The sequence below is a fragment of the Panthera onca genome, chromosome E2 (genome assembly GCF_046562875.1).
Source record: "Panthera onca isolate mPanOnc1 chromosome E2, mPanOnc1 haplotype 2, whole genome shotgun sequence".
NCBI classification, from domain to species: domain Eukaryota; kingdom Metazoa; phylum Chordata; class Mammalia; order Carnivora; family Felidae; genus Panthera; species Panthera onca.
The window spans coordinates 33,692,001-33,936,070 of NC_138353.1; the positions used below are offsets into that span (position 1 = coordinate 33,692,001).

Consider the following 244,070-nt stretch of genomic DNA (forward strand, 5'->3'; position numbering starts at 1 on the left):
CATAGGGTGGGGCCACAGGTCATCAGGCTGTCCCTAGGGTCCCTCATAGGGTCCCTAAGAGTCCCCTCTGGTGAGTACTGCTTCCTAGGGTCCTGCAGACGTCCTCAGCTCTCAGACTCAGAAGAGCCTCTCGGGGACCCAGGGGCTGGACGTGTTTGCCCCTTTCCCACTCTGCGTCTGGCTGTGGTCCAGCCCAGCCCTTCCGGTCCCAGGCCGGGCTGCTATCTCCGCGATCAGGTGGCGGGCAGGACAGCAGTGGGCACGTGCTCCACCTCCCACCCCATCCAGGGACCCTGCTCGCCAGCCACGGGCGGTTTGGGCCAAACTCCCTGCCTCCTCCCCGCTGTGGGCCAGCCTATAAAGCCACCCAGCACATCCCCGCCGACCCTGGCCCCCTCCCCGGACACCCAGAGCCACCATGGCAGAGCTGCCGGGGTCAGAGATGCCGGGGGACCCCACGCTGTGCAGCGGGCGCTTCACCATCAGCACGCTGCGGGGGGGCGATGAGCCCCCGCCGCCGGCTGCCTACGACAGCAGCCACCCCAGCCACCTGACCCACGGCAGCACCTTCTACATGCGCACCTTCGGCTACAACACTATCGATGTGGTGCCCGCCTACGAGCACTATGCCAACAGCGCCCTGCCCGGAGAGCCCCGAAAGGTCCGGCCCACGCTGGCCCATCTGCACTCCTTCCTCAAGGTAAGCACCGTCTCAAAGACTGGCCACGGTCCTGCTGTGTGACCCTGACACGGGTGCTTAACTTCTCTGAGCCTTGGCTCTTGTGCCACGGGGACAAACAAGTGTCTTCTTCATGGGTCAAGAGGCCTCAGTGAAATGTGAGCGTGGAAGCTATAGAGCTCGGGGCACATGTTGTAATGTTTATTGTCCGGGCACCGATGACCCAATCAAGCAATCGTAGCCTCCTAGAGAGGTAATGAGCCACGGCCAGTGGAGGTGCGTGAACAGAGGCTGCACGCACCTGAAAGAGGTAGGGAGGTGGGAATGAGGAAGGTCTGCGGCGGAGAGGAGGCTTGCTGGGTTTGCTGCCTGGGGGGCTGGACTGTGGAGGAGGCGAGATGGGGGGCTGGAGTGTCATGAGCCCCGCCTGCCTGACCTGTGGCCTCTGGGCTTCCAGCAGGAAGGCGGCCATCTGCACGCCTTGGCCTTCGACAGCCGGCCCGGCCATGAGATGACTGACGGGCTGGTGGAGGACGAGACAGGCACCAACAGTGAGAAGAACCCTGGGGAGCCCGTGCGCTTTGGCTGGGTCAAGGGGGTGATGGTGAGTAGGGTGTGGGTGGGATGCCCAGGAATGGGAGTGGGAGACAGAGTTCCATCCAGGCTCAGCTCTGACTCTCAGATGTCAGTGGCCAGGGTAGACCCAAGGTCCAGCCTGGGCCTCAGAGATTTTCCCTGGTTTTGTGCTTCTCAGCCCCCAGACTGATACCTTGCCCTAGGAAAGATCTGTGTATATTCACTTGTTCTATGGCCTTGGACAAGTTATTTAACCTGTCTGTGCCTCAGTTTCTTCATCTGTAAATGATGTGCATTAAATGAGTTAATAGACGGGAATTGCTTGGATCAATGCTTCCCCTGGTATTATTAGAAGACATTGTTTTCCCCCACAGCCACCAGGGGGCAGCACGAAACACACAGTGTGCACGCATGTTTTTCTCATTCTCAGTGATGGGCAGGGGAAGGTTTCCTGTGGCCTAGAGCACCAGTAAGTCCTCAAACAGCAAAGAATCAAATGAACTTGGCTTTGCAAGGCATTATGGGACCTTACAGAGGGGATCGCATGAGATTTAGAAGAAGGCTTTGGTCCTGCTCTGGAAGGCGGGAGGCCTGGGTTCTGACCTCACTCTGACCAGCTGCCTACTGGCTGTGCCTCCGTTTCTCCATCTGAACTGTGAGCTCCCCTCTACCCCAGCAGCTCGTATATGGCGTCTGGATCTTCCTCCTGAGCTGTGGCAGCCAGAGCCTCGCGTGGCCCCGTTCAGTATCTCGGAGCGTATAGAGGGTCTTAGAGGTCTCCCTGCCTTGTAAATGCCACATGTTCCTTCCCCTCCCCAAGACGTGGCTGGGGCCCAAGACCATATCAGCACCCCCACCTCCATGGAATTTCAGTCTCAGCTGTGGCCTCTGGCTTTGCTTTAAATTTGGAAGCTGAAGTCACAGCGACCTGAGTGCTGTTTCTGCTTGTATGTGGGGCATTGGCTCAGCTGGCATTTGCTGAGCTGCCCCTGGATGCCAGGCCCTGGGCCAGCAGCTGGCCACTGGGGCCCTGGCTGGGGCTGCCGGACACAGGATCCCGGGCTGGGAGCCGGGTGAGGGGTGATTATGCTTGCAGCCCATCCTCAGACCCCAATGGGAGGGCAGAAAAGTGAGTCTCTGGGTACCCCACCCTCCCTGGGTGCCCCGGTGAGTTAGAGGGGCATTGAAGTAGGAACCCATTGCAGTGAGTAGAGCCAAGAAAGGACCCACGTGTCCCCTAGGCCGTGCCATGCCATGACTGGGGACAGGGACTTGTATGTTTGGCTTTGGGGTATCCGGCCCACCCAGGTGACCTCCGACCCCTCTCTCTTCCCAGATCCGTTGCATGCTCAATATCTGGGGCGTGATCCTCTACCTACGGCTCCCCTGGATTACAGCCCAGGCGGGCATCGGTGAGTGTCACCTCCTGGGGGAAGGGGAAGAGTGTGTCTGAGACCTTACCCTTCCAGGCCACAATCCTGAATTTGGGCTGCAGAGCCCGCAGGCTCCTGCAGTGACAGAGGACAGGGAGGTGTGGCAGGGGAGTCTGCAGTGGAGTCAACAGACCCGAGGACTGTCCCTGGCCCTGTTTGCCCTCAGTAGGTCCCTGAACCGCTCAGAGCCAATCTCTCCTGCATAGCATCCAGGTTAGGAACTTCTGCTCTGGACAGACACCAAGGTTCAGATGCTAGCTCTGATGCTGTGTGACCTTGGACAAGTTTCTTAACCTCCCTGAGCCTTGGTTTCCTCATCAGTAAACTGGGAGTGATAACTGTCCCTACCCACAGACCTATAATAGGGTTTCTATGATGCATGTAAAACACCATAGGATTTGGTACCCAAAGGTGTTCATCAAGTGGTAACTATTACTTTTTAAAAATTTTTTTAATGTTTTATTTATTTTTGAGAGAGAGAGAGAGAGAGGAAGGGGCAGGGAAAGAGAGGGAGACACAGAATCTGAAACAGGCTCCAGTCTCTGAGCTGTCAGCCCAGAGCCCCATACGGGGCTCAAACTCGTGAACCACGAGATCATGACCTGAGCCAGAGTCAGACACCCAACTGACTGAGCCACCCAAGTGTCCCTACATTACTTTTTATTACTAAAAGAGGGTACCTTCCCTTCCATACCTAATGATCCTTTATGTACTGGCTGTTCAGAATATACCAGGAGGTAGACAGAGACCCATTTTTCAGATGAGAAAACCAAGGCTCAGAGAAAACCAAGGCTTGGTGACTTAGGTGGCATGGCAAGCCAGCTGGCTAACAGGTTCCTCACATGGCTCCCCACCTGGGAAATGCCCCAGCTGGGTTTTCTGGTAATCACATTCCCCCCCCCCCCCCCCCCCCCCAGTCCTGACCTGGATCATCATCCTGCTCTCGGTCACGGTGACCTCCATCACGGGCCTCTCCATCTCGGCCATCTCTACCAACGGCAAGGTCAAGTCAGGTGGGTCCCACCCCACCCCGAAGGCCCTCCTCTTTCTTGTCGCTCCCCCGGTCTCCTCCCCGGGAATGGGTCTCCAAGCCACTCCCACCCACCCCACCCCCACCAAAACGGGGACTCCCCAGGCTGCTCCCTCTGGTTCCAGGTGAAGGCTTTGGGCACCCACAGATGGCCTCGGTTATCTCCTGTGCTATGGGTCCCGTGGGTCCCGTGGTTACCCTTTCCCAGCCTCGGCTTCTGCCTGGCCCAAGCCCACCTCAGCCAGCTGATCCTTTGGTTTCACGGATTCTGGCTCTATCCTTAATAGGTGGCACCTACTTCCTCATCTCCCGGAGTCTCGGCCCAGAGCTCGGGGGCTCCATCGGCCTCATTTTCGCTTTTGCCAATGCTGTGGGCGTGGCCATGCACACCGTGGGCTTTGCAGAGACCGTGCGGGACCTGCTCCAGGTAAAGCTGGGGGCTGGACCCCAGGCAGAGGGAGCCCGGGGAAGCCTACCTCGCTCTCCCCTCCCCCCACCTAGGCCAGGCCTTCCTGCCCCTCTGCCCCACTTTGCCTGCCAGGCCGCTGTCTGCTCGCTGTGGGTGACTGGGTGATCTCATCACATAAAGACCATTCCCAGAAGTCCCCTTCAGGGGTGTGTGTTTCCTTTAGGGCCAAACTGTCCAGGCCGATACAGCACGACTCTGGATGTTCTGTGGGTGGGCGAGGTGGTTGTGTTTGTGCTTTGCTGAGAGGGCACCTGTGATGGAGGGGTGGGGTGTGCAGCCCGGCCTGTGCCCCACCCTAGGAGTACGGCACGCCCATCGTGGACCCCATCAATGACATCCGCATCATTGGCGTGGTCACCGTCACCGTGCTGCTGGCCATCTCCCTGGCTGGCATGGAGTGGGAGTCCAAGGTGAGGAGGGGATGTTGGGAGTGGTCAGGTGAAGAACGTGAGTCGTGAGGCCCCGGTCCTGGGCCCGGCCCTGCCTCTTCTCGCTGTATTAGCTGGGCTTTCGGCTCTGCTGTTGTGACAGAGACCCTGAGGGCGGGGCCTGGACCAGGACCAGTGTGTTTCTCTCACCTGTAAAAGTCCGTGTGTGTGTGTGTGTGTGTGTGTGTGTGTGTGTGTGTGTGCGCGTGGCTCCCGGAGGCTCAGGTGCCCAGACTGTTTCTGTCCTGTGGCCGCTCCATCCCTGGGTGTGGCCTCCATGCACCTGCTCCACGGCGGCCACTGCCACCACGTCTACAGTCCACTCAGCAGGAAGGGGAGAGGGTGAAAAGGAACGAATTCCCCTTCCTTTTCCTTTTCTGGCACCACCTGGAAATTCCTCATAAACCTCTGCTTCCATTCCATCAACTAGAACTTGATCTCTCAGCCACACCTAAGCTGCAAGCAGGGCAGGGAGACGTGGTCCTCACGTGAACCTGTATCCAGCCAAAATTCAGAGGCTTGGCACCGTGGGGCGAGGGCAGCAGAAATCTCCGGCGTCAGCGGGCAGACTGGCCAGATCTGCCGCTGCCTGCCCTCTCTCCCCCTCCCTCCGGCTTCCGGCTCTGCGGCCTCCTCGCCGTTCTTTGAGTGTCCCAGGCTTGTGCCCCCGATCATTCTGCTGTCACTCATCCCCTCCTTGAGGACCCTTGAAGATACCTTTGTAGGCCACTCTGCTCCATAGCCCCACCCACAGTCCCCATCACACCCTCGTTCTTTCCCTGGAGTCGTGTTCCTTATTCACCAGCAAGACAAGCCAAGAGCTTTGCTATGTGGCCGACTCCCAGCACGGGACCTGCAGCATAATGGGTGATGAATGAATGAATGAATGAATGAATGAATGAATGAGGACGGGATCCTGGACAGGTTCTGACCTGCTGGGGCTCCCTGAGCAGGAAGGGCCAGGCCATGTGACCTCTAGGGTCCTTTACCCACCCCCCAGGCCCAGGTGCTTTTCTTCCTCGTCATCATGATCTCCTTTGCCAACTACTTAGTGGGGACGCTGATCCCCCCATCTGAGGACAAGGCCTCCAAAGGCTTCTTCAGCTACCGGGGTATGTGCAAGTTGGGGCCCCTGCCCATGGCTCTGGGGACGGGTACAGTCTGCCCACCGGTTGGGCCCATTCTGTGAGCATGAGGAAGATGAGACCCACCCCCCAACTCCCAGGGCCAGGAGCTGCCAGAGAGGAGCCTCCTGCCTGGCTGGCTGGGCCCAGCCTTCCAGGCGTCCCTGATTCAGGCTTTGGTCTTCCAGCGGACATTTTTGTCCAGAACTTGGTACCCGACTGGCGGGGTGCAGAAGGCAGCTTCTTCGGGATGTTCTCCATCTTCTTTCCCTCGGCTACAGGCATCCTGGCAGGGGCCAACATCTCTGGGGACCTCAAGGTGAGCCAGACGCCCACCCCCCCGCCCCTGGCTTCCTGGCTGTGTCCCGCTGGGATCTCCCACTGGGCACTGAGCTTGGCACAGACACCATGGAGTCAGAGCTTCTAAAATCCAGTCCATTCCAACCCAACTCAACCCCAGTCAATCCAAACCAGGTCCGTTCATTCTACTCAGTTCTGAGGTTTGTTGATTGGCACCAGCTATGCTCTAGGCCTGGAGGACTAATGACTAAAGCGGGCCAGTCTCCTCCCTGGTTCCCGGGAGTCAGCCTAAGGGGAAGACGGAGCCAGCTTGACCTTCCAAAGTTACAGCTGGTTCATGCACATCTTGGCTGGGCTGACATCTTCCCAGGGCCCTCCACCCTCCTGATGTGGGCAGTTTCCTAGGCTCAGAGCTCAAGGTTCCAACCTGCCAATGCCATTGCTATGACCCCTGCCCCAGTCCCGAGGACCTGCTGCTGTCTGTCCCTCCTCCACGTCTTTGCCTCTGCTGTGCTCTCTTCCTGGGATGCCCTACGCTTGTTTTTTTAACCTTGAGAAGTTCTGTTTCTCTTTCAAATAACGCTTCCATCCTTAAATCTCCCCCGGCCCTTCGTGGCTCTTGAGCATAAAGACATCGGGCCATTTACGTGTCTCTTCGCCCGTCCCGTTCTCTTGAGCTGGACAACTGGGGCCTGCCTCTATGTCCCGATTCCCAGCTAAGAGTCGGACAACATGCTTATTGAGTGGATAGAGGGTGAAACGTACTGGATGGGAGGCTTAGAGTGAAGTACAAACTGGTAGAAGGTGGGAGAGAAGGGCAGGCGGATGTTGGCAGGGGCTCCGGCAAAACTCCTGGGTGGAGGTAGGGCTGAGGCTGGGCTTTGAAAGCCGTGGTGTCTTTGCCAGGGCAGGATCAAGGAGATAGATGGTGTGCATGTGGGGTGATCGGTGAGAGCCTGGTTCTGTGCTTGGAGCCCTTTCCCCCAGCCTCCAGTCCCATTTGAAAGGTGCTCCTTGATGCAGTTTTTTAATGTTTATTTATTTATTTTTGAGGGAGAGAGAGGGAGAGAGAGAGAGAGAGAGAGAGAGGGAGAGAGAGAATCCCAAGCGGGCTCCACACTGTCTGCACAGAGCCCAACACACAGCTCGAACCCACAGACTGTGACATCATGACCTGAGCCAAAACCAAGAGTCGGACTGAGCCACCAAAGCGCCCCTCCTTGATGCATTTTCTTAAACGACTTAAGAATTGTGCCTTGGGGACAGTCTCCACCCAGCCTGGCTCTAACTGGGTATGCCTGGGCGGTACCCAGCGTGGCCTGGGAATCCCGGAGTGGCTGTGTTTGTCTGATTCCTCTTCCTTTTCTGGGGAGCGGCCAGGAGAGGCCTGGTCTGCCTGTCTGCCCTGAGGTCCCTGCAGTGGCCAGTCTTGTGCTCAGACAGCCTGGTTCCCCTGCCAGCCCCGTTACAGATCATCGCAGCCTAGCGATTTATCCAGACACCTCGTCCAGCTTCTCAGGTAGCAGGCAGCTGTCCCGGACCCAGTAGTAGGGGGGAAGGGGGGTGCACCTCCACTCTGTCCTAAATGCCCTCAAGCCCCCAAGCGGCCCTTCCCTCCTGCATCCAGCCCTCTGCCCATTTTGTGAGACAGTATGTCCTCAATGGGAGAGAAGCTTCCATTCATGGAGACTTTATGCAAGTCCCTTAAAACTTCCCTGGGCTTTAGCTTTGCCAACTGTCAAATGGGACTAACAGCCCACCGCCCCCTCCCCTTCGCAGAGCAGGGAATAAGGATTCCATGTGCTAATTTATGTGATGTGCTTAGAACAGTGCCCAGCATGGAGAATGTACTAATGGCTAGTAGTCAAGGTTGTGGTAATTTTTACTATGTGGCCGCCGGGTACATTATACTCAGGGGGCTCATGCCCTCATCACCCCCATGTTACAGAGGAGCAAACCAAGCGCGGAGAGGGCTGGGGTGGCCCAGGGCCACACACACACAGGTGGCAGAGGAGCTGGAATGCAAGTTTCTAGAACCAAGAGGCCTCAGCGTCATCCTAAGTTTATCATTCAGTGGATATGTTTTGAGCACCTGCTTTGTGCCTGCATCTTGTGGACACAGCGGGGAAGAAAACAGGCACAAGTTCCTGTCCTCATGGAGCTGACATTCTCGTGAGAGAGACAAGGCACCGAAACATAAGGAGGACGTGGAGTGAGAGTGGCTTGTGGGTGGTGCTGGGGAGAGAAACGAAGCAGAGGGAGGGTAGGGAATCCCTGGGGGCGGGGGTGGAGGAGCTGGTACAAATTCGCACAAGGTGGCGGGAGACCTCAGAGAACGTGACATTTAAAGGGGTGACGTCAAGGGTGCCTGGGTGGCTCAGTCCGACTTCAGCTCAGGTCATGATCTCGCGGTCCGTGTGTTCGAGCCCCGCGTCGGGCTCTGTGCTGACAGATCTGAGCCTGGAGCCTGCTCCGGATTCTGTGTGTGTGTCTCTCTCTCTGCCCCTCCCCTGCTTGTGCTCTGTCTCTCTCTCTCTCTCTCAAAAATAAACATTAAAAAAAATTTTTTTTAAAGGGTGACATCAGAGTTACCATCATATTAATCCCTCACACCGCCCCGACCCTTTAGCACTGACAGAGCAATCTCGTGACCAACGTCTCTTCACAATCAGCCTGTGCTATGTCCGAGGAAAGCTTTACTAGCTTAATTTTCTGATGGGGAGGCTGAGGCTGAGAGACAAGGGACTTCCAGGTGACAGCTGTGGGGTCTGTGCTGCATCTGTGGTCCCAGCACGTGTCCCCGAGCACGACACAGTCCCCTCTCCTAACTGCTCACATTTGTGGGTGCTGGCTGCGTGCCACGTTGGGTTATCGTCTCACAGATCGGGGTTCGGGGCATCCCTAGGCTCAGAGAGGTGAAGGGGCTTGTCCCAGCGCACATACCCCTGAGAAGAGATGGGCTGGGATGTGGGCTCAGATGTGCCTGACTTGTGAGCTGGGCTCAGAGATTTCAGGCCAAGATGTAGGGGTAGGATGGAGGCCGGGTGTGCCCACCTCCCACGGCTGCTGTGACAAACTACCACAAACACAGGGGCTTAAAACAGACACTGGGGCGCCTGGCTGGCTCAGTCGGTTAAGCTTCTGACACCGGCTCGGGTCATGATCTCACAGTTCATGGGTTCCAGCCCCACGTCGGGCTCTGTGCTGAGAGCTCAGAGCCTGGAGCCTGCTTCGGATTCTGTGTCTCCCCCTCTCTCTGCCTCTCCCCTGCTCATGCTCTGTCTCTCAGAAACAAACAAACAGAAACCAAAAACAAGCAAACAAACAAAAAATCCCAGATGTTTATTCTTGCACAGTCTGGAAGCCAAAAGTTCAAAACAAAGGTGTTAAGGGCCGTAGGGGAGAATCCTTCCTTTCTTCTCCCAGCTTCTGGTGGCTCTGACATTCCTTGGCATGGGGCTGCCTCTCTCCAGTCTCTGCGACTGTCTTCACCCAGCCTTCTTCCCTCTGTGTGTCCCTGCCTCTTCTCACAGGAACACTAGTCATTGGATTTAAGGCCCACCCAACTGAGTATGACCTCATCTTAACTAACGACATTTGCAAAGACCTTATTTCCAAATACGGTCATAATCTGAGGTTCTGAGCAAACACGAATTTTTGGAGATACTGTTCAACCCACTGTAGGTGGGAGGGGAAGTGGAGGCGGTCCGTTGGCCTTGGGACCAGGGGGACTCTGTGTGTTGACCTAGTCAGGCCATCCTGGTACCCAAGGAAGAGTTGCCGGGTCCCCCAAAGCAGACACTGCAGCAGATCTGGAAGCTCTAGGTCCCCCAGCCTCGCTCCAGCAACGCATCTCTGCTTCCGCTTGGCTCTGGCCTGCCTCACCTTTCCTCCCACCCCAGGGCCTTCAGAGCCACCTCAGCCGTCCCCTCTGCCGTGAGGCCCTCCGTGGTCGCTGCACCGTGTTGCTCTCCCTCCTTCCCCTTGTTCTCCAGCACACTTCAGGCTGTCCCGTGACAGGTGCCACCCTGTGTTGGCGGGACCTCCTTCCCTGGGGCACAGGGTCCTTAAGGGCGGGGTCCGGGGCTCGTTCATCACTGAGTGACCATCAATTCCAACTCAGGCTCCTGAGTGTCTGAGGCAGGAAACTGGTTGTTGCCAGCTTTGTCTGGACCTGCCTGTGACGCTGAACGGTCTCGTGGTCCCTCCAAGCTCTGTAATTTGTGGTTCTACCTGCCAGCTGTGGAAAAGCTGGGGAGGTGCACGGATGTCCTTCCCAGTGCCCACGTGGCCTGCCCCTGGGGCTGGGGTCTACACCTGACGGGGGGACCCTGCTGTAAGAGTCCCTACCTGTGTTGCACCACCCAGCACCAGCCCCCCGAGGCCTGAGGCTGTGGACTTGGTGTGGTCAGGACAGAGCCGCCCCTGGCTCAGCCGGCTGGGGCCTCTGCTCCGCTTCCTGGCCTCAGTTTCCCCACCAGCAGGGTAGGGACACCCTGGCCACTGCCCAGGAAGTTATGTTTGAGGAAGTGTCTGGAAGAGTAGAATATACGATGTGTGCATGTGAAGATTTGTTATTTCTGCTAGGAAAATGCCAGCAGAGAGGTTCTCCTCAGAGGAGAGTTTGGGGCTTGTCTGTATGTTAACTGCTGTGGAACCACACAAATCAATGGGTACCTGACGGTGATGCACACACAGCCAACAGTTGCTGGCCCATCTGGGCCTCAGACAAGAGAAGGGCCTGACGGAGGCCCAGAGGCTGCCTGATGCCTTCTCTCTCTTCCTCCCCCTCCCCCAGGACCCTGCTGTAGCCATTCCCAAGGGAACGCTCATGGCCATTTTCTGGACCACTGTCTCCTACCTGGCCATCTCGGCCACCATCGGTGAGTAGCCAGCCCAGACCGCCGGAAGGGTCACACGGGGCAGGGGGCTCAGCTCTCTAACAGGGAGAGCATGGTGACCGCAAGAAGTGGACCCTCAAACCTTCTTTTTGGGGACAACCGGTGGTGACCAGAACATCTTCGGGGGGGGGGGGGGATGGTCGTTTGTGGTGGGGATGGGGACGGTCAGACCAGGCTCCTCTGGTCCCTTCAAACCTGAGGTTACAGATTCAAGAGTGGGAAATTCCTAGAGGACAAACAATACTCTGACCCAAGGACGGGTAATAATGACAATAACGATGATGGTGGTGGTGGTGAAGACGACACTAACCGCTGACTCAACCACATGCCCGGCCCTTGACATGCCTCACCACATTCAATCCAGGCACTGCCAACCCACCATTTTACAGAGGAGAAAAGCAGGGCTCAGAGAGGTTAAGTGACCTGCCCAGGGTCACACAGCCACTGAGTGGTGGAGCCAGGTTTGAACCCAGGCCTGGGCTGTTGACACTTGCCTCGCACTGAGATCCTCACAGGCGCTCTGGCTGCCCGCCACCCCCTTGTGAGGTGAGCCGCTCACGGATGGCCGAGGGACACGGCCCCGGTCACAGCCAGCCAGGTCTCTGCTTTAAGGACGTGGTGATCTTCACGGGTCACTGTAGGTCACCGCGCCGCTGTAGAATGGCACCGACAACAAAAGCGATGGTCATACTTGCTTCCCAGGGTTGTTTCAAGCGCTTAGCGGAGCGCGTGGCACGTCGTGAGTGCCTCTGCACGTTAGCAGATTTCATTGCCGTCATCGTCGTCATCGTCCATTAGTAGTAGCACACGCTAAAGGGAGAGCTGGCCCCTCAAGCAGCCGCTTGCCCTGTGCAGAAGCGGCCAGTGTCTGGGGTGGGAGGAGAGGAGGAAGGAGGGAAGGGCGGGAGGGAGGCCTCCCCAAGCCCTACTGCCCCTTCAGGCTCCTGCGTGGTTCGCGATGCCTCCGGGGTCCTGAATGCCACGGTGACCCCCGGCTCGGGCGCCTGCGAGGGGCTGGCCTGTGGCTACGGCTGGAACTTCACCGAGTGTGCCCACCAGCACAGCTGCCGCTATGGCCTCATCAACTACTACCAGGTACGCGCGGCCTCTGCCAGGGAGTCTGGCCCAGCAGACGCGGGGAAGGACCAGACAGAGGCTGGAACAGGCTGGGACACACATGGTTTGGGGGGCTGGGTCCCGGGCGCGGGGGAAAGAGGTTCAGGCTCAGGTGGGGGGCCCCTGGGCCCAGTCCCTGACTCGGTGGGCACTGGGATCTCCAGGCGGGGAGTGTGGACTCGGGGGCCTCAGGACCTAGCCCCTGCCTGAGGCGAGGACTCCGGGCGTGAGGGGCCCCACGGTGAGGGGCCCGAACCCCATGTCCTTGCAGACCATGAGCATGGTGTCCGGCTTCGCGCCCCTGATCACGGCCGGCATCTTTGGGGCCACGCTCTCCTCCGCCCTGGCCTGCCTCGTCTCCGCCGCCAAGGTCTTCCAGGTGAGGCCGCGGAACGGGGCCGCGAGTGTCGGAAGGCCCGGTGGAAGGGTCCCCAGGTGACCCCTACAGAGGCCTGGAGGTATCATGGGACGGGGACGTCTAGACTGAAGGAGAAAGGGGGCTAGCGAGCAAACCCGCAGGAAGCGGCCCCCGTCCCATGGTGTGCTGCAAAGGGCACCCGCATTTCCCTCCCAGAGTCTCCCTTGTGCAGCCTGGCGCCCTGCCTGCAATTTCTCTGACCCAGTCTCACCCCCACGCGGGCCACCCCCTCTCTTTGCCCCCTTGCTATCTCCCTGGTGATGTGGGGGTGGGCAGGGAGATGACTCCCTTTTAAGAGACAGAAGCCAGGGGGTGCCTGGGTGGTTCGGTCAGGTAAGCGTCTGACTTCGGCTCAGGTCATGATCTCACAGTTGGTGGGTTGGCGCGCGAGTTCGAGCCCCATGTCGGGCTCTGTGCTGACAGCTCAGAGCCTGGAGCCTGCTTCAGATTCTGTGTCTCCTTCTCTCCCGGTCCTTCCCCCACTCATGCTCTCTCAAAAATAAACGTTTAAAAAAGAGACAGAGAGAGAGAAGACAGGACCCAGACTGGGGCAAGTAGTCTGCTGAGGTGGAAGGAGGAAGCAGGGCCAGCTGGGGCTGCAAGGGAGGGGAGGGGGGCACCCAGCCTGGGGTGAACACGTCTTCCTGTGCCCACAGTGCCTGTGCGAGGACCAGCTGTACCCACTGATCGGCTTCTTCGGCAAGGGCTACGGCAAGAACAAGGAGCCCGTGCGCGGCTACCTGCTGGCCTACGCCATCGCGGTGGCCTTCATCATCATCGGTGAGAGGCTGCCAGGGCGCAGAGGCTTGTGAGGGCCGGCAGGGCTCCTCTCTGTGCCGCTCACCTTGGCGCCCAGCGCCCAGCCAGGCCTGGCAGGGAGTGGGCACTCGTGGAATAACTCTTGAGCGAGGCCCTCTCTGGAAGAACACTCGGGAGGGTCATTCGGTGCCCACCCCTCCCCCGCCTCCAGACAGGGTGGCTCCCACACCACACCAGGCAGGTGGACCATTCTATTTTGTTAGAAGGGACCCTACCTTCTTTTCCTGCTTCTGTATTCCCGTGTCCTGGCAAGTTGCCCGCACCTCCCAGACACCAGGTCTGAATTAGCCCCCGGGACAACTTTAGAGCACAGGACAGCTCGTGGGAGCTGATACAAACAGCTCAGTCAGTATCTCTGTAGGTGTCTAAACTCATTTCTCCACCCTTGAGCTGCCAGCTCCCTTGGACTTCAAGATAGAAGATGCCCGAGGAGACAGATCCCAGTTAATCAGTTAGTTAGATGGACTTTCTTTTCTCTCTCTCGTTTTTTTTTTTAGATTTTTAAAAAAATTTATATTCGTTTTTGAGAGAGAGAGAGAGAGAGAACAATTGGAGAGGGGCAGAGAGAGGGGGAGACAGAGGATCGGAAGTGGGCTCAGGGCCGACAACAGAGCCCAAGGTGGGGCTCGAGCTCACGAAGTGTGAGATCATGACCTGAGCTGAAGTTGGACGCTTAACCGACGGAGCCATCAGGCGCCCCAGATTGTCTCTCTCTCCTGGCTTTGCCATAAGCCAGCTGTATTGCTTTGGACACATCATTTTTACCTTCCTGAGCCTTGGTCTCATTTGCAGAATGGGAGAGATAGTGCAGAAAAGGTGTGTCATAGATGGGCAGGAAGAGACCGGTGTGCACACATACACACACACACACATGCACACGCATGCATTCGTATACGCACACACTCCCCAGTGCTTCCTGGTCTCCTTAACCAACAAGGCAGAACTTGCTAGAAAATAGGTGGCCGCACCAAGCAAGGGCGGTGGCCACGCTACGGCACGCTGACCCTCCGGCCCCTGCTCTCTATGCAGGAGCAGGGTGGGGGGTTCGGCTGGTGGTCCCGTGGTCCTGCTCCTCACGCTGGCATCAGCGATCCCTACCAATCTACTCACGTCCACTCAAGGGAACCTTTCCAGACACCGGCTGCTCTGGATCCTGAACCAGATGAGGAGGCAGCAGGGCCGCCCCCGGGGGATGGAAATGACTAGTCAGGCCTGGGCTTCCCCAGACACACCTCTGCTTCCTGCTCACCGTGCAGTCCACCCCCCCCCCCTCCCCCGACTCAGATTTGATGTCCTTTTATCTGGGCGGTTCTGACTACACTTCAGACTGAGAACCATCATTTCAGATGCTCTGGGGCAGGGCTCTTGTGGCGGATTCAGTGGAATCGTGCACAGAGGCCCTGATGCATAAGAGGTGCTTGTCTTGTTTTGGGATCCCCCAGAAGCAGGCCCTGAGACAAGGATACACATACACAAGTTTGTCTGGGGTTTCTCGGGGCAGTGGCAGGGAAGGAAGTTGTTCTTGAGTGGGTTTCTACTGCGGGCGGAACTGTGTGTGTCTTGTGGTCTCAGGGTTTCAGATAAAAGATGGTATATGTCCCGTGTCTTCGGTCACGCTGTAAAGTATATTTCCTACTATAATTTGTGTTACAAAAAAAAGTGTGACAGCCACTGTCCTTGTGATCCCGTAGCCTCTCCCACTGCTCTGCATCCTCTTAAGAGCTGGCATTTTACAGTTAACAAAACATCGGCCCCTTGAGTGGCACAACACGATGGACCCATGTCACAGATGAGAAGGCCGAGACTCACTGAGCCTCTGTGGCCTGTCTGGAATCCCCCAGCTGCGAGGGAGGGTGCCAGGTGGCTCCCTGGCTGGTTGCCCAACAGACTGTCCTCTCTCCCCTCGGGTCCTTGAAGCTGAGCTCAACACCATTGCCCCCATCATCTCCAACTTCTTCCTGTGCTCCTACGCCCTCATCAACTTCAGCTGTTTCCACGCCTCCATCACCAACTCGCCCGGTAAGCAGCCCCCTCCACCCTTCTGTGGGAGGAAGCACCTGGGGCGGGGGCATGGGTGGGGGAGCGGAAGGCGTGATGCAGGTGGGCAGACCGGAGTCACCTCCCAAATCAAAACCAATTCAAGGAACCATTGAAATCATCATCATAGCTGCTGTCCTTTCTCAAGCACGGACAGTGTCCCCTGTATGTGGATTCATACACTGTTTCCGGGGTGCAGAGATTTTTCTAGTGCCTTCCTGCACCAATTTTACAGGAGTCAGGAGTCTGACTCCCCAGAAAAGGAAGAGAATGGCCCAAAGTCACAGAGAGGGTTGCTGTAGGTCGTTTACTCCACAGCTCTTGGGGTGCCGCCTCTTTGCGTCATCGATTTCTATGTTTGTCCTGAAAAACTTCTAGCAGATGGCAGTAAAGAGTCTCGAGAAAACCTTTTTCTTATTATTATTAGGCCCCGAATCCCCAGTGGGCTGGTCGTCAGGCCACCTTTGCCTTAGACTGGGGGCTGTGGTGCCCCACAGTCGTGCCGTGGGGCAGCTGTCAGTAGTGGTGGGCCGGGCACGGCCCGGTGGCATGGAGCCCCGCAGAACCACATCCTTCCTCGTGCTCTCACCCCCTGGCATCCCTGGGAGACACGGGAGCCGGTGCTGTTGCTGACGCGTGGCTGTATTTGGCCAGAGCTGGATGCCTCCTCCTTGGAGTGGCCAAGTGCCAGCCGAGGCGGGCGGGCGGTCCTCCCCGGAGCCTCCAGGCCCAGCCCCAGGAGACCCGGGTGGTGGGCACAGCCCGGGATCCCGGCTCTGGGCTCTGCTGGTGTTGCCACCCAGGCCCTGCCCCAGCAGCACCGGCCCAGGGGGAGGCTCGAGTGTGACCTGTGTCCCCCGCCCAGGGTGGAGACCCTCGTTCCGATACTACAGCAAGTGGACGGCGCTGTTCGGGGCGGTCATCTCTGTGGTCATCATGTTCCTTCTCACCTGGTGGGCAGCCCTCATCGCCATCGGCGTCGTTCTCTTCCTCCTGCTCTACGTGATCTACAAGAAGCCAGGTGTGCGGTCTCAGGCTGCCCAGGGGCCCAGGTGCCCCTTCTCCCCCTGAGGGTGCCAAGCATGCCATCGTGCCCTTCGGCCCGGCTGGAGGGCCTGTGTCGGGCTCTGTGCTCTCAAGGGCCCTGCTCTGACCCTCCAGCCTCGTCCCTCCCAGTGGGGTGAGAAGCCTACGGGAAATGTGTCTGCTCAGAACCCACATCTCTGGGTCCGGACCACCCCCGCCGGCACCCAGGACCCAGGAATTGCCTGCCCAGGTCCATCCTCTTGAAAAGGCCGGCCTGCTGGTGTGCACACCCGGGCCTGCGGGTGGCCAGGGGCTGGCTGACCGCAGGGCAGGTGGACACAGCGTGGTGCCCACATACGCGCAAGTGCGGATCCAGGGGTGACAGTGGTCTGGGGACAGGACGCAGCAATCCGGGAAGGCCTGGAATTCTAAATTTGAACCTGGTTTTCCAGGTCGTTGTCTGCTTGTCAAGGGAGGAGAATATTTTATAGAGTTTGATCCTATGAAGTATAACTTTTAAATATGTAGCCGTATGACGTGTGCAAACATCAGGAAGAGATCTGTAGGCTGTCCACCCACCAGCCAGCCCAGCTCCCGTGGTGCTCGATTCCTAAAGAAGGTCAACGTCCCCTCCCTTGGCACGTCTGGCTTCTCCCGGGGATTTCTAATCTTGTGCTCACCCCTCCTGCTCAGAGGTGAACTGGGGCTCCTCGGTTCAGGCCGGCTCCTACAACTTGGCCCTGAGCTACTCGGTGGGCCTCAACAAGGTGGAAGATCACATCAAGAACTACCGGTGAGCAAAGCCACGTCCCTGCTCTGGGAGGCTCCAGGCCAAGACCCGTGCCCCTGCCCTGGGGAAAACCCAGGGTGGGCGCGGTCCTTGCTCAGAGAGGGAACAGAGGTGGAGGAGAACCGCCCTGCGGGGAGGAGACTTGCTTGACAGGGCTCAGTGGGGACCAAGCAAGTCTAGTGACCTCTCTGTACCTGAGTTTCCACAGCAGGATCTGCTCTTTGAAATGCAGAGGACTCTAGAAGGGCGGTCGGATGTTGCCATCCCTGCCACAGGTGTCCGTCAGGCTGACTATGACGAACCTCTCCTTAGAGGGAGACTCGGGTGTCCTGGACCCCTTCCCACCACACCTTAATAGCTAACAGTCAGCCATCAAGTACTTAGGTTGCATTGCTGCGCAAAGTGCCATCCGCCGTCTCACCACGGCCCTCTGGGGTGTATGAAATTACCGCGGTCACTGATGAGAACACGGAGGCACAGAGAAATTACGTAGCTGGCCTACGGTCACAAGGCTGAGGAGTGGCCAATTTTGGCTCCAGCTGAGTGTGGCAGCGGCCCTTGACCAGAGGCCGAGTCACCCACCCAGGTGACACAGAGATCTTGTAAATGCTATGCCTCCCCACTCCCAGTCTTTACGCTTCCCGGCACCTGCGTTTTGCACCCAGACCCCTGTGGGCTCTGTCCAGATGGCTCACGCCCTTTTCCCTTCCCCTCCTCAGCCCCCAGTGCCTGGTCCTCACGGGGCCCCCCAACTTCCGCCCGGCCCTGGTTGACTTTGTGGGCACCTTCACCCGGAACCTCAGCCTGATGGTCTGTGGCCACGTGCTCATTGTGAGTGGCCCCTGTGGGTGGGGTGGGCACGTACCCTTGGAGGAGCCCCGGGCATGAAGTCCATACTTGGAAGGGTGGCAGGCAGCATTGGGGGCCGTGGAGGACGGAAGGGCTGTGGAGAAGCAAAGCCTATCGGACCCTGCTGTGGGCCTGGTTCTCTCCCCTCCCCTGTTCCAGTCACCAGCTTCTCCCCACTGCCCTACCTCTCACCTCTTGCCTCCATTTTCCTTCCCCCACCCTGCTCCCTCCTTCCCTTCTCTTCTTTCCCTCCCCTAACTCCATATGGGAGAATGGGCACCTCTGGGTGTGGCTGAGCCCATGGGGCAGCCTCCAGGGAGGAGAGGGGCTGAATCTCATTCAGGCCAGAGGGTGAAGGAAGGAGCCCCTGAGGTCACCTGCTCCCCCCACCTGCAGGGACCCCGCAAACAGAGGATGCCTGAGCTCCGGCTCATTGCCAATGGGCACACCAAGTGGCTGAACAAGAGGAAGATCAAGGCTTTCTACTCAGACGTCATTGCCGAGGACCTCCGTAGCGGTGTACAGATTCTCATGCAGGTGCCGTGGCTTTGGTGGGACAACCCACCAGGATGTCCTAAGGGGCTAGCTGAAGCTCCTACCCCCACAGGAGTCTCCTACCTTCCTCCCCTTTCCAGATATGCTAATTTGGGGCACTTTCTCGGGGTGCCCAGGGCCTAGGGGAAACTGACCTGGAAGTCTGTGGGGATGGTGGGAGCTTGAGCCGTCCTTGTTTTTCTTTTCTGATATAATTTACAGACAGCAAAGTGAAAAAGCATTAAGTGTGTAGCCTGATGAATGTTTACGTAAGCAGATACCACCCAGCGGTATGAGGCCACCGCTCAGACCAAGTTCCGGAATGTTCCACCAGGCCATTCATTTTACTGCTCAGGTGTCTCATGTGTAAAATGGGATAAAATAATAGGTGTTAATTCTGAGTCAACACTGGGAGTCCTTTCTAATAATTCTAAATATTTCTCACGATTTTTTAAAAAAGAACATATAGGGTCTTTTGGGGGGGGGTATGAAAATATTTTGAGAATAGATAGCAGCGATGGTTGCACAACATTCTGGATATCTTAAATTCCACCGAATTCTATACCCTTTAAAATGGTTAATTTTGTGTTATGTAAATTTTACGTCAAAAAAATTTTTTTTACATTTTTATTTTAATTTTATTTATTTATTTATTTATTTATTTATTTATTTATTTATTTATTTATTTTACAGGGGACAGCGTGAACGCAGTCCCCCACTACCACAAATTACGCAGTCGAGTTTCCCACATTTGGGGATTTTTTTTTTTTTTTTTTTTTTTTTTTTTTACATTTTTAAACACTGAAAAAAGAAATACAAAAGATGGGCAGGTGAGATGGCCTGGGGATACTCTAAAGCTTGACATCCAAATTTAAGTCACTTGTGACGAGGAATAATTTGCTGGAGAAGCAGGAACTGGAATAATCCAGAGCTAATGGGGACGGTGCGGTGATCGTAGCTTCTGGTTGTCACGTCACCTTTCTCACAGGTGTGTCCAGACAGGCAGGACCCTGAACTGGCAGGATGGGATTTCTGAGCCCTCGCCACCTGGCAAAGAGGGCAGCGGGGGCTGAGAGAGCCCCACCCTCGTCACAGCACAGAGCCCCTGTGGGGCACGAGGCCTGGTCCCTCACCCCAACCCCCTACCCCTTGCAGGCCACAGGTCTCGGGAGAATGAAGCCCAACATTCTGGTGATTGGGTTCAAGAAGAACTGGCAGTCGGCTCACCCGGCCACAGTGGAGGACTACATTGGCATCCTGCAGTGAGTGAGGGCACGAGGGAGGCAGGGCCTGGGGTCTCTTGATTTGCGCCTTGGGAGTTTCCTGGGCCTTGGGAAGCAGCGGGTGTTAGAAGAAGGCGGTTCAAAGCTCAGGAAGAAACAGACCCACTGAGGGCTCGCCACTCTGGGGCACGGACACCAAGATGGGCAGGGGCAGGCAGGGAACACAGAGAAGGGGACCGGCCGGGTGTGGGACGATGGGGAGCGAGCCGGAGTGAGCAGCTGTCACTTGGCTGCAGCCAGCCGTGCCCAGGCAGAAATGTGGGCCTGGGCCCAGTGTTGCCCAGATCTTCTGGTTTTTCAGAGAAGTTGAAAATGTGGGTTTTTAGGTGAAAACCTTAAAGGCCTCCCGGGAGGCGACCGTGTGGGGACTCCCTGCGGACTTCAGGGTGAACTCCAAACCTTTTCTCCTTCAGCTCTTGCTGCTCAATGGCCAGCAAATGCCTGCCTGGGTTGCTTTTCTGTGTTGATGTGGCATAGAAAGGCAGTGTGTAGTAGCATTTCCAGAACAAAGGCTGAGTGCTGGGTACCTGGGACCTGCTTCCGGGTCTGCTGTGAACCAGCTGCCTGACTCTGAGCCGTGCACCTGAGCCACCGCGGACACAGTCACAGCAGGAAGTGGTGGGATGTCTGTTCAGCACTCCACCCCCCAGCTTCAGCGCTCCAAGACCCCGAAATGCTGGGGCCTGAGAAGCCCCTGTCCCAGAGATGTGTAACTGAAAGAACCCACGGGGGCAATGCTTGGCTCATCAGATCAAGCCCTACTGGTGGTCTCCGGGGCCCTCTGTCAACCGGGCAGTAAATACACTTCCGGGGTAGGAGTCTTCTAGACATTCCACATAGACAAGCTATTGGCTGCCTTCCTGAGCAAGGCCATTCCTGTGTCTGTGCCTGCCCTCAGGGTTCTGTCTCAGCCATTTGACTCCAGACCCAGCTGGCCACTTCCTTAGCGTGCAATCATGGGCAAGTTACTCCCCAAAACTCAAGTTTTGGATCTATAAGATGGGGCTAGCGATTCCCATGCCCACCTCTGTTGGCAGGGTTGTGCAGATTATCCAAATGTATCAGGAGGACAGAGCCTGCTTCAAAGACTGGCCTGACTTGGCTTCCCTCTGAGTACAGGGTTCACAGCATCCATAGTGCCACAGACCATAGAGCCAGAGGGGTCCTGGGGGGCTCTCCGGTTCCACTTGCGTGTCACAGAGAGGGGGAGACGAGGCCCAGAGAAGAGGGGCATGGTGGAAGGCAAGGCCAACTCTAGGCATCTGGTCTCCTGGGGGCTGGGGGCTGAGGGCTGGGACCGAGAGGAACCTGACCCCACCTCTTCTCCTCCCAGCGATGCTTTTGATTTCAACTACGGTGTGTGTGTCATGAGGATGCGTGAGGGGCTCAACGTCTCAGAAGTGATGCAGGCACACAGTGAGTACACGCCCCACCTATTGGCATGCCTGTCAAAAGCCAGAACAGGAGCCCAGAAAGTTCTAGAACCCGATTTTTTTTAAGTGGTAGAGGGAAGAGAGAGAGAAGTTAGTAAGGAATAAAAGCTCATATATTCATAAAAAGTTAACTTTTGATGGCCTCTTAGAACTCATCAGGTTTCCAAATGAAGAAACTGAGGCCCAGAAAGGAGAAGTGATCAGCTCAAGGCCACACTTCCAGCTGGGTGCAGAAATGAGACTGGAACTCAGGGCTCCCCAATCACTATCAGGGTTTTTGCAACCAGATGAGATAAAGAGGATCTAAGAGGAGAAAGAAAAAGAGGGAAGAAAGGAGAATGCCCAGATAAAGACACTGGAATATGAAAATACACAGAGAAAGGCCACGGAGACGGGACATCTCCGAGACCGTCTTTGGGGCACCGAGGAGGGATGTGTTTTACGTTTAGTCATGCGGGAATCTGCAGACCCTGAATTAGTCATGTTTGCAGGGCTGAAAGAAATAATATATGGTCTAGAAAATAAGTGGGGGCGGCACAGGGGGAGCTGACAGGTACGGATGCTACAGTTCTGGCAGGTGGGGACCGGGGCGTGCTGACCCATGTCACCCTGTGCAGACAGCATGCCTGGCACACAGCGGCTGTGCAATGAATATTGATGCAACCAATATTTACAGAACAGCAGCCCGTGCTCCTGACAGACGTTGTGCTAGGCGCTAGGGGTACTGCAGGGGTAAAACAAAGTCTGCCCCTGGGAAGCTGCTGTTCCCATAGGAAGTGCAGTGGACCCACAAGTCATTTTAGACAGTGAAGCCGACACAGGGCACGTGGTCCGAAAGGCCTCTCGGAGGAGGGGGACTTTCGCTGAGAAGGGGAGATGCTGTGAGGGCTCCTGGCTCAGGGGCAGGGGCCAGGTCAGTGGAAGGTGAGGAGTCAGGACTTTCCAGTATAAGGGGGAGCCTGGAAGTGCCCTAGGCAAGGAGAGCCTGGGAACAAAACTGTCCCCTCTCTTGCAGTTAACCCAGTGTTTGACCCAGTGTTTGACCCAGCGGAGGACAGCAAAGAAGCCGGCACCAGCGGGGCCAGGCCATCTGTCTCAGGCACACGTCAGTCCCCACCCCACTCAAGGCGCTCTCACCTCGTGGGGCAGCTAGTGGGGGGCCATGAGGGAAGCTGGTCAAGGGCAAGAGGTGCTCGAGACCCTTGGGGATGGGTAACTGGGGGCCAGAGCAGGTGGGCTGGGGCAATATTCAACATCACAGCCCTCTTTGGGAATTCAGTATCCTGACATTGTGAGGACCCACCCAGCTGGCTCTGCAGCCCATGTCCGACCCCTCCAAAGGCACCTGGCCACACTCAGATGTCAGGGAGGAGAGGAGTAGGCTTCTCCTTCAGTCCTTTCCCACTGATGCTCTGGGAGGCAGGGGAACAGCACAGGAGCTGGGGGCATCCGGTGGGCATTTGCGAGGGGCACAGGGTTGTTTTTAAGAGAATGGTCCCTGGTCTCCAATGCCCACCAGAATCCTGGGAGAGAGACGCTAGGAGCAAGGGAGGGGCACGTCCTAGCACTGCATGTCTGGGACTGCCGCTCCTGGTCCACCTGCCTGACAATCGGGTATGAGGGTCTCACTGTCAGGAGAGCCACTGGTGGTGATCCGGGCCAGTCCCCACCATGCATGCCCTGAGCAGGGTGCTTCTGGCCGCTGTGTGCGTGGCCCGGGTGACAGCGAGCCCACCTCACAGGGCAGGTGGCTCTGTTTTCAGACAGACACAGGCATTTGAATGTGCACTGCTCTGAGGTGACCTGCCCCTGTGCTCCCGCAGTGGACCCCGAGGCCCTGGTACGGGAGGAGCAGGCCAGCACCATCTTCCAGTCTGAGCAGGGCAAGAAGACCATAGACATCTACTGGCTATTTGACGACGGAGGTCAGTGCCCCCCTGGACACCAGCTCTCCCCAAGGCTGTCTTCCCTACATGGCCTACCCTTCCTGGCCACTCTGGACAAGGTTCCTAGAGGGACCCCGGGGCCCAGAAAAGGGGAATAGGAGCCTTTGGGCCCACCTCTGGGCTTGGGGGAGCCTGGCCGGGCCCCTCTCTTGGCCCCCAGTGTTTCAGCTGTAAAATGGAGCACTTTATAGGAGGAGCTGAGTTTGACACAGGATGGAATGTTCAGACAAGCTGGGCCTTAGGAGCCACGGGCACCCGCCATAACTGGGGGAGATGGGCCAGTGCACAGAAAAGCTGTAGGAATGTTCTTCTGTTCCCAAAGAAATATACCCTCTCCCATTTTTCTTAAGATACATGCCTCTCAGCTTTATTATTCCATGTAGACAGAAATAGGGCCCCAGGTAGACAGAAAATGTTCCCGCTCCAGTAGTATGTATCCTGTTGGTGAAAGTTAATATAGAGAGAACGCTTACCCTTGCTCGACATTAAGTGCTTTCCGTGGGCTAACCTAATGCAATCCCTAGGTAGGAAGTTGTTTGAGACTCCTTTACAAATAAGGAAACTGAGACATAGAGTGGTGACGTAATTTGTCCAGGGTTATGCAGTGATGAGTGACAGCTGCTCTTGGCCTTCTATGAAGGGATGACAAGGAAGGATGAGGGTTCCCATCCATTGGTCAAATCTTTCATCTTCAAAAAATGCCATCAATCCAGATTTTCACATGCAAAGCCCCCACTTATTATAAACATATTTTTTTAATGCTTATTTATTTATTTATTTATTTATTTATTTATTTTTTAACGTTTATTTATTTTTGAGACAGAGAGAGTCAGAGCATGAATGGGGGAGGGTCAGAGAGAGAGGGAGACACAGAATCTGAAACAGGCTTCAGGCTCTGAGCTGTCAGCACAGAGCCCGACGCGGGGCTCGAACTCACGGACTGCGAGATCGTGACCTGAGCCGAAGTCGGACGCTTAACCGACTGAGCCACCCAGGCGCCCCAATGCTTATTTATTTTTGAGACAGAGTGCAAGCGGGGGAGGGACAGAGAGAGAGGGAGAGACCGAATCCAAAGCAGGCTCCAGGCTCTGAGCTGTCAGCACAGAGCCTGACGTGGGACTCGAACCCACAAACTGTGAGATCCTGGCCTGGGCCGCAGTCGGACATTTAACCGACTGAGCCACCCAGGAGCCCCCAATTATTAAATGTCAGCTCACTTATTTAAAAACATCATGCAGATGAGAAAGAATGAAATCATGCCATTTGCAGCAACGTGGATGGTCCTGGAAGGTATTATGCTGAGTGAAATAAGTCAGTCAGAGAAAGGTATCATATGTTTTCACTTACATATGGATCTTGAGCATCTTAACAGAAGACGATGGGGGAGGGGAAGGGGGAAAAATAGTTACAAACAGAGAGGGAGGGAGACAAGCCATAAGAGACTCTTCAATACAGAGAACAATCTGAGGGTGGTTAGGGGAGAGGGGAAAATGGGTGATGGGCATTGAGGAGGGCACTTGTTGGGATGTGCACTGGGGGGTTGTATGTAAGCGACGAATCACGGGAATCTACCCCCAAAACCAAGAGCACACTTGACACGCTGTATGTTAGCCAATTTGACAATACATTATATTAACAAATAAATAGAATAAAAACATCATGCAGGCCAAATGAACCCCAGCCCACAGAGCCCCGTGTGCCACCCTGCTTTAGTCTAGCACCCTCGTTATACAGATGGGTAAACTGAGGCCCAGAGAGGGGAAGAGGTTTGCCAGGGGAAGAGGTTTGCCAGTGGCAGAGCGGGGCGAGAACCCGGAGGGTGTTTGGTCCTGCGAGCACTTCCCTCTTGATTTACGGGGACCCTCCTTGCCAGGCCTCACCCTCCTCATCCCCTATCTCCTCGGCCGCAAGAAGAGGTGGAACAAATGCAGGATCCGCGTGTTCGTGGGGGGCCAGATCAACAGGATGGACCAGGAGAGAAAGGCGTAAGTGGGGGCTGCTGGTCCAGCGCCAGCCCGGCTCTCCCCAGGGGTGCCCCCACCCCCGCTACCCGCACCTGCACCACTGCCCCGGGTGGGCTCAGCTCTCCCCAGGTCACAGCAGCGGTGAGGGGGCTCTGGGCCGGGGCAGGCTTCGGTGTCCTGTCCCCCTTTTAATAAGCGGCAGGCGCTCTAGTTCCAGCCATGAGGGGGAGGAGTGTTACACTTTAAAACCACAAAATCTGCTCAAGGAGAAATCTGTGTGAAAGGAAGGATGGAGAAGTCCCCTCCTGCTGAGAGGTGAGGTGGGGCTGAGGATCCTTCAGGGCGACATCCCCCCGAGCTTGGGATGCTGTTCCTGGTGAGACAGGAGGTGACTTCCGTGGCCAGGAGACGGGGCCGCAGATCCTACTGAATTTCTTGGTGGGAAGTGACGTTTAATTCTCCTCCAATTGTGTGGCTCACTCCACAGGAGAAGGGCCCTCTGCCGGGAAACCCAGGCTAATCTGCCTCACCCGGAAAGAACAGGCCTGGCTGGGGAGCTTGGCCGGCAACGGCTACCGGTCACAACTTAGCCATGGTGGTTTGTGGGTTTTACTGAGCGCCTCTCTCCGCCAGGAGATGCTGGTTTTCTCTTGAACATTGCCATATGACATTTCCTTTTAAGATGTGGCTAAGTTTCTAAGTCGAAAAGGAAAGAGAAGAAACTCCGCCCAGCCTCTGGTGCCCTCTGCAACAATCCCAGCCACGACGCCCCAGGGCCGGGACCCTGTGGCCTTGCCACCCTGGTCCTGCACCAGGACTACGTCCCCATGATGCCTTCTCAGTCACCCCTTGTGTGAGTTAAGGGTGCCCAGCAACCCCATCTCCTTGTCCTCACCCCTGCTGAGAGCTTCTATACCGGAAGGCCCTTCCCAGCAGTGCCGAGGAAAGCGTTGCTTAGAAAGAGCAGCATCTAGCTTCTCTGTGATCTCCAGAAACAGGCCAGGAAGTCTGCTTTGCCGGCTCAGCTTCCAGTTCCAGCCCCCGATGGAAGCCGGGATCAGCAGGTTTAGTTGAGCTCAAGACCATGGCCCCATGGGGGTCACGGGCTGTCCTGCATGGGAAGGTTGTAGAGTGTTCTCTCCCTCCCAACTGTCCCTCCACCAGGCCAAGCCCTCTTCCCCCCTCTCTGTGACCCCAAGACCGGGCTTGTGCTGCCTCCTGCCACCCCCACACTGCACACCAACACATCTGCCCACAGCTCTGCTTCCTAATTTCACTCCCGAGTTCAGGGACCAACAGCAGCTTGATACCTGGGCCCCAGCCTGATCCTTAAGGTTTATCCCTCCCTCCTGCCTCCCCCAGCTAGCCGCTCACTGCTCCCCCTTCACCCCCTGCACCCCCATGTTCTCACTCATTGGGACTTCCCACCCCCATGCACTCAAACCCTGCCAGCTCATTCTGGAGTATCCCCAAAGTCCCGTCCCGTCCAAGAATTCTGGTGCAGTGGGTGGGCTAGAACCAAGTCAGGTATATTATTTAGAAGGCTCCGGTGTGGACACCACACCCCCTTATAGTAATCTTACACACCAGGCACTGTCTGGCTAGCTTGCCGCCTCCTCCATGAAGCCCTCCCTGACTGCCACAAACCATGGCGTTGGCGTCTCCTTCCCTGTTGCATGCAAAGCCAGTGCTATGTGGCTGTCGCTCCTGGTTCTGCATTTAGCTCATGTGTGGCATCTCTGTTTCCTTAGCCCACCCTGTAATTTCCTGTGGTTTACCTTCCCATCCCTTAGACCCTTGTTTCTCAAAGTGTGGTCCGTGGAGCAGCCGTATACATCACCTGGGAGCTTACCAGAATGCAGAATCCCAGGCCCCCGCCCCCGACCAGGTGAATCAGACTGCGTATTGTGACAAGGTCCCTGGCAGATGTATAGACACATTAAACTGTAAGGTGTGCTAGTATAGTACGGAGATACTCGGGGAAACCCTGCTTCATCACTTTTCCACATTGCTCGTCATCATCTGACCTACTCTATCAATATTCGGCTCTTGTCCTGAATGCAAACTCCCTGAGGGCAGGGTTTGATCTGCTGTACTCGCTGCGGGGTCCTCGGCAGACACTCAAGACCAACCCGTTGATGGGAAGAACACATGTTTAGAACTCTCCACCTTCCAGGATCATTTCTCTGTTGAGCAAGTTCCGACTGGGATTCCACGACGTTCACGTCCTTCCCGACATCAACCAGAAGCCGCGGGCTGAGCAGTAAGTTCTCTGCGGTGACTTCCTTCCCAGGCAGAAGGACCAGCCATGTGCCCTGCAGACCCCTGTGCGTGTTGCCCCTGTGTGTCTGGTGAGCCACGGGCAGGCAGCCACCTACACAGGGCTCAGGGGAAGAAAGAGGAAGGGGTAGGAGTTTGCAGCCGCTTCTTTTCCTGCCAGTGTTTCTTCCTTTGCATATCAGAGCTCTGGGCTTTGCCAGAAACACAGCTGGGCTGGAGGACAGTGAATGGTCAGTTCGTGCTTTTCTCAGAGCGCGAGTTTCACGCTGGCGCGCGTCCCGGCTGCTCTGCCCCTCGAGGGGAGGCAGGTGTTTCATCCTGAAGGGACCCCACCCCCAACCCTCCCCAAGGACCTGCGGGGGGGGGGGGGGATGTCTGGCTTCACACTTCCCACTGCTTGCTACTCATAAGTTTCTAAATTTTCTCCAACACCCTGAATGTTTTCATAAAGCAGTGGTTCTCAAACCTTGGCCCCTGTCAAAATCACATGGAAGGGCGTATGACAACACAGCTTGCTGGGTCCCCCTCCCCCGCCCCCTGCCCCAAGATGCTGAGTCAGCAGATCTGGGTCAGTGCCTGAGAACTTGCATTTCTAATAAGCTCTCAGGTGCTGGTCCAGGCACCCAACTTTGAGAACCACTGTCTTAAAGACAGTCCTGAGTCGATGTTCAAAAATGCCAGATTGATGGCTTCTGCCTACTTGTGGCTTCTGAGCTCTAGACCTTGACCTTTTTGTGAGGTCTCAGCTCCACTACGAACTTACTCCTTCTCTAGGCATTGCCTAATTTAAGTTCCTGAGAAAGGAACTATGACTGGCCTAGTTTATCTCTTCCTGCCAGGCGAAGGTAGAGGTTGCCGCAAAGCCTATTTCTTGGCTACCTTTGCTCCAGTTGGCTGCGGCCAGGGTTGGCAGAGTCACAGACCCAGAAGCACATGGTTGGAGGGCAGGGGCCGTGGCAGAGGCACATTCCAGAACTGAAGGTGCAAAGTCCCTGAGGCAGAAACATGGCAGTGACAGCCCCTGATGTTATTTTTATAAATTCATCGGTGCTTAGAGTGGGGCGAATGTTGAATGGTCTGGGCCATGGCACTCCTCCTCTCCCCCCACCCCCACAACAGCAAGCACACAGACTTTAAGCAACACCCCCATGTGAACTTGTAGCTAGGCTCAATGGTGGGGTCAGAAGGAAGATTATTTGCTTGCTCAATGATTCAATTTCATATTCTGAAACTAAGACGTTTACAATAGGGTTTGCTTTCTGTAAATCAGTCTAATCGAGGTTTTCCAGCACTCCACCTCCCTAGTAAAAAGTAAGGTCCGTCCGACCTCTTAATTCTCCCTTAGATTCCCCATTTCCTGGAAAGGGAAGGAAATCAAGAAAGGAACTAGTCAGTGGTGATGGGTATACTGGCCCCTACTGTGTGTTGGGGCAGAGGTGAGTAATCACAGCTCCCACCACCAGGGTTTACTCTGGCCCAAGTGCAGGCTAGAGGAAGTCAAGAGCCATCAGAACGCTGCAGACACGGACCAGAACGCACAAGACAATGCAGCTGTCTCTGTTGGCAAAGCCTTGAGAAAGGCCTCGAGCAGAGACACTGGGGAATACCTTCCAGCAGGGAGGAGACTGAGAGCAAAAGCACGCAGACCCCATCCAGCAGCCCTGATCTTTAAAACCCCCGCCTTGGCCCCTCTCTGCCTCCACTTCCTGGCCCACTGTCTCCTCCTTTGCACAAACTTCTCCAAAGAGATTTAAGCCCTTCGTGGCCACTACCTCACGGAAATCACCCTCGCCAGCGTCAGTGCTCACCTCCGCACCACCTTGTCCTTATCTTTCTCTGCCTCTCCACTACATTTGACACAGCGATCCTTCCTGAAACAGTTCTTTTGGCTCTGGAGACGTCGCCCTTGACAGGATCTCTCCTACCTTAGTGATCCTTCTTTCCAGTTTTTTATTTTATTTTTTAATTTTTTTTTTTAGCGTTTATTTATTTTTGAGACAGAGAGAGACAGAGCATGAATGGGGGAGGGTCAGAGAGAGGGAGACACAGAATCTGAAACAGGCTCCAGGCTCTGAGCTGTCACCACAGAGCCCGACGTGGGGCTCGAACTCACGGACCGCGAGATCGTGACCTGAGCTGAAGTCGGCCACTCAACCGACTGAGCCACCGAGGTGCCCCATCCTACTTTCCAGTTTTAATTGCTGATTATTCCTCCTTTATCTGATGTAAACTAGTCTACATCCTTGGGATTGGGCTCTGGATATTTTTTTCTCTTGACTCTGTCCCCCATGTGAGCTCATCCATCCATATGGCTTCAGGCGGCTTCATCTGAATGCTGACCAGTCCCAATTTCTATTTTAAATAATGTAAGTCAAGTCACAGAACAGCCACAGACAGCTTCCTGTCTCACTCAGGGCAAATAACGAAGGCCTGTCTGATCTGGGTGCCCTACTCACCTTGCTCTGGCCATGCTGGCTCCTTTGCTGCTCCCCAAACACACCAAACACACTTCTGCCTCAGGGCCTTTGCACCTCCAGTTCTGTGTGCTTCAGCACCCGCTGACCTGTGAGGAGCTGGCTTCAGAAGGACAGGCATCCTTCAGCTTCAGGAAGGCCTTCCCCACCCCAAATATTCCCAGTCCTGGTACTCAGTTTGTGCCTTCAGGAAACTTCCCCTCTATATTGGCCTGTTTATTGCCCAGCAGACTGTGCGCTCTGTAGATAGCGGACGTTGTGGGGTTTGTTCCCTGGCAAGTAGCACAAAGCCTGGCCCAGGATGGTACTCAGGAGCTACCTGGGGACCGGTCGAGTGGGTAGAAGTGGATCCCGAGGCGGTCGTGTGGACAGCTCGTGGAAGGTTGGCTGAATGCCACAGCCAGCGTCAGTGCCGATTTCTGCGCAGAAGCTGCTTTGATGTAAACCGCAGTGGCAGAATGGGTTCAGCCTATAAAGAACGTCCCTTTGGTTCCCATGCCCATCTCCCTCGGGGGACCTGGTTCCCATGGAAACTGGGCCATCTCACCTGGTCTCACCTCCTCTCTCTGTCCCTAGCACCAAGAGGTTTGAGGACATGATTGCACCCTTCCGCCTGAATGACGGCTTCAAGGATGAGGCTGCTGTCACCGAGATGAGGCGGGACTGCCCCTGGAAGATCTCAGATGAGGAGATTAACAAGAACAGAGTCAAGGTACCAGAGAGAGAAGGGCCTTGCCGGGGTGGGTGGGGGTCAAGGCCCTCCTCTGGGTCAGGGCCATGTGCCGTATCTGTCTTAAACTTTCTTTCTTTTTTTTTTTTTAAGCTCATTTATTTATTTTGGGAGAGAGCAAGTGAGTGAGTGGAGAGGGGAAGAGAGAGAAAGAGAAAGAGAGAGGGGGAGAGAGAGAATCCCAAGCAGGCTCTGCACTGTCAGCATGGAGCCTGATGCAGGGGCTGGAACCCATGAACTGTGAGATCATGACCTGAGCCGATATCAAGAGTCCGATGCTTAACCCACTGAGCCACCCAGGCGCCCCTGATCTGAACTTTCTTAACGTTCTCCTCTTAACCCTCCCCCTCTACCATGCCCCAGCCTCTGGGGTATCCTCAAGCCACAGATGTTGGTAGCCCAGTCGTGGAACTCAGAGCCATTCTTGGCACGAGAGCCTGGTCCTCCTGCCCATTTGAATCACCCCCGGCCATGGCAATGGACTGGCCGCAGCTCTTCCTCTCCTCTCTATGGCTGGTGGGAGGGATTCCTGAGACAGGTGGCAAAGGTCAAGGTAGACCTCGTGCTATGGGCCAACAAGCTGCCTGGTGGCTCCCCTTAGCCTGTGGACCCCATCCCACAAGCAGCCTAAAGCCATGGATGCCCCTGCCCAGGTAGCAGCTTCCAGACTCTTTCAAGGCCTAAAGGAAAGTGGTGGCTGCCGTGGCCACTCTGCGGTGGGGCGAGCTGTGGGAGCGCCTGGGGATCACGGTTCTGCTCCCTGTGTGCTCTGGGTCAGGGGTCCCCCCACCCCCACTTTGCCCCTTAGAGGACATGTAGCACACTCTGGGACACCATCCCATCCCACCTTCCCGCAAGGAAGAATTACTCCCTGCAAACGTCACCAGTGCAGGATCCGGAGTCTGGGATCTCAGTGAACTCACTTCCCTCCTTCTTTGGGGTGTCCTCCCACGGTCAGACTCTTGAGTGTCAATCATTTCTGAACCATCTGGAGACAGGTCTTGGGGTGGGAGGGAGCCTCCCAACCCAACCTCACGTAAGCTTTGGGGAGTTCTGATCTGTCACAGCCCTGAGGCTCTGCCCCAGAGGGCCCACAGCTCCTTGGGAAATGCCGGATAAAGCATAGTGTCCCCAGAAGGCTCTGGCTTGGCCTGGTGCAGAGAAGGAGATGGCATGTTCCACCTCTGCTCCGACTCTACCTTATCGAGAGGCTTCCACACGCCAGGACCTCGGCTTGGTGATTTGCATGGGTCATCGCTCTCGACGCTGCCCAATTCCCCCAGGGAGGGGATTATCCTACCCATTTTGCAGCGAAGACAGTGAAGCGTGGGGGGCCCGCATGCCTTGCCCGGGTTCTCTCTGCTGTGAGCTATCAGGGCTGAGATTCAGACCCAGCTCCCTCCGCACCACAGAAGGCGCTCGCTCCCCCCGACTACGCCCCCAGTCGTGGTAATAAGGTCCGGCAAGGAAAAGCCACGGAGGGCTTCTCAAGGTGAACTTGGCACTCAGTGACTCTGAGGGGCCCCTTCCATCTCAGAGGAAGGAGAGTCTGTAATAGTTTAGGGGGAACAATTCGTGCATCTGGTTTGAATGTTAAAAGAGGCTGGTGGGCTTAGCGGGGACGTTTCCCAAGAATGTAGGCAGTGACCACGTGGCTTTTCGTTCCAGTCCCTTCGGCAGGTGAGGCTGAACGAGATCCTGCTGGATTCCTCCCAGGACGCTGCTCTAGTGGTCATGTAAGTGGTCCCCGGTGGGAGGGGAAGCCTGTCGCAGAGGCCCAGGGCGTCCGCTCTGGGAAGGGATTCAGGAGGTGCGCACCTCAGGAGGGCTGGGGACCCGAGCCCTCCCCTGTGAGGCGGAAGGGCCCGAAGTTCCAGGAAACACAGTCCGGGTGGCTCGTTAGCACGTGGCTGGGCCTGCGTCCGCCGCACCCCCCTCGCCTGAGTGCCAGCTGGCAGAGGTCTAGGGCCTCACACGTCCCAGGCCTCACGGACTCCCCTGACCATGGTCTTTCCTCGTTCGCCTCCTTTTCCTGCCAAACTCAGCTTGGCAAAGAGGACCCAGTCCATTCCAGAAGAAAATCAATTCCTGGTTGTTTGGGAATCACCCGGCCCTTCTTGGCCATTGACCACCCCCGACTGATGTTGGTGCCAAGCCTGGGCAGCAGAAGGAGAGGCTCAACATCCCAGGCTCCATGCCCATCAGACCCTCCGGCTTCCGCTGCTGCTGGCCGTGTCCGGTTATGGGCCACCTCTGAGTATGCGGAAGGCGAGGGGACAGGTGGCAGGGGCACTGAGGGTCTCAGGGTGGCTCTATTCTCTCGGAGGCGGGGGGGAAAAACATGGTCGGCCAAGCCCTCTGAGCGCCCTCCCTGAGAGAAGCCCAGCTCCCAGGGAATGGGGCTATGGGGCAAGGCAGCTAGCTGACCTGGCTCACATTTCCTGAGGGCTAGTCACCGGGGAGTTCCTCGGGACAGCCCAGAAGCCTGCGGAGACTGGTTTTTCCTCTCCTGAAACCAGGATCCAGCACACCACTTGGAGGCCCCAAAGCAAAATGAAAATGTGTTCAAACGTTATTAAGGATGGCAAGATGGCGGCAGCAGAGGATTAAACCCAGCGTGGGACCCTTCCAAGTGCAGGGGCCCCGCGCGACTGCACGGGTTGCACGCCCACGTGGCTGGCTCTGCGGGAGCAGTGCTCCCCGGGGCCGGTAGGGAGATCATTTTTTGTACAAAGGAAGCGCTTCGTGTTTCTTTGATGTGCGAACTGTGGTAAGAGAAAGAGCTGGGTTTATTTGTGAGCCTCTGGCCAACGCCCAGCAGACAATGCTCCCAGGGCAAGGCTGGACTAGGCTGTGGACTGGGTCAGAGTGCAAGACAGTGGGGATGGCTGCATCCTGGGTTGACTCCCCGGAACTTTCTTTGGGTGTGGTACCTGGTGTGTGCGAAACCACCTCTTCATGAGTGCTACCCGTGTTCGGAGAAGTGGGATTTTGTTTTTGATTTTTTTAATATATTTATTTATTTTTGAGAGACAGAGTGAGACAAAGTGAGGGGGCGGGGTGCAGAGAGAGAGGGAGACACAGAATCCGAAGCAGGCTCCAGGCTCTGAGCTGTCAGCACAGAGCCCGACTCGGGGCTCAAACCCACAAACCGCAAGATCATGACCTGAGCCGAAGTTGGACGTTTAACTGAGCCAAGAGAAGTGGGATTTTCAAAAAAAATTTTTTTTCAATGTTTACCTATTTATTTTGAGAGAGAGAGAGCATGAGCAGGGGAGGGGCAGAAAGAGAGGGAGAGAGAGAATCCCAAGCAGGCTCCACGCTGTCAGCACAGAGACTAATGCAGGGCTTGAACTTAGGAACCGTGAGATCATGACCTGAGCCGAAGGCTTAACCGGTTGGAGGCTTAACCGACCCAGCCACCCAGGTGCCCCTGAGAAGCAGGTTTTTTGCATTTTGTCTCTGCTGTCGTTAGCTCACTCTGTGGCCTTGAGCAAGTAACCCTACTTCTCTGTGTCTCCATCTCCCTGATAATAGAGAAGAGTTAAACCTAATTATTTCCAAGGTTGTCCTTGACTCTAACATGCTGTGATTCTAAGTTTACTTGCCACTAAAATGAGTCGGTCTCTCAAGCCATAAGTCGAGCAGTTTCATCCTGGGAGATGAGCCCCCGCTGATACCTCTCCCTTCCCACTTCCCAATCCCCGGGACCTCAGAGGGAAAGCCAGTCCCCCACCCCCACCAACCTTTATGGATTGCCAGGTACAAATAATCATGGGTCCAGACATCTTAGAGAAGATGCCTGTGCATGGTGTCCGAACCCATGGGACCAGCTACATCTGCTGCACGAAGGGGCCCCGGCCGTTGGGCCACCTTCACTGGGAGGGCACGGCGGCCACACCTGGGCATTGCCCATCTCCTCCCCGGAGACACGCCCACCAGTGTTTCTACAAGTTCAGCAAGGGTCACTTCCATCAGAACCACCGGGGCACTGAGCAAAATGGCCAGTTCCTCTGTTCCCTCCAGATCAGTGTCTGGGGCAGAGTCAAGGAAACTGCATTCCCCAGAAATTCTGAGGAAGGAAAAGAATCCTCCCAGGCCGCGGTGAAAAGATAAAATTACATTTTTCAGCATCTTGAAGAGCGCACTTGGACCATTTTCTAGAGCAGGTTTGGGGCAGAACTTGGTGTTTGCTCTGTACCCATCAGCGGTTTATCTGATTAATGGCCCGTGTTTGAGTTCAGCTTAACCTGAGCAGCTGATAAACCAGCCTTATAGGATGATAAGCCAGCCCGATAACTTTTGCTGAGATGAACAACCTGTCTCTGGTCCCACTTTTGGGTTTGGACCTGTCTTTCTTCCATAAAGACGCCCTCCTCAAAGGCAATAGTAGTCGTCGACATTGCATCTTGTCGATCGAGCTTCTATGCCACACTCGGGCATTGGGCCTTAGTAATTTTCGCAACGCTGTGAAGTGCTTCTGTTTTACACCTGTCTCCCCCACAACACACACACACACACACACATTGAAGATGAGGAAACTGAGTCTCAGGGGAGTTAGGGCAACTTGCCCGGGATCCCACAGCTGTGAAATGGGGATTGTTTTCTGAAACCTTGGATCCAGGTCAGATGCAAATCTGAACAAAAGGTTCCTTTATTCTGGAGCAGCGTTATTTCTAAAGATTAACAGCTGAAAGCTGTTAATCCTGGGAACAGGAGTGATGCGCCTAGGGTGGAGCGCAAAGGGAGGACAGGTGGACAGGCTCCGCTGGGGAAGGGAACGTGGTGCTGAAGCTTGAAAGGCCACAGCAGGAGTGATGGGTGTCCCCTGCCCCTGGTAATGGAGCCACCAGCTTTGAAATTTCTGATTTCAGTGCCTGAGAATGACGTGGGAGTTCCCGGAGAGTCTTTCAATGTAACTGAAACTTCAGCCTGTTAAATCAGAAAAGTTGGGTTTCGATCTTTCCACTTCCCTTCCCCTGAGTGTCACCAGACACAAACATGTCCTAACTGTGGTGACACTAGCTGATTGAAATACCCCTGTTCCCGCCACCTTTCCCAGTCCTAGGGAACTTGCTTTCCGCCCCCTCCCCCGCCCCCGCCCCTGCAATGTTTGTTTATTTTTGAAAGAGAGAGAAAAAGAGACAGAATCCAAAGCAGGCTCTGGGCTGTCAGTGCAGAGTATGACACAGGGTTCAAACCTATGAACCACAAGATCATGACCTCGGCCAAAGTTGGATGCTTAACCGACTGAGCCACCCAGGCACCCCCTAGGGAACTTGGTTTCTAAAGGAGGGTAGAGGTGGTCCCAAGGGAGGCTTTGAGGCTGGACTTTTAAATAAGAGACAGCTGCTCAGGGACCCTGGTTGGCCTTCTCAGCAGAGGTGAGGGTTGCAGTGAGCAGAGGCAGCTGGCGGGGGAGAGGGGGGTGATCCCAGACCGTGGTTGGAGCCCCAGCTCTGCCCCGTCCTTTCTGGCTGCTAAGTAGTAATGAGTGCGACATCAGCAGCTGGCGTTAGGAGGTGCTTGCTGTGTGCCAGGCATTGCGTGGCTCCCTTTGTGTGCTTTGTCCTCTGTAGAGCTCGCAAGCATCCTGTGAGGGGGGGGTTGGTGTGTCCTCACCTTAGGGCAGTGAGCCACCTGCCAAAGCCACGTGACCGAGGAGGGGCAGAGCCTTGCTCACAGCTTCCCTGCTGCCAGCTCCCGCCCATGCTCTGCAGCCCAGAGTTGCTCAGTCTTCCTTTCTGCCCGGGTGCCCTCAGCTGGGAAGAAGGGGGGTTGCTGCAGGCCCTGCCCATCCCCCGGGGTTGTGTTGAAGTTCAGATGAAATAACAGTTGGGATGGACCGTAGGAAAACAGACTGTAAAGTGCAGCCCCCGTGTGAGATGCCGGTGTCTCAAGTTCATGTAACGCCCGCTGGGCCTGTGAGATACTTCGCCTTCTCCTGGAGCCAAGAGCAGGGCAGCCGCCGTCATCCTGAAGTATTTCTGGAATCTTAAGGTGGTGGAAAAGTCACTTCCTGAAATAGCCGTAATTATGTGGTTGAACGGACGCCCCAGGGCACCTCGTTATTTGCACGGCATTGCAGTGCGGACAAAGGGCTGTCCCAAGGCAAGGGGGGAGTACTGCTCCCAGGGCCTCACATAGACGGCAGGAGGCAGGACAAGAACACACTGAAACATGTGAGCGTATCACACTGTTGTGGCCACAGGCTGGCACGACTCGAGGGGCCTGAGGGGGTGAGATCACCCGTGCGATGGCCCAACTGTACCAGTCTGTGCTCTAGGCACAGGGAAAGGATAGTGAGCAGCACAGACGACAAATGAAAAGAGGTTTTGGAGAGTGGGAAGGGCTGTGAGGACAATGAAACAGGGTGCTGTGATAAAGAGAGACAGTGGCCTGCTCTGGAAGGCAGCTATGTTAACCACTGTATCACCAACGCCCCCCCCACCCCCCCAGGCCGGCTCTGGATAAGGTGATCCGAGAAGGAGGTGCTTGTAAGCCAAGGCCTGAGTGATCTGAAGGAGGAGACAAAGTGGAGAGCTGGAGGCGCTGCCTTCTGGGTGGGGAGAACATCACATGCAAAGGCCCTGGGGCAAGAGCAAGCTTGCCATTTTTTTTTTTTTTTTTTTTTTTTTTTTCTGGAATGGAGAGAAAGTCATTGTGTCCACAGGGGTGTGAGCGAGGCCCAGGCTGGGAGGAGGTGAGGTTGTGGAGATAGGTGGAGACCAGATCGTGTGAGTCTTACCAGGGCCATGGCTTTGTTTACACAAGCTTTGTGGGTAAAGGTACATTGGAGTCGAGCTTTCAAGGAGAAGGGGAGATCGTTCTTAGGGTGGCTAGGAAGAAGGAGTGGTGAAGGACTCCATAAACAGAGTTGCTATTCAGAAAGCAAGTCATGAGCTGGGGGGGCTGTGCGGGGAAGGCCTCCTGGTAATTTTTCATCTGCCGCTTCTTCCTGCCTTGCAGTACCTTGCCTATAGGGAGGAAAGGAAAGTGTCCGAGCTCGCTGTACATGGCCTGGTTGGAGACGCTGTCCCAGGACCTCAGACCTCCGGTCATCCTGATCCGAGGAAACCAGGAAAACGTGCTCACCTTTTACTGCCAGTAACTCTAGGCATGGCCACGCCTGCCCAAAGCTGAGGAGGCCTGGGACATCTGTCTGTCGGTGGGGACAAGACTCGTGTCCTGATGTACTTTAACTGGTAGCGTCTGATGATCCGACTGAAGAAGCTGGTAGATTTCCAGACTTTGGCTAGACCCCACTCCCAACGGACACGTCCTCTGGGCTTTGTTTTTATAGGCTAGGGAAGTAGCAGATGAATTTGTGTGGAAAGTTCTCTGGTGGATATATATTCCTTTTAAGTTTTCTTTTGATCTTGGTTACAATGAATTAAGATTTCCGTCTTTGATTTATCTGCAAATTTGAGTCGGAGTGCTGAGTGTGAATCTCGAAGTTTCTAGACCTTCCCTCGGAGTGCTCCCTCAGTGTACCTCCCTCCTCCAACAGTCAGGAGGATGGACACCCCCTGCAGCCCTTCCAAGGAGGAATCACAGGGCCCTCTGAGCCTCCATGATGCAAATTTCTTTAACCACTTCTCACTCTCTTCACTTTCAATAATGTGTCTTCAGCATTTGGGTTGGTTCTTTAGTAGACGAGGGACTTTCAAACTTGTTTGGGCTGCAACCCCCAGTGAGAAATATATTTTTTGTTGAGACTTGAAGCAAACATGCACTGAAACTATAAAGTGTCACAAAACGATAGCTATCCTTACTATGGGTGATGCGCTCTGATATCTTCTGTTATATTTTGTTTCCTCTTTTTTTTTTTAAAGGAGGGTAGAGGGAGAGAGGGAGAGAGAGAGAATCTCAAGCATACTCCATGTTCAGCATGGAGCCAGACTCAGGGCTTGATCCCATGACCCTGAGATCACGACTTCAGTTGAAATCAAGAGTCGGATGCTCAACAGACTGAGCCGCCCAGGTGCCCCTCTTTTTCTCTTTTGACGTTGGTTGCAATCCACTAATGGGTGGTGACCCATGATTTGCAGAAAGGCCATGTTGGGCATCACTGGCGTTTCTCCATCATATCCCACAGAGAAGGAAAAGGAAGGAAAAAAACATGTGAGGAGGGGTACTGGTGGTGGACGTGTCGAGAACGAGCTTCAAAGGAGGGACAAGAGTTAGGGTGTCTCATGGAAGGATGTTAATTTTCAGGTGTGGTTGGGGAGGGAGGATGGAGGTCTGGTTAGGGATGTTCAGGATGCAGGTTTGGTGGGTCAGGAATGGAGAAGCAGAGAAGAGGTATAAAGATGGCCAGATTGGCAAAGGATCAGAAAGGTCCACGCCCCGTCCAAGGCCTGGTGAAGAGCGAGGGGTAAGGAAGCACCAGCCAAAGACAGGGGCAGAGGGGCTGCGGTGGAGGTGAGTGCAAGACGGGGCTCAGCAGTGAGAGGGAACCTGGGGAAGATGAGCCTTGTTCAGGTAAGGGTGTTTGGATACTTACAGAGCGTTTGCGCCAACCAAGCTAGGATGCAAGAGCAGAAGGTACATTAAGAGATGCCCCGTGCCGGCGGGCAAGGCTCCCTGAAAGGGCATTTCAGCTCTAGATGCACCCCTGCAACCCATACAAGTGGGTTGTTGGGAGGTATGACCGGCTGGGCCTCCTTGCAATGGCCACTTTCTTCAGGGCGGCCAAAGGAACGAGGCATCTTTGGGTCTGGTAAGCCCCCTCCAAGCCCACTGAAGTGCCCACTTAGTCATGAAGGCAAAAATCTCTTTCTTAGGATCGGGACCCAAGGGACTTCAATGTCTCCCAGGTCCTGTCGCTGCAGACACCAAAGGCTGGGGGCTTCTAGGCTGTTACAAGCCCCACAGTAGTTTCACCGCATGGGGACTTGGTGAGGGTCACCTAGTGCCTGGCTGAGCTCATTAGGGATGGCTCCTCTGCTCCTGAGGGACCGGAGAGGGGTCCTGCCTCTGAGCCATTCTTTAGACCTGGGACCAACCCCCAACTCCAGATAAGGTGAAGCTTCAGTCAGGGAACACTTGTCTTTCTAGAACCACATAGAAAACCATTTCCTGGCGAATGGGTGCTCCCTTTTCAGATCTCAGGGAGACCCTGATCCAAGGACAAAAAATGCTCTGGGTTAGGGCGTTAGAAAAACAAACAAAAAACCAATTTTCACTCTGTTGGAAACTGCATTTTGAACAATGATAATAGCTTTGTTTAAAAAAAAAAAAAAAAAGCCTTGAGGGGCACCTGAGTGGCTCAGTCCATTAGGTGTCCGACTTCAGCTCAGGTCATGATCTCACGGTTCATGAGTTCAAGCTCCGCATCGGGCTCTGTGCTGAGCTCAGAGCCTGGAGCCTGCTTTGGATTCTGTGTCTCCTTCTCTCTCTGCCCCTCCTCCACTCACTCTGTCTCTCTCTCTCTCTCTCTCTCTCTCTCTCTCAAAAATAAATACACATTAAAAAGAAATTATTTTTAAAAAGCCTTAACAGTAAGGTCAAAAACAAATGAATAAAAAATGTGCTCACTTGGTCAACAGAATTTATTTGTTTTGGAACATGCTGTTTCTCAACTCTGCTGAGTGTTTTGAAAAAATTAACTGTATTGTTTTATCAACCCTGGATTGAACTTTTCTCTGAGCTTCTTCTAGATCTTTAGGTCATATTGCCAGACTTCCACATGAACATTTACAGGAGCCACTAATTTTCCCTTTGCTTCTCTGGCTTGTGTCTGCAGATTCACAGGGAACTCATTTTCTTTTTCTTCTTCTTCTTCTTTTTTTTTTTTTTTTAAATGTTTATTCATTTTTGAGAGACAGAGACAGAGTATGAGCAGGGAGGGGCAGAGAGAGAGAGGGAGACACAGAATCTGAAGCAGGCTCCAGGCTCTGAGATGTCAGCACAGAGCCAATGCAGGGCTCAAACCCGCAAACTGCCAAGGTCATGACCCGAGCCGAAGTCAGACACCTAACCGACTGAGCCACCGAGGTGCCCCATCTTCTGTCTTAATAAAAGTCTCTGAGTATCTCAATCTTACCTCAAGCCAAGAGGTGGAGGGGTTAAGTGGAAAGAGTCACAGCATGGCCACCAAGAGGCTTGGACTTGAGTTTCTGTCTCCTCCCCAAACCGGCAGTGTGACCTCGGATACCCCTTAACCCCTCTGGGCCTCTGTGTAGAACGAGAGAACTGGACCAGAACAGGTGTCACCAGACAGCTGCCTGCTGATGGCTATGGTTTGGCCCACACATGGTTGATCAAAGTTGTGAATGCTGGGGGTGGGGCGAAAACCACATTCTTCAGTCACCCCCCACCCTCAGCCACCACTGCCTCCTGCCTTAATGTGTGATCAGAGGCTCTCAAGGTCCTCCAGCTCATTGTTTGGCCCACAGGGCAGCACAGGTGTGACAGATTTCAGTCCCGTGTGTGTGTGTGTGTGTGTGTGTGTGTGTGTGTCTGCCTTTGAGTGATGAAATCCTCCACTTTCGTGAGTTTCAGGGCTGGGAAGTGGCTGGGTATGGCCGGAGCCCAGCGGCAGCCAGCAGCCACACTGGCCACCTCAGCAGGGACTCCTCCCTCATGTCCCCCCCAGGATCCACTGCCCAGTCAGCTCCCAATGTTCCCCTCACCATTTCAGCCTCCAGATTTCACATCCTCCTTCAGTTCCTGCTCAGACTTGTTGTTGTGGCTTTGAAGTAAGCACAGTGTGGCCCATTTTTCACCCAATAGGCTTGCTGAGTTCAACCTCCCAGGCAGAAAGCTGTGGGCCTCATTAGCACATGGAGAGTCCCCATTTGGACTGGGTTCCCTTTTACACACCTGCCTGGCCTTTCCTGCGTGGCAAGGGAGAGATGGGTGTTACAAGGATGAGACCAGCTGGAATGTTCCAAAAGGACCACCTAGCTGCGAGGCCCCCAGGCACAGGCAGAGCAGCCAGGTTACGCTTGTAGCTGTGTTTAGCTCAGGAAGTTACCCCAAAAAATGCTGCTAAATTCAAAAGTGTTCACAAAAACAGGACCCAGGAGAGCCCAGCCACCCCTGCATCGGTAACTCCCCACTTGACGTGACGGTAAAACCTATGATCGAAAGCACAAGCATCATGTAAGCACTGCTTCCTGAAAGGGAGCCAAAATAAATTCAGTTTCTGAAAATGCCATGTGGGCAGAACCTTGTGCAGAACCACCTGGCTGAGAGGACGGACAGCAACATGTCATACGGATGAAGGACAGTGTCAACAGAGAACAAGTGTTTTTGATCCCGGCTTATAAGAGAGTTACAAATCAAAGGCTCTAAGGATGTGAAGGAGGGAGAAAACCCATAAGAGCAAGGGAATTAGGCCAGTCTCTCTAGAGCAAATGGTGTTTAGAATAGGTTTGAGTGATCAGTAGGATTCTACAGACAGAAACAAGGACTGTGGTTGGGAGGAGGTATTTCAGGCAGCATCGGTGGTTTGAACAAGGACTCGAATAAGGAGAGCCCTTGTTTGGAGAATAAGAAATAAGCCAGTTTTCCTGGAGCATGAGAGCTGGGGGGGCGGGGTGGTGATAAGATCAGGAAAGTCATAATGTGGAAGGCTCCCCCTCTCAGACCGGGGAGCGCATGACTGACTCAGAGGCACTGGGGAGCCACTGAAGGTGAAGGGGCAGAGCCTTAGAAAGCTTGGCTGGACAAGAGACGGAGGAGCCTGGAAGAGAGAAGGCAGGGCACCCAGGGAGGAAGCTGTGCAGACTGCAAAGGCAAGTCAGCAAGGCCCAACGCTCTAGGAGTGGCAAAAGCTATGGAAAAGAGGATGAAGAAACCATACCTTCCAGAACTATGGGTTTCCTGGATATATGTGTGGGTGGAGATAGAGAGCCTGGGCAGCTATAAGAATGGAGAAACCATGTAATATGGAGGATGAGGTACCAAGCTTTCTGGTGGAGAAAGAGAGAGTGGGTTTGGTTTTGAATACTTGAAGTGTGAAGACATCCCAGTGGGCAGAATTGGGGTCCTGGGGCTCCCAGAGCTCAGGGTGTCCACTGTTAGCTGGGTGCTCTTTGAGAACAGAGACCATAAACAGATTTGAGAGTCACATTCTCGAACAGGAATACTGAAGCCAAGGCTTGAGTGAGATCACCAAGAGACAAAGTACAGAGGATGGAGAGGGGTATAGACTGGACCCTGGGATGGGCTATATTTAGGGGGAAGAAAGAAGAAGGGGCAGTCTAAAAAACAGCATTGATGGAGCAGGAGGAAAACCCAGGTAACCAAGCCCTCAGAAGACCCCAGAGAAAGGGTCAAAGAAGCACAATAGAGCCCTCAGGGCAGCTGTCTGCAGAGGGGCTGAAGCGGCTGAGAAGTGCTGTTGAATTTGGGGTATTGGGCATCACTGGGAGCTTTGCAGAGAATAATCTGGTAAAGTGGTGAGTCAGGGCCCAGGGACTGAGGAATAATTTGTAGAGAGAAAAGGAAAGCGGCAGACATACATACATAGACCTTATGCATGAGTGACCCAGCAAGGGAGAGAAACATAAGGACAAGAAGGTGGGGGAGAAACAAGTTGGAAACTTGAGGGAGAAGTAGATTCCAGAGACGTTCTGATTATTGTTATCTTAGGGCGCGTATCGGTCAGGACAATGCTAGGCTATGCATTGTCAGTGGCTTACATGGCAAAGTTTGATTTCTCTTTTCCGAACATCTCTATGCTGGTTAGGCAACTCTTCGGGGCCCCTCTTCTCCACATCAACAGCCAGTGATCCCAACTACTTCCAGCTAGTGAGGACACCACTCCAGCCGGTAGCTGAGGAAGGGAAAAGAAAGCTGGAATGTCGTGCTCTGGCTTCCAAATGCTTCAGGCCAGAAGCAACATGTTACTTCCGTTCAAAGCTCATTAGCCACATAAGTCACCTGTCTCCACCTAACTGCAAGAGTGCTGGAAAATTGGAGGGAACATTTGAATATTCACTGAGCCACAAATGTCTCTGTTATAGGGTGGGGGTGAGTAATAGAGACCTGAGTGTATTTACAGGTCAGAGGTGGGTAGATTCAGGATGCAAGAAAGAAAATAATTGACAAAGAGGCAGTAATGGGGAATCAAGAAAATGACTGGCGGGGGGTGGGGGCGGTGGGATTTTGCCAGTCAGAAGGGAAGGCCTCGCTGATGTCTGCCAGCCCAAGGGTGCAGAACTCTCAGGACACCTGCCCTTGTGACTTTCCCTGGCGGGGCTCCTGAGCACCAGGGCAGATAGTGAACATGCAGAAGGCAGCTGACATGTTCCCCAGCAATGGGGCTGGCCAAGCAAGAATGGAAGGCCAAGGCAGAAGGGAGTCAAGGAGAATGATACAAATACCTGGAGATGGCTGACCATGAACTCCAAGGTTGCTAAGAGGCCAGAAGTGAACTACAAGAGTTGAGATTTGTGGGGCTGGTCTCATGAGGACAGAAAGGGTGCTCGGTGCGAGTGGGAGAGAGGGAGACAGAAGAATAAGGTAGTTTGTGGTTAGTATGTGTGAGATTCTGCAGGAGGTAATAATATTCTAGCAAAATCTAGAGCTTTTTTTTAAAGTTTATTTTATTTATTTGGTGGTGGGGCAGGGGGGTGGGCAGAGAGAGAGGGAGAGAGAGAATCCGAAGCAGGCTCTGCACCATCAGCACAGAGCCTGATGAGGGGTTCAATCTCACGAAACATGAGATCGTGAACCGAGTCTAAATCAAGAGTCAGATGCTCAATCGACTAAGCCACCAAGGCACCCAATGTCCACCATTTGACTATGAGATCTGTGAATGTGGCAAGTGGGGTGAACATCTGGGTTATTGGGTGGATGGTAGTGAGATCTAGAAGTCTCAGGGGAGGGCCCAGGGCAGCTGAAGGGTACTCAGGGGAGAGGCTGTTTACCAACCGGCATGGGGTATTTCAATATCTCAACTGCCGAAGTAGCTCAGTGAGCGCACGTCAGCCATGATGGCGACCACATCTGACTCATCGTTGCACCCCGACACCCAGCTTGGCGTTAAAGCATATGGTTCAGTGACATTCAGTACACGCACGCTGTTGTGTGACTGTCACCACCACCTAGCTCCAAACGCTTGTCATCTTGAAAAGGAAATCCCAGACCCATTAAGCAATCCCTCCTCACTAACCCCTGGCAACCACAAATTCTGTCTCTGTGAATTTGGCCGCTCTAGATATTTCATATAAATAGATTCATATTCAGGTGACGGACATTTGAATCGTTCCTACCATTTGGCTATTATGAACAGTGCCGCTCTGAATACTCGCGGATAAGTTTTTGTTTAAACTCCTGTTTTCAGTTCTTTTGGATATATACCCAGGAGTGGAACTGCTGGGGCATATGGTAATTCTATGTTTAACCTACCCGGTAAATGAACCCCGGATGTATTTTTAAACCTTGTAAAGGCCAGGTTTAGAAGCGCACTCTGCAGGTAACTGTCAGGCCCGTTGTTGGCCACAATGGTCAACCTTGACTGGCCATACCCCTTGGTGTCTCCCATTCAAGAGGCACCTGGGGTTTTCAAAAATCGGTTTCAATTTTCTGCGAATTAAAAAGGCATGTAACAAACACTTTTAAGAGATCAGCAGCACGGTCGGGAAGCTGCAGGAAGTGGATGCCACACTGCTCAAAGATTGAGAACCATAATCTGAGATACCTCTTTCCTTTATCAAGCAAAGACACTTCCCCCATCACTGGCCCGGCAAAAGGGAGGATTTGCCTGGGGCGGGGTAGCTACTTTTGGTGAGGAAAGAAAGCTGCTTCTGGCCTTGCTTAGCAAGGGCACCAGAGTTGCTATGGAATGGATTTCGTGAGTATAGTACAGGATGTCCATTTCCTGGGCCAAAGAAGATGGCGCGTGTGTGTGTGTGTGTGTGTGTGTGTGTGGCCAAATTGGGACTTCAGAAATGACCATAAAAGGCAAGGTTTCGGGTTGGAGCTTGGGGGAATCTCTAACACCCCAGTAAAATAAGAGATCCAAGAACAAAGTACAGAGGTGCAGTGGGCCCTAATCACCAGATTGTTTAGAATAAAGCACGTGCACTGTCAGTGATCTTTTGCCTGTTCGAGATTTGCAAAGGCCCCTTCCAGACCTTCATGACCTGACTGTAAAGGAAAACAGTTCTTGGCTCCTTCTTCCCTTTCCCCTCCTCAGAATTTAAATATGAATTAGGTCACAGCAGAGACAACATCACGGAGGTGCTACTACAATCAAGTTAAAATATCTCCATAGTCCGTTCAATTTCCACATTTCCAGAAATCTCATTTAAGAATATGGATTTCCCGGGGCACCCAGGTGGCTCAGTCTGTTAAGCATCTGACATGATCTCACAGTCAATGGGATCGAGCCCCGCATCCGGCTTTGTGCTGACAGCTCAGAGCCTAGAGCCTGCTGCCTTGGATTCTCTGCCTCCCTCTCTCTTTGCCCCTCCCCCCTCATTCTCTGTCTCCTTCTGTCTCTCAAAAATATATAAACGTTAAAAAAAAAGAAGAAGAAAAGAATATGGATTTCCCTTGGGGCACCTGGGTGGCTCAGTCAGCTGAGGGTTGGACTTCCGCTCAAGTCATGATCTCAAAGTTCGTGGGTTCAAGCCCCACATCGGGCTCACTGCTGTCAGCCTGTCAGCCCAGAGCCTGCTTGGGATCCTCTGTCCCCCTCTCCCAATCTGCCCCTCCCCCACTTGAGCTCTTTCTCAAAAAATAAATAGAAGCATTTAAAAAATAAGAATATGGATTTCCCTTTAGCTCACTATATTTTTTTCTGATCTGCTTGAATTTCTATCTTTGAAAGACACAAAATAAGTACGTATGATTTCATTTATATGGACTTCCAGAACAGGCAGAACTACTGCTCGAAAACTTCCCACTGCCCGCAAAAGAGGCTCCCACTCTCAAGGGTGGCCGTGTAAAGTCTTTCCTAAGGTGGTCCCGAGAATTCTTTCCAGTCTTACCTCTCGCTGACATTATCATTATTACTAGTTTAAAATAAGCCCTGTACTTACTGTCAAACTTGACCAGTGACTTCCAAATCTGGCCCTTGAACCAGTACCAACTTAGATGCATCAGGTCCCGTTTGCTAGGCCTAAAAAGGGACCCAGACACCCATCCTGGGTTTCTTGTTTGTTCATTTACATGTTTAGTTGAGGCATAATGTGCACACAGGGAAATGCATAAATCTTAAGCATGCAGCTTGATCTGTTTTGACCAATGCCTGGACCTGTATAACCCACACCCTATCAAGACAGAGCATTTCAACACCCCAGAAATTTTTTTCGTGTCCGGTGGTGTGTCGGTAAATTTTAATATCTGATTCCCTGGGATTAAAAAAAAAAAAAAGCAGCCTCTCTTTGTAGTGTTTGCTGATCTCTGTGGTGTAAATATTCCCAGCATGGCCAATTTCAAGCTATCAATAGGATGTCCCTTGAAAGAGTTCTCACTGAAGAGGTTCACAGTGCGTTCTTGTGACCCAGTACCAGGTGACCTCGGCACATCACTGCTGTGTCCTTTCCAAGTCAATCTCTGTCACCTCACCCCCCAGGCAACCATAAATCTGTTTCCTGTCACCATAGATTAACTTTGTTTATTCTAGAGTTTCATATGAATGGAACCTTATAATATGTACTCTTTTTGTCTGTTTCTTTCGCTTGTGGTTTTGAGAATCATTCATGCTGCTGCCTGTATCAGTAGTTGGTTCCTTTTTTTAAAAAAAAAAAAAAGGTTTATTTATTTTTGAGAGAGCGCAAGCAGGGAAGGGGCAGAGAGAGGGGGACAGAAGATCCCAAGTGGGCTCTGTGCTGACAGGCTGACAGCAGTGAGCTTGATGTGGGGCTCCAACTCACGAACGCGAGATCATGACCTGAGCCGAAGTGGGACGCCCAACTGACTGAGTCACCCAGGCGCCCCAGTGGTTCCTTTTTATTAGTGAGTAGTATTCCCTCGTGTGGATGTTCCATAGTTTGTTCATGCAGTCTCCTGGTCATGGACGCCTGGACTGTTTCCCAGTGTTTGGTGCTATTAGGAATAAAACCGTCATGGCTGTTCTTGTGCCAGTCTTTCATTTATTTGGGGTAAATCCCCATGAGTGAAATGGCTAGGTTGTAGGGAGGAGTGTGTTTAACTTTATGAGAAACTGCCAGAGCGAATTCCAAAAGGGTGCTACCATTTTACACTCCTATCAGTCACGTATGAGAGTCCCAATTGCTTCATAGCTTCGCCAATACTCAGTCTTGCAGGAGTCTTCACTTTATAAGAGAGTTCCTTGGGTGATCCTCTTTCACAGCCAGGTTTAAAGACCACTGGGCTGGACTTGTTTCAGTTTGCTAAGTACTAACGGCCGACATTTGTTGAGCACTTACAGTCTGGATCTGTCGCAAGACCTTCGGCAATGTTCTATTCATCAAGCCTGACAACAATCCTACAAAGTAGATACTATTATTTTTCTTCTGTTGCAGAAGAGGACAATTTGGTACAGAGAAATTAAGTAATTTGCCTAACGTCACATAGCTCTCAAGTGGCAAAAGCTAGGTTTGAAAACAGGCAGTCTGGATGTGGGACCCTGAGTTTAATCACTGAGTTATACTGCCTACACAAATTCTGTATACAGGCACCCTGTTGGGCTTAATCAGTAATTGCTGCCATTATTATTTGTATTCAAACATGCATCCTTCAAAGTTCAGCTTAGATTCCACCTTTTCCATCAAGATTTCTCTGACTCCCCCTGTCCTCCTGGCACTGTGGAGTCCCTCAATGTAATCATGATTCCTTCAGGAAAGTGGGAGACTTTTGGGCCGTCGTTTATGTTTGTATTTTTGTACTGTCTTATCACGCCCATACTGTTTGTAAGGTTACTAAGAATAGGGTCACTCCATGTTTATCTTCCTATTTCTGGCATGTTTATGGCCATGTATCTTCCTATTTGTGGCAATGTTTCTCTAAATATGCTATAGGCAAAACCACCAAAGTCCTTTAAAAGGAGCTCTCTAGGGGCACCTGGATGGATGGTCACTTAAGCACCTGACTCTTGACTTTGGATCAGGTCATGATCTCATGGTGCATGAGTTCCAGCCCCGCATCGGGCTCTGTGCTGACAGCTCAGAGGCTGCTTGATATTCTCTCTCTCTGCCCCTCCCCAACTTGTGCTCTCACAAGCATTCCCTCTCTCTCTCTCTCTCTCAAAATAAATAAATAAACTTAAAAAATAAAAATAAAAGGAGCTCTCTTGTTGGAAGATAAAAGGGAACCACAGAAATTAGATTCCCTTTGCCCTAAGGAAAAAAACTACACCCCTTTACGTTCTTACTACTGGGTACAAGTGGATGGGCTGTCTTAAGGGGTCCTAAGAATGGTCACTGCAGGCTAGAGGAAACCATGCTATGTGGCATACTTAATTTCCCAGGGAAGTCAATATCACCTGCCTGGCTGCCTCCTTTAAGGCCTCTGCTTGTTTTACATGGCCTGGTCCCATCTGTCAGCTTCTAGCTAGGTGCAAAACTACCAGATCATAATCAGTCACCTTCTTCCATCCTGATGTATGAAAAGCAGGACCAGCTACATGATTTATGGGGACCTAGGGAAACAGGAAAATGCAGAACTTCTTGTTCAAAATTTATTAAGAATTTTCACATGGTAACGGCAGAGCATTAAACCAAGAGTGGGGTTCCACGTGACTGTACAGGTCCCACTTCTGTAAAGCCAGCCCTGATGAAAAGGGACAGAGATCCTCCTCAGCAGAGAAAAGCCAATCACAGAAAGTTGAAGCACCATGGGGACAATTTCTCTCTAAAGCCCTCCACCTCCCTTCTTAACATAAAGCCTGCTGAAAAAGAAGCCACCCGAGGGGCACCTGGGTGGTTCAGTCGGTTGAGTGTCTGACTTCAGCTCAGGTCATGATCTCACTGTTCTTGAGTTTGAGCCCCAAGTCGGGCTCTGTGCTGACAGCTCGGAGCCTGGGGCCTGCTTCGGATTCTGTGTCTCTCTCACTCTCTGCCCCTCTCTCATTTGTGCTCGGTGTGTATCTCTCTCTCTCAAAAATAAATATTAAAAAAAAGAAGAAGCCATCCTAGTTTTGTGTTACAGTAAGGCCGACTGTTGTGGATTGAATTGTGTAAAAGGATGCTGAAGTCCTAACTCCCGTACCTGTGAATGTGACCGCATTTGGAAATATGGTCTTTGCACATGATCAAGTTAAGGTGAAGTCATTAGAGTGGACCCTAATTTATTACGACTGGTGTCCTTATAAAAAGGGTGGATGGAGGGGGGATTGGGACAGAGACAGACGTGCATGCAGGGAAAATGATGTGAAGGCATGCACACCGGGAGAATGCCATGTAACCACGAAGCCAGAGACGGGATGATGCAGCCACACACCCTAGAACTCCAAAGACTGCCTGCAAACTACCAGAAGCTAGTAGAGTGGCATTCAACAGATTCTCTCTCAAAACCTTCAGAAGGAACAAACCCTGCCCGACACCTTGATGTCCCTCTTCTGGCCTCCAGAACTGTGAGATGACACATTTCTGTCCTTCAGGGCACCCAGTTTGTGGTACTACAGGCACCAACCAGACCAGGCTCCTCCCATTAGCCTCCTGCCCTTGTCAAGTTCCCGACACCTGCACAAACAGATGTCCAACAGGAGTGGAATAAGGATGGGGCCCGTGCAATGTCAGTTCTGTTTTTCAAGATCTTTTTTTCCTACAGAGGAGAGGGAGGGAGGGGGCCCACGTCAGAGGGGCCTTAACTAAGAACCCTCCCTGGCTTGTCTCAACTGCAATTTAAAGGAAGCATGTGTTAGTATCCTTTGAGGCGAGGCCCTCTGCAAGGGTCTCCTAGCCTAAGCTGGACTGTGGCCCGTTTGCCAGGCACAAAGGTGATTTCCCACGCTTGAGGGTGTAAGGTTCACGTCTGAGGCCACAGATGAAGTAAGTAGCAAGTGCGGCTCGGAAGCCTTTGTCCGTAGCCCCAGGAAGAATCCGCCAGGCTTCTTCCTCGCCCTGCGAAGGCCTGTGGGGCTGCCCTTCCGGGTGGGCTCGCAAACGGGTCGACCCAGCCGTTCTTTGGGCTGGGGCGGCGGTAGGCGTGGGGAGGCCTCCCTAGCAGGGCTGGTTGGAGCGCCAGGGCAGGGAAAAGGGAAGTGGGCCTCGGCGGCTGGGGGTGAAAAGGGGCGGAGATTGCTGCTTTGTGAGGAAACAATTTGCAGAGGCCGCCAAACCGGCGGTCCGCCGGCCGGACCCTCCGCGAGGCACCGGCAGCAGCCCAAGCTACGTAGCACTCCGGTTCCGTCAGGGCCGAAGCGCACCCCAACATGGCCGCCGAACGGGAGTTCCGGGGCCGCGGCCGCGACTCCGGGTGACGCAACGGCGGCGGGTTGCATCAGCCCGCGCCCACGTGCTCGGTCCGTCCCTCCGCCCACGGATCCGGGCGCTGATTGGGCCACGTTAGGGCCGTGACCTCCGCCTCAGCCAATGGGAGGCAGCCACAGAGTGTTCTCGCCGCAGAGCCCTAGTGCGAGGTGCCTATAAAAGGCTCCCGAGGCGGGGGCGCGCGTCCCAGAGGCGCGTACGGTCGTTGCGGAGGTTGCGGGGCGGCTGCGACGCCGCCCGCCTGGCATCTCAAGAGCGCCGCGGAAGCCCCAAGCGCCGCCAACATGGAGGTTGAGCCCGAGCCCGAACCTGAGCCCGTCACGCTCCTGGTGAAGAGTCCCAACCAGCGCCACCGCGACTTGGAGCTGAGCGGCGACCGCAGCTGGAGCGTGGGCCGCCTCAAGGCCCATCTGAGCCGCGTCTATCCCGAGCGCCCGGTGAGAGGGGCCCCCGACTCCCGCTGCCAGCGCCCGCTCCCGGCCCCGCTGTCCTCACCTCAGCCCTCCTTGCGTCCGTCCCCCCTTCCCCTACAGCTTCTCTTCTCCCTTCGCCATCTCTCCCCCGACGGCTGACCCTCACCCGCTCACCTCCCCTGGCTGGGGTCTCCCCGTTCCCTGTCCTACCGCTGTAGGCGCCGCCTCGCCTTGCCCAGTGGCCGTCACCTCCACGTCCTAGGCCACCGTCGTCTCGCCTTCCCCTGTCACCTCGCCTCCCGCTGTACCCCAGCCCCTCTCCTCGCCCCCTCCCCCCAACCCGGACCACTGCCCCGTCCCCTAGATCTGGCTTCCGGCCTTAGCCACGCCGCTGAGACAGCAGTTTGACCTTGGGTGAATTATTTCACCCTCCCAGCCTCAGTTTCCCCGAAAAGACAGGGCGACTAGGTGTTCCGCATTAGGAATGCATCCACTGGATAGAAGCGAGGACACGGAAATGGTTGGAAGTGAATTTTCTGAATGCAGCGTGTCGGTGCGGAGCGGAGGAGGCTCCCTGGGCCAGTGCTAGGGAGCCATGGTGAGCGCCCAGGGAGTGTGTACTTAAGGTCCCACGCCCAGGAGCGAGACGTGGCCTTTCCCCGCCCTGTCCACCTTCCGCCCGGGGCCCCTCCCTGCCGCGCCGGACTCCGCAGCCTTTGCTTAGTCCCAGGGAGGAGCCCCTGGCGCTTTCTGGGTAGAGTGAGTTAGAAGGGAAGCAGGCGGCAAGAGTCTTCCTGAGTCTGCGTTTTAAGACTTCGGCCCCTCAATTAGACTTCCTCGCTTTGTTTTGGTTGACACATCTGTCAACATCACCCTTAGCACCGCCCTCTCTTCCCACCACGTGATGGAGGCTGTGAGCTGGACCTTCCTGTATTTACTTTCTATTCTGTCTGATATTATGTAAGTGTCAGCAGTGTGCCTTACTGCCCACAAGTGTAAATCCCCATCAGACCAGAGAAAGCATGGGGACCCCAAAAACACTGTGACATTGTTCCTCATTATCCGAAGAGTTGCAGTGTGTGGTAGCTCACGGGTCAGGTGGTTTTTGTTCCTGATTTGCTCAAGGTGGAATGTAGAAGTGAGTTTTCCTTCTGACTTACTCTTTTGAATTTTGTGTATTTATCTAATAAGCTTGCATTTCCTTAGCACTCACCTTGGGACTGTTTGTAGTTTCACTGCACCTGCTTCCAAGAAACCAGGTGGCCGTGTTGCTGCGAGAATGGCTGTTAGATACAGCTTGGTGTCTCTCTAGTTGCATCACTTGGTAAAAGGCAGTGTTTTGGAGGAGAGCTTCCCTTAAGGGCTTCCTTGGGTGACAAACATGACTCCTATTAAGTCTGAAGACCCAAAGTTGTAAAAGGTCTCTCAGGTGTGTACATTTGTGCTTAAAAATTATGGCTAGAGAGCACTCAGCATTTGGTTTCTAACCTGAGAAGTCTTACTTTTATAATAGTTTAACATTATTTTTTTTCAAATGAGCTTTCTAGGTAAAGGCACAGAATATCAAGTGAGCCCTTTAAAAAGGAAAACAATTTAAATTACAGGCACCTATTGATTTCAAAACCTTTACTAGTGTGGAACTCTTTAATGTAGGATCCCACCTCTGCAGTAGCATTTTACAAAATTATGTGTATGGGATTTCCCTATAAAGTCAATCAGAACAGTGGTGAACGCAGTATCCACTTCGGTTCTGTAGTTTGTTTTAGGTGCACAGTGTCAAAAAATCCTGATTTCTGCAGATAAATAGATGTGGTTATTGTTTTGATTGTTTTAAACAGTTTGCTTTATAATCTCCAGCTACTTGGCAGGAGCGGCTTTATTCCAAATTTTGCAAAATTGTTTATTCTGGCATTGTTTGGTGATCACTACCTACTTTGGTATGTGTCATTTGATGCCATTATTTTTAAGTATGGTTTTTAAAGGAATTAAAACTAGATTTTTAAAAATCAGATTTGTATGAAAGTGTGTAGAGTCCCTGTGATTTTGAAATCACTGGAATGGAGGAGTGGGTTTGGAATCTTGACTCTTCAGCAGCAGGTTGACTGTGGACAAGTCAATTTCAGACTTTTCCTCCCTTCACATAAGGATACTAAATCTCACAGGGTTATATGAAATGGTACCTACACACCGTCTTCTCTATAACTGCATTTGTATTTTGGGAAGTCTCTTTGAGAGCTTAATTTAGAATTGCCTTATGTTATCTCAGGACAGTACGAGGTGGTTTTGGTGAAGGCTGACCTTGGTTGGGAGTACTTTGACTGTTGTGTGAGACCAAACCAGGTTTTGAAGTTAGGCCGTAGGATCCCCAAATAAAATTTGTTATTTTAGTGGCAGAAAGGAATTTCCTTAGGACTTTAAAAGTCAAGTAGTTCGCCGTAGGTTTTGTGGACTAGAGATACTTTGCCATCCTAAATTTATTTGCATGTTAGAAATTCAAAGTTCAGCACTTTCTAAAGGAAAGGTTTGTATATGAGACTTTTGAAAAAATGTTTTCCTGTGATTCTGGGAAAAAAACACACATATTCAAGTTGTTTGTATTAAACAGTTTCTTCTGTATTTGGGAACTTGTGTGAGCTAAGTACTGACCTGTGCTACTCTTTCTTTCCATGACAAGCGTCCAGAGGACCAGAGGTTAATTTATTCTGGGAAGCTCTTGTTGGATCATCAGTGTCTCAAGGACTTGCTTCCAAAGGTACATCATTTACACATTAACTTTTGAATGTTTAAGCACTTACAAGGTTGAATTCAGGTCCTAAAGTACCTCCTTATTACTTTTAGCAGGAAAAACGGCATGTTTTGCATCTGGTATGCAATGTGAAGGGTCCTTCAAAAGTGTCAGAGACCAGTACAAAGGTATGTCTGCTTTTTCAAGATTATAATCATCTGTGTCATTCAGACCCACATGGTAAAAATAAAGGGAGTTGGATAAAACTCTGAAGAGATTTTATTACCTTTTTATCAAGTAAAATTTTGTTTCTCCCCAGTGAGAATAAAGAATGAGAAACTTATCAATACAAGTGTGTGTTTATTATTACAGTAGTAGACTGTATGCCATTAGCGTTGTAGTAGAAGAGTAGAGTTCTACATTACTCTATCTTTTGGGACGTAATTTGACCTACAATAGCTGTGTATCCAGATCTCTGAATTAGCAAGGCACTCAAAATGGGTTTTTATTTAGCACATAGTAAATTTCTTCTAAGGAATCACTAATTTTTATAAACAGTACAAAAGTGAATATATTTCCTTTGGAAATTTTTTTTTTTTTTTAATGTTTATTTCTGAGAGAGAGTAACAGAGCATGAGCAGGCGAGGGACAGAGAGAGAGAGAAAGGGAGACACAGAATCTGAAGCAGGCTTCAGGCTTTGAGCTGTCAGCACAGAGCCCTACATGGGGCTCAAACTCACGAACCACAAGATCATGACCTGAGCTGAAGTTGATGTTCAACCAATTGAGCCACCCAGGCACCCCTTCTTTGGAAATTTTCATCATGATTTATTTAATTGGATAGGAAAAGACCACAATCTCTATCAAGTGATCTCTAAAGACCTGCATTTGGCAGTCAAAATTGTTTATTTTTCATTTCATGGTGTTAATTTGAATATATAGTAATAATATTCTAGTGTAGTGATGGACTCTAAATTAGCATTACAGCTCTATTTCCTAAAACATCTGAACATAGTATAGAACATTCTTTCCTTTAGGTTGCTGGCTGGGTTGTATTTATAAATCTTGTTGGTCAGATTTAGTTTCTTGATTTAGTAAATTTAGCACTGTAGGATCTGTAGAACATTATCAGGATGCTTTCTCACCAGTGATAACTTCATTGGAAGATTTTAATGAAACTACAGCATAGTTATTCTAGGAAAAAATACGGATTTAAAGAATATCTGTATATTGAATTTGGGTTGAACAGATTTCAGAATATTTTTTACATAACACTGCATCTATTCAATTTTGTGAAGTTCAGAGGTCGGGGTGAGGGATATAAGCCATTCACAGCAGAATAATCCTCTCAGTTTGGTTGCAGACTGTTGCATCAGATCCTTTGTTTTAATGTTCATCTTCCACTTATTTAGGTTGCCGAATCCACAGAGCAGCCTGCTGGTCTTCATCAGGGACAGTATCCTGGGGATTCCTCAGGTGATAGCTTAAGGCAAAGGGAGATTCTTCGGAACCTTTCTCCCTCTGGATGGGAGAACATCTCAAGGTGAGTGTCATGATAAAGAACCAGGTTTATACAACATGGATGTGTACCATTTGCGTCCATTTTAAGAATAAAGTGTATTGATAGTATATAGTCGCAGAACTTAATGTACAGAATTTTGCTCTAAGGGTTTCACTTTAAAGATTTTTTATTTAACTCTTCTTAATATGTAGCCTTTTAAGTACATATAAACATAGGGATGCGTGTGTTGACAACGTAGGCATCTCCCCTCCCACATGGAGATGCTTTGCATTGTGCTGACCTCATGATAGGGAATTCGTGCTGGGCAGAGGAAACAGCTGGTGTAAGCATCTCGCAGCTGCTTTGCTGAGTGGCTTTGTGCTTTGTCTATCATAACAATGGGTGACAAAAGGTGAAAAATTGTTTAAGAAATGCTCTGCCAAGGACTGAGTTGGTGGTGCTAGAAAAAAGATCGTTTCTTTAGAGCAGTTAGAGCTCTAGACTAAATGCTCTGATGTTTGGATTTCATAACTCCTGGAACACCTTATTATGAAAGTTCTTATGAGAAAAAATCATTAACTATGAGTTGAAATTCTATAACCCCTCAATTCCCCTGCTTCCCTTTTCCTACTAGTTTTGAATACTTGATTTTGACAAGTCAGGTCTTTAGGGAATGAGGAGTTGTTTTTTTCTTCATGGAAATTTCAAATACACGCAAAAGCAGAGGGAAGTGTGCAATGAATCTCTGCATAGCCGTCCCCCAGGCCCAATAATGATGAAGGTTTTGCCATGCTTGTTTCATCTATTCCTCTTTTGCTTTTTCCTTTTGCCGTAATTCCCAGACATCATGTCCGTTCACCCCTACATACTTGAGCAAAACCATAGAGTTATCTTGTAGATCTACAATGCTGTTCTCATCAGAGCTACAAAAGCACTTTGTTATGGTCTCATTTCCTTGCACTGCAACTTTTTTAAATGATCAAAACCAGTATTCTACCAAGACCTACTTGAACTGGAATACCATTTTAGAAGCACTCTGGGTAGGGAATTTGGGTAAAAGACTGTCAGCCTATATAAATTGGATAATTGGATAGAACCACTTAAAATTGCCTCCCTTATTCTGGCTCTACAGCCTGAGAATTGTGGCCCGTATCTATGTGAATTTCACCTGGATAAAGCTTACCGATTTTATCCAACACGTATTTATTGAATAGTCAATACATATAACTTTAAGGATGTGAGTTAACCAGCAGAGGTGTTGACATAATCCATTCATGATCTTACCATAATTTTTATAGTTTCAGTTTTGCGAATTGCTGCCAAAGGAGTTCACTCTGTTAAGGCACACAAGGCCAAAGATGACACTCCTATGCTCTGCCCTAGGCTGTTTAAGAAACAGGAGTTTGGTGTCAAACAGGTCTCAAATCCAGCATGCTATTTAACCAGCTCAGTGACTTTGTGCAAATCCCTTGTCTTCCCTGAGCTCTATTCAGACTCCCTTCTGTGAAATGGAGGGGATAGCCCCCTCCCCACAAGGTTGTCGGGAATCCAGTGAGGCAACAACCCAGCAGCTTGTAGAGGGCACAAGTGGTCAGAAAGCATGTATGAGTGATGCCACATATACACAGAATTCTGCCCCCCATGTAGTCAGATTTAGGGGTGGGGAGAAATGGCTGTCAGAAGGAAGAGGGAGTTTCCTTCAGGAAAGGCTTTGAGAGAGATGTGGCTTTTTAGAGCTGTCCTTTGAAGGATAAACAGTGGGTTTCGAGCTGCAGTGAGACTCAGCAAATGAAAAATGGGAGTGAGGATCCATCTAGTCTGAAAGGGTCCAGCTTGTTTATACGCCATAGCAACGACATGGCATGAGAACCCAGTGCTGGCCACGGGTGCTCGTTTCTCTGTGGGGTCTGGACCATGGTAGGAGGGCTTGGGCAACACTTTCCGTGCTTGGGTCACACGGGGGCATCGCACAGTAATCTACCATGTAGCTGTCATGGAGTTTTTGTCTCTTTGATTTGAAATCCTTATTGTCATTTAGACTTCATTTATTCATACTAAACCAAGTCAAAACGAGTGTTTTTTAACAATGTTTCGTAGGCCTGAAGCTGCCCAGCCAGCCTTCCAAGGCTTGGGGCCTGGTTTCTCAGGCTATACTACCTACGGTTGGCTGCAGCTCTCCTGGTTCCAGCAGATCTACGCACGGCAGTACTACATGCAATAGTGAGTCCTTTCCCGTCATGCTAGGCACGCCCGGGGTTAGGAATGGAGGAAGTAGTGTACTTTCATCAGTTTCTGCAGAGCTCTGTTCTGTCTGGTTCGGTGGGTGGAGGAGAGTATAAATGATATCCGCTACCTAAATCGTGTGTTAATTCAGGAGTGTTTGTGTCTGTACCTACTTTACTTCCTTTTCAGTATGTGGTAGCTTTAAAGTTTTGCGGAAGGTTTAATTAGTTTTTTTAACACACCATACTTTTATCGTGGCCTTAATGTTTAACTCCAGATGAAATTTACGGCCGGTCTCTCTTAGGAGCAAAAGAGGCATTTATAGATATGACTGTTAGTAAAGAAATTCTTCACTAACTTAAAAGTCAGGTTTTTCATGTACCTACGGACAATTCTTAACGCAGGGTAAAAGACCCTGTGTAAATAAGATCATGAGAAGCACAGTCTTCACGGTGATTTGCTTTCAACAGTATCTGCCTCTATCATTTTTATTTTAGTTTAGCAGCCACTGCTGCCTCAGGGGCTTTTGTCCCCTCACCAAGTGCACAAGAGATACCTGTGGTTTCTGCACCTGCTCCAGCCCCTATTCACAACCAGTTTCCAGCCGAGAACCAGCCAGCTAATCAGAACGCTGCTCCTCCAGTGGTGGTTAATCCTGGGGCGAATCAAAATTTGCGGATGAATGCACAAGGTGGCCCTATTGTGGAAGAAGATGATGAGATAAATCGAGATTGGTTGGATTGGACCTATTCAGCAGCCACGTTTTCCGTTTTTCTCAGTATCCTCTACTTCTACTCCTCCCTGAGCAGGTTCCTCATGGTCATGGGGGCCACCGTTGTTATGTACCTGTAAGCACATGATTTTGCTTTCCTTTTTCCCCTTAATACAAATTAACACTGCATGGTGACTCAAGCCAAGTACAGGTTTTTCTCTTTTTGAGCAGTCTCAGTCATTGTTAGTGGAAGTGTATTTCAATAGCATATCATTCTGGCACTTTCAATGCAAGGAACTGATGGCTTGTTTGGGCACTACTGAAAACACATCAATCGTGTGTGAATGCAAGGAGAACATTCTGTTTTCTTCTAGATAAGGTACCTGCCAGGCTCATGAACCACAATAATAACGGCCGTTCTGAGGCATGGAAGGGAAAATTGATTTGTTTTGAATAAAAACATGTTTACCAAGCTGCAGCTGCTGCTTTCCAGGATAAAGGTCAGGCACTGACTGTCAGCATAGCTCTAAAGGGCCAAGGAACCTGTACAGACCTGACATTTGGCTTGTCCTTAGCTCAGAGTAGTGGTTCTCAACCAGGATGATTTTGCATCCCCAGAGTGTGACATTTTTGATTGGCAACTAAGGGGTGGTCCTGCTGTTATCTAGTGGGTAGAGGCCAGGGATGCTGCTAAACATCCTACAGTGCATAGGACAACCCCCCCAGTAAATACCTAGCCCAATACGTCAGTAGTGCCAAAGTTAAGAAACCCTGGCATCGAGTGACATGTCCTTCTTTGTGGTCGAGATTGACAAATATTTCCTCTGTGGTGAAAAAGAATTTTTACTTAGATTTAAAAATCTTGAGAAATACCTGAATAAAATAAAAAATACTCATAAATCCAGAATTAATCATTACTAATATTTTGTCATATTTGCTTCAAAACTTGCACTTAATTGGATTTTCCAAATAAAACTTCTAGTCAGTTTAAGTTTTATAGTCTTTAGAATCATATATTTAAGTGATCAAATTTAGGTATTATTATCTTAGGTTATTACATATAATCCCAGTCCTGCCTCTGTGTGTGTGTGTGTGTGTGTGTGTGTGTGTGTGTGTGTGTATTTATCCCTCCCCCATCCCCCATCCCCCATCCCCCGGTTCAGGTTTTCATGTGTAAAGTTTAGTTTGGATGAGCAAGCATTTATAGAGCACATACTGTGTGCTGTTAATGTTGCCGGGCATACAGTGATGAATAAAACATAGTCCCCATAGTGACCTTGAAGAAGCTGATGGGCAAGTGAGGAAGTCTAGGAGATGGTGTGACAGAACATCTCTGCAGATCTGCCCGCTGTGAGCTTATAGTCAGAGCACTGCTCTGATTGGAGGAGGAGAGCAAGGGGAACGTTACCTGATCAAGAAGACTCAAATTCTTGAGTAAATTTCACTGTGATTAGCTAAGATGAGCTTTTATGTGCTTCCTTTGAAGGCATCACGTTGGATGGTTTCCATTTAGACAGAGGCCAGTTCAGAACTTCCCCAATGATGGTCCTCCTCATGAAGCTGTAAATCAGGACCCCAACAATAACTTACAGGTAAGGAACTCCCATTGGAGTCCAGCAAGCTTGATGTGAAGTGCCGGGCTCTCAAATCCTTAACCTTTAGATATTTAGCCTCATGGTTTACCATTTCATTAGGCGGAAGTTTCAAGATTTTTTCAAATTTATTCTTAGAGCAGTAGCTATTGTTTTTTTTAATGCTTATTTTGGAGGGAGAGACTGAGCATGAGTGGGGGAGGGGCACAGAGAGAGAGGGAGACACAAAATCTGAAGCAGGCTCCAGGCCCTGAGCTGTCAGCACAGAGCCTGACATGGGGCTCGAACCCACAGACTGTGAGATCATGACCTGAGCCCGAGTTGGACGCTTAACTGACTGAGCCACCCAGGTGCCCCGAGCAGTAGCTATTTTTAAAAAACATTGAATGTGCCATAAAATCCATCAGGTATTTTTTGGCATTTTGCAGTTTGCATTTTGGCATATGTAAATAATGGTTTTTTTAGCACACTGTTTTTGAGTGTTCAGTGGTCTGTAACAATGTGTTCTACCATGGAAACTGCTATTAGATAATTTTTTTTTATTAAAAAAATTTGATGTTTATTTCTGAGAGAGAGAGAATAAGAATGAGAATGGGTGGGGGAGGGGCAGGGAGAGAGGGAGATATAGAATCCAAAGCAGGCTCCAGGCTCTGAGCTGTCAGCACAACCCAACACGGGGCCCAGACTCACAAACCATGAGATCATGACCTGAGCTGAAGTTGAACGCTTAACTGGCTAAGCCACCCAGGCACCCCAGCTAATGGATAGTTAATCTAATTAAGGATTAAGAATATAAGCATGTCTCACAGAATAGATGTCCTAGAGAACTTCCCTAGATTTATAAAGCAGTTTAATGCATAATCCTAAAGGAATTCTTTTATATTATTAATTATCACCCTACTATTACCATTTTTATAATATAAATTATCACCTTGGGTTTCTATTTTTGTTTCTTAACTCAGAATACTGCCAAAATTAGAATATTCATAGTTAATGAAGTGGTTAACTTAATTCATGAGTTTAATAATAAAGATGTAGTTACCTCATTTCTTTTAATGTTACTGCCAGGAACTTTCAGGACTGTGAGAACGTCACTAGCACGGTTGTGCTGTGAGGCCTGAGAACTCCATCCAGCCTAGGACACCATTCCCTGGGGTCCTGTCTGCCTGGCTGCTTTGAATATGGGGGCAGGGATTTAGTCTGCCCTCTCCTAACATTATTACATTATTTGGTATTTATCAAGGTCCTGATTGTGTTCTCATTGTATTTCATAACTGCAGGAAGGTCCCGATCCTGAAATCGAAGACCCCAACCACCTCCCTCCGGACAGGGACGTACTGGATGACGAGCAGACCAGCCCTTCATTTATGAGCACAGCCTGGCTTGTCTTCAAGACTTTCTTTGCCTCTCTTCTCCCGGAAGGTCCCCCAGCCATAGCAAACTGATGGTGCTTGCTTTCTGGCTGCTGGAGGCCTCGACAGGCGTGGACTGGATCATCTAGCTCCAGCTAGATTTCCTCACCCAGCCATGGCAGTGGCACAGAATTAGTAAAGAACCAACAAGGAGAAGGACATGCTTTTGTGGTCAAGCAAAAGCAGAAACTAAGACGTGAAGCCATGATACAAATTGATGAACAAAAATTTTGCCCAAGGCTTCTCCTGTCTTTATTCTGAAGAGCTTTAATATATACTGTATGTAGTTTAATAGGCATTGTAAGTAGAAGGCATTAGTGTCGCATGCTTATGCCTGAGGAACTTTTCAGATGTGTGTGTCTGCATGTGTGTTTGTACATAGATCTCATAGATGCAGAAATGGTTCTGCTGGTACGATTTGATTCCTGTTGGAATGTTTAAATTACACTAAGTGTACTACTTTATATAATCAATGAAATTGCTAGACATGTTTTAGCAGGACTTTTCTAGGGAAGACTTATGTATAATTGCTTTTTAAAATGCAGTGCTTTACTTTAAACCAAGGGAACTTCGCAGAGGTGAAAACCTTTGCTGGGTTTTCTGCTCAATAAAGTTTTACTATGAATGACTGTGGAAGAGACTCCTGTCATCTTAGCATTTTGCTCATGTCCCTTGTCACTGGAGGGTCAATAGTTGAGTTGCTGACTTGCAAGTAATCTGAATGTTTTGCTTCTTTTTATAAAAGGACTATTTGTACCAATAAAGAATGATAAGGTAAGGCCATGGAAGTTTTAATTTACTAAGAATATACTGTGTTTGTCCCCATTCCCTGTTTCCAGCAGTACTGGCTTATATACTAACCCATCAAACTTGAATTCTCCAGATTTAAAGTTAGTAACATTGGGGCACCCGGCTGGCTCAGTCGGTAGAGCGTGTGACTTGATCTCAGGGTCGTGAGTTCAAGCCCCACGTTGGACATGGAGCCTCCTTTAAAAAATTTTCTTACAAAAGGCATTAAGTACCTTCCACCTTGACAATTCTGCGGTAGTTACACCTGCTCATATATCAGGCTTTTGTAAGCTGGGCTTGCTTTTGTGACTTTAATCTTTTAACTATTTAAGACTAATCTTAAAAGCACAGTCCTGTGTATTTTCCACACAAATAACGTTACAGGCAGAATGCTAAAGGCCTGGGCAGTGTGTTTTTGGCACACTAAATCGCTTCTTATACTATGGTGTTGTGATCATTTAAATGAATCATTACTGAAAACGTTTACGTCAAATAAACCTTCATTGAACAAAGCAAGATGCTGGGGAGACACAAAGGTATTTTGTGTACGGTTGTGCTTTAAAAAGCCAGTAAATATAATTGTGCCAGGAGTTAAATGGCCTGGAGTTTCAAAGAACGCTGGGCCTCCAGAGCAGAGGAGCGACGAGAAGGCAGCCATTATGGACAAGTTATGAAGAAGGCAGGATCTGCCTGACGGAAGAACGGACTTGAGATTGCGGATTTGAGGGTTTTGCGAGTGAGGAAGTGGGTCTGAAATAATGGAAGGAATCTGAGGAGATGAAGGGTCCCAGTGAAAGCAAAAGCGCAGAGGTGAGATTTGCCGCCTCCTGCCTCAAAGCTGGATTCTTGGCATGCTTGGTATTTAGTTTTGGCGGTTTATGAAAGTGATCATTAGGAGTTCATACTCAAGTCTTGGGTAGAAAAGCCTGTTCATTTTCAGAGGAGGGGGCATCACCATTTGGCGAGGTGCCCACCTCCTGTTTCTAAAGGAGGTGGGGTCAGCTTGTGACCCCTAACCTCCAGATTCCATGGGCCCAAAATAGTTCCAGGAAGATGCTCCTAAGGACAGCTGACGAGGGTTCAGATTGGCCCAAGCTGCACCAGGACAAAGTGGGGAATGTTCAGACAACAGATCAGGCTTAAGACAGCTGACGGGGATGTGGCAGAAATGTCAATGCATCCACAGCAGGTAGCTAAATGTAGTAAAATAATGTACTTCATGTCACTCAATATTTAGAAAATTACTGGTTTGGATCTCCATTATTAAGTAGCAATTAATAGCTGAAAACGACAAAAATTTCCTTATTTCCACTCAAACCGTTAACAGCTTTTTGAGTTTGCATTTTCCGAGATGTGTTTTCTTGAATCTTAGTTCCGAAGGAGAAACATCGCAAAACAGATACCACGGTCAAGTAAATTTGGAAACCTCAGGTTGATCCCACTGCAGGACTTCGGGGGCCTTCAAAATGCTGACGGGCCTGAAGGGGAGGGCATGTGGTCTACAGCCTGTTCCTTCCTCTGAAGGTGCCTAGGACTGAACCACGTGGCACCTTTAGGTGGCGATACTTTGCAGGACTGGGGCAAGTTTCTCCAGAAGGCTGTATGTGCTCTAATCAATGTCCCACGTACGGTGCTATTTCTCCCATAGCCAGGATTCATGGGTCCAGGAATCAAGGGGTAGAAATGGGAGTGATACCACCCACTATCACCCTACTGATCCATTAGCAAAAATTTTGCTTCTCTTTCCCACAGTCTTAGGTTCTGCTCCAGAGGTCTTCATTCCTAAGAGAGAATACTCGTTTCCTAGAACTACCGTAAGAAATTCTACAAACCGGGTGGCTTACAACAAAAGGCATCTATTCTCACAGTTCTGGAGGCTAGAGGTCTGACCTCAATGTGTCGGCAGGTTGCTTCCTTCTGGGCTCCCTGTGGGAGAACCTGTTCCAGACCTTTCTCCCAGCTTCTGGTGGTTGCCAGCAATTCTTGGTGCTCCTTGGCTTATAGCAGTGTGACTCTAATTTCTGCCTCCTTCGTATGGCTTTCTTCCCTCTGTTTCTGTGTCTCTGGCTTTATATGACCTTCTTATAAGGATGCCAGTCATTGGATTTATACCTGCAAAGGCCCCTTTTCACATTTCAAAGTTCTGAATGGACATGAGCTTTGGGGGACACAGTTAAACCCACAACAGGGAGCAATGCTTCTGCTAGGAGACACAACGATGATTCCATTGAACTGGAAGCTAAGACTACCGCCTGGCCACTTTGGGGTCCTCATGCTTCTGAATCAATAGGCGTTATTCTATTGGCTGGGTGGATTGATCCTGGCTATCAGGAAGAAATTAGGCTGTTACCGTACAATGAAGATAAGATTTGGGGAATACAGGAGATCCATCAGGGTGTCTTTTAGTACCATGCCCTGTGATTAAAGTCAATGGAAAGTTACAACCCAATTCAGGTAGGATTACTAATGGCCTTGACTCTTCGGGAGTGAAAGTTTGGGTCACTGCCCCTCCCCCCCCACCCCCACTGCCAGGTAGAGAACCATAACCATCTGAGGTGCTTGCTGAGGACATGGAAGGAATAGTGGTAGAAGAGAGTTGCAAATACCAATTACAACCATGTGACTAGTTGTAGAAATGAAGACTGTAGCTGTCATGAATATTCCTCATATTATGTATACGTTTATACGCACATGCAAACTTGTATATTACCTATGTTTTCCTCCCTTATCTCCTTATCTTCTAACATAAGGTGAATTAATAATACCTAACGTCACATCACAGGATTTTAGTTACAGGATATCCAGGAGCAAAGTAATCATCACCCAAGGACTTGGCATCCTTTCCTGGGAACAAGGTCAGCATGTTTTTTGTTTTAAACACAGGAGTTGCATCACACTGAAAGCAATCATGACTCTGTTATTGTCTTTATCTGGGGATTAAGTGTGGTTTGGGAACATGTGCGTGGGTACCGAATTGACAAAGGGTGATCTTGAGGAAGGTTAGTCTAACGTGTCAATGTGGCTAGGTCCAATTATTCAATCAACCATTAGCTAGGTGTTGCCAGTGAAGGTATTTTGCAGATGTAGATTAATATTTACAATCAGTAGATTTTCTTTTAATCTTTTTTTTTAATGTTTACTTATTTTTTGAGAGAGAGCATGTGAGCAGGGAAAGGGCAGAGAGAGAGGGAGACACAGAATCTGAGGCAAGCTCCAGGCTCCGGGCGTCAGCACAGAGCCCGATGCGGGGCTCAAGCCCACGAACCATGAGATCATGACCTGAGCCGAAGTCGGACACTTAACCCACTGGGCCACACAGGTGCCCCTACAATCAGTAGATTTGAAGTGAAGGCAATTATCCTTTATAATCTGAGCGGGCCTCATTCAATTAACTGAAAGTTCTGAAGGGCAAAACAGAAGCTTCCCTGAGGAAGCAGCAGTTCTGCTCATGGAATGCAGCGGAGACGCTCTGGAGTTTCCGGTCGGCCTGCCGTCCTGCCCTGTGACTTCCAACTTGCCGGGCCAGCCTCCACCCAGCCAGCCTCTACCATCACGTAAGCCCCTTCCTTGAAATAAACAAAACATTAATCTCCTACCCGTTCTGTTTCTCGGAAAGAACCCTGACTGATACTGGGTCCCGGCTCTGGAGATTACACGTCCAGCTCCTTCTCCTTGTGTGCCGTGCTGGCCAGCGGGAGGTGGCTTCCAGGCAGGCTGTGTCCCTTACTCAGGGGGCACTTCTGCCTATGCTTCAGACCGAAAGCATACAGGGTGGCTCCAGGGAAGGCTTTGCTCTGTGCCTTGCAAAGGTCTCCCGTTCTGGGGAGGGGGCTGGGTAAGCTTGCCGGAAGAGGAGGCCTCAACTGGAAGGAACGTGTTAGGGTAGAAGTGGTGGGCAATAAATGGCATGGGACCCTGGGGAGGAGGGTGGGGGGTGCTGTCTCCGACTTGGTAACATCCAAGAGTAGCTTGGCTCACAGCAGTTGCAGTGGCCTAGGCACAGGGATGAATTCTCTGATGCCCATCGTATTCGTGCGTGCCTGAGCATGAAGAAGGTGCTCGTGGTTCCCTGTCCACTCAGTGGCTGAAGAACACGTGGGCAGACACGTGTCCTACAGTCAACACTCAACGATCACCCACTGGGGACCTACCTGGTGCCGGGTGATCCCTGCCCTCAGGGAGCTTCCATCCTGGTGGGATAACAGACTGTGTGAGGGAACAAGTGGACGGACAATGACATGGGGGAGGGGGGATAAAAGCATAGGCAAGAGGGAGAATAATGGGATTATGGAGATTGTAGATGACAGGGCAGGACTGGGGGAAGCGGGTTCAGAGAGAGTAAGGCTGACCGGGGAGACAGCAGGGAAGGCGGTGCTGTGTTCTTGCTGGGGTCGGCCTGCGACAGGAAGCTGTTAGGAGGGGTGAGGCCAGAGGGGTTGTCCCCTGGGAAGGGCAGAGTGTGGGGACAGGAGAGCTGGTTTCAGCCCTAGCCATGGGGCCCCGGGGAAGTTGAACCTCCGTGCTGAGCTCCTGCTTCCGCACCTATAACGCAGACCCCTGGGGACATATCAAACCTGTTCTGCCCACCACACGGGGGACACAAGGCTCAGAATAATGCAGTGCTTTCCAAAGTCGGCAGGGGTGACCTGGGATGGGCATGCAGAACAAATCTAGAGGGTCCATGGTAGAACCCTTTAATAACCATGTTATCTTTTTTATACATTTTATTTATTTAATTATTCATTCTGAGAGACAGGGTGCATGCAGGTGAGCGAGGGGCAGAGGAAGAGAGAATCCTATGAGGGGTAAAGAGAGGGAGGGAGAAGGAGAGAGAGAGAAAAGGAGAGAGAGAGAGAAGTGGGGCTCACTCGAAGTGGGACTTGTGTTTACCCGAAGCGGGACTCAAATTCACAGAGCGTGAGGTCATGACCTGAGCCGAAGTCAGGTACTTAACCGACTGAGCCACCCGAACACCAGTAACTATTTTCTTTTTAAATGGTTTAGTTAAGTGTATTTTTCCACTTAAAGTGAGAATATAAAGTTCCCTTCAAAAATATATTTAAGTAAAAAGCCAAGTCAGTTTCAAAGGTTAAATAAATAATAGACTGAATAAAGCACAGTGCAGTTCTAAAGCGTTTAAAATAGCTTAGTAAAGAATTTCCTCGTGGTGTAAAAAAATAGAAGCATATACAGAGATGACAGAAATCATGATCGTAGTTCTTGAATGATCGACGTCCCGGAGACACTGAACACCAAGAGTTTTGTGAACATATGGCCCGTGAAAATTTTTTTAAAAAAGACAGGGACAGCAGTGCGTTTGTTTGTATGTGCCTTGGATGGTTCCTGTGGCTGTACATGAACGTGTATGGGCAAATGGGTCTCAGAGGCACATGTCGCTGGGGTTGCTGTGTAAGAGCCTGTGAGTAGGGGTCCTGTGTGTGCACAGGAGTGGGCATATCTGTGCACACGTGTGCACAAGGTTATCTGCACGTGCGCTGCTTTATCTGGGCAGGTGCGTGGGTAGGGGTGCATCGGGTGTGTGTGCATCTTGAGTCCCTGCGGTTAACAGTGACACCAGAATGCGTGTGAGCCTCCTCCCCGTCCCCAGCCCTCAGCTCTACCCGAGGGAGACTGGGCTGGCGGAAAGTCTGCGGGTGGTTGGTCAGTAGCCACTAGGGGGCAGCAGACGGCGCTGCGGGGCCTTCTTTCGCCGGCTCCTCAACCTGCAGCCTCAGGATCTTTGGGCCTCTGCACTCCAGGCCACTTCCACTCTGAGCCTGGCGCTGGAGGCCACCGAAGTCTCTCTGTGCCCCTCTCCACCTCCCCCAGGCCTCTGCCAGTTGTCTCTGGCGGAGGCTTTCTGGAAGGTCTAGGACTAAAAAGTGGAATGTTTGTTGTAGGGTGGGTTGGGACCCGTGGGCAGCCTCCGGTGGTCTCCTGGGGTCCTGGGAGAAAGGACCCCCCTGGTCTGGACCCCTGGAGTTCTGGCACCTGGACGTCTGGGAGTCAGCCAGCCTGGACACCTCTGGCTCCTCCACAGCCTCGGCTCTGTCACTCTGTCTCTGGGTCTCTTCAGGGCTGCTCTGTAGCTGTCTGTCTCCACTCTTCTCAGTCCTAAGCCTGTTCAGAATTCTGCTAAACCTTTGGGCTTGTGGGGAATGGGCCTCTCTGAGGCTCCAGAGTGGGCATCAGAGGGGCCGCTGGACCCTACAGCCTTTGTGTTGTTCAGATGTCCTCATGTCCGAGGCCACCACTTGCACCACCCCAAGGCCAGCCTGGAGGCCACGGCAACATTTAACAAAAAATCCCAGCTCCTTCTCAGATCCCTTCTCTCCGCAAATCCTTACCGAAGTCCTCCTGTGTGCCAGGCACTCACCTTCCAGGGATGGGCGGCTCCCTCTGCTGCCACCTTGGTGACAAGGCCTCGCTGGGGCAGAATACATGAATGGGCAGCGGCTTTCCTCCCCGCTGGAGCCAACTGTGGGCCAGGCCTGTACTAAGCAATAGCTCCTCGAATTCGCACAACGGGTATGCTCAGCCCGTTTCATGGTTGAGGAAACTGAGGCTCTGAGAGGTTACCTGATGCATCCGATCATGCCGCCAGTGAGTGACCCGTGCTGGCAGTCACACATAGCTTGTTCTCATTCAGAAGTCCTTCCCTTTCTTTAGAGACCCCCAGACACGGCGGCCTCATCTTTGGCTGTGACCAAACACAAGGAGCTAGGCCGTCCCCTGCATCTCAGGGGTAACATTACTTCCCACCCCTGCCCCAGGTGACAAGTTAATAATCCAGTGTGGACAGGGTGGGAGGACTGCCTAGCAGCCTCTACAACACAATCTAGTGTGTGTCCTCACAAATAATCCTGTACAGACCGAGCTCTGGGCCTGTCATCATTATCTGCTTTACGGAAGTGGGGTCATGTTGTATAGGCTTCTCCCCGCAAAAACACTGTGGCAAGCTGAGTAATGCCTTCCCCCCACCCAAGATATTCCTGTCCTGATCCCTGGCCCCTGTGAATGTTACTTGATATGGCCACAAAATATTTTTTTTCTTTTTTTTTTTGCAGATGTGATTAAGGACTTGAGATCACCGTGGATTAGGCAGGTGGCTCATAAATGCGGTCTCAGAGAAGCAGAGGGAGATGGGACTCATGGACAGAAGAGGAGAAGGCAACATGAACACGGAGGCTGAGATTGGAGAGATGTGGCCACAAGCCAAGGCGTTCTGGCAGCCGCCAGAAGCCGGAAGAGGCGAGGAACGGGATCACCCTAGAGCCTCGGCAGGAGTGCCGTCCAGGGACACCGAGTGCAGTCGGCTGGCCTCCAGAACTGTAAGTGGATAAATTTCTGTTGTTTTAAGCTATCAAGTTCTTGGTGATTTGTCCTAGCAGCCGCAGGAGACCAATGCAGGTACCAAATGACTAGGAAGGACGTATTAGCAACATCATCATCATCATCACCATCATCATCAAAATAATAAAACAATTTTTAAGTGGCAGGACACAGAGAAGCATGTGTAGTAGGAACCCATTTTTGTAAGATATGTGGTGTGTGTGTGTGTGCGTGTGGACCCACACAGCCATGGGAAAATACTGGGGAGACTCACGTACAGGCTCGTTACCCAGCAAGGCGTTTAAACTCAAGACATAATTAAGGCTATACATGAAGGGATGTGTCCAGTCCAGTCCAGTAGGGTTCAATAAATCATGATGCAGCTGCCGAGTAGAACACTGTGTAGATGTTTATTTTTTTGATGTTTATGTGTTTATTTTGAGAGAAAGAGTGCGAGGGAGTGGGAGAGGGGCACAGAGAGAGGGAGAGAGAGAATCCCAAGAAGGATCCGCGCTGTCAATGCAGAGCCCGACGTGGGGCTCGCACTCATGAAGTGTGAGATCATGACCTGAGCCGAAACCAAGAGTCAGACGCTTAACCGACTGAGCCACCCAAGGCTCCCCCACGTACAGATTTTTTTAAACAAAGATCTTGTGTAAATGTACCGATTGCTATAGAGATTTTTTTTTTTTTAAAGAAGGCAGGAAGTAAAAAAGTAAGGAGAAAGGCCGTTATAAAAGAATTTGTATAATAGGATCTCATTTAAAAATAAATACTAATCATCACCTAGATAGGAGGAAAAGTGTTTGCAGGGATAAAAACTAAGGTGCACACAGCAGTTGTAGGTGGTGAGAGGTGAGTGGGACCGTCGGTGCTGCTAAGCTTTGCTTTACTTTGCTTGTCTGAATTATGTTTTCTAATGAGCACAAATTCTATTTATAATAAAGAAAAATATATAATTACGGGGCGCCTGGGTGGCTCAGTCGGTTGGGCGTCCGACTTTGGCTCAGGTCATGATCTCACGGTTCGTGAGTTCGAGCCCCACGTTGGGCTGTGTGCTGATGGCTTGGAGCCTGGAGCCTGCTCCGGGTTCTGTGTCTCCCCCTCTCTCTGCCCCTCCCCGGCTCATGCTCAGTCTCTCTCTATCTCTCAATAATGAATACACGTTAAAAAAAATATATATATATATATATATATACATATATATATATATATATATATAAATATATATAATTAAATAAAACAGTGTCTAAGGAGGAGAAAAGGCCAGGCTGAAGTACAAAACTGACTATGTGAGGACAGAAGAGGTGAGAAAGAATTTGGGAGTTCAGGCTAAGAACTCAGGGGAGGCTTCCTGGAAGAGGTGCCATCGGAGCTGGGAAGGGAGGTCTGGGGGAGGTGGAGGAAGCCATGGGCGGGTTGGGGGAGCCAGTGGACTAGATTTCGGGCTCCCAGTCAGTGGTGTGCTGGCAGAAGCCTAAAAATCAGTTCTTGTGATCAGGCAGAGCGGAAAGCCCGGTATATAGTAGCCTTTGCTAACTTCTGGGGCGTAAGTACTCTGACCATGGCCAAGTTCAAGCTCCCAACATGATGTCACAGAATGCAAAGTTGGCAAGAGACGCACAGTAGCATGGCACCCTATAGTTACGGCCGCTCCACAGATCCAGCGGATGCCAATAACCCCAAGTGAAATAATTCGGAAGTGATGTTTTGAGTTAAGTTTGTTTTTAATACCACTTACGTCATTTAATTTCTAATAATAGCTGCATTTAATAACTGGCTTGCAAAATTCCTAAACATTTAACAGTTGACTCCTATGGGTAGGTCAGGTCTCCTCTCTACTCCGTGAAGCCATCTCTTGGAGTTTGAGGTGCTCCAAGCCTGAGATCCCACTGGAGTTGAGCCGTGACAATGGCCAGGGCCGTGTCCTCAAGTGTGCATTTCCCCAGGCCCTTGACCTGCAACAAGAATGCCAGTCTCTGCCTCAGCCCTTGGTGCTAACAGGAGGCCTTGGGCGCCTCATGTCCTTCCAGTGAAGGGGCAGCTCAGTCCGTGCAACCTAGGTGAGGCCTTCCTGCCCAAGCCGGCTGACCCCTTGTCCTGCCTCTCTTGTGAATGTAGAGGCCTCCACCAGCTCTCTCCCGGGAAGTGAGGCCGAACATTTCTGGGAGGGGTCGTCATAACCACCCTCCATCTCCCAGGCTGGGACCCTCCCCAAGAGAATTAGGGGCCAGGCCACAGGGCCATGACTCTGCTCAGGCCACAGCTGCTTTTAATCCACGCTCCCTCCATGGCTGGGGTACAGGTCCTGCCATGCCAAATCCTTGGTCAGAGTCGCCCACACTGGGACAAATGATAAAGTCGGTTCTCACTGTTGCCTCAGTCTCCCCATCCTAAGTTTATTTTCCTCCTACCTAATGCCTACATACTTCTTCCTTTCTTCATGATGAATGCTTACTCTTAGGAAGGAAATTTATTAGCTAGTTCTTACTATTGTGTACTTGACTAAATGGCAAAGTCAATGGAATCCCCCTATTAGAATGGGAATTTTTGACCTGGATTCTGGGTCCAGTTTTGCCATAAATTTCTCCCCCTAGATGTATCCTCTGAAGATGTGATTTTAGGCAGCACTGAGTGGTTAAAGGAACATGTTGGGGGAAAAGGGCTGTCGCCTTCTCTGCCACAGGATAGACTTTGACAAAGCCATGTTGGAGCCTGAGACACAAGGGAGAAATCAGTAATACTGACCTAGTCTTTCCTTAAAGTTTTGACACTGTATTCATTATGGATCTTTTGTATTAATTTTGATTTTTAAAATTGTGATCAAATATACATAACCTATATTTCCAATTTTAACCATTTCTGAGTATGCGGTTTGGGGGCATTCAGTACATTCACATGGTCGTGGGACCGTCACCACCATCCATCTCCAGAACTTTTCATCTTCACCAACTGAAACTCTGTCCCTATTAAACACTAACTCCCCGTTCCCCTCTCCCTTAACCCCCAGCGGCCACCATTCCACTTTCTGTCTCTATGGATTTGACTATTCTAGAAACCTCATGTAAGGGAGAGCATACGATAATATTTGTCCTTTTATGACTGGCTTATTTCACTTTGTACAGCGTCTTCAGGGCTCATCCGTGTTGTGGCAGGTGTCGGAGTTTCCTTCCTTTTCAAGGCTGAATAATATCCCATTGTACACGTATGCCACATTTTGTTTATCCATTCATCCACTGATGGACACCTGAGTTGCTTCCCCCTTTTGGCTGTTATAAATAATGCTGCTATGAACATGTGTGTACAAGTATCTCTTTGATTCCCTAAGTCTGATTTCTAAAAGCATTTCGTTAAAATCTTTATCTTGACTACTTAATTTTTCTGGCTTCTTAGATTTTGTGCCCAAGATGAGTGTATCCTTTGCCTCACCCTAGTCCCAGCCTTGGTCTGAGTGACGTGAATCTATCACAGCAAGGTGGAAAGCTCATTTTGTCCTAAAAAAATCATGCAGAACTCAAAAGACCCCACTATGTTAGCATGCAGCTTCTCAAAACAATTAAAAAGAGAATTACCATGTGATTCAGTAATTCCATTACTGGATATTTACCCAGGGAATATAATAACACTAACTTGAAAAGATAGATGGACTCTTACGTTTATTGCAGCATTATCATAATAGCCAAAATATGGAAGCAACCCAAGTGTCCATCAACAGATGAGTGGATTAAGAAGATGTGGCATATGTTGGCTCAGTTGAGTGTTCAACTTCAGCTCAGGCCATGATCTCATGGTTTGTGAGTTTGAGCCCTGCATCAGGCTCGCTGCTGTCAATGTGGAGCCTACTTCAAATCCTCTGTCCCCCTCTCTCTCTGCCCCTCCCCTACTCATGCTCTCTCTCTCTCTCTCTCTCTCTCAAAAATAAAATAAACGTAGGGGCACCTGGAGTGACTCAGTTATTGGGGCCTCCAACTTCAGCTCAGGTCATGAACTTGTGGTTGCTGAGTTCAAGCCCCGCATCAGGCTCTGTGCTGACAGCTCAGAGCCTGGAGCCTGTGTCTCCCTCTCTCTCTGTTCCTCCCTTGCTCACACTGACTCTCTCTCTCTCTCTCTCTGTCAAAAATAAAGATTAAAAACATTTGTTAATAAAAAAAGTAGATGTGATATATATATATATATATATATATATATATATATATATATATACATACATACATACATACACACACACACACACATATACATACGATGGAATGTTGCATGGCCATAAAAAAGGAGAAGGAAGGAAGGTGTTAGGCTAGAAGTCGTGGGCTATAAATGGTGTAGGAACCTGGGGAGGAGGGTAGGGAATGCTGTCTCCGACTCGGTGACATCCAAGAGTAGCTTTGCTCACAGCAGTCTCAGTGGCCTAGGCACGGGGGCAAACTCTTTGATGCCCATTGTATTTGTGCGTACCTGAGCATGAAGGTGCTTGTGGTTCCCTGTCCACTCAGCGGCTGAAGAACATGCAGGCAGACACATATACCCTACAGTCAACATTCAACAATTTCGTACTGAGAACAGCCATGTTTGCTGGTATTAGAACAAAGACACCAGAGTGCGGTGAAACCTGGCACTGGCTATGTATTGTGATTTGCCACAATCTCTGAACCTCTGCCATTGGGCGACTGCATAGACTTTTTCTAGGGCAAGACAGCACGTGGCCACAATCTCTGAACCTCTGCTGCAGTGCAGTTGCACAAACATCCTCTGGGGCAAGCTGGCATCTGGCCATTGCTCAGAGAGACCCTACCCCAGAGAGTCAGAGAGGGTCCAAGCCACAGGGTTCTCTGAAGTGAGGGGTTTGGAAACACAGCCCCATCTGAGATATAATTTTGGAGGGAGGTGCTGCCTGGCAGGCTGATGGCTTGGACATGGACAGCGTTGAAGGAGGGAGTGGACGGAAGCCTAAGATAAAGGAGGGATGCTTGATTGCGGGTCAGTGGGGGTGCAGAATACCTGTGCCAGAGACTAGAAAGCTGGCTGAAACCATTTTCACCTCTCCTGTTCATGTGCATACACATGCATGTACATGGGTGCCACACTGATCTACCCCAGTAGGCTAAGCAGCGCCGATAGTGGAGAACAGAGTCATTACACCAAATCCCGTCCAACTGTGCCCTCCCAGCACATGCCTAGAGGACTGCCACAAGTCTCTCCATCTGCTTAGTGTACGGATTATAGAATGCTTCATAGTTTGACTTCTAGGGAAAACTGGATGTAACTTTATTTGGGTTTCATTCTGTTTGCTGGTCCATCTATTTGGCTTTTTTCCCCCTCCTCTCTTTTCTTTTTCTTGAATACAGAAAGAGAAAATTTTATTATTTTCATTTAAAACATTTTTTTAAATTATTTTTACTCTGTTTTTTATTTTTTTTGTAAATTTTCTTATTCTATTTCACTTCCTTCATTGTATTCTTTTTAATCATTATATACATTTTTTAACTTTTAAACTTTGTTTTTTTTCTTTTCTTTCCCTTTTTTCTCTTTTCTATTAAGCTTCTTTCAACAACCAGACCAAAACACACCTAAGTTCTAGCTTCCTTTATTTTATTTTTTTGTGTTGTTTTTAATTTTTTAATTTTATTAGTTATTTTTTCTTCCTCCAAAATGACAAAACAAAGGAATTCACCCAAAAGAAAGAACAGGAAGGAATGACAGCCAAGGGCTTAATCAACACAGATATAAGCAAGATGTCTGAACTAGAACTTAGAACCATGATAACAAGAATACTAGCTGGGGTGGAAAAAAAGCATAGAATCCCCTCTGCGGAGATAAAAGAAGTAAGATCTAGTCAGGATGAAATTAAAAATGCTATGATCGAGACGCAACCGCGAATAGATGCCACAGCATTAAGGATGGATGAAGCAGAGAAGTGAATCAGCAATATAGAAGACAAAATTATGGAGAATAATGAAGCAGAAAAAAAAGAAGAAAACTAAGGCGAAAGACCATGATACAAGAATTAGAGAACTCAGTGACTTATTAAAAAGGAATAACATCTGAGTCATAGGAGTCCCAGAAGATGAAGAGAGAGGAAAAGGAGTAGAAGTTTTATGTGCAAATTACAGCAGAAGAATTTCCTAATCTGGGGAAAGACACAGATATCACAATCCAAGAAACACAGAGAACTTCCACTAGATTCAACAAAAACTGACCATCAACAAGGCATATCATAGTCAAATTCACAAAATACACAGACAAGATAAGAATTGTGAAAGCAGCAAGGGGAAAAAAAGTCCTTAACCTATAAGGGAAGACAGATCAGGTTCGCAGCAGACTTATCCACAGAAACTTGACAGTCCAAGGAGTGGCAGGATATATTCCGTGAAGAATTGGAAAAACATGCACCCAAGAATTCTTTATGCAGCAAGGCTGTCATTCAAAAGAGAAGGAGAGATAAAGAGTTTCCCAGACAAACAAAAACTAAAGGAGTTCATGACCACTAAACCAGCCATGCAAGAAATGTTAAGGGGAACTCTCTGAGGGGAGAAAAGATGAAACAAAACAAAAAATACCAAAAGCAACAAAGATTAGAAAGGACCAGGGAACACCACCAGAAACTCCAACTCTACAGGCAACACAATGGCAATAAATTCATATCTTTCAGTACCCACTTTAAATGTCAATGTACTAAATGCTCCAATCAAAAGACGTGGGGTATCAGAATGGATAAGAAAACAAGACCCATCTATACACTGTTTACAAGAGACCCACTTTAGACCTAAAGACACCTTTAGATTGAAAGTAAGGAGATGGAGAACATCTATTATGCTAATGGTCAACAAAAGAAAGCTGGGGTAGCCATACTTATATCAGACAATCTAGACTTTAAAATAAAGACTGTAACAGGAGATGAAGAAGGGCATTATATCACAATTAAGGGGTCTATCCACCAAGAAGATCTAACAATTGTAAACATTTATGCCCCAACGTGAAACACACAAATATATAAATCAGTGAATCACAAACATAAAGAAACTCGTTGATAATAATACCATAATAGTAGGGAATGTCAACATCCCACTTACAACAATGGACAGATCACCTAAGCAGAAAATCAGTAAGGAAACAATGACTTTCAATGACACACTGGACTGGATGGACTTAACAGATATATTCAGAACATTTCATTCTAGAGCAGCGGAATACACATTCTTTTCCAGTGCGCATGGAACATTTGCCAGAATAGATCACATAGTGGGATAAAAATCAGCCCTCAACAAGTACAAAAAGATTGAGATTATACCATGCATATTTTCAGACCACAATACTATGAAACTCAAAATCAACCAAAAGAAAATATTTGGAAACACCATGAATACTTGGAAAGTAAAGACCACCCTACTAAAGAATGAATGGGCTAGCCAGGAAATTAAAGAGGAAATTAAAAAGTACATGGAAGCCAATGAAAATGATAACATGACATCCCAAAACCTCTGGGATACAGCAAAGGGGGTCATAACAGGAAAATATATAGCAATCCAGGCCTTCCTAAAGAAGGAAGAAAGGTCTCAGATAAACAACCTAACCGTATACCTTAACGAGCTGGAAAAAGAACAGCAAATATAGCCCCAAACGAGCAGAAGATGGGAAATAATAAATATTAGAGAAGAAATCAATGATATTGAAATAAAAAAAATAATAGAACAGGGGCGCCTGGGTGACTCAGTCAGTTGAGCGTCCGACTTCAGCTCAGGACATGATCTTGCAGTTTGTGAGTTCAAGCCCCATGTCAGGCTCTGTGCTGACAGCTATAAGCCCGGAGCCTGCTTCAGATTCTGTGTCTCCCTCTCTTTCTCCGTCCCTCCCATGCTCATGCTCTGTCTCTGTGTCTCTCAAAAAAAAAATAAACATTTAAATTTTAAAAAACACAGTAGAACAGATCAATGAAACAACGAGCTGGTTATTTGAAAAAAATTAACAAAATTGATAACCCCCTAGCCAGATTTATTAAAAAGAAGGAAAGGCACCAAATAAATAAAACCAAGAATGAAAGAGAAGAGATCACATCCAACACTGCAGAAATACAAACAATAATAAGAGAATATTATGACCAATTATTTTCCAACAAGTCAGGCAATCTAGAAGAAATGGACAAATTCCTAGAAACATATGAACTACCAAAACTGGAAACAGGAAGAAGTAGAAAATTTGAACAGACCATAACCGAAAGCCATTGAATTAGTAATCATAAATCTCCCAAAAAACAAGAGTCCAGTGCTGGATGACTTTCCAAGGGAATTCTACCAAACATTTAAAGAAGAGTTAATACCTATTCTTTTGAATCTGTTCCAAAAAATAGAAATGGAAGGAAAACTACCAGACTCATTCTATGAGGCCAGCATTATCTTGATTCCAAAATCAAAGACTGCACCAAAAAGGAGAACAAAAGACCAATTTCCCTGATGAACATGGATGCAAAAATTCTCAACAAGATACTAGCCAACCGCATCCAACAATACATTAAAAGAATTATTCACCATGATCAACTGGGATTTATTCCTGGGCTGCAGGGCTATTTCAATATCTGCAAATCAATCATGTCATACATCACATTAACAAAAGAAAGGATAAGAACCACATGATCCTCTCAATAGATGCAGAAAAAAGCATTTGACAAAATACAGCATCCTTTCTTGATAAAAATCCTCAAGAAAGTAGGGATAGAAGTAGGGAAACCTCAAGACCATAAAGGCCATATATGAAAGACTCACAGCTAATATTGTCATTAATGGGGAAAAACTGAGAGCTTTCCCCCTAAGGTCAGGAACATGGCAATGATGTCCACTCTCACCACTGTGTTCAACATAGTACTGGAAGTCCTAGCCTCAGCAATCAGAAAACAAAAAGAAATAAAAGGCATCCAAATCAGAAAGGAAGAAGTCAAACCCTCACTGTTTGCAGATGACATGCTATTCTACATGGAAAACCCAAAAGATTCCACCAAAAAACTGCTAGAACTGATCCACGAATTCAGCAAAGTCACAGGATATGAAACCAAGGTACAGAAATCAGTTGCATTTCTACACACCAATAATGAAACAGAACAGAAAGAGAAATCAAGGAATCGATCTCAATTACAATTGCACCAAAACCCATAAAATACCTAGGAATAAACCGAAGCAAAAAGGTGAAAAATCTATACACTGAAAACTATAAAAACTTATGAAGGAAACTGAAGACACAAAAACATGGAAAAACATTCCATGCTCATGGGTAGGAAGAACAAATATTGTTAGAATGTTGATACTACTCAAAGCAATCTACATATTCAATGCAATTCCTATCAAAATAACATCAGCATTCTTCACAGAGCTAGAACAAACAATTCTAAAATTTGTATGAAACCAGAAAAGACCCCAAATAGCCAAAGTAATGTTGAAAGAGAAAACCAAAGCAGGAGGCATCACCATCCAGCTGTGTTACGAAGCTGTGTTACAAAGCTGTAATCATCAAGACAGTATGGTCACTGGCACAAAAAAAGACACATGGTTCAATGGAACAGAATAGAGAACCCAGAAATGGACCCATAAGTGTATGGCCAACTAACATTTGACAAACCAGCAAAGAATATCCAATGGAAGAAAGACAGTCTCTTCAGCAAATGGTGCTGGGAAAACTGGACAGCGACATGCAGAAGAATGAACCTGGACCACTTTCTTACACCATACACAAAAATAAACTCGAAATGGATGAAAAACTTAAACATAAGACAGGAAGCCATCAAAATCCTAGAGGAGAAAGAAAGCAAAAACCTCTTTGACCTTGGCCGCAGCAACTCCTTACTAGACATGTCTCCAGAGACAAAGGAAACAAAAGCACAAACGAACTATTGGGACCTCATCAAGGTCAAAACTTCTGTACAGCAAAGAAAACAATCAACAAAACTAAAAGTCACTCAACGGAATGGGAGAAGACATTTGCAAATGACATATCAGATAAAGGTTTAGTATGCAAAATCTCTAAAGAACTTACCAAATTCAACACCCCAAAACCAAATAATGCAGTGTAGAAATGGGCAAAAGACATGAACAGACACTTTTCCAAAGAAGACATCCAGATGGCTAACAGACACATGAGACACATGGTCAACATCACTCATCATCAGGGAACTACAGATCAAAACCACAATGAGATACCACCTCACACCTGTCAGAATAGCTAAAATGAACAACTCAGGAAACGATAGATATTGACAAGGATATGGAGAAAGGGAAAGATTTTTGCATTGCTGGCGGGACTGCAAAGTGGTGCAACCACCCTGGAAAAGAGTATGGAGGTTCCTTAAAAATTTAAAAATAGAACTACCCTATGACCCAGCAATTGGATAAATTGGATCAATTTGGATAAAATTTTGGATAAATGCACTGCTAGGTATTTATCAAAAGGTTAAAGGAGTGCTCTTTAAAAGGGGTACATGCACCCCCATGTTTATAGCAGCACTATCCACAAGAGCCAAAGTATGGAAAGAGCCCAAATGTCCATCGACAGATGAATGGATAGAGAAGATGTGGTATATACATGTACAATGGAGTATTACTTGGCAATCAAAGGGAATGAAACCTTGCCATTTGCAACAACATGGATGGAAGTAGAATGTATTCTGCTAAGCTGGGACCTGGCATAGGAGTGTGAGAGGTCATGGGATCATGACCTTAAAATGTCATTGGCCCTCCCCACCCCAGGGAGCCCCTTCCCCAGGAGCCACACCAGGAGGGTCGTGGGAGCTGTCATGCTCTGAAAGTCCTTGTCCTGTGTTTCCATGATTCTCAGATTCTGGGCATCAAGGAACAAAGGGGAAGCGTGTCCCATTAACTGGCCTGCCCACTCTGGAGCCCAGCTCTGAGTTCAAATCCTGACCTGAGGCATGTCAACTTCTCTCTGCTCCATTTTTTGAGCTGTGATGAAGCAGGAGCAACCAAGGTACCTCAGGGAGTTGGTATGAAGATTGAACGAGATAGGAAACCAGCCAAGAGTCTGTGATGGATGAGGATTGAACACAGCGTGGTCTAGCCATGCAATGGGACACTCTCCAGCCACATAACGGAACCAAGCACCAATGCATGCTACAACAGGGTCCAAGAAAGCATTACACTCCTTACGAAAAGCTAGGCGCAAAGGCCGGCATTTGTACTTATGCAATCATCATATTGCATGATTGCATTTATATAAAATGCCCAGAAGAGGCAAATCCATGGAGACAGAAAGGAGATCTGTGGTTCGGGGGGTGGTGGGGGTGGGAGGGCTGAAGGAGGAGGGCTTAGTGGGTATGATGCAAATGTTCTGGAATTTGATGGTTGTATTGTGGATGCGCTGAATGCCGTTGAGCTGTACTCTCTTTAAAATAATGAATTTTAAGGTGTGTGTATTTTACCACAACAAAAAGAGGAAGAACAAGGATCAAATGAGAGAAGGCAAAAAGTGCGTCACTCAAAAATATAGCTGATGGGATGATGGTGGTGCCGACGACATTTTAAGAGTCTAAGATGCAGGGATAGGCATTTCTGGGTTTTGTTTGGTTTTATCTATCTATCTATGTATTTATTTATTTATTTGTTACTTTTTTGCTTTTTAACCTTGATCCCATGACCTCTCACACTCCTGTGCCAGGTCCCAGCATCCGCTGCACCAGCAGAGGGACATGCCTCCCGCTCCTTGGCAGGCATTGCCACTGACCACCAGTACCCCAGCCAGGGGCACTCACATTCATTGCCCTCCACGGGCCCAGGAGCAGAACGGAAACATCAGCCAGGACAGCAGCCTGCCAGGAAGTTCTCCTGCTCTTTGGGAAGCCGTTAACAGGGCTTCCCCATCCAGATGGGGGTGTCAGGAGGCCTGGCAAAACCAATGCCCTCCAATCCTTGCCCTGGCGAGGCCAGTGGGCACACACCAGCTCAGCTAAGGGGAGCCCCGCAATGACTGTGGGTGTGAACCCCCGAGGGCCAGGTGGGTGCCCCAGGAGAAACAGGCCTCCCTGCTGGGCCTTGGGAATCAGCGAGGCTCACCCTGCTCTGTGAGCGGGAGTATGACATGGGCCTAAGGAAGGACCCACCCAAGAGGTCCTGCCGTATCCCTGTAGGCCTGGATTCCTGCCCAGGAGCTCTGAGGAAGAGGAACTGACCACTGGTCTTTTGCCAAAGGGAATACTTGGCTCCAGCTGTGGGTAAAATGCTGGATGTTGTAATGTTTTTAAAAATAACACATTCACATGAGTCAAAATTCCAAAGGCACAAAAGCATCCCTGTCCTTTCTCCCAAACACCCAATTCCTCCCAGAGGCAGCCCCTGTTTTCAGCGCCACCCATTCGGAGGTATTGTGTGCAAATCAGGAGAAAGCCTACACGTAGGATGCTTTATGGGTCCTACTCCCTTTATCTCTTTGAATGCAAAGGGCAGCAATCAATACTTTCTCATCTTACAGATGAGAAAACTGAGGCTCAGAGAGAGCTAGTGACCAACCCATGGTGACACAGCAACTGAGTCAGGGTGTGGCTAGATCACACCCCTGACGCCAGTGAATGCCCTCACCCGAACCTCACTCGGGTTTGGGGCCTTCCACAGAGTATGGCCTTGCCGTCTAAGTCCTGGCTCTCAACGCCACCAGCTGCATCGTCTAGAACAGCTTGCTGTACCTCTCTGGGCTCAGACCCCCGCCTAGGAACTGGAGATTACAGACAGTGGCTGCTGACAGAGTGATCGTGACAGTGGAATAAGGTGGGTGAAGAGCTCAGCATGGCTCCTGCTGTTTCAGTCTTCACCCAACAAGCATTTATCGTGAGCCTGCTACGTGCCAAGCACCTACTACGTGAGGATCCAATGCACCCATGATCCTGGCTCAAGGAGCTCACGGTCTAGCAGGCCCAGGAGAGAGCTCAATGAACAGTGGACATTACTATTCAGCAGATAGTCACATGGCCTTCTGGTTGTGACAGTGGAGACGAGGCCACAGAACAGGAGCCCAAGACCGTGTCTGTGTCTCCCACTGGAATGTGGAACCGTGAGAGGAAGGGCGAGCAGCTCTCTTCTTCTCCCACCTCTGCATCCCTGCCTGGGGCCATTTATTGAGTAGATGCTCAGTAAGTATTTGTCCAGTGAGTGTGTGGAAGCAGAAAAGACCTGCTAGGGGAAAGCCTCTGTCCCCCGCTCCCCAACCCTCACACAAAACAGGACTGCTTTCGGATGGAAGGACTATCGGGTGGCTTGATTTCCTTTTCCCTGTATCATCTTGGCCATGCAGGCACCCATTTTATATTTTAAAAATTAATATGATCGATCTTTTAAAATGTTATGGCACAAGAGCTCATCAAGGTCAACAGTGCTGTGTCCGGTGGCAGATACGGTGAGAATTCATCCGGGAGGGCAGGGCAAGGTGGGTGGTCAAGGAAGGAGTCCTATAGTGGGTAGGGCAGCAACCAGCCATAAAGGCAGAGACCTTGGCCACGGGAGCCAGGACCGTTATGAGCCTGGTTCCTGTTACTAGCTTAGGATGTGAGGCAGGCCTGCACACCACTCTCTCAGTGTGTCCCCAGGCCTCCTACCCCCTGGACCCAGGCTCCCCAGACCTTCTGAGCTGCCCCTGTGAGGTGCCAGGTGAGTGCTGGCTTCTCCTGCCCTGTGTTCACCCATCTGTAGGGCTCCTGGGGGCCACTGTGATGGTTAGTGTTCGGTGCAAGCCTGGGCACAGGAGGCACTCACTCAGACGTGCTCCCCTCCTGTATGGAAGCCAAGAGTATGGGAGCCCAGGTGCAGGAGTGGTCCAGACACCCAGAAAAATTCTGATTCCGGGCAGCTGTAACAACAAGAAAAACTTGAAGGGTGCCAGCAAGGGGTCATGAAGCTGCATTCCAGGAGGGCCCCTGGCTTCAGCCTGCCCCCAGAGACAGGCTGTTGGTGATGGACAGGGTTTGGGAGACTCCAAGGAGGGCAGAAGTTCTGGGGAGAGGACGGGTCAATGTCCCAAGGCCTGAACGCCCCGGTTAGGGGTGACAAAAGAGCCCAGGGTGGGGAGGCCCTCTCACTGACTGTGTGTGACTTTTCCAGGAAGTTCCTCTTCCCTCTCTGGGCCTCAGCCTCTTGCTCAATACAGTTAGGACATAGGGGGCCCAAATGTGATGATCTCTAACACAGAGGGTACCAGAAGTTTGAGGCCCAGGACTGTACACTCAGCTTGTACTGGGGGGAGGAGGTGTCCCAGGTTGGTCTGGGTGAGGCTAGACTTACCACGGCTTGGTTCAGGAGCTGCCATTTGGGGTCATAGGGCTACTGTGTGTGGGACCGAGAAGCTATCATATGACCGGGATCTCTGGCCAGGGTTAGGGGTCAGGACTGTCTCTGTGTCCCTTCAGCACAGTCATCTGACTTACACAGGAAGGCAGCGCAGCCCAACTCCTCATCCCAAAGAGGCTGAGCCTTGGCCAAGGCTGCGGGTGCCTGTAGGGGGGCTGCGCCTGGGCCTGTAGCCCTTCACCCCTACCCTCTCTTCTAGTGAACCAGGAGACCACTAAGGTGGCCCAGAGAGCCAGCTACCCAGATAACAAGGGTGAGAGGTCATTATGATGCTTGGCCAAGTCAAATATGATCTGTTTGAGTAAGTCAGGCCTGGGGCATGTGAAAAAGCTGGACACTGGGGTCGTGGGAGTAGCCTGATACTTTCCCCCAGCCCACAGAGAGAACTCAGGCCTCCCCACCTAACTTGGTTCCACGGGCAGGAGCCTGATACCCCCGCCCACCCCCTGGCCATGCTTCTTCAATCTACCCCAACCTTACATGCCCTTTGGGGATAGATTGGATATACTGGGGATATACTTCAGCAACCCCAGTAAGATTCAGGCCTTGAAAGAGCCCTTTTCCACTGCCTTAGGCAGATGAGGGTCTTATTTTTGGTAAAGGAAGGCAGGGTAATGACATCGCCTAGCAAAATGGGTCTCCTGACTCCATAAGTGCTGAAGCATGCAATGGGCCAGGCACCTTTACAAATCAGATCTCATTTTATCCTCATCACGTCCTGTTAATAGCCCTGCTAACCAAACAAGGAGACAGGAACTCAGAGAGGTCAAGTAGCTTGGAGGTCACATGGAGACAGCAGCAGTCTCAGGCTCAAGCGCAGGTCTGAGCACAAAGCTTGAGCCTGAGTCCGTGTCCGTGCGTCTGAGGCCCAAAGGGTGGGGAAGACACTGTTCAGAAACCTTATCTTTGTCCTAAAAGCAACTTCCTCCTCCGCCTCAACCTGCTCTGAAATAAGCTCACCACAGTGGAATGAGATTTACCCAGAGAAGCTGGTGTTGGAGCGGTGCAAACGTCTTGCAGCCACGAGGGGGTGCTGGTGATGCCGGAACGCACATACTTTGCAGGAGGAAAGCACCAGATGCCAGGGTTTGGAGTGCGGGTGTCCCAGATCCAGTCCTTCATTCCCTGTGGAACCTTGGTCTTCAATTTTCCCTTCTGTAAAATGCAGATAAAGCCAACTTAGACCTATGTCACAAGAGGTCAGAGATGGCAAACGTGCCCGTAGAAGTTAAAAGAAAGATTGCCCTTAATAAATCATCAATAATGCAGTAAGACCAGATTGCCATAGAGTAAATCTCATTAATATATCATTGTTAGCCAAAACAGACATGGGTGGAATAGAGTTAATATATGATTGGCCATGACTGACATTAGATGAAGCTGGATGATGGGTACAATGAGAATTCTTTATATCACTCTCGCAAAAAAAAAAAAAAAGAAAGAAAGAAAGAATAGAACAGAATAGAGAGGGAGAACACCAAGGATATCTGGATTCTCGCTGGTGGGCACATGAGATCACAGTGGCTTCACATACAGAATTTGGGCTGGGACAGACCCAGGATCAAATCCCAGTTCTCTGGAGGTCACATAAGCTCTCTGAGCCATTGCCATCTGTGTTCTATGGGTACGACAGTAGTAACCACCTCGTGACGTTGTGAGGATCAATGTGGGAAATGCCCACAAACCCTCAGGGCAGTGCCCAACACACAGTAGCAATAGCTATTTTCATTGTGTTGTATTCTGCAGGCTGAGATCAGGCCCATGGTGAGGGGTTGGGTGAGTCAAAGGGTCCGAGAGTCTGAGTGTGTCCCAATGGCCTCCCGCCTCCCTGCCTCCAGTCTCTGCCCTCTAGTCTTTGTTACCCAGACGACCTTGCTGAGACCCACCTTTGATCATGCACCTCATGCCCACTGGAGACCCAAGGCCTGCCTCCTCACCTGCTTGGGTTTTATCTCATGCACACCCAGTCCTGCGTTGTTTTTTTTTTTTTCAGGAGCACCGCACCCCCTAGAGCCAATAGCAATGACAACCATTATAATAACTAACTCTAAGTTCCTTCTAGGTGTGAGGCACAGAGCTAGATGCTTTATGCATCGCTTCATTCAGTGCTCACGAAAATCCCATGGGCAAAGCACTTTTATGTTCTTCATTTGCATGCAGGATAGCTGTTAGTAAGTGCCAGAGTGGGGTTTGAGCCCAGCCATGATGCCCCCAAAGACTCTGCTCCATGCCCCTGCTGGATGGGCATTACTCAAGCCATAAGGCCTAGTCGGGGGCGGGGGTGGTAGAGCTGCAACCCCATGACCAAACCCAGGTTCAGAGGGTCCCAGCAATAGGATGTGACTATCGGTTACTCCCAATTCCAAAGTCGACCTCAGGCAAGCTCCTTGAAGGTCATAGGCTCCTTAGAGATCACAAGTTATGCCTGCTCTGCCCAGTGGCAGTGGTGTCCATAATCCACTCCCCAGTGTGAGGTTCCACTGAGAATCCATGACCGCCTACCTCCAATAGACCTTTGCCCTGAGTAAGGCCTCCCTCAGCTTTCTGGTCAACCCTCCTCCCCACCTGCCACAATATCTTTGATCCTTCTCCACCATCCTGAAATTTGCAGTTTCCCCCTCCTATCTATCTCCCAGCTCTCTCCCTGCAATCAGCCTTGTGCCCTACTTTCCAGATTGCTGGGCAGTGTTGTCAACAGAACCTCTCCCTCATCTTCCTGTTTCCTGTAACACACACACCCAACTTGCTGTTGTTCTTCTGTTCTAACAGAGCATGGTCCTGCAGACCAACCCCTTCCAGCCCTTGAGTTCAGTTCTAGGAATGTCTCTCTTTCCCTTGCATGCAGCCCTTGACCTGCTCTTCTCGCTCATTCCCTTCACTGACTCCTGTCCATCTTATGTCCTCAATATTTCTAGCCTACCCACTTTTCTCTGTCTCCATCTCCACCCTAGGTCAGGCTACCATGATCTCTTATGGGGATCTATCTATAGCCTTCTGCATGCTGATGTCTTCCTGCATTGTGGCATCCCCTACAATCTCTTCCCCACAGCAGCTTCAAGAAGCAAAACTGATCATTCACTTGCATGCCAAAAACTCAACAAGAATAAAGAGAGTCTTAGGATGTAGGCAAAATTCTCTGCATGGGCTCCAGGGTCCTACATTATCTGGCCCCTGTCTGCCTCTCAACCTAGTTGCTTTGGACCCAGCATAATTGTTCAATTTTGGAGTCAATGTCTTTCATCAGCTCTGGAAATTTCTTAGTCACTGTCTCTCCAGTTACTGCCTCTCCCTGTTCTATTGGCCCATAACTTCTCGAATTTCCATTAGATGTATGTTGGGCCCTCTCATCCCATCCCACATGCCTCTTAGCTGATCAGCTGTAATTTCCGTTTATTTATGAGCTCTCTGCTAAATTCTGGATCATTTCCTTAGATACTTCTTTCAGTTCTCTCACTTTTTATAGCTGTGTCTAATCCATTTACTTATTCACTGAGTTTTTCATTTTATTATCAATAATTTTTATTTCTAGAAATTTCCATTGAGTTCATTTTCCAATCTAACTGTTCTTTTTTTTTTTTTTTTTTTTTTTTTTTTTTTTAAACCCCTGAAGTCCTACGATTTCATTATGGTTCTGTTTCCTTCATCAGTGAAAAACTAGTTCCTTTGTAGTTTCGTCCAGGTTGTTCTATTGCATCAGATCATTGGGGTGCTTATCTTCTTACTGATTGTGTTTTGCTAGCTCTCTCTTGTGGTAGATGGCTTCCTTATATGGCTTGAAGTTTTCATTTACTTGGAAGCTCATCTTGAGTGGAATTTGGGTGTCTTGTGGACAGCGTGCTCTCTGGATTACCCACATTTCCTTCAACGGTGGTTTTGCACTTATTCCTGCCTGGAACCTCAAAGTTTGCATTAGTCATTAGTCTGGATGTGTTTCCAGGTTACTTACTCAGTTCAGGAAGTCCTGCACCCTGCTGGCAGTATAAACACACACTTTATTGCTTCATGTGCATGAGCTTGAGGTTTAAATTTATACCCACACCCAGACCCACCTAACACTCCTTGTGGCTTCCTTATTCGTTTTTTTTTTTTTTTCTTTCTTTTTTTCACTGAGGGGAGATACCTTCATTCCACCTCTCTTATTTTTATTTTTTAAATTTAATTTAAATCCATGTTAATTAACATATAGTGTAATAATGGTTTCAGGAGTAGAATTTAGTGATTCATCACTTACATATAAACTCAGTGCTTATCCGAACAAGAGCCCTCCTTAATTCCCATCACCCATTTAGGCCATCCACCCACCCAACACTCTTCCAGAGACCCTCAATTTGTTCTCTATATTTAAGAGTCTCTTATGGTTTGCCCCCCTCTCTATTTTTATCTTATTTTTCCTTCCCTTCCCCTGTGTTCATCTGTTGTATTTCTTAAATTCTACATATGACCAAAGTCATATGATATTTATCTTTCTCTGGCTGACTTATTTCGCTTAGCATAATACATTCTAGTTCTATCCACATTGTTGCAAATGGCAAGATTTCGTTCTTTTTTTTTTTAATTTTTTTAATGTTTATTTTTGAGAGAGAGAGAGAGACAGAGCACAAGCAGGGGAGGGGCAGAGAGAAAGGGAGACACAGAATCTGAAGCAGGCTCCAGGTTACAAGCTGTCAGAGCACAGAGTCCAATGTGGGGCTTGAACACACAAACTGTGAGATTGCATGACCTGAGTGAAGTCAGACACTTAACTGACAGAGCCACCCAGGAGCTCCAAGATTTCATTCTTTTTGATCACCAAGTAATATTGCATTGTATATATAAACCACATATTCTTTATCCATTTGTCAGTTGGTGGACATTTGGGCTCTTTCCATACTTTGGCTATTGTTGATAGTGCTGCTAAAACATTGGGGAGCATGTGCCCCTTCAAATCAACATTTTTGTATGCTTTGGCTAAATACCTAGTAGAGCAGTTGCTGGGTCATAGGGGAGGCCTATTTTTAAGTTTTTGAGGAACCTCCATATTCCTTTCCAGAGTTGGCTGCACCAGTTTGCCGTCCTGCCAGCAATGCAAAAATCTTTCCCTTTCTCCATATCCTTGTCAATATCTATCATTTCCTGAGTTGTTCATTTTAGCCATTCTGACAGGTGTGAGGTGGTATCTCATTGTGGTTTTGATCTGTAGTTCCCTGATGATGAGTGATGTTGACCATTTTCTCATGTGTCTGTTAGCCATCTGGATGTCTTCTTTGGAAAAGTGTCTGTTCATGTCTTTTGCCCATTTCTACACTGCATTATTTGGTTTTGGGGTGTTGAATTTGGTAAGTTCTTTAGAGATTTTGCATACTAAACCTTTATCTGATATGTCATTTGCAAATGCCTTCTCCCATTCCGTTGAGTGACTTTTAGTTTTGTTGATTGTTTTCTTTGCTGTACAGAAGTTTTGACCTTGATGAGGTCCCAATAGTTCGTTTGTGCTTTTGTTTCCTTTGTCTCTGGAGACATGTCTAGTAAGGAGTTGCTGCGGCCAAGGTCAAAGAGGTTTTTGCTTTCTTTCTCCTCTAGGATTTTGATGGCTTCCTGTCTTATGTTTAAGTTTTTCATCCATTTCGAGTTTATTTTTGTGTATGGTGTAAGAAAGTGGTCCAGGTTCATTCTTCTGCATGTCGCTGTCCAGTTTTCCCAGCACCATTTGCTGAAGAGACTGTCTTTTTTCCATTGGATATTCTTTGCTGGTTTGTCAAATGTTAGTTGGCCATACACTTATGGGTCCATTTCTGGGTTCTCTATTCTGTTGCATTGAACCATGTGTCTTTTTTTGTGCCAGTGACCATACTGTCTTGATGATTACAGCTTTGTAACACAGCTGGATGGTGATGCCTCCTGCTTTGGTTTTCTCTTTCAACATTACTTTGGCTATTTGGGGTCTTTTCTGGTTTCATACAAATTTTAGAATTGTTTGTTCTAGCTCTGTGAAGAATGCTGATGTTATTTTGATAGGAATTGCATTGAATATGTAGATTATTGCATTGAATATGTAGATACTACTTTGGGTAGTATCAACATTCTAACAATATTTGTTCTTCCTACCCATGAGCATGGAATGTTTTTCCATGTTTTTGTGTCTTCAGTTTCCTTCATAAGTTTTTATAGTTTTCAGTGTATAGATTTTTCACCTTTTTGCTTCGGTTTATTCCTAGGTATTTTATGGGTTTTGGTGCAATTGTAATTGGGATCGATTCCTTGATTTCTCTTTCTGCTGTTTCATTATTGGTGTGTAGAAATGCAACTGATTTCTGTACCTTGGTTTCATATCCTGTGACTTTGCTGAATTCGTGGATCAGTTCTAGCGGGTTTTTTGGTGGAATCTTTTGGGTTTTCCATGTAGAATAGCATGTCATCTGCAAACAGTGAGGGTTTGACTTCTTCCTTTCTGATTTGGATGCCTTTTATTTCTTTTTGTTTTCTGATTGCTGAGGCTAGGACTTCCAGTACTATGTTGAACACAGTGGTGAGAGTGGACATCCTTGCCGTGTTCCTGACCTTAGGGGGAAAGCTCTCAGTTTTTCCCCATTAATGACAATATTAGCTGTGGGTCTTTCATATATGGCCTTTATGGTTTTGAGGTTTCCCTACTTCTATCCCTACTTTCTTGAGGATTTTTATCAAGAAAGGATGCTGTATTTTGTCAAATGCTTTTTTCTGCATCTATTGAAAGGATCCTGTGGTTCTTATCCTTTCTTTTGTTAATGTGATGTATCACATTGATTGATTTGCAGATATTGAAATAGCCCTGCAGCCCAGGAATAAATCCCACTTGATCATGGTGAATAATTCTTTTAATGTATTGTTGGATGCGGTTGGCTAGTATTTGTTGAGAATTTTTGCATCCATGTTCATTAGGGAGATTGGTCTCTAATTCTCCTTTTGAGTGGGGTCTTTGTCTGGTTTGGAATCAAGGTCATGCTGGCCTCGTACAATGAGTTTGGGATCCTTCCTTCTGTTTCTGTTTTTTTGAACAGCTTCTAAAAGAATAGGTATTAACTCTTCTTTAAATGTTTGGTAGACTGCACTGCAAAGGAAAAAATCAACAAAACTAAAAGGCTACCGACGGAATGGGAAAAGATATTTGCAAATGACATATTGGATAAAAGGCTAGTATCCAAAATCTATAAAGAACTCACCAAACTCCACACCCGAAAAACAAATAATCCAGTGAAGAAATGGGCAGAAGAAATTTTTCTAAAGACATTTTTCTAAATAGACACTTTTCTAAAGAAGACATTCAGATGGCCAACAGACACATGAAAAGATGCTCAACATCATTCCTCATCAGGGAAATACAAATCAAAACCACACTGAGATACCACCTCACACTGGTCAGAGTGGCTAAAATGAACAAATCAGGGGACTATAGATGCTGGAGAGGATGTGGAAAAATGGGAACCCTCTTGCACTGTTGGTGGGAATACAAACTGGTGCAGCTGCTCTGGAAAACAGTGTGGAGGTTCCTCCAAAAATTAAAAATAGAACTACCCTATGACCCAGCAATAGCACTACTGGGATTTTACCCAAGGGATACAGGAGTGCACATGGACCCCAATGTTTATAGCAGCACTTTCAACAATAGCCAAATTATGGAAAGAGCCAAATTTATGGAATAGATAAAGAAGATGTGGTTTAAATATACAATGGAATACTACTTGGCAATGAGAAAGAATGAAATCTGGCCATTTGTAGCAATGTGGATGGAACTGGAGGGTATTATGCTAAGTGAAATAAGTCAGACAGAGAAAGACAGATACCATGTTTTCACTCCTATGTGGATCTTGAGAAGCTTAACAGAAGACCATGGGGGAGGGGAACAGGGGGAAAAAAGTTACAGAGAGGGAGGCAAACCATAAGAGACTCTCAAATATAGGGAACAAACTGAGGGTTGATAGGGGGTGGGGGTGAGGGGAAGGTGGGTGATGGGTGATGGGCATTGAGGAGGGCACCTGTTGAGATGAGCACTAGGTGTTGTATGGACACCAATTTGACAATAGATTATGTTTAATATAAGAAAATAAATGAATAAATTTTAAAAAATAAAAGCAAAAATAAATAAATAAATAAATAAATAAATAAATAAATAAATGGTGGAATTCCTCTGGGAAGCCATCTGGCCCTGGACTCCAGTTTTTTGGGAGATTTTTGATTACTGATTCAGTTTCCTTCCTGTTTATGGGTCTGTTTGAATTTTCTACTTTCTGTTTCAGTTTTGGTAGTTCATATGTTTCTGGGAATTCTTCCATTTCTTCTAGGTTGCCTGATTTGCTGGCATATAATTACTCATAATATTCTATTATTATTGTTTGTGTTTCTGCATGATCTCTTCTCTTTCATTTGTGACTTTATTAATTTGGGTCCTTTCCTTCTTCTTTTTGATAAATCTGGCTAGGGAGTTATCAATCCTGTTAATTCTTTCAAAGAACCAGCTCCTGGTTTCATTGATCTGTTCTGTTTGTTTTTTTATTTTGATATCATTGATTTCTGTTCTAATCTGTATTATTTCCCATCTTCTGCTGGTTTGAGGCTTTATTTGCTGTTCTTTTTCCAGCTCCTTAAGGTGTAAGGTTAGGTTGTATATCTGAGACCTTTCTTCCTTCTTTAGGAAGGCCTGGATTGCTATATACTTCCCTCTTATGACCGCCTTTGCTGCATACGAGAGGTGTTGGACTGTCGTGTTAATCTTTTCATTGGCTTCCATGAATTTCTAATTTCCTCTTTAATTTCTTGGTTAACCCATTCATTCTTTAGTAGGATGTCCTTTAATCTCCAAGTGCTCGTGGTCTTTCCAAATTTCTTCTTGTGGTTGATTTCAAGTTTCATAGTGTTGTGGTCTAAAAATATGCACGGATGGGGCGCCTGGGTGGCGCAGTCGGTTAAGCGTCCGACTTCAGCCAGGTCACGATCTCGCGGTCCGTGAGTTCGAGCCCCGCGTCGGGCTCTGGGCTGATGGCTCGGAGCCTGGAGCCTGTTTCCGATTCTGTGTCTCCCTCTCTCTCTGCCCCTCCCCCGTTCATGCTCTGTCTCTCTCTGTCCCAAAAATAAATTAAAAACGTTGAAAAAAAAAATTAAAAAAATAAAATAAAATAAAAATATGCACGGTATGATCTCGATCTTTTTGTACTTGCTGAGGGCTGATTTGTGTCCCAGTATGGTCTATTCTGGAGAACATTCCATGTGCACTGGAGAAGAATGTGTATTCTGCGGCTTTAGGATGAAATGTTCTGAATGTATCTGTTAAGTCCATCCACTCCAATGTGTCATTTAAAGCCATCGTTTCTTTGTTGGTTTTCTGCTTAGATGATGTATCCGTTGCTCTAAGTGGGGTGTTAAACTCCCCTACTATTATGATATTATTATCATTTATTTATTCCACCTCTTCATCTCACTTCTTTCCCTCTGGGGGTGTTAAACCCCAGGCCAGTGTGGTTTGAACCCACATCTTCAAATTTGTTTCTCTGGGCTACTTTACTTAGTGTTAGCTCTCAGTTCCTAGTTCATCTCTAGTGCCTGGGATTATCCCTTTCTTTCTTTTGAGCTGCGTATTCAATAAAACCTTTTGTTGTAATGTAGCCATTATTTCAATTGTTTGTTGAGGAGAGAGGTCTCCCAGAGCCTAGCCCAACAGTCTGTAAACTGGAGATCCTGCTGACCTTCCCAGGCCACTTGAGGCCACACTCCCCAACCCCATCCCCTGCATTAGCCATGCTTTATGCTCCCCCCGCACAAAGGGCCTTTGCACGTGCTATTATCTCTACCCTGAATGCTTTCTCTCTCTCTTCCCCCATCTGATTCCTACTCATCCTCAGGAAAAGCCCCGCCCCCCCCCGCCCCCCCCCCCCCCCCCCCCGCGCACACACACACTAGGTCAGATCTCTTCTTCAGGGTCCTCAAACCACAGCTTGGTGCATTTCTCCTTTAAAATACTGCTCAGGGATCCTGTTCTAAGCTGTCTATGTGGATTATCTCATTTTATCCTTGCAACAACCCTATGAGGTAGCTACTATTACTATCCTCACTTTGCAGAAGAAGATGGGTCACAGAAGGCTAAGTAAAGGCATCCTTGCCAAGCCCTGACAGGTGGACAAGGCAAGGGATTGCTTCACTGTCATATAGATGAGGGCGCCAGGGGCCAGAGAGGGCAAAGGTCAGCAGGGGCAAATTAGTGATGGAGTGGGGCCTCTGACTCAAGCCACAGAGCCCAGCCTAGACCCCAGCCCCTGGCCCAGGCTGCTTCCTCTTTTCCCAGCCATGGGGACCCCATATCAACGCATTCTTCCCATCTCTGGGGGAAGTGACCACAGCTGTTCTGACAGGTCCCTGCCCTGGCCGTGGAACCCCTTATGTCTCCTACAGCTTTTCCCGGGTTTCCCCACCATCCACCCTCAAGTAACTGTCCACTGCTCTAGGATGCCCGAGACTGCTTGTCAGAACAAGGTCATGGGCAGTTCCTTTGTGATAGTATAACTCCTCCCATGCCCAAGCAGGTAACTCTTGGTGGCTTATGCTTTAGAAGAGGCGAGGAGGGTATGGGGCGAGGTGGGGAAAAAGGGGACCCAGCCCACAGAGGGGCCTCCAAAACCTCCAAATTCTTCTCACCACCCCTGTTGCAGTTGACTGCTTTTAAAAACATGGGCATCTTCCTGATAATCAAAACCATGTGACGCAAGTTATGGAGGGGTACACATGGGGTTTCAGCCATTTTAGTAACATTTCATTCTTAGGCTTGGAGGCAGGACGTGGGGGGTTTGTCACACAGATCCACAACCCCCTGTTCGTGGCCATTAAGACCACGTGAACTTCCACATGCAGAATCTTGCGGATTTCAGAAAGGTAGCACCTTGTGTATGTCCTGGATACACGGCAGGACACCCCCTATGGGATGTGGGGTGGCACCCCACAGTCACACACACTGGTCTCTCTCCACATCACGAGAAGTGAGATCAATACTATAGATAGCCCCCTATCCAAATGGCCGGGTCTACTGACAGACTGAAGGAAAAAATGTGCAGTTTTCAGAGCTCACTTGCTTTTGTCGTTGTAGATAAGGAATCGAGCCTAAGGACTATGTGGATCTTCAATATTTCTTAATGCACAAATGCTGAAGACGAAAGGAATGCAGGTACATCATGGGAAAAAGAGAAAAGCGTACTGCCCCCCACAGTCATTCCTAACCTTTGTATTTTTGTCATAACTCAGAGATTAATGTTGGTACATTGCTGTTAACCAAACTCCAGACTTTTTCCACTGATACCCCTTTCTGTCCTGGGATCCAATCCAGGATAGCACATTGGAGCTAGTCTTTTGAACACCTCTTAAGGTTTTGTATTATTTTATTTACTTTTTTGTTTGTTTGTTTGTTTGTTTGTTATTTAGGAATCTGAAAAGTTCAGTATACTCTGACAACACTTACCAACAACAACTTTCCAACAAGAAGCTCTTCCTAAGCCTCTGGGATTCCTGGTATGTGCTGTAGAGAGAGAGAGAGGAGGGGGTGGTTGACTCCCCAGATCTCTCCCCAGCCCCCCCTGGGGACAGGCACAGATATCGGTGGGGAAATATGGTCCCTTCCCTCCAGGACTTATGACCTGACAAGATCCTACCTAGACTTTTTTGTTGTTGTTGTAAGTAAGCTCGGCCCCAACGTGGGGCTTGAAATCACGAGTCAAGTCATACACTCTACCGCCTGAGTCAGCCAGGTGCCCCCTTCTACCTTGACTCCTAATTAGGAGGCAGAATCACCATGAAGACCAGAGGGAGGGCAGGGTGGGAGGAAAGGACCACCTGAGCAAAGGACTGGAGGCTGGAGGCAGATCTCAAGAGAGCGCTCAAAAGGGCTCTCTTAAGAAGGGCCTCAAATATTAGACAGAAGCACTTGGAATTATTCCCAGAGTTTCTTTTCTGGGGCATGAGGGTCCAATGGAGGGCCAAATTCTCATCTCTTTTTGATTTCAGAGTTATATCGAAGACTGTTTCCAACTTGAAAGAGGGAAATGGTCTTGGGTAGACGGGGAGAGCTAAGCCCTATAGTAGCTTACGTCTTTTGGGTTTTTTTAATGTTTATTTATTTAGTTTGAGAAAGAGAGAGAGAGAGAGAGCACATGCACTTGGGGGAGGGGCAGAGAGAGGGAGGGAAAGAATCCCAAGCAGCCTCTGAGCTGTCAGCACCGAGCCCAATGCGGGGCTTGAACTCATGAACTGTGAGAGCCAAAATGAAGAGTCGGGTGCTCAACTGACTGAGCCACCCAAGCGCCCCTCAAGTACCTTATGTCTTAAAGAAAGCAGACAGAAGACTCTAAAGAAAATCAGGAAACAGGACCAAAGGAAATAAGACCCCAGTATCCTTCCCTTGTCTCTTTCCGGGACCCGCCATTCTCCCTGAGTGTCTGTTGGGAAGGGGATCCTGGTGGTATGGCTTAAGGGGGCCGAAGGGGGCAGGAGAGCAATGGCCAGCAGGCTGTTCCCTGGGCCTTGGATTCCCCTCTGTGGACAGTCTGAGGCCACCCTGGGGCCTCTCTCAGGAGAGGTACCACACGAGGTGGGGAGCAAGATGAGAGATGTGGGTTGGGATGGACTTCATCACAGCCATACAGATGGATGCCTGCCCAGGCCGTAGGGTCCCCCGCCACATTGGTCACGTGAGTGCCCAGGGAGCACTCACAGTGGCTCTCTTGACGGGCACAGCAGCTTCAAGTCTGTCCAGAGCTGTTGGGGGACGCGAACCTCATGGGGAGGCACTCATTCACCTTTTAGGCTCTCCTCAGACAGAGCTGCAAATGCCTCTGACCCCCTAGCCACTAGGAGCCCCGGGTTCCCTTCCTTCAAGTCACCTCTTCCTACTGGTGGCCTTGCACGCTGATGGCCCAGCCAGAGCATGGAGCCCTGTTTCTGGGTTGACCCGGAGAATATCACCTCTGCCATCACACAGGGTGGCTCGACCCACTTTAAGGGCACAGGTCCCCTACTGGCAACCTGGTGTGACAGAAAGAGCTGTGGGCTGGAAGGCTGGGACCCGGTGCAAGCCCAGCCCTGAGCCTCAGTTTCCCTTCCTATAAGATGGGAGCGTTGGATTTGATGCTCTCCAAATTCTCCGACATTGTAGGATATGCATCCATATGAGGTGACGCTCACGGCGGAGTCTCAGACACCATTACTGGGGCGTGCCGAGGGGAAGGCCCCGAGAAGGCCCTGACAGCTTTCTGCTCCCTTCCCCACAGGATACGTGCGCTGGCTTTGCTTTTCTTGTGAATATCTGCTTGCCCATGTGGCTTTGGGAGAGAGGAAAGAGTGGAAGCTGGAATGGCCCTGGCTGGGTCTCCTAGCCTTCCCGTTGGTCAGCAGAGAGCGTTTCTCAGACCCTCTCTCCCCTCCCCCACAGCGCTGGCTCCTTTCGGCCTCTTTGCCCACCCACCATCAAAGGTGCCGTTTCCTCTCCTGACCAGCTTCCCGCGTGAGTTGTCACTCCTCTGTTCCATGTGGTTCCAGTGCTGGACAGGACCTACGGGGGCACAAGGGGCTTCAGATCCTGAAGATGGCAGGGGGGGCAAGGGACCCTCACAGAGGTCTGCTTTCTGGTAAAAGAGAGGAGGACGGAGCCCCTAAAAAGTAAATCAGATGTTAACATGGAAGAAAAATCTCTCATAAGCATATTTTCAGCTGGACCACCTTATTATGATCAGAGGTCTCTTCCCACCCTCAGGCTGTAGTACGAAAGGTTTCTATCATCCCGGTCTTGGGAGGCACTAAGGCTCCAGGAAAGATGCATGAAGAAAATCCCTCCTGCTACGTTGGCCGAATGGGATGGGGGGAAAAAAAAAGCAAGACGCTGGCATGTGCAAAGTCCCTGGGGAAGAAGGAATCATGACAGACTCAGGAAACTTCATGGAGGCTGACGTAGTACAGAGAACAAAGAGCAGAGGGAGAGAGATGAGCTCAGGGTCCACATCATGAGGGTGCCGGAGGGGGCTGGCCTGTATCTTGATGGCTAGGAGGCAAGGGCTGATACGGCGCTTGGCAGGGGGATGCCCCTTCAGGTTTGGGAAGATTTGTCAGGAGGCCACCATCTCCTGAGTCAGGTTCCTTCCGACCCCTGCTCTGTCCCCTCCAGTGCTCTCTTGGGCTGCTTTCTCTTTATCTTGGGGCCCAAAGCAAGGGTCAGGCTCACTAAGTTGACCAGGAGCACTCCTCGGGACTGTCAGGCAGTCCTTCTCGCAGGGTCAAGGTGGTTTCACAGTCCTTAAGCCCTGAGTAAAGGTATTTGGCCAGTAGTTGGAGAGAAGGGCATAAATCCAGGGGTGCCTGGCACTGATGTGGCTGTGCTCATGACCACCACCTTGCCGTACCCCCATGTTCACACCCTCACACACGTGGCCTGGGAGGCAGGGGGACAAAAGTGATGAGAGGAAGGCTGCTTGGCTGCAGGGCTGTCACCCTGGCGTGGGTGGAACCCAGGGATGGATGTATTCCCTGCAGGAGAAAGGGAGCTCCCTGTCCCAGAAGGGGTGCAAAAAGCCAGGAGGTTGTTAGTGGAGCTTTGGAAGGGGAGTCGGACCGCTCTCCCCGCTGCCGTCGCCCCGTTCAGGACTGCTGCTGAGCCCCTCCTGGGGGAGTCAGCTCATCTTTCTGTCCGCCCAGTGCTCCCGGTTCCTTTCTCTTCCAGTCTCTGCCTGTGCCACTGGGGGCAGAGTCCTTCACCTCTCTCCGCTCGACCTCAGTTTGCGCATCTGTAAAACGGGGTCGCGCTCGCATCTGCGCTTTAGGGTTCTTTTGAGGATTAGCGAAATTCCTAGATAGTGTTTGGCACCGTGTCAGAAAGCCAAAGGCTCAGTTCATAAGACCAATTGTCGCCGTTATTCCCTTCTCCCTCCTTTCATGGAGGGACAGGAGCCAGGCCGGGTGGGCTCCATCTCCTCGCGCGCCGCCACCATCTCCTCTTTCCCACCCCGTCCCCGCCTCCTCAGCGTCCCAGGAGAGCGGACAGTCGAACTCATCCCGGGGTCCTCCTGCAGCGCTCTGACCCCTTCGCGCGCGCGCGCGCCTCTGCCTCAGTTTCGCCTCCACGGAAGCGGCGAGCGCCCGCCGCGCCCCTCGGGGGTGTGCCCGGGTCCCGCCGCCCCGCCGGCGGCGCGCAGGAACGGCGGTGCGCCCCCGCCCAGCCGGCGCGCGCGTGGTCTCCGCACCTCGGGTCCACGTGATTTCCCGGCAGCGGCCTCCGGCTCCCGGCACTGCCCCGCAGCTCTCCGCGCTGGCTTTCAGTTTCGTGCGCAGCGCGCTGGGGAAGGAGCGCAGCCGGTGAGTAGCGAGCGCGCCCGGGGGCCGCGGCGCAGGCCGGGTGGGCGGCGCGGGGAGGTGGCGGTGCCCCGGGGCGCTGGGCGGGAGACCCCGAAGGTCGCCGGCTGGCCGGGTGGAAGGACTGACGGACGGGTGGACAGATGGGGCGCCCGGGGCCGGGCGGCGCTCCGCCTGCCGCCCGGAGAAGTTTGGGGCATTGGGTGCGAGCCGCAGAGGAAGGCAGGTCGGGGTCCCCCCACCCCGCCCCCAGGGGACGCGGCTGCGCTCGCCTTTCTCAGCACCCTCGCAACGCCCCTATCACCTCCTGGAACTTTAACTTTTAATTGCTTTTTAAAGAATTAAAAAAAAAAAAAGAATTAAAGATGTGGGAGATGGGTGGGGGGTGGACGAAATACATAAAGGTAATTAAGAGGTACCAAAAGTTTGCTTTGGATACACAAGATAAGTAAGTCCTAGAGACCTTCTGTACAGCATAGCATACAGCCTATAGTACACACACACACAAACACACACACACACACACACACACACACACACACACACACACACACACACATTAATAGAGGGCGAGAGGAAACTTTTGGAGGTGATGGTGGGTTTATGGCATGGATTGTGGTGATGATCTCACAGGTGTGTATTTTCTTGCAACCTCATCAGGTTGTATACATTAAATACACACAGCTTTGTCTGTGTCAGTCATACTTCACTGAGGTGTTTTACAGGAAAGCGGTACAAACTTTCAGTTACAAAATAACTCACGCAGATGAAAAGTAACGTGTATCGTAATGGTGACAAAGGGCAGCTGCGGGTGTACAGAAAGGTGGAATATCCAGGTCGTACACCTGAAACTAATATGACATTGTATGCCGACTGTACTTCGATAATAATTTCTTTTAAGAAGAATTACAGAAGCCACGCTGCTCATTACTCACAATTCAGTCTTTTTAGCCGAAAAATGCTTTTTTGTTACCATGCCACACTTACAGAATAGAGGGAACGCAGTTGGGTTGAGCCAGATGAGAAGCCTCATGTAACCACCACGCCAACCTTCTGCAGCCCATTTTCGTCTCTACCACACCTCATCATTTATCTTTTTAGTTTAGAGAGAAAGAGAGAGTGAGGGAGAAGGGGTGGGGGAGAGGGAGAGAGAGAGAGACTCAAGCAAGCTCCCCCCGCTGAGCGTGGGGCTCTGCCTGAAACCCTGAGATCATTATGACTGAAGTGGAAACCGAGAGTGGCTTGCTCAACCCGCAGAGCCACTCAGGCGCCCCTACCACACCTCATTTTGAAACAAATTTCAAACAGACATCACAGCATTTCAACCGAAATATCTCAGAATGTACTAAAAGATAAGGAATCTTAAAAATAATAACCACACCATCTGAAGACTGTAAGCATTTTAACAGTAATTTCTTCATGTCAAATTTCCCGCCTATTTCTAATGAACATTTTAACCCCATAGTAAGTGAAGACATAGGAACATTTTGTTATCTGCTTTTTTGCACTTTATGTGGTTTTTAGACATTTTTCTCACTCAGGAAGTCAGGACATGGAGTTTGCTGAGGTGGCCGTTTGGGGAGGTATGGGAGAGATCCCTACCTATAAGTTGGGGATCCTTACATTTCCTTTTTAAAAGATTGGGGGTTTGGAGACTCAAAAAACAGTTTGAAGGGACACCTGGGTGGCTCAGTCGGCTCAGGCCCTGATCTCACGGTTTGTGAGTTCGAGCCCCATGTCAGGCTCTGTGCTGACAGCTCAGAGCCTGGACCCTGCTTCGGATTCTGTGTCTCCCTCTCTGTCTGCCCCCTCCCCAGCTTGCACGCGTGCTCTCTCTCTCTCTCTCTCTTTCTGTCTCAAAAATAAGTAAATAAACATTAAAAAAACACAGTTTGAAAATCAGCACTTCCTAGTCTCCCAAACCTGGGGGTGGTGGGATGTGGGATGTACCCCAGGCCTGTACCGAGAGCCTCATCCCTCCAAATTGCTTTTCCTTCTAAGAAGCAATGAGCCCAGAAAGGCACTTGGCTGGGTCCCCCACTGGAGAACACAGCAGAAGGGAAAGCTGATTATTTTAAGGTGCATCCAAGCCTCTCTCCAGTATGCCTTCCTCAAACATGGCTGAACTCTAGTGCCAACTGGCCATTGATCGTGGCCGCCTGCCTTGTCTCCATAGCATGGCACGCAGCTGGGTACCTGGCGGGGTAGGCGGGCAGACCAGGGCTCTCAGCACCTTGTATCTGCGGGGTGACCATGAACTAAGATCTCTCAGAAGCTCAGTTTCTTATCTGTGAAATGGGGATGATAATGTGTCCTGCAGAGGGTGCTTCATGGTTAGATGAGATGAGACCTGCCCCAGGGCGTGGTCAAACCTCAAAAGCACCACACAAGCATGCGGAGTGCCATGGGTCCTTGATGAAGGTGGACGAGCAGAGGAGAAAGTCTCTGGAAGTGTTTCACAATTAAAAAAAAAAAAAAGTTGCAGAGGTGACTGGATGTTTGGCAGGCCAAGTAGTCTCTGCACCTACACCGCCCTGCTGAGGAAAATTCCACAGAACTCCTTAGTATGTTTATTCCTGTCTGTTATGGATTGAGTTGTGTCCCTGAAAAAGATATGTTGAAGTCCTAACCGCCCCCCCCCCCAGTATTTCTGAATGTGACTTTATTTAGAGATAAGGTCGTAGCAGATGCCATTGGTTAGATGAGGTCATACCAGAGTAAGTGGGCCCTTAATTCGCTATGACTGGTGTCCCTATAAGAGAAGAGGTCAGCACACAGTGAGGTGACAGCCATGTGACAACAGACGCAGAAGTCAGAATGATGTATCTATAAGGCAAGGAGCCCCAAGGATTGCCAGCCACCTTCAGAAGCCAGAAAAGGCAAGGAAGGCTCTTCCCCTGGAGGATACTTTGTTACAAGTCTAGCCCAGCTAGGAAGCAAATTCACCATCCCCAAACCTCTCTTCTGCCTTCCACACAGAGTCGACTGAGGGTTAAGCAAATTGATACAAGTGCCAATACTTTGTAAAGACTTTTTTTTTAAATGTTACTTATTTTTGAGAGAGAGGGTGCAGGTGGGGAAGAGGCAGGTGGGGGCAGAGGTCTGAAGCAGGCTGCGTTGACCGCAGAGAGCCCGATGTGGGGCTCAACTTCATGAACCGCACGATCACCACCTGAGCCAAGGTCAGACACTCAACCAACCGAGCCACCCAGGCGCCCCGTAAAAACTTGTTGTAGGTGTTCTAAGGACACAAACTACTGGCGTCCTTTGCCAGGTCTATGTTTGTGTTGCTGGTAGCCCACAGGTCTACCTTGGCTGAAATCTAGTCTGCAAGGAAAAGGCCCAGATGATTTGCGAAGAAACAAAGAATTGAAAAATTGATCACTTTGGCTGTGGGTGTAGGATTTCTAGAGAAGGGAAGATTTTGGGTCCCTCTGGTCACCCTGGAGAACATGTCTCTCCCACACACTGTACTTAAAACCATTGCAAAAGCGGTGAGGCAGACAAGCGCTTGGTTATATGTGGGACTTGTTACCTGTAAAACAGGCATCCTTGTGTAACCTGCATGCTGTCTGGGGTACTTGGGTCCTTTAGAGCTGGGTGAAGTTGGCACGGACCCCCCTTCTGTTCCTTTGGGAAGCCCTAAGTGGTCTTTAGCTCTCTGTGAATCTGGAGGGTGGAGGTAGGTATGATCTTAGTTCTGGCTATCTCTGACCCCAGACTCTTCTTCCGCTCTGTGGACATCCTTTCTCCCTAGTGGACCAAGGCATGAAACCAGTCATTTTCCTGGGATAGGGGGATGAGAGGCCTGGGGAAATGTGAGTTCACTCATTTATGCTGCTTCCAGCCTGACTCTCTGTGATGGGACTCCTGCTCCATCCTTTGGGTCACTCCAGAGTCTTCTGGTAAATTCTCAGACTCAGGAGTCTTCCCCAGAAAGGTTTTGTACAGCCCTTCTTGCTGAGATGTTCTGATGTTTGGCAAAGGAGAACTTCAAAGAGCCTTGAGAGAACATTGGCTTGACCTCAGATCGTCTCTGTTTTCCCTTTGGTTACTTCCAGTCTTTTTTCTATGTGTGTATATTCATATTTTTAAATAGACTCATAGGTAAAAATATACATATACTTTTTAAATGTTTTTATGAGAAAGAGTGAGAAAAAGCATGAGTGGGGGAGAGGGACAGAGGAGGAGAGAGAAAGAGAGAGAGAGAGAGAGAGAGAGAGGAGAATCTTAACAGGTTCCATGCCCAGCACAGAGCCTGATGCAGGGCTCTATTTCATGACTCTGGGATCATGACCTGAGCTGAAATCAAGAGTCAAATGCTCAACCAAGTGAGCCATCCAAGTGCCCCTGGAATTATACCTTTTAAACTACAATGGAATTATATGTTACAGGAAAAGTACATCCTATCTCATTTTTTAAATTATTTCATTTTTTAGAAGCTAATACATTCATATAGTAAAATAATATAAAACCTACAAATAGGTATATAATGGAAAGTAACTCTCCCTCCCTCCTCTTTCTCCCAGCCACCTGATTACTTTCCTGAAGGCAACCAATGTTATTAGGTTCTTACGTCTCCTTCCAAAGATACTTCAAGTGGGCCTTTACAAATATATATATATGTGTGTGTGTGTGTATAAATGTGTATATATATATATGTGTGTGTGTGTGTGTGTATGTATACACACACACACATATATTGTATATATACAAATATATATATTTTCTCCCCCTTCTCACGAATAGTGGTATGCTCTAGATAGTGTTTTTTATCTTTTTTGTTTTTGGGGGGGGGTTTAAAAAATGTTTTATTTACTTTTGAGAGAGAGCACAAGCAGGGAAAGGGCAGAGAGAGAGGGGACAGAGGATCCAAAGCAGGTTCTGTGCTGACGGCAGTGACCCCAATGCAGGGCTCAAACTCAGACTGTGAGATCATGACCTGGGCCGAAGTCGGATGCTCAACCGACTGAACCCCCCAGGTGCCCCTTTATCTTTTTAAAAATGTAATGTAATTTGGAAATCTTCCCACATCACCACAAAACAAAAATATCTGCTTTTTTCTTCTTAGCGGCTAAATAGTATTTCTCTGTTATGGTTGTTCCACAATTAATCTAACCGTTATTGGGCATCTAGGGTGTTTCCTGTCTCTTGCTGTCCCTAACAGTGCTGTAGTGAATATCTCTGCTCAGTCATCATGTGTGCGTATTCTCACATATGCAACATTTGCAAGGCCAAAGGGAATATGCAGTTTGAGCTTTAATGAATATGGCAAATTACCCTCCTTACGTGTTGGACTAATGTTCACTCCCAGCAGCTATGCGTGAGGGGACCTGCTTCCCACACCCCGCCCCCCAAACACACGTGTTATCAAACTTTTCCATATTTGCAGACCTGCGAGATGAATAATGGTGTCTTTCCCCCAGTTTCTCTTATCTTTTCAAATATTTAAGTGTCATTTGTAGTTCTTTTTCCATCATCTGCCTCTTCGTACCCTTTGTCCACTTTCCACTGGGTTGTTGGTCTTTTTCCTACTTAGCTGTAAATAAAACCACTGTACATATTAAGGAAATTGGCTCGTTGTCTGTAATATGAACATACTGGAACTTTAAGTGGCCACATAGTTGTCCATAGAATGGCGGAACCATATCCACTTTTTTAAGCATTGGTCTTGTTTTCTTCTACTACATGTGGACTGTTTCCTTTCTTTTATATGAAAAACAAAATGTGACATTTTAAATTTTTTTTCATGTTTTTAAATTTATTTTTGAAGGAGAGAGAGAGAGACAGAGCATGAGCAGGGGAGGAGCAGAGAGAGAGGGAGACACAGAATTCAAAGCAGGCTCGAGGCCCTGAGCTGTCAGCCCAGAGCCCGACGCGGGGCTCAAACTCACGAACCGTGAGATCATGATCTGAGCCGAAGTCGGACGCTCAACCGACTGAGCCACCCAGGCGCCCCCAAAAATGTGACATTTTAATTCTTTCCACAGCCCCCCTCCCGCCCCCGCCCCAGATTCCTCTCAGGAAGGGAAGTATTTTGGGGAAAATACCTTGACAGGATTGGAGAGAGTGGGGCCTGGGTACAAAGTGGTCAGCAAGGACCAGGGTGTGGGGGATGGGACATACTCTGCATGGAACTTGTGAGTGGGGTGGGGGTACTAGGGGTGGGTACTGTATTTGCTCCTAAGAGAAGGGAGGAGAGGGAGAGAGGCTGGGCCACCCAGGGAGGAGACCCCCCAGAAACTTCTTGGGGGTAGGATGGCCAGAGGGCATTTTTGGTGGGGTGATGCCCCCTTCTCCACGTAAGGGGGGTACCTCCAGCACAGATTCCCGCCTGGCTCTACCCAGCGATCAATTGCCCGCTCGGCACAAGTTTCTGTAACATGTCAGGTCCTGTGCTGGGCACTCGGTTACAGCCGACAACACGACAAAGTCTCACTGATGTGCCAACAGAAAACAGGCAACGAACAATTGCACGGAGATGTGCGGTTGTGGAGAGGCGGTGACCGTGGTAAAGAAAGACTAGGTAGGCGAGGGGGTAGGCGGAGGGCGCAGGAAAGGTTGTGTGTGGAGACGCCAGGCGTGGCCTTCTCATGAGGGGCACCTGGGACAACTGGGGGGAGTGAGGCAGGGAGCCATGAACCATTATGGTGTCTGGAGGAAGAGGGAACCAGGCAGAAGCTGTAGCAAAAAGCAGAAAGGAGGAGGAAGAGGGGAGGGAGAAAGGGAGGGGAGGAGAAAGAGGAGAAGTTTAAAGTCCTCTGTGCTCACAGTGCTTCTTGTGAGTGAATTTTTTGCGTGTAATTTAACAAAAGTCTGGACCTGCACTGGAGGCGACCTCATGACTACAGCCTCCCATCCCCTCCCCTGCGGGGAGACCTGGACAGACCCTAATCTTCCCGAGGCCACAGTATTCCAGGTGGCTTGGTGTCTGAGCCAGTGCATCTGTATCCGGAAAGGTGTCTGACATCCAGCGCTGTGATGACCATCCTGGCAGCTAGAGCTTTTCACATTCTGGATTATTTCCTTAGGCTATGTTCTCAACGTGGACTTTTTTTTTTTTAAGTTTACTTATTTATTTGGAGAGAGAGCAAGTGCTCTGGGGGGGGGGAGGGGCAGAGAGGGAGAGAGAGAGAGAGAGGAAGAGAGAAAATCAGAAGCAGGCTCTGAGCACTGTCAGCGTGGAGCCCGATGTGGGGTTTCGACCCCATGAACTGCGAGATCATGACCTGAGCAGAAATCAAGAGTCTGCTGCTTAACTGACTGAGCCACCCAGATGCCCCTCAGGGTGGACTTCTAAAGGAATATATGGACTTTATGAAGTTAAAATACACATAACATAAAATTTGCCATCTTAACAATTTTAACCACTTAAAATATTCAGTGGTGTTATGTCCATTCACACTGTTGTGCAGCCATCACCCCCATCCACCCCCAGAACTCTTCATTTTGTAAAACCAAAACTCTATGCCCATTGCCCAGTAACTCTCCAGCAACCCCTCCCCGGTCCCCAGCGTCACCACTCTACCTTCTGTCTCTAGGGATTTGATACTCGATGTACCTCATATAAGTGCAGTCATACAGTATTTGTCTTTTTGTGACTGGCTTATTTCACCTAGCATAATATCCTCAAGGGTTAGCCATATTGTATATTGCAGGATTTCCTTCGTTTTTAAAGCTGAATAGTATTCCTCTGTACGAATATGCCACATTTGGCTTGTCCGTTCCTCCATTGATGGACACTCGGGTTGCTTCCACGTTTTAGCTGTTGCAGATAATGCTGCTGTGATCATGGGTGTACAAATATCTCTTTGAGACTCTGCATTCAGTTCTTTTGGGTGTATGCTCAGAAGCAGAATTGCTGGGTCATATGGTAATTCTGTTCTTAGTTTTTTGGGGGAATCACCATCCTGTTTTCCACAGCGGCTGTAGCAGCGCTCAGGCATTCCAATTTCTCTACGTCTTCGCCAGCACGTGTTGTTTTCAGTTTTGTGTTTTTTGTTTTTTTTTTTTTTTTTGATAGTAGCCATCAATGGCACTTACTGGCCATTCATAGGCCTTTTTTGGAGAAACATCTCTTCAAGTCCTTTGCCCAATTTTGAATTGTTTTTGTTGTTCAATTCCAGGCATTTAGTTTTGTTATTGAATTTTAGGCATTCTGTATATATTCTGATGATAAATCCCTTATCAAATACATGTTTTTCAAATAGTTTCTCCCATTCTGTGGGTTGCCTTTTTACTCTGGGGCTAGTGTCTTTTGATGCACGGAAGTTTTAAAATTTTCATGAAGTCCAAAAGTAAAATTTTGTGAAGTCTAAGATATATATTTGGTTACCTGTGCCTTTGGGATCATATCCAAGAAATCATTGCCAAATCCATGGTGGTTCAGCTTTAGTCCTATGTTTTCTTCTAAGAGTCTTACTGTTTTGAGTCTTGTAGTTAGGCCCTTGACCCATTTTGAGTTAATTTTGTATGTGGCATAAAGTAAGGGTCCAATTTCATCCTTTTCTGTGTAGATGTCCAGTTTCCCCAGCACCATTTTTTGAAGACTTCCCTTTCCCCATTGAATGGACCTGACACCTTTGTAAAAACTCATTTGGCCATACATGCCAACGTTTATTTCTGGGCCTTCTATTCTATTCCATTAGTCTATACAGTTAACCCTTGAACAATGTGGGGGTTAGGGGTGCTGACCTCTGGGCAGTCAAAAGTCCGTGTATAACTTTTTGACTCCCCACCTACTGATGGCAAACTGTTGACCAGAAGCTTTACCAATAGCATAAGCAGTCGATTAACACATATTTTGTATGTTATATGTATTCTATACTGTATTCGTATGATAAAGTAAGCTAGAGAAAACAAATGTTAAGAAAATCACGAGGAAGAGAAAATATATTTACAGTACTGTACTGTACTGTAAATTGATAAATTTTGTATTTATCAAAAAAAAATCTTGTAGAAATGGACCCATGCAGTTCAAACCCATCTTATTCAAGAGTCAATTATATGGCTATTTTTATGTCAATACCACATTGTTTTGATTTAGTTTGTAGTAAGTTTTGAAATCAGAAATTATGAGACCTTCTTTTTCAGGATTTTTTTTTATTTTGGCTATTTGGGGTCCCTTGAGATTCCATATGAGATTCCTTTTTAAGATGGGTTTTTCTGTTTCTGCAAATCACATCATTGGGGTTCTGGTGGGAATTTTCTTGAATCTGTAGATTGCTTTGGATAATATTGACATTTTAACGTTATGAAGTCTTCCATTCCATGAACCTACAATGTGTTTCCATTCATTTATGCTTCTAATTTCTTTTGGTGATGTTTTGTAGTTTTCATTGTACATGGTTTTCGCCTCGTATGTTACTTTTTAAGTATTTTATTATTTTTGATGCAATTGTACATGGAATCATTTTTGTAATTTCCTTTTCAGATTCTACATCGTTTGTGACTAGAAATGCAACTGACTTTTGTGTGTTGACTTTATATCCTGTGACTTTGCCAAATTCATGCATTAGTTCTAATGGTTTTTCTGTGAAGTCTAGGATTTTCTACATGCAAGAATATTGTATATCATCTGCAAACAGAAAATTTCACTTCTTCCTTTCTGATTTAGATGCATGTTGTTTCTTTTTCTTACTTAATTTCACTGGCTAAAAATTCCACTACTATATTGAATAGAAGTGGGGAAAACAGACACCCTTGTCTGTTCCTTATTTTAGAGGAAAAGCTTTTAATCTTCCACCACTGAATATAATGTTTCCTGTGAGTTTTTCATTCATGGATTTTATTATGTGAAGTTTTTCATTCATGGCTTTTATTATTATTATTATTTTATTTGTATTATGGCTTTTATTATGGCTTTTATTATGCTTTTTATTATTTTTTGAGTTTTAAAATTTTTTAGTATTTATTTATTTTTGAGGCGGGGGAGGGGAGGAGAGGAGCAGAGAGAGAGGGAGACACAGAATCCGAAACAGGTTCCAGGCTCTGAGCTGTCAGCACAGAGCCCAATGTGGGGCTTGAACCCACAGATTACGAGATCATGACCTGAGCCAAAGCTGGATGCTCAACCGACTGAGCCACCCAGGTACCCCCTTAGTTTGTTGAGTTTTAAAAAAAATAATGAAACCATGTTGAATTTTGTCAAATGCATTTCTGCATCGATCGAGATGATTATGTGGGGGTTTTTTCTTCCTTTTGTTGATGTGGTGTATTCCATTGATCAATTTTCATGTGGTAAATCATCCTTGCATTCCAGGAATGAATCCCACTTGGTCATGGTGTATAATCCTTTTAATAGGCTTCGCATTTGTCTTGCTATTATTTTGAGTATTTTCACATTAATGTTTATAAGGAATATTAGTCTGTAGATTTCTTATAGTGTCTGTATCCTGGCTTTGGTATCAGGGTTATGCTGACCTCATAAGTATGTTAGGAAGTGCATCCCCCTCTGCAATTTTTGGAAAAGTTTGAGAAGAATTGGTATTAGTTCTTTAAAGGTGTGATAGAATTCACCAGTGAAACCATCAGGTCCAGGGCTTTTCTTTGTTGGGAGACTTTGGATTTCTGATTTAATCTCCTTATTAGGAGATTACAGGTCTATTCAGATTTTCTATTATTCATGAGTTAGTCTTGGTAGGTTGTGTGTTTCTAGAAATTTCTCCATTTTATCTAGGTTTCCCAATTTGTTGAAATATAACTGTTCATAGTACTCTCTTATAATCCTTATTATTTCTGTAGAATTGGTAGTAATGCTACCACTTTCAATTATGATTTTAGTAAATTGAATCTTCTCTCTTTTTTTCTTTATCTTTCTAAAAGTTTGTCAGTGTTGTTGATCTTTTTTAAGAGCCGACTTTGGTTTCATTGATTTTTCTCTATTGTTTTTCTGTTCTCTATTTCCAATACTTCTGCTCTAATATTTATTATTTCCCCTTCTCTGCTGGTTTTGGTTTCAGTTTGTTCTTTTTCTAGTTCCTCAAATTATAAAGTTAATCTGTTGATATGAGACCTTTCTTGTATTTTAATCTAAGCATTTATTTAACACTGCCTTCACTGGATCCCACACATTTTGGTATGTTATGTTTTTATTTCATTTATTTCTAAGTATTTTCTAATCTCTTTTGTGATTTCCTATTTGCTCTATTGGTTAAGTGTGTGGTTTAGGGGAGTCTCAGTGGTTCAGTTGGTTGAGCATCCAAGTGTGGAGCCTGCTTGGGATTCTCTCTCTCCGTCTCTCTCAACCCCTCATCCCCTCCTCCCTCCTCCCGTTCTCGCTCTCTCTTATAGTAAATACACTTAAAAAAGTGTGTGGTTTAATTTTGACAATTTTGTGAATTTTCCAATTTTCTTTGTTATTGATTTCTCTTCATCTCATGGTCAGAGAAGATACTTTGTGTGATATCTATCTTTTAAAATCTATCAAGACTTGGGGCGCCTAGGTAGCTCAGTCTGTTTAAGTGTCTGGCCCTTGGTTTCAGCTCAGGTCCTGATCTCATGATTCATGAGATCAAGCCCCATCTTGGGCTCCACTCTGACAGCTCGGAGCCTACTTGGGATTCTCTCTCTCTCATACACACACGCACACACACACACACACACACACACACTCCCTCTACCCCTCTCCTGCTCACACACCCACACACTCTCTCTCAAAATAAATAAACTTTAAAAATAAAATCTACTGAGACTTAATGTGTGGCCTAAAATATGGTCTATCCTGGGAAATGTTGCTTGTGCACTTGAGAAGAATGTGTATGCTGTTGTTGGGTTGAGTGTCCTATATATGTCTGTCTAGTTGGTTGATTGTATGCTTAAGTCCTCTATTTCCTTATGTCTCTTCTTCTGGTTGTTCTGTCCATTATTGTGAGTTGGGCATTACCATCTCCAAATATTACCGTAAAACTGTCTATTTCTCCATTTTGGTGGTCTGTCGTTAGGCATGTAATGTTTACAATTGTTACATCTCCTGGCTGTGTTGAAGCTTTTATTATTATATAATGTCCTTCTTTGTCCCTTATAACCGTTTTTGTTTTAAAGTCTATTTTCTGTGATATTAATATCGCCATTCCTACTCTCTTTTGGTTATTATTTGCATAGAATATCTTTTTCCATTTTTTTACTTTCAATCTGTTTTTGTCTTTGTATCTCAAGTAAGTCTCTTGTAGGCAGCATATAATTGAATCATGTGTTTTTATCCATTCTGCCAATCTCTGTGTTTTGTTTAGAGAGTTAATCCATTTACATTTAACATGATTACTGACAAAGAGGGACTTATTTCTGTCATTGTACTATTTGTTCTTAATATGCTCTACAGCTTTTTTGTCCCTCACTTCTTGCATTGTCTTCTTTTGTGTTTAGTTAATATTTTGTAGTGAAATGTTTAAATTTTTTCTCAATTTCCTTTTGTCTATATTCTATAGCTTTATTCTTTGTGGTTGCCATGAGAATGACATTTAACATCCTGAAGTTACAACATTCTAATTTGATTTTATAGTAGCTTAACTTCAGTAGCATACAGAAACTCTGCTTCTTTACAGCTCTGTCCCTACTCCTTTTGGTTGTTGATGTCACAAAATTACAACCTTATACATTGTGTACCCCAAAACATAAACTACTAATTCCTTTAAATATATTCATTTCCTAAATTATGTGGAAAACAAGATTTAGAGTTTCCAACCAAAGTTACAATGATACTAGCTTTTACACCAATAATTGTTTTTCTTTAAATATACTAGACTCTTAAATCCTGTAGAAAGCAAAAAGTACAATTACAAACCATCATTACAATACTAGATTTTATAATTGCCTATGTATTTACCTTTGTTTCTCCATACAGCTTCAGAATAATGTGTAGCATCTGCAGGACTTCCTTGAGCATTTCTCGTAAGGCAGGTCTAGTGCTCATAAATGCCCTCAACTTTTGTTTATCTGGGAATGTCATGATTTCTCCCTCACTTCCAAAGGACAGTTTTGCCAGATGCAGGGTTTTTCGTTAATAGGGTTTTTTTTTTTTCCTTGTATCACTTTGAATATATCTGCCCACTGTCTTCTAGACTCCCAAGTTTCTGATGAGAAATCTACACATAATTTTATTGAGAATCCCTTGTATGTGATGGTCTGCTTCTTTCTTGCAGCTTTCAAGATCCACTTTGGGTTTTGGCTTTTGAAAATATGATTATCATGTGTCTTGGTTGGATTCCTTTGAGTTCACCTTACTTGGAGTTTGTTGCACTTCTTGAATGTTTATATTCATGCCTCTCATCCAATTAGGGAAGTGTTCCGCCATTATTTCTTCAAATATTCTCTCTGCCCCTCTTTTTTTCCCCCTCTTCACCTCTGGGACTCCCGCAGTGTGCATGCTGGTCCACTTAATGATGTGCAGGTCCCTTAGGCTCTGTTTGCTTTTTTTCAATCTTTTTTCTTTATGTTCATCAGCTTCGATAATTTCCATTGCCCTGTCTTTAAGTTTACTGATTCTTCTGCCTGTTCAGATCTGCCTTTGAATCCCTCTAGTGAATTTTCCATTTCACTAATTGTACTTGTCAGTTTCAGAATTTCTTTTTGGTTTCTTTTTATCTCTTTATTGATTTTTTTTTCATTTTGTTCACATATCGCTTTCTTGAATTTCTGCACCTATTTCTTTAGTTCTTTGAGCATTTAAGACAGTTTTTTAAAGATTTTATTTTTAAGCAATCTCCCCACCCGGTGTGAGGCTGGAACCAACAACCCCAAGATCAAGAGTTGCATGTTCCACTGACTGAGCCAGCCAGGCTCCCTTTAAGACAGTTGTTTTAAAATCATTGTCTGAGATATCTGCCATGAAGTCTTTCTCAGGGAGAGTCTGTTGGTGTTTTTTTTCCCCCTTGAATGAGTCATACTTTCCCGTTTCTTCGTATGGTTTGTGATTTTTTTGGTTGAACACTGGACATTTGAGTATAATAATGTGGTGTCTCTGGAAATCAGATTCTCTCCTTTCCCCAGAGTTTTCTGGGATTTTTGTTACTGTTTTTGGTTATCATTTGTGTGTGTGTGTGTGTGTGTGTGTGTGTTGTCTTTGTGCTGACGAGCAGTCTGAGGTGTAAATCTAATGTCTTCCTGTGTTTTTGCTGAGGTTTCCTTGGGCATATGTGGTCACTTTCTAATTTTCTCCTTATGTACAGATTCTGTGTCCTAGTCTTTAATGTCTAGCTCCAGAAAGGGGAGAAGGGAAAAATAATGGTGGGATCAAAGGGGTCTAGCCCTTTAAATCTCCTAACAGTTTAACTGGAGGGAGAGGATTTTGCAACAATGAGGGGAGGTACAACAACAATGACTACCTGCCTTTTTTTTTTTCTGCACCTGTGATCAGAAGCAATAATCAGCAATCAGAGCACAAATCTCCAATATTTGGAGGACAAGGTCCTTTTTACTCACCCTGATTCTTCCAGGCTGTGTGCAGGCTGCTTCAGGAACATATGCACAGCTGTCTGACATGAGACCAGGTTTGGGGTATGGAGAGCCGCTACTGTGCTTAGAGCTGGAATTGACCAAAATTAACCACAATTTGCCACCCAGGCCTTCCCCTGGAAGCGGAAAGTCTTCTTCAAAGACTTCAGAGCTCCCCAACAATTCCATCAGACAGATTGTGCCCGTGCAAGTGTTGTCTAGGTGGGGAGAGAGAGTCCTGGTGCTTCCCACTCTGCCATCTTCCAGAATCCTCTCCTTGACCTTTATTTTTAAATTGTTTGTTTCTAAATTTCTCTCCTGTGCAAATGTAGAGGCTGCAGGCAGCTGGGAAATGGCATGATGCCCCAACACCCATGTCCTTGGTGGAGGGATAGAGCCTGTACCGTCACCCAATCCCCATCAGTCCTTTGCCTTGGTGATTCTTTCCGCTCCTCATGGCAAAATGGAGGGAGCATTCCAACCCTGGGAAGCTGGTCCTCTGAGGCATTTGGATCTTGTTGTAAAGAGAAATAATTTGCTACTTATGTGTCTTCGTGGTAGTCTCTTCCCTGAGTTCTTAAGGGTGTCCTGCGTATTGCTGGGCCTCAGCATCCTCCTCTTGAAATGGACAGGTCAGTGTTGCCCCAAAGAGAGACATATCCAGTAGGAGTCAACACGATTATTTTAGGAGGTGTGCAGTCAGGGCTTTCATCCAAATTGAATCATAAAGTGAGAACATTGTCATCTTTTCAGTTCTCATTAATCCTTCCTGATTAGTCAAGGAGAAAGTCTCCGTTGGTGCTGAATTAGTGCTTCTCACACTCCTGGTCTCCTTTTCAGCAACGGGAGTCCAGGCCCCAGGTCAGAGCCCTGGGCAGGTGGTAACTTCTTCTAGTTCAACAGCACCATTTTTTTTTTTTTTTTTTTGAGGGTTATCTTCTGTTCATGGTGAGCCATAGTTTAGAAATAAAGTTAAATGGGAGATGATTTTTAGAAAAGTTTTAAAGAAGTGACATTCTTCTGATTCTCGGATCAGGCAAAAATGTCCTCCACTATGGGTAAAGAGTCATAGAAATTGTATGCCTCTCCCTAATGGGTGAAATCGTGAGATATAAACTTTAAGTTTTATTTTTGCAATGTTTAGGACTTCTTAAGTGACTGGTTATTTTTTGTAAGCAGAAAAATAATAAAGATCTATGGAAATGGGAATTTCCTTTGGAAAGAAGACCATTCGTTGAAGGTAGTATGGTGCTTCAGTTAGTAAAAAGTCTCTGGATAGGTCTTATTTCACCCATTTATTTAAAAATTGTCCGTTTTTCACTGAGGTATAATTAACATAGGACATTATATTAGTTTCAGGTGGACAACTTAATGATTCAATATTGATATATATTGCAAAATGATGTCCACAATAAGTGACATCCATCCCTACCCATAGTTACAGAAAATTTTTTTTCTTGTGTTGAGGACTTTGAAGATCCGTCTCTTAATGATTTTCAAATATGCAGTAGAATATTATGAACTGTAGTCATCCTGCTGTGTATTATATCCTCATGATGTGTTTATTTTATAACCAAAAGTCGGTACCTTTTGATTTCCTTCACCCATTTTGCCCACCCCCACCAGCACTCCTTGGCAACTAATCTGTTCTCTGGATCTTTTGGTTGGTTGGTTGGTTGGTTGGTTGGCTGGCTAGGTTTTTTTTGTTTTTGTTTTTTTTTTAACTCCATGTGTGAGTGAGATCCTATGGTATTTCCCCTTCTCTGACTGACTTTGTCCCGCAGAAATTCCAAAACTAAATTCCTTTGGGATTCTCACCAAAGGATGGTTGGAGACAAAGAGGGGATTTCCAGACCTTGGCTTCCTTTCCAGTTTGGTGGAACTGTGCTGAGCCTGGGCCTGTGTGAGAGCAGCTGGGAGAGCCACAGAGCCTGCCAAGGAACAGGCTGGAGGCGGAAGTGTTAGTCATTGGGGGATACCCACAGGGTTTCGTCTAAATACGGCTGTCTTGGTGGCTTTCCTGTCCCCAACCTTTCAGAGGGCAAGACTCACTTGGGTCTGGTTTACTGGAGAAGCAGGGTGCCAAGTGCAAGGGAACACAGAACCAGTCTCCCCCAGCTGGGAGTGGAGAACTGGTGTCATCGTGCCTAGAATATTAGTTCCCAAGCTTGTCAGCACATGAGAATCACATGGGGAGCTTCCAGAAGTACTGATGCTGATGTTCCACCCCTAGAGACAATGCTGGTATTGGCCAAAGGGTGTGGCCCTTTGGAATTTTTGAAAGCACCCCCCCCTCCATTATTCTAACGTGCAAAAAAATTTGTGAACTCCTGACGTGACCTGACAGATCCCAGGAGAGCCTTCTGGAGGCCCAGGAACATGTTGGGTAAAAGCCTCATGGAGGCGTCACCAGCCACTTCATGTGGGTGCTGGGCCCAAGCTGCCAGGGCTGAGTAGGAGAGGCAAGGCCACTACCTGGTCCCCTGCTGGCTCTAGGGCACCCCGATCCCAGAGGAGAGCTCAAGCCTTTTGAGCAGGAAGGTGGTGGGGGTGAAGGAGGTGACTTAAAGCCTAGTGATACGGGCTGGGACCCAGATTCCCCAGTTTGCAGTGAGGAGGAGAGAGGCCTCGTTGGATTTGGGACAGGTACCACCCAGGCCTGAGGGCCAGGGTGTAGGCTTGGGCTGCTCCACCCTCTCTGGATCCCTCCCCACCCTCCACGCGTGCACCCCACCCCCTAGAGGGGCTGCAAGGCCAGGAGACCTTTGTTCAACTGCTGGCTCTCTAGAAGTGGCCTGGGCAGATCCCCTCACTGCTGGGAGCCTCAGTTTCTGCATCAATAAAGGCCTGTAACTGAGTTTAAGTCCTGGAGGAGCCTGACATTGTGAGGATAATGAAGGGTGGTTTTCAAAGGAACAGTCACCCCCACGTCCTCATCCCCCCACAGGGGTCCTGTGTCAAGGACCCCTCTTGTCTGCTCCACTGGCTTTTGTGGTTGAGGGAGGAAATGGCTGCCAACATCTTTCTTTCTTTATTTTAATGTTTATTTCTGAGAGAGAGAGAGAGCAAGTGCGCGCACGCAAGTCGGGGAGGGGCAGAGAGAGAGGGAGACGCAGAATCCAAAGCAGGCTCCAGGCTCTGAGCTGTCAGCACAGAGCCCGCTGCGGGGCTCATGAACTCATGAACTCATGAACTTCAAGATCATGACCTGAGCCTAAGTCAGATGCCCAACTGACTGAGCCACCCGGGTGCCCCTTCTGCTAACATCTTTCTGAAGGTGTCCCCCCAGGGAACCCTCCAGTGAAAAGAGGGCCATTCCTAGGGTGGGGCTGCATCGGCCTTCTAGAAAGAGCCCACTGGGTCAGTCTGGGTCACTGGGTCATGCACCCAGGCTCAGACATCCTCTGAAGCCTGAGACTGTAACCAGCCACCCTTCAGGGAAGGCAGAGGCCCAGATCTCGTTACTTCTTTCAGGGCTTGGCATTGGGCATTCTGAGAGGGCTTGAGGGCCTCTGTGGGTCGGGTCCATCCCAGGGTCCCCAGGCCTGACTGTCCACTCAGTGCTGAGAAGCCAACTTCAGCGGCATTTTTCTTTCTCACTTGCGGGATATTTCTGTCCAAGTGTCTAAGGTTTCTGTCCTGACAGAGGGTGCCTTTCACATGACCCCACCAACCACGGCCTTTCTGGGGCTGAGGTTAAACCCAAACCCTTTTTTACCTCTGTCCCTCTCTCCTCACTGGCCACCCTCAGCCTCCCCCTTCCATCCTCTCTTCTCCCACCCGGGCCCAGGGGCAGAACCCAGGCCTGCCGGTGCTCTGTGGACGAGGCTTCTGGCCTCCCATGGGCCCTTCTCCTTGGCCTGACCCTTCCCACCAGCCCCGGGAACAGGGAAGGCAGGTGGGAGACCCCCTGGTAGAGACAAGGAGACGGGACCCAACCAGCCAGTGGACCCGTCAGTCCCCTGTTTCCCTTTTCTACCCAACCTTCTGGGTGCTCCCCCATAATCCATGCCTGGGGAGTCAGGAAGAGGGAAGAAGCCAAAGGAACATGGCTCAGAAGCTTCGGACTCAAGCTGTGTCCTCTTTGCTATCCCTCCCTTCCTTCTTTGGACCCTTGCTACGGGCTGGGGCTATGGAGGAAACAACAACAACGCAGTTGTAATCATAGCTAACATGTCTCGAGCCTGTCTAGTGGGCCGGAAGCCATGTCAGGGATTTTGCCTGCTTCATCTCCCAAAAACCTTGCCTGGTAGATATTAGGACGCCCGTCACAGACACTGTTGGTGTTCCCTCTCACTCACCTGCTTTGCCCCTAGCCAGCCAGTGCACCCATCCCCCATCCACTGTGGTCCCAGGCCACCAACATCAGCACCCTTCTGGAAGGGTTGCCGTTGGCTAACAGGAATTACTTCATACAGAGATGCCTCCCTCCCCCACACCATGGGTATGACCCATAGCCAATGACTGACTGATATGGGGGTGTAATGACCCAGCCTCCTTGCCTCTTAACAGGACAGACTCTGTGGCATCGTTCACATTCCAGAGCTCCCCCCACCCCGTCCCACCCCACGTGTTAGGCTGAAGCAAGACTTCCCTTACCCTCTCAATACATAACTTTTGCAGGAGCCCCTCTTGTCTTGAGCTCCGCTTCTAGAAGCCTGATCTACAACATCCCCATTTTACAGATGGAGAAACTGAGGCAGCAAGAGACTGAAGTAACCTTATCAAAGCCATATAACTGACAACTAGTAGAGACTCAGATCCAGGGCCCTGGTGCAAGGTGTCTGCTCTTATCTGGAATCAGGCACTGCCCCTGCCCTCAAGGTATCACCAACACGCAGAGGGAAGCAGGTGGGCCAAGAGAAAATGACAGGGCACAAGATCTGCTGTGGAGGAGAAAGAAGAGAGCGCTAAGGGGTGAAGGCCAGTGGCAGGGGGCGGGGGCATGACAAGGTCTCGGAGGGCAGACGGGAAGACTTTCTGGAGAAGAGAGCAGGAGGAGGAGTTGCACAGGTGAGAAGAGACAGGAAGGGGCACCGCAGGGAGAGGAAGTCATGTGATCCAAGCAGGAAGATGGGGAGGTGGGGCTGTGAGCGCTGCCCATGGGCAGGGCGGCAGGTGAGTGAGAGGGCCAGGAGGTGGCCAGCAACCAGGTGGGGAGGGACCATTTATTTATTCATACTTTGAACCTTTCCTGGTGGCCTGACGTGTACCTACTCTGGGGCAGGCATATTAGCATGCTGTGACTTTATCTGAGAGGTGTTGGGACGCTGATAGGAGGTTCAGACAGAAACGAGGCCAGACCAGAGCTGAGTGTTAGAGATAGCTCTGGCCACAGGAATGTGCACGCGTGATATGAACGCTGTTCCGTGTCATCCCACATCCCTCAGCCTCTTCCCTCTTGATGGCTGCGTGGAACTTAACCAGTTTCTTTTCAATGGTCAGTTAGGGTTGTTGTTTTTTTTTTCCAAACTTTTACGGTTATAAACAAGGGCACATTAAGTATTCCCGAACATAAGTTATTCTGCATGTTACGAATGTATCTGCGAGCTAAGTGCCTGAGCATAGAATTGCTAGGTATGGTTATGTGACATTTGAAGTTTCCATAGATAAAGTTGTATTCGTACATGCTCCCACTAGCAGTGCATCAAAATGCCTGTTAATTCACAACCTTGCCAGCTCTATAGTTTGACCATCTAAGAGCTAGAAAATGGTATGTCTGTTGTAGTTTTAACATGTATCTCTTTCATTTCCTGTGAAGTCAAACATCTTCTCATAAATGCTCAAGAGCTATTTGTATTTCCTTTACGGCAAACTGTTCGTGTTCTTTGCCCACTGTTCTGTCAGCTGCATTGGACTTTTTTCTTATTGATTTGCGGTAACTCTTGATATATTAAAAACATTCAATCTTTGATAACTTGCGGATATTTTTTCCAGGTTTTCATTTCTCTTTTCACTTTATTTGCCATGTTCTTTGGCAGTACAAAAATTCTAATTTGTATCTGATCAATTTCATTCCATTTTTCTTTTATGGTGTCAGACCCTAGACCCTCTCTACTCCGAAATTATGTCGATAGGCTTTTCCAAAAGCATGTGTTTCTCCAGCACTTAAAAATTTTTAAGTTCTTTGTTGTCAAATCTAGCACATAGGAAAAAATGCAGAAAATTCAACAAGAGCTTCATGAGTTGTTGTAAATTGAATACTTGTAGTCTCCTAGTACCTTTATGGTTTAACTTCTTACATTTAAATTTTGGCCTCATTTAGACTTTATTTTGGCATAATTCGAGGGACAGAAATCCATATTTATTGAAAAAGAATAACTTTTTAAATGTCATGGAATATTTTAAAATTTGTCATATGCCAAGCAAAAAAGGAAAATTTCAACATATTTCCCTAAAGCAGAAATTGCATAGAACTTATTCTTTGCACGGAACGGTAAAAAAAAAAAAAATAATGGCAAAGGTTTAAAAAATATCTCACCCCTCTATTAAATGACTCAGTTTAAAATTATAATCTACTAGTAACGTGATATAAATTTGATATAAACTTGACATAAATTTATGGAAATTTGCCAAAAGTGTTCTCTCTTATTATTTTTTTTTTAAATTAAAAGACTAGAACTGATTTAAACAATAAACTGACTCATAAGCTTAACAAGGAACACTCTCAGTAAATCAGGGAAGATAAGTCAGGAGATTAAAAAATTATAAAAGGAAAAAAGGAAAAATTCTACAGAATTAATAAATGAACATGAAAGTGTGTTTTCTCTTTTTAAACATAAGAGATAGCAGCTGCTGGCCCATCTAATAAGGAGAAAAAGACAAAGCAAAATAAACTAAATTAAATGTGAAAGATGCAAGATTTCTAAGTATAGGAAGATATCATCTGCAACTGTGTGCTCTATTAAAGTTTGAACATTCTTGGCAAAATGCAGTTTTCTCACAAAACATGAAGTGCCAAAAGTTAATAAAAAATAAGTGTCAAATGAAAATTTTAAGTTGTCAAGTTTGATTTTTTTTTTAACCATTCAAACAATTTGAACAGCGTTGAAAAGGACTTTGGCTTTCACTTGGGGTCAGGGGGGCGGCTCTGTGTGCCGGAGGCACCTGCCTTGGGTCACAGTGTGACAGTGATACCCAGGCCCTCCATGGAGGATGTTGGGGCAGGGAGGAGAGGCACCAGGTCTGCTGGTGCAGGAATCCAGGTGAGAAATGGTGGTGCCAGGTTCCCATCTTTGGCCTGAGCTCGAAGAAACAGGAGGCCGCCCTTCACTGACCTGGGGACGGTGGTGGTGCATGCAGGCAGTTTGGGAGGGGGACAGGGAGGCCAGGATTGCCATTGGGAGCGGGGGACATTTTAAAATGCATACAGGACATCCAAGAGGCGTAGTTGTGAGAATTGAAACCGCTGAGGCCGAAAGGCCCTTGCCTGGCACTGAGCCTGTATTCTTTGTGCTGAATGTTTAGTTCTTTCCATTGAACGTGGCGTTTGGTCCCCATAACACACATGCAAACGTTCAACTAACATGTAGAAGAAAATATGTCCTCCATATGTATGAATTACTTTTTGATTTGAATGTTTAGCCTCTCTCTGTCATACTTAATGCACGTGTTTATCCTTTTTGCTTGCCTTCCTACCTCTATTTTAGTTTTATTATTTAACATAATGGAGGGAACTGCCATTTCTATGAGCCAACACTGATAATTTCTTGGCCCATTTATCACCATGTATTTATCTTCCTTACACATTGGGGAAATGTCTACTCTCCTTTTTAATGTAAATGTCTTTACGGTTTTGTTTGTTTGTTTGTTTGTTTGTAAAAATGTGCCTATTAAAAAGTTTGAGGGGCACCTGGGTGGCTCAGTCAGTTAAGTGTCTGACTTCAGCTCAGGTTCATGAGTTCGAGCCCCACAGCAGGCTCTGTGCTGACAGCTCAGACCCTGGAGCCTGCTTTGGATTCTGTGTCTCCCACTCTCTCTCTCTCTGCCCCTCTCTCCCCTGCTCACGCTCTGTCTCTCTCAAACATAAACATTAAAAAATATTGTTTTTAAAGTTTGAATGTCAAAGTGGTCCGAAAGAGTACAGCGTAAAGGGTTCTCCTTTGCCTGTGTTCTCCACATCCCCTCCCCGGACATAGTCCTGTCACCAGTTTGTTGTATAGGCCTAGAGTGGGTCTCTGTGTATGCAAATACACACACATTTGAATTTACTTATAAGGATATACTTTGGAGCTTTTTTCCCTTGGCGTAACATTTTTATGGTTCCTCCTCGTAGCATGTGTCCGTACTTTGCTCCTTTTCATTGCCGAATCACATTGTGCTGTGTAGATGTACTATATTTTGCTTCTCCGTTTGTAAGCTTTTGGACATTTGCATGGCTTCCACTGTTGGGCTGTTACGGATAACAAACATTTGTTCGCACGTTTTTGTGCAAACGTCTGTTTTCGTGTCTGCTGGAGGGAGATCTGGGAGAGGAATTGCTGGGTTATGTGGTAACTCTCGGGGGTAACATTTTAAGGACCTGCCACACTTTTCCAAAAAGTGGATGTGCTCCATTTCACGTCCCCGCCAGCAGTATATAAACTTCCCAGGTCTCCTTATCCTCACAGACGCTTGTATGGTCCTTTCATTCGTTATGGCCATTCGGGGGGAGGGGGTGTGTGAAATGGCAGCTGGTTTCCATACAGAGCATTTTAACTTAATTACTTAATTAAAAAAATAATTCCTTAAATTTAAACCACTTGCATTACCGTGTGTGTTAATACTATGTGTTTTTCCATATGTCTTCTCTTAATACCATCGATTCGCTGGTGAGTTTTAAGTGAGTGTGGAGCTAATTTGATTCCATTCCTGTGGCCAGTTTTTTTCTATTTTTAATACCGTTCCATAAAGTGTTAATGATCGGTGCTTTATAAGATGTTTTACGATGGTTGGAAGCCTCCCCATTATTGCCTGCCTCTCCCAACAAATAGTCTTTGATATAATTGCCTTCATTTTTTTCTTGTTTTATCTAATATGTTTATTATGAAATACCTATTATGAAATATTTAAGGCATATGAACACTTGTCGTGTCTGCCCTTTTTTCTCTAAATGACTGTTATTGTAATTTTATCAAGCTAGCCAAAGTATCCTGCTGTAATTTAAGTGATTCTGCCTTAAATCTACATATTGACTTAGAGGGTTTTTTTTTTCTTTTACTCTCTCTGGTCACAGGCATGTTTGTCTTAGTCATTTCGGGCTGCCGTAACCGAACACCCCAGGCTGGGTGGCTTACATGACACACATTTATTTCTCATGGCTCTGGAGACTGGGAAGTCCCAAGATCAAGGTGCCAGCAGATCCAGTATCTGGTGAAGCCACTCTTCCTTTGTAGATGGCCACCCTCTCCTTGTATCCTCGTGTGGCAGGGACCAGAGAGGAAGCAGGCTTTCCCCTGCCTCTTCTTGGAAGCTCTCTGAACCCATCATGAGGGCTCCGTCCTCATGACCCAAGAACCAAAGGCCCTGCTTCCAAATACAGTCACACTTGGAATTTGGGCTTTAACATATAAATGGGGTGTGGGGGGGAACACAAACCTGTCTAGTTACCTTTTTTTTTCAAAGATTTTTTTAAGTTTATTTATTTTTGAGAGAGAGACAGAATGAGCAGAGGAGGGATAGAGGCAGGGGTGCGGGGGTGGGGGGGACCCAGGCTCCAAAGCAGGCTCTGTCGACAGCAGGGAGCCCCATGCAGGGCTCAAACTCACGAACCCGTGAGCTCGTGACATGAGCTGAAGTCGGAAGCTCAACTGACTCAGCCACCCAGGCGCCCCTCTGTTACTTACCTTTGTTATGTGAGAGGGCGCCATATTTATGTGGGTTTACCTAAAGCCCTGGGGCTTGGTAAGTTACAGTCCTCACTTCATAGACACACTGTCAGGGCACACACTCATCTGCCTTGCTTGCTTTCTTCCACGTACTTCTCAGCCACCTTTCTTCTTCCCATCCTCTATTGTTAGACAGCGTCTCTTAAGCATGTGTGCCAGAGTGTCATTTCATTGTGTTCCTGCTGAGGCAGCGGGCCGTGCCTCTGGGTTTTCTCATGAAGAGGAAGGTTTACTCGCGACCGCCTAAAAAAATACATCGAATGTAATAAGAAAGAAAACCGCAAATCATACCCTTTTGGGAGTTTTACTGGGAAAGGAAATTGGCATCTGTCGTGAGGATTCTTCCTTTTTCGTCCAAATGAATTGGCTGTCACAAGTCTGCTGGATTTGAAGGGCACACTCTGATGCCACAAGTCACTGTGAGGTGAATGTCCAAGTTGGAGGAGGAAGAGGGGCAGCCTCTGGGCCACATGTGGTAGGAGGTGATGCCAGAGAGGGTCGGGCTATACACAATCTAGGGACAAAAGGAGCCGTGGTTGGGGAAGAACAAGATCGGTGCATGAGGGCAAGGGGACTCTTCTGGATCGAACACCTACCTCAGAGGTGTCTCCAGAGGAGGGGTAAGGGCTGGTGCCTTCCAAACAGCATTCCTCTTGGGATCTGGAACATTGAGGAGAGCACCCTGTCTCCTCTCTTTAGCAGCCTGCCCTGTGGAAACAACCTGAAAATCAGCTCATAGCACAAGACTTGGCCCAGGTACTCATGAGACCATCTCTGCGGACACTCTCGAACGTCTAGGATGAACCGGGAAGCCAAGTAGGTGACCTCTACCCTTTGCCCCCTCTCTTACCCTCCCACCCACTCCCTCACTCCCCTACTACTCCCTACCAGCTTCTCCCTACCCAGATTACCCAGGTTTACCTCTCTGGGCTGCCCCTGATATAACAAGCCTACCCTTAGCCACCATTCAGCTTGAGAATGAAAGTCATGAGACACAGAAAATCAGGAAGGGCCTTGAGACGGCATCTGATTTACCCACCTTATAGATGATGTGACTGAGGCCCAGATAGAGAATAGACTTGCTCAAGGCTATGCTATGAGTGTATCAGCTAGGATAGGCCAATAACAGACAACCACCAATGTCCTGGTGGCTTATGACAACAAAAGCTTACTTCCCGATCCTGCTTCTTGTCTATCGTCAATCAACTGGGACCTCTGTTCTGCATAATCCTCTTGCTGGACCCAGGCTAAAGGAGCAGCCAAGATCTGGAATACTGCTGGTCCCTGTGGTAGAGGGAAAGAGAGAGCATGGTGAATCACGCACTGGCTCTTAAAACTTCTGCACAGACATGACATGTGTCATTCTTTAGCATATTTCATTGGCCAAAGCAAGTTTTGTGGCCATACCTGATGTCAAGAGAGCAGGGAAGTGCAATCCTCCCAAGGGCCTAGAAAGAGGAGAAAGAGAATATCTGTGAACGGCCCTAATGCTGACCACAGAGAATGAGATACAGAGCCGGGTCAAGAATGCTCGTCTCCTAACTTTGGGGCTGAAGATCTTTCTACTATAATCCTCTGTCTCCAAGGCTATTTTCATAGAAATCTCAGTGACCAATCATAATGTAATGTGCTCTTTCTCCCAGGGATGGTTACCCTTAAAGAGCTTGATGCTGTACCCCGAGGGGATCGAACACTAACGGTAGAAATAAAGGCGTTGTGTCAGACCGGCAGGAGGACACATTTGAAGATGAAAGGACTTCCACAGAAATGATACCGTCCAGGCGCACCTCACTTCCGCCTGACCCCTTGTTGTCCTGGCTGATTTCTTCATGGACATCATGGACTTTGAACACTGTAGCCCGGAAAAGAAGCTGCGTCCTAGGCCATAACCACATCCTCTTACCAAGATCACACAAAGTCCGGGGACTTGTCTGGTGCCATCTAGGGCTCCAAGGCCTCAGAAATGTACTGACCTGACAGGTGATAAATCTCAATTCTGAGCCTGGCTCTGCCATGGACTTTCAGTATGACTTTGGGTACATCCTTTCCCCTCCTTGGCCTCAGTCTTCCCGTCTGTTCAGTGGGGATGGTGATCCCTGCCTGCCCCATGGATGTGAGCATGTTTCATGAATTCTGAAGCTCTGTGTCTGAGAGAGGATCTATTGCCATCAGTCCAGTTGCCAAGGTATGACCAGAGGAGACTGGGGACACGTGCCCAGAGGCCTCTGGTGGGTGGGACTCAAGGGAACAGCTGCCGTCTGAACCTCAGGATACATAGTCCTGTGCCCCAGCCTCTGGGAGTTGCTAAGGCTGCTCTTGGGTGAGCCTCCCACTCTTCTCAGAAGTAGGGTCTCCACAGATGTGGGGATTATATGAGACACATAAAGCACTTAGAACATAGTATGTGCTTTCTAAGTGTTTGCTACTGTTGTTAAGGAAATAATGCCAGAAAGTTCATCTGGAAATGTTACAGCATTTTCCACTATATCATGGACCACCAATTAGTTAACTAATTAGTTAACAACTAATGTTGTTTCAAATTTTATGTATATAAAAAGTCTTGAGGCGAACAGCTTTGCAATTAAAAATTTTATGCACACCTATAATGACATCCTAAGGTTAGAGTGCTAGGAACAGACTTGCCGAATCAAAGGGACTGCATATTTTTTAAGCTTTGCTATGTAAGTGCCCCGGCCTTATATTGGTATTCCTACCAGCAGGTTGAGAGTGCCAGTTTAGAAAAGGAGAAGTTGCTTAGAGAGAGAGCGATGGTTTGTGTTAGATTGGATTCGATTTCACTGAGTAGCAAAAAGCCCTAAAAAATAGTGCTTTAAATAGACATGTATTTCCTTGTCATGTAAGAGAAATTCAGGACAGGTGGAAAGGCTTACCTTACACCTTCTCTGCACTGGCTTCCACCTCATGATCCAATATGGCTGCCCAAAGTTCAGCCATCATGCTGATATTCCAAGTAATAGGAAGAAACAGAAAGATGTACAACATTTCCATCTATATCCCATTGGCCAAAACTTAGTAAGATGGCTAATTCTAAATGCAAGGAAGGCTGGGAAATAAAGTCTATTCCAGATGACCAGGAAATATTCAGGGGTTCTGGTCCTAAGGAAGAAGGGGAGAACAGATTTGGGAGGACAACTAGTTGTCTCTGCCATGAGCTTAGCTCAGACAGAGAGCAGCACAAACAGGTCCATGGAAACAAGAAAAAATAAAGCATCCTCGGGAACCATCTGCAGGAGATAAACTGGACCATTGCAGAGCCAGGACACGGGCACAGATAATTGGGGGATGAGGAAAAGAAGCAAACTGTTCTCTGGGACCAATCCCTGGGCACAGGCATTGAGACTCCGTGAAGAAGCCACTTGTCTGCCTATTTACTGCCCCCCAGATATGGGAGGTGGTTCTTGACTACCCTCTTTGGCTTCCTTGCAGCTGAATTGTCCTCCTATTCACCTGCCTCCCAGCTCACCTGTCCCCAACTCACCTGGCCCCAGCTCACCTGTCCTCCAACTCACCTGCCCCTCCACCCCCACTCACCTGTCCTCCAACTCACCTGCCCCCCCAGCTCACCTCTCCCCCAACTTGTCTGCTCCACAGTTCACCTGCCTACCCTATCCCTGCAGAGCCAGCTCCTCATGGACCCCGTTAGCCTCCAGCTGGGCACCAAGAACCTGTGGAGCTTGCTCGTGAGGCTGCTCAGCAAAGACCCACAATGGCTAAATGCCAAGGTGAAGTTCTTCCTCCCCAAGATGGACCTGAGCTCCAGGAGCAAGGCCGAGGATGCCACGCAGGGTGTCATGCTACAGCTCAACAGACTGTACACTCAAGGTCAGGCCACTTGGCAGGCGTTCATCCACTGTGTGTGCATGGAACTTGACGTGCCGCTGGACCTGGAGGTGCCGCTGCTGAGCACTTGGGGCCATGGAGATGGTAAGGGCAGACATAAGAGGCACAAAGCAGCCAGCCAGCCCCCTGCCATGGGAGCCAGGGAGGCCAGGGGAAGGCTGGGACCCACCCAAGTTACACAAAGACGACATGGTCAAGCCAGGAACAAAATTCTATGTTTCTGAGCACTTTCCAGAGTAAATTCCCTATTTTCACCATATCAGCTGGGGACCTGGAAGATCCCTTCTTCCACCCTGCTTCACCCCAGTTACCTAGAAAGGCTGGATACAAGGAGAGAAAGGACCAGTACCTACTTCCAAGCAAGAAATTCCAAATAGCCCGTAATGCTCAAGACGTTTCTTTCTTCAGCACAGTCAGGAGCAGTTGCGGGGAGAGCCCTTTGACCTCTACGGGTGGGCAGGTGCATTGAACGCTGTTCAGTTCTGTGGGTGTTTCTTGGCACCTTCTACTTACACAGCGTCGTGCGGAAACAAAACATTGAGGGCCAACAATGTTCCTGGGGAGGAAGTGAGAACTCATAGAAGAACTTAGCACACGACAGAGCGTAGGATATGCAGGGGGGTTCACAGTGTGCATGCAGGTGTATGATCACACACACCTGTGCACAAACATGCATACACGCAAGCATAAGCACATACCTATCCGTGCACAGACCTGCACATACGTACACATTTCTGCCGGCAACTGCCTTCACCAGTTGTGTCCCCCACAGATCGTGGAGCGTCCACTTTATTGCTCCCCTGCTGGGGACCTGCCCTGAGGGATGAGCCCTGAGAGCTGGTCCTAGGGCATCCGCTGCATCCCTAGACCATGTGGCACTCTCCCCTTCTCTTTCAGGGTTCCCCAGCCAGCTGGAAACTGGTGAAGAAAGCCAACCTGAATCTCAGCTCCACCACGGTGAGAGCTGGGGTTGTGGAGCAGGAGGGGGTGGTAAGCATGCTAAGTCCCCACCTCAAACCCGGAGGAGGATGGTGGTGGCCAGCCAGCTGCTTCCCTTAAACCAGCCTCCTCCACCCTCTAACACATTCGCCTGTACCCCCGCCCCTCCCCCTGGCTCCTAGTCCCGCCTCTTCCCCCTCTGCACCTGTTAAGGCTTTGGCCTGTTCTGATATAACCTGTTCCCAGGGGATCTAAGCTGGAACCTCCCAAGAGAGTCTGAAGTTGACAGCTCCTGGGCACCTGCCAGAATCATGTCTCGTTTCACTAGGAGAAGTGTGTTCTCACTTCCCTGTCCCTAAGCCTCAGGGCCTCATATTCCAAACCCACAGACTCAGGCCTCCTCCTCATTTAGATACCTTGGGCATGATGCTGACCCACGGACTACTGTCCACACCCTGGAACCTCTGACTGATTTTTTGATGGAGTGCGGCAGGGATGGGGGTGGGGGGTCAGCAGTTAAATGGTGACCACCTCAGGATTTATTCACTCTATTCTCCAAACCTTTCTTGATGTTCATTTTTTTTAAACTGTGGTAAAATGCACATAACATGAAACTTCTATCTTAACCATTTTTAAGCACACAGTTCAGTGGTATTAAGTACACTCTCATTATTGTGGGACCGTCTCCACTACCCATCTCCAGAATTCTTTCTGTCTTGGAAAACTGATACTCTATCCCCATTAAACACTAACTCCCCATTCCCCTCTTCTCCAGCCCCTGGGCCCTTTTACTCTCTGTCTTTATGATTTTCACTACTCTAAGTACCTCTTGTAAATGGAATCATTTTGCGACTGGCTCATTTCACTTAACATAATGTTCTCAAGGTTCCTCCTACATGTTGTGGCAGAATTTCCTTCCTTTGTAAGGCTGAATAACATTCCATTGTATGTGTATACCACACTTGACTTACCCATCCAGCCACGGATAAACACTGGGGTTGCTTCCACAGTTGGGCCATTGTGAATAATGCTGTTGTGAACGTGGGTAAACAAATATTTCTTCAAAATCCTGCTTTCAGTTCTTTCTGAGTATATATTCAGAATCCAGGGTCATATGGTAACTCTATTTTGAATACTTTGAGGAACTTCCACACTGTTCCCACATTGGCAACACCATTTTGCATGCCCACTGACAGTACACAGGGGTTCCAATTTCTCCACATCCTTGCCGACCCTTGTGGTTTCCTGGTTTGTTTGTTTTTTACAGTAGCTATGGCGACGGGTGTGAGGTGGTACCCATCTCATGGTAGTTTTGCTTTCCATTTCCCTAACGATTGGTGATGTCGGCCATTTGTGTGTCGTCTTTATAGATCAGTCTCTTCAAGTTCTTTGTTCCGTGGTTTTAATTGCCTTGTTTGTTTTGTTGTTGTTGAGTTTAGGGGGTCTCTATATATTCTGAATGTTAATCCCTTTTCAGATACAGGTTTCACAGATACCTTTCATTCTGTGGGTTCTCTTTTTACTCTGTGGATAGTGTCTTTTGATGCACAAAATGTTTTTCACTTTCATGAAGCCTGGTTTGTCTGTTTTTTTCTTGTGTTACCTATGCCTCGGTGCCATATCTGAGAAATCATTGCCAAATCCAATGTCGTGAAGCTTTTGTTTTATGTTTTCTTCTAAGAGTTTTATTGCTTGAGATCTTATATCTCAGTCCTTGATCCGCTTTGAGTTAATTTTTGTATATGATGTTAGGTAAGGGTCCAACTTCATTGTTTTGCATGTGGATGTCAAGTTTCCCCAGCACCGTTTGTTGGAAAGATTGTCCTTTCCCCATTAAATGGACGTGGCACCCTTGTCAAAAATTATGTGACCATATAAGTGAAGGTTTATTTCTGGACTGTCATGTCTGTTTTTATGCCAGTGCCACACTGTTTTGATTGCGTAGCTTGCTTGTAAGTTTTGAAATCAGGAAATGTGAGTCCTCCAACAAGGTTCTTCTTTTTTCAGGAGTGTTTTGGCTCTTTGGGGTCCCTTGAGATTCCATATGAATTTTAGGATACGTTTTCCTATTTCTGCAGAAAAGGTTATTGGGATTTGATGGAATTTCACTGAATCTGTAGATCATTTGGGGTAAGATTGCCATCTTAATAATAGTCTTCCAATGAGCCTGGGATATATTTCCATTTATTTATGCCTTCTTTAACTTCTTTCAACAATGTTTTCTACTTTTCATCGTACAGGTTTTCCACCTGTTGGAGGTTAATTTTTAACCATTTTATTCTTTTGATGCTTTTGTAATTTCCTTTTTAGGTGGTTCCTTATGTGTAGAAATGCAACTCATTTTTGTGTGATGACTTTGTATCCGGCTACTTTGCTGAATTCATTTATTCTAAAAAACTTTTTTGTGGAGTTTTTAAGGCTTTCTACATATAAGATCTTCTCATCCATAAACATGTTTTACTTCTTCCTTTCCAATTTAGATGCCTTTTATTTCTGTAGAAGTATGGGCTTTGAACTTATAGCTGTGCTTGGCATTAACATCAACAGGCTTTAACAGAACAGCCACTCCATAATCCCAGCTCCCCAGCAGATCAAAACTATTTGTCCTGGTCCCTGTCCCTTCTGGCTTAAATCATTGAACTGGCATAACTATCACATGGCTATGACCAAGCCCGATTGATATTTAGCCAGTGAGTCCCTTATTAATAGAGAACTTGGGGAGCCTAGGTGGCTCAGTCGATTATGTGCCTGACTCTTGATTTCAGCTCAGGTCATGATCTCACAGTCATGGGATCAGGCCCCGCATCGGGCTCTGCATTGACGGCGTGGAACTTGCTTGGGATTCTGTCTCTCCATCTCTCTGCCCCTCCCCCACTTATGGGCACACGCTCTGTCTTTCTCAAAATAAATATATAAACATTTTTTTTAAATAGAGGACTTATTGGAATATTAAAATACTCTCAAACAGGTTCCAGTTCCTCTTTGGGATCCCTGAGTCTCCTGTAAGCCAGCACCTATAAAAAGTCAACCAGGGAGTGCCTGGGTGGCTCAGTCATTGAGGGTCCAACTCTTCTTTTTTTTGGTTTTTTTTTTTTTGTTCTTTTTGAGTGTCCCACTCTTGATTTTGGCTCAGGTCATGATCTTACGGTCCTGGGATTCAGCCCCTGCACACTGAGCGTGGAGTCTGATTAAGATTTTTTTCCCTCTCTCTCTGTCCCTCTCCTGCACTCTTGTGCATGCATGAGCTAGCTCTCTCTCTCTCTCTCTCTCTCTCTCTCAAATATAAACAAACAAATAAATAAAATCTTTTGAAATAGATAAATAATAAAAAAAATTTTAAGTTAACACCTGGCAACGCAAGGGACCTGTCAGGGCTGCTCTGATTGGTCACTAATGCCTGGCTGTAGGAATATCCCACATTACTTCTTCAAATTCTTCCCTAAGTCCTCTTTCCCTTCTTCCTCCCCTCTGTTCTTGCTCCCTTTCCTTCTTGTTTTCCTTCTCCCTTTCTTCCTTTCCCAACCTCTTTAGAAAGGCATTAAAGTGACTGTTGACAATCCATAACCCGACAGGAATTCGTGAAACCATTAAGGGAAGCATTAAACCAAATGTGGAAGATGTGAAATGAGGGCGATAAAACACACGGGCACAAGAGAGAGGGCACAGGCCTGGCCCATTGGAAACTCCACTTTTCTAACCAGCAGTGGCCTCGACAGACCTGGGTCTTTCCCAAGCCATGCAGTGCTTGGGGCCACGTGTTCCCAAGGCTGCTGGCTGTGGGCCCAGCTCCCTGCAGCCTGGGAGATCCCCAGCCCAGAGCCTCCAGGCCTCTAACATAGGCCTGAGACCCACTTCTGCAAACAGAAGCTGGTGTTGATGCAGCCTTTGCCCGTCGCTCAGTCCCTAGGTGTGGAGACACTTGTCTGCCTGCTACGTATTTGTGGACTGGAGCTCCCCAAAGGTGCTTGGTGCCCCCTCAGCCCAGGCTCCCAAACGTCATCCCTTACCCTTCTTTCATTCTTTCCAGGCCTCAAGCGGCCTCATCAGAGCTGTGGGTCCTCACCCCGCCCGAAGCAGTGTAGGAAGCAGCAGCTAGGTGGGTACGAAGGTGAGGAGAGACCCAGACGTAAGGATTGGATTACCTTGGGGCTAGGGCACAGATCCTGGACTCTGTGCCCTGTTGACAAGCCTCCAAGGGCCCGGTGACTCTTGTTTTCCAAGCTTCCGGTAGATATGGACTGGAGGTCTTGGGTGGGCAGAGGAGAGGCTGGGTCTGGCAAGGAGGACCTCCCCCACAGGAGGCCACAGGGCCTTCTCCAGAGATGGTGCAGCTGAAGAAGCTTGAAGCACTCCCAGTAGATTGTAGCTTCATCATCTGGGCTCTTACGGGGACTCCATTTCCTCAGGATTGAGGGAGCTTCAGGGAGGTGACCAGCATGACCTCAGACCTGGACCCTCAGTGGCCAGTTTAGAGATAGGCAGGATACCAGGGAGACCCCAGCACCACCGCAAGGCCTGGGGACGGCTGAGGACCAGCTAGGCCAGAGGGAGTGGAAAAGACAGAACTGCTCTCTTTTCTCTACCAGTTGTCCAGAAGGGTCCTTGTTCACAACCAGTTATCCCCAGTATCCCCTGACAGTGGCTCCAGTCCTTCCCCTGGGCCACCCAAGATCTCCCAGTGATCCAGCAATTAAAAAGTTAGTACCTCGCGCAGTAAGGGCCCAGCTCCAATTCCGACTGGTCAGCGCTTGGGCCTACAGGTTACTAGCGCTCACCCCTGGGCATTGCAGCCCCAAAATATTAGGGAGAGGAACGGGCTACTGAGATACACAGTCTGTTCCAAGAAGATGCTGCAAAGGGAGTGATCCACTTTTCCTCCCCATCTCATTGAAAGCTTTACATGTATACTGTTGCAGAACAAACAGAACCACGATCCATGCTTCCCCGGTCGGACTTCCCTATTTAAATGGCCCAAAGGCCATTCTACAGAACCTGTGCTTCTGTAGAACCAGTTCCTTCTAGGGATTTGGTTGGTACAACAGCCCCCGTGTGCTCTTGCCAGCCCTCCCACACCTATATATACACAGCTGAGGCCACAGGCTCCCAACTGCCGGTACTGGGGTGAGGGGACCTGGGGGTGGGGAGCTCCAGCCTTCATGCCTCTCCCTGCCCCTTGCAGAGCTGGCCAAGAGGTACCTGCAGCTGCTGAGGAGTTCTGCCCAGCAGCGCTATGGCAGCAGGACGCGCCGGCCAGGGCAACCCCTTGCCTTCCACCAGGCCTATATCCCGCCAATCCTGCAGTGGAGCCGGGCCACAGCACCCTTCAACACTCAGGAGGGGGCCATCCTGGGGGACCCCAAGGCAGAAGATGGCACTGAGGCGAGCATCCTGGACCTCTTCAACACCAAGGCCGACAAGGGTCCGAGGGTGACGGTGCTCCTGGGGAAGGCGGGCATGGGCAAGACCACACTGGCCCACCGGCTCTGCCAGAAGTGGGCTGACGGCCAGCTGGACCGCTTCCAGGCCCTGTTCCTTTTTGAATTCCGCCAGCTCAACCTGATCACAGAGTTCCTGACGCTGCCCCAGCTTCTTTTTGATCTGTACCTGAGCCCCGAGGCAGGCCCCGACTTGGTCTTCCAGTACCTGGAGGAGAATGCTAAGGGAGTCCTGCTGATCTTTGACGGACTGGACCAGGCCCTCCACCCCCATTCCAGCAAGGACACTGCAGGTCCTGAGGCCCCAAGTCCAGCCCTTGCCCTCTTCTCCGGGCTCTGCAAAGGGACCCTCCTGCCTGGCTGCTGGGTATTGGCCACCTCCCGTCCAGGGAAGCTGCCCGACTGTCTGCCCACGGAGGCGGCCATGGTCCACATGTGGGGCTTTGACAGGCCGCGGGTGGAGGAGTACGTGGGCCACTTCTTCAGTAACCAGCCGTGGCAGGAGGCAGCCCTGGCAGAGCTGAGGGAAAACAGACATCTCCAGAGCATGTGCGCGGTGCCCGCAGTATGCCAAGTCACCTGCCTCTGCCTCTACCATCTGCTCCCAAGCAGCTCTCCAGGCCAATCTGCGGCCCTTCTGCCCACCGTGACTCAGAACTATGTGCAGCTGGTATCTACCCTCAGCCCCCGTGGGCACCCGCTTCCTGAGTCCCTGCTGGGCCTCAGTGAGGTGGCCCTGAGGGGTCTGGAGACCGGGAAGGTTATCTTCTCTGTAGGAGACATCCCTCCCCCCATGATGGCCTTTGGGGCTGCCCTCGGCTTGTTGACCTCCTTCTGCATCTGCACAGGCCCTGGGCACCAGGAGACTGGCTATGCCTTCACCCACCTCAGCCTGCAGGAGTTTTTTGCCGCCTTGCACCTGATGGCCAGCCCCGAGGTGGACAAAAATGCACTTGCCCACTATGTCACCCTCAGTTCTCGCTGGGTGCTGCGGACCAAAGCTAGACTGGGCCTCTTAGACCACCTCCCCACCTTCCTGGCTGGGCTGGCGTCCCGCGCCTGCTGTCCCTTCCTCAGCCATGTGGCACAGAGGGACGAGGTGTGGGTGGGTGCCAGGCAGGCTGAGGTGATGCAGGCCTTGAGGAAGTTGGCCACCCGCAGGCTCACGGGACCGAAGGTTGTGGCACTCTGTCACTGCGTGGGTGAGACCCAAGAGCCTGAGCTGGCCAGCCTCATGGCCCAAAGCCTCCCCTGTCACCTGTCCTTCCACAATTTCCCACTGACCTATGCTGACCTGGCTTCCCTGAACAACATCCTGGGGCACAGGAATGCCCCCATCCAGCTGGATTTTGAAGGCTGCCCCCTGGAGCCCCACTGCCCTGAGGCCCTGGCAGGCTGTAAGCAGGTAGAGAATCTCAGGTGAGCTCTTCTTGCTGAGGGAGGCTGGGTACGAATCTCAAACATCAGAACAGATAGTCTGAACTACCGCTTAGCCTGAGAGCCGGTGGGGAAGCTCCATGCCTCGCCAAGACCTTAGGGTCCAGTTGGCCCTCCTTTTACTGCGGTTGCTAGGCTTTTAGTCTCCCCCTCCCTCTCAGCCGTGAGCTGGAGCCTCCGCGTCCAGAGGTGGTTTGACTTCTGGCAGGCTACTTAACCTCTCGGCCTGAGTTTCTTCCTCCCTAAAATGAATTCGTGGTAATACCAACTGCATGGGGTGGGTGGGAGAGGGGGTAAGAGAATACGGGGAAGACCCTCCTTAGCCAGTGCCTGGCTCATGGTGGAGGCTCAGTATGTGTAGTAGTAGCTGGAGAAAAGGTGAGGCTCATAACAGAGAACTTCCCCCCGAATACAGTGGGTTAAATAATGTTGAATTTTGTTTCACTGTCACGGGAGACTCAGAGCTCAGTGGTCCAGGTCAGTGAGATGGCTCAGCTCTGTGTGGTCCTGCAGGGACCCAGATCCCTCCCACTGTCTCTCCATCGTCTCCTTGGGCGTCTGAATCTGCATGGTCAAAGCTGGGTCATGGGCATATCCGTGTTCTGGCTTAGGGGAAGGGAAGGGGAGCATATACTCAATACACCCAGCGTATTAAAGCCCACACACGTGGACACAGAGCACATTCTTTCCACTCACATTCCAGTGGTGACAACATAGTCATATAGCCACCCTGAGCTGCAAGGGAGGCTGGAAATGCCATTTCTGACTGGGAAACCACGTTCCCAATTAGAGCTCTATCAGTGGAGAATGGGTTTCAATGGACAGTTAGCAGTGTCTGCCATAATATGTATTTGTTACTACTACAAACAGCAACTAATGCTACCACTATTAACATAACTGTATTCAGTTCCATCAGTCAGAGGAGGGGGTGGGTGATGGCCTCTAAGCCCTGTTCCGTGCTGATCCTCTGCCATCTTGCCTCTTCCCGTGGCAGCTTTAAGAGCAGGAAGTGTGGGGACGCCTTTGCAGAAGCCCTCTCCAGGAGCCTGCCGACAATGGGGAGCCTGAAGAAGCTGGGGTGAGCCAGGGCTTGGGTCCAAGAGGAATCCTCAGCCAGAGATGCCTGGAACTCTCCCCTCTCCCTTCAACCCTGCACAGGGCAGATTCCTGGCCTACCCCCTTTCCCATCTCTGTTCCTTCCCACCCTCTTTGCTTATCCTGTAGGTTAGTGGGAAGTAAGATCACTGCCCAAGGCATCGGCCACCTGGTGCAGGCTTTGCCCCTCTGTCCACAGCTGGAAGAGGTCAGGTGAGTGATCTCCAGGAAGACCTGCTGGCTATGGGGACCAGTCACTTCCCAGGTCCCTGTGCACCCCCTGGAGCCTGTGATGAATCCTGCATATTCCATCAGGATCTGGCCAGTTGTTTTTCAATGGGACCCGGAAAGGGGAGGCATAGATCCAAGAACTGTGTGGGGCTGGATCCAAACACAAGGCTCCCAAAGACCCTAGAGCACTGCTTCCCTCATCTAATATTTTGCTCCATCTTTAAGGAGCTTGAATTTTGAGGCCCTCTTTCCGTGACCCTGAGAGAAGGGATAGCAGCGTGTAGGCAGGTGTTGGGCACTGTGGATACAAGTAAGTGCATGAAACACACACATACCTTCACACTTGTACACATATGTATTCACACTTGCACTCTCCTGCTCTCCTGACCTGCACATTCATAGGTGTGCACACATGCATGCACACTTAGATCCACGTACACACTTAGATGCAATTACACACTAACTAAGCACATGAGCACAAATATACTCCTGCCCTGTGTTTGTGATGAGTAACCTGAGAGGGGTGGAGCCAGGGAACCTTCTCAGCAGTTCATTGGCAGAACCATCACTAGCTTATATGGCACCTTTATGAGACTTAGAAAAGGCATCCATTCATCCAGAGAGATGCAGCCTGGCACTAGGTTGTACTGGTTGTTGAGTGGAGTGTAGGACCTCAGCTCCTATTCCCCACAGCTGAGTGCCTTTATGTGGGATCACTAGGTGATAGGAGAAAAGATTAAGGTCACTCTCAATAATCAGGAAAAACAGCGCTAACAATTCACATTTCCAAACCTTTGCACTGACCAGAGCAATCATGCACAAAGGTACCCTCACACTTCTGTCCCTCCAGCTAGGAACTCAGGCAAGGCTGGGTTGTGGACTCCATTTGACAGATGGAGTATGTGAGCCTGGAAAGAATGTGCTCGGACTAGGGGTCAAGGCCAGAGCTGGGGATGGAGGCAGCATCTCCTTTATCCAGTCTAGACTCTGCTCAACACCTAGGAGCTGAGAGGCCCTAATAAACTCCAGCCTCAGGCACATCCCAGACATAGCCCTGAGAGCAGGGTGCTGGGTGTCCTCATTCCGCTTCATGAGGCCTTCACAGCCCCATTATCTGGATCTCTTGGGCCTAGGCAGGAGCTCCCCTTTGGGGCTGAATAGGGACAGAAGTGAGGCTGGCAGAGGGCCTTTCCACTTAGCTGGGCTTACTGGATACTGTGGAGCAGGCCACCAACACCTTGTGGGCCTATGACTTGTGTCTCCTGCATAAGGGCAGCCATATCACCTGTCAACTGGGGCTCCCAAATCCCCCAACTCCATGGCTGAGGGGCTGGGCCTTGGTCTCCCTGCAGTTTTCAGGACAACCAGCTCAAGGACGGGGTGTTGCTGAACATTGTGGAGGTGCTTCTTTGTTTGCCGCGGCTCCAGAAGCTTGAGTAAGCAGTCTTTCCACCCCTTTGCCTGAGTCACCCTCCTCCCTGGAGAGCGAAGAAAGTCTCTTCAGGAGCCTGTGGGATACAGGGTTCACTCCTGACACCCTTGCCACAATCTTGCAGCCTGAGCCGCAACAATGTCTCCATGTCAACCTTACTCTGCTTGACAAAGGTAGCAATCACAAGCCCTGCTGTCAGGATGCTGCAGGTCAGGTGAGCAGGAATGGAATCTGGGCCTCAGGGTCTTGAGAAAAGGGGAGGGGAAGGTAGTGGGTGGGAAAAGGAGCACCTAGTCTGCAAGATCTACATGTGTGGGCACCTGAATTTGTTTTATTCATATCGGTATCTCCAGAGCCTAGTTCAGATATGGCACCTGGTACTCAGTATATAGCGGATGGATAGAAGGATGGATGGATGGATGGATGGATGGACGGAAGGACGGATGGACGGATGGTTGAATGAGTAGAATAATGGACGAATAGATGAATGGATGGACAGATGGTTGAAGGAATGGATCAACAACAGATCTAGGAAGCATAGGCCTAGCCCAAGGGATAATTAGCCGCATGTTGCTCTCCATGGTGCTGAACTAGGGATACCTGTTTGGATTATGGAGTAGGTTAAGTGCCATGCAAACCTAAAATACTGTAACTCCCATAAAAACTCTTTGCATTCCTAATTTTTAAAAGTCTTCTCTGGAAAAAAAAAAAGTCATCTCTGTAAAAATTGCTTTCCTGACTTTTAAAAACACTCTTTAAGTATTCATCAAGCAATAGCATAGTCACAATTTTAATTTCTGATTTGGGGCACTTTTGCCAGTTGTTTCTCTGTTGATTACAAAATCAACCTTTTCTAGATGTTTGGAACAGCAAGGGGTGTGCAGGCAGGGGGTGATGTGCTGGTTTCCAGTCCACTGGTTTCATGGCTCGGTATCTGACTCTTGCAGGGAGGCGGACCTCATCTTCCTTCTTTCCCCGCCCACGGAGACAGCTGCAGAACTTCAAGGGTAAGAACGTAGAAGGGGGGTGAGTCTGGGCTCATTCTTAAGAGCAGTCTGGGCTCAAGCAGTTGCAGGGAAAGGTGGGCAAGAGAACACATGAAGAGTTGGAATGTGGGGCTGCTTCTTGCTATGGCTGCCCTGAGAAATGACTTACTTCTCAGAGTTGGCAAAGAACTTTAACTTCCTCTAGCATATCTGGACCACATCTGGCCCCTGTGATGAGGGAGCATCCCCAGAAGTCTCAGAGCAAGGCAGGCCCTTAGGGAAGGCATGAATATACTGTTAGGTTGGCATTAGTATGTGGAGAACACCCTGGAAAACTCTTCCATCTAAAAAAAAGGGGCCTGGGTAGTTCAGTCACTTGAGTGTCTGCCTCTTGATTTCTGCTCAGGTCATGATCCCAGGGTCATGGGATCAAGCCCCATGTCGGGCTCCACACAGAGTGTGGAGCCTGCTTAAGATTCTCTCTCTCTCTCTCTCTCTCTCTCTCTCTGTCTCTCTCTGTCTCCCTCTGTCCCTCCCCCATGCTTTTGTGTGCTCTCTCTCTCTCTCAAAATAAATAAACAAATAATAAATTAATAAATTAAAAAATTTTAAAAAGAGAAGACGATGATACCTACATCTCAGAGTTACTCTGAGGATTGAATGAATTAACACATTTAATGTACTTAAAATACTACTGACATCCAGGTGACACTCAGGTGCTGGCTATTCCAGCTGTGCGTGGATTCCAGCTTGGCTAGTCCTGCATGGGTGAAGAAAGGGAAATTGCCTTTCCATGAAAGAACATTTACATCTAGGCTTCCTCATACCCCTTCCTGGCTGAGACACACAGACAGATGATGTTGTATGTCCTTGGGCAAGTCTTTTCTCTGAGCTTCAGTTTCCTCGCCCATACAATGATCCGGTAGGACCAATGTCTTTTTCTCCTCCAACTGTATAGCTGTGATGCCCAATATGGTAGCCACTAGCCACATGTGGCGATTCAGATGTATATTAATTAAAATGAAGTAAAGTAAAGTGAACCTTTAAATTTATCAGTCACATTAGCCGCATTTCAGGTACTCAATGACCATGGGAGGCTAGTGTCTCCCGCAGCAGGTGGCACAGATATAAAACATCCTCATCATCGTGTAAAGTTCTTTTGGACAATGCCAATCTAGAGGTCTGTGAAAATGTAGCTAATAATGTTCCAGCTTCTCGGCAGCCTCCAACCCTCCCCTGGCCCAGTGAGAGAGAGCCTGGGTGTGCCCTGGCCCCCACAACCTGGACCCACACACAGTCCATGCTCCCAACCTTCTGAACTATAGGTAGCACATATACAAATGGAAAGCGTCAACATTGAAATAGCAGCTTCTTTTTACTAAGCTTCAATTTTGTGCTTATGCGGGGCACTTGACCGTGCATCATCTCATTTAATCCTTCAATCACTCTGTGTTAGATATTGTCGTCCCATTTTGGAAAAGAACAGTGGAAGCTCAGATAGGTGAAGTGACTTGCCCAAGGCCACACTGCTATATATAAGGCAGAGCCAGAATTTGAATAAAGCCTATTTGACCTCCAACCTTTTGCTCTCCTTGCTCTGCTGAATAACACCTTCAGCACCTTCAAACAACTGTCTTTGTTACTCATTCACTTTGGGTCATGCTGCACGGTCTTCAGCCCCTAGAACCTAAAATAAGAGGTTTGGCTCATCAGGTCTTAGACTCTTAAGCCAAGGCCAGTGTTGGATTTGCTCTTTGCAGGGCATCAGACCTACAGGGAAATGCCAGCCAGAGGAAAGAGGCTCAGAGCAGAAGCCTGGCACTCAGGTACCTCTGTGGGCTCCATTGCCTTAAGGGGAGGGATATAATATGAAAGGAGGTGCCTTCCCAGGAGAGGTGTAGCAGGGGCAAGGAGGATAAAGGATAAAGGCATGGAGCAGAGAAAGCACATGAATAACCCATCCTGGCTTGAACAAGGAGCATCTGTTATAACAACAATAATTATTATAACTTAATGAGCCCTTGCTGGGCACTTTACCTCATTGTAATTCGTTTGAAAACCCTGCAAAGTACGCTTTATTCTTCCCATTTTATAGAGGAGGAGACTGAGGTTAAGTACCTTGTCCAAGATTTCCCAGCTACCAAGAAGCAGGGCCAGGATGAGACCCCAGGTCTGTCTGCCTCCTGGCTCCCACACCTGGCAGTGGTCCTTGGAGCCGGAGGAGGCATGGTGTAGCTTCTTGCCCTGAGCCCCTCTGCCTCTACCCTGACCTCAGGCTTCAGCAGTGTCAGCTCAGGGTCCATGATGTGCAGGAACTCATAGCCCAGCTCCAGGAAGGCCCCCACCTGGACAAAGTGGAGTGAGTATCATGGGAAGTTCTGGGGCGGAGAAGGGTGGCGGGCAGGGCAGGGTCTGAAGGGCCTCTACTGTGTGTGTGAGCATGGGGTGAGGAAGGGCGTGTTGCCTCATTAAGAATTCGGGGGACGCAGATATCATAACAGCTACCACTATTTAGCATTTGCTCTGGCCAGGCTTTTTTACAAACATCCTCGTATTTAATCTCCCCATCTCCTTGACGTAAGTGCTGTTTACTACACACATTTCATAGAAAAAGAAGTTAAGCCACACAGAGGTAAGTTTGCACAAGGTCACACAGCTAGGAAGAGTCCAGGCCAGGGTTCAAGCTCAGACAATGACTCCCACCGGCCTCGTCCCCATAACCAGTGTCATCGAGACCTGCAGAGCAGAAGCCTCATCGCACCTGTCTACTGGACCACAACTCTCAGGTGCCCTCACCCTGTCTTCCCTCACCCAGAGTAGAGTGAGACCACCTTCTCCTTTGGGGCTGGAGAAATTCCATTCATGTCCAGCTCCTTGAGAGTAGGGCTTGGGGATTGGTAGAGGTCCTGTCGTGTCATCCGGAGAGGACCCCTGCCAAGACCATTCCAGGAAATCAAACGGGCACGAGGGTGGAGTGATGGAATGCCATAATGTGTTTTGAGGTGAGTGGCCCCACCCCAGGGAAAGATGGACAGGTGAGGGCCTTGGTGACCAAAGCTTGAGCCTTGACTTGGTCCTACTGGGAGAACCAAGACAGGATTAGGCGTTTTTACCAAACTCGCATGCTTCCACCCACCTGGCCGTCACCAAGCTTGCCCCTCCCCGAGTGCTCTCACCTGCAGTATGACCCCATCACCCACCTGGCTACACAGACCAAACACCTCTCAGCTCCCTTCCCCTCCCCCCATAGCCAGTCCGTGCCAAGTCCACCTACCCCTCACGTAGCTCTCAAAACCACCCTCTTCTCATCCACCTCTCCAGTCTGAACCGCTCTCATTCCTCACCTGGATGACCCCATCAGCCTCCTCACTGGGTCCCCTGCTTCCACACTGGCCACCTCCACCGGGTAGAGAGTGAACTGCACTCCACTGCTGCCTGCCCCCTTCACTCCCTCCCGCTGCTCAGGATAAAGCCCGGACGCTAAAATCCTGTGTGATCCGGAACGCTGCCTCCAACCCCCCAAGCCCCAGCTGACCCTGCCCTGCCACTGAAATCATCGATCCTGACACACTGTCCCCCTTTCAGGTCCTCCTGTGTGCTACGCCACAGGGCCTTTGAATGAGTTGTGCCCAGTACCGGGATCACCTTTCCCCCATCTCTCGCCCACCCCTTACCTACCGAGCTCCTGGTTTTTTCAAGCAAGTCGTTCAAACATCAGGGAAACTTCCCTGATCCCCAGAGTAGATCTGATGCCCGTATGACTAAGGAGTTTATCACAAGAAGCAGTTATGCAGATTGAAGCGTAAAGAAACAGCTGAGGGCGAGGCCTTGGAATCAGGCTGCCTGGGTTCAAATCCCAGGTCCCCCTTTCAAGAGGTGTTTTAACCACTCTGTACCTTGGTTTGCTGCTTAGTAAGGTGAGGATAATAATGGGGCCTGTTTCACAGGGTGGTTACGAGGATTAAATACCCAATAATCGTAGAAGCAGCTGGGATGATGCTGGACATGTAGTGCACAGTCTTGTAGCACCCATTATTATTAAGGCTCACTTACCAGAGTGATGCTTTGGCTGAAGTCAAGGAGGGACGGCGTGCATGCAGAGGCTGGGGGGACCCCGCCTTAGCAGCACAGAGCATCAGGCCCCTCTGTCTCAGCCTCTCAGGGAACCAGCTGGACAATGAAGGCTGTCGGCTGATGGCAGAGGCTGCAGCCCAGCTGGACATCACCAGGAATCTGGAGTGAGTTGCCCGTCTCACCGTGGGGTAGCAGGGAGGGCCCCGGAGAGCCCCCGCTGGTCCCTCCCACCTGGGTCCGTGTGCCCACAGTCACCAGACGTAGGTCTGCCGCACTGGCCACGCCTACTCTCTCCCCAGTACCAGCAAAACTGGAGTGGTTTGGCCTTGACTTGCCTTTGTCTGGCATGAGCCACTGTCTTCATTCCAGTTCTTAAAACTCCTTGCCTGTGTAGACCGTATTCCTTGTATATCAGTGGCTTGCATTCACTTTGTCCTTACGACAGCCCTGGGGTGGGGTGGGGTGGGGTGGGGTATTGCACCGGGTGGATGGGTGGTGGGGTACCGGAGTGGGGAGAGGTGTGTTGGGTGGGGGGATGGTGCTGAGGGAAAGGGGTGGGTTGTTGGGGCGGTGGGGTGGACAGAACGAGTAGTAGGCTGTTGGTATGCTGTGGTATTACGTGGTATGGCATAGGGTGGTGTTTGGCTGGGATGTGTTGGGGTCATAGCCTCAAGTGTGGGTTAAAAGTGGGTGAAAGGTTGAGGTTGGGAAACAGTGGTTTGGGGCCTCGGCTTTGGATTTCATTCCTGGCTCTGTCGCTTAGTAGCTTTAACAGAATTTAATGTCTCTGGGCCTCAGTTTCTCCACTTGTAAAATGGGATTAAAATGGTGGTTATTTTACAGACCAGGAAACAGGCCCAGAGAAGTGAAAACAGTGAGTCAGTGTTTATCGCTCAAGCTGTAGAACCTTATTCTCTGAGTGGGGCAGGGGGCTCAGGCATCTCTTGGCTCATCCACATGGGCCAGAATCCTTTGAGACACCCTGGTTAAGGATCTGGGACATCCCAAGGGTGGCAGTCAGCAAGCCTACTGTGCCAGGAGGAGGGGACCAGAGCGGTCTAGGGCTGAGGACTTCGGCTGCCGGCTGATTGCCACCTTGTCCCTCCTCTCCACAGCCTCAGCGACAACGGGCTATCTGTGGATGGGGTGTATGGTGTCCTGAGCGCAGTGAGCATGTGCCAGACCCTCGCAGAGTTACACATCAGGTAGGAACTCCCAGTGGACCACTGTTACCCACTCCTACCTCCAGCCTAGAGCTCTGGGACTCTCCCATCATCCTCTCTCAGTCCTTAGAATTCTTTCTGGTCCCAGGCCTTTGGGACCTGTAGAATGTGCTGCTGCGCCTAAACGCTCTTTTCCCAGCTCCTCTGGGTGCTGGCTACTCACAGCTTATACCTTCTCCGGGAAACTATCCTGGGCTGATAGGAGCCAGCGATGCCTGGGAGGTAACCCTCCCAATTCCCCCAGCCAGGAGTGGCCAATGACAGAGGCAGAGATATCACTCTCCAGCCCTCTGGCCTCAGGTGGGACAAACTTTTGGTGCCATTCACGCTCCAGAGCTCCCTGTGGGATCAGGCTGAGGACTTGCTCTGTTCTGCTTCCCTTCCCTTCCCAGTTCCTCCTGAGAGCAGGCCCTTAGTACATCACGCACACAAGTGATCATCAGGTGACACTTGAGCCACTGCCCCATTCATAGGCTCAGGCTCTGCTTCTAGGGAACTTGACCCAAGACATGGCCCAACCTTATTTCTGTAAGTCTCAGTATTCAGTCTTAGGAGCTGAGGACAGATGCTAACACAGTCAACACAGTCCCCACCCAGAAGGGCTCTTCACTGAGTAGGGTGGTCCCTCCTTTGAGGAGGAGAGAGACGCCAATTAACCCAAACGAGAGATTAAGAGACCTTGGTTCACTGTATATAATGATCTGATAAGGGATCCTTAGCTCATTCCAAATGATGCTCTTTATTGCTAGAAATTTATAGTAAAGAAATCATATTGCTAGTACAAACACATTTAGATGCAGGGATGTTCACCTCAGCATTGGTTATATAGGAAAAAAATGAATGTACTTTAAATGTGTAACAGTTGAATATTAGGTAAGTAAACTAAGTTATCTTCAGAGAGAAAAACTCAATGAAAAATAGTGGTATAGGTACAATTATAGCATGGAGAGCTGACTGTGGCATATTAAATAAACAAAAATTTTGATTCATTGCTTTTACAGTAAGGCTTTTCAAACATACTCAAAAGGTAGAAGGAATGATGCCATGAACACCCCAGCTCCCACCAATAATTATCAATATTTTGTCACCTTGGCTTCACCTGTGCCTTTAAAAACTGAGCTTTCAAAAGAGAATCTGTAAGTTAATCTCATTTAAAAAAAAAAAGGCAAAAAAGAAGGAACATTAATTGCATATAAAAAAGGGGGGGCTCCTGGGTGGCTTAGTGGGTTAAGCGTCTGTCTCTTGGTTTCAGCTCACGTCATGATCTCATGGTTTATGGGTTTGAGCCCTGTGTCAGGCTCTGTGCTGACAGTGTGGAGCCTGCTTGGGATTCTCTCGCTCTCTCTCTCTCTCTCTCTCTGTCTCTCTCTCTCTCTTTCTCTCTGTCCCTCCCCTGCTTGCGCTCTCAAAATAAATAAACTTAAAAAAAATAATAAAACAGACAAACAAAAAAACAAAAGACTTGGAGAACCCACTCCCAAGTATTATCAGCAGTCATTGATAGGTAGAAAAGATGGTTGGTGGTTTTCTTTATTTCTTTCCTACTTTAGTAAAGTTTGTAAGTTCTCCACTCAGAAGAAGTATGACCTCTGCAATGAGAAATGTGTATTTAGCTTGTAGTTTATACAGGTGAGGTTAGGGATGCTCCTGCTGTAAGTTACAGCCTCGGGTGGAATGTCGGTGCCTGTCCCGGACCTGGCAGTGACCCCGCTGTGCTGGGGTGAGTGCCCTCGACCAAGCATGCTCTGAAAACATAGTAGAGGGAGGAGGGTTTCAACCTGAGGCCCACACCGGAGAGAAAGCAGAACTGAGGCTTTCTTTGAAGGATTTATCAGGAAATGGGGCTTAATCAGTTTGCAAAATCTCTGTTGTAGGAAGACTTCAGAAGCCCAGAAACTCAGGAAGTAACAGCAAGTAGCTGCAGCTACAGGTGGGAGGGGACACCTTCTAGGTCCCTCCAGGCGAGGTTATAAAATGACACAAGGACCCCCTGTAAGCCTCTTGTCCCCTTCTCTCTTCTATCTGCAGCCTGCTGCGCAAAACGGTGGTCCTCACGTTTGCCCTGGAGCAGGAGGAACAGGGAGGGATGCAGGAGAGGTAGGGCCCAGCCTCACCCTGGCCACATCCTTAGCCAGGGCCGGATCCTCCCTGGCCTCCACAGCTGGACAACATCACTCAGCTGCCAGGGAACCTTGACAGATTCACGAAGGATTAAGAAGCCGACAGACTCAGCAAGGGAGGCAGCCCTGAGAGGGAGTGTCAAAGGACAGACTGCCTCCCCTTTGCCCCGTGACACAGAATGGCGTACTGGGGTGGGGATGGGATAGCCACACAGCAGAGCACCAGAGCCTGGGGTCCTTCAGCCTAAACCCAAGGACTGCGGATTGCTTGGTCTATAGCTCTGATTTTGGTCAGAACTTCTGGCTCCCTCTGGCATGAGGACCCCTTAGAGGAAGTTTGCTGCCTACAAGGTGCCTGGATTATCCCAGCCCAACATGAGACTCAGCTCTTGGCCCCTCAGTGTCTCCTACAATGTCTTATATAAGGTCTGAGCTCTAGGCTGACATCTCTGAAGGCACTAATGATGTTGTTGAGATTAATGATACTAACAGCCAAGGTTAGCTGAGCACTTACTATGATGTGCATGCAGCAAGCAGCACATTCAGGCAGTTCACATGCGTTGTCCCAGCGAAAGGCTATGTGATTTGTCCCACGTCACGCAGCCTGGAAGCCAAGAAGCCCAAGTGGAACCGAGGTCTGGCTGTCCCCAGGCCTCGTGTAGAGACTGAATGGCGGGAGGTGAGGCTGAGGGTGGGCTTGGAGATAGTGGCTGAGGAGTTTGCTCAGCCTGGCCTTGGTGTGTGTCCCTCCAGGGCTGCACTCCGTGACAGCCTTATGCGGCAGATGCCCTGTGAGCTGCCCCCGCACTCCACAAGGATCAGGTACAGTGCTGGCCTGCAGGCCTGGCTGTGGCTCGAGGCTCATCCCTTCCTCCTCTCGAAGCCTGTTCCCAGGCCTCTGGCCTCAGGTGCTCCCTGGAAGACATGACCTGTTGTATCCAGGAGTTGTGGCCTGGCTTCCCTGCCCACCTCCCCTGCCCAGTCCATCCCACCCAGGGCTCATGAGGCAGCTCCTCAGTTACCTTCCCTGCCTGGGAGCCCCCACTCCTCTTAGCTCCCCTGACCTCCAGCAGCTGATGAGTTGCGGGGACTCTGGATGGAGAGAATGGGGACATGTGGCCCCTTCCTTCCTCATCCTGGGACTTAACTCAGCCCCCACAGGCTCCTGTCAATATTCTTCTGGACTTCTCTCTTATTCTAGGTCCATCTGATTCTCCCTGTCTCTGTTGCTTCTTGTTTCTCTTATATTTCCTGTTTCTCTGTCTTTGCTGCCTTTTCTTTCATTGTCTGTCTATTCTCTCCTGGCACTGTGTGTGTATGTGCACCTGCATATGTGTGTGTGCATGCATGTGCATATGTGTGCATATGTGCGCACATGCATGTGTGTGCATGCACATGTTGTGTGTATGTGCATGTTTGTGTGTGCATATGTATGCGTGCATATGCATGTGTGTACATATGTGTGTGTACATGCATGTGTATGCACACGTGTGCATGTGCATGCATGCACATGTTTGCGTGCACGCTTGTACATGCATGTGCGTGCATGTGTGTGTGCATGCGTATGCACGTGTGTGCATGCATATGCGTGTGCATGCATGTGTGTATGTGCATGCGTGTGTACACATGTGTGCATGTGTGTGCGTGTACATGCATGTGTGTGTCCGTGTGCATGTGTATGCATGTGTGTGCGTGCACGTGTGTGCATGTTTGTACATGCATATGTACGTGTGCGCGTGTGTGCATGTGTATGCATGTGTGTGCGTGTGCATGTGTGTGCACACACATGTTTGTGCGTGTATGTGCATGTTTGTACATGTGTGTGCATGTGTATGTGTGTGTGCATGTGTGTGCATACATGTGCGTGTGTGCATACTTGTGTGTGTGCGTGTGCATGCGTGTGTGCATGCGTGTGCATGTACATGCATGCATGTGTGTGCGTGTGCATGTGTATGCATGTGTGTGTGCACATGCCTGCATGTGCATGGGTGTGTAGGTGCGTGTGCACGTGTATCTCTGCATCTGTTTCCTCTGTCTCTCATCTTAGTGTCTCTCCATCTTAGTCTGCTTGCCTCCCTGTGTCTCTTACTGTCTCTGGCTTTCTACTGCCTTATGCGGCAGATGCCGCATGTGTGGCATGTCTGATGTGTGTGGTGTGCGTTGGTCCCTCTGTTTGGATCCCAGATGCGTCCCCGTCCCTCTCCTGAAAGCCTCTCCTATGTGTGTGGGGGTGGTGGCCACTGTCACCTCTGTTCAAAGAGGCAGACACCGCAGGGCTGTGCTTCCCCCTCTGCAGGCTGACACACTGTGGCTTGCAAGCCAAGCACCTAGCACAGCTCTGCAGGGCACTGGGAGGAAGCTGTCGCCTCAGTCACCTTGAGTGAGTGCTTGCTGTTGGAAGGTGGGGGGGGGGGGGAGGGGCCCGAGGGGCCCATCAGGCAGTGGGTGTCAGCGTGCTGGGTTTTGTTTTGATTCTTTAAGATTCAGATCGGCAGTCTTTCCTTCCTGCAATCAGGAACCCCTTAGAGAATCTGGCGAGGGGTTACCCCTTCCCCCTAAAATACAGGTCCCCACATACGACCCCCTCTGAAGTCCATTCTTGACTCCCCAGCATCACAGACCTCAGGATAGGAGCCCTGGGGGAAACTGCAGCTGACCCATGTGGGACCTTCTGAGATCCGGCCTGGCAGCTCAGGGTGGTGTCCCAGTTTCAGGAGAAGCTAAGTGACTGAGTGACCGGAGTGGAGAGACAAAGCTCCTACCAGCCCCAATCCGATCCTGCATTAACCTCTTCTCCCCTCTGCCCTCCCAGCTTCTCAGGCAACGCTCTGGGGGACGAAGGCGCGGCCCAGCTGGCTCAGCTGCTCCCAGGGTTGGGCACTCTACAGTCCTTGAAGTGAGTAGCTAACTAGGCAAAGCCTCTTGAGGCTTGTCCTCATCAGAAGGAAGGAGGGAGGGAGAGAGAGAGAAAGAGAGAGAGTGAGAGAGTGTGTGTGTGGGGGTGTGTTCTGTGTCCCATCTCATTCCCTCCTGCGTTATTGTAAAGATTAAATCAGAAAATGAAAGTCAGTAACCTAGTCCAGTCCGTGGCACATGGTAAGTGCTCAAAAAGGGTACTTACGCTGTGACTCTCATTAACAGAAACTGGCCTCTGTGACTCAGTGATCCAGCTGCTGACTTAAGGTTCTGTTTCTTGAACCTGTCTTTGTGTCTCTGCACAGCCTCTCTGGGAGGCCCAGGTCACCTGGTCGAGCATGGCTGAAGTGTCACCTAATGATTAGTTAGCCTAATGACTGGCGGCCATGCTGGCCCTGGGGTGTAGGGAGGGGCTGTTGACAGGGAACAAGCTGGTAGGCAGGGAGGATTTGTGGCAGACAGGATACCCAATCAGGGTGCCCAGGGAAGCTGGAGAGCAGAAAGAGGGAAGATGTTCAGTATGGGAGGGATGCCCTAGAAAGAGGCCAGGAGCCCCAGGACTTTGCCTGCAACAGACTAGAGTTTCTGGATGCTAAAAGACCCCTGTGTTTTAGGCTCCCACATACCCATCTCCTCCTCCTGAGCTCTTCTGGGCTACAGTGAGAGGAGTCCCTGGGGAGAGCTCACAACTATTAGTTCTCTGTGTGACCTGAGGCAAGTTACCTCACCTCTCTGGGCCCCTGGTTCCCAGTTAACACCTAAACTATAAGAGGGGCTGGCTCTGGTTTTGTCTACAACTTTAGAATGAGTGCTGTGGCCTGAGGGCCCTCCCTGCTGTCTTGCTGTGGGATCTGGGAAGAAGGGGTGGCCTCTGTTCCTGTTCTGGGCCTGCATGTGGGTGGGGAGGTAGGCCTCACCACTGCAGGCAAATTATATGTAGATGGGCGCAAATTTCCATGTGACCTCCTCCATACTGCGAAATACTCTGACCCCAGACCCATGAGAGTCCGCACTCACCTACCAGTACCCGTGCCAGAGGAGTGCGACGTTAAACGGCAGATAGAAAAACACCGTGACAGATTGACAGACCCAAAAGAAAGGAAAAGCTCTGCTCCTGCCTTTTGAACAGGAACCCCTGCATTTTCATTTGGCACTGGGCACCGCCCTTCTTTTACCAGGTGGGGAAATTGAGGCACAACTCCGGCCTGAAATCACTCCCCAGATTTATCACAGACCCAGGGAACCAGGCTTGTATTCTCAGCTTTGTCACTGACATGTCTCATAACCTTGGGCAAGACCTTGCCGCTCTCTGGGCCTCAGTTTCCCCGTCTGTACAATAGGGAGTTAGAAGAGGCACCCTCCGACCGTTTGGGGTTCAGTGAGCTCTGTCGTCTGGACTCAGGGACAGCTCTCCCCTGCCCCGGGTTCTCACCACAAACAGGGAGGTTTTGAGTCTTGGGTGAGCTCTGTTAACGTCACCCCTATGATTCTCCAGCCTCAGTGAGAACGGCTTGTCCCCGGATTCGGTGTTCATTTTGACCCAGTGCTTCTCAACTCTGCAGTGGCTTTTCCACCTGGAAGTCAAGTGAGTGTGCCTCTGGGCCCCCCGCTCCGCCCTCTGACCGCACAGGCCATCAGCTCCCACCGCACTTCCTTGTCTGTCAACGATCGCAGTGCAGCTTCCTCGGGGCCCTGCATGGTCCCAGGTCCAGCGAGCGTGTGCTAGATGTCCGCCGAATGAGTGAACGGACGGATGAATGAATGTCGCCCTGGGACTGTCACATCTCTCCAAATTTGCCATGGGACACAATCCATCAGCTCTCCCTTGCTCTCTCTCTGGATTATCCTGGGAGACCTTTACGGAAACTGGGAGCTCCCTGGCGGCCATTGAGCGCTCCCTCGTGGGGTCTCTGGAGCTGATGAAAATATAGGAGGGAAGTCACCCAGCCAGGCCATGCAGAGGAGCCGTGGTTTCGGTGAGGTCTGCCCAGCCCTCCCCTTTCCCCTCCCAAGAGCGGGAGGTGTGAGCACAGACAGATCAGGTGCAAACCCAGGCTCACCACTTACATGCTGTGCAGATTTGAGCACGTCACTGAGCCTCTCTATACCTGTTCCCTCATCTGCCAAAGAGAGGTAAGAATCCCTGCTTACCTCACAGCGGCACTGCGAGAATAAAAGGGAGTCGTGTCAGTGGTGCACCTTGGATGTGCCCTCATCAGTGTAGTTATGCTTAGTATACGTATCGTCGTATTTGCTGAAAAAGTGGACCTCTCTCCAGGCGCTCCTTGACCAGGCCGCCCGGTCTCAGTCAGACTGATGCCTCCTCTCTCTCTGCAGCTCTGAGAGCCAGCACGTCGTCCTGAGAGGTGACAGAAGAGGCAGGTGAGGAGGGAGAGCTCCGGGGGTAGTGTGGGCTCCCCTCTCCCCCCGGTCCCCATTTCTTCCGGGTGCCCCCCACCCCAGCCCCATGCCTTTAGCCCTAGAGTAACCCACGCAGGTGTGGCACCACTTCTGCACCTGTACCCCTGTGTCAGTAGGTTTGTGGTCATCGGCCGCTGAGGTCTCTCTTGGAAGGAGGCAGTGCGGTTGGGGAGGGAGGCCACGGTGGTGGTGTTACAGCCCAGAGCAGGCGTTGGCACAGGGCTGCCGAGGGGGAGGGAGGGCAGCGAGGCTTCGTCCCTGGAGACATTTGCAGATTTCTGCAGACTTCTGACCTTGTGTGAGTATGGCATTTGAGAAGCCAAGAACCGTTGGTGCTCGACAAAGTCTCCCCACCTTTGCAGTAAACAAGGAACGACAGTTGGTTCTGCGCAGATATTTCTGGCTGCCCCCTAGTGGGGCCGGGCACCCTGGGCTCTCGTGGGAGGTTGGCAAGCCCCGGGGCGGCCTGATGTGGGCCCGGGTGGTCGTACGTCCTGGGCCCAGGTCTCCGTTTCTGGGGACTCTGGGTTCTTGAAGCCTAAAGAATGGAGGCACAGGAAGGTGAAGTCCGTGAATGCCGCACTGGTGATCAGAGAGAGGAGGGGCTCCCTCCTGGCTCCCCCTGACCTAGTCAGGTGCTGCCACCTGGACCATGTGTAAGCTGCTGGCTTTTCTCACTCTGGTCTCCCTTTCATGGGCCTCAGTTTCCCCATCTGTGCAGTGCGGGCCTTGGTTGTCCCTAGGCCCCCTGCAGCCCTGACTTCTGAGTCTTTCTTCCAATGTGCACGATTTGAACTTCCCTCTCAAAACGGTCTCCCCACCCCAAGGGATCAGTTGGCTGGTGGACCTTTGCCAGAGTTCCCAGTGGGAGCCCGGTTCTCCGCGTTTGATCAGCGCTGCATCCCCAGGAGCATCTGGTACTGTCTTACCCACTTCTTATTTGGGGGTAACCATGATAGGGGTGAAGGGTCAGGGAGTGAGGAGAGGCTAAAGGGAGCTAGGGCTGGGGGAGAGGGAGTTTGAGGGAAGAGAAAGAGGGCCAGTATGAAGGCTGGTGAGGGGGGCTGCTGGGCCCAGACTTCTCCCTTGAGAAAAGACACCACATTGTTGTTTTCTCAGAAGACTTCCCAGCTCTGCCTCGGGGGGCTGTGTGACCATGGCTGGGCCCCTCCCCTCTCTGGGCCTTGCTTTCCTCACCTAGGAAGAGAGCCACCTCAGCTGGGGCCCAAACAGGGTTATCCAGCGGAAGAGTGGGGAGGGGTGTCCCAGGCAGATGGGTCAACTTGGGCAAAAGCCCCGAGGAGGGAAAGCTTGGTTCTTGGGAAGCATGTCAGTGTGGCTGGGACATATACAGGGCAAGTGGAGGTGAGCGAAGGCAAGTGAGGCCATGGAAAAGGCCTTTTGCTTTTAGCATAAGAGTAATAGGGAGCCACAGGGGACTTAAGCTCCTGAGAGGCATGGTCAGGTTTGCATTTAAGAGATAAGATACTGGCAGGTGGAGAAGGATTACATGGAGGCCAGAGGGGAGTTCGAGGGTATTAAAGTGGTCCAGGTGGCCTGGACTCAGGCAAGAGCAGTGGCAGTGGGGAGGCCTTGGAACTGAGCAAGCGCAGCTAGGCACTTGGGGTCCTTTACTGTCACTGAGTGGTGGGGATCGGGCTATAGGGGACACTTGGAGTGCAGAGCATGCCCTGAAAGGGAAGGCTCCTGCAGCCTAGAGGTGGAGGAGGAGGGGCAGAGGGAGACGGGGAGGGCCCTGGGGCTGCAGAAGGGCCCTGGGTCCTCTCTGACGCCTGCCCCACCCACTGCTCCCTTTCAGCCTCCGGCAGCGTCTGCTGGAGCCCCTGAGCCTCACCCACCTCTGTGAGACTCTGGAGAAGTGCCCGGGGCCTCTGGAAGTCAAGTAAGTAAGGAGGACGCAGCCCTAGAGGACACCCTGTGGGCATCTGCCCCGTGGGTGGGGGTGGGTGGGGGTATCCTGGCTAGAGGTGAGTCCTTGCTGGTCCCTTCCCACCAGACCCTGTAGCCCTGCCTGCCCCTGACCTATTGGTAGAAGGCTCCTTGTGTCCCACAGGGCACCTTGCCCCTCCTCCTGGGAGAGGCCGCTTCCCTTTCCCCATCTGCTCGACCCCGGGCTCCTGGGAGCCCCGATCTGCTCCCTCCATCCCTGGAGCCCTGACCACCCCCCGGGCTGCCTCCATGGCTAAAGCAGATCACCTCTGAAGGCCCCTCCTCTGGGCCTCCCTCTCCCGGTTAGCAGCTCACCCACCCCAGAACACTGGGGTCTGTGACCAGAGACTGGACCTTAGAATCAAAGGAGTCCCGGCCCAGCCACCTCCAGGCTGGGTGACTTTGGGCAAATGGCTCTAACTCCCTGTGCCTCAGCTTTGTCATCTGCAGAGATGCTCGGCCTTTCCTTTGGTCCTCATCGTTGTCATCTTCTGACAGTAATTACCTTAAAGTAAAGAAATCCAAGACAAGCCTGCCTCACCTAAATACACCCCTCTCCTCATCTAGTCAGTGCTGTCCTTTGTCCCCGGGACCCTCCACTCCTCATCCATGTGCATGTTCCGTCGTTACCTGTCTGCGGTCACAGACCCACTGCATTCGACAGCTTCACTGACATGATTCTCCCACTCACTACGGTCTCTGTGCCTACTTTCCCACCCCCATCTCTGACCCTCGCAGCAGGCTCATCCATGTTCATCACCTGGTATCCGTCTTTCCATGCCTTTCTCCGTGTGCAAATGCTTATGGACACAGAACAAGGGGGTTTTGACATTGTTAACCGACACAGGATCTTACCGTGTAACGTCTCTGCGATGAGCTTTTGTCTCGTGACAGTACATCGTGGCTTTCCTGGAATATGGAGCCAGTAAACTTTTAAAAAAAATTTTTTTTAATGTTTATTTATTTCTGAGACAGAGAGAGACAGAGCATGAGTGGGGGAGGGGCAGAGGGAGAGGGAGACACAGAATCTGAAGCAGGCTCCAGGCTCTGAGTGGTCAGTTTGACACGGGGCTCAAACTCACAAACCGTGAGATCATGACCTGAACCGAAGTCGGTCACTCAACCGACCGAGCCGCCCAGGCGCCCCGCCAGTAAACATTTTAATAAACCATTTATTTTAGAATAGCTTAAGACTTGATTTCCAGAAGAGTTGCAAAGCTGGTCCAGAGAATTCCTCCACCCACTGCCCCTGCTGTTTATATCACTTGTCATGGTACATTTGTCACAACTGAGAAATCAACCTTGCTACAGGACTGTTAACTGCACCCCAGGCTTGATTGGGATGTCACCAGTTTTCTACGAAGGCCCTTTCTCTGATCCAGAATCCTGTCCAAGATCCCACAATGCAGTTAGTCAATGTCCTTAGTCTATCTGGTCTGTGACAGTTTCTTAGTCTTCATTTTTCATGACTTTGACAGCCTTGAGGAGTACTGGTGACATGGTTTGTGAAATGCCCCTCAATTTGGTTTTGTCTGATGTTTTTCTCACGGATGAACTGGGGTTATGGGTTTGGGGGGAAGAAGACCACAGAAGTGAAGCATCCTTCTTGTCGTGTCTCAGAGGTGCATGCTATGGACTTGACTTAGCACTGTTGATGTTGACCTTGACCGCCTGGCCGAGATACCATTTGTCTGATTTCCCTACTGTGAAGTTACTTTTTTATTAAACACACACACACACACACACACACACACACACACACACACACACACTTCTGTAATGGGGACTTTCAAACATATATAAAAATAGAATGAATAAGGGACACCTGGGTGGCTCAGTTGTTAAGTATCTGACTTTGGCTCAGGTCATGATCTCACAGTTTGACAGTTTGAGCCCTGTGTCGGGTAAGTTCCAGCCCTGGCTTTTGGTGAGCCCCGTTTCTCTTTGTCTCTCCAGCCACCTCCTCTGCCCCTCATGGGATTCTCTCTCTCTCTCTCTCTCTTTCTCTCCCCCTCCCCCCGCCCCTCACTCACTAGCGCCCTCTCTCTCTCTCAAAAAAAAAAAAAGTAGAGCGAATATTGTAGTGGGCCCTCAGTCCCTTCCACCTGCCTCAATAATTATCACGTCACGGCCCCAACACACATACGCACACAGACGTTATTTCGAAGCGATTCCCAGACACCTTACAACTGCATCTGTAGTTATTTCAGTATGCGAAACTGAAAAGTGAGTACTGTTTATTTTTTTGTATAACCACAAAACCATTATCAGACCTAAAATATTAACATTACTATATGGCATATTAAAATCATGGAGTAGCCCATGAATTTTTAATCATCCTGATCATTTCTAATGCGTTTTTATGTAACATTTGTATATCTGTACCTTCTATTTTTTACACTTATGCCTTTTAATATTAACCCTCCACAGTTTGGATATGCCACAGGCGATTCAACCGCCCCTCTCTAGAGTCTAGACAGACATCCAGGCTGCTGCTGGTGGTGTTTTTTATAGCACTGCGGCCAGTACTGCAAAAAGCACCCTTCCATTATTTCACTGTTAAGCACCTGCTGTATACCAGGCACCGGACCAGGCCCTGGAGGGAGCAAAGCGTGGCTGGACATCACTGCCTGCTGAGGTTCACCCGCCATAGTGGGAGACAATGTAAACTATCTCAGGCAGTGGTCTGAGCACAGATGAGGGTCTAAGCACCCCCACCCCCCAGCTGTGGCTGGAAAAATGAGATTATAGCATGAAAGCGCTTTGCCAGCTGTAGAGTGCTGGGACCACGTATAAGAATATTGTTATCAAGGTACTTAATGCCGAACACCAGCAATTTGGATGCCAGGGAAGGTGATGGGTTCCGGCCCCCTCCCCAGATTCTACCACCTTACGTCTACTTTGTGAACATTTCAGTATTCCATGTGAGATGTTGTGATGGGTAACATTTCTATTGCCTAAAAAAAAAAAGTGTGTAAAGTCCACATTGGCCCAACCAGAAGCCACAACACCATGTATTTGGGGCCTGGTGAGAAACCATGTGTGTGGGACGGGGGGCGGGGGTTGCAGATGGACCCGCCTTTTGTGAAGACCCCCTATTCTGCCAATGCTTGGAGCCCTTGGCCCTATCCTGGGACAGAGGGTGTAGAGGTGCCTGGACCCTGGCAGAGGTTTGGCCCTGAGGCTCCAGCTCCAGAATCAGAGGCTGCCTCTCCCACGGTAGCTCCCAACCAGCAAATAATGCAGCGGCTTGGGCCAGGCCCCTGGAGGGCCCAGTGAGAGGAAAAAGCGGTCTGCAGGGCACAAAGGAACAGGGACAGAGGAGAGAAGGGACAGACATAGACCTGGGGAGGCTATGTAAATCCCAGGGCACTTAGACACCCTGTTTGCCCGAGTCCTGTAGCCAGAGCAGACCCCGAAGGGTGGGTACCTAGCATTTCCCCTAAGCGGACCTGGTGGCGACAAATTATCCTGACAATGATCAGCTGTTCGGTCCGGTTTTGACAGAGACCCAGGCATCTCAGATCCTTTGCCGACGTGCTGCAGGCCTGACCTTCCACTATTACTTTACCACGGGTTAAGGGGGCATTCTCTTCTTAACACGTGTCTTCCACCGAGCACCAATCTTCATGGCCCTCGAAATAATGATCCCGCTAGTCCACAACATGTGGGAGAAAGCGTTAGAGCTCCATGGAAATTCACGATGCACAGCAGCATATTCAAACTCTGAGATGTCCTGCAGCAAAGGAAACTATTGAATTTGGCTTAGCCAGCATTTTCCAAACTTCTGTGACTTTCCTTTTCCTCCCGCCTCAATGATACCTCAAGGGCCCAGCATTTGGAGGGAGCGCGTTGGGGAACCCCTCTCCGGAAGGCTCTGGCTGTGAGGGAGTGCTCCTAGCTTTCCCCACAGCTCCCCACCTCATTCAGATGCTTTGTTTCACAGGTTGTCCTGTGAGGTCCTGAGTGACCAGAGCCTGGAGACCCTGCTGAACCACTTGCCCCGGCTCCCCCAGCTAAGCCTGCTGCAGTAAGACTGGTTTCCCCGTTGCCCTGGCCTGGCCTGAGGGCTTGGGTTCCAAAGCCATCCCCCTCCTTGCCTGCCGCTCCTTCTCTTGGGCTCTTTCATTTTATCTGCCACAACCGGGAGCTCGTCACTAATACCCTGCTAACTTTGGTGGGGCGGGGGAGTTATTTGACCACTCTGGGCCTGCTGTTCCTCATCTGACAAATGGGACTAATATTTCCCGACCCCTCCTGCAGGGTCGGGACTCAAACAAGACGCCTTCTTCTACAGGCGCCTTGAAGAACGGAAAGTCTGTGACAAATGGGCTCTTGTATGTCTTGCCCACAAAAAGGTCACCAACTCCTAGAAAGGGACTTCACAGATGTGGGTTGTATATATGTCACCCACCCATGTTTAAAGGTCACCATCTAACTCCGTAAAAGGGTAACTTAAGCAGCATTCTTGAAATTATTTAAAACTCCACTTTCTAATTTTGGCTCAGACTGGTTAGAATTTAAAAAGGATTTACTTTAAATACTCTTCTAGCAGGGGGGAAGGCAGCTGCAGCTGAGATGGAAAAATACAACAGGAAATTAAATCATACCATTAATAACAGCAACATAAGTACTAACGCCAAGGCTCTGGGATGCCTGAGACGGCTCGCTTCACATCCAGGATCTTGCTTATCCCTGAGTCCTGTAGGGACGGGAAGGAGGAGACGTGTGACATTCCAGAGGCGGCTCAATCCATGGCACCCACAATGGGAAGGGCTCCTTTGGACACAAAAAGTGGCAGGCTGACATGAACAGGTGGGAGACTCCAGACCAGAGAGAGACCTCTCCATGCCCAAGTCACACAGCATCGGCCCCAGCTCTCATCCGTCTTTGGAATGAGGTGGCCAGCTTGTCCCTCACCAGGGCTCACGCTTTGTATTACTCAATCCATAGTGGGCCAGGCACTGTTTGGAGGGCTGGAGACACAGCAAAGAGGGGGCAAGAAAGGCTAGGTCCTTGTCTTCTTGGAGCTTGCTTACCTTGTGGTAGAGGGAGCTGGACAATAAGTGAGTAAAAGCACAAATTCAGACAGTGATGAGGCATTTTTCTAGGTAACGTGGTCAAGAGCGTCTGCAACGGTGAGGGTGGTCGGGGAATACCTCTAAGAAGGGATGCTAAGGTTAGGCCTGAAGGACAAAAGGGACTATTCGGGCTTGTGAAGAGAAGGGAACAGCATTCCAAGTAGAGGGAAGAGCACATGTGAGACCCTGAGGCAAGATTAAGCTTGGTGGGCTCAAGGATCAGCCAGAAGGGCAATGCGGCCAGCACCCTGGGGCAGGCAGGGAGAGTTGCCAGGTGGGAGGTAGAGAGAGGGACCTGGACCAGACAACACAGGGCCTGGGAACCATGGGGAGGAGCTTGGGGGTTTGTGTCCAAGGGGGCTTGAAAGGCAGAGGAATGATGTGTGTTTTCAAAAGTTCAGTCTGGCTGCTGGGTTGAGAAGGGGTTAGAGGACAAGAGTGGAAGTGAGAGCAGGGAAGAGGCTCTACAGGGTCGGAGATGGTGCGGGCTGGGGATTGGGGGCCAGGGCAGAAGTAGGCAGATCCAGGGTAGAACTTGAGAATGGAACAGACGCGACAAGCTGATAGAGAGTTTGTGGGGCAAGGGAAATGGAAGCACCAAGGATGCCTCTGAGGGCAAGATGGAGCCATCTCACTTTTTGGAAGGCGGGGGTTCACAGCCAGGGGTGATTTTGCCCATCAGGAATATATGGCAACGGAGATATTTCCGTTGGTCATGGCAGAGGGAGGCGGGCGGTGAGAGGGGGAGCTACGAATGGTGTTTAGCGAATAGAGGTCTGGGATGCTGCTAAACACCCCACAGGACAGCCCCCAACACCAACAAATTATCTAGCCCCAAATTACTGAGAAACGACTCGAAGGGCCTAGCGCCTCCCACTCCCTGTCAGCAGGACTGGCCTGTTTGGTCCATGCTTGAGGGAAGAAACAATATAATAAGAAAACAAGCCTGGGTGTCGTGCCAGGCAGTGCACGAGCTTGATAGGATGAGGCCCTCACGACACCCTAGAAGAAGGTCTATGAATAGTCCTTTTTTCTAGGGAAGGAAGCTGATGCTTAGAGAGGTTAAGTGATTCGTCCAAGGACACACAGACGATAAGCAGAACTGGGGCTCAAACCCAAGTCTCCTTGACTCTAAGCTCCTATTTGTCCCTCTTGAGGCCCTGCCTTCTTCCTTATCGCCTTGCTGGCCCGCCAGCCCTCCCCATCCTTTTTTTCTCTTTCCCCTCCAGCCCATCCAGGTTCCTTGTCCGCTCTTGCTTGGCTCCTACCTGCTCACATGTGGTCCCACTCCTTTCCTTCCCAGGCTGAGTGAGACAAGGCTGTCCCCAAGGAGCCCCCTCATGCTGGCCGACCTCTTCAGCCTGTGCCCTCAGGTTCAGAAGGTGGATCTCAGGTGGGCATTGCCCTAGGACAACTGGGTCTCGTCTTGGAGGGTTGTGCCTAGGGTCTGGTAGGTGTGTGGGGGTTGGATGGAGACGATAAAAGCCAAGTCAGAGGCTTGGCTTCTGAAGGCAGCCCGCCCCAGGAGGCCCCCTGAGGCTGTAGCCAAGGGTGGCTGACTCAGGTGCTGTCCGTTCCAGGTCCCTGTATCACACAACCCTGCGCTTCAGGTCTAGCGAGGAGCAGAAAGGCGAGTACTGTGGGTAAGTCCCTGGAATTGTGCCCTGGCAGCCGGTAGGTATTGGGGACAAGAAGACCTGCCTCCTGGATGCCCAGAACTGGATACAGATTGTCAGCTGTAGAGCATCCCCTTGAAAGGTCCCTGCAAGGAGGCTTGTTTCCTCTGACATAGAGAAGCAGAGGGCCAGAGAGGACCAAGCTTTATCAAAGGCAAATAAGGAGTACCAGTCAGACTACACCAGAGCTCAGGGGCCTGGTCCAAGGAAAAGTACTTCCTAACCTGCCCACCAGGCTTTAAATCGCAGCTCCACAGGGCCTGGTGCCATCCATGGGCAAGCTCCTTAACCTCTGTGACGCCCAGCTTCCGCAGCTGCAAAGGAACTGCCAGGATGTTTGCAAGGATTAACTGAGACAGTGTGTAAAGCGTGAAGCACTTACAGATGTGAGTGTCCTTCCCCTGCTGACTCCTGGACCAGTGCTCTGTGGTTGCCTGGGTAAGAGGGAGGAGGTGCTGCACCGGAGGCAGGATGATGAGGCAAGAGGACAGCCTTCAAGTGCAGAAATCATGTTTCTGGTAGCTGATGCCACTGGCTCACCGAGAGATCTTGGACCGGACCCTTCTCCTGTGGGCCCCAGCCTCCCCACTCGTGAAGTGACAATAAACAGAAGAATCAAGATACGTTGAATATCTGCAGGGTGCCATTCTATAGCCTTTTGCACATTACTGCCCTGTAAGCCTCACAGTTGTGGTCAGTTGGCAGTAGGGGGCAGTCGGGATTCGAACCCGAGAAGGTCTGCAGTGCTCCTAGCCCAGCGATGGACAGATTTTTCCTGTAAAAAGTTAAGATTGTAAAGACTTTGGGTTTCTGCAGGCCACACAATCTCTGCGACAGCTACTTGACCCTGCCTTTGTAGCTTGAAAGCAGCGGAGACAATATGTAAACCAGGGCACATGCCTGCGTGCCAGAAAACTCCTCTATCGTTTACAGACCCTGCGACTTGCATCTCGTGTATTTTGTGTCGGGAAATATTCTTCTTTTGGTTTTTTTACTCAACGATTTGCAAACGGAAACATTATTCTTAGCTTGCAAGACGCAGGTGGCCTTGGGCCGTAGTTTTCCACGTCCTGATCTAGCCCAACACGACCCTGACTTCTAGAATGCCTTGATAGCTTCTAAGTCAGCGGTTTCCAAAATGTAGAGCAGAGACAGGATGGGATGGTTTTCTAGGGGGCGGGGCAGCTGGCAGAGTAGTTCATCATCACCGAGCCCCTCAATGAGGTCACTATTCCCTTTTTGACTCTCGATGTGATTAAGGCCAAGAGGAAGTCGAGCTTGGGCGGTGGCCTGACTCTAATGTTTGCTGAGCCCCCTTTTTAATAAGAAGAGAGAGAGAGAGAGCCCTCGTCCAGGAAATTCTGGCTCAAATTTAATGATGCTATTTTGCTCTCATTTCATGCATTCTTGTGCTTATGGTCTGTTTGTGGCACCACGTGTAAGGTTTCCATTTGAGTGAATGATAATAGGGTTTCCTTTTATAATAAATGCGTCTAGTCAAAAGAATGAGCTGATTTAAAAATCGGAAGTGAATAATACTATAATAAGGAATTTAGAAACAGGGAAAAGATCATGAAGGGCAGGACCAGTGATAAAAATTTGAGATATTGATTTTAGGTACTTTCTCGTTTTAAGATGCTTCCTCCTTTTCTTTTCTTTTTTTTTTTTCCTTTCTTTTTTTTTTTTTTTTTTTAAATTGCTGGCTGGTTACAGATCCTTCATTTACCTTTTTGTGTAGTCTCATTATTTATTTATTCATTTTTTAATTAAAGTATAGTTGACCTACAGTGTTGGATTAGTTTCAGGTGTACAACCTAGGGATTCAATGACTCTGTACATTAGGCAGTCCTCCCCGTGATAAGTACGGTCACCATCTGTCACCATACAACATTATTACAACATTACTAACTATATTCCCTATGCCATACTTTTCATCCTCTTGACTTATTGATTCTTATTTATTTCAATAACTGGGAGTTTGTACCTCTGAGTTCTCTTCACCTTAATTCCAATATCAAAGGCAAGAGCAGACATCCCCGACCCCCACTTCTCCTCCGCCCCACCCTGCACATCTGGTCACTAACAGGACCCCAAGAGCTGTAGTTCTCCAACCTGAGGTTGAATCAGAGCCACCAGGAGATCCTTGCCTCTACGATTTCTGGTTCAGTGGGTCTGGGCTGGTTTCCTAGAATTTGCATCTGGACAAGTTCCCAAGTGTTGCGGGTGTGGTCGGTCAGGGACCACGCTCCGACAGCCACCTCCCCAGAGGGAGCCTGTGGGCGCCAGGTGAGCTCTGCTGTGAGCCAGGCGGAAGTGGTGGATGATGGACAGTTCCAGAGAATCCAACCTTGGGTGAGGCCCTGTGGGAACTCGGAGGCCACACCCAGGATGAGTCAGTGCCCCCCTCCTCAGGCCTATTCCCCCTCCTCCAGCAGGTTCACGGACTGTGCCCTCAGTCGGGAGCATGTGGAGCCGCTGTGTTGGTTGCTGAGCAAATGCGAGGACCTCAACCAGCTGGAGTAAGTGGGGGGTGGGGGAGGAGGGAGAGGAGCATGGGAGCACGTGCCTGGGTGGCAATAAAACTGTGTGTGTGCGTATGTGTGTGTGTGTGTGTGTGTGTTCATGCACTCAACACCTCTCAGGGCCAGCTATCAGGGATGCCTGGGACGCATCCTGGGTCACGTTCATAAAATTTCCCTATACCCATTTATCTCTTCCACCCGCTACTCTTGCCATGGTGGAGGTAGTTCAGCTTGCGCCCCTTGATCTAATTTGGGGAGCTCTTCAGAACAGGGCTGTAAGAGCCCCTTGGCCTCACGATGATAAGACATTGGAGTTCTGCTGGCAGATGGGAACCAAAACGAAGGATCCTTTGGTCTGCCTGGCAAGTGGTTAAAGGTACCAGATGGCTCAGCCTGAGGAGGGTCCGGGAGCCAGCTGGGGTGAGGCCTCATGGGCCCTTATATTGTCGAGAGGTGGCACCTGTATGACCTGTCTTGGGTGCCCAAGTAGCACAACCCCCAGATGGGTAGAAAAATTAAAATCGGTAACACCTCCTGAGCACTCTCTCCACTGTGCTACGTGCTTTACGTATTCTTTTTACCCTCCCCAAACCCTAGGTGCTATTGTCCCCTATTTTATAGATGAGAGAACTGAGGTCCAGGGAGGATTTAAGGACTTGCCAAGGTCACATAGCTAGGATGATGCAGTCTTTGCTCACAACTGCTAGGCGTCCAGCTTAGGACCAGTGGGACATAAAGAGAGCTGTCTAAAAGCATGTGTGTGCGCGCGCGCGCACACACACACACACACACACACACACACACACACACACTTTAAATTCCTATTGTGATGTGGCCAAGAGAAATGGGGCTGGTGGAAATCACATATTAGGTAAATCAGTACAGCTTTGAGTTTTCCTGTTTTTCATTGTGGAGGGAAATTTTTCTAATTGTAAAGATTACTTTATCAAGTGGCTTTATGAGACACACCGATTTTTAATTTTTAAAGTCTCTCCGAAAAAGACAAGCCTCAAAAGAGTCATCATCAGGGACAAAATGAGTTCAAAGATGCAAGACAAGAATCAGATATTCCAGGCCTGCTGATCATACTGTTCCTGCAACCGTAGCTAAAACCATAGGAGGCTTCAGTGAGGGCAAATAAAGTATTCAAGTGCAATTTCCGATATTACATTCCCGAATTAAAAGAAGAAATCTCCTGGGTAAAGGCGGCCTCCAAACATCTTTCTTTTTCCTGAATTTACTCTTGTGCAAAAGTTGCGGTTCTCAACTGATGTGGGCCAAGGGCACAGTAAAGGCAAGTTCGTTTTTCTCTAACTCCGGGGAGCCTGCTGGAGGCCCGGGGGCCCCAGTAGGTGAGGTGACCCCAGCCTGCGGTGCTGGTCAGGGGGCGGTAGTGGGCAGTGCAGGAGCTGTTGTGTGCTGGGCGATTGTGCAGGGGGTGCCAGAGAGGATGGTGCGATGGAGGTGGGCACGGTGCTGTCCCGCCACAGCGACAGCGTGATGGTGACCCTGGCACGGAAGCAGTCCTGTGTGGGTTGGGTAGCAGTGATAGTAACCGTGAAGAGAAAGGCCCCGGCCGAGGGGGCGCGTCTGACCCCCACCGACTTCTTCCTGCCTCTCGCAGCCTCTCAGCAAACCTGCTGGGTGATGACGGGCTCCAGTGCCTACTGGAATGTCTGCCTAAGTTGCCCATCTCTGCTTCTCTTGAGTAAGTGATGAACAGCCTGGGGGACAGCCCCACACCCGCCCCTCTCTCCCTCATTGCCCACCATAGGCAGAGCCCCCACCAGGCGTCCAGGAGAAGCTGTAACTAAAGCGTGGTGACCCAAGCTGACTTTGGGACAGGGAAGTGACAGTTTGTCTCTAACCAGCTGATGCAGGACACCATCTGTCCTGGCTCTGGTCCATCCTGTCCCTGCAGCTCCCCTTGACTAACTCTACGGGACACAGATTTGGAGATGTTCCCACAGCAGGGAGGGCCCCTAGGAAGTCACCCACACTCTCAGCCGATACCCCAGTGACCCACAGAGTGGTGGCCGGAGCCCAGACACAGCAGGTCGCTAGGCAACTGAGCTGGGCTCTGGGTTTCCCTGAGCCCCTGGGGCTGGAGCTGCCGGCCTGGCCTCATCAGCCCTGTCTCAGACCACAAGGACCCTGTGTCAGCCCCAACTCCTGAGGACTCGGGGCCCGGTGTCTGACCCGCCAGGGATAGTGCCCCTCTGGCCTCTCTCTGGACCTCAGAGTCTGCATCTGGACATTGAGGACTCTCCTCCCAGAGATGACAGCTGGAAGAGAGGAGACAGGGGGGCTGGGCAGGGCTGCCCTGAGGTGCGCCCCCATCCTGAGCCTCATTCCTCTTCCAGTCTGAGTCACAACAGCATCTCCGTGGAAGGTGCTCTGTGCCTGGTGAAGACTCTCCCCTCCTGTCCACGCGTCCGGGAGGCCTCCGTGAAGTAAGAGATTGGTGCCACTTGCTGATGGGGGGGAGAAGCAAAGGGCCCACGCTTAGCAGCCCTCCGTCTGACTTGGGGCAACTTGTGCCCCTTTCAGCGTTCACTGAATGGGGGATCATAGTTTCCATCCTCTGAGGCCTGCGTGACATAGGGACCAGGGAGGTCACAGGATGGAGAAGGCCGGGCTTCAGTGTCCCTCACAGAGTGGGTTGGGGGTCTCCTCTGGTCTGCCTTCCCCCTGCGGGCCCAGCCCCCTTCCCTGGTGTACCCCCTGGTGTCTGGGTCTCAGGATGCTGGGCCTCCCCACACCCTTCTCTCTGCAGCCTGGGCTCTGAGCAAAGCTTCTGGATCCGCTTCTCCCGACAGGAGGAGGCCGGGAAGACATTACGGTAATTCCTGGTCTGGGGTGAGGATAAAGGGGAGGGAATGGGGAAGAAGAGGCTGACCCCGTGGCAGCCTCCGTGCCTCCTTCGCTGGGCCCTTTCCTCCGTCAGACACCCAGCGTCATGCTCACGGCTTGGGTTTGCCTCCCCCAGATCTGCCCCCAGGCCCCCCACACCTCCAGTCCTTGCGGCCAGGCCTTCGCGTTGTATTCGCGCCTCTTAGCCACGTCTTAAGTCCGGAAGCTTCTGAGTATCGTGGTTAAGAGCTCAGACTCTGGAGCCACCTGAGGGCAAATCCCAGCCAGGTGACCTTGAACAAGTGACTTAACCTCTCTGTTTCAGTCCCTCATCTGTAAAATGGGAATAATAGTAAGACAGACCCTTGGGGTTATTATGAGGATTAGATGAGTTGATAAGCATAAAGTGCTCAGAAAGGGCCTGGCTATCAGTTGTTATTACCCACCAGTAGCCTTGGGCTCACTCCCTCTCGGCCTCACCACCACTGTCTTGGGTCCCTTCCCCTATATGTCTTTCTTCAGCTGTGATCATGGCCTCTGAACCGGTCCACGGCCTCTGGCCAGGCCTCCCCCAATCCATTCACTTCCGAGCAGCCAGAGGGATCTCCCAGCACACGTCGGACTGTGCCCTTTCCATCGTGCCAAGCCCTTTGGTGGCTCCCAGTGTCCCCAGAATAGGGTTCAAGTTGTTCAGCTTGGCCTTTTCCTCACAGTCTGATCTAGCTGCCACTTCCTACTGTGTTCCTCCTCGCCCCCCAATATCACACACATATACACCACACTCACACCACACACACACACACACACACACACACACACACACACAGCACACATGCACCCACACATTCAGCCCACGGGACCTTCACTCCTTGTTCAGAGCACACATGGCCCGCTGAAGCTTCCTTCCCACGGGGCACTCAGCCTGACACTGTCTTCCCTGTGGTTTCTGAGATAAAGTTCCCCCTGTCCTTTAACGTGCAGCTGATGTCAGCCTCTCGTGGAAGCCTCGTTGTTGTCCCTTGGGAGTGAACTGCCCTGGGCCACCCAGGGCCAGAGTGCCAGGAGGGTGGGTCCCCCCCCCAGAGTCCCAGGCCTCCTCCCTCCAAGGGAGCCCGGAGTAAAGCCGTACTGGGGAGTAGGGCTGCGGCGGTAGGTAGGCCTGGGGTCTGGAGTCAGGCTGACCCGGACTGCAACCCGATTCTGCCCTCACCGCTCACCAGCTGTGCGCCCCGGGTTAGTTGGTTTCTTTGCCTGTAAACGATGTGCTTGGAATTCCGCGAGATACTGCACGTAAGGCGAGCCTACCCGGTGTACCCAGAGGCGGGCACACGGGTATGAGTGACACTCCTGGCCCCTTCTTGGCGGGGTCGGGGTGGGGATGGTGATCTCTCCCAGGAGACCGGAAGCTCCCAGAGCAAGAACTGCCCCTTTGGCCCGTTCTGAGGCCTGGCTTCCAGGCCTTTGCACTCAGGGTGGGGCTCCCCATAGACCCTGGGGCAGACAGGAAGAAGCAGGACAACAGCTCCCACAGGCCTCACCTGGGCTCTGCCCCTTCCTCTCTGCCCTCAGGCTGAGCCAGTGCAGTTTCAGGCCAGAGCACGTGCCCAGGCTGGCCACCGGCCTGAACCAGGCCCTGAAGCCGACAGTGCTCACGTGAGTGACCCGGCACAAGGGAGGTGAAGGGACAGGGACTCCCTGTGAGAGCCACCCCAGTAATGGACCTCTGTCCCCAGGCTGACTCAGTGCTGCCTGGGCCTGAAGCAGCTGACTGTTCTCCTGAGTCTGGTGAGGTGGCCCGTGGGACTGTTCAATCTCAGGTATTGTCTTCCTTTGTGGCCCTGGGAGGGGGCTGTGGCGTGAATGGGGTCAGGGTGGCTACTGGAGGATGGGCCCCCCGGGATTGTGGCCCCAGCCATTTCCTGCACCCAAACCCCACCACTTGGATCCTGACAGTGGTCCCAGAAACCCCCTTAGCACACAGAGAAGCCGCCCTCCTTGAGGTGGGGCCTATGCTTCGAAACATAAGAAAAAAAGGAAACCCCCAAGGACACCCGGCTGAGGTCAAAAATAATATATAACAGGGTGCCGGGGTGGCTCAGTTGGTTAGGCATCCGATTTCGGCTCAGGTCATGATCTCGTGGTCGAGGCCCCGCATGGGGCTCTGTGCTGACAGCTCGGAGCCTGGAGCCTGCTTCGGATTCTGCGTCTCCCTCTCTCTCTGCCCCTCCCCTGCTCGCACTCGTTCTCTCTCTCCCAAAAATAAATAAACATTAAACATTTTAAAAATAATAATATATAACAAATACCATGTGTGCATGTTGGCTATGATCATTTTAAAACTTTCAGAAAAGCGTTGAAGATACTAAAAAGTAGACTAATTTTGAAGACCCATGTTCTTATCACCTGGGCTTGACAGATGTTCAGGGTTCTCTATATTTGTTTCATATCTTAATTTTGTTTTTTCTGGCTACAGTGTTTCCAAATAAGCCATAGATCCCATAAAATATTACTCCTGGGGCGCCTGGGTGGCTCAGTTGGTTAAGCGTCCGACTTCAGCTCAGGTCACCATCTCACGGTCCGTGAGTTCAAGCCCCGCGTCGGGCTCTGGGCTGATGGCTCAGAGCCTGGAGCCTGCTTCTGATTCTGTGTCTCCCTCTCTCTCTGCCCCTCCCCGTTCATGCTCTGTCTCTCTCTGTCCCAAAAATAAATAAACGTTAAAAAAAAATTTTTTTTTTAAATATTACTCCTAAATATTTCACCATGGATCTTTAAATATGAGGACATTTTGTACATAATCACGGTTGAATTAGGACATCCAGGAAAGTCAGTGGCAGTTCCTAGTGTTGTGATTACCCAATCCGGTCTGAAAATTCCCATCGTCCCCAAATGGGGCAGCTGGCTCGTTGGACCCAGGATCCAGGCAAGGTCCGTGTTGGCATGGGGGGGCTCTTAGGACTCTTAATCTGTATCCCCTTCCCCACTTTCCTCTTTTATGCCAGTGACCTGTGGACAAAACCAGCCGTGCACTGTAGACTCCCTTGCCGGCTCTGTGACGTCACTGTGTTTGTTCCTCTAAATCCCTGACTTTCCTGGAATGGAAGTTACATCAGAAGAGGCTCCGTGAGATTCAGTTGCATTTTTGTGTCCAAAAAACTTCCTTTGTGGCCAGTGCTGTGCACCTCTCAGCACAGCCAGTGATGAGGCGTGTGAGTCTGGTTGTTCCCCGAAATAACATCCTTGTTTAATTACGGCACAATACGCATAACGTGAAATTTACCATCTTAACCATTTTTAAGGGCACAGTTCAGGAGCGTTACTTACATTCACGTTGTTGTTCAACCCCACCTCTTTGGTTGAAAAACTGCAATTTCATGCCCCTTGAACAAATCCCCATTTCCCCCTTCCCCAGCCCCTGGGGAACTACCATTCTACCTTCTGAATCTATGGATTGGACTGCTCTAGGTCCCTCCTATAAGTGGAATTGTACAGTATTTATCTTTTTTGTGACTGGCTTACTTCACTGAGCACAGGATCCTCAGGGTTCATCCATGTTGTAGCACATGTCAGACTTTTATTTTATTAAAAAAATTTTTTTAATGTTTATTTTTGAGGGAGAGAGAGAGAGAGAGACAGCGTGAGTGGGGGTGGGGGCCAGAGAGAGAGGGAGACGCAGAATCGGAAGCAGGCTCCAGACCCTGAGCTGTCAGCACAGAGCCCGACGCGCGGCTCGAACTCGCGAACCGCGAGATCATGACCTGAGCTGAAGTAGGACTGTCAACTGACAGAGCCACCCAGGCTCCCCATTAATTTCCTTCCTTTAAAAGGCTGGCTGACGTTCCATTGTAGGGACATACCACATCTTGTTTATCTATCCATTCATCCGTCCGTGGACACTTGGGCTGTTCCACCTTTTGGCCACAGTGACTGTGGCCAATACAGTGACTGTATTAGTCACTGTGGACATGAGTGTACAAATCTCTCTTTGTATCTCTGCTTTCAATTCTTTTGGGTATATACCCAGAATTGCTGGAGCACCCAAAATAATGCTTTAAATGAAAACTTTCCGTTCCCTAAAAATAACACATACTCGTAGAGATTTGTGGAAAATCCAGATGAACATAAGAAAATAGTACTTTGAAAAAAAAAATTCAACATAACTTCAAAAGCAGAAATAGTTTAAACAACTCTTTTTTTTTTTTCTGCTTCTAAATTAGTGCATGCACATTGTAGAAAGTCTGGAAAATATTGGAAACTAAGGAAAAAGGGGAAAAACCATTTGTGAGAATTCTACCATCTAAACAACCAGCCTTAGCATTTAATATATTTTTCTTGTATCTCTGTCTCTCTGTTTCTCTCCATGTTTTCTCCCCTCTCATATTTTTCCTTGATAAATTTTTTTTCTAAATGTTTATTTATTTTGGGGCGCCTGGGTGGCTCAGTCGGTTGAGCATCCAACTTTGGATCAGGTCATGATCTCACAGTTCGTGAGTTCGATCCCCATGTCGGGCTCTGTGCTGACAGCTCAGAGCCTGGAGCCTGCTTCAGATTCTGTGTCCCCCGCCCCCTCTCTCTCTGCCCCACCCCTGCTTGTGCTCTGTCTCTCTCTTTCAAAAAAAATGAATAAACATAAAAAAATTTTTTTAATGTTTATTTGTTTTTGAGAGAGACAGAGACAAAGAGACAGAGATAGAATCAGAAGCAGGCTCCAGGCTCTGAGCTGTCAGCACAGAGCCTGACGTTCGTCTCAAATTCATGAACCCCAAGATCGTGACCTGAGCCGAAGTCAGATGCTTAACCAACTGAGCCACCCAGGCACCCCTTCTTTTTTTTAAATACAAATTGGGATGTTTTATATACAATTTTATTTCCTTATCTTTGCCACATGATGCTATATAGGCCTTTCCTTAAGTCTAAAACTATTGTTTAAAAAAGAATATTTTCTGTTAGGATTGTTACAGTAACTGTCGGAACAAGGATGATGTTAATTTCCTGTTTTATGTTTGTGCGTGGTTGTGTAATTTTATAGTTTTTAAATAAGTCAAACCAAAAAGCCTCCTGGGCTCCCACGCCCTCCCCTGCTCAGCCTGGGGGACCTTCATCTCCCTCTGCTTCTGCGACAGGGTGGAGGAACCATGGGTAGGCAAAGCCGGGGTCCTCGCCCTGCTGGAAGTTTGCACCCAGGCCTCAGGCAACATCACGGAAATCAGGTGAGTCGCGGGAGGAGGCCGCCCTGAATGCTTCATCTTTTCAAGACTGTTGGGACCGTCCCTACCCTAGACATCGATCTCTTGGCCTGTGGGCTAACAGCTCTGTCACTAGCAAATTCTCTGGATCCCCAAGATGGCAGGGGCTACACACACGTGTCGTGACTTATGCAGTAATGAGGCCACTGTGCCAGAAAGAGGAAGGCAGCCGCGGATGCAAAGAGCCGTTGGATCGCGGGGGTGCACAGCCCGGAGGCCGTGCCGCTTGCCTGGTAGCGGCCCCTGGATGACAGTAACGCGCAGTGTGGCTCTATGACCGGAGGCCACAGAGATGACACAGGGCAGCTAAGAGCAGAGGCTGTGGGGTCCCGCTGCCCCGAGTCTGGTCCCTACCGGGTCTGGGAGCTTAGAGTCAGTCGATTGGCAGCCTCAGTCCGGAGCTCAGCCTCCATGGGAGACAGCTGCAGCCCTCACGCTGGCTACCCCTTCCCTCCTCAGCATTGCCGAGGCCCAGCAGCAACTCTGTCTCCAGCTGGAGTTTCCCCGCCAGGAGAACCCAGAGGCCGTGGCCCTCAGGTGGGACCTAGTACCTGGACCCCCAGACCAGTAGCCGGCGGTGGGGTAGGGGTGGGGGCACCTGCTGCTTCTGATCAATATTTCTCATGCGTCGCTCAGAGTCCTTTGATGTCAAGTATCTAGGTGGCCAGTGAAAGCCGGCCCAACCTGCCTCTCCATGCTCTCCATCCCCACCCCAGATCTTAGTCTCAGCTCCAGTCACCCCCACCATCTTTCACTTCCTCCAACACCACCTCGCTCCCTTTGACCTCAGGGCCTTTGCACAGGCTCTTCCTGGACCAGAATGTTCTCTCTCCCCCTACCCTCCTCCTTCTGATTCACCTGGCTACCCGCCCCCCACCCCATTCTCCAGGTCTCAGCTTAAACACCACTGCTTCAGGAAGGCCCCTCTGAACCCCCAGAAAGAATCAGGTTCTCCCGTGATCCACTCCTACAGATGCTTGGATTCACAGCACCCCGAATCCATGCAGCACATTTTGGAAACTAAAACATCACCCCTTTTAGGTGAATGCACAGCCTTGCATGTGTACATTCTGGGAAATAGATCATAGCTGGAACTCGGCCCCAGCTCACCTTCTTGGCTGGGTCCCCTTGTGTGGTGAACAACCTGCACAGCCATACCAGCTGCCCCATCTGGACCTCTCCTTCATAGCACTTCCCATAAATGAATAGAAAGTTGTGGGACTTTATTTCATTAGCATTTATTTATCCCTAAAAGGTAAGCTCCATGTAGGCAGGGACTGAGTCCCCAACAGTAACCCAGGTGTTCAGAAACTGCTGCCTCCCTATCTACCTCCAGGTTGGCTCATTGTGACCTTGGGACCCACCACAATCTTCTTGTCTGGCAGCTGATGGAGACATGTGCCAGGCTGCAGCAGCTCAGGTCAGAACCCTGAAACACCTCCTAGGGTCCCGAGGTCTCTGGTCACCCCCGTACCCAGTCCCCCCCCCCAGGCCACATGGGAGAGGCTGGCCAGTCTGTGATGGGGAGGAGCAGAGCCTGGGGCAGCACTGCTTTCCGTGGCCTTCTTGCTTCCCCAAGCAGGAGAGAATCATACTTGGCCCGTTGAGGAGAGCTCCAGGGTGGCGGAGGTGCCCCCACTGGGAACTCTTGGGTGGCTCTTTTCCCCCTCTTGGCCTCCCCATCTCTATGTGATGGATGTTCCCTGAGGAGCATCCCACCTGAAATCCTCCCGAATATGCTTGCGCCTTTTCAGCTTGTCCCAGGTGAACCTCTGTGACACCAGCTCCCTGCTGCTGCAGAGCCTCCTGCCGTCCCTCTCTGAGCTGAAGACATTCCGGTATGCAGACAAGATGTTCACGCGCCCCCTTGCACCCCCTTGTTCTGCCCCCGCACTTCCCGCCCTCCCCAGCCCTGGGCTCAGAGGAACTAACTCTGCGCCCCCACCCTGGGGGCTGGGACCACTCCGTGGCCCTGGAAAGTCAAGGTGTGTGGTCATCCACATGGCCGTATGGCAGAGAACGATTTCCTTTCCAACGCTTTCTCTTTTTCTTTTTCTTTACTATTTGAAATAATCGCAAACTAATAAAAGACCGAGAAGCGGTTCCATATACCATTTTCCCAAATTCACCCCTTGTCAGTATTTTTTCACCTTTGCTCTTTTTCCCTTCCTCCCTCCTTCCTCATCCCTCCTTCCTCATCCCTCCTTCCTCATCCCTCCTTCCTCATCCCTCCTCTCTGCTCTTCTCCTCTCTCCCTCTCTCTTTTTTCTGAGCCATTTGGAAGCAGTTGCATAAACCTGCCCCTTCCCCCCTTACTATTTCAGGGAATCTCCTAAGAACAAGAACATGCTCTCCCATGACCCAGTGAAAGTGTAAAATGCAGGAAATGTAACATTGGCACATGCTTGTTATCAGAACTAGCGTTTTTGTGCCCGTTTTGCCAAATGTCCCCATAATGTTGTTTGTTGCATTTTTTTCCTAGTCCTGGATTTCACCGAGGATCACGCACTGCACTTAGTTGTTATTTGCCAACACTAGTTGACAATCTGGAAGGGTCCTTAGGCCTTCTTTGTCGCGCATGATATTGTCATGACATTCACGTGCCAGTGATTTTGTAAAACGTCCTTCCGTTTGGCTTTGATGTTTCCTCATGTTCAGATTTATGTTCTGCGCGTGGAACAGAAATATCACAGAGGTGATGTTGTGTTCTTCCCTGGAGGCACATGTTGTCTCTTTGTCCCCTGACTGGTGACCGGGAACTGGGATCACCTGATTAAGCTGGTGGCTGCCAGGTTTCTTCCCTTGCAAGGCGACTGTTTTCCCCTTTCTAGTTAACCTGTATCTTGTAGGGCGATACTTTAAGACTGTGTAAACATCCTGTCCTTCCTCACATTTCCATCTGAAATCTACAGATTTCAACCTCCATTGATAATTCTTGCCTGGGTCAAGTGTCAGTATGATGGTTGCGAAATGGAGCTTTTCTAACTTTTCGTTCTCTTTGAATCCAACTGAACGCATCAAGGAGAAGGTGTCCGTTTGGTGCCAGGGCATCTTTAACACCCCTCCAGTACTTGCTACTCGCTTTTGCTGTTGAACTAAAGAGGCAGAGCTCATGGTCAAAGATAGTAGCTAGCTAGACTTCGTGGCTTACATTGTGAAGTTGCTACCTGAATATGGTTTAGGGAAATGCTCAACTAGTCCATGCTCCTGCCTCCAAGCTATACCTCAGCTTAATGATTCCGTGGCAGGGAGGTTTATGAAGGGAAGGAGGGCCCCTTCCCCCCCCGCCGCACCCCTCCTCCTTGCTCTCTGCTACCGGCATTCGGGGTTCTCAAGATCCACAGCCCCTACCTGACCTGCTGCCCTTTGACCCCCACAGGCTGACCTGCAGCTGTGTGAGGTCCGAGGGCCTGGTCCACCTGACATCGGGTCTGAGCCACTGCCTCCACCTGGAGGAGCTGGAGTGAGTCGCGGAGCTGGGAGTGGGAGGTGGGGGGAAGGGGTGACCCAGCTGAGGGTGGTGAGGACAGTTGAGGCGCTGATAAGGTGGGTGGGGAACTCCACCTATCACTTTGCTCCCCGATGAAGCCCAGCGACCCTGGGTGTGGCCTGGGGGAGCTGAGCACTGTCTCCTTGGTCCCAACTTACCACTCACTCAGGGTGACCCTGGACAAATAAACAACTGTGCCTCTCTGGGCTTGGACTGTCTCATGTAAAATGTAAAACGGGGGTCATCCTCTTTCTCTGCCTGGGGTGGCTGTGGGTACCAGGGTACAGTGAAGGCTCCGGGGAGGAAGGGATCACTGCACGTGTGTGTGTGTGTGTGTGTGTGTCCCTTGTCCCCAGCTTCCCCTTTTGCAGCCCTCATCCAAGGCATCCTTTCTCAGCTAGGTCAGCTGTGATGGCCGTGTCTGGCCCTTAGAGCCAGCAGTGCCCTGGCGGGGCCTGGACAAAGACGGTGGTCTAGGATCTGCGGACCCAGAGCTGCCCTCCAGGGGGGCACTGAGAGACGGAGGGGGCTGATGAGACAGCTCCAGGAGCCAGGGGGCTCGTCTAACTCTCACCTCGTACTCGCTCCCTTCCAGCTTGTCCAACAATCAATTTGGCGAGGAGGGCACCAGAGTGCTGATGGGGGTCCTCGAGGGCAAGTGCTGGCTGAAGAGGCTGGAGTAAGTGGTGGTGAATGGTTAAGGGGGGAAGGTGGGGAGGAGTCGGGAGCATGGCCAGGAACCTCTCCAGCTCCTGCGAACACAAACTGTGAAATCCCTGGATGGATGCAGGTGAGCTGAATGCCCTCCCTTTTACCTCCTCGCCTGGCTCTGAGTGCCATCAAAGTGCTTGGTCGCTGGAAAAAGATACTCGCTCAAACTGACCCACACCACAAAGGGGAGGGATCCTCGCTGCCCAGACACCTCTTCTGGTTTCAGATCTGTCATTTCCCAGGGTCTCCTCCCTGACAGGCAGCTCTCCTTGAGCTCTCCAGCTGATGTCTTCCACCTCTCCATCCGTGGCCAAGTGATTAGGGGCACGGACCCTGGTTAGGAGCCACCCCACCTGGGTTCAAGTCTCGGTAGGGTGACCCGCCTGTCCCGGTTTGCCCAGAGCTGAAAGTCCCGCATCCTGGAGACCCCCTCAAATCCAGACACCAGAGAAACCCTTGCTGTGGAGATCAAAGACCCAAAAACCAGCCAGGCTGAAATAAAAAAACGCTATAACTGAGATGCAAAACTGACTGGATACAGTCACAATGAGGATCGAGAAAGCAGAGGAGAGAGGAGGTGATACAGGAGATAAAATTATGGGGGACAATGAAGCTGAAAAAAAGAGGGAGAGGAAATTCTTAGATCACAAAGAGAGACTTAGAGACCTTAGTGACTCCATAAAATGAAACAGTATCTGGATCATAGGAATCCCAGAAGAAGAAGAGTGGGGAGAAAGGGGCAGAAGTTTTATCTGAACAAATTATAGCTGAGAACCTCCCTAATCTGGGGACGGAAACAGGCATTCAAGTCTGGGAGGCACAGAGAATGCCCCTTAAAATCAACAAAAACAGCTCAACACCACGACGTAGCATAGGGAAATTTGCAAAGTACAAAGATAAATCTAGGCAAACCAGGACACCTCCTGCTTCCACCTCTGACTGTGTGAGCTCGGGCAAATTACTTAACTTCTCTGTGCTTTTCTCTCCATCTTGAGTTTGGAGATAACAGCTGTACCTACCTCCGTGGGTTGTTATAACGATTAAATGAGATAATACGTATTAAGTCCTTAGAGCCTGGCACAGAGTTCACACTCTACAAGTATTGACTAATATTATTATTATTATTATTATTATTATTATTATTATTATTATTCCTCTCTCCTGCCCAGACAGGGGGCCTTAAGGAGTGTGATCCCATGGGTAACAGGTAGTTGGGGTCCAGGAATGGGAGTCCTGTAGCCTTGGCTTCTGTTCCCAGGGCTTCTACTTTCTGTGTGTGGCCTTGAACAAGTTTTCTAATGCTCTGAGCCTCAGTGTGCCTCATCTGTAAAATGGGGGTGATAAGAGTTCCACCTCTCAGGACGGCCCTGAGCTCAGTGCTTGGCCTATAGTATGTGCTCAGTAATAGTATGCTAGTACACAGTGGTTGCTATGATTCCTGGTCAACAGTCTGGGTCCAGTGTGATTTGGAACATAGAACTGTCGCCTGGATGGCCTTAATTCACGCAGAGAAACGGCCTTTGGATTTCCCAGGCAGGCAGGTTCATTTTGTACAACGTGTTTACTCGCTGTGGATGTAAGTGGCTATCTTGGGGGTCCCTGGGCATTGCTTAGCACCAAGGCCTCAAGCCCCCAGACCAGACAGGGCCTCAGTCTGCCCCTGGGACCCAACCCCAGCCATACCAAGCCCTCCTCTGGCCTCTTCTCTTCCAGCCTCAGCCATCTCCCACTGGGAGGCTCCATCCTGCCCGTGCTCACTCCAAGACTGAGACACATGACCCTCCTGCAGAGCCTCCGGTGAGTGACCAAGTGAGCCCGAGGGAATGAGTGGGAGGGCATGCTCCCCAGTTCCACTGGGACCACCCACCCAGGGAAGCACCAGGGGGACTTCCTGAGGACCCTCTGTGGCTCCTCTGCTGGGGACATCGCTGCCCTCCCAGGTCGGTGCCCGCTCCTCTTGCCTTTGGATGCCACCAGCTTCCTCCTGGCTACGGAAGTGACCTGAAGGGGTCGGGCCCAAGTTCTGGAACGACCCTTAATGTGCACAGATTCACCCAGTGTGACAAGCCCCCAAGTAATACCAAGTCTGGGGGCCACAGACCACACACGTTGAGTAATGAGGGTCTAGACTCAGATCTGGTGACTTTGACATTCTCGCCTTGGGCCCCTGGCCACCTTGATTAACAGATATAACACTTCCTTTTCATGTGATTTTTTTCAAAATATGAAATGTGGTGGCTAAGAACAAACCCCAGCAATAGCACAAAACACTGCTTTGTTTTCACCCAAGTCCCCACCCCCGACGCTAGCAGTATGGAGTGGGTGGTAAATGCACGGTCAGAGAGTTCTGGAAGCATATCAGATGAGACTAGGTCATTCCATCCAAAATTAATTTCTAGAAAGGCACTTCACTGAAGTTGATTTTGTGAAATGAAAGAAAACAAAACAATCTTCAAAGACTCAACATGGGGCCAAGACAGTTTGCCTCAGCTGTTTTGTTTCATTTTGTTTCTCCCCCCTCATGGAGGCAGGGCAAGGTCAGGGTGCAGAAAAGACAATAAACTGGCTTTATAGAAAAGCCCAGCATTTGCATAGATTAGAGCACCTATGCCCTAGAGAGATGATTTGCCTGAATTGCAGAGCCCACGTGAACTTGGCATTCAGCTGGCTGGAGATCCCTGGTACAGAGGCTGAGGCAAAGCTTGACCCAACCAGAGAATGTGGCCACTGCTTCCAGGAGTGGGGGGCTCCAGGCTTTCATTTCCACTTTGCCTGGGAGTCACTAGGAGACTTTGGCTAGTCATGGCTCCTCCCTGGTCCTCTGTTTTCTCATCCAGACTTTGGGTACAGTCATGCCCACCTCGCCTGTCCCCCTCCCCAACCCCTGAGGTTTAGTGACGGGCACATGGGTTCCTGGTTATGTAAAAGCTTTGTGTTTGTTTGGGTCTTTTTTTAATGTTTTATTTATTTCTGAGAGAGACAGAGCATGAGTGGGGGAGGGGCAGAGAGAGAGGGAGACAGAATCCAAAGCAGGCTCCAGGCTCTGAGCTGTCAGTGCAGAGCCTGATGTGGGGCTCGAACTCACGAACCGTGAAATCATGACCTGAGCTGAAGTCAGCTGTTTAACCGACTGAGCCATCCAGGCGCCCCTGGATGTGTAAAAGCTTTGTAAACTGTAGAGTTCTTAGCGCAGCACCTGCAAAGGCCTCTGCTCCCCACTAAGGCCTCTGCTTCTCCAGTCTGAGCAGGAATGGTGTTTGTGATGTCGGCTGCCACCCGCTTTCCGAGGCTCTCAGAGCTGCCACCAGCTTGGAGGAGCTGGAATGAGTTGCCTGTCCCTCCCCCAACACAAGACAACTTTGGCAGGGTCAGATGATAAAAGCAAGGGGCTCCCTGAGAGCACGCTTCCCTGCTTAGTCCCATGACCTTCACCCACTTCCCCACTGCATGACCCCAGGCCAAGACCCCCAGGAGACCCCGAGATAGGATGCGAGTGTGGATTGCAGCCAGAGGAATTCAGGTCAGACATCAGGGAGAACATTCTAAACAGAAGACAGGAGTTTGAAGTCCTTACCCAACACAGAGTGAGGGGACTCTCTCCGTGTGAGCTGAGGCCTCTCTCCAGACTTCAGCCTCCTCTTCTGTTCTGGGAGGGGTGGGGGCACGGACAAAATGACATGGGTGGCAGGCTGCTGGTTCCAGATCATCTCCTGTTCTCTCTCCAAGCTTGAGCCACAACCAGATTGGAGACACCGGTGCCCAGCTCTTAGCTGCCGTCCTACCGTGGCTGCCGGAGCTCAGGAAGATAGAGTGAGTGGCTGGTCCTGCTGACAGGGCCCCTCAGCGGCCACACCACGGCCGGGGTGGACACTGGCCCCCGCCTCGGGCTGACATTCCTCCCCCAGACCTCAGTGTGCAAGTGGTGGGGCTGGGTGGCCTCCTGGCCCTGCCAGCTTTGGGACCTTTAGTTGGCCCAGGCCCCGTTCCTCTCTGGTCCTTTCTGCCCCCATCAGGCTGGGAAGGAAGGTGTGTGGCAGGGATGCTGGCTCTTGGGGCCCTAAGCAGGTGGGGGGACATGGGGTGTCCAAGAGCCTAACGCCTGCCCCGCCCTCAGCCTCTCAGGAAATGGCATTGGCCCAGCTGGGGGAGTGCAGTTGGCAGAATCTCTCGGCCTTTGCAGGCATTTGGAGGAGCTGATGTGAGTATGAGTGCCAGCGGCTGCCCTCTGCCCTCTGCCCTCTGCATCCCCACCGCCCTCCTGGCCTTTGTGTCCCCCACGTGGGCACAGGGCAGTGCAGGGGTCCGGAGCAGACCAGCCCCCTGCTCAGACTCATCCCTCTCCTCTTGTAGGCTTGGCTGCAATGCCCTGGGGGATGCCACAGCCCTGGGGCTGGCCCAGGGACTGCCTCGACACCTGAGAATCCTGCAGTGAGTGTCCCTCTGCCTGGGGCTGGTGCAGGGCTAGCAGGGAGGGGTTCCCTGGGAGCAGTGGGGGACCAAGGCCCCCACCGGCCCAGCTGCCCTGCCTTAGGTCAGACTGTGGTACAGGTACTGGGGCTGCTTGTCCCCACCCTGCCCGCTCCTCGCCTGGCTCTGGAGTCCGGGGCAGGGCTGTCAGGAGACCTAGCCTAGTCCCGGGTCGCCACCAGCCCCTTCCTGGCCCTTGGCCTAGCCACTACCCCTTCTGAGTCTCGGTTTCCTCATCTGCAAAAGAAGTGTAATAGTCTCAGCTCTGAGCCAGTCTGTGAGGGTGAGTGAGGGTGCGTCGGCAAAGGGTGACTCAGGAGAAAAACCCCAGTTCGTGCCCACGGTCTCGTTTGAGCCTCACAGCAGCCCCGCGGCCGCGGTTTCTAGTTGTTCCGTTTTCCGGGCAAGGGAACTAAAGCCAAGAGAGGCATGGAGAGCTTACCTTACTTACACAAGAAAGAGCCAGGCCTTGAACTTGGGATCTCAGACCCCAAAGCCAGGACCCTTAATACCCACCCAGGTCCTGTGTGGATGGGGAGGCGGTCGGGGCGTGGCAGGCACCCAGAGACCACGTAAGGTCTGATGGTGCGGCCTGAAACAATGCTGAGTGTGGGGGATCTGGGAAGGTTCCCAATTCCCACCCTGGTCCCCCACGCTCTACTCACCTCCTCCCCTTTCTCCAGCCTGCCATCTAGCCGTCTGGGCCCAGAGGGGGCGCTGAGCCTGAGCCAGGCCTTGGATGGATGCCCATATGTGGAAGAGGTCAGGTGAGTAGGGACCATGGAGCCTGGGCAGAGGGACAGGCCAGGGAGATCTGGGGACTCCTCTCACAGGTGTCTCCCTGCCCTACAGCTTGGCAGAGAACAGTCTGGCCAGAGGGATCCCACAATTCTGTCAGGGGCTCCCACTGCTCAGGCGGATAGAGTAAGTAGCCTCTCCTGACTACCCGGGGGGGGGGGGGGGCGCTGGGATGGCGTGGGGAGAGCCCTTCTCTGGCACCTGGGAAGGCCTTTGAAGTGACAGGGGCCTCAGGTGTAGGGGAGTCTGGAGCAAAAAGGGGCACCTTCCTAAGACTCCCACCCTGCCCTGCACCCTGGCCACTCCTCTCCCTCCCGTTCTGATTGCAAGGTGGACAGAGGCGGGCTGGCTGGAGGTGCCCCCAACTCAGACACCCTCCATCCCATCCCCTTCTCTGTCCCCAGCCTGGTTTCATGTGATATTGACGACCACACTGCCAAGCCCCTCGCTGCCAGCCTCCTTCTCTGCCCGGCCCTGGAAGAAATTCTGTGAGTACTTACAAGAAGCCTAAGCTGGGAAAAGCAGGCATCGGGGGCTTGGCCTGCCTGCCAGTCACTGTACAGCCTAGAGCTGGCCCCTCCCTCCCTGGCCGGTCCCCGTCTATAAACGGGGAAGGCCATTCTTGCTTAAACCTCTTCTGGAGGAAGTTTCAACATGTGGGCTGTGAGTGATGGGCAAATTCATTCAGCCTCTCTTGCCCATTTCCCAACCTCTGGAGTGGTGGGGGTGGGGCTGGGTGGGGCAGGGAGGGAGGCCAGCTCCTCTCTAAAGGCTCTTTGCCCCTGACCTTCCCTTTGGGAGGTGGCTGGATCGAACACCTCACCCGGTTTACAGGGCCTTCATTTACAAACCACCGGTTCGTAGTGAAGAATGGCCCAAACCAGCATGCCCCTGACCTGCCCGCTGGCCATGCGCACCTTGCTCTTGGCAATCAGAGGCGCTCCGACCTTGGGGAGCACTACACTGCCAGGACTAGCCTGGGACCCTGAGCACACAATGGGAGAAAATGCTGTCTCCTGAAATACAGGACACAAGTGATTCTAAGACGATTTTAGGTTTGCATCGTAAAGGTTTTAATCCTTCTCATTACATGACACCAAAGACAAAGTGTCAGATCAGTGCTAAGGCATTCTCCCTTATTTATTTATTTTTTTGCTTAATGAGTCAAGGAATATTGTATATGACCATGGAGTAGATACTTACTTCATACCAAAGATGAATCAGAGATTAGCCAGTTAGCCTCATTGTCATGGTCTTGAAATATTACTGTGCCGGAGAGTAAATTTCCCAGTGTTGGAATTTTCTCTGCTTCAGTTTCTCTTCATGATTCTCCCTTTTTAACCAGCAGGGGGCAGGCCACCGGCTCATCACCCTCAAAAAGAACCTAGGTTCCAGCTGGAAGTTAATACTGTTGTCTGCACTGTGTTTATCCTTATAACTACCTTCCTTTTATTTTATTTATGTATTTATTTTTTTAATGTTTATTTTTTATAGAGAAAGAGAGAGAATGAGCAGGGAGGGGCAGAGAGAGAGGGAGTCACAGAGTCTGAACAGGCTTCAGGCTCTGAGCTGCCAGCACAGAGACCGATGTGGGGCTCGAACTCATGAACTGTGAGATCGTGACCTGAGCCGAAGTTGGACACTTCACCGACTGAGCCACCCAGACGCCCCATAACTACCTCCTATTTAGGGTTGTGAACACGGGTTTTCCATTGATGGTGGTGATAACCATTCCCTAAGATTAATTTCTTGAAGTGAAAAAAGCAGGATGGGGGTGAGGACTGCTTTAAGAAAAATAGAATACAGGAGGTGCATGGATAGAGCAAAAATTATGATAGAGGCACCTGCGTGGTGGAGGTTTGGACCCTGGCGTTATTGCTGCAGACCGTGTGCTCTGAGTTGTCTGCACAGCCAGCTCCTGAGCTGTCTGGGGTCTTGAGGCATGACCAGTTGGAAAACGGGGTTCAGGAGTGGAAGCGACTACCTGTGCTCCGAAGTCTTTGGGGAGGCCACACAAGCACTCCATCTTGGCCTTTCTGGCACCTGCGTGACAGCCCCCCATCGTGGGCCGCCAGGCCTCCCCACCTGCCGCCTTGTCTCTACCCCTCGGCCTCCCTGTTCTCCTGCCACTGACCTTAGGTCCCCTACCCTGCAGGTTGTCCTGGAATGTGCTCGGGGACGAGGCGGCTGCCGAGCTGGCCCGGGTCCTGCCACAGATGGGCCGGCTGAAGAGAATGGAGTATGAGGGGCACCTCCTGGGAAACCAGAAGTAGGGGAGGGCGCGAAGGGGAACCTGCATCCTGGGGAAAGCTGAGAGGCCACTGGGTCAGGCCCCTGCCTGCAAGGAAGCCCTCACTGAGTTGCACACCCTGCTCCAAGCCCGTGCCGACTTTCACTCTCCCTGGGTCCCCGCCTTTGGCTTTCCCGCTGCACTGTTGTCTGTTGGGTTCCGTTGGGCCTGGGGTGGGGGGGATATAGGGAAGCCCATCCCCCACACTCATGCCAGTTTCTCTCTTTCCCTTCTCTCTGCTATCTGTTGGGAAGCCTGGAGAAGAATCGGATCACAGCTTGTGGAGCCTGGCTCTTGGCTGAAGGGTTGGCGCAAGGGTCTGGCATCCAAGTCATTCGGTAACAAGGGCTCACAGGGGCAGGGATGGTGGGTGGGAGGCCACATCAACCTCTACAATGTAAGGGGACTGACTCCCTGTGGGAGGGGGCAAGACCCGGGCTGGGGATTATCAGAGGGGACTTGCATCACTCCACCAGGAATTAGACAGCAAGCAGACCTCGATCAAATCCCAGCTCTGCCATTTGCCAGTTATGCAACTTTGTGTCAGTAATTCAACCTCTCTTCATCTCAGTTTTCCCCATCTGTAAAATGGGGTCAACGATAGTATCTACCTCAGAAAGTTTCTAGGAAGACTAAACAATTATATGAAGCACTGAGCACAATGCCTAGCACGTAGTAAGCACTTAAAATTATATAATCAGAGCCACCACATATAGTTTTAGAGGCTGTGCACTGCACAAGGGCATTGCCACTAAGAGACATCATTTATACAGTTGACATTTTGAATTTCTAGTAAATGGTAGTGAAGTGTCTTGTGCTATGGAAATCGATATCTTATGACAGTTTCAAATGATGGAAGTAGAGTGTCTTGAAGAAGATAGTTTTTCCCTCTTCGCCCAAATGTGTCATAAGAGCATGGCCCCGGCTGGGATCGCTAGCGCCCAGAGATGGAGACCGAGTGGGAGAAGTCAGGAGGTGGGTGTGGAGGACACCCTCTCCCGAGGGTGGCCGTGCTCGTCTAATACCTGCCTCTGCCAGGTAGCCCTGGGCATGGCTCTCCCCCTCGTGGGCTTGGGTCTCCCCATCTGTAGATCAAACGGGGGATGGAGACAAGAGAATGAGTGAGCCACTCCTAGACCTGAGTGCCTGCCTCTGTGCCCTGCAGCCTCTGGAACAACCCCATTCCCCCCGACACTGTGCAGCGTCTGCAGAGGCAGGAGCCCAGGCTGGACTTTGCTTTCTTTGACAAGCAGCCGAAAGCCCCTTGGGGTACTTGATGGCCCCCTCAAGGTCCTTCGAATACAGCCAAGTGAAGCCAGCTTCCACCCACCAGGACTGAGGGCTCAGGAAAAGAGCCGCAGCTGGGTCCCCCTGTATGCTGCCCTAGGAGGGCGGGGCCTATTTGTCTTGCTACAGTCTTCAAGAAGGGCCCAAAGCCTGGTGTGGCCAATAGACTACCCTGCATCACATGTGATATTCATGAGCAGTCAGGGACATGTCGCACAATGAGAGTGTCGTGATGTGATGGGTGACACAGGTCGCCCGTGGCAGAATTCTATGCAGCGTTACATAGAGCTTGCGGTGTGGCCTCGGGGTCAGTGTCATGGGTCCTAGCACCACACGTGGCAGGACATATGATTTGTGGCTCATAGATGGCATGTGCTAGCTGCTCATATTGTAGGATATGTGCTGGCAGGATACCCTCAGGCTGGTACAAAATCTAATTTATTACTTTTTAAAGGCAAGTATGTATTTATATATTGCATTTCCAGAGCATCTAAGCTAGGGAATGTCCTCCACCCAGAACTGGGGATGGGGAGAGGTGTCCAAGCACTGATCAGCCCAGTGGCCTGAGAACGAAGCCAAGGACTCAGCCCTGAGGCTTTTGGATGAGTCCCCTCCTGCCTCAAGCCTCAGTTTTCCCATTTGTGAATGGGATGACTCCCTCCTCTTAAACACTGGCTTCCAAGGACTTTGGGCCCAGGGCTAGGTACAGTCTGTGGGAATGGACAGGCCTACTCTGACCTATGTAAGGGAAGAAGCCAGGTCTAAGGGTGTGGGGATAGGCACTACCAAGATAATCAGGCAAGGCCACTGGGTCCAGTCACTACCTCAGCAGGATCCGGGTGAGTTCCCAGGGGCTGCACGTGCTACGTAATATTCTTGTTGCTTCCAAGGACGGCCCTGCTACACTGTAAGCCAAATTTGACCAATAAATGTGGATCGTGTTAACAGCCTCTACCCTGAGTCTGATGTATCCTGGTAACTCACCAAGGTCAGAAGTGGTTCACCCCCTGCCCCAGGGACTGGAGAGCAGGACAGACGACAGAGAGATGAACTGAGAGGAGCACTGGCCTGGGAGTCAGGAGACATGGGCTCAACTCCAGACTCTGTCTCCGTATGGTCACGGGCTCATGGGCAAGTTGCCTTCTCTCTCCTGACTCAGCTGTACTATGCGGGTATTATAGAAGCTCGAAGTGTTAGAAACATTCTTTGTTGGACCTGCATTATATTTAAACTCTTTTCGGAATCAATTGTCAGTATTTAAAATTGGGAACTTTTACATGAAAATCTAGATTTTCAACTTTTGTTAGGTGTTGGTCCCACATTCTCACTCAAGAGTAATCCGGGGAGTCATATGACCATGCCCTTTGGATATGACACACACCTCCCAGTTTGCCACAGTCCCCACCACTCTCTGATGTATCACCCCTCCCTTTTGCTGCTTGCCTGGCCGTCCTTGTGAGAGCCTAGAATCTCCTGGCCTAGAGGGGTCCACTGGTGGGTGGAACATTAAAAACATGGCTTTGGAAGTCAGATGGGCATGGAATGGACTGTGACTTGACTCCTTGCTGCTGGTCTTTGAAGACAAGAACTATTTCTGGACAAGGGTTAGTAACCACCCCCACCCCCCAACACCCAGGACCTTTGGAGGCATCCAGGAAGCATGGTATATATACAAAATCCCTAATAGGCAGTGGGTAATGGTTTATCGCCATTTCCCTTCTCCTTTTAGGGTTGAATATATACGAGGTGAAGAGATGCTTGAAATGACAGGAGAACGGCACCCACTCTCCGTCACCTGCCTGTGGGCTGAACAAATTGATCACAGGGCGCCTTCCCCCAGAGCTGCACCCCATTGTGAAAAAGCGGGCAGACAGGGTGCAGTTACAGCTTAGCACCACTAGAGGGCAGGTTGGCCCACTGGTGATTCCTGAGATTACTTCCTATTGGACCCAGAATGAAGTTAAGAGGTGATGCTAGGGGCCTGTCCCACCTGGCCTAGGATCCTGGGATACTCTGCCTACTAGTGGTTCACCTGGGTGGCTCAGCCCTGACCTTTGCCGCTCTCCATGTTGTCTCCGGTCCCCCGCCAAGCACGAGGAGAAAGTCCTCCGGCCAAGTGCCAAGCACCCACACCCCACACGAGGACACTCTTATCGGGCTAGGGTCAGGGCACACCTGGCACCGAATGGGGCCATGATCCTGGTCATGGGGGAGGGGATGGGCAGGCAGAGGCTCTAACAAGTTTCCCCAGAAAACTGGAACCCCAAATGCTATCTCTCCTCCCTGGGAAATGATGCCAAGTTGACTCTGGATCCTTCATACCAAGCGGGGGAGGGGTGCTTGTACTGTCCTCTCTCTGTGCCCAAAACTGGAGCATGAGTCCCTCAAAGCCTGAAGGTGACTTTCCCAGGAAGTCCTGGCTGAGGAAGGAACAGGGCACCAACCAGAAGCTCCAGGCCAGATGAAATGCACACCAGGAGAGCCCGGAGCTCAGGGATGCTCTTCATTTGCTGCTTATTCGTTTTACATTTTCCTTCTTCTCTCCCTTTCAGCTCCGGCCAAGTTCTAAACCCCAAGAAACTTTCAGCAGCTGCCCTGAGATAAACCGTATGTTGGGCACTGCAGAGCTGGCTGGGCCCGCTACGGGCGGTGTGCAGGCACCTCGTTCCTTTTATTAATCTTCCTCTGCAGCCACCTGCTTGCTGGAGGCCTGGACTGTTTTCTACCCAACACCGATGAGGTCCAGTCTCCCTGCCCCCTTCCTCCGAAAAGTAAGCTGTTTAAATACACGCATGAAACAAATACAATTCAAAGAAAAGTGAGGCTGTGGCCAAGTGAGCAGGGTAATGAACATGGAGCTCGCTCCCGATTTCTGTACGTGAATTTTCTCCCCAAGAATGTGAGCCGGCTGGTAAGTACTCTCGTCTGTCCGCAAGGCTGGGAGAAGCTCATTTTGCTACTTTGTCACTTGGCCTCTGTCCTATGGTTTTACAGATTGAACATCCACCTTCCTGATGGGCGTCACAGAATCTCCCTTCCTATCCCTACAGGCCTCAAATCCTCCCCAGTTGCCCCTTCCATCCTGGCCCCAAACACACACATCTGAAATCCACTGTCCAGGCCACTACCTCTTGAACTATAAAATCACAGTTACAGAAACTGTAATGTGCATCGAATCATCTGGGGATCTCGTTAACAAGCAGATTCTGGTTCAGCAGGTGTTGGGCAGGGCCTAGGATGCTGCATTTCTAAGAGCCCCCACGTGATGTCTATACTGCTGGACCACACTCAGCTCTGCAAGGCTATCAGCCAGTGAGTGGGTCTCAACCCTGTCTGTGTGTTAGAATCACTTGGGGAACTTTTTTTAAATGCCTTTTTAAAAATGTATTTATTTGTTTTGAGAGAAAGAAAGCATAAGCAGGGGAGGGGCAGAGAGAGAGAGAGAGAGAGAGAGAGAGAATCCCCAGCAGGCTCCCCACTGTCAGCGTGGAGCCCGATACAGGGCTCGAACCCATGAACTACAAGATCATGGCCTCAGCCAAAACCAAGAGTCAGAGCCTCAACCGATTGGGCCCCCAGTCTCCCCTAAAATGCCTTTTTATTTTTTTTTTTTATTTTTTTTTTTTTCAATGTTTTTTATTTATTTTTGGGACAGAGAGAGACAGAGCATGAATGGGGGAGGGGCAGAGAGAGAGGGAGACACAGAATCGGAAACAGGCTCCAGGCTCCGAGCCATCAGCCCAGAGCCTGACGCGGGGCTCGAACTCACGGACCGCGAGATCGTGACCTGGCTGAAGTCGGACGCTCAACCGACTGCGCCACCCAGGCGCCCCTAAAATGCCTTTTTAAAAAAACAGAGTATAGTATTAAGGGGCAGCTGGGTGACTCAGTCAGTTGAACATCCAACTCTTGGTTTCAGCTCAGACCATGATCTCATGGTTCATGGGTTCGAGCCCCCGATCTGGCTCCGTGCTCCAAGCAGCGTGGAGCCTGCTTGGGATTCTCTCCCTTTCTACCTCTGTCTCTCTCTCTCAAAATAAATAAATACACCTTAAAACACACACACACACACACACACACACACACACACACACACACATTATTTAGAAAGGTCCCCAGACAATGCTAATGTGCAGTTGTGGGTGTGGAAGGCAAGACAAGACTTTGTACCTGGACCCCTTCTTTTGTCCCAAGGGCCCTCTCTTTCCAGATGAGGACACTGAGACCCAGAGATTTTTCCTGACTTGTCCAAAGGCACATAGCTAGTAAGTGGTAGCACCGGGAATCAAACCTACGTTTCATGACTTTTTCCCCCCTTTCCTGTTTCAGTGAGATACAACTGTGCCACAGCACTGTATGAGTGCGAACACGTAGGCTAAGGACTTGCATACATTGTGAAACGATCAACACGATAAGTTTATTTAACACCCAGGATCTCATATAGTTACCAAAGAAAACCGAGAAAGAAAAAAATGGCTCTTTCCCTTGAGATGAAAGCTCCTAGGATCCACTCCCTTAACCACTTCCAAATTTTGTGACTCAGTTCCACAGGTGCAGCCCCAGTTTCCCCATCTGTACGGTGAAAGGATGAGCAAACTGAGACAAGGCACAAAGACCTACTTTCACAAGTGCTGCAAAGGTGACCTGATGGTTAACTCTCCCTCGGGGAGGGTTTTGAACCCTCTGTCACCTGCCTTGCCAGGTTATTGTCCTGTAGGGTTTCCACCATCCATGACGTCCTCTAGACCCAAAGCCGTAATCTCAGCAACAAGCTACCCTGTTTTACAAAGGAGAAAATGGAAGCCCAGAGAGGAACGAGACTTGCCAAGGTCACACGGGGAGTATTCAGTGGGGCTTCAATTCCAGTCGTGGAACAAGCAGGAAGTGGAGGTGGTCCTGGCTGGGGATTTAACTGGTCTGCAGGTCTGTGTGTTCTTCAGAGAGCACCCCCCGCCACGACCCCCACCCCAGTCTGGAGGGCTGTGCAGCCTACCTTGTGCTCCCAACCCCCTCCCATGGCCAAGGCCAGGCCAGAGGGTGGTGACCCCAGCCAGAGATGGACACGCCCAGAGCTGGACACACCCTCTGGACACATCCAGAGCTTCCTGGGAAAGACCTGACAGTGGCTGCTTTGGTAAAGCTCCTCCCAGGGCTGGTCTCAGGAAGTTCTGGGGACAGCTGGTCCTCTGGTCCGCCCTCCCGCCGCAGCCACCCTGATGAAGCACCCCACCCCTACCCCATGTGTCTCCCAGCTTCCAGAGCTGGCGTCCTCCCTGACCCCCGGGCCTTGGAAACCATACCTTGTCGTTCATCCCACACAAACTCCAGCCCTGCCCTGGCTGCCCAGAAAGTGACCTTTCCCCTAAGGAGGAGGCCACCAAAAAAAGGAGCTTTGACTTGAGAACAATCCAACTGGGGTCCCCAGGTGGAGTTCCTAGGACAGAAGCATCGGTTTCCCCAGCTGCTCCTGTGGTTCCCCACCCCCACACAAATATTTCAGTGTAAGGTTGGGTCCGATGGAGGTGTCTGGGGCTGACTGAAAGGGCAGGGGAGCCCGGGCATCCTGACCGGAGAACGGGGCATCCCTGCATTACGGTGACCACAGCCCTGGCACCTAAAAATAGCCAGAACAATGCACCAGCCCTAGTGTCTAAGCGTGCTTGGTGCTGTGCTAGCCACAAAGGGTCTCACTGAATTCCCACAAGCATCCCCAGAAGCAGATACAAGTCTATCCTTACATTTTACAGAGGAGGAAACTGAGGCCCAGAGAACTGAGTGATCTCACCAGGCAATAACTAGAGCGGCTGAGATTCAAACCCACAGCCATGACTCTGCCTGAAGCCTGGCACTGGAGTCAGCCATGAGATTCTCGAGGGGCTGTCTCCATCATGAATATATCTCCATATCAATTCCCTGTGGCAGACGGTATTTTCCAAAGATGGCCACCACAATTCCTCCCATCCCACATGCTCTCCCTACAATGTGACAGTGACAGTCCTCTCACTGAGAGGCGGGTCTATGGAGGGAGCTGGTAACTATGGCAGAAGTGACATGATGTGACTTGCAAGGCTAGGTTCTATAAAAGATAACAAGGCATCCACCTGGTTCCCCTGGGATGCTCACTCTTGGAACCCAGCTGCCATATTATGTGGAAGTTCAGGCCGCACGGAAGGGTCGTGGGTAGGTGTTCCGGCTGACAGTTCCAGCTGAGGTCCCAGCTGACAGCCGGCATCAATTGCCAGACATATGCCTTCTAGATAACTCCAGCCCCTGTCATGGTCTGACTGCAACTGTTTGAGAAATCCTACGCAAGAACCACTCCCGCTGAGCCCAGTGACCCCCCAGAGCCATGAGAGACCATAAAGTTTGGGGTGATGTGGATGCAGCATAAATAACTGGGACCCCTTCCATCCTCTACCCCCTCACACATCCTGAGGCCAGCCAGGGCCCGGTACACGGGCAGTACCTTCACGTGTCCGTAATTCACAAACACACTGAAATGTACACGCAGCCCTGGTTACTCCCATCTGTTTGTCCCGACAGCCTGGACTGAGGAAATAAACACCCAGACGGCAGGTGTTTTACATACTAGGCCAATTTGGGGAAACTGAGGCCTCCTGCTTGCGCAGTGAGGTCTCTACCAGGGCGAGGAAAGACGCCTTCCGACATTTTGCTCTAACGGCCTTACATTGTGTGTGGATGAAGGACAGAGGGTAAGACACTTGGCCTTAATCAGTTGACCTCTGGCCTCTCCTCTTTTTAAAAAATGCTTATTTATTTTTGGCGGGGGCAGAGAGGGAGGGAGACAGAGGATCCGAAGCAGGCTCTGCACGAACAGCGGCAAGCCCGGTGCAGGGCCCGAACTCACGAACCCCATGGGATCATGGCCTGAGCCGAAGTCGGACGCTCAACCGACTAAGCCACCCAGGCACCCTGACCTCTGGCTTCTCCTAATCCCTGACTTTCTTTTAGACAGCTTTGTTGAGATATAACATTTATCCCTTTAAGGGTATACAAGTGAATGGTTTGAGTATACCTACAGTTGTTCAACCATCACTATAATTTCAGAGCATTTTTAATCACCGCCCCCAAGAAATCCCATAGTAATAACAATTACTCCCCAGTCTCCTCCCAGGCCTAGACAGCCACTAGGCTGCCTTCTGTCTCTGTGGATTTGTCTAGTGTGGACGTTTCGTATAAATGGAATCATACAATATGTGATCTTTAATGACTGGCTGCTTTCATTTACCATAATGTTTTCAAAGTCCGTTCATATTTACCTTTCTATGGCTGAATAATATTCCATTGTGTGGACAGGCCACATTTTGTTTATCCATTCATCCGTTAATGGTCATTTGAGTCATCTCCACTTTTGGGCTATTCTGAACCATGCTGCAATGAACCTTTGTGTATGAGTTTTTGCGTGGACATATGCTTTCATTTCCTTCGGGTAAATTCCTAGGAGTGGAATTGCTCTGATCCCTGGCCTTTGTATTCTGTCCATTAGGCCAGGGATCCAGTATCTTCTTCACCCTGGGTAGGCCCACGTACCTCATCCTTCAGGGCTTCTAGAGGAAGCCTGATTTCCACGCTGAGTTGGGTCTTCTATGCCAACCCACCTCCAACCTTTGCACTTTTCACACAATAATACGATTGCAACTTCTACGATTGCAACTTCAGGGGAGGGACTCTGCTTGGGTTCACCATTGTCTGTCCCAGTGCCTGTCTCTTCTGTGGCTCTGGGGCAAGGAGAGGAAAGGGAATCTGGGGGCCAGATCAATCAGGAAAGGCTTCCTGGGGGAGGTGGGGCTGGAGCTTAGTCTAAGAATGCCTATAGATTGGTTTGCCCCACAGCTGGGCTGAGGGCTTTGAGGACTTTGGTGGAGGAAAGATGAGGAGAGCTGGGAGAAAAGAAGGATGAATGGGGGTGGGGGTGGGGGGACAGGCAGGCAGAGAACAAAGCTCAGAGCCCTGGGGTTTTTCGGTGGATGCCCCTCTAAGGCTGCAAAGTGCCTGTGACTCAGACTGGAGGGAGGTTCACAGGCTTTAGCTCGAGTCTCCTAGTTAACCCTCTCCTACCTGGAATGGAAAACCCACAACCCAAGCGCAATGCGTTAACTCTCAGTCGCCCAGTCCTTGAGCTGTAGGGCCAAGGGCTTTGGATGTGGCCGTGAGATCTCCCACAATCTGGTTAAATGAGGCTCAGCTGTCTGAGACACTGAATGGGGGGGGGGGGGTGCACATAAATACCGCTGAGTGACCTGCAACAGGATCTCCCGGCGACAGATGCATTTCTTAAGAATCGGTGCTTCTTCTAGGGAAAAGATGGCCTTCGCAGAAAGGGGGGAGTCGGTGCCAGGGCCTCAAGCCCCCCCTTAATTATCCTCCTGCTAACTAGCCCCAGGCACTGTTCAAACTCTTTATCTTATCCTTTCTGAGAAATATGTGTCATCTTCCCAGTGCCTGGCGACAAGAAAATGCCGAGCTCTTTTACTGGGGGGCGGGGGAGACGACACTGCGGTCCTAGTGCTGCTCAGTACAGCCCAGAACCTAGCCCTGTGGTGTGTCCCCCGAGGGCGCAGCGCGGGGCCCTCGGGGTCGAGGCCGCAGGCGGCGAGCTGGGGCCCCGAAGGCCCGGGCTGAGCCCACCCCTCGGTTCCCGCGTCCGCGGCCCTGAGCGCACGGTGCTCGGAACTCGGAGGTGTCCGCGACTCCGGCAGCACCGGCCCGGGAGGGTGCGAACCAGAGGCGTTCCGATCCGCGGAGTCCCAGCCTGGAACGTTCGGACCCTCGGATTCCGGCCTCGAGCGTTCGGACCCTCGGGTTCCGGCCCCCGCGGCGCCGAGAGCCCGGAGCGCCAGGGCGCGCCAGCCGCGGGATCCGAGCCGCGGACGGCGGGCGGGACAGCTCCCCCGCTCCGCCCGTGGGGAGCGCTCGCCCCTCCAGGAAGCGCCCGCCTCGCCTCCCCACCCCCGCCCCCTCTCGGCCGGAGGGAGGAGCCCGAGCCGCCGCCGCCGCCGCCCGCCCGCCCCGGAGGAGCACTGGACCCCAGGCGGCTGGGAGCGCACGCGAGCTGGCCAGGGCCGCGCGGGCAGCGCCCTGAGCCCGTCCCGCGCCCGCGGGCCCCGCCAAGCAGAGGAGCGCCCCGGGATGCCCCGGCGGCCCGGAGCGCGGGCAGCGGCAGCGGCGACCACGCCGTGAGGGCGGCGGCGCCCGCGGGACCCGTGGTGAGTGGGGCCCGGGCGGGCCAGGGGCGGGCGGGGCGCCCTGGCGCGAACGCTAAGTTCGGCCTTTCGGCTCGGCTTCTGGAGCCGGTGGCGGGTTGGAAGGAGGCTGGGTTCCGCCTCGGGGGCCGTGACACCCCAAGCCCCCGCCACCCGCGCGCACCCAGCCTCTGGCCTTTGGGTGACTCAGCTGCGACCCGGCCACGCGGGGGCGCTCCGGCTGCGCCCGGACCACCGTGGGGGAAAGAGGAAAGGGTGCTGGAGGAGGGTGGTGCCCCTCGGTGTCTGAGCCCAGCTGTGTAGGGACTCTCCTACCTCCTCCCTGGAGCCTGGGAGCGTCCGGAAAGGTAGAGTCCCCGCTGCCGAAGTCCCAGCTGCCGAAGACTTGAGGTCGGGCTGGTCCCTGGCCCCTGGCCACCCCCCGCCCCCCAGCGCCGTAACCTGCTCTCAACCTCCATATCCGCCCCCCCCCCCCCCCCCCCGCCCCAGCGTACTGCCGGAGAGCCAGCTCCCAGCCCAGGAAGAGGCTACGAAGGGAGGGCGTGGAGCTGGGCAGCTTCCCAGAAGTCGAAGTGTGTTTGCAAACTAGTTTTTTCGCAAAAGCTGTCTGGCACCTGTGTGGTTAAGGGGGGTGGGTGGGGGGACATGGGAGAGAGAGCAAGACTCCTTCCTTTCCGTTTCTCGCAGCCCTGTTTTTCTGAGAATAGAGGTGTCTTACTCCCCTCTTCCCATCCCATCCCATCCCAGCCCCGACCTCTGCCCCCCTCCTTGGACAAGGCCTTTGGGAAGGGGCTCCTTCAAAGGGGACTGTGATTTGCCCAAGAGCACAAGTGGAACTGGAACCCAGGGCTCTGGTAGCCAGTTGAGGGTTCATCCTGATGTCTGTGATTCTCCCAGCCCTGTTGCGTATTTTGGGAAGTGACACCCTCAAGGGATCTGGGAGAATGTGAGCTGCCCTTTGTTTTGTGTGCCCTTAGTTTTTGCTTGCCTAGGAGTGTGGGCTGTCATCCATGGATGGAGGGCTTTTTCTGTTCCTTGGCGCACCCACAGCTTCAGTAATTGGTGCGGACGTGGGAACCCCTTTGTACCCTTCAGCGGTTGCAACCTGTCTGTGGCCAGCTTGGGGAGACCTGGGGCTGAATGCCCACCCGGTGGCGGGCTGGGGGCCCTTCCTCTTCTCTGACCTGGTGCTTATCTGTAAAATGGGCTAATTGTCAAGGACCTGTGTGCCTGGAGGCTGGGTGCAAACATGAAGACATAAAGGAGTGGTTTTATTACAATCCCTCTGGCACAGGGCCCAGTGAGCACTGCTTTGGCCCCAGGCACGCGGTCACTCAGGCAGGTTTCTCCATGGAAAGAACCAGGGGCTGGGAATGTGGACACTTGGGTTCTCCTTGCCCTCTGCCACTTCCTGTCTGTGTGCCTTGTCATTCACTGGGCTTGGGGCTTTTTCCATCTGTAAAATGAAGCAAACTATGACACATTCCCGTTTCTAGGGCTGCTGGGAGGCTGGAACCAGGGGACAGGGGTTCTGCAAAGTGGGGTGCACTTCATGAATGGCAAGTGTGGTGTTTCAAGGGACCCCTCCCCTCCCGGGGGCCATGAAAATGAAAAACTCAGGTACATAAGAGGGCTGGGAGTAGAGCCTCTGTTTCTATACCTGTAAAGTAGTGAGAACAATACGCTGTATAGCTTTGTGATCTTTTAGGGTGGTTGTGTATTTATTTAAAGGTAGTTGTAAGGATTAAATTAGGTGACAAAGGGCTCACATGCCAGCATTTTGACTGGTCTGGTGGTAAGCACTCAGTGACTGGTAACTGTGAGCATCGTTATTCCTGGGAATATCCATAATCCCGGTGAGGGCAGCTGCATTTAGGATTCCTTCTGGGATTTTCTCAGGCCAGCCTGCTCCTCCTTCTCCCACCTCCTCCCTGGAGAGAGGAGCCTCAGAAGCCAAATGTCAGACTTCTGGACTGTTCAAGGTGCAGAGTCCTGAGTAGGAAGGTTCTCCCAAAGAGAACATCATGAGGGATGCTGGATGCAAAAGGGTTCCCCCCCCCCTGTGCACCTTGGGCTGGCCCACAGGGCTCTGAGGAGTGACAGAAAAGCTCCTGTCAGAGCAGGAAGCACTGGGGGCAGGAAACGTCCCCTACTGAGAAGCCCCCAGCCCAGAGCCAGGGCCCCGTCTGCCTGCTGCTGAAGTCTCCTTCCCTCTGTCCCCCTCTAACCCTTACAGGAGCTGCTGAATCTGGGCCAATCATTTCAAGAACCCAGCCCCCTCTCCCTTGGAGAATTGGCCTCAGAAAGGGAACAGGATTCCCTCCCCTCCTGCCCAGCCCTCTGCAGGACACAGGATGGGCTCCTTGGGAGCCAGGAGGCTGGGTCATCCTAGGATCTTGGCAGCCAACAACAGGAGAAGGGGACAGTCATGTCCCACCCCCACTGTCCAGAGGGAGAATATGGGGTCCTAAGCGGGGTCATGGCTTCCTGAGGTCCTGCACTGCCTCAGAACTGCGTGGGGGTCTAAGGCGCCTTCTCGTTGTCAGCCCAGTGCCCTCTCCCCTCATTGAGCCACCCGGCCTCTGCTCCCATGGTGGGGTCAAGTGGACTATGCTCTTCAGTGTCCTGGAGAGTTTCTCTCCTAGCTCTGTCCTCACCTTCTTCCTTCGGGGTCTGAGATGAGGCTAATTAGCTGCTACTTGCTCACTCACTATGTATCACCTTGCTTAATTTTTCTCGGGCGTTAGCCACCTTCTACACTCATCTTATTTATTCATTTGTGTATCATCTTATTATCTGCCCCCCTTCCCAAAGAGTGTCAGCGCCACGAACAGGCGAGGATAGCGTCCATCTTGTCCAGGGCCCTTTCCCTGCACTTAGAGAAGATAAATGACTGGGGCTGCCCCGCACTGTAGCCTCCTGTTAAAGGAGTCTGTGATGCTGGCTGATGGAGCCCCGAGGAGTCATAAGCTTGCCCTCTCGGGTCTCTGGAGGGAGCCCTGCTCTCCCTGCTAAGTGCTGGGAGACCGGCACAGGGCAGTGGCCTTGCTGATGGAGGAGGGAAATGTACGAGTCTGGAGAAGGTGGGATTTGCCTGGCACTGAAGGACCCGGGGCTGGAGGAGACTGAGGTGGCAGCTGCTGCCATGGGCTGCCCACTCAGGGGACTGAGGTGTACTGGGGAGAGTCCCCATTCCCCGTGTGACCTGGGCCATGTCTCTTAACCCCTCTGACCTCCGCTTCGTTGTCTGGGAAATGGGGACTCTTAGACCACGAGCTGCCCCCACTGCTCTCTTCATGGGGTTCTTTAGGCAGCTTTGAAAGGGCTTGTAAACTGAAGAGGGCAGTGTATGGAGTCATTCCTCTTCCACCTGTGGCTTTGGGTCCCACCTTCCAGTCATTGTGTGGCCACCTGTCGTCACTCAACAAATGTTTACTGAGCAGCTCCTCTGGGCCTGGGGCTGTGCTGAAGCTGGGAGCGCGGCTATGGAGCTCAGAGTGGAATGGGCGGGGCGGGGGGGGGACAGAGAGAGGCCAGCAAATGACAAGGAGACAGAAAGACTTCAGATAGTGGAAAATGCCCCAAAGAGAATAAAGCAAGGTAGAGTGAATGATGGGGGAGTGCAGTGTGTGAGGCTCAGGGAGGCCTCTAGAGCAGGAGGTGGTGACATTCGAGCTGGCATGCTAATCCAGGGCCTTAGTCTCTGGTGCATGGCTGTATCCCAGCCGCGCCTGGTGCCCAGCAGGTGCTCAGTGGATATTTTTGAATGAAAGAGGGAGGCGTGCCCCAGACAGAGGAAACAGCACATGCAAAAGCCTTGCATTGGGAACATGCTTCGTGTGTTCCAAGAGCCCATTCTCCTTATGACCCAGCTCTCTTTCTCCTTTCGGTGGCTCTTGTCGGGAGCTGGGGGCATCTGGTTTGCCGACCGTATCCCTGCTCTCCCCTCCCCATGATGCAGGAGAGAGCATGCTCAGCTCCCAGCAGAAGACGCCATTCAACCTCTCCCTCCTTTGGGCCCCAGCAATCTTTCCAAGTCACCCCGCGGCCCCTCAGGAAGGGGTGCGCTTTGCAGCGTGCACATAGGGAGCCCAGCTGCCTGGTGTCATGCTCTGATTTGCCATGGACCAGCTGGATGACCTTGGGCAGTGTATTCGTTTCCTAGCGCTGCTATAACAAAGAACCCCAAACCGGATGGCTCAAAATCACAGAAATATATTCTGTTTCGGAGGCCAGAAGTCCAAATTCAAGGTGTGGGCAGGGCCATGTTCCTCTAAAGGCTCTAGGGGAGGTGTGTTTCCTTGCCTCTTCAGGCTTCTGGGGACATCACACCGATCTCTGTCTCCTTCCCTCAGTGTCTTCATACGGTCCCTCTCATAAGGACACCAGTCGCGTTGGATTAACAGCCCGTCCTACCCCTGTATGACCTCATCTTAACTAGTCACATCTGCAGCTCCTGTATTTCCAGATAAGATCACATTCTGAGGAATTAGGAGGGTAGGATTTCAACTTAGCTTTGGGGGGAACATAATTCAACCTCTAACCTCTACATAACCTCTTTGTGCCTCGGTTCTCCGATCAGTAAAATGGGATGCTAGTAAGAGGGCACATGTCCTGGGATTGCAGGGAGGCCTAAACAGAATGCTGTCAACCTCGGGGCAGGGCCAGGCACGCCCAGTGCATGCTACTGTTTACTTCTTCTCAGGGAGGACTTCCTGGGAGCTGGGACCCAGAGCTGAAGAACAGATGGCAGTGTCCTTGACCAGGAGGACTTGCTGAGAAGGGCCTGGGCCTGAAGTAGCACCTGCTGTCTGGCTCACAGACACCCCTCCGCGCTGTCTGGCTGAGGAGGGGCAGGGGGCACCCCTTCAGTGTGGCAGGGTGTGGGCTGGGCAGCATAAAAGCTACTGGAACTGTAAGACACCGTTAACAAAGAGTAGGGAGAGCCCCACATGCGGAGGGGTGAGCAGAGATCTAACCCCCATGCGGGAACCCACGAGGGGATTCGGTACTGGGTGAGCCCCGATGACTTTCAGGGCCCATCAGTTCAGAGATTTTGGGTGGGAGCTTGGGGCTGAGGCTCAGAGCAGCCCAGGAAAGACTGAGGGGTATTTAGAGACTCCTCAAGGCTGAAAGGAGCCCAGGCTCTTCACAGGCAGGGAAACTGAGGCACAGAGAGGGGAAGGAACTTGGAAGAATTCCAAAAACACACTTTTTGGGCACCCCTGTCTCTAGTCTCCCCGTGGTAGTTCCCAGGTAGGCATGGGCACCACAGGGCAAGGCCCAGGGCGGCTTCTGTCCCTCAGGCTGCCGCACAGCCCCCTACAAATGAAGCCAGGTTGGAATGACTTTGGCTGGTGTTCACTGTCACCATGCCCTCCACCCTCCATTAGCTTGGTCCACCCTCCGAGCTTGGCCAGACCCACTCCCGAGTTCCCGAAGTACTGTCTGTATCCCAGAGTATATCTACACCCGTCCTCTGTCACGCTTCCTGGGAGGTGGGAGGGCAGGCCATCACCTGCTCCACTTTGCTGATGAAGGAGCTGAGGCCTAGGAGGGAGGAGGTGGCAGAAGCAGGCCTTGACTCCTGACTCCCAGAGGGGTGGGGGGTGGGCTGGAGGCCACCGTGCAGCCTGCGGCAGCAGCCCCTCGAGGGATAGGCTGGGGAGACACGGGGCCAAGCCCTTTGGACCAAGATTGATCTGAACCAGGGGCCTCGGGGTCCCAAGGGAGGCCCCCTTCCCCAGGGGCCAGAGCTTAGTGATTAGGTGGGGGCTGCAGAGAATAGCCTCCCCTGGGTGTGGTCTGATGGAAGCTGGGGACCCCAGGGGTGTCAGACCCCTGCTGCAGCTTCCACGCTGTGCTGTCTGCATCTATATTTATCCCCATAATGGCCCGGCTGCCTGTCGGGAGTGCGGTGTCTTCTGAGTATAGCAGCCGGGAGCCTAGCTAAGGTAGAGAGGCGATTTGTGGATTTTTGTCGAGATGCCCCCTTCACCTCGCACCTCGGAGCCAGCCCCGCCCACTCTGGGGGCTGTCCCTGGCAGGGGTTTGCAGGAAGGGCCCAGGGGTATGAGCAGCTTGGGGCTGGACCGCCCCCTGCCCCCCACCGCCCAACTCAGAGAACTGGGGCTGTGGGATGTTGGGGTTGGTGTATGCCTGGGAAGGTGGGACCAGATAAACCAAAAGCCTTTCGGCTCAGGGATTCAGGGGACTGGTGATTCTGAAATCCCAGACTTCAGCAGCCCTGGAATTCTGAGAATCTGTAGTCCCCCTTCACCTTTTCGCTCTTCCTCACTTTCAACAAAGGACGGTGACATCTCCTAAGCCAGTACTTACAATATGGTGACGATGTCAGTGCCCCCCCCCCCCCAGACCAGGGGCTCAGGAGGGGCTTTGTAGAGGAGTCCTCGAATCTTATCAGATTATAAAACATACAAAATAGAGCAGACATCCCACACGTACAACTCTGTGACTGTCCACACACCAGAGCATTTGTCAGCAGCAGCCGGTCAAGGAAGAGAAATGTGACCATCACCGAAGCCCCCTGGTGCCCCCTTCGGGTCACAAGCACCCCTCCCTCCTGACTTCCAGCAGCACAGATCCGTTTGGCCTGCATTTAACTTCGTATAAATGAAATCAGACAGGACCATGCGCTCCTTTATGTCTGCTCTTCTCCATTCAGCGTGTTCGTGAGACCCGTCCGGATCATTGGCACCCTCGTTCTGCCCCCGTGCCCCCAGCAGTATAGTCTACTGCGTGGGTGTTCACATTTCTTTATCCCTTCTCCTGATGAGGGGTGTTCAGGGTGCATCCAGTCTGGAGCTACCGTAAATAGTGCTGCCGTGAAAGTCGGTGCGGGGGGGGGGGGGGGGGGGGGGGTTCTTTAGTGAACACAGGTGCATGTTTCTGTGGGGCATTGCTGGCTCATCACAGGGGCTCCGTCGCGTAGCTTAGGTAGACCCTGCCAAACGTCCCTCCAAGGCGGTCGTCCCGGGCACACACCCTTTGGCGGCATGAGAGTTCCAGGTGCTCCACGCCCTGGTCACCACTTGGTATTGTCAGCCTTTTTCCTTTTGGCCATCCCGGGAGGGGCGGTGGGGCGGTGGGAGGGGGCACAGCAGTATCACTTGCTTTTGGTTTTGCTGAGCTGAGCTGGAAGAATGAAAAAGCAAAGTAAACAAGGGGGAAGGGCGCTCCAGGCCCTCTGTGTGGTGGACACCACAGCTGGAGCCGGAAGTGGGAGGGGCTCTGTCGGGGCGGGGGAGGGGCTTGGATGTCGTCCAGAGAACGGCCCAGAGCCACGGAGAGGTCTTCCTCATTGTGAGCCAGCACTTACAGTGTGTTAGGCCTTTTTTACTTTCTGTTTGATGGGTAAGAAAACTAAGATTCGGAAGGACCGAGCTTATCCAGAGTCATCTTAGCAGAGGCTCTGGATTGCAGATCCTTCCAAGCCTCATTTTGCTCATCTGGAGAACGGGGGTGATCCTAACCTCTTGCTTAAGGATGCTGTGAAGCCGTAGAAGTTTAAGCCCATAAGGTATTGGGCACAGGGTCCGGGGCGGACATTATTATTACTCTCATTTTATTATTATCTCTCCATCAGCACAGCCACACTCACCTCCTCTCTTCCCTTCCAGCTGACAGGGTGGGAGCAGGCCCACCCATCTCCTACATCTAGAAAGGGCTGGCCCAGAACTCCAGCCCCAGCACCCTGTTTTTCTTCCCCATGGCAGGTCTCCCAGAGGCTGAAGTTTGTAGTGATGGTTAATTTTATGTGTCAACTTGACTAGGCTCTGGTGACCAGTTGTTTGGTTAAAACACCAGTCTGATGTTGCTGTCTAGGTATTGTTTTAGATCTGATTAACATTTAAATCAGTGGACTTTTATTAAAGCAGATTACCCTCCATTATGTGGGTGGGTCTCGTTCAATCAATTGAAGGCCTTTTATAAAAGTAAAGAAGAAGTTTCTCCAAGAAGAAGGAATTCAGCCCCAAGACTCCAACATAGAGGGGCACACAGCTGGCACCTGGCTCAATTGGTAGAGCATGCAACTCTTTTTTTTTTTTTTTTTTTAATTGTTTTAATGTTTATTTTTGAGAGAGAGAGATAGAGTGTGAGCGGGAGAGGGGCAGAGAGAGAGGGAGACACGGAATCCGAAGCAAGTTGCAGGCTCTGAGCTGTCAGCACAGAGCCCGACGTGGGGCTTGAACCCACGAACTGTGAGATCATGACCTGAGCCGAAGTCGGATGCTTAACCGGCTGAGCCACCCAGGTGCCCCAGCATGCAACTCTTGATCTTGGGGTTCTGAGTTTGAGCCCCATGTTGGGGGTGAGTCATTTTTTAAAAAAATACTGAAACATAGAAATCTTGCCTAGTTTCTAGTCTGCCTGTCCTGTCCTGTCCTGTGGATTTTGAACTCAAGACTGCCACATCACCTCTGACCTGAATTCCCAGCTTTCCGTCTTGTCCTACAGATTTAGAATTTGCCAGCCCCCACAGTTGCATGAGCCAATTCTTTAAAAGAAATCCCTTTCTATATATATAGATATCCCATTTGTTCTGTTTTCTTTGGGGAAGCCTAATACAGCTACCATCTGTCTTTCTGGATCTTCTCATCTAGGAAATGGGGCGAAGGAGCAACTTAGATCTAGACATATTTGAGACATGATCTGACCCCAGAAGTTCAGCCAGTGCAGCCATTGGGGCCAGTGGGGACCAGGCATCTGGTTAGCCAAGGGTTCCAGTTCACAGTGTCACCCTCTAGACCAAACATCGCAAACTCAGAGATCTGCAGAGACCTGGCCTGCAGACTCCGTGTGTGAGGCTGACAGTCCTTGTATGAGGACCAGATACAACGTCTGCCTTATTCTGCCGAGCGTGGGCTAAGCAGAGCCACCCCTGACACATGGTCAGCCGTTGGGTGGCCATACTGCAACCTCTGATCTAGGAGCTCAGGCTCAGATGGGTGGCCTCAGCATCACCTGGGAGCTTGTTAGAAATGCAGATATTATGGAGCGCCTGAGTGGCATAGTCAGTTAAGCGTCTGACTTCACGGTTCGTGAGTTCGAGCCCCGTGTTGGTCTCTGTGCCGACAGCTCAGAGCCCGGAGCCTGCTTTGAATTCTCTCTCTCTGCCCCTCCCGACTCACCCTCTGTCTCTCTGTCTCTGCCTCTGTCTCTCTCTCTCTAAGATGAATACACATTAAAAAACAAACAAACAAAAATAATAATAATAAAAGAAATGCAGACATGGAGGTCTCTCCCCAGACCTGCTGAATCAGAATCTGCATTTTAGCAAGATGCCCACCTGGCCACCCCCCTGGTGTCTGTGTGTACTTTAGCCCACCGCAGAATCACCAGGAGTGCTGTTAAAACACAGGTTGCTAAGTGCCACTCTAGGGATTCTGACTGAGCAGGTCTGGTGGGGCCCAGGATGCTGCATTTCTTTATATATGTGTGTGTGTGTGTGTGTGTGTGTGTGTGTGTATCAATTTTTTAATGTTTTATTTATTTTTGAGAGAGAGATAGACAGAGTGGAAGCAGCAGAAGGGCAGAGAGAGAGGAAGACACAGAATCCGAAGCAGGCTCCGGGCTCTGCATTGTCAGCACAGAGCCTGACGTGGGGCTCGAACTCACAAACCCCGAGATCATGACCTGAGCCAAAGTCAAACACTCAACCAATTGAGCCACTCAGGCACCCCCAGGATGCTGCATTTCTACCAAGCTCCCAGGAGATGCTGAAGTGGCCCATCTGGGAAAAATACGGGGAGCCATGAGAGCCTAGGGCCATCGCCTCTGGAGCCTTTGTGGTCAGTGATTAAACCCCACTGAGTGGGGTTTGCTGCATGGATAAGGACCCAGAGGCCCTGAAGGACGCACCTTATGGGGTCTGAATCCGTTATCCACTCCCTGGCCCCCCACCCACCACCTTGCTCTCCACTGGTATCCCAGCACTGTGTCTTCCAGTTAAGGGGAACCTAGGGCCGTATTTCTCAACCAGTTTGAACTCTTTGTCCCCTTTACATAATCCGCAAACTTCACGTATCTCCTGGGGTTTTGATCTGCCCTGCGTCCCCCAGCCATCAAGAATTGCTGATAATACCACAAGCTGCAAACTGTCATTCTAAGTGCTTTACTGCACTTATTCCTTGCAATACCCCCCGGGAGCACTCTCACCGTCTGCCATTTTGTAGAGGGGGAAACTGAGACCAGAGACGTTACGTAACTTGCTCAGGGTCACACAGCAGATAAATGGCAGAGCCAGGGATTGAAAGTCAGGCATTCTGAGTCCAGCATCTGTGCTCTTAACTGTTGGGGGTACTGATCAGAGGACTGAGCCCCTGTCCTTGTTACTACCACTAACAAGACTTTGTAGAGCATTTTTGTTCCACAGTTGGCACCAAAAACAGAATTTCTTTTCCATCTTCTAAATATCAAGTTGAAGACGCGTTTTCATGCAGCACGTGATCCCCCCACCAGAAGTCCTGATAGGCCGTCCCATTGTTACACTTGCCCCGTCGTCCCCACCACTCGAGACTCTGGGGTGGGGGCTGCTGCCTCCCTGAGCACCTCGGTCAGTCCTTCCCTTCCCTTCTATCCCCTCTTTTCCCCAGCTGGCTCTCCAGGTCTCCAGCTCAGCTGTCTGCCTCCCCCACCCCTACTGCCCATCTCCCTGTGCCTGCCTCTCGGTGTCTCCTTGTCCCTGCCCATCTCTGAGTTGGGAACCCTTCTGGCCTCACCATCTCCTCCCTGCAGTGAGTGAGGTGTACAGCCCAGCCCCTGGGTCCTGAACCACTGGAGCCAATAGTGGGTGAAAGGATAGAGTCAGGCAAGGTGGCCTTCGGCCTCAGGATCATCCTTCCCTATTTTAGAAAAACCACTGCCCCTTCTTGGGCCTCAGTTTCCACTCTTGCGAAGTGGGATATGAGGCCCTCTCCTGCTGGCCTCTTAGAGTAATCTTGAGGCTCCAGGGTTTGAGTAATGGCTTCGTGATATTCGTGATGTATGTCAGGGAGACGTGGTTGTGATTTCTCTGGGGCTGGAGATTAAAGAGCCTGTATGGTGGGTTCTCTCCCTCCCTTATTCATTGGCAAGCATTTATTCAGCACTCGGTATGTGCAGAGGCCGCCCTAGGTGCTAGAGAAGCGGGAATGATCCCTCCCTCGTGGAGGTTATGTTCTAGGGGGCCAGACAGACAATACACAGGCAAATAGACAAGTAAAGTGACTGCACATTACAATGATCTGTGAAGGGAACAGTGTGGTTGTGATTGTGTTGAGACAGAAATTGCATTAGCTCAAGTGACCAGGGAAGGCCTCTGACAACTAAGACCCATCCTGTGAAGAAAAGCACATCTGGCAGAGGGAATAGCAAATGCAAAGGCCCTGAGGTAGAAGAGAGGTTGATCTGTTTGCAGAGCAGGAGGAAGCCCGTGTTGCTGGGACAGACAGGGGGAGGGGGAGGGTGGCATGAGATGGGGTCAGGTCAAGCAGGGCCCTATAAGCCTGGAGAGAATTTGCGTTTGGTGTGGCCTGGAAGGCGAAGCCACTGGAAGATTTTTAGGTAGAACTGTGGTAGCCTCTGATTTGCATGTGTAAAGACTCACTCTGGCTCCTCGTTGCTCCGGGAGATCTGTCATGGACCAGTGCATGGCTGGGCGTGAGATGATGGCGGTCTGGCTGGGCCAAGGCAGCGGAAGGGGGGGAGGGGGTGATAAGGACATCGCTCGCTGCATCTTGAGGTGGAATCTACACAGCAGGGGGATATGGGTGGTGGCGGGGGGCGGGGGGAAGGAAAGAGAGAGGTCAAGGATGATGGGTTCCTAGGTTTCTGGCTGAGACCATAATGTTCTAGATCTATGGTTCAGCGCCAGCGTCTCCAAATCCTGTCCTGTCCTCCCCGAAGGGCAAGATGTGTTAGCTGGGGCCACTAGAGCCTGTGGGGACCGAGGCCTCTGTGTCTTGTTCATTCGTTACTCTTCATCGCAGGGCACTCAGGGAACGTTTGTGAAATGACTGCATGGGAATCCCCAAGCCCTGCCTTCTCTTTGCCTCAGCCGACCCATCCATAAAAGCAGCTACTAGTTTTGTATTATCCCCAGCTTCCAGCTCCTTCCCTGGGGATCCGGTCGCCCTAGAAGGCCCGTGCCCATCTGGGCCAAGAATCGGGACCATCTGCGAGCAGGCCCTGCCTGGCTCCCCATGCCCCCTGTGCGGCCCGTAACCTCAAATGACCTGTGGGGCGGGTGCTGCATCAAGGAGGTTTCCATTTCGCCCAGATGCGCATGGCAGGCCCAGCCCTCCCTTAATGACACCTTGCCCGCCTGCCCTCTTGCTGGAGTAGGAGGGGAGGGGGCCTGGCCCAGCATAAGCTGTGATTTCTTTTTCCGTTGCGTCAGGCCTCAGGGTCCGGCCCGCCTGCCCGCTGCCGGGCTGGCACAGAGGGGCCCGCTCTGACCCTCGCCTGCCCCAACTCCGGACATCATGTGCTCCCCATTTCGGGGATCCAGAAGCTTCCGGCCAGAGGGTGAGTTGGGGACGGGGGAACCTAGCCCTGGCTGGGGGAGACGTGCCCCTGCCCTGCCCACCCCTTGCTCGCTCTAGCCAGGGCCTGCCAGCTAGACCAGGTGGAGTCACGGTGGACTCCGGGGAGCTCGGCCCAGCCTGACCCTCCCCTGTGACCTGGCCCTCCCTGTGCCATGCCCTCCACCAGGCCGGAGCCGGTGTGGGGCAGGAGGACAGCGCAGGGACACTGGAGTGACGACAGTGGCTCGGACTGGGGGAGGGCAGGGGAGAAGCGGCCCCACGGTGTTCATAGGCCTGCGTGCCTTTGCCTGTGTTGGTCTGGGGCGTGCGTACATGTGCGTGTGTGTGACCACACACGTGTGTACATGCACAGAAAGTGTGTCAGCCTTGGCGTGCGTCCTGACACCCCTCCGGAGGAAAATAGATGCCTCTGACTTGGTAGCAGGGGACAGGTGGCCCTTGTGGGGCCGTCCAGCGTGTCACGAAGGGGGCCCGTGAGGTGCAGAGGAGGCGGGTAAACTGGAACCCACCCCCTCAGTGATGACCCCAGAAGTGCGGACAGTGCGACTCCAGAGGAACTGGGGTTCCCTCTGCCTGGCCGACTCCCCTCTGTCCCCACCCAGGTCCTAGTTCCTTACCACGCTCAGCAGCACCCCTACCCCGGCCAGAAGCACGCAGATTGGCCTGGGGAGGCCAGAGACCCAGCTTATACCCTGCCTCTGCGGTTACCTGGCTGTGAGACCTTAGGCAGGTGACCTCTGTTCTCTGGGCCTCAGCTTCCTCATCTGTAAAATGGGGGTGACTCTTGTGACCCACCCCACCTGAGGGCGGCTGTGAGCACAAACAGGTGTTGTCCCAGCCGCACGGCAAGGTGTCCCTTTTGGACGTCCCTATCCCCTCCGCCCTCCTGACTGGGTCGAGGATTTGCTCACCCCGCCCCCACGTGGAAGGCCACCCAGCTGCACGCAGGGAGAGTGAATGCAGTTCTCCGGCCCCTCCAGTGGAAACTAATTTTTACACGACAAGAATAAATCCTGCAGGCAAATTGCAGTGCTGCCCTGACGCTCCGGGCTCGCGTGATTCTGATGAGGTTGTCGGGACAGACAGTGGGAGGGAGAGGGCTGAGGACTGGCTTTGCCACTGTCCGGATCCTCCCAGGCATGCCCGGGGCTCGCTGTGTCTGCAGAGGGAGAGGGGCCTCTGGTGCCGGCCCCACATTGGCCTGGGCCTCCCGCAGACTGGGGCATCTGTCTGCCCAGCCAGAGGCTGGGGCTCAGGGAGCGGGCTATGGCTGGGGTCAGAGGGAGACGGGTGGGCGTGCTTTGGTCCCTCCTCCCTGGATGACAGCAGCCTCCTCGCCAGCCCCCCCTGCTGCCTCTCCTAGCCTAACATCCCCTCCTCCCCACAGGGGCTGGAGCCAGCTTTTCCAAACACACATCAGGTCATGTCACCTCTCTGCTTAAAACCCTCTGAGACTTCCATCACTCAGAACAAAGCCCCAGTACCCCCAGGACCTGGCTGCTGTCCCCGAGCCGTCAGCCAGGCTGTGAGGGCTGAGACTGGGCAGCCTTTTTACTGCGGGATCCCAGTCCTGGCTTGGTTCTTGGGACCTAGTAGATGCTCAGTAAACACTCTAGAGTGGATGAACGAGCCTCGGGGTCCTTGTCTGGAAAACAGGGTGATATTAGTCCCTGACCCACAAGACTGAATGAGAATTAGAAACATTGTGCAGATCATGTGCCCAGCTTGTGGTCAACACTGTGAGTAAGTAAGTCGGGTTTGCGTCCCCCCCCCCGAGGGAACACCCTTCTCTTACCTCTCCTCCCTGGGGGAGTACAGGGCTGGTTACTCACTCAGCAGGGAGGGGCTGAAATATTAGTCAAGGCCTCATCCACATGGGGTCAGGGCTTGTGTTAACTACACACGAGCCAGTGGAAGAGACCTGACCACAGGAGTTCGGCAAGGCTGTATCTTGATGTCTCGTGGGTAGAAGTGGAAACTGAGGCACAGAGAGCCAGATGGCTTGTCCGCAGGGCCTTGTTATGGGCGGAACCCAAAGCTCCCCTCCACCCCTGAGATGGGTTTCTCTTCCCTTGCTCCAAATGAACACTTTGCGCTTGCTGCAAAACAGAACTGCTTAACGTAAGCAAATGCCAGTAATTAGCTGTGACAGTGGAAGGGTACATAAGGCCCTGGGCATGGAATCTGGAGAAGTCACGTACGAGCGGAAGAGTTCTATGTTGGGAATAATGACCAACTCAGGCAGAATCTGAGCCATGTGGAGGGTTTGTCCGTTCACTGATTTAGACACTCGTTCCTCTTTTTTATTCAACAAGCATACACTAAGTGCCTCAGTCCCTGTGCATAGGCCCAGGATACAAGATGAACAAGACTGCAATGAACAAAGTCGAGTTTTGGATAAGTAATCAGAAGTGAGCTTCCTAGTGGCCAAAGCAATGAGGGAAACCTGAGCAATGATAAGCCCCACGGTAGCCACACGATTCCAAACTGTTAATTGCTCAGGAGAAGCCTAGGTTTTCCTGGCAAAATGAATATTTTAGGTGCCCACGTCCACCGTGATCTGTCGCTGATTTGGCAGGGGCACCTTGGACTTGTGTGTGTAACAATTGACCAGCACAGATAATACCTTCAAACTAAACATGCCTGCTAAGGACCCGTTTTTCTTCATTCTCCTTCGGTCAAGCTTTTGCTTGTGTTATCCCATGCACACACCTTTCCTTCCGTCTCTACCTGCATCTGGAAGGGTCAGGTTGGTGACACCGCCTCGGGGTAGGGTGGGAGAGCGGATGTCTGTGCCCTCTCTGACCCCCACCTCTCTCCCCGCCCAGACTGCCAGGAACTGCTGCCAGCACCAACAACCCCTATGGCCTACATCCCTGGTGGGGGCGCCCCGGCAGCGGGGGCGACCCCCATGGGCTCCCAGTATTGTGTGTGCAAGGTGGAACTGTCAGTGAGTGGCCAGAACCTGCTGGACCGGGATGTCACCTCCAAGTCTGACCCCTTCTGTGTCCTCTTTACAGAGAATGATGGCAGGTGGATTGAGGTGAGGCCCCTCCATGTGTGCCCTGGCTGGGGGGAGGGTGGCTAGGTTGCCGGGGAGGGGTTCCCACTGGATCCTGGGACCTCCAGGTTAGATAGACCCTTGGAGGTCATTGGAGGGTGGGCCAGGGGTTACTTAGAAGATTGTTGCTTTTAAAATTGAATTTTAGGGGCACCTGGGTAGCTCAGTCAAGTGTCTGACTCTTGCTTTTGGCTCAGGTCCTGATCTCACAGTTCATGAGATTGAGTCTTGCGTTAGGCTCTGTGCTGACAGTGCAGAGCCTGCTTGGGATTCTCTCTTTCTCCCTCCCTCTCTGTCCCTCTCCTGCTTGCATTCTCTCTTTCTCTCTCTCTCAAAATAAATAAACATTTTTAAAAATTGTACTCATATTATTATTTCAAATAATTGTATTTGTAAGTTATTATAATTCATAGATTTCGATTTATAATTATATTGTTTCATATCATAATATTTTATTAAGTTTACCTATGTATTTTGAGAGAGAGAGAGCATGCACGCAAGCAGAGGAGGGGCAGAGAGAAAGGGAGAGAGAAAATCCCAAGCTGACTCCATACTGTCTGCACAGAGCCCTATGTGGGGCTCAAACTCATGAACCAGGAGATCATGACTTGAACTAAAGTCTGACAATCAACCCACTGAGTCACCCAGGTGTACCCCCCCCCATATCATAATATTTTAAATTACTGTAATATATAGTTAAAATATATTTTAGGGTTTTACAAAATGCTTCCATTTTTAAAACAACCTTCCACATTTATTTTTTGTTAAGTTTATTTATTTATTTTGAGATAGAGAGTACACTTGTATGAGTGGGGTGGGGGGCAGAGAGAGAGAGAGGGAGAGAGAGATCCCAAGCAGGCTCCACACTGTCAGTGCAGAGCCCGACATGGGGCTCAAACTCAAGAACTATGCGATCATGACCTGAGCTGACATCAAGAGTCAGACACTTAACCAACTGAGCCACCCAGGCGCCCCCCCCCCCCCCGCCCCGCCATGTTTATTCCTAAATGAGCATATATTCAGTAAGAAGCAAACAGAGAAATGGGAAACTCAGTCTTTGGTCCCAGAGCTGGGCCAAGACCTAGGTCTGTCACTCCCTGCTGTGTGGCCTTGGGCAAGTGGCTGTCCCTCTCTGAGCCTGTCTCCTCATCTGTAAAATGAGGATATTTTCCCTCCCGCCTACCTTGCAGAGACCCAGACCTGGGGCTGTGGATGGTGCTCAGGACTTCTGAACTGGAAGACTTTGGCCTGTGGGCTGATGAGAGATGCAGCCTGAGGAAGGATATTGAGAAATGCAAACTGTTAGCACTTTCAAGTTTTAAAAGAGGCTTTGTTTTTATTTCAGAAGGGGTCTCTGTTCATTGTAGTAAATTTAGAAAATACATACAGCCCTAAAGAAAGTAATCAGCAAAGGTGGGAAACCTGTGTGTCAGAGAGAGAGAGAGAGAGAGAGAGAGAGAGAGAGAGACCCACTGTTGACCTTTTGGTGTCCGGCCTTTGAGATAGTTTTGTGCATGTAAAATTTCCAAAATACGTATCTATTTTTAATAATTATCCAGCTGAGCCACAGCGGGCAGCCCAATGAACGTACTGTGGTTTACAAAGAGTTTCCACAGATGTTGGCTCCTTCTCATGATGCCAAGGAACTGGTGCTGAGATTGTTGACCCATTTCACAGAGGGAAAATGGGCCCAGAGTGGGTAGGGGCCCCTCTGTGTCACCCAGTGCGTTGGTGATACAGCCAGAAGCGGGAGGTGGAACATGAGGTCAGCCGAGGACTAAAGCCAGCATGTCTGGAGCACCCTGGTTCCCTCTGCCGGGTCTCTGGGACCTCCGCCTACCCCTCAGGGAATGGTGTAATCCCCACCGCACCACACCCCCACTCGTGGCATCTACCCCCCACCCCTGACAATCTGTCTCTCACCCAGGCTGGCCACCCTGGCTAAAAATAGCCCAGGGCCAAGACTTCTTCCATCCCTGCTTCTCCAGCCCTCGGAAATGGACTGGGTGGGAGGAAAAATCAACATAGCCCAGGCCCCAAAATAGACTATCGCCCAGACTCCGTGGTTTGGGGCCTCAGTGTAGAGGCCAGGAGGCAGTGTTCTTGTCCCAGCCCCACCGCTGACCCACAGTACAAGGCCCTGTCTTTACCCAGGCCTTGGTTTCCACAGTGGGGTTGCAGTGGGGGGGGGGGGGGGGATTTGGTCTGTACAGTTCCCAGTTTGGACATTCCAGGAATCTGTGCAACATACCAACATCTGCCCCCACCTGCCCCTACGTACCCCTCCCTCTTTCTGTTCCCTCCCTCAGCTTCCATGTGAAATGTGGTTTGAAAAAAGGGTTCTTCCCAGATAAAAAGGCTGAAAAGCACTGATAGTCAAATCCCTTCGTTGCACAGAACTGGAAACAGAGGCTCTGATGGCGAAAGGGACTTACTGTCTGCCACTTACCTAGGCAGAGACACGGCTCAAGCTCTTCCCCTGGCACCTGGTGTGGAGCCAGAGTCGAAGAGTTAAGACTGTCCGTGCTAGAGCCAGACCTGGGTTCAAATGTTGACACTGCCCGTCTGGCTGTTCAATCTTGGGTAAGTCCCTTAACCTCTCTGTGCATCAGTGTCCTCATCTGTGAGCCGGGAGTAATAACTACCTCAGCCACCCAGGTAACTGGCCACGAGGGCCTGCCAGAGTAGGTGTTTAGCAAGTTTGAATGACTTCGGGCAGCCCGAGAAGGGTTGAACCAGCTGCCTGACTCAGGCTCCTGCTTCCCCGCCCCTTTGCTAGTACGACAGGACAGAAACTGCCGTCAACAACCTCAATCCCGCGTTCTCCAAGAAGTTCGTCCTCGACTACCACTTTGAGGAGGTGCAGAAGCTCAAGTTCGCCCTGTTTGACCAGGACAAGTCCAGCACACAACTCGATGAGCATGATTTCCTGGGCCAGTTCTCCTGCAGCCTGGGCACGGTGAGCCGGGCCCCTCCCGGTGGACGAGGGCAAGGGAGTCCTCACCTTGGGCATCACCCTGCTCCCAAGGACAGGGCAGTCCCTTGGAAAGAGCCTCTGCTGCCACCTGCTTTCCCTGGCCCCATTTTCCTGGCTGGCTTTCGAGGTAGCGTCACAAATGCGGATAGGCGTGGGGGGCAGCAGGCACGAAAGGGGGTGAGCAGCCTGGTGGTTTGGGGCCAGGCTGAAGAGTTCCCGGTGGAAAACACTGAGCACGGTGCCTGCGAGCTGTTGCCACACAGGAATGGGGACCCCATGTGGCCAGAACTGCTATTTGTCAGAAGTGATCAGATGCGGCCTTGACTTCCTGGCTTAGGAGCACCTGACCAGCAACCACGGCACCCATGGGCATCCTTCTCCGTGGCTGGCTTACCGTGTAACCTCGGGCAACTTCCTTTCTCTCTCTGGGCCACACTTTCCCATCCAATTCAGTCCTTGGTGAAGTTATCGAGGCTGGAGATCGCAGGGTTAGGAGTTCCAGCCCTTTTTGCTGTGTGCCCTTGGGCAAGCCCCCACCCCCTTCTGGGCCTCAGTCTCCCCCCATTTCACTTGGGGCCTGCTGACGACTGCTCAGTCTATGGTGAACAGTGCACATTAAAAATGGCCTGGGCCTTCCAGGAGATGGGATGGAAAAAACGCAAGGGCCCACAGTTGTGTGAGAAGCAGGGTGTGTCCCTGGGATTCTGCCTGGAGTCCTCGCCCTCAAAGGGTAACTGAGGAGAGAGCTGGAGGGTGAGCTGGCAGCACCTGCCACAGGCAGGACCGCCCATAGCCTGGAGAGGGGGCAGGGCGGGCAGCAGGTTGCCAGGGCCCCGTGAGAGATGTGGCCACAGCATGGAGGCCTCTGGACTAGAGCTGAAGCTGTGGGAGCGTCAGATCTGCCAAACCACCGCTCGGCCTTGCTCTCCTCCTGGTCGTCTGGTGCCTTTTGGCGCCCCCCGTGGCTGTACCCACAGCCCAGGGTTGCGCGTAGGGTGATGAAGGCCACCGTGCTCTGAGCAGGTAGGAAGGGCCAGGGCAAGAGTGGACTGGGGAGGAAAACCAGCACGTGCGCACGGCAGCACAAAGAAACACTGACATCCCCCCCCCCCCAAGAAACCGAGAACCAGGGTGGCCCAGGAAGAGTGTGGGGATGGGGTACAGAGATGGCGGAGGGGCGACTTTACAACGTGTTCTGCTTTTCCTCTCTCTATTGTGTTGATCGCCGACTGAGCGCTGTGTGCATGTCCTCTCTCTTCGGAGCGTGAAAATACATAGGATTTGCTCTTCTCCATCAGGATCACACCCTGAGGAGGGTGGGGTCTGTAGGTGGCTTTGGGGGAGGCAGTGAGGGGGCTTGACTCCCTGCAGGGGCCTCCAGAATGTGAGCCTGGTAAGAACCTTTGCCTGGGGGCAACCGGGTCAGTGGGAGTGGACTGCAGGGATTGCGCCCCAGCTGTGGGACATCCAGCGAGTGTCTTAACCCCTCTGGGCGTCTGTCTCCTCCGCTGTGCCCTGGAGTCAGCGATGGTTGCTGGTTGCATGGGGAGGTGTAGCCAGCAACCCGCCGGTGCCAGTGCCGAGCCGAAGCCGTGTGCATGCGCGTGCTGTGAGTGGTGACTGCTGAGCATTTTTCCTCCCCACCAACCCTCAGGAGCGCCACTCCCCTCTCTCCTTCCCCACGCCAGATCGTCTCCAGCAAGAAGATCACTCGGCCTCTGCTGCTGATGAATGACAAGCCTGCAGGGAAGGGCCTGATTACGGTACCAGCCCCCTCCCTGCTCTCCGCACCCCTCCGCCTTTGCTCGCTGCCCTCCCCCATCAATGGGCTGCTTCCCTGCCAGATAATCACCAGCTTTGTTTGGAGTAAAAAGGCCCAACTTACAACTTAGCAACAGGTCTCTTAGCAACGGGCTCCTGGCTCCACATATGATGCGTTGGGGGCCGCCAAGCTGGGAGTAGGGGGCTTGCTAGAGGCCCCTGTGGCCTCCTACTCCCAGGGCAGGGGCGCTCCTACCCATTCCTGGAGTCCACCCTAGCCCTCCCAGCTGGCCCTCCCCTCCTGGCCTGCCCTAGGGGGTCTTTGAGGAGCGCCTGACCCGTGGAGCTCTGTTTGCGGCTGCAATGCGCAACGGTTCCAGCCTCGGGATGCGCAATAGTTCCAGCCATGGGATGTGCAATGATTCTAGTGATGCGCAATGAGTCCAGCCTTACGCAGGCTCTCTGCTCGGAACAGTCCTGGGTCCTCAAGGTCTCCTAGAAGGCTGGGAAACCTGTTTTACAGATGAGGGACCTGGAGCCCAGAGAGGAAGTGCCCTGGGGAGGTGAGACTCAGTGAGATTCTCTCTCTTCAGAGACTGCGTGAGGCCAGAGGAACTGGCCAGCTAGAGGGAGGAGGGCCAAACCTGTATGTGCTCATATATAGTCACCCCTCCTGCTCTGGAGCCTCCCTGGCTCCCCACTGCCCGTGGCGCTTTGCATTCAAGGCTGTGAGGGACCCCACCTTGCTTTCCTGCCTCAGCCGTGTTTTACGCCTTCGTGTGCATACTCTGGCTTCAAGGCAAACTGAATTCTTAGTATACCACACATATCACAGACCATTAGCCACTGTTCCTGCCGCCTTGAATGTCTCCTCCCAACCTCTTGGGGTTCAGAACCTCCTTATCTAAATACCTTCACCAGCCAGCTCCCCTCTACCTGGAAACCAGCCCGGCTGGTGTAACTGTTACCCCTAGCACTTCCACCGTGCCACTCCAAACCTCAGTTCCTAACTCTGTGAAATGGGGGCAGTAATAGGACCTATCTTGCAAGGTGGTTGAGCAAGTCTCTGCTGGAGGAGAGGAAAGGGAGCCTGGCATCCAGCCTGGCTTCTGTGTAGTTTTAGAAGGTCAAGTATCTTGTAGGTAAGGCTGTCCTACAGGTGTGGGGGGAGAGGAAGCCCTAGCCAAGAGAGGACCCAGCTCACCTGTGTTGCTGTCGGCCCAAGGGCGTTCCCTGCTACCCTGTGAGGAAGGGGAGACAGAGAGAGGCCTAGAGAGGGCAAAGGTAGCCCCAAGGTCACTCAGCTGGTCCATCACTGGCTGGGTTGGGGCCATAGGGTCATGGCCAATGGCGAAGGCATGGAAGACAGATGACAGCATGAGCTGACAAGACAGCAGAGGGAGCTCAGGTGACTCCTGGACCTCAGTTTCCCTAGCTGCACGGTTAGGTTGCTGGAATCCCCCAATGCCGTGGCATTTTGAGGTCTGCGGTGGGGCATGAGGGGGCCTGTCAAGCTGCTCCCTGGCCCAGAACCTCTCCCCAAGGCTCAAGATCTCCCCTCATGTCTGGTAACAGCTTCACATGGCCTCCTCTCTTTAGCCACACAGAGTCACTTCTGGTTCCTCATATTCAGATGGGTTACCCCATTTTCCAGAAGATGGCAATGGAGGTTTTAGAAAACCTCCATTGAAAAGACAAGGGGCATGACCAGGGTGGCCCGGTACTCCCCCTCCTCTTTTTTCCCCTTCCCAGCCCTGGAGAACTGACTCCTGAGCACCCGTGCTCACTCTGCCTGGCAGGGCGCCAGGGGGAGCCAGAGGGGCAGGTCCCACCCCTCACATTCCTGTGGCTTTACAGATTGCTGCCCAGGAGCTGTCAGACAACCAGGTCATCACGCTGAGTCTGGCGGGCAGGAAGCTGGACAAAAAGGTAAGGCAGGCAAGGAGGGGTTTCTCCATCAGGGAGCAGTATCCCTCCCCCAGCCCAGGGGTGTGCGGCCTAATCCTGGTGCTTCTGGCTATCACCTTTATCACCCGCATCCAGGAACAAGTCCGTAGCTTAGGACCAAGTTAGAACCTCTTTACCACTGAGGTAGTGAGTTTCCCGTTATTTAGAGGTATTCAAGACATAGATGGAAACCCACTGCTTAGAACTCCCTGTCTCACTTAGTATAAATTGCTAGGATCCTTATAGTAACATACAGGGCCCCGCCCCTGTCCACAGCCCCCTACCCCCACCCCCGACCTCACCCTTTCTACTCTCCCCACCTTCATTCTGCCTCAGCCAAATCAGCCTCATCACTGTTCCAGGATTACATCAGGCACTCTCCTCAGGCCTCAAAGGCCTCAGGACCTTTGCCCTTGGTATTCCCTCTGCCTGGGAAGTTCTTTTCCCTGAATGTTCCCTGACACATTTTTTTTTTTTTTTTTTAACTTAAATAAATGGATTTCCAGAGGACATCATCTCCCTTCTGTGATGGGCTGGGATAGTTTCAGTTTTTCAGATGCCCACTAAAATAAATTAAAATCACATCCTCCCATTGGCATCGCCCTGCACTGGAAACAATCGCCCTTTGGAAGTCCCGGCCGGTCTACGTTGTAGCTCCTGCGGGCTCCAGGTCTCAGGGTCTCTGAACACAGGCTTTGGTAACACCAGGATGGTGGGGGAGCTGGTTGGCCCCAGGCGACTGGCTCTGCCCACCGCTCCCGCACCTGAGCCTGGGTTGGGGGCAGCGGCTGGGCCACCCCACCTCTCATCTGAATCCGCCAGAGTCGTGCCTCCCTCACCCACATCCTCCTGCCTCCTCCAGGACCTCTTTGGGAAGTCAGACCCATTTCTCGAGTTTTATAAACCGGGAGATGATGGCAAGTGGATGCTGGTCCACAGGACTGAGGTGGGTGCGTGGGATTCTGGGGGTCTCTAAGCCAGTGGGTCTCTAGTCTGGCCACCCCCAGTGTCTCAGGATGGGGCTGTGTGGTCGCAGCCATGCGGGGAGCAGGAAAGGCTACAACGGTGCCCAAAGGATTTGTTCCCTCCCCGCCACAGAGATCCTCACTTCCATCCCCAGAAGCGTGGTCGTGGGTCTCCCCACCCCCATCCCCATCGGGTCCCACCCCAGAGCACTGCTGCCCTGGGCCTGAGTTCACCCTTGGCCCTCATGTACTGCAGGTGATCAAGTACACGCTGGACCCTGTGTGGAAACCATTCACTGTGCCATTGGTGTCCCTGTGTGATGGGGACATGGAGAAGCCCATCCAGGTGAGGGGACGCTGGGAGCCCTGCACCCCACCCTGCCAGCTCCAGCCTCCCAGTCTATCTGAGGCTTTCTGGGGATGCCTTGGCAAAGCTCTTTTCTTTCTTTTTCTTTCTTTCCTTCCTTTCTTTCTTTCTTTCTTTCGTTCTTTCTTAACTTAGGATTTTTTTTTAAGTTTATTTATTTATTTTTGAGAGAGAGTGAGCACAAGCAGGGGAAGGTCAGAGAGAGAGGGAGACAGAGAGAATCTCAAGCAGGCTGTGCACTGTCAGTGTGGGCTCAATCCCACAAGATCATGACCTGAGCTGAAATCAAGAGATGGATGTTTAACTGACTGAGCCCCCCAGGGGCCCCCAAAGCTCTTTCTTATCAAGGTAGAAAGGAGAATCTATATAGGGGGAGAGACAGGGGACCTGGGCTCTTGTCTCGGGTCTGCCTGACCCTCTGAGCCATCTGGGCAAGGCTCCCGTCTCTGTGAGCCCTCCTCTAAAACAGGAACAGAATGACTGTCTGGTTCTTCCCAGAGGGCTGCGTTGCTGCCAGCTGGGATAACAACTGTGGAAACACCTTGGAGGTGACCAAGTGTTGTCCCTGTGGTGTTTTGAGGTGGACAACTGATGAGGACAATGAATACTGGTCTCTAAAAACCCTCAGGGACCATGTCTGAGATGGGGGAGAGGAAGCCAGCAAGGCGAGGGCGGGGATTCTGAAACACAGTACTAGGAAACCTAGTTCTGGGTCTACTACTGCCACTGCGAGACTTTGGGCAAGTGCTTCTCTCTTGAAGCCTCAGTTTACCCGTCGGTGGCATGGGTATGATAATTCCTGCCTTCCTCCTAGGAGTGGTGGCTAGATTAGAGAGCATAGAAAACTGGGATTTTTTTGTACCTGTGTCAGGGAAAGTAAGAGTCTAGGGAGGGCCTCAGGCCATGGCCTGTGAAGACAGGTAGATCACAGCCCCAGACAGATGAGGAGCGGAGAGAGACAGGTGTATAAGGAGTTAAGCTTCCTGCTCCAGAGTGTACAGCCTCCATTGCTGGGGTGCTCCTTTTGCCGGCAATCATGGAAAGCTTCCTGCAGGAGACAGTCCAGAAGCTAACAGTGTCATCCCAGGCCAGCGAGGCAGATGCTGGAGGGTTTGGGGAAGCATAAGCAAAAGGAAGACATGGGGTTTGCTAAGGCAGCTGAGAGGGCTGGAGAGCACATCCTTGGGGGCTGCTCTGGGGTGACCTCGCTGGACCCATCCCAGGTCATGTGCTACGACTATGACAACGACGGAGGCCATGACTTCATCGGCGAGTTCCAGACCTCAGTGTCGCAGATGTGTGAGGCTCGTGATGGTGTCCCGGTGAGATGGGCCCGTGTGTGTGTGTGACCCTGAAACCTCAGCGGGGGCCGGGCGAGGGGCACAGGCTTGGGCAGACTAGGGCTCAGATCCCACCTCTCTGGCTGTAGGACCTTAAATCAAGAAGGACTTCTTAAGCAAAATATCCAGTTCCTCTGAGCCTCAGTTTCCCCATCTGTCTAATGGGGCAGAGGAAGAGAGTGGGAATTCAATGAGATGATACAGGTAAAGTGCCCAGCATGTGGGGAGCACTCAAGATTATCCATTTAACTCCCCCCAAGAAGCTGGGCCCTGGGGGGTGGTTCTGGGCATACACATAGTTCTGGACATGACATAGATGAGTCATCTGGGGTAGGGAGCAATGCAGATCCTCCTACCTTGGGCAGGCACAGCTTGGTGTGAGCCTGAAGCGTCAGGAACCTTTTCTGGGAGTGGGCATCCAGGAAGGCTTCCTGGAAGAGGCACTGTGGAGGGGATCCTGCGGCCCAGGGGAGGGTCAGTCGCCATGGAAGCGCTGAGCTGAGCTTTTCTTTCTCTTCCCATGTTGCCCAGCTGGAGTTCGAGTGCATCAACCCCAAGAAGCAAAGGAAGAAAAAGAACTATAAGAACTCGGGCATCATTATCTTGCGTTCCTGCAAGGTGAGCCAACAGGGGTGGGCACGGGGCAGGGGCCTGGTTTGGGGTTACACAGGGAGGTATCACCGCAGAAGGTATAGACAGAGCTTTGGGGATGGAGCCAGAAAGGCCTGGATTCAAATCCTGGTTCTGCCACATCCTGGCTCTGCGATCTTCTGAGCTTAATCTCTCTGGGCCTCAGTCTCCTCATCTGTAGAATGGGGATGTTAACTAGGTAAAGCATGTGAAGGGTGGTCTTAGCTCACATTCCTGTGATATAAGGAGGTCTGAGAAGGCATGAGATGACCTTCCAGGGCCTCTGCTAGTTGGAAGGTCACTGGGAAGTTGCTTCCCATGCTGGTGGCTTTCCCACCGCGTGTTCGGCATCCCGGGGGCAGAGGGACATCGGGTGGGGGTCTGCTAACATCATCGAGGGCTCTGGTAACTGTGACTCCCGTGGTAGAGCTGGATCCTCTGAGGCCCAGAAGGGGAGTGAGGTTCACACCAGCAGTGGTCAGGGCTGTCCCTGGATGTCTGGTAGCCAAGCATCTGCTGGAATGAGGCCGGATGTTAAGGAAGACAGCCTGGGGTGGGGCAGCGAGAGCCCTGGTCGGTGGGCCTGAAGGTCCCGAGTGAGTCCTGGCGCCCTCTCCATGCCAGCTGGCTGACCCCAGACCCCAGGCTTCTATGTCCCGGTCTGGAGTCCACGCTGTCACAGGCTGGGGTTTCCACGACTGTTCAGTGAGGTCACAACGCGGAAGTGCTCTGTGAAAGCTGATCCGTCGGGTTACAGCATCGTGATTTTGGGTCCTTGTGCCTGACGCTTCTGTCCCTCAGATTCCCCTTCATGATTTTTGGCACCTGCCTTACTTACTCCTTTTTGTAATCAGCCCTTCTTCTCCCATTCTTCGATTTTTTGTTTCTTTGGCTGGTTTTTGTTTTTTTACTTAAATACATTTATTTTGAAAGGAACCCCCCTCTGACTCCACCAAAATTAGAAGGCCAGCCTCCTTTGCCAAAAGGAGCAAAGACCATCAAAACCAACACAGTGTTTTAGCAGCTTTATTAATTTATAGCAGAAGGCCTTGAGCTGGAGGCCTGGTCTCTCTCCGTTCGGAGCGGAGCTTGGTCAGGGCTAAAGAGGGCTTAAGGACTGAACAGCAACAAATTGAGACTTTCTGTGCCGTGTAATTGGTAGGTATAACTGACACTGGGCCCTTGGGCCCTGCCTGGAATCATCGTGCGTGTGTGTGTGTGTGTGTGTGTGTGTGTGTGTGTGTGTCTCACTCTCACCCACTGGAACTGTTGCTCTGAGTGTTGTTATAGAGACTGGAGTTTGGTTATAATGAGACCGGGTCTTCTCTTGGCCTCCTTGACTCTACTAAGGTTTCAGGGCACAGAGCAATCAGCTCTCCAAAGGTCATCCTTGGGTATTGTGACTAGGTAGAGGGCCAGGCCTCAGGTGCAGAGCAGGGGCCCAGTGACTCCCCTGATCCCTTCCAGATAAACCGGGACTACTCCTTCCTGGACTACATCCTGGGAGGCTGCCAGCTCATGTTCACGGTAAGTCTCTCCCCCCAACCCCACCCCACCCAACCCCAGTGAGGATCCTCCCTAAGGGCTTGGGTCACCACTGTAGCAGGAGGGACATGGGGTAAACTTCGGGAATGACTTCTCCAGGGCAAAGGGTGTGTCTGGCCCAGAGGAGAGGGCATAGGTGATTGGGCCTGAGTCAGGGTGTAGCTAGAGTTCAGGGCATGGTTGCCCAGCCCTCCGAGGATTGCTGGTTACACCTCTTCAGCAGGAAAAGAAGCTCTTCAATGGTCAGAAGGCCTTCCTGTCTCCTCTGCTGCCCCTCCTGTTTGCTCATTCGGTTCCATGCCCACAGGACCCCACTGTTCCTCCAAGATGCCACGCTCCTTTCTGTTCTAGGGCTTTGCATATGCTGTTTCCTTTTTCTGAAATGCTCCTCCGGAACCTTCTCATGGCTGCTGCCCTACCACCCTTCAGGCCATGGCATAGAGGTCACCTCCTCAGGGAAGCCTCCCCTGATGCTTCCTGCTTCCTTCTTGTCTCTTCTCCTATTTTGATTTTCAGGACACTTGCCACTCTGAAATTATATAAGTATTTTTTCTCTTGTCCCTGTTTGTCCCACTCTGCAGACTGTGAGTACCTTTAGTGCAGGGATTTTGTTTTGTTTCTGTACCAACCGCAGCAAATCACTCAGTGCCTGGCACACAGTAGGTATTTAGTAAATGAACTGTGCCTCTGCCTGTGGCCTGGAGTGTAGGCCCCACAGACTTGTCCTGTCCATCTGGTCTTATGCTCCTCACCCAAAGGGGACCTTGGGGCCCAGGGGTCCTGCTGGGGTCCCATGCTCTTGCCCACCTCCCTGCCTTGCCTCACTGTTCTCCACCACCACCTCTAGATTCCATGGGGCGGGAGGTCATCTGCATGAGTATATGGGGTCATGGGATTGGCCTTGTTGATCTCTGACCCCACTGGTCACCACTACCCTCTCATTCCAATAGGCTGGGCTCTCCTGTTCGTGTGTGTGTGTGTGTGTGTTCATTCAACAAATGGATACTGAGCACCTCCTCTATGCCAAACCCATCCCACCATGACCAAGTTCTAAGGTGGCCATCTTTCTCCCTGGATCCCTCTCCTAATCCCCCCTTGCCAGGCAGGCTTGTCCACTCATCTGCTAGCCCTCTGGGGGCTGGGCTGGAGTTCTCTGCAGGCTGAGAGAGCAGATATCAGCCCCAGCTCCTGCGGAGCATCTTCCCTGGTGGTCTGTGCCTAGTCCCGGACCTGGCTTCAGGGGCACGTATCTTGCCTACAGTGAGCACCGACTCTGGGCAGATGGGCACTGCCGTACGAGGCAGCCCTAGGTCCCGGGGCCTCTTGGTGGAGGCGGCTTGGGGAGGGGAGAGGGTGTCTGGGAAGGCTTCCACGGGGCAGCAGATCCAAACTGGGCCTGAATGATGGAGGAGAATTAGGGAGAAAAGATGGCCTGGCTCTTTAGGTAGAGGGAACCTCATGAATAAAGGCCTGGAAATGGAAACAGATGAGTGTGTGGGTAGTGACAGTGAGGGGGAGAAAGGAATTTGGGACTATGAGTTGGCTTTGTGTCACATCTGGGCAATAGACTTTATGCTTGAGTAATAGGGAGCCAAATGGCACTAGAACCAAATGGCACTGGAACCAAAGGAATGACAGACAGTTTCCAGATGTCAGACCATCTTACGGAAGGGTGGGTTGGCACAGGGAGATGAGTGGGCTCCCCATGTCCCATCAGGCTCATTGTTCCCTGGGGATGCGATAGGGAGCTAGGGTCTGTGACCACCCTGAGTGGCCTTTTTTTTTTTTTTACCCCCACGCTACAGGTTGGGATAGACTTCACAGCCTCCAATGGGAATCCTCTGGACCCTTCCTCTTTGCACTATATCAACCCCATGGGCACCAACGAATATCTGTCAGCCATCTGGGCTGTCGGGCAGATCATTCAGGACTATGACAGGTAAACTCGGGGAGGGACCATGAAGGTCAGCTCCAGCTTCATCCAACCAGGAAGCTCAGCTTATCAAAGCTGGAAGGGACCCAAAGATCATCAAACCTAGGAATGGCCAACACATGACGTGCCTTATTGCCCCTTCCCACACCTGCGGCAGACTTCGCTAGTCAATTGCTGACCTCTTACCTTCGGAGCCCAGATCCGCACTGGAATCCTTCTCCATATGGTACCCCAAGTAGCCAGTAAGAAAAGGAATCAAGATGGAAAATGAAACGTGTTTGCTATTGCTGCAACTTTCCCTTTTAGAGCTGGGGAAATGTAGGCTTGAGAAGGGGGTAGAGAATGTATCCGAAGTCACACAGAGCAGGGGGACTGGCACCCAGACATTCTGATTCCTGGGCCTGGCACCTACTGGCCTAATAGTCTCACTCCTGCTGGGAACTTGGAAGGAGCAGCCAGCACGTGTGGGCCCTCTTCCCATGGCCATGCTTCCTGGAGATCTTTGGGCTAAGGAGGGGGGGCAGTGGAAAGTCAGTGAAGGAAAGCTGTGTAGGGGGTGTGGCCTTGGAGGATCAGAAGTCACTTGAAGGTTATGGCATCATTGCCACAGGTGGTGCTTGTTAGGACCTCCAGGCCAGAGGGCAGAATGACTAGGAAGCCAAAACATGGGGAACAGGGAAGGAAGGTGCAGGTGCCAGAGATTTGGCAGGAACAACAGCAGGCTCAGGAATCCTGTGTGCACTTGGCCTCCTTGAGAGAGACAGCCTTACTACCAGTGTCTGATTCCCAGGTCCGGGGTGGGGGGTGGGGGGCTGTGATCCCTGGCCACATTAAGAGAGGTATAGCCCACAGGGCAAGGGAGGTGAAAGTCCCCATCTGCATGGTTGGGCGGAGGAGCCTGCTGTTGCTGCTCTGGAGTCCCTTGTATCCAGCTGCCCACTCAGTCCCTTCACTGAGCCTCCTCATGGGCATTCGGACTTAGCAAAGAAGGACCCAGTAAGCTCTGGGCACCTGCCCCAGCCCCTACCCCTCTCACCCTCTTCCCCATCTCCGTGAGAGGCACTACCACTCACCCAAAACCCTTCACTTTTTCCTTCCCTTATCTCCCCCAGTGTTCTTTCAGCAAATCCTTTCCAAACCTAGTTGAATCTAGCCCCTTCTCCCACCCCTACTGCTACCAGCCTGTTCAAGCCAGCATCCCTTCCCGCTCAGACCCCTTCAGTAGGCTCCTCACTGGTCTCCCTGCTTCTGTCCTAGTACCTGGCAGTTTGTCCTTCACACAACAGCCAGGGGATTCCTCAATATGTAAGTTCAGTGAATGAACAGGTGAGACATGATCCCTGCCCTCAGGGAGTTCCCACGCAGGGAGGAAGACCGGGAACGAATCCCTGGAGTTCCGAGAGAGCGGTTTACATGTGAGGCAGGACCTATGGGAGCACCAAAGAGAGGCATTCTCAGGCCTCAGGGAAACCCACAGAGAGAAGGGGCCATTTGAATTGGGCCTTAGTGGATGAGTAGGAGTTTGCCACAGGGAACAGGCTGGGGGCAAAAGGAGATATAACATGATTGAAATTGGAGCGTGAGGTGCCCCGTGTGTTTGGGACACAGCTAGTGGCCAGTGGCCAGGGCTGGGCCAGTGGGGTATGAGGGAGGGCAGCTGGAAGGAGATGAGAGTAGGTCCTAGGGCTGGATGATGAAGGGCCTTGACACTAAGCCAGGGTTCTCATTTAGGAGAATTTTTCTCAGACAGAAATGGGAGGTTGAGAGACAGGCAGTATATTTCTGTAACGACTGTGGTTTAGCGGATGCCTGAGGTCCCAGTTTGAGAAGGACCTAAAAGCTGCATCCAGGCCCACCGGTTAGAAGTTCTGTGATTGATTAGCCATGTCTGCCACAGGTGTGGATAGGGTCAAGCCTCACGTTCACCAGGTACTTAGAGGTGGGTGTGAGCTCAGTAGATCATTCACACAGAGCTCGTTCTAGAGGTGGTGAGCTTTTTCCTTCTGTCCTTGGAGGTGTGCAAGGCAGAGTGGGCCCAGCCCTGGGTGAGAGCTGGGAGGGGTGGGTGGGGGCAGTGAGCCCTCTGACCTGATGTCTTACAGTAGTTTTCTTCTCCTGTCTCTGATTAGTGATAAGATGTTTCCGGCTCTGGGCTTCGGGGCCCAGTTACCCCCAGACTGGAAGGTGAGTGGAGCTGGACTGTTTCCTTTTGGTCGAGATGGGATTTGTGTGTCTGGCCTTTCTGGAATCTGGAAGTTGCTGGAGGCCCACCCAGCTGCCCTGTGTTCTCTGCATTTACCCCAAACTCACACTCTTTCCTCAGCCTGAACCTCACGGAGGTGCTGGAGGCTATAATGAGCGGGACAGTTATGGTCTCTGACCCCTGGTATTCAGGTCAGGTTAAGAAGACAAGTAGGAGGCCAGATCTGGCAAACAAAAATCCAGGATACCCAGTAAGTTTGAATTTTAGATAAACACATTTTTAAAGTATAACTATGTCCTAAATATTGCCTGAGCCATACTTATCCTGAAACGTTATCCATTGTTTATCTGGAATTCAAATTGAACGGGGTATCCTATATACTTCTGGAAGCCCCCAGGACTGGAAGGTCATCAGTGCTGAGATGGGGCAGCGTGGGCCTGGGAGGAGCCTAGAGGAGGGCCCCAGCCTGGCCTGGGGGTAGCAGGGAAGGCTTCCTGGAGAGGCATGGTCTAAGTCAAGAAGGAGTTTGCAGAGTGATTGGGGTTGGTGATGGGGCAGAGAGAGTGTTCAGAGCAGAGAGAACCAGCTTTGCAAAGTCTGGGAGGCAGGGGGGACAGGGCAAGTTGGAGGAACTGAAAGAAGGTGGCCGCGATGGCCTCTTTGTGGAGGGTGGAGGGAGACATGGCTAGCAGGGTGGGGGGCCGGCCATTCAGGGCCTCAAATGCTAATTAAACAGCAATGGGCAGCCACTGGAGGGTCCATGTAGAGCGTTACAATCCAGGTGGCATTTTGAAGACTTTTTAAAATGTCTTTGTTTTGAGAGAGAGAAAGCGTGCATGCAGGCTCGAGCGAGTGGGGGAGGGGCAGAGAGAGAGAGAGAGAGAGAGAGAGAGGATCCCAAACAGGCCGTGTGCTGTCAGCACAGCACCCAGTGTGGGGCTCCATCTCACGAACGGTGAGATCACGACCTGAGCCAGCATCAAGAGTTAGACACCCAGGTACCCCTTTTTAAAGATTTTTTTAAAACATTTTTTATTTATTTTGAGAGAGAGAGAGCAGTTGGCATTTTGAAGGCCCACTCTGGCTGCTGAGTGGGGACTGGCTAGGGTGAGAGTGGGCCAGATGGAGGGATGAAGAGAAGGAGTGCTGTCCATTCTCCAGGTGAAAGAACGGAGGCTCAGGTAATTTGCCCAAGGCCGTGTTCCCAACAGGGAGCCTGGATTCCAGCTGGGCAAATGGACGCTTCCATTTGTTCTCAGGGTCTGCTGCCTCTCCATAAGTGAGAAGCCTGGGCTGTTGCGGGCACAGAGGGCTCCTAACCTGCACGTGTGTCTCAGCTAGTGCCCCCTCTTGTTGCCCTGCTGTGACCCACTCTGCTTCCAGTGAGCATTGCCCTCCCACCCTCTCTAGGGAGGACCATCTTCACCTAGGATTTTAGGGAGCGGCTCTGTGGCCTCCTGGCCACTGTTCGGTGTGGGGGTGCAGGGGGCAGGATCCTGCAGAACCAAAGCCGGGCCTCTGGGCAGACAGTGATGCCACTGGGGGCAGGGCGGGCTGGTGCGGCCAGGCCCAGCAAGAGCCCGTTGCTAGGACACCAGCCAGCTTTGAAAGAACTCTGGCTGAATGAGACGTTTTCTCGCTCAAAAGCCTCCTTGGAAATGTCACAGGGCAGCTCTGGAGAGGCTCGGGCTTGGCCAGGCTGGAGGGCCCGGCGGCGCCAGGAGGGATGTGGGAGCCAGGATGGGCAAGGGCACATGCCAGGCCTGGCCCTCCCAGCCCCTTCCCTCCCTCTCATTCTAGCTGGCCTTGCCCCAGCCTCTTGAACCTTCTTTCATTGCTCCCCACCTCAGGGCCGTTGCGCCTGGCCTTCCCCTGGCCTGTTGCTCCTGTTCACCTCTTTCCCACTCTTAGAGGCCAAGAGATCTTTCCCTCTGGGAGGTCTTCCCCGAGGAAGCTCATGCGGGGCCCTCCTCTCGTCCAGTGAGAGGCACTGTCCTCACAGAACTTTATGGTCGCCTCTGTATGTGTGGGTTGGCCTGTTTGTTGCCTCCCTCCAGGGTTTCACGGTCCGGGAGGGCCCCCGCTTTCCTCCTTTCTGTGTCCCAGCTCCCAGCACACATGAAGAGTGCAGAACTTGTTGACAGTGAATCGGCGGCCTAGCAGCCTGAGCAGACAGAAGTGTTGGTTCTCTGAGGGTGAGAAGCTCGAAGGAACGTGCACTTGGGACCTTCGATCCTCCCTGGGGCTGGGCCAGCTGCGCCCCAAGCAGACCCCTACCCTGGATGGTGGCGGAGGGACTCAGGAAGCATTTTCCTGAGGAGATGACATGAAGGCTTGGACGTTCAAAATGAGCCAGAGTCGGTCAGATGAAGAGAGGGATGAGGCGGATAGGAGGGCACGCGAAGATCTGCGGTGGGGAAGTGCACAGTCCATGACTCTCCCCACTGTAAGGATGGGGTAACTGAGGCTCAGAGAGGACAGTCCCTCTGGGGTCCCTTCAGCTCCCTCCCCCATGCCCTGCCCCCACCAGGGCCACAGGGAGCAGCCTCTTAAGTAACTCACTGACTTAGGGCCAGGCTTGGTGAACAGAACCACTGATTGTCACAAGGCAGCAGGGAGTCCCAGGACAAAGACCTGTGGCCAACAGGCCCCCAGGGGCCCCTAATCTGGCTTATGGCCTCCAGGAAACTTGTCCTGTTTACAGGCATTTCTTAGGCAAACCAGGGCAGCAAGCATAGGAGGGGGCTGGGCTGCTGAGGGCTTGTCTCCCAGATCTGGTCCCAGCTCTGCTGTGGCTCATTCATGTCACCTGGGCATGCCCTGACCCATTCTGAACCTCAGTCTTTTGACCTGTAAAATGGAGCTGCTGGTCTAGGTGACCTGAGGGACCTCTGGGCTAGATGAGTGACCTCCACAGCCCCATCCACTTGGACCACCAAGCCCTCATGCAAAGAAAGGGGGGAAGCAGTGAAGAATCAGGAGTCTGGGTGGCCGAGAAAGCAGAATATTACTCCATTCCTATCAGGAGGGGGCTTTCCCCCTTGGTCTCTAAAATCTCCTAAAATCTGATTTTGTAGGAAGTCATTGGCCCACAGAGGCCTGTTTCCTTGGCAACGATTTTCCTCTCTCAACCCCTCGGTACAAGCCCCCCTCTTAATCTCTGTAGAGGCTCATGAAGTTGCCATGGCAATGAGGACCTCCAGCCCCCACAGCTGGAGCCCAGATTGGGGTCAGGATGAAGAGGGTCCCAGGGTAGGGAGAGGACCCAAGACGGTCATTAGGGGACTGGCTCCGTGCCAGCCTTTAGGGCTGAGGGAGCAAAGAACAGAAAAGCTGTTGCCCAGAACAGGAAAGTGTCTTCTCAGGCCACCCAGTCACCCATAGGGCCCACCTGGGGTGAACTCCTCGTGCTGAGTCTCACCCCTCTTGGCCCAGGAGGGCTCACAAGGCCAGGACTCCAACTCCCACTGGACGCATGAGAGGCTCAGGTCTTAGGCCTGTTCTGCTGTGTGGCCTTGGCACCTGGCTTCCCCTTTTTGGGCCTCTGTTTACTTGTGAAATGGGTACATTGGACTTGGTGGGGGCCTTCTAACATGCACGTTGTATAGAGCTAATTGTCTTGGAGCTAATGAGTCGTCTGGGAGTGTTTGTGCCCAGACTAAAGCTCTCACCTGGCAGATATTCCCCTAGACCTCTTCATCTTCCTAATTTAAAACTGGTGGAAGAGTGTTAGAAGGCGGAGGAGGGTCGGTAAAGTATCCTCTGGACTGAGAAGTCACTTTAAGAGGGAAAAACGAAGCAAGCCACTCCCTACCGTTTCCACAGCTTAATTCAGGATAACTTACTGATGGGCCAGCAGAACCTTCAGCCGCAGCTTTTACAGAGCAAGGGGCGTGGTGGTGAGGTCACAGGGTAGTTATCTAAAGTGGGGCCCTCTGTGTGCGCGCCTTCTCTACCGGTTAGCTAACGTAGGGCCTTCGTGCACCACTTTATAAAGATCAGAAGAAGCCCTCCTGCATTCCCATGTGGGCGTACGTTAACCTCCTTGGGGCCTAGAACACGTAGCCCCGAGGGAGGTCATTGTGCAGACACAAGATGGAGTCCTTGTCCGCACGCCTACCGAGAGGAACGCCTTCTGAGGTTAGTGGGTTCAGGAGGCAGCCTAACCTTGGTTCTAGTCCCAACCTTGTCCTTCGGTAAATGTGAGAGCCTGGGAACTTTCTAGAACACTCTGTGTCTGTTTCATCTTCTGAAAATGGGGTAATTACAGGCCTTTCCCCATTGGGTCATTGCCAGGAGTGAGGGGATGCCTGCAAAACTCTGAACGTGGGTTGTGGCATGCGGTAGGGAAGGGGGCTGCGTGGGGATTTTGTGAGAGGGCAGCAGGACAGAGAGTGGGGAGGGCCCCATCAGAGGCCCGGGTTCTGCAGCCCCCGCAGCCCCGAATGGGGTCTAGTTATTGTTCCTCTGTGTTCCTGGATCGGGAGTGTGCAGAATAACCCACAGGGCTGGGGGCTGGGTCTGGAGGCAGAGAAATGGGACCGGGCCCCAGGGGAACTGTGATAGCTGTCCCTGCCCCCCGTTCCTCTGGTCCCATTATGCTTCCTCATCCCCAGTCCAGCTCTGAGCAGGCTGTCCGCTAATCGCTAATCCCGTTTGGCTCCCTGGCATAACACAGGCTCCTTTGTTAGCACTCCTGCTGTTAAGTCAGGGGAAAGCCCTCAGGGCCCTACAAAGTGGACCGTCAGTGATGGCCTGTGACAGAGGCTCAGTTCAAATGCTCCTGGAGTCCACCTAGATGCCTTCAGAAGCCTCTCTGTCCCACTCAGGAACTATCTTGGTGGGGCGAGGAGACACAGGCAGCAGCCTGACACACCCCCCCCCCCCCCCCCCCCCCCCCCGGCCAACAGAGATGGGGGTGATGTGGTGCCCATTACAAAGTGAAGGTAGTCAGACCTCTCTGTGTGGCTCAGCCCCAGCACCGGAAGGTGGAAGCAGATGTAGGGGGGTGTCAATAGCCTTGACCTGGGGTGGGGATGGGGCTTGAAGAGCCAGGTACCCACAGAGGGAGACTTGGCCCAGCAGTGGGTGGGGCTTGGAGCCAGGAGGCTGCCGGCTCAACATTTTCTCTGCACTTCAGGTCTCCCATGAGTTTGCCATCAACTTCAACCCTACCAACCCCTTCTGCTCAGGTGAGTGCTAAGCCCACCTGCATCTGCGCTGGGCAGAGGGAGGGGCAGAGTATAGGTTTTGTCTTTTTCTCCCTTCCCCTCCCCCTCATGCTTGCTCATAATGACAGATGGGGAAGAGCTGGAGGTTGGAGTCAGGTGGTCCTGGATTCAAGGCCAGCTGCTGCCCTTTCCTGGCTGTGTGACCTTGGAGAGATCACTGCACCTCTCTGGGCCTCTGCCTCCTCACCTGCCCCAGGGAGTATGATACCTGCTTAGCTCACCTCACTGGGTGGTCAGGTGAGAATTAAGGGAAGCGTTGACAGGAAGCCCTGTGTAGAACAGGACGAGGTGAGGGTGGCAAATTATATACCTGCCTCTCGCCTCCCACCCGCCCTTGCTGGGAGGACCCAGCCCTAACCCCACCCTGCTCCCCCTGCCTTCCACGAAGAGCCTTGGCACCCAAGGACTGAGGGTTGCCAGAGGGGAGGGGGAGAGAAAGGGGCAGGCAGTGAGTGTGGTGCCTGTGCTCACCCCTGCCCCCTTGACCTAAGGAATTTCTAAGCCTCCAGAATCATTTGAGAAACTATTGGAGGAGGAAGGGGGCCCCAGGTGGGTATGGAAGAGGGTGGTCCCTGCCATCACGAGACCTTCCAGCCTAGGATCTGGCTTGGGTATAGCACCTGCCTTCCCTGGGGGTTCCCAAAGCTGGGCCCAGTTTGTACTTGGAAGGGAAAGGTGTCAAGTCACCAGCTTGCAAATGATACTGTGACTCAGAAGCCATGGGCATCTATGTGTTGGCTAAAAATGTAGCCCTCTGCTGTTCCTGGGCTCTGCCTCGCTTAGAGCAGGTCTCTAGAGACTTTGTCCAAAATTGGGTTGGTCAACCTCCTCCCCAGACAAAGGCCTCCTGGACAGGACCACCGGGCAGTGGGATATTCTTAGGGGCCGTGCAAGCATCTCAATTCCCCACGGCAACCCTCAGCCAAAGCCATAGCATGTCCAGAATGGACCTTAAGACTTGGGCTGCCAAGTTCCTTCTCTGGGAAGAGCCTGCTGGGTCCCCTCTTGTCAACTGCCCAAGAGTGAAGATTATCAGTCCCATTGACAGACAAAGAAAGACATGAGCTCAGAAAGATTAAACAACTTGCCTCAGCTAAGAAGGGGCCAAGGCAGGATTTGAACTTAGGTCCGCCTGACTCCATATTCAGGACTCTTTGCTTTATACTTGGCCCTGCCCTCTGGGAGCTTCCAGTCTCATGGGACCTACACTGGCCACCATAGGGGCATTAAGGGTGAACATGAAATAGAGGTAGGGTCTGCAAATGGGATGAGGGTAGGTGAAGGGCCGGGGGGCAACCTTGCTGATACAGTCTTCTCCTCGAGGCAGGTGTCGATGGCATCGCCCAGGCATACTCGGCCTGCCTGCCCCACATCCGCTTCTACGGCCCCACCAACTTCTCACCCATCGTCAACCACGTGGCTCGGTTTGCAGCCCAGGCCACACAGCAGCAGACAGCCACGGTGAGTAGGCAGCCACCGGCATGGACGTGTGGGAGAGGGCGGGCACTGGCTGGGCCCTCCCTGCCTGACATGAGGGAGGGCCAGACCGGGGCCTGTCTTTCCAACTCCACCTGCCCCCACAGGGCTGGGGAGCTGGATATTCTGCCTTCTGTGCCTCAGTTTACCTGCAGGTCTGGCAAGGGGGTTGGACCAAGCTCAACTCGATTGGTGCTGGCTTTCTGGAGCACAGACTTGAAAAAGACACAGTGATTCTGTTTATGCTTAGTGGTGAATAAGGTTGTGATCACAGGGGGTATTTGGTATTCCTGGGATACATGGACACCAAGGGATGGTGGTCCTTGCGGGCCCTAAACCTACCCTCTGGGCCACTGTCTGGCCCAGCGGTGAGGCGAGGGCCTGGCCGGACACTGCCAGTGGCATCTGGAGTACATGGCAGATGGCCATCGTGGGCACCTGCTCCCTAGCCTCAGGCTGAATGCCCGTGTTGGGGTCACCAAGGGTCGCCTTGTCCACTCTTCCCTCCCCCACCGGGATTTGCGCTGACTTGACTGGTGGGAAGTCTTCTCCCCCCCCGGCCCCAAGGGCAGTGTCTTGTGTAGTACTTCCCAGGCCCTGTCCCCAGGCCCACCGGTCAGGCTCAAGCCACGGCTGGAAACCCAGCTCCTAGCCCTGGGGTGGAGCCTGGGCTGCCACCCAGGAGACTTCGGTCTGACTCCTGCCTGGCCACTCCCCCCGGGGGACCTTCATGAGCCTCTGCCCTTCTCTGGGCTTCCCCCTTGGAAAGAAAGAGTAGCTGCACCCATGCCTAGGTTCTCTCTTGACTTCTCCTTCCCATGGCCAAGGCCACCGTCTTCTGTCATCTGACATCACAGCCACACCCTCACCCCTCTGACCCCTACAATCCATTCTCCGGCCTGGAATCCTTTTAACAGCAAATGTCAGATCTGGCCCCTCCAGGCCCCTCCCTTCCACAGAGACCTCCTCTCCCACCCTTCCCCCACACTTTCCTCCCTTTATGATTCTATCACCAACCTCATGCCTGTTGCTCACACACAAGCTTGTTCCCCTCACAGAGCCTTTGCCCCGGTGACACTCTGCCCGGCCGGTTCCACCCATTCCTCAGGGTCCCCTCAGATGCCCCCACTGTGGCGGGCCTTGACCACCCCTCTGAGGTTGCTCTCCCACCTTCTCTGTTTATTCTCGTTTGGACTCCGAGGATGGCAGCAGCATCATCTGTTTAGCTGTCTCCATTTCCTCGTCCGTTGTGCGTCTCTCCCCATGACTCACAGCCCCACGGCCCCGGGCTGCTGCTGTTGTGTCCGCCATCACCTCCTGCCGGCCTGTGGCAGGTGCTCAAGCATCATGGCGGGGGGGTGGGAGGGTGGATGAATTTGTCCTAGGCCCTGCCTCGGACTGGGCGCTATGCAGGACTCGAGAGGCAGGAGGAGGGAACCCAGCAGGGCCTTTCCTAAAGGGAAAGGGAGGGTGAGGCCCTACCTGGTCACTAGGGAGGTGGAGGTTGGCTTCGGGAGTGGTGGTAAAGATGGAGGAGGTGGAGGTTATGAGAGCAAGAAAGAGGACACCAGGGCTGGCCCGGAGAGGGCAGGACGGAAGGACACGGTCTAGTTGTTCAGAAGGCCACAGGGGGCTCTGGGATCAGGCTTCCAGGGTTTGAAGAATCCCGCTCACACTCCTTCCTCGTTGTGACTTGGGCAAATCACGTAACCTCTCTTAGCCTGTTTCCTTGTTTGTACGATGGGGGTACTAACAGGACCTACTTTGAGGAGGTGGTGTTCGGATTAGCAACATCATGCGATGCCTGCACCCAGGAGGAGCAAGGCCAGGCAGACAGGACGCCAGAGGCCGGGACAACGTGAAGGAGGTCGGCATGCAGGTCAGGGGAGAAGGAAGGCGGTCCTGGCATCTTCCTCAGGGGGCATGGTCTGCTCTAGTGCCAGTCCTGCCCGGCCGCTGGCGGCTGAGGCCCTGAGGCCAGTCGCTTCCTGCTCTGAGCCTCTCTCCGTTATGAGGTGGGAGAAATAAAGCCCCCCTGGGTGCCCTGAGGATCTGGGGCAACCTGAATGAGACAGCAACCAGGGAAAGGCCTGGGAGGGACTACTTTTGCATTCCTGGGGTGCAGGGCTGGAATGGGTTGGAGGGCAGACGAGAGGCAGCCCTTGGGCTTGCACCGTCTGGAGGCCTGCCGTCTGTGAACCAGGCCGTTGTCACCCCCAGTCTGTTGTCCACCTGAGTCAGCTTTCAAAGGGATGGAAAAACAGGCCCGCACTCTTGTTTAAAAGGAAGAAATGCAAATGGTAGCAGGAGCGAAGCCAGTGCTCTTGCCAGGCTTACCCTGCAGCCAGGGTAGGACCGGGCAGGACGTGTGGTCCTGGGGGGAAGGGTGCCTATGTCTGCTAGGTCCCGGGTGTGCCAGGGGCTTGGGCCCTGGGTGAGGCCAGGAAGGGGATCTTTGTGTCCTGGGGAATAACTGCTGACGGCTCCCCAGAGGGGAAACTTGGTCTTTTCTCTGTCCAGCCCCTGATCTTCTCAACACCCCAGGCACTTTTGTCACATCCCTGGCCTCCCACCCTGGGGAGGCAGCCTCCTCTTGGCACCCTCACCCCTCATGGAAGCACTACCCCGCACCCCGGTGTGACTTGGGCCACTTCTAAGCAGGAGTGGGACAGAGGGCCTCTCTCAGCCCCTCTCACCCTGACGTCCACATAGACAGGCTTCTCCACCTCTGGCCTTGCTGTCCCACATCTCACTGTGCTCCAAAGGTGGTGCCGCCTGATGGTTCAGCCTCCGGCTCCAGAGGCCCGGCGACCTCGTTCAGACCCCAGCTGCTCCACTTGCCTGGCCGTGTGACCCAAGGCAGGTTGCCGAAGCTCTCTGAACCTGTTTCCTCACCCGTACCATGGAGGTGATGCAACAGTGGCTGCCTCATGGAAACACTGTGAGAATTCAACCAGTTTGGCATGTAAATTGCTCAGCACAGTGCCTGGCACACAGTAAGCACTCAAGAAATGTGGGCGGCTGAATCTTCTGGGGTCACCTCTTGATGGCACTGAGCACAATTAGACCCAAGGCAAACGGAAATAATTTGCGGATTAACTGACACGTTTGCACAGCCGCTTTAGGGGCAATACGTGGTGTGGCTTCACCTTCCCTGTCCCTAGATGTATGCACACCCACGTATAGGAACTCGAGAGCAGGTGGTGGGAGGCAGCTCTCTATGCAGGCCTGTCCTCTCCCGTTCACACACACACAGCCTGTCTTCCTGGATCATGTTTTTTGTGCGGCACTGGGGAGACTGTGATGCACGGCCTCTGCCCTTCCAGAGCTTACAGTCTAGTGGGGACCCTGGCCTGGAAACCAGCTGCGGGTGCAAGGTGATCAAACCCATGGTGACGGAGGTACAGGATCATAAAGGTGCGCCTAACCTAAGGGGACTCAGGGAAGGCTTCTTGGAAAAGTGATGTCCAGGCTTGGAGGATGCTTAAGGGTTAGCCATGAGTGGAGTGCCCCAGACAGAGGGAACAGCATAGGCAAAGGCCAGGAGGCGCCGTGTTTGGACATAACTGAAGGGAAGGAGTGTTGACGTAAGAGGGGTGAATGGGGATGGATGAGGGCCAGCTACCACAGGGCCTTGGAAGCCAGTGAGGAATCTGGATTTTCTCTTGAGGGCTGTGGGGAGCCACTGAAGGGTATTAAGAGGTTCATCTGGGGCCAGGTGGGTCCCTATCGTGGGACCTTCATCCTTCCCTCTGCCCATAAACCCTGGGTCTTGCCCATTCCTGGTTGGCTACCTAGGTATCTGCTGTCCCAGTGGCGGGGGGAGCTGGGACACAGTCATCCTAGGAATTTCCCCCCACCACCAGAAGCTTCTGTAGCCAACTTCCAGAAATAAGCCAGGGAGCAGCTTCCCCAGACTGCCTGGAACTGTCATGGTCGATTTTTTACAAATCAGATCACATATTAAGTGCATTAGGGGAAGTGACTGTTTACAGTTCCAGAAGCCTGAAGAATCTCTGGGTAAAGGCAAAAGATACTCCATCCCTGAGTCGTAGTGGGGGTTTTAATTTTGGTTAGAACACTGACTGGTGTGTTTCTGGAGCATGGAGCCCTCAGAGTGTGGGGGGAGAGAGAAGCATCCAGAGGAGACCTCCCCAAGGGGTAATGCTGGCAGGGGAAGCAGAGCTCAGGGCCCAGAAGGGCCTTCTATCTGCTTGGGATGGAGGTGTGGACGCTCAGATGGATCTTGGAGCTGTGGCTGGAAGGGTATGCCAGGCAGGAGGAGAGGCACCAGGAAGGGCATGGAGGTAGGAAAGCTTGGGGTTGGGGAGACCTGGGCTCTGTGTGGGGACAGCAGAGCCTCCTTCCTCCCTCCTCCTGATTCTGCCCTTCATTCTCCTCTCCCACAGCCCCCTCCCACTTCTGTCTTGGAGGTGGGGCTGTGGACCCCTGGGGTTGTAGTGGCTTAAGAGGCTCCTGGACAACCTTGACTCTGCCTGGGGTAGGTGAGGAGCCCAGGACTTGTTAGCTGCACGTTCATTGCCAAGGCCTGCCCAGCTGGGCAGAAGCTGCGGTCGAGCACGTGGTCGTGAGCATTATGGCGGGCTGGTGCATTAGCAAGGGCTAATGTCCAGTGCCATGGTTCTGGGCTCTTCCCTGGGCTGCTGTCTTGGACACTAAGGCTGTCTGACCCCACGGTGTGGGGTGAGGGGGTGCAGAAACCGCCTCCCTGCCAGGGCCCACTACTGGAGAAGCTCGGCCACAAAATGCGGGTGGTAGAGGAGGACACTGTGGAAAGAGCCCCAGCTGTAGAGTCAGCCAGGCTGGTGTCTGAACCCACACTGTGCTCGTTCCCAGCTGTGAGGCCTTTAGCAAGTCACTGAACCGCTCTCAGCCCCTCTCCCCATCTCTAAACTGGGAAGCACAGGGTGAGGAGGGCCAGCACTGTTGCCGTGTGAGCAGGGACTTCTTCACCCTGGGAGTTGGTACTCGAGGTCCTGCGGGAACCCAGGCCCCATTTGCGCCCACTTCCCTGGGAAGAAGGCTCTAAGGCCTTCCTTAGAGGAGGCGGCCTGGGGGCCACAGGCTCCAATCTCCTAGTGTAGAGGTGCGGCCGATTGAAAGGGGAAAGCCAGGAGGGTCGTTGGAAGGAGGGTGGGAGGCCAGTCCTGCCCCCAGTGGTGAACCTGTTGACGGGGGCCAGGCATCCTCCCTCCCACCAGGTTAGGTGCCTGGGAAATAATGCTCTGGACTATCCTGCAGGATGGAAGGGGGGCCAGAGGGCCACTTAAGGAAGGGGTGCTGGAGCAATGGTGGGCTGTGGGGGGGAACAAGGGTGTAGATGGGGTTATAAGGCCCCCAACCAGGGAGGGGGGCAGGGGAGGGGAGGGGGAAGGGCAGCAGCTGCCCTCCACTGCAGGGATCTAGGCTGTCATCTCCATAGCAACAGGTATCCCCAGCCAAGGGCTTGGTCTCTTAAAGGCACAGTGCAGGCTGTGCTGCACGGCAGCCACAGGAAGCAGGGGGCTTAGGATGGTGTGTCTACACCTCCACACGGCTCACTTGCTCCCACTGCGACTGTGTGAGGTACAAGGGGGAGAGCAGGGCATCCAAGGGGGCCTCTGTATGTTCCCCAGGGAGCAAATGGCTTTGCTGGGTGAGAAGGTGGCCAGGCGCTGATCTGAGATCTGGCTTGGGTCTGCCCTCAATCACCTGGACGAGGCTGGGCCCCCTACTTCCTCTCCTGAGAATCCGGAGGATCAGGCTAGGAGGCAAAAGCTTCCGAATATTAGGGCCACATAGGGCTTTTCTGTTTATGTTACAGAGGAGGAAAACCACATTCCTCAAAAAGGGGCCAGAGGGTGCTAAGGTCAGGGCCAAGTTGAAACTGAGGTCTCAGCCTGCTTAGAATGCTGGGTCTCTGCCCAGACCAGCCAGTGAGCCTTCCTGAATCTCATTCGCCTACCCACCCCCGCCCTTTGCAGTTCACGCTATGGCCAACATCACCCATGCTAATTAGTGTTTTTAAGTAATTTTATAAAGAAACTTTGTAGCCCAACTAAGCGAAAAGTTACACTTGCCATATGTAGAGAGTAACTGTAAAAATAAACACAACAAACCGGACCTGATAGTGAAGTCTAGCTAGAAACTATGGTCCCCCGAAGGGCTGTGCTTCCCGCCTCTCTGTTGGTAAGGAAGGTTTGCAAATGGTAGGCGTTAAAGGCACACTAGAATCAAACAAGACTCCCTCCTGGGTACAGTTTGTGGAATTTAAAGACCTGTGCAGAATTAACACCATGGCTTGATGCTGTCTGCCGTGTGACCCCAAGTCACTTACTACCAGCAGAGTCCCACAGGGCCAGAAGCGCCCGCCTGCATGACCAGTGCGCCGTCTCAGAGGCCAGCCGTGCCGATCGGGCACAAGCGGGCTGCGGGGGTTTCTGCGCAGGTGGAACAGAGCCAGGGAGGCTGGCCCCCGAGTCCGTCGGCCAGCATGGGTCTCCCTTCTCAGCCGTGGTCCTGACTGCCAAGAACGCAGCTGTTGACGATGGAGCGCTGCCTTCCTCCCAGGGGTCCGAAGGTTTGGGGGAGGCTGGGGAGCGGGGGGGCAGAGGCCTCAGCGTACCTGCTGTCTCCTTCCCGCAGCAATACTTCATCCTTCTCATCATCACGGACGGCGTCATCAGTGACATGGAGGAGACGCGCCATGCCGTGGTGCAGGCTTCCAAGCTGCCCATGTCCATCATCATCGTGGGCGTGGGCAATGCCGACTTCGCTGCCATGGAGTTCCTAGACGGGGACAGCCGCACACTGCGCTCCCACACGGGGGAGGAGGCTGCCCGCGATATCGTGCAGTTTGTGCCCTTCCGAGAGTTCCGCAACGTGAGTGTGGGCCTGGGCTGGGGAGGGGGCACTTACGGGACCCCAGCAACCAGTTAGTGAGGATGAAAGTCTGGGGAGTGTCTGCCTAACCTGAGGCTCCTCCGCCCTCCGCTCCATTGACTGCGCCCCGCCCGAGGGCCTGCCCCGAGAGGAGGCCCCGCGACCACATGAGCACTTGCTTCCCTGAGCTCGAGGAACACACAGGGTATTGCCTGATCTAGACTGGGGCTCCAGGGCAGGGTTTCATGGAAGCCCTGCCCTCTAACCTGGGTCCTGAACCAGAAGTTGGGAGTTATCCCTGTGGGTCCAAGCCAGGCAGGGGTGGGGGGGTGGTGGTGGTGTGAGAGCAAAGGCCCAGAGGTGAGAGAGGCTTTCCTGGTAACCTTACCTCAGCCAGCATCCTTCACAGACAGGAAATGAGGCCCATCTTAGGATGGCCTCCACAGGGGGACTGGTAGCCCCGCCTTGTTCCTGGAGGTGGCTCTGAGCCTATTTGCAGGTGACCCCAGGTCTGCCCACAAGGTCACTGCTCTGGCAGTTGGGCCCACCAGGATCCCAGAGGGAGCAGTCTCTCAGATGCCACCCTGTACTGCCAGCCTGGGGCCCAACTCTTATTTGACCAGAAGCTCACTGTGTGGCCTTGGGCAAGTCCCTGATGTCTCTGGGCCTAGGTTCCCTTGGCCATAAGGCCTCTCGGGGTTCTGTGGCTCAGATCCTATAAACTAGTCCCAGCATGAACCGATTGCATATTTTATACCCAGTGGTGCTCACAACTCTGCCCAGTGTCCTCTGGGTTTGCCTGAGATGGCCCAGCTCCTTCCTCTGGGGCATTAGCTTCCTGAGGCTCGATGCTGGGCCTTGGCTCCCCATTTAGGCTGAGGACACTGACTGACTCCCTATGCCTGGCCTGCAGCTGGGTGTTCAGCGGTGAGCCAGTCCCAGCCCATTTATGGTGGCCAAGGAGGTGCTCAGGAAATATCTGCCAGGGGAGTAGGCTATGCAGCTCGCCTCCACCATCTCTTTCCCCAGGAGCTTCCTACACACAAATTTATCCTAAAATGTTACTCCCAGGCATCTCAAGTGCTCAAGGTAAGAATCAGACTTCATATAAAGGAAAGCGCTGCTAGCCAGTGGGGTTTCAGGCCTGGGCCGGGACAAGGGATGCGCGTTATGGACCACTCTGGCCCTCCAGACTGCTCTTGTCCTCCAGGGACACCCTCTCCCTCTAGCAGCTGTCTGGGCCTGGTGCCTCTCACGACTTTCCTCCAGTAACCCTGTCTCTCCTCTCCACCTTACCCTCCCCCCCCCCCCCCCCCCCCCGCAGGCGGCAAAAGAGACGTTGGCCAAAGCTGTGCTGGCGGAACTACCCCAACAAGTTGTGCAGTATTTCAAGCATAAAAACCTGCCCCCCACCAACTCGGAGCCTGCCTGAGCGCCAGCCCGTGCCCAGCCGCAGCATGCCGGCTGGGCCTCCCGCCCTCTCCAGGAACGTGCACGCTCACCCTGCTTCCTTGTGGGTGGCTTTTTTAACCATTTTTTTTTTTTTTTTTACAACCGGACCTCCACCCCCAACTTCCCCCAGCCCAGCTGGGCTTCCTTTGTTGGAGTCGACTGATGATGCTTCCGGGCCAAACTGGCTTCCTCCCTACCCTTAAGTATTGAATGTACTTTGTATAATTTTAGTGGAATTACTGTTATTAAAGAGAAAATTTTTACAATCATAACTGGCTTTTTCCAAGTAACTAGCTGCAGACTCTGAAAGGAATGTGTCCCCAGTGCATACTTTGTGTCATTGCCTGCACCTAATTCCTGCTCTGTTTTTTTATACTGTGACTGTGTTCTATTTGTAATACTCAGGGTAATAAAGGAGTTTCAGATGTTCCTGTGTCCTCTCCTTCCTCAGCTGGGACCCGATGGGCTCACTGATCTGGGAAAGGAAACACGAAAACCTCTTTCTCCCAACAAGCCCGGCAAGATGGTGCAATCATTTCTACTTAAGGGGGGGGGGGGGGGGGGGGCAGGGCACACATTCCACACAAACAGTAATCCCTCTGTTAAAGTGGCACAGAACTTGGCACATTAGATAGCTGTGGATGGATACAATGCCCGGCCCCACCAGTAACTGAAGCCCATACAGAGCCTACACCAGTCTCTGGGTACTTAGGCCCAGCCACTACCACTGACCCCTCCCCCTCCTTCCTCCTCTGTCTACACTCTGTCCTGAGTTGCACCACACGGGCACACAGGATAGCAGTCACTGATGTCCATTAGCTCCTCTTCCTGGTCTCCAGGCATCGGGGGATGGGCTGTGGTCTGCTCTATGTGAAAGCCTCTGCCCTCAGGACGCTAAACAGGGCTGCTTGTGTCCCTGCTGACAGCAGCCACTGGTTTCTAGGGCATGCCACACCCTGGCGCAGGCCCAAGTTCATGAAGCTAGCCAGGCGTCCTCCTCTTTTTCTCTGGTCTACCTCCGGCCTTGGAGTTTCCATGAGCCCCTGCCATAGGCTTCTGTGTAACCAGTAACAACCAACATTTATACTAAGCGCTGTTTCTGGATCCATGTTAAGAGCTTTACAGGCATAATCTTGATGAATCTTTCAATCACCCCTGCCTAGGACCATTTCAGAGACGAGGAAATGAGCAGAGAAGCTAATCAAATCTATTAAAGGCAGAGCCAGAACTTCCATCTGGATCTGGCCAATTCCAAAGCCTCTACTGACTCCACTGCAACTTCCTTTGACTCTGTAAGGGAGTCTGGTCCGGTTGCTAATGAACCTGTCCTTCCTCTGCACTGAAACTGGGAGGTCTGTTATCTCGACCTCCTCTCCCAGGTCATTCTCCCTGGGCCCCGCTAGACCTGAGAGCACACACCAGGCAGGTTCCTACCTCTGGGTACCTGGTAGGCTCGGGAACCGAGGTCTGTCTGGTGAGGGCGAGTGAAGGAGATCTTCGTTCTAAGCTTCCAATACCCCTGCTGGTTCTGTGGCCACCAAAAGTCGAAATATCCTTTAGGGACACGTTCACTTCCGAAAGGGCTGCAGGATCGCATGGAGCTCTGCTCCCCAAAGAACCTTTGGGAAATCACAGCACAATGGCCCAGGGGCCAGCTGGCAACACGGATGGAATCCCAGGGCTAGTGTATTGGCCTCCTTTGGGTCATGCCTAACTCCTGCTTATGCCAGCTGTAAGACTGCGTGCTAAATAGCACAAGTCTGCTGGTTTGCCCACCTGCTCAGAAGCTGACATGAGTCTAGCTGGATGTCACATCCAGGGAAGTTTGTACCCACCCAGCCTGGAAGAATCTGTCAAGTCCTGCAGTCAAATCCTCTACCCCTGAGATATACCCCCTAATCTGTCAACTTATCATTGACCAGAGGTCTCTAAAGGGGGGCAGCCTTCTTCCTCCCAGCCCCACATCCCCTCCTTGGCCCTTACAGGACACGTATATTGCAAGGGGTGGGGGGCACTTCTCATGCAGACCCTTCCCTTCTACCTCCCCATGGGAAGAATTTACCAGATTGGTGAGAGAATCCCTGCCTTATGTTGGGGTCCATCTCAAAAGCTCAAACTCTTATGGACCACCTACCTCAGGTATGGTGGCCACAGCCTTCACTCACCTCCAGGCTTCACATGGGAGCAGACCCTGACATCTCTGCTTTCTTTCCCCTTCTCTGCCCAGGTTGAGTAAATCAGTCAAGCAAGCCCTCTACTCCCAGCTGGCTCAAGTTCACAGGGGAAAGGAATGCGCCCGAACTCCTGACCAGGCGCACAAAAACAAAAAACAACAAGCCAAAATAAATAAGTTCTGAGGGTGTAACGTAAAGCATGGTGGCTATAGTTGATAATACTGTATTATATCTGAAAGTTGCCAAGAGCCTAGATCTTAAAGGCTCTCATCACAAGGAAAAATAAAAAGACCATTTAGCAATATACACAAGTACTGAATAAACTGCACACCCGAAACTAATGTCAATTATATCTCAAGAACAAATTGAGCTTCGGCGATGCTGGTACTTGATTCTTGGTACATGGATAGCAAGCTAAAAAGTGAACTTCAAAATCTAAAAGACCCCTCCACCCTTGAATCACTGCTGCTGAGGCCTGGGCACTAGCATTTGTTTAAAATTTTCACTGACACCACAGAGTTAAAGGCTCAAATTCAAATTCTGGTTCTGTCACCTAACTGTGCAGTCACAGGCAAGTCATAGAACCACTACGAATTTCGATTTTCTCTATAAAATGTAGAGAAGGGCTGCTTCGTGGGACTTTTAGGATGAAAGATATTACAGTCCACAAAAATGGTCCACAAACGTCCCAACCAGTGCCTGGCACACACATAGCAGCCTCTCGGTATACAATGAATGAATGAAACAAATCCACACAAGGCATAATGACATGCCTGTTACTAAAACAGTAAGGGTGGAATCCAGCCAACAGCTCAGAGTAGTGGCTGTCTCTGGGTTTTGCTGTCCTTCTCCTCTGTGAAATGCTAATGCTGGGCCACATTCTGCCTGTCACTGCTGGGACACTCCCCTTCTCCCTAAACCATAGCTCCAGCAGGTAAGGGAGCAAAATGCCAGCTCTTGCCAGCGTCACTAAGGCACGAATGTGCAACTGGCTTCTTGTGTTCACCCTGTGACTACAACGAAGTTGCCAAGATTCTAGCCTCCCACCAAGTAGAACTTACATTCCATACTGTTACGTGTAAGTAGGCTGGGCACGCCAGGAAATCAAGACAACGCTTGATTTGGACGCTCAAGTCCAAATAATGGTGCACCACCACTAAGCTCTCCTTTTTGTTTTTCTGGAAGGGGCTTAAGACAACAGCTGAGCCATATACCCAAGAATAGGACACCCGAGCCAAGGAACCGGGTGTGCCTAAGCAATTAACATTTAGCTGAGAGGGAAGCATACAGCAGAAGCTGGTGGTTGGAGCTTTGACGACCAGATCTGACCCTTCATCATGTCAGTGTTTTAGCTGCAACCAAGTACTGCCAGTAGGATGGGGAAAACCTGCCATAAATCAGCACTAACGGAAGCTCTGGACGCCCACCGCGAAACAGGGGAGGCCAGCAGTAACAGGGCTATTGAAGATGGCTACCATTTACTGAGCGCTGTGTGCCAGATCCCACACTAAGTACCTAATCCAGATTATCTTTCACCGTCACTAGAAAGCTGGTCTCATTATTCCTATTTTCCGAGGAGGAAACTGAGGCCCAGAGAGGTTATGGACCTTGTCCCAGTGACCCAGCTAGAAAATGTCTGGCTCTGAGCACAAAACCACTATGGTACATCCAGGGAAGAGAGAACTAGGCATCGTTCCCAGGGAGAAGCAGAAGCAGTGGGGGAAGTCTTAGGCAAAAGCAGCTTGTCCTGGGTAGAAAGGAGGTAGCCAGAAGGGAAGAACCTAAGGTGGAAACTGGAAAGAACAAGGACGCAAAGAGCGGGCACTGGTCATCCCTAGCTAGGGGCCCAACTTCAATGTCCGGTCTAAGATACGTCTGAAGAAAGCTAGAGATTCCCACCCCCACCCCAGTCTAAATTTGAGAAGCCAGGTTTTTTCTCCCCTGGGGTCTTGAGATCAGGGAAGTCCTATGTAAACAGATCACCAGCCACCTCTCAGGTCCAGTCACATCAGCTCCCCAGCTTTTTTATAGATGGAAAAATGAATGCTTTGAATTTCATGCTTTCTCCCCACTCAAATGACAGGGTCAGAAGTTAGCAGAACTGGTTGAGAGGGCACGGTGTGACACAGACTAGATCATCCAGAGAGAACTGGCAATAGAGATCCTCAGAG

At 51.1% G+C, this 244,070-nt stretch overlaps 4 protein-coding genes and 1 long non-coding RNA gene across 25 annotated transcripts; 4 read left to right on the forward strand and 1 right to left on the reverse strand.

Moving 5' to 3' along the window:
• Window positions 1–418: 418 nt before the first annotated feature.
• Window positions 419–38,417, forward strand: SLC12A3 (solute carrier family 12 member 3). Of its 4 annotated transcripts, none has more exons than XM_078438734.2 (26): window positions 419–700; window positions 1,137–1,283; window positions 2,592–2,667; window positions 3,606–3,701; window positions 4,006–4,145; window positions 4,487–4,597; window positions 5,616–5,727; window positions 5,928–6,058; window positions 10,838–10,922; window positions 11,881–12,035; window positions 12,328–12,435; window positions 13,131–13,254; window positions 15,211–15,312; window positions 16,196–16,351; window positions 17,050–17,149; window positions 17,866–17,977; window positions 18,392–18,532; window positions 19,685–19,791; window positions 21,146–21,228; window positions 22,261–22,350; window positions 23,069–23,170; window positions 25,065–25,176; window positions 27,332–27,418; window positions 30,486–30,621; window positions 32,308–32,375; window positions 37,609–38,417. In XM_078438734.2, the coding sequence occupies exons 1-26, from the start codon at window positions 419–421 to the stop codon at window positions 37,748–37,750; spliced, it is 3,105 nt and encodes a 1,034-aa protein (XP_078294860.2). In that variant the 3' UTR covers window positions 37,751–38,417. The 4 variants fall into 4 exon arrangements, with proteins under 4 accessions (XP_078294860.2, XP_078294862.2, XP_078294861.2 ...); XM_078438736.2 differs by having other exon boundaries at window positions 22,261–22,321; window positions 23,067–23,170; XM_078438735.2 differs by having other exon boundaries at window positions 1,140–1,283.
• Window positions 38,418–51,155: 12,738 nt separating this feature from the next.
• On the forward strand, window positions 51,156–62,210 carry HERPUD1 (homocysteine inducible ER protein with ubiquitin like domain 1). Of its 3 annotated transcripts, none has more exons than XM_060650741.3 (8): window positions 51,161–51,433; window positions 54,084–54,161; window positions 54,251–54,322; window positions 55,547–55,677; window positions 57,733–57,855; window positions 58,356–58,706; window positions 60,057–60,162; window positions 61,443–62,210. In XM_060650741.3, exons 1-8 carry the CDS (start codon window positions 51,281–51,283, stop codon window positions 61,605–61,607), a joined length of 1,179 nt encoding a protein of 392 aa, XP_060506724.2. In that variant the 5' UTR covers window positions 51,161–51,280; the 3' UTR covers window positions 61,608–62,210. The 3 variants fall into 3 exon arrangements, with proteins under 3 accessions (XP_060506725.1, XP_060506724.2, XP_060506723.2); XM_060650740.3 differs by having other exon boundaries at window positions 51,162–51,433; window positions 54,248–54,322; XM_060650742.3 differs by lacking the exon at window positions 61,443–62,210 and having other exon boundaries at window positions 51,156–51,433; window positions 54,248–54,322; window positions 58,356–58,549.
• Window positions 62,211–99,242: 37,032 nt separating this feature from the next.
• On the forward strand, window positions 99,243–187,784 carry NLRC5 (NLR family CARD domain containing 5). Of its 13 annotated transcripts, XM_078438793.2 has the most exons (50): window positions 99,243–99,352; window positions 124,345–124,461; window positions 125,289–125,830; window positions 127,284–127,590; window positions 128,404–128,463; window positions 132,473–132,541; window positions 133,625–135,299; window positions 136,312–136,395; window positions 136,542–136,625; window positions 137,996–138,079; window positions 138,200–138,289; window positions 139,023–139,082; window positions 140,822–140,882; window positions 141,332–141,420; window positions 143,216–143,299; window positions 144,251–144,340; window positions 146,387–146,455; window positions 147,232–147,300; window positions 148,775–148,858; window positions 149,291–149,374; window positions 150,890–150,979; window positions 151,732–151,776; window positions 152,643–152,732; window positions 153,635–153,718; window positions 157,712–157,795; window positions 160,150–160,239; window positions 160,427–160,489; window positions 162,955–163,041; window positions 164,669–164,752; window positions 165,408–165,497; window positions 165,821–165,886; window positions 167,467–167,550; window positions 167,631–167,714; window positions 171,018–171,104; window positions 171,600–171,677; window positions 172,477–172,560; window positions 172,895–172,978; window positions 174,520–174,603; window positions 175,226–175,309; window positions 177,055–177,138; window positions 178,581–178,664; window positions 179,068–179,151; window positions 179,456–179,539; window positions 179,692–179,769; window positions 180,492–180,575; window positions 180,661–180,732; window positions 181,011–181,094; window positions 182,762–182,845; window positions 183,151–183,234; window positions 184,062–187,784. In XM_078438793.2, exons 4-50 carry the CDS (start codon window positions 127,296–127,298, stop codon window positions 184,171–184,173), a joined length of 5,607 nt encoding a protein of 1,868 aa, XP_078294919.2. In that variant the 5' UTR covers window positions 99,243–99,352; window positions 124,345–124,461; window positions 125,289–125,830; window positions 127,284–127,295; the 3' UTR covers window positions 184,174–187,784. The 13 variants fall into 13 exon arrangements, with proteins under 13 accessions (XP_078294919.2, XP_078294908.2, XP_078294906.2 ...); XM_078438782.2 differs by lacking the exon at window positions 178,581–178,664 and having other exon boundaries at window positions 124,348–124,461; window positions 128,404–128,496; window positions 132,473–132,553; XM_078438780.2 differs by lacking the exon at window positions 178,581–178,664 and having other exon boundaries at window positions 99,244–99,352; window positions 128,404–128,496; window positions 132,473–132,553.
• On the reverse strand, window positions 124,009–124,338 carry LOC132690366 (uncharacterized). The gene is made up of 2 exons (XR_009615359.3): window positions 124,242–124,338; window positions 124,009–124,159 (listed from the first exon to the last, which is right to left on the reverse strand). It is a non-coding gene; the product is annotated as an uncharacterized LOC132690366 (long non-coding RNA).
• A 4,861-nt stretch (window positions 187,785–192,645) lies between the features above and the next one.
• CPNE2 (copine 2) lies at window positions 192,646–240,154 on the forward strand. 4 transcript variants are annotated; one of them, XM_078438798.2, is made up of 16 exons: window positions 193,302–193,410; window positions 208,784–208,998; window positions 211,796–211,975; window positions 213,682–213,756; window positions 215,612–215,683; window positions 216,564–216,647; window positions 216,923–217,012; window positions 218,257–218,355; window positions 218,905–218,991; window positions 220,471–220,530; window positions 222,354–222,487; window positions 224,611–224,665; window positions 229,825–229,876; window positions 231,243–231,376; window positions 238,037–238,273; window positions 239,598–240,154. In XM_078438798.2, exons 2-16 carry the CDS (start codon window positions 208,819–208,821, stop codon window positions 239,703–239,705), a joined length of 1,647 nt encoding a protein of 548 aa, XP_078294924.2. In that variant the 5' UTR covers window positions 193,302–193,410; window positions 208,784–208,818; the 3' UTR covers window positions 239,706–240,154. The 4 variants fall into 4 exon arrangements, 3 of the variants coding, with proteins under 3 accessions (XP_078294922.2, XP_081647671.1, XP_078294924.2); XR_014136244.1 differs by lacking the exons at window positions 208,784–208,998; window positions 239,598–240,154 and adding an exon at window positions 234,157–234,387 and having other exon boundaries at window positions 192,646–193,410; window positions 238,037–238,137; XM_078438796.2 differs by lacking the exon at window positions 208,784–208,998 and having other exon boundaries at window positions 192,646–193,410.
• The last annotated feature ends 3,916 nt before the right edge of the window (window positions 240,155–244,070 follow it).

Excerpts from the sequence above, each read along its gene's own strand:
- CPNE2 (XM_078438796.2), top strand. The coding sequence starts at position 192,661 with ATGCCGAGCTCTTTTACTGGGGGGCGGGGGAGACGACACTGCGGTCCT. Across the intron at positions 211,976-213,681 it reads TCTCCTGCAGCCTGGGCACG|ATCGTCTCCAGCAAGAAGAT; the intron begins GTGAGCCGGGCC and ends TCCCCACGCCAG. Across the intron at positions 213,757-215,611 it reads CAGGGAAGGGCCTGATTACG|ATTGCTGCCCAGGAGCTGTC; the intron begins GTACCAGCCCCC and ends GTGGCTTTACAG.
- SLC12A3 (XM_078438734.2), top strand. The coding sequence starts at position 419 with ATGGCAGAGCTGCCGGGGTCAGAGATGCCGGGGGACCCCACGCTGTGC. Across the intron at positions 25,177-27,331 it reads ATGGACCAGGAGAGAAAGGC|GATCATTTCTCTGTTGAGCA; the intron begins GTAAGTGGGGGC and ends TCCACCTTCCAG. Across the intron at positions 32,376-37,608 it reads GACGCTGCTCTAGTGGTCAT|TACCTTGCCTATAGGGAGGA; the intron begins GTAAGTGGTCCC and ends CCTGCCTTGCAG.
- HERPUD1 (XM_060650740.3), top strand. The coding sequence starts at position 51,281 with ATGGAGGTTGAGCCCGAGCCCGAACCTGAGCCCGTCACGCTCCTGGTG. Across the intron at positions 51,434-54,083 it reads GCGTCTATCCCGAGCGCCCG|CGTCCAGAGGACCAGAGGTT; the intron begins GTGAGAGGGGCC and ends TTCCATGACAAG. Across the intron at positions 57,856-58,355 it reads CGGCAGTACTACATGCAATA|TTTAGCAGCCACTGCTGCCT; the intron begins GTGAGTCCTTTC and ends TTTTTATTTTAG.
- NLRC5 (XM_078438793.2), top strand. The coding sequence starts at position 127,296 with ATGGACCCCGTTAGCCTCCAGCTGGGCACCAAGAACCTGTGGAGCTTG. Across the intron at positions 149,375-150,889 it reads GGCACTCTACAGTCCTTGAA|CCTCAGTGAGAACGGCTTGT; the intron begins GTGAGTAGCTAA and ends ATGATTCTCCAG. Across the intron at positions 165,498-165,820 it reads GTCCGGGAGGCCTCCGTGAA|CCTGGGCTCTGAGCAAAGCT; the intron begins GTAAGAGATTGG and ends TTCTCTCTGCAG.